The following is a 288358-nucleotide window of genomic DNA, read 5'->3' as shown; positions in this document are numbered from 1 at the left end:
CCATAAACTTACTTTACACATTTTATCTTCCCAACAACCCTCCAAGGCTGGCATTATTATTATCCCTTTCATTTTAGGTATGAGAAAACTAAACCTCAGAGAAGTTAATTAACTTGCCCAAGGTTTCATAGCAAGTATGTGAGTGACAAAAACCAGTCCTGGGTTCCCTGACTCCAAAGCCCATGCCTGGAACCCGCCTGCTGCCCCCTGCAATAGAGGTGGTCGCAATATCTGCATTGCAGGGTTGTTGCTGGCAAGAAGGGTGATGTGACTGACGGAACACACAGTAGGTTTTCTTTATTTTCCCCAGGGAAGGCAGTGCGCTTTGCTGAGGCTTCAGGCTTCCTTGCCTGAGTTAGGGATCTGGCTCTGTGGCGGACACCGTCCAGTTCATGGTTGCTGGAGACAGGCTGGAGCCGAGAGGAGAAAGAATTCAGGTTTGAGAGAGAAAAGGAAAAAGCAATAAACTGAAAAATCACAGCTTTGCAGGCAATGGAATATATTACTCATAGACTAAAATGTCACAAGGAGTACACGTCAGCTCCAGAACTTGAAAACATTTTTTCCCCATCATAATTACTCCTCGCCACCAATACAGAGCACTCTCTCCCTTCCTGGGAGGGCGCTTGCCCTACTTGCTGTCTTCCTAGTCTTCTGCAGACCTCGAACACTGCCTTGTATTTATTCATAGTATTAAGAGCGGCCAGTACCAATGAGCACTTACCATGTATCAACTACTTACAGCTTATTAACTCCTCAATAACCCTGTGAGATACATACTATTCATTTCACCCCCCCCCTTACAAATTAGGAAACTGAGGCCCAGAGATGCTAGGTAGCATGCCCGTCTTCACAGAGCTGGTAAGAAGAGCATCAGGATTGGAGCGCTGCTCACCTGTTCAGGAGGGTAACTTTAATACTCCTTGAAATTTCCTCTTCAGAGCCCAGTTCTGTTCATGGGAATGTGGGAAACAGTACAAACCCTCCCAGAAAAACCTGGCAAGTCTTTCTGTTCTTTCGCATTAAGGCCGGATGTGAGCCAAAAATCCAAGGCATGGAGGGTAGGCCACGAAATGTCAAATCCAGCCCCAGCTGGGGTTAGTAAGCAAAATTAAAGGTTAACTTGCTAGTTAACCTTCAAAAATGAAGTTGTAGAGAGATATTGTTAATAGGTGAGGTCATCAATAGTATGTACAGTATGATTTCTATTTAAAAAATAAGTTTAAATACAAACACACACATCCCTCCATAAGCTTACAAATCGAGTCATCACGAGTTCTTCTATCTGAGTAGCAAGATTGTAGATAAACCTTGCCATTTTTAAAAAAGGTTTTGAAGACATTGTAGTGTTTATTAAATGGTTCTCAGTTTACTTTGATTTTTTATTGTTATTCTGCTACAGTTGTACCAAATTTTCCCTTTTTGCTCTCCTCCACCCATCCTACCCCCACCCCCGCAGTCAGTCCCCACGCCGTTGTCCGTGTCCACGGGTCACTCGTACGTGGTCTTTGTCTGGTTCCTTCCCCTTCTTTTATGTGGAACCCCACCCCCCATTTCCACACAGATAGTTTTTATTAAAAAAACAAGTCTAATAGCCTTTAAGTGACTGGTTTGGTGGAGGAAATAAAAGAAATGTCTTAAAACTTATTTTAGCTTATATGTACAGTAGGTCTTAAAGATATATATAAGATTTGGAAAAAAGAAAATTTAAAATAAAAATTCAATGTCAGAGCATTCATTTCTCAGATTTCTAAATAACAAATTAACATATTGTTTATCCTGTGCAGCTATATTGTTCATTTGTTTAAAGGAAGAAAAGAGCTGGTGAGGACAGGAAAGTATGCTAAGGGAGCAAGGAGAACAGAAAGGAAGGCCCCATGACTTACAGAACAAGAAAGGCACGCTAGCACAGTCCAACCAGCTTCTCAAATCTTGCTGGCATCACCAGGAAGACTCAGAGGTGGTTCAAGCTCAAGGAAGATCTCAGGCTTGTACCTGAAACCACCTGGGAGAAAGCTCCTAGTGAGGACGGCCTCCCTCGAAACCAAACAAGACACTGCTTCTTCCCTCCTTCCCTCCCTTTTATCTTTTCTTTTTCATTTTGAAAGAAAATTACACTTACAGATGAGTTGGAGAACAGCACAAAGAATTATTTTTTCCTAAACCATGTGATAGTAAGTTGCCAATCTGATGGTCCATCACTCCGAATGCCTTCCTAGTACAATTCCTACGATCAAGGACATGGCCTGTGTGGCACCAGGACCACGAGGTGCACGGTACACAACTACAGGCTAATCCTCAGACCCCGTCTGAGTAATGCCGATTGTCCCAATCATGTCTTTACAGCAAAACGATGCCATCCAGAACGCAGTTACAGTTGGCTATCTGTCTCTTTTGTCTCTCCATCTGGAATCATTTCTCAGTATTTCCTTGTCTTTTACAACCCTAAAGTTTTGCAGGTTTCAAGGCCCCTGGAGGGGCCACCTCGAGAGGCTAAGGGAGAATGCAGACAGAGACAGGCCTGGGGCTCTTGTCTTTCTTAGGGCCCACGGTGGATTGCTTGGGGAATCCCCCATTAGGGCCAGACTGGGCAACTCAAACCAAAAGAACCGGCAGATACCAGGAGCCCAAACCCTTCAGTTCTTCTGTTTGGTGGGGAACCGTTGCAAGGGGTCATGCTGACCTGAAAGAAAAATTGACTAGGTACTCCACCGCCAGAAAGAAGGTACTGGGGGAACACGGGAGAATTCCAGTCCAGAACACACAGACCTAGGGAACCGTGTGCATGAGGAGGCAGGAGGCCCCTTTTCCAAGGGGACAGGAAGCTGAAGCAGGGGCTGTTCGGACCTGAGAGCTCTGCTGTAAACCCAGAGGGGTATGAGAGCTTGTCCCACAGGCCCTCCTCACCCCCATCTCTGTCACAGATTTTGACAGCCAGCAAAATCTAGGTGGCCATGAGGTGGCTGTCCTGGTTTGTTGCTGCTGTGGAAAAGTCTGAAAAGTGCTTTGACCACCACTGAGGAAATGTTCTTTCTGTGTGAGGGAAATAGAAGGCCCAGGAGATATTGAGAAACAAAAAGGAAAAAGGTATTAATAAAGAAAAGAAAAAACCTCAGGGAATTCAGCCTTGCATTTGGAAATCTTGCTCTCCTCTATCACCATTATTGACAAAGGCATTATGATTTGGGGGTTATGATTTTCCTTGTATATGTATTATGATTTCAGCATTGAAAAGCAGGTGGACAGGGACTTCCATTTAGCTATGCAGGTACATGTCCTGACGCAGCACAGAAGGAGACCGGGCCTTCTCATCCCTGAGTCCTGACTCTCCCTCCCCACTCCCTCTTCCTCCTCCTCCTCCAAGTCTCTTCTTTCACCCCACCCCAAAAGCAATTAGCCAAGATTTCAACAAGACTGAATTTCCTGATGAAGGGGAGGCCTCCAGGCAACTTTTTATTGTATAAAATATACAAGCCATAAAATATACCATTTTAACCAGTTTTAAGAGTACAGTTCAGTGGCATTAAGAATATTCACAGTTGTGCAACCATTCGTCTCCAGATGTTTTTCGTTTTGCAGAACTGAAACTCTGTGCCCCGTAAACACTAACTCCCCATTCCCCCCTTCCACAGCCCCTGGAAACCACCATTTTAATTTTCTGTCTCTATGAATGTGTCTACTTTAGTACCTCATCTGAGTGGAACCATAGAGTAGTTGTCCTTTTGTGACTGGCTTATTTCACTTAGCATGTGCAAAATTTCCTTCTTTTTTAAGGCTGAATAACCCCCAAGTTCTTACATGTTATGCAACTGTATTAGTACCTGAGGGCTGCCATTGTAAAATACCTCAGACTGGCTGGCTTAAACAGCAGATACTGATTTTTCTCAGTTCTGCAGGCTGGAAGTCCAAGGTGAAGGAGTCAGCAAGGTTGGTTTCCCCTGAGGCCTCTCTACCTGGCTTGCAGATGGCCGCCTTCTCCCTGTGTCCTCACATGGCCTTTCCTCCACGCGCATGCGTCCCTGGTATCCAAACTGTCTCTTCTTATGAAAACACCAGTCAGATTATATTAGAGCCCAATTTGGTAGTCCCATTTTAACTTAATCACCTCTCTAAAGGCCCTGTCTCCAAATATGGTCACATACTGAGGTACTGCGGGTTAGGGCTTAAACATATGAATTCCAGGGGGACCCACTTCAGCCCATAACAGTAACCTTCCTGAGAAACAGATTCCTCCCCTGTATGAAAATCACTGTGGCCACCTTGAAGGGTGCTGTTTCAGCCTGTGCCCATGGCGCCCTCAGCACAGCACTGGGGTGAGGCCACCCCTCTGCAGGGTGAGCTAGCATCACTGTGTTCTCCCAAGTCCTAGTGTGGGTCCTTCCGGCACGTACTGGGCGATCCCTTGAGGACATGTGTTGCTTCTTGCATCTGGAATTAGTGGGTGCTGGGGCGGCTGGAGAAAGGAGACTCAGGATCACATCACTGAGGGAAAGAGAGGAAACAGGGAGGCAAACACAGACTTTAGTGGCTCGACTCTTCTGCCCCAACCTGGAACTTCAGAGCTGCCTTATTTTCATGATGGATAATCAAAAGCAGTTAAAATTGACTGAGTGCATGCCAGGCATTGAACTAGGCACTCTATAGAAGTCGTCTCATTTAATCCTCAAGTAGCTACTATTATTATCCCCACTGCTCAGATGAGAAAACTGAGGCCAGAGAGTTTCTGTGACTTGCCAAGTCACACGGATGCCAAGTGCTAGAGTAGCATTCACACCCACCAGGTCTGTGTGCTGAGCCCAAGGGCTTCCAGTAATAATGACATAAAAATTATACATGCATGTGCATGGAATAATAAAAGTACCTATATAACAAGGGGTATGGTTAGAGGATAGGATACTATTTTTCTTTCAGTTAAAATTTTCCACATCCTCAATAGTGTGTTTGAAATTCACTATTTTTAATTGAAATTATTCTAAGGCAAGACTGTGTGCTGGGGTACTTCTCTCTTAAGGGCCGGAAGAAAAGCGCAAGCACTGGCCCTCGGGATTAGCAGCAGGAAGAGCCGTCCTGTGTGGCTGGGCCTGGCATCCTGTGGGCAGCACCCTCCTGCCCTCCACAGCCCCGTGGGTCTCCACCAATAATAGAGTTTCAAAACATTACATTTTTGTTGTAATTTTTCTTCTCTCTCTTAATTCCTTTCTTTTTCTTCCTTTCTTTGTTTTTAAAGATGCTCATGTCAAAGACTTTGTATCAGTTTATCCTTGGAATTTGTGTGTTGCGAGTTCTGGGTCCCTCAGCTTCCAATGATGTGGCGGATGTCTCGGATTTGAAAAGTTCTGGGAAGTCACTGAGGCTTGGGCATTTTGTTGATTTTCCTGAGCTGTAGAATAATTTATTGTCAAAGTGGCAAGAAAACCTTAACCTCACCACACCCACTGCCTCACAGGCCAATTTCTAAGTCGTTTAAGAAATTAGTAAAGTCTCTATAAGGACAGTAAGAAAATTCCTCCCTTTGCTGATTGTTTCACTTTCTGGGTTCCATTGGGGCAGGGAAACATCTTTGGAATAAATAATTTCTGACTTCCTTGCCCTAAATCTTGGACAGATTTGACCTTATATGATCAAATTCATATGAGGAAGGCAATATCACAAGTAATTAAGAAACTGCAATATTCTCTCAACATGACCCAATCTTACTTTTTCCGCTTCATGGAGAGCTCACTGACAACCCCAACTCACTAATGAAACCTGCTGGTTACACAGCTTTTTCTTAGTAAGGCAGGGCCTTTACACTTTTATGTCAGGTGACACTGCTGTGCACAGGCAAAGCATCCAACATGTGCCAGACCCAAGGATTCTGTGAGGTGGCCTGAACAGAGAATGTGGCCCCATATCGGGGAGCTTCATATTAGATGGCAAACTTCCCGTCAGATCATCTTGAATGCAAGACACAGAGCGTGTAACCACAGAAATAGACACAGAGAGGGGAAAACCAAAGAGAGAGTGGTATAAACACACGGAGTGTTGAGCAGGGAAGAGTTGCTAAGTAAAGAACAATGGTTTCTCCTCTTCCGGGGAGACCAGACCCCAGTAACGGAGTTGCTATGGTTTCCTGCATAGCTTTTCAGTTCTCCATGAGGCCTGAATGTGTACCTGCTGAGTTGGTTTTCTTTGCTAAGTCACTGAACATATGTGTATCTCTATCAAAAACCCCAATCTCTTGAGGTATCCTCAAGTGTATCATTGCTTTTTGGTTCTGTTTGTTTTGCAACTAAAAGAGTCCAACATCCTTGTTCAAAAGTGAATTCATAATTCTTCTCTCCCAAACTTACTCTTTCTACCTACTTGCAGTATCTTGTTCTTTGATTTCTCCCAATATCTTACTAGAGTCTATCAATCCATTTTCCAGGTCCTATCAATTCTGCCTTCACAATACAACTTCAAAATACCAGGGTTGGTAAATACCCCTCCCACACAGCACGCCTCTCACATCCTTTGCTCTTAGCAGACTTCACTCATTGATCACTGCATTCTTTCCCACTTACCTAAGCAAGGTTAAAAGCAATAATAGCTCTATTCTTTGAGTGCTTATTATATATATCAGATACTGTGCTAAGCATTTTGCATGCCTTACCTCATTTAATTCTCATAAAAAACCCTGTGAAATGGATACTTTGGTTTTTCCACTGTGCAGTTGAGAAAACTGAAGCTCAGAGAGCAGGGAGCCTGGCTCCTCCCTTTTCCCCAGCCCTCCAGTCTCGCTTCGTGGCCTCCCACTGACAGAACCTAGCTGGAGCCAGTTAGCAGGGCAGCAGGGATAGTAGTTTGCGGGGGACCTGTTCCTTGTAGGCTCCTTGTAGTGCAGACCAGAGCAGAAAGGCAGGGATTGGATCTGAGACCAAACAGAAGGACTTGCAATTTTGTAGCCTCTTCTGATTTTGAAGCCAAAAGGAATCTAATGGCCTTTGATCCGGAAATTTCCTTTTGCACTTAACACTGTTATTGTATAGTTAAATATGTGTGTTTGCATGTAATATATATTTGTGTCTTTCTTCCTCTGGACTATAGGTTCTGTAGGTCTGTTTAGTAAGACACAAGCAAATCATTGCCATTCCTGTCCTAATGCCTAGCCCTGTGCTTTGCTCAATAAATATTTACTGAGTGGTGAATAATATAGACACAACGCCTGTGCCTCCTCAGACGGAGGCGTGTAGCAGGCTGTCAGGGGTATGCCAAGCCACAAGACAAACACCTTACGTTTCCACAGAGAGTCCATTTCATAGTGTGGTAAGTGATTCTACACACAATTTTTATTAGAAAACAAAAAAAGGTCAAACATAAAACTTACACGTTTTTCTTTTAGATAAAATAATTATTTCCAAAAAGGCTAAGATCTTCATATATTCATTTTTTCCTTTCATTTTTTTTAAAACAAGTGTTGACTGAGCATTTGCTATATGCCAGACAGGATTCCTGCTTTCAAGGATCTTACAGTCTAGTGCAGGCAGCAACCAACAGCTAGAAAGGACCAGAGGGCAAGTGTTTTCAGTGATGCGGCCCAAACATTCCCTGTCGCCTTACTCAGGACTGCCATTGTAATATAATAGCAGCCACAGGCAACACCTAAACAAACGGTGCCAATGTGTTCCAGTAGAACTGTATTACAAAACAGGCATCTGGCTCTTGGGGAAAATAGACAGCAAATAATTTAGGATGATACACTGTTAGACAATAATATAACAAAACATGCTCCATAGGCGAAGCTAGGGTGGTTCAGCGCAGGAGCAGGATGGGCCTCACAGGGGTGCAACCTGTGCAGTCGCTCAGGGCCCACCCAGAAGGAACACCACGCTTGCTTTGATGCTTTGTTGTCACCATCTTGAATTTCTTAATAATTTTATCTTTGAATGTATGAAGTCAGAAGAGACAATGGAGCATGCAAATGAGCAGAGGAGCTATGCCAGGGGTTGATGTACACATGTGTAGGCGCAAGCCTGCAGGCCTGGCAGCTGGCCTGGCCAACTGGTGAGCATGCACACACCTGGGGCTGTCCAGAGCCCCCTGGGTCCTAGGCCCAGATTGGTTGATGGCAGGAACACACAGCTGATCGTTTTCCTCCTTCACTATGCCTGTCTCCCTTTCTTCTTGACATTTCTCTGGCTTTCCCTCTGTCTGGCCACCCTTCTCCTTCCCTGCCTTCCTCCTCTCTTAACTGGTATGGTCTTTCATATATGTTAAATATGTTCCCTGTTATTAACAACTATGTCAATTTATGCCCCAAGTAGAGTGGCCAGATTTAACAAATAAAAATACACGATGCAGGGCAATTTGAATTTCTGATAAATAGCAAATAATATTTGGGATATACTTATATCCTTAGAAATTATTTATTATTTTCTTGAAATTTAAATTTACCTGGGCATCTGATATTGAATTTGGCAGCCCTACCTCCAACTAACTGTAGTTCATTGTGGACCTCAAATATTTGTCCTGTGAGTCAGTGGCTTTTGGAAAGAAAAAGATGTCCCATACCTACTCTGTGATAAGCTTTGTAACTCTATTAGTATTTTTAAAAGGCCAATACCCAATATTCCCTGAACAGGGCAGCAGAGGGTTTCGGTTTCTTGCTTTTATTGGATGCCTTTGTCCTCAAGGAGCTTGTCCTGGAAGGCAGCTGGCCTTCTTACGGTGTCCCCAGCCCCATCACTGGTGCACCCCAGAGCTGGAGAGGGCTCCGGGTGGTCAGATTTCAAAAGGCATGTCAGATCTCTGTGAGGGACATGGGGGTGGGGGAAGGAGGGTGAATTACTAGAAATTTCCTTAAATTTCACATCTTAGCCTCTTATTTTGGCTACATCATCAGTGATAGGGGGATGATGTGGGGTGGGGACAAAATAAAACATGCCCTTCAGATGCTCCTTTGGCTGTCTTTGGGAATGACGCTTACAGGAGAAGGAGTGATGGACAACGGCCCAGATGACACTGAGGCTGGTCGCTGCTCACAGTTCATTCCTGGCCTCCCAGCCCCTTGGCCTTCCTGTCTGCCCGCGTCTGAACAAAGAGAGCAAGCATGTGAAGGTCACAGAGTTGCACAAAGTCAGCAGGGCCCAGGGCCTTCTGAAAAGTGTGACCATCTCCCCTCCGCATTGAGAGCCTTTTAGATGACCCCAGGAGCTGCTGAGCTGCAGAGCCCAGCGAGCACCGCTCCCCTTCCCTGAGGCACTGATGGGGCCTGCAGCCAGGCCTTGCCGGTTCTCAGTGGCGTGGTCCAGGCCGGGCTTTTTGCTCTCCCTGCTGGAGGCCTGCCATCCTTATTGAGTGTATTTCCAAGAAAGCAGTTGACAGGCTTGGCAGTGCTATTCCTGGAAATGTTCAATAGGCCATCTTCTGGCGGGGCCGCCACTGACGGGTGGGTCGGGAGCGGAGACCACGTGCTCGGTGCCATCGTGGCCCAGGCTATTCCCAGGTGCCTCTGAGCAACAGCCGCTGGAATACCGCAGGCTGTCAGCCGGCGGGGGCTGCGGGCCTCTGTGGAACTCTCTCCCTCCCTGGCAAGGAGGCTGCTGGAGGGCTCGCTGCTAACTGAAAACAGGCGTCTTGTGACTACACACTTTAAATCGCAGCAGCTGCAGCTGATGCACTGTGTGTCCCTCAGTCAACTCTGCAGGGGACACTTGGCCACTGTTGAAGGGCACTTTCGACTACGGCTTTAACTCCTGTGGCTGCGGACGGGAGAAGCCAAGGCTGTCGCTGAGCACAGAAGCTCGAGGCGGCCCTCAGAGGCTAGAATTTCCGTGTGATGCAGAGCACAGTGTAGACCAAGGCTTCTCTGCCTCAGTACTACTGACACTTAGGGCCAGGGGCTCTCTGTTGGGGCTGTACTCCAGGATGTTTAGCAGTATCCTTGGCTTCTACCCAGGAGGTGTCAACAGCCCCTCCTCTGGTGTCCTTGGCTCCAATTGTAACAACCAAAAATACCTCCAGACCTTGCCAGCTGTCCCCTGGAAGGCAGGATTGCCCTTGGTGGAGAGCCCCTGGGTAGAAGAAAGGAGATGGGGACCTTGTGTGGGTGATGCCGGGGAGGGGAAGACAAAAATCTCAGAATTTGGTCTCCAGTTGAGCTGTATGCCAAGAAGTCGCAGAGTCCTTGGGCCTCAAGCTCCTCATCTGTGAAATTCGCAGCAGAGATGGCACATGAAGGGAGGCACGTGGGGGTCGGTTCTGGTGGTGCACAGCTCACCTCAGGCATTAAAGGGCCACACAAGACAACGCAGGAGGTCATCCAGTTCTTCAGTCCCTCCTGCCTCCAAGGGCCTGGCTCCCTCTGAGAGGAGGATACAGCTGAACATTTTTTAAATTCCCAAGGGTCTTAAATTAAAATGAACAAATGTTTTAGGAAGCCTTTCTTTTTATTTATTTGTTTGTTTGTTTTATTTTGAATTGAAACAGGGGTATGCTATGGCTGTATGAGGTTAATAAACATGCCTTCCTTGAAAGAGGTTTTGTATTTTTTCTTTTTATCAACACACAAGGAATTGCATCCCTCTGGAGGGGAAAAAAACAGAAAGTAAGAAGAAGGGAGGGTGACTCTATTTTGTTCACAAAATTATTATCTTGTTCTTTATAATTTGTAACAAAAATGGATCTTAAATGCCACAGCCCTGTAGAAAGACACTGTTGCTTTAAGTGAGCTTTGCTGTTATATAACTCTCTGGCTCAGTTCACCCTGATGGCTTTCAAGGAACTGTAGTCTTTAAAGGCTAACAGTTCTCCTGTTCACACTGAAAAAAAAAAAAATACATCAAGGAAATGAGCAACCTGGCCGCCCTAGAAGGTAAAAAGTGAAGGGCCGAGTCCTTGAAGACAAGGTTACAGGTGCCCCCCACCCCAAGTCTTGGGGTCCTTGTCAAGATCCTGCCACCGCGGCCCTTCCTTTGCGGCTGTGTACCTTGAAAGACCTAAGGCCATGTTTGCTTTGGGAAGCAGGACACTGATTAATCAAAGAAAACAAAAACAGCTTCGTTTTCCATAACGGGCTCATCGAAGGGCTTTTCTAGGAAAAAGCCTGATCAGACTGTTCCTTCTATTTCCCTAAAGGCCAACAGTGGCGGGGAAGGGTGGGGGCAGTGCCTGAGGAGGTGTCCGTGGAAGTGTATTCCCTAATAGTCCCTTGCCTGGAAAAGGCTTCATTGTGCCAACTCGCTCAAAGTACTGAACATCCACGAGCAGCAAGAGCCTGTTGAACAAAGCAGGTGTCCTCTGTCTGCACCGACCCAAGGTACTCACCTGCTCCTACAGGATCATTCTGATCAGACAGCCTTCCCTGGAAGGGCACCTGGGGGGCTGAGACTCTCCAAACCGAAGCTACGGAGACCGGAGACTGGCCAGAAAAGGAGGCCGGGGGCACCGCGGTGAAGCCAGCTCTCGCACGCTGACCTCGTTTGAAATGTTTTTCTGATTCTTGGTAAGGGCAGGCAGCGCTGGGACTAGGGTGACGGGCGCGAGGCATCACCTCCAGTGCAAAGATTAAGGGCACCAAACAAACCCAGCAGTTGAATAAGTGATATAAATAATGTTTTAGTGCGATATGTTTAAACAATCAAAGCTAATGTCAAAAAATTCATGATGAATAAAATATCCAATTTTAAGGACAGGCTCTTGTTTCATGAACACAATATCCCCAGGGACACACACTCAACTTCGAGTGGTCTCAGGACTTTGAAGGGTCTCAGGGATGCAGAAGAACCACAGGAACTGGATGCAGAGTCAAGGACAGAAGAGGAGCTCATGGCCACACGGCCTTCGGCCTGTGCCCAGCTTCTCTGCGTTCTGGCTCCTGTTTGTAAGGCAGGCTTAACGTCAGCCCCAACTACCTCATGGGGGCTGCTAGGACCAAATAAGATCTCGTTCAGAAAGCATTTGATGAACCGTACCTGTGGCATCCTCAAAGTGTTCAACAGGGAGAATAAAATAATGCTGGTAATTGTAGTAGTAGGCGATATGATGTGGGACAGTCTCCGGAGAGGAGAAGAGAGAAAAGGCAGGAGAGGAAAAGGTGGAGGGGTGGGACGTGCTGTGTGGGGAGAAGGGGGAGGAGCCCAGAGCCTGGATTTTGGTCTGATTTCAGCGTCAGCTCAGTTGTTCACAACCTGCAGAGCCGCAGCCCATTTTCCAATTTCTCTGAGCTTCAGTTTCTTCAGTGTTAACATGGGAATCAGAATGAATGTGGTAATGTGTGCACAGCTACAGTGTAGCCTGGTACAAACTAATGCTAACCCCTTCCACCACACACACACACCCCTGCCTGCACACTCACACCCCACCTCGGGCTTTTCCCATGAAGAGAAAAGAAAGAGAAAGAAGAGAAACAGGAGAGGCAGGATGAACATAAGCCAAGATTGGACGAAGCCAGAGAAGAAGATTGGGGTGAGGGGGTAAAAGAAAGGAAGGAAGGAGGAAAGGAGGAGAAAGCTGGGACACTCGGGTCCTGTCCTAAGCTGAGACCTCTCAGGGGAGTCAGTTCTAGTGTCCCCGGAAAACGTCCATGGAGAGAATCAAGGTCAACAATGTATTTAAAATTCATCTGTGACAACACACATAGCCCTGATTCATTTGTTCTACTTGTTGTAGAATATTCTAGAACATGCTTCCATTTATATAGCCATTCTCCCAAGGGTGGACATTAAAGTTGTTTTAAGGGGACTTCAATGGTGTTGGTAATGTTTCACTTCTGCAGTTGGGTGGAAGGTGTGGGGAAGTTCAGTCCATTGGTCTCTTTTTCTGTGTCTGAAGCAGTCAAGCTGACCCTGCTCGTTCAGCCAAACTTCCAGGCCTTGTCCTTCAGTTCAAATGCAGACAGGGATTTGTGGGAGTGGGTGAGACAATCCACCTGAAGTGTGCAAGCAGAGTGGGCAGGCTGTAGGTGTCTACCCTGCAGCCACCCTTCCCCACACGGGCTTGGTGCCCCTAGTAGCTCCACCTGCCCCAGATGAGCACAAATCCGGCCACATCGAGACTTGGCTCACAGGCTTGTGGCGACTCAGACAAACCCACTGCCGAGACCTCACCCTGACCCAGAGTCCCAGGGTTGGGCCCCAGGGGCTGGGATTTGGGGGAAGTCTCAGACAAAAAATGCTTCCAGGAAAATAGTTTTCTCTAGGCTAGCTGAGCTACTCACAGTCAGATCTCTGTAGCTTTCATAATCAGACAAAGGGGAAAGCTGTTTGTAAACTGTGGAACCACTGGTTATGGCGGATCCCCTGGAAGTCAGTCCGTGCATTTTGTTACTAAGAACAGGAGAAAGAAGTGTCGAGAATCTAAAAGGATAAATCTTCTGGAAACAGTTCCTATTTGCCTTTGGGATGTGCAGCTCCCTCCCTCCTCTTGCCCAGTATGTGTCTTAGTGACTGTTTGCTTTGGCCGTGATCAAAATTGGTCTGCATTCCGCAGCATCCACCTTCTCTGTGAGGTGATCGTCTCCCCTCAGGTGGCCATGAGGGCTGAGCACTGGCTTCTAACGGTCCACCTGCCACATGGACAACACACCACTCCACCACTCGGGCCTGGGACTCAGGCCAGGGAGTGGTGTGAGGTGACTGAGGTGCTTGCCTTGGGCACAAAGTTTAAGGGGACACCCAGCAACTGAGACAAGTAATATTGTAATGCAATATTTTAAAAAATCAAAATCCATGCCAAAAAAGCCCGTAATAAATAAAATATCAACATTTCAAATAAAGATAGGGTCCACGCAGAAGCCCCTCAGATGAGTTCAAATCCTTGAACTCATCTGAATCCTTGTACCATCTCCACAGGCAAGACAAGGATGTCCCCACAGCACAGAAACTTGCATCTACCCACAGCAGGGTAGCACAATCTTATCTCCACCAACCATGGCAACCCACAGGCCCCTGCCCAGGGACCCAGGCACAGCGCTGGGCCTCTTCCTCCCCACACGGCTCCGCCTCTGACCCTGCCTCCCGGCATGGTCAGCCTCAACCACCACACACCTACACACATGTTTAGTCAGGCATAGTTCACACATGTGCAGTAATTCTACTCCAGAAGTCCCAAACTGATAGCTGCCAGACATTTTATTTTGATCATACAAAGTTGTTTCTTTCCAAATTAATTACTTGCCAACATTTAAAAACTGGGAGATGTCACAAAAAATGCAAATTTCTAGTCTATCTTTAAAAATGATTTTGAAAAGTCCAAAGGGAAGATGGTGGTGTAGATAACAAGGTACTCGCCTCCTCCCACAACCACATCAAAATTCCAACTAAACTGCAGAACAACCATCATTCAGAACCACCTGAAATCTGGTTGAATGGAAGTCCTACAACTCGGGATTTAAAGAAGCCACATTGAGACTGCCAGAGACTGCGGAACCAGCTGGTCCCACACCTTATGTGGTGGATAAAATTGGGAAGGATATCTCTGATGCAGGGGTCCCATGTGAGGAGTGAGGGGTCCTGGCCCCACACCAGGACCTCCATCCCCAAGTTCCAGTGCCAGGAAGAGAAGTTCACATAACTTCTGGCTGTAAAAACCATCAGGGACTGAGGCTGAGGGAGATGAGTGGCTTCTGGAGGCCCAGGCAGTTCTTCTAAAAGGGCCTGCACACAGACTTAATCAACTCACTCCCTCTGAGCTCCAGTGCTAGGACGGTAGCTTGAAAGGCACCAGGGACTTAGGAGAGGGAATGAAGTGTCTGGCATCAGCATGAGAGCTGAGGGTCAGCTTTCTGCCAGACAGAAGTGCTGGCACAGGCCAATGTCCCTTTTCTGAACCGTCCCCCTGCAACAGAGCCAGCAGGCTGGTGCAATATCTGAGACTCTATTAACCTGCCTCACACTGTTTGCCCCACACTGGTGATTCCCTTAAGGCCCTTCCCCAACCAACTTTCAAGCCTACCCAAGATGTTTCCAGTGGGTTTTCCATACAAATGGCCTCTCTTGGCTCATGCTTCAGATTTGCCTAAAATATCTCGAATAAGCAGCATCTGGCCTCAGTGCACTTCTTGCTAAGTGGCCCCAGGCCAGACACTAACATGAGTCAGCATTGGTTCACAGCCTGGCCTTGTCTGGGTACCTCTAGGCCCAGCATAAGTAGCAGCCATCTGCAGATTACTTTGTACCATGTTGAATGGCCCCAGGCAGAACACAGGCAGTAGTTGACCTTGGCCGGCACCTCCCTGGAGGCCCCAGGGCCAGCACGCCCAGTGGACACTTCAGACCACACTGAAGCACCACCCAACAACCTCCACAAGTGACACACTCAGGGGTCTGACTCAGCGGGCACCAGAGCCCTGCTGAAGTAAGTCCTGCTCTGTGGGGTGGGCCCCTGCACAGCTGATTCTCCAGTGGTTGGAGGTTGGTAGTTGGTGATCTCAGACAATCCTTGCAGCTCATCAGTCTAAGGTAAATTCCTCCCACTGGCATGCCAAGAGCAATCAAGGCTCAGCTACAAGAGAAGAGTGTACACAGCCCACACAGGGGGCCCACCTTGAGTGTCCAGCTCAGGCAATCAGGGAGGCTGTGCCACTGGACCCTACAGAACACCGACTACATTAGGCCACTCTACCAGGCCTGGGAGACATAGAAGCTCTACCTAATGCATAAAAACAAACACAAGGAGGCTGCCAAATAAGGAGAAAAAGAAATGTGTCCCAAATGAAACAAAAGAACAAAACTCTAGAAAAAGAAGTAAACAAGTTGGAAACAAACAATCTACTAGATGCAGAGTTCAAACACTGGTTATAAGGATGCTCAAGGAACTTAGTGAGGACCTCAATAACATAAAAAAGATCCAGTCAGAAATGAAGGATGCACTAACTGAAATAAAGAATAATTTACAAGAAATGAATAGGAAACTACATGAAGCTGAAAATCAAATCAGTGATGTGAAAACACATAGCCAGAAGAGCAAAAAAGAAAGAATAATATAAATAAATGAGGATAGTGTAAGGAACCAGAGGAACAACTTCAAGCACACCAACATTCACATCATAGGGGTGCTGGAAGGAGAAGAGAGAAAACAAGAAACTAAAAACCTATTTGAAAAAATAATGACAGAAAACTTCCCTAAACTGGTGGAGGAAATAGACATACAAGTCCAGGAAGCACAAAGAGTCCCAAACAAGATGGACCCAGAGAAGACCACACCAAGACACATCGTAATTAAAATGCCAAAGGTTAGAGACAGAGACAATCTAAAAAGCAGCAAGAGAAAAGCAGTTAGTTACCTACAAGGGAGCTTTCATAGTACTGTCAGCTGATTTCTCAAACAGGAGCTTTGCAGGCAAGAAGGGACTGGCAAGAAATATTCACAGTGATGAAAAGCAATGACCTACAGCCAAGATCACTCTACCCAGCAAAGAAAGCATTTTGTTTTTTGTTTTTTTTTTCTTTTTTTCTGGGTGGGCCTGACATAATCAGGCGAGCACTTTAATTGAGGGTTTGATGCCACAGTGTCTTTTTTTTAATATATTTTATTGATTATGCTATTACAGTTGTCCCATTTCCCACCTTCTCTCCCCTCCACCCTGTACCCACCTCCCACCCACGTTTCCCCCCTTTAGTTCATGTCCATGTGTCATACTTATGAGTTCTTTAGCTTCTACATTTCCTGTACTATTTTTGCCCTCCCCCTATCTATTTTCAACCTACATTCTATACTACTTATTCTCTGTACCTTTTCCCCCTCTCTCCTCCTCCCACCCCCCTGCTGCTAACCCTCCATGTGCCCTCCATTTCTGTGGTTCTGTTCCTGTTCTAATTATTTACTTAGTTTCTTTTGGTTTTGCTTTAGGTGTGGTTGTTAATATTTGTGAGTTTGCTGTCCTTTTACTATACATGTCTTTTTCTTTATCTTCTTTTCTTAGATAAGTCCCTTTAGCATTTCATAAAATAAGGGCTTGGTGATGATGAACTCCTTTAACTTCACCTTATCTGAAAAGCACTTTATCTGCCCTTCCATTCTAAATGAGAGCTTTGCTGGATAGAGCAATCTGGGATGTAGGTCCTTGCCTTTCATGACTTGGAATATTTCTTTCCAGCCCCTTCTTGCCTGTAAGGTCTCTTTGGAGAAATCAGCTGACAGTCTGATGGGAACTCCTTTGTAGGTTACTGTCCCCTTATCTCTTGCTGCTTCTAGGATTCTCTCCTTTGTTTTTACCTTGGCTAATGTAATTATGATGTGCCTTGGTGTGTTTCTTCTTGGGTCCAACTTCTTTGGGGCTCTCTGAGTTTCTTGGATTTCTTGGAAGACTGTTCCCTTTGCCAGATTGGGGAAGTTCTCCTTTATTATTTGTTCAAATACGTGCTCAATTTGTTGCTTTTCCCCTTCCGATTCTGGTACCCCTATAATTCGGATGTTGGAACGTTTAAAGATGTCCTGGATGCTCTTAAGCTTTTCCTCGATTTTTTGAATTCTTACTTCATCATGCTTTCCTGCTTGGTTGATTCTATCTTCCTTCTGGTCCACTGTATTGATTTGAGACTCAGATTCCTTCCTTTCACTATTGGCTCTCCTCCGCATATCTTCCTGTATCTCTTTTAAGGTAACCTGCATCCTTTCATCTAAATTGTGCCCAAAATCAACCAATTCTGTGAGCTTTCTGATCACCAGTGTTTTGAACTGTGCATCTGATAGATTGGCTATTTCTTAGTCACTCAAAAGGATGAGTCCTGGGGGACTGATCTGCTCTGTTGGAAACATGTCTGTCCCTGTCTCTCCTTTTTTTTTTTTTCCGGTCTGGTCGCTCTTGTTCTGGTGGGGGGCGGAGCCTTAGGTGTTCACTGGGGCTGGGCACCCCAGTAGCTAGATTGTGACGTTATATGTGGGGGCGGGGGCGAACAATGGCAGCAGTTCCGTTCTCCTGGGCCCAGACCCTTCTTTGGGATCCTGGGCCGCGAGTTCTGCACTGGTCCACAATCGCTGCCCCACTGGGTCCGCCCACCGCAGCTTGCATACTCAGGGATCACTGCTGCGTTCTTGCGCCCCGGATGGCTGTCATGCCGATTTTGCACCAAACTTTCCCCAACCTCCGTGCACCGCTGACCCGCGCCAGCCCCGCGCCAGCCCCGCACCAGCCCCATGCCTGCCCGGCTCATCTCCTACCAGTCTGGATGAACAGGTCTACTTCAACTTCTTGGCTGTCCGACTTCCATTCAGATAAATCCCCTATCGGTTCTGGGTGTTATTCTATCTGTAAATTATTGTTGTAAATTATTGTTGTTCTAATCTTGGTTGTGCGAGGAGGTACGATGCGTCCACCTATTCCTCCATCTTGCCAGAAGTCCAGAAAGCATTTTGAATTAAAGGACGGATAAAGAAAAGGCTAAAGGAGTTCATCACCACCAAGCCAGTATTGTATGAAATTTTAAAGTGTTTTATTTAAGAAGAAAAAAAGATACAAAATATGAAAAATAAAATGGCAATAAATAGATATCCATCAACAGTTGAATCTAAAAAACATAAACAAGCAGAACAGAATTGACTGACAGGTACAGAGGATGTTTTGACACTTGCCAATGGGAGGGAGGATGGGGAGAAGGGTGGAAAAGGTGAAGGGATTAAGAAGTACAAATTGGTTATTACAGAATAGTCATGGGGTTGTAAAGTACAGCACAGGTGACAGAGTCAGTTATATTCTAATAAGTATGTCCAGTGTCAAATGGGTGTGAGATTTAGTGGGATGGTTACTTAGTATATTACATAATGTCCAATCACTGAGGTGTAGACCTGAAACTAATATAATAATGCATGTCAACTGTAAATTGAAAAATAATTTCAAATGAGAGATATCTACCAAAGATAAATAAAAACTTACATTCAAGTACTTGCATAGAAATATTTGTAGCAGCATCCTTCTACCAAAAGATAGATAACCAAATGTCCATCAACTGGTGAATGAAGAAAATGTACTACAACAGCATGCTAATCATTGATAAAAAGGAATAAAGTTCTAGAAAATGAAAATAATTAACTAATTAATTAATTAAAATGAAAATTTTAAAAAGGAACACAATTCTGAAACATGCTACAAGGAAGAGCCTTGACAATATTATGCTAAATGAAAAATGTCAGTCACAAAGGCCAAATATTATATGATTCCATCTATATGAAATGTCCAGAAATGGCAAACTCAAAGAGACAAAAAGTGGTATTATTAGTTTCCCATAGCTGTGGGAGGAAAATGGGGAGGGACTGACTGTCAGAGGGCGCAAGCTTTGCTTTTAAGGTGATGGAATGTTCTAAAATTAGACTGTGGTGATGCTTATATAAACCTCATTGAATTGTATACTTAAGACTAGTGACATTTGAGCCCTGGCTGGCATAGCTCAGTGGATTGAGCACGGGCTGCGAACCAAAGTGTCGCAGGTTCAATTCCCAGTCAGGGCACATGCCTGGGTTGCAGGCCATGACCCCCAGCAACCGCACATTGATGTTTCTCTCTCTCTATCTCCCTCCCTTCCCTCTCTAAAAATAAATAAAATCTTAAAAAAAAAGACTAGTGACATTTATTTTATGTAAAACATATCTCAATAAAGCTGTTTAAGAAAGTCCAAATTTTGGTAACTGATAAAACAATAATACTAAATTCTTTTTTATTGAGAAATATTGCTGGTTTTCAAAAGTGTTATACGGAACCTCAAAGCCTCCGGACGAGAACATGAGAGGTAGGATCCCCCTCCCAAAGGAGGCTGGCTCAACCCCACAGGGCTCCCGCATCATCAGAGAACTTTGGTTTTCCCCACCCTTTTATATATTGGAGTCCTGTTCGAATTTTGTTTTGGAAAAGGTATTCCACTGCTCAGAAACAAAAGTGGAACAAACCCATGAGCCCAAGTGACCTCCTTTTTATGTCCTCTCAAGGAACTGTGATTTCCTGGATCAGCAGAACTTCCTCCTTAACAGATAGCTCCATGTTACCACATCACTTCTGGTTCTACCTTTGAGCATTTGGGTGCTGGCTGGACCACCTCTTACAACCAGTGAGTAGCCAAGTATCTAGAGCTTTGGGAGCCATGGAGCCATGGACCTTTCTCCAAGACCTGTTGAGGGTAGGCAGGAAACCGTGCTGAGGCCGACACAGTGAGGGACGTGCTGAGTGAGGAAAGGGTGATGGGGTGAGGAAGGAGGAAGCTAAAACCCACTAAGCCTAGTGGATGAGTTGTCCCCTTGCTTCTCATAGGTGAAGTCTTTTATGGGTCATCATTAATTTCAGTCTTGTCATGGTTGGCTGTATCCTTTAGGGAGTGTCAGGAAGGATGGCCTCAAAGGCAGTACATGCAGTGAAAAGAATACTGGGAAGGATCCTGAGCTGAGCTCTGTCGCTGTTTGGAACTTCATGACCCTGGACATATATACAAAGTGCACTGTATCTCTCTACATACCTTACCCAGAGTCCTGGGGTCACAGGGAGACTACTTTTAAAAGCATACAGTGACATGAGAATGGGCTTCCTGTTTTAATTACGTGCACATGGTCTGACAAGTACAAACGAAGAAAAAAGCATGAGCTCCCCAACCCTCTTTGAAGACAGGACTGCTAGGGTGAGACTTTCCCATGTGATTTCAGCCTCGGCTCCAACAGCCAATGTCTTGCCAATAACTCCCAAATCGATAACTCATTCACATCTCTCTCCTGAGATTCTAACCTGTGATTCTTACTCTGTAATGAAGTTTCACTTCACTTGCATGTCGCAACACACTGTCCAGCAATTTCTGAAATGGAACTCCTCAACCTCTCTCTGCAACCTGCTCCCTCAGCAGTATTCTGTAGTTCAGGAGTTGGCTTTCTCATCCCTGCACGCCAGAAACTGAGGAGCCATCCATAACTTGCTTTCCTACCTCATTCCTCATGTTTAATCAATGTCAAATTTCTGTTGATTTAATCTACCCCTGAGGAGCTCTTGAGTTTGTCTATTTATTTCCATGTCTAATGGTGCAACCCTGGACTAGGCCACCCCATCTCTGGGCTGAATGAGGACAGCTGCGCCTATCCTGCGTCCCCTCTTGCCCCCATCCCATGTTCTCATGTTCCAAGTCCTTCAACGGTGTCTTCTGAAACACATATATGCAGAATGATAGTCTTTGTAAAACACAAGAACGATCGTCTTATCCTCGTGCTTAAGTCCTTCAATGGTTTCCCATTTGTCTGAGGATAAAGTCCTAACTCTTCCACACGGCATGTGAGGCTAGCCCTGCCCATCTCTTTAGACATCTCTACTCTCAACATTCTGGCCAAAATGCATGTATTGGCGTTACCCAAACACAGCCCTTTCTCTCACTTCCACTCCTTTGCACATGTTCCTCTATCTGCTGAGAATATACCTGCTGTGGTGGCTCATCTTATGTGTCACGTTGCCTAGGCTAAGGGATGCCAAGGGAGCTCATAACACATTCTCTCTGGGTGGGTCTGTGTGGGTGTTTCTGGAAGATATCATCCTTTGAATTAGGAGACTGGGTAAGAAGATCACCCTCACCAATGCAGGTGGGCATCATCCAATCAGCTGAGGGCCTAAACTGAACAAAAATGCTGAGGAAGGGCAAATTTGCTCTCTGTCTGAGCTGGGACTCCATCTTTGAGCTGGACTCACACCATTGGCTGCCTGGCTCTCAGGCTTTGGACTCAGACTGAATTCCACCACAGGCTCCCCTGGGCCCCCCAGCTTACAAACACTAGAGTGCAGGGCTCAGCTTCCATAACTGCGTGAGTCAGTTCCTATAACAAATCCCCTTATGTATATCTCTTTATGCCTCCTATTGGTTCTGTTTCTCTGGAGGAGCCTGACTAATACACTCCCATTAACATCCTTGGGGCCTCAGCTAAGACAGCACTTTATCCAGGAAGCTTTCAGTGCCCTCCGGACTGACTGAGATGCTCCTCGGTGGCTTTTCCAGGGCACCTTGTCCTGTCTTCATTTTAGCTCCTACACTGATGCGCATGTCAGAATTCCTTACTGAGTTAGCTGCTTTCCTATCCAGCTGCTGCTTCATGAACGCTAGCATGTATTCTGTTCAAATTTGTATCCCCTGGACCTAGGTCATAGCCAGGCACATGGTGTGTACACAATAAATTTTTTTTCTGATTAAGGTGCTGAGACTACCAAATGTAGGAGTTGACTTTTAGCAGGAATATTGAGAATGACTATCAGGAAAGGGTGTGCTTGCTAAGGAAAATATTTCAGTCAGATGGGCAAGTGGGCCTGTGCTCTAGCAATATCAAGAACTGCCTATCAACACCTTGGCGATTTGTTTCCCAGAAGTCCACGTATTTTGAAATTTGTGTGTATAAGTTGTGAAACAAAATCTCTTTCTATGTATTTGAGGTCTTTCTGGGTTTCACTTAATTTCTTTTTGCCAGACTGACATGGCTCCCAACCCTTGTTTTAGCTCTCTGTATTTTGTTGCGACTTTCCCTGCACTCCACTCGTTAAAAGCCCTGGTGTCAGAATCTCCCCCTGATGACAAGGTCCAGAAAAAAGCTGTCATTAAAAGTGTGTCTGTGGCTGGTGTCAGAGGCGGGAGAAGTGTGAGGCTTTTATTTTTCATTTTTAATCAATGTTTTGACCTCCCTTATGCCCAGAATTTCCAAACTCTGGACAATTGCTTAAGCTGTTTTAATTATTGATTTCCCAACACATTTTCTCTCATTGTCAAACATAAGAAAATGATAGATTCAAAATGCAGTGGCCCCCTCCCTGGTGTGAGACTACAGAGAGTGACAAGACCTGGATTCAAGTCTTAACTACCATTTATAAGCTTGTGACCTCAGCAAACTACCCCTCTGAACTTCAGCTTTCTCCTCCGCAAAGTAAGAACGACACCAACCTCTCACCTTACTCTCTGCCTTGAGCGTGGAAGCCTCTGTGTAGATGTTAATATCTTTCCCACATAGTTCTGCCATTAATTATACTCATGACCATACAATAGCCCCTATGGAATCTCTGTGGACTGAAATGATTTTCTATGATAGTAAATCTCTGTGAGCAGGAGGAGCAATTGTCAGCCAGTCTGAATGTCCACACTCATCCAAGTGGTAAAGTTTTTCAGACCCATATTGAATGAGAGGATGGTTTGCTTTCTCCCTCCCAGAGTAGTATCACAAACTCGCTCATTCTTGGGGTCATGAGGAAGGGAAAAGCTTATCTCACATAGAAAGTTGAGTCACTGACCTCTCTCAATACTTGAACTCTGGGTCCAGAACCCAGGATCACCACTGGTGTATAAAAACCAGTCATGCACAGATGGGTGGGAGGTACAATGTCCAGGGGTGAAGAGTCAAAACCTCTGGAAGCAGTCAAATACAGGAAGTTAGGTCCACGACCATCACAGCTTGGCAGCTGGACATCTAACAGATTTAGGTTTCTGCACACTGAGTCCTTGCCTTTGCCCAGTCCCTGGACCTTACAGAGGCCTCTCATAGCTATTATCTCCTTTCATCCTTATAACCATCCTGGGATGTTAGCAAATACTATTGTACCCATTTTTCCGAAGAAGACACTGAAGAGAGTGCGCCTAGATTGCACAAGCTTACACAGGATGGAGCTGGGACTCACCTCAGGCCCCTAGGTCTGAGACCAGTGTTTTTCCTATCACATCCTCTTGCCTTTCATACAGTTGGGGAGGAGGAAGATTCCAATCAATTTTAGAAGAAGCATATACTCAGGAACCTCTTCCCAGTGGCACAGAAGAAAAGTATCAGACTGGGGCTAAATAAATAAATAAATACAAGTCTGGGCCCCCATGCCCAACCATTCATTCCTGGGATACAGTCTACTTAACTCTGCAAAGAACAGGTAGCAATACATAATTCCAAGTTTCCTCTCATATTCTATGTCTTATAAGTAAATGTATATCTTTAGTTAGTTTGACATATAACCCAAATACCTGTGACACAGAAGAAATGCTTTAAAAAATTGGAGTTCATCACAAGTTCAGCAGCACTTGTGAGTCAGCGTGAGCACTATAGATGAATTTAAAATTTGGGATTTTTCATTTGTGGCTTCTTGGAAATAGTCCTCACTAAATTTCAGTTAACCTTTCCATATTTCACTTTTCTGAAAAGCGGAGGTGACAACATTTCTGTACAGGAAAGAGGAATTTTCAACTCCTTCCCCTCTGTCCTCTTGCCTCTTCCAATCTTCCCAGCCCCCATCCCCAGGGAAGAGGAGGTGCTAATCTGATTGGTCACAGAGTCTGGGACTCACCGGAAAGAGACCCTGTAATTAGTGGGCAGAGTTGCCGTCCCTCAGAATGGTTCTCAGTCTTTTTTACTATATGCGGGAGAGGCTAATGGACTCGGCCCTTACTCTCCACTTCCTCTATGTAGGTGCTAGGGAGATATGTCAAATTACCATTTATCTTATTTTCTCTGTCATTTTGTCATCATTCCTCTATGCATCCTTCTAGAGGGTACTAAGATCCTGAGATTTAAATGTGGGAAGGAAAAAGAGGTTCTGTTTAGGCCTCAAGGTCTAAGTCATATGCTTCTATTCTTTTTTAATAGTGGAGGTGGTCGATGGTGGCTCAGTTAATAAAAGGTAGTACTGTCGTACTTGACTCATACCCTTTGCCTGTCTCTCTCTGCAAAACTGTGGTAGTCAGTCTCTAAGATGGTCCCCAGTGAGCCCCCACTCCTGGTGTTCCTACCATTTAGTAATCCACTCTCACGCTGTGGCGGGGTTGATCAGTGTGACCAACAGAATATGGCACAAGTGATGCTACCTTCCTTCTGAACTGGATATAAAGGACTGTGGCTCTGTCTTGGTTGCTCTCACTCTTGAGTCATTTGCTCTGGGCAAAGCCAGCTGCCACATCTTGAGAAGCCCTGTGGAGAGTCCTCTGTGGTTCCTTCCTAGAATGAATCCTTTCTCTTCTCTTTCTTCTTTATTAAAGCTAAATAATAATCATATATAAAGCATAGGGTTTGAAATTTTAGTAGAAACCAAATGCAGTAATCTATGCTTTATTTCATAGACATTTAAGATCACCGTGTGTGAAAATCAAAGAACAAGTCTAAGAAATCTCCTGAACTTAAATAGGGGTTTCTATTCTTTCTCTAAATTTGTTCTCAAAATTTTAGTTCTATTGTGTACTGTAGAGTAAATCCCTTCTCCATAATGGAGAACTTAATTATTTTGCAGTTCTTTGTCCATATGTGTAATTAAATTATATCTGATATTTGTCAAATTACACTTAATTAAGCTGAATATTTTAGACCAAAGATGTATTAATTCCAAGTCTCTTACTGTGGATACTTTGGGTCTGTTTTTACTCAATTAGACAGTCCCCTGAGATTGGCAGATGTTAATTCCAATTAGCATCTGAGACTGAGTGGACCTCTAAGAAGCAAACAAAAAAGAGATAGAGGAGGACAGTCTGACATTCTGTTTGTTTCCTAAATCTGTGTTCTCAGAACTGAGCTAACACTGAGCCAAAGGCCCCAGGACACCTGCTCTGATCTTTCTGCACACTCTCGCTCCTTCCCTCAGAGACAAAGCAGTCTTCAGAAGTTAATCAGCTGATTTATATGTAGGCACTGAAAAGTTCGACATCTTTATGGCAGACAGAGGCCAAATTTATTTTAAAGATAATTAACCAAAAACAAAATGGTAGAGTTTCCAGAAGGAATAGGTATAAACAGACATCTAAAAATGTTCTGAAAACAGTCAAACCTCTGTATATAAATTTAGGTGAGTGTGTGTATATAGGAATGTGTATATATAGGTATCTATTAAATTAATGTATGTATATAGGTATATATTAAGTTATACATACATAAATATTATATGTGCAATCTCTTAAAACACCCACTTTTTGGTATCGGGTCTGGCGTTCTCATCTCCTCCTGGGATAATGTCCCAAGGAACCGTTTTATCAGAACACACAGTTCTATTTATCTAGTTTCTGTAGCTTAGTCTCAGGGGCAACTTGATGTAATAGCCATTGGCTACAATACAAGGCTTCTCTACTTAAATCAAATGTCCAAACTGTGATCCAGTAAGCAAACAGAGCCTTCTCTTTTGCACATGCCAGTGTCTGTGTGTGTGGGGTGGAATATTACTTTGATAGTGAGAGAGTCAATTCTTTTGAAAATCTTCATCCTCTCCCTCTTTTTAGATGATTCCGTCATTTAGATACGCGACGAACAAAAAGAGAGAAAAATGTTTTTTCTTGGAATCTGCATAAGATCAATTTCTTTTTTTTTGAGTATGCAGAGCATACATAAAGCAGGATACATCTCCAAAAAGCTCTGACATATCTATTAGCTACAATCTTTTTTGTGTTAAAAGAGACCAGCCACAGCACTATTGTGTACTGCTGAAAATGTGTTGTCTGAATCTTTTTCCCCTCCTCCTTGCACAGATGATTTGGGCTTTGTTAAACCATCACCACAAGGTAAGGTCTGTTTCTTCGGGGCAGACAGGCCAATGGAGGTTTGATTGACTTTGTCACCTTGATGTGGTCATAGAGCTATCAGAAGTTGACCATGCAGCTATTGGTTAAAAATGATAATCACCTCAAGAAAAGTACATGGATGGTGTCTTTATTTTCTTAGAACAAGGAGTTGGCTTCTTGGTACCCTCTTCCCTATGTCCAGCTCCAAAAAAGCAATTGCTAACTATTCAATGTGGTTTTTGCCTATGGGTAGCTAAACAAGTCACCTACTGAGTATGTTTGTCCTCACTGAGGACAAAAAATTGAGGACAGTTTCTGAGAAGGCAGCCTATCACTCCTCTTAGTTCTAACAAGAACAAATGTACTTAAACCAGTGGGAGAAAGGGGACTTATCAATAAAGGTCAACTAGAGTTGATACTGCTTCTGAAACAGGGTTTTCTGTTAAAGCTGCAAGAGCAATTGAAAGACAGGAAGAGATCTTTTGGTTCCAAAGGTGATCTGAAGATTCTGCCTGTCTGGTTGGTCTCTAGACATCAGTGAGTGAGGCAAAATTTGTGCAGAGGGTCAGCGAAAGCTCCTTCTTTAGGAACATAGTGGGGTAGGGAGGGGAGGGGAGGGGAAGGGAGGGGAAGAATATGGGGGGACAGTGATGGAGTAAATGTTCTTCTGTTCTCATGCCCCCAAAGTAGCACTTTCTCAAACATATTTTAAAGTCATGTTACAGGGTTCAGCCAAGAGGGGGGACCCCAAATGGGCATTTGAAATGGGGTCCAGAACTTAAGGTGTCCAGGAGATTTTAAGATGTCTTCATCCCCCCACCCAGGGTGTGGGTTGGGAGAAGGAACAAATGGAGCAGGGCCATTGAGAGCTGTTTTGCATAGCAACAGCCTTGCAGCTAAGCTCTGGCGTGGTCATTTAACATATCTATAGCCTTTGGCTGGTCGCTTAGATATGTTAAATAGCTGTGATCATCTCTGAGCCAGGGGAATGGAAGTAACTTCCCCACCAAGACGTGACTGGGGGCAGATCCCCCAAGCTACAGCGCCTGTGTGGGAGCTCGGAGAATATTGGCTCCAAGACATGGGGCCACACCTGCCCAGACTCATGATGGCAGCCCAGTAAACCTGGAAGGATACGAATTCTGGCATGTGAAGCCAAGTGTGGGAGGAGTCGGAAATGAGGCTGCAGAGGAAGATTGGTTGCGGGGATTTAAAACCCAGATGTGGCGGCCATTGAGAGAGAACCATGCTGCTTTAGGAAGGAGAGCCATGTGCAGCCCTGAGAAGGAGAGCCATGCGCAGCCCTGAGAGAAGAGAGAACCACACGGCTTTGACGGAGTGGAGACTCCTGCATCCCAAAGAGAACCATGCTGCTTTGAGAGAGAGAGCCACATAGCTTTAGCAGAGTGGAGACTCCCGCAGCCCTGAGAGGGAGAACCACGCGGCTTTGACGGAGTGGAGACTCCTGCATCCCAGAGAGAACCGTGCTGCTTTAGGAGAGAGAACCACGCGGCTTTGGCAGAGTGGGGACTCTCCCCTTCCCGCAGCCCTGAGAGGGAGAACCACGAGGCCTGGACAGAGTGGGGACCCCCACAGCTTTAGAAGGGGAACCACCACCTGGTTTTAGCAGAGATCCCGGCGACTCAGAAGAGGGTGCCGGGAACCCAGGGAGGTCTCCCAGTCGAGATGGAGGACTAACTAAGAACCAGAGGACTGCCTGGCCCATGGACTTCTATTTCCCTTCCTGAGATACGGTACTCTGGACTGGGCAAAGGGGGAAGGAAGGAAGGACTGTGTGTGTTTGTGGGTGTTTTGGGGGACTTTGGGATTTTTGATAAAGACATTAGGTCACTACTTTAAGTTAGTATAGCATTAAATAAACATTTCCTTTCCTTTTCACGAATCTCTGGCATTGAGAGATGTCTTTCCTCTGGCGGCGGACATAACGGACCCGGGGCCTTCTTTCAATAATAGTATATTGTCTCAGGCCCCCCTTGTTCTGTTCTGTAACAGTCACAGTTGTTAAGGTGACCATGAAGTGGAATGAAAAAGAAAGATGCACAGCTTCTCACCCCAGGCTTGCTTCCTAATGTGAGGATCTGATGAGAACTCTGGAATTCCCCCCCGCCCCAGCCTCCAAAGAGACTCCAATTCCAGAGCCTGAGCCAGTGTGAAAAGAGTTGTACTCAAAGCCTTCCTTTGGGATGCAGAAACCTCCTATTTGGCTCCTGGGTTGTAGAGTAAGCACATCGGACCTCCATTCCTCTTACTCTTGGAGAAAAATAAGTGAGTCCAAGATGGTGGACTGAGCCAACCAAATCTCAGGGAAACAGAATACATGAAGTAAGAGCAAGTTCTAGTCATTACCCGGAAATGCCAATTGAGTAGAAAATGAAGAATTAGCTTCTGGACACATGGAATTGCTCTCCTCACTCAGAGGTTTGTACAGTGCCTATGCAATTGGAAGAACAAGAAAGAAAGTAAAGATTATCAGTGATATAACTTAAACTTGAATTTAAATGAAGAATAACAGGCATATATTTCAGAAACAAAAATTATTTCCAGAAAAATTAAAAATAAGCATTTCACATAAAAAGGTTTAACAATAGATGAGCATAAAGTTTTTTGGTATATAATATAAAACCTCAAAACAACAGTTGACTTGGAAAAAAAGAGGTTTTTGCTCACATAAAAATAAGCTTAATGAGTAGTTCGGGTTTGGTATAACAGGAACGATGTCACCAGGACTATAAACCCCTAAATTTCTGTTCTGTCATCTTTGAATCATCTGATAGTGCAAAGGGGCTGCTGGAACTCCGCCCATCGTGTCCATACTCCAGATAGAGAAAGGGCAAATGGGCGTTCACAACTGAGGTAGCATCTTTTAAAGAGAATCCTTGGATCTCATTCAACACTTCCAGCCATTAGCCAGAAGTTTGTTACATACTCATGATTAGGGCAAGAGAGGCGGAAATTTAGTCTCATATGCGGCATGGCGATGTACACTGGGCTGGAAATCAGAGCTGTTTCAAGGGAGGAAGGGAAGAGTAGATCCTGGGAGGCCACGAGCAGTATCTGCACAAAATAACAGCTTCCTCATTAGAAAGATTCGGTATCGTAAACATTGATTTTCCTCAGGTAAATATACAATTTTTAAAGATTTTATTTATTTATTTTTAGAGAGGGAGGGGAGGGAGAAAGAGAGAGAGAAACATCATTGTGCAGTTGCTGGGGGCCATGGCCTGCAACCCAGGTATGTGGCCTGACTGGGAATCGAACCTGCGACACTTTGGTTCGCAGCCCGTGCTCAATCCACTGAGCTACGCCAGCCAGGGCAAATATACAATTTTTTAAAAAAACTTTTAAAAATTTTCAAATGCATTTCCCCTTCTAATTAAAAAAAAATGAGGTAAAACTTTATATTGATACAATGAAACACAAAAATCTTAATTGTTAGAGCATAATGAGATTCGACAAGTCCGACACACCTGGGGCCGAGCTCCACCCTACCGGCCGAGGTCTGGGTCGGGGAAGGATCTCTGTCCTTTCTGTCCTGTGTTCCAGCAAGGGAGCCTCTTCTGCATGAGGCTGAGGAGGGTAAAAAAATGCCAGCAGTCTGCCCCTCTAAGGATGAAACCGTAGTCCTAGATGAAGAGCTGGAAGTTGAGGCAGGGAGCCCTTGCATCTCCTGGGCCACTCACGGCTTCCACAGGCAGGGCTGGGGAGAGGCAGAGTAACGGAGTGGTTGTGGCTCAAGTGCCACGTCACTGTTCTTGGAAGGCAGCTGTGCCAACCACTGTACCACCAACACCACATCACTGTTCTTGATTAGATTTACCATATTGTGCCACGTATAAAGCGCACCCATAATTTTGGCCCACACTTTCAGGAAAAACATCTTTCATTTTAATTTTTTAATCAATTATTTATTTATTTATATTTAGAAACAAAACCTATTATATTTCAGGTATTATTTTGCATATGGGTATTGTTATCGCTTTCTAGAGTTACATGTTTAGTGCATAAGCATAAATAAAAGAGTTAACAACATATATATAGATACAGATTTAGTACTACCCATGTATAATGTGCATACTTATTTTTCCCTCAAAAATTTGGGCAAAAAAGTACACATTATACACTGCAAAATATGGTAGTAGATTTTCTTGAATATTTCTCTATTTATTGTGTGCCCTTAGGACAATTTCCACAGACATGGAATGATTTATTTAAAAATATGTTTTTTGAACACAAGAAGCAGATTCAGGAAGTTGGTGAACCATCTAAAGACAAGAAGGCCGTAGACATGTGTCTTTGATTCAACTGTCCCAAAAGTCTACCAATTGATTATTTTATTGCTTCAAAAGCAGCAGATTGCCTTCTGAATTCAAAGTGGGCAAAAGCTAAGAAAGGAGAGGAAGCTTTATTTACAAAGGCGTCTGGGTGACCACTGCAACCAGTTTTTAAAGAAATAATTTTTTTCACTAAGCACTAAAAGTAATGAAAATAAAATATGATAAAGGCATTTTAAATAAAAAAGAAAAGCTGAAAGTAGAAAAGGAGAAAATAAAAAGAACAAGAAAGAAAACCTAAAGGATAAAAAGACCAAAAAGGAAAAAAAATATGGTGAAAAAGAAGAATCCAAAAAGGAGGAAATTCTGGGAACTCCCCAAAAGAAGGAAACTAAGAAAAAATTCAAGCTTTGAGCCACATGATGATCAAATTTCCCTGGATAGAAATGAGGTATTTGCATGACCAGGTATCAGCTCACCCTGAAACCTTCATCCTGGGGTTAATTCTTGTCATCGAAGTGGCAGCTGCCCCCCTCCGCCTCTTGGCCGGCAGAAACAAGAGCAGCTGTGTGTTACCTCTGTGTGCAGTGCAGGTGCAGGGCTGCTTTGTAGCCAGCATTCTTTTTTCTTTTAATCCTCAGCTTATTAATTTTAGAGAGAGAGGAAGGGACAGAGAGAGAGAGAAGCATTGATGTGAGAAACATCGACTGGTTGCCACCTGAACCCACCCAGATGGGGAATAGAACTTACAATCTACGTATGTTCCCTGACTGAAGATCAAACCCACATCCTTTTGGTGTACAGGATGATGCTCCAACCAAATGAGCCACCTGGCAGGGCTGCAGTCAGCATTCTTCTTTTTGCTGTTGTCCATTGCCTTCAATTTCTCATCATTTGGCTCATAACTGAAGGAAGGCACTACTTTCGGTTCTTCCCAAAACTCATTGATTCTTTTGGGCCTTTGTACATGCATGAACATAAAGGACCAAAAGCAGACTTAAAGAAAGCTGAAAATTCTGAAACCAAAAAGCAGCAGAGGTCAGACAGTGAGAAAAAGGAGGACAAGGACCAAAAAGTAGGAACAGGAAATCACGGAACAGAAGGCTCAGGAGAACAGTGACAGGAGGAAAGATGACCGATCCCAACACAGTAGTGGAAATGGAAATGATTTTGAAATGGTCACAAAAGAGGAATTGGAAGAACAAACACATGGGGATTGTGAAGAGGAGGAAGAGGGTGACAATGATTGAGAAAGAACTACATCTTCATGTGAAAAATCATAATTTACCTAATATTGGGAATGAAAAAGTATACAAGGTTGGATTTTCTGTGGGGGCTGTCACAATGCACACATGACAGCCCTGGCATCCAGGGACTACTTGATCCTTCACTGCGTAGAATGCTGTTATTGGTACAGGCGAAAACCATGTACAAGTTTCACCTATTTGATAACTTCATAGTATGCAATGAGTAGGTCTCCTTAATTCTGATAGTTGTCAAAGACCCACTTTCCACAATGACATTTAGAGTAGTGGCATTTTTGATAACTGTATAACTTTTTACTGTTGACAAACCAAAATAACTAAAAGGACCACCAACATTTCAAATTATGTATACTTATGTAGCTATTTCAGTTTCTTTGAGGTGAAATGCTTCAACTCACTATTTTTGACAGTTAAACTTTGTTGACTATAAAATTATACCAGGACACTTCTAAGATTCTGAGCTAACAGGATTTAAAATCATTTTTGTGGAAACAAGCCAAATAATAATGCTGCAACAGCACTTTTAATTCAGCTACAACTTCTCCTTTCCCAACTTAGGTAATCTGACTCTTTAGCAAATTTATAATAGTAACTTTAAAGTCCTTAAATGCTAATTCCAACATCTATTTCATCTGTGTGTCTCGTTTTCTGCTTTTTTGTGTGTCTGGTAATTTTTATTGCATACTGGGCATTGTAAATAAAATACTGTGAAAAAATCTAAATTCTGTTATCTTCCTATGATGAGTATTGGTTTTTGTTCAAGAAGGAAGATCATTTTTTTATGGATAATCTTAATCATTTAAGGCTTGTGTGTCAGATTCACTAGGCTAGGTGTATTTTATTTTTTGTCTTTAGTCCTAAGATGCAGCTCAGAGTCCTGGGATGTGGTCCTTATATCCAACGCATGATGCTTCCAGCATATCATACGAAGGACAGAGATGTTTATTATCTCAAGGCCCTCTGACTTTGTGGATTTTAACTTCAAATTCTATCTCCCCAGCACCAGGCAGCTGCTGAAATCTCTGCTCCGCTCTTTCAGTCATCCAGCTGTTGTTTTCTGCTATGCTCCTTGGACTCATGCCCTGTGCATTTGCAGTTAAAGCATGCGCCACAGTTTTGAGATTTTGTACACAGGTCTGGGGACTCATCGCTCTTAGCCCTAACCTTCTGGGATTACTCTGCCCCCTTCAATTTCCTGTTCCTCTGGCAGCCTCTAACACTGGCCTCTAACTCTTTAGTTCACTAAGTCTATGCTCTGCAGACTACTGAATGTCTGCAGGGGAAAAGCCAGTTACATGTGGATTGTAACTCCTCCAATTCATGCCTGCTTTCGGTCCTTCTCTAGCACCTAGAAGCTGATCTATGAGGACACATATAAACAGAGTTTATAATTATTATCAGTGAGAGGTTTAGTCTGATACAAACTAGTCTGCCAGTACTTGAAGATGGAAGCCTTTACAGTTCAAAAATATAAATGAGATCATGCTATATATTTTATAACATGTTTTAAATTGAGTGACATATTTTAGATATTCTTCCATTCTAAATGTTCTAAGAATATATATATATATTATTTATATATATATGTGTGTATGTGTGTGTGTGTGTGTGTGTGTGTGTGTATTATACACCTTATTTCTTTTGTCTGACATACAGTGCTCCAAGTATTCAACTATAAGGCTATTTAACAAAGATAAACTCTTCAATGGAGCTAAGAGTTATGAGCTACACCCCTTTGAAAGTTTTTTAAGTATATTTTATTGATTATGCTATTACAGTTGTCCCATTTCCCCCCTTCATTCCCCTCTACCCTGCACACCCTCTCACACCCACATTCCCCCTTTTAGTTCATGTCCATGTGTCATAAGTTCTTTAGCTTCTACATTTCCCATACTATTCTTGCCCTCCCCCTGTCTATTTTCTGCCTACAATCTATGCTACTTATTCCCTGTACCTTTTCCCCCTCTCCAACTCCCCTGTTGCTAGCCCTCCATGTGATCTCCATTTCTGTGGTTCTGTTCCTGTTCTAGCTGTTTGCTTAGTTTGTGTTTCTTTTTGTTTTAGGTGTGGTTGTTAATAATTGTGAGTTTGCTGTCATTTTACTATACATGTTTTTTATCTTCTTTTTCTTAGATAAGTCCCTTTAACATTTCATAAAATAAGGGCTTGGTGATGATGAACTGCTTTAACTTGACTTATCTGAGAAGCACTTTATCTGCCCTTCCATTCTAAATGAAGGCTTTGTTGGATAGAGTAATCTTAAATGTAGGTCCTTGCCTTTCATGACTTGGAATACTTCTTTTCAGCCTCTTCTTGCCTGTAAGGTCTCTTTGGAGAAATCAGCTGACAGTCTGATGGGAACTCCTTTGTAGGTTACTGTATCCTTATCTCTTGCTGCTTCTAGGATTCTCTCCTTCATTTTTACCTTGGCTAATGTAATTATGATGTGCCTTGGTGTGTTCCTCCTTGGGTCCAACTTCTTTGGGACTCTCTGAGCTTCCTGGACTTCCTGGAAGTCTATTTCCTTTGCCATCTTGGGGAAGTTCTCCTTTATTATTTGTTCAAATAAGTTTTCCACTTGTTGCTCTTCCTCTTCCCCTTCTGGTGCCCCTATAATTCGGATGTTGGAACGTTTAAAGACGTCTTGGAGGTTCCTAAGCCTCTCACTTTTTTAAAATTCTTATTTCTTCAGTCTTTTCTGATTGTATGTTGTTTCCTTACTTCTGGTCCACTCCATTGATGTGAGACCCAGCGTTCTTTCCATCACTATTGGTTCCCTGTGCATTTTCCTTCATTTCACTTATTGTAACCTTCATTTTTTTATCTGATTTGTGACCAAAGTCAACCAATTCTGTGAGCATCCCAATCACCAGTGCTTTGAACTGTGCATCTGATAGGTTGGCTATCTCTCGGTCGCTTGAAAGTATTGATTTTGGAGCTTTCATTTGTTCTTCTGTTTGAACTATCTTTTTTTTTTTTTTTTTTTTTTTGGTCTTGTCACGCTGTTATGTATGAGGGGCAGAGCCTTAGGTGTTCAGGGCGGGGCAACCCACGTCGCTGGGTTGTGACGCTATATGTGGGGGCGGGGTCCGAAAGGAAACAATGGCGCTTGCTCTGCTCTCCGTCAGACTTCAGTTCCTTCTGCCATTTTCCCCAAGCAAACTGGGCCTTTCTGGTGCTAATTCCCATGTGGGTGGGCTTGTGCACCACAACGACCTCTCCTGTGAGGATGGGAGTCTCTCCCTGCACCTCAACTCCCACAGATGTTTTCAGTCAGTGCCCTGAGGCTCTATTTCCTGGCGCTGGGACCCTGGGACCGCCAGTCAGCCAGCCACCTTGCGTGCAGTGCCTTGCTTCACAATCACTGCCTTGCTAGGTCTGCTGGTTGCCACCCCTCACCCAGGGTCTGCCAGCTGCTGTTAGTGAGCCCAGGGTCCACCCACTGCAGTCTTGCGTGCCCAGGATGCCTTACGCTGGTCCCAACACTCTTTGTCCCTCAACTCCTCCCAGCTGCCCAACTCTGCCCCTCCTACTAATCTGGATGAACGTGACTATTTTAACTCCTTGGTTGTCCGACTTCCATATAGTTCAATTTTCTGTCAGTTCTGGTTGTTATTCTATTTCTAAATTATTGTTGTCCCTATCTTGGTTGTGCGAGGAGGCACAGTGTGTCTACCTACGCCTCCATCTTGGCTGGAAGTCTCCAAGTTTTTTTAAAAGACACTAAATTACTTTATTTTGAGTACAACTCTTTATAAAAATTAGACCCCAAGGTACTAGTTATATTGGGGTCTGTGGCATCATGAATTTAAACAATCCTCTATTAATGTGCATTTTGTTTTTTGTTTTGTTCAGTTCCTATTATAAGCAATGATATAATGAACATCCTTATTCATTAATGTTTTTATTTTTCCTATAGAATCATTATCCTGGGAGTGGAATTGCTGCATCAAAGAAATCCACATTTAAAATTTTAGTATATAATTACAATTACTCTCCAATGAAGGCTATACAAATATGTCCTCTCCAACAGTGTATGAGAATTCTTATTTTTCATAATTTTAAGCAACATTGGATATTATTAGTCTTTTAAATCTATTCCATAAGCATAAATCATGCATATGACATCTCATAGAGGGGGGAATATCCAGCCCTCTTTTGCTCTTCTCAGTCTTGATTCTGAGCTTTTGCCCCTTCTGTAATTCCAACATTGTGTCTCAGTCCTGCCTGCCCTTTGAACAGGACAATCAGTGCTATCTTCTTCACTCCCCCTCAAAAATAATTTGCATCCTATCTCCAGGCATGCTTCCCCTGACTGTGCCAATGAAACATCATTCTCAAGCTGACCTAGAGCTTTATCCCTTGCTGTTGCTATACCATGGGTATTTCCTTCCCCACAGTCCATCTCATTCCCTGCACAGTCCCTCATTTACCTTCATAACTGACCTCATTCCTCCAAATTTAAAATAGTTGTGTTTGCCAATTCAAAAGAACCTATACACCCCAATGTTCATAATAGCACAATTTATAATAGCCAAGTGCTAGAAGCAACCTAAGTGCCCAGCAGTAAATGAGTGAATTAAAAGACGGTGGTACATTTACACAATGGAATATTATGCAGCAGAAAGAAAGAAGGAGCTCTTGCCTTTCATGACAGAATGGATGGAACTGGAAAGCATCATGCTAAGTGAAATAAGCCAGGTGGTGAAAGAGAAATACCATATGATCTCACCTATAAGTGGAACCTAATCAACAAAAGAAACAAGCAAGCAAAATACAACCAGAGACATTTAAATAAAGAACAAATGATAGTAACCAGAGCAGAGGGAGGAGAGGGATAACAGGGGATAATAGGGAAAGGGCAATCAAGGAACTGTATAAAGGACCCATGGACAAAGCCAAAGGGAGTAGGTTTGAGGGTGGGAGGTGGGGATGAATGGGGCGGTGGGGGGCGTGGTGGGGTGAAAATGGAAACAACTGTACTTGAACAACAATTAAAAATATAAAAGCCATTATTATATAAGAAATAAAATGAAATAAAATAGTTGTGTTTGTGTGAATTAAGGTTGCTGTAATTTCATTTGAACCTGAAACAATTTTGTCTACTTTGTCAGTAGGAAGTGGTCTAATAAACCTCCAAAATTATTGCTGTAGCTTCCTTACCTACCTTTTAAAAGTAAACATCAAGAGAGCAAATTACAAACTGCAACATTTTCTCAATAAAATATATGTGAAAGAAGAGTCAAGTGCACCTTAAAGACTGAGAATGAAACACACATTTTCCTGTACTTTCTCTGGACTCCCATAAAACTTATATAAAGGGTTGTGTTTTTTTTTTAAGATGTAAACCAAATAGGGAAAGGGGAATTGGAGAGAAAATAATAGCTACAAAGTGTTGAAAGTTAGAAAGCAGGAAGAGGAAGGACAGCTGATCTAGCCCACCCAGGAAAGCTATGTCCTCAGTGAGCAAGCTGAATAGTAGCCCATTTTCCAACAAAGAACCACCAAGTCTCAAGAATTAAAAGTGTAAGGGGTTTATGATTTGGGGATAAAGGAGAGGACAGAAGTCTAAGGGGCAGCTAACCCCCCCCACCACACACACACTCAAAAGAATTCTCTTCCTTATGTTGTACTACCAGATGGCTGACTCTCCTTCTATCTCAGCAGAAAATGGGGGCTTATGCTCTGGAGAGGGTAAAAACAGGAGGTGTTCATGATGGAGGACACATGGATAGTAACGGTTCTGATAACAGAATAATTAAATACTAAATATCCAGACTCTCCCCTATAGTGCAGAGGCCTTTACTTGATTCCCAGAATGCTGTGCAGGATAATAGAAGATTCTTATCTGAAAAACATCTGACAAGCCCAAACAAAAGGCTGAAAGAGAATGACAGTGGGGCTAGCCAATTAAATGCCCAGGCTTATCTCCCTACAGGTGATCTGGTGGTCCTCAAGCCCCATCCACAATACACAGTTTCCATTATTCTTTTTAGTGCTCTCATTTTAAATATAAACAAACATCCAAAGATCACCAGACATTTAAAGAAAGTCTCAAACATTAAAGATAGAGATTAAAATAATTTGGAGAAAACAGAAATTAAATAAAAAGATGAAAAATATCAGAGAGCCAAGAGAACATGAAAGAGAAACATGCTATAACATCTTATTGCAAACATAAAGCAAATAAGATGTTATTTTGAAAGGAATATTCATAAAACAAAAAAGCCCTAGAAAATTTAAAAATGGCATAAATTAAAAAATCCAATTAAAAGGTAGGAAAAAAATTTATAAAATTATCCAAAGGTTAACAAAATGACAGAAAATAGAAGACAGAAAAATGAGAACATGTAGGGACTGAGTCAGGAAGTCAAATATCCCAACAACATGAGTCATAGAAGAGAAAAATCATAAAAGGAAAATGGAGAAAATTAAATCACTAGAAAATAATTCAAGAAAATTTCTTAGAACAGACGACCATTGTCACATAAAAAGGATCTATCAACTGTCCAGCAAGATGAATAAACTATATTAGTCAAAACACATTGTTTTAAATTTAAGAAAATTGGAGGTTTTGAAGTAAAATAGTCCTAAAATCTACAGAAAGTAAAAAACTGGTTAGATTCTCAGAGAAAAATCAGAATGGCTTCAATTTTCTCAACAGCAACCCTGGAAACTTGAAAGAACTCTTCAGAAAAATGAATTTCATAGAATGCTACATATAGTGAAACTAGTAAAAATTAAAATTAATAAAAATATGTAAAAATTAAATAATATAGTCTTTTCAGACATACAAATTCCAAAAAAACATACCCACTGTGAAATGTTCTCAGAATGCAACTGGATGAGCTGCTCCACAAAAACAGGGGAGTGAAACGAGAAAGAAGAAGACGAGGTACCCAGGCCAAAATGGATCCGGCACAGGAGAGAATTGAGAGAAATCCCCAGCACGTTGTGGAAGGGAAATCTCAGGACAACAGCCATGCAGCAGGTCTACAGGACAACTCGTCTAAATTGGAGCAAGTCAGAGACTGAGAGGCATCTAAGATGATGAAATTGGTAGAATACCTAACATGCATGAACAGCTGGAGAAGAGATCAAACTCCTGAAGAAGAGTTTAAAAATGAATCAGTGATAAATACATGGACAATAAATAAACAAGGCAAATCACTCAAGGTAAAACCAAAGGCCCTGTAAGGAAAAGTAGTCATAGTTCAACATTTACATTAACATACTGATATCAATCCAACCACAATTATGGTATAAATATTGGGAGAATGAAGGGGAGGAAGTTTGTGTGAGGGAAGGATGTTAAAGGCAGGGGAGATGATTCCACAGTGACTCTACAGAGAGAAGGCAGTAAGCCAAGTACAGCACTTGAAAAAGCAGTGACTCGGCCATCCCACTCTTACATGCATACCCAGGAGAATTGAAAACACATGTCCACACAAAGACTTGTGCGTAAATGTTCATGGTAGCTTCTTCATGATAGCTAAAACATAGAAACAAACCAAATGTTCATTAACTGTTACAAAATACGGCACTTTCATCCCTACAGTGGAACCCCATCCAACTATAAAAAGGAACAAAGTACTGATGGGTACTACAACGTGGATGAAGTCTGACAATGTTATTCTTAGTAAAAGAAGCCAGGCACAAAAGGCCCGACTCCATTATATGAAATGTCCGTAATCCAGAGAGACAGTAAGTAGATTTGTGGTTTTGGGGACTGGGGGGAGAGGGAATGGGGAATAACTGCTAATATGTATAGGGTTTCTTTCAGAGTGATGGAAGTGTTCTAAAATTAGACAGGGGTGATGGCTGCATAAGACTATGAAAATACTAAAAACTCACTGAATCTTATAATTATTTAAAAGGGTTAATCTTATGATACATGATTTTTATCTTAATATAATTGTCATAAAAATAATCATGAGTTGGTAGCTACTTAGAGATATGGTGAATCCCAAATGAAACAGCTAAATAAAACAAAAGTGGTTTCCACAGTGGGGTTTTAAATGAGGGAAGTAGGCCATCATGAGACTGATAACCAGTGTTAACCAGTGTTCTTTGTAACCAGTATTACAAGACTGTTCGATTATTTACAGAATTGCATTACTTTGATGAAGGTAAAGATTAAAGAGCAAGCGCCTGGGGACTATGTGGCAAGATTTGGAAGTTCCTGCCAATCAGCACCTGGCAGCTGATAGCAGTGTTTGTAAAGTCTGGGCCACATGAGTTGACCTCAGCGTGACTGTGGCCCCTTCAGGGTGTCAGTTCCTCCGATGACTTCCTGATGTGTCAGTTGAACTTGGCAGCAGTGGACACCAGCTGCATTGAGCAAGATGCTGTTCATGTCTTGTCACCACCGCCCACTTATTGCCTTGCGCAGTACCTGACACATTGGATTGAATATTTTTTGAATTCGTAATAAGTAAAACAACATTCTTAAACTAAGTCCTATAGGCAAATTAGAGGCTAATGAAATAATATTACATGATACCACCTGTTAGAACATGGGGCCCTGGGGTGCAGGGCCCCGGACAGAATATACTGCCTGAGCGTGGAGAAGGGCCAGGGCATGAGAAAGGGCCCCTCACAGCCAGTCCTATAGAAGTGGCACAGCACATTTTCAGGAATGTTTCCGGGTTTCCAGCTGTTGTGTATCCGCCAACCTTTCTCCCTGTTTCCACAGTCATTGGTTAGCATTTATAAAAGACAGTCCTTCAGAGCTTCACCCTCTCATTTTTGGCTGTAGTTCAGAGAATCAAGGGGCATTACTGAGAGGTGGCCTCTTGGAGAGAAGGACACAAGAGCCAAATAAACGATTCAACTGAGCCACTGAAGTGGAAGGCAAGGCTAACAGATGAGGGAACTCCAGGACCAGGTCTGAGGCGGTGAAGCCTCACTGGGAACCAGGGCGCCCTCCCAGGAACTGTTAACCCCAGGAGAGGTCAGCCCTCCTTTTGGTGTGCTGTCTGGCTCACTGATCTTTTCCTTCTTATCACCTGTCGATGCCTCTAACTTCTTGCTAGATTGTCAGCTCCACGAGGACAGACCAATCCTTGTTTTGTTCACTACAATATCCCTCACCTATGCCTGGCACACAGGAGGCACTACAAAAATGGTTTGTTAAATGAAGGAATGAATGAACTGGGTAAGTGCAGGAAAGTTTGAAGGGGCAAAGTGAGATGTAGAGGCTGGAGAATCAAGAGGAAACCATGGTGGCTTGATGTGGGACATCAACAACCAGATATGGAGGGAAGAGGCTCTTCGAGTCACCGATTGTGCCTGCAGACTGCAGCAGTTAAGATGCACACGGGTGGGTTTGTACCCGAAGCCATCACCGTGAATCTTGCCCATTGGAGCCACTGTTGCCCAAGCAAGCCCTGTCCTACCAGGGAGGCCCCCGGGTCAGAGACCTACTTAGTTCATGGACAATGGGGCCAGGAAGGAAGTTCCTCAGATTTTTACCTCAGAGCCAACTTCAGGTTGACAAGCAGCAACCTCACATAATCTTTGTTGGAATTAACAAAATCGGATGATAGGACACTTCTCAATCCAATGAATGATTTAACATTAGCTGTTTGGAAAGCAGGATGCAGTACAGTCACCTACAAAGGGCAGAGGATTATTCCCCAGAGGGCAGAGCAGGCTAAGGACACTGCAGTTTGGAAACAGTTTCGGAATCTGCTTTGGGATGGGGATAAAGAGCAAAGAGGATTCTTCCGTGAAGTCAGGAAGGAGCTCACATTTCGTTTGGCTAAATGAAGTCAGAATACTCCCCAGAACACTCAGATCGAGAGACAACCTCTTAGTGCTGCCCTCATAATTGTGGGAGAAAGAAAATTTAAACCACTTATCTAAAAATCGATGTTGTCAGAAAGAGGACAGGGAATCCCCTGCCCAGAGAAAGGGAACAGGCCTGTTCTGGAGAATCTGGCTTTTCCTACACTTTTCCATGAAAAAGGCTATCAGCAGAAGGTTATGAATGGAGCTCTTTTCCTCCAGCCAACAACACAAATACTCCATTCAAACTCGATGCCCACAGACCGTCTCAGCCGGGATTATCTTGGCTTTGATGGAACCCCAAGGGGCAATAACTGCAACCTCACTTTGCTGTGCTATTTCACATGACTTTTTTGGCTGGTGGCAAGCAGGAACTATTAAAGATGATTTACTTTACGCATGGCACTCACGTATTCTCTGCAGTAATGAGGGGAGAGAGGTGCTGACACCAAAAATCCAGCAGGTTGGCAGGACATATTTTGGTCTGAAGCTGACGTAGCCATTCAGAGGCCCTCGGGGGTTTATAAAACACAACTCTGATGGGTCCAAGTTCCAATTTTGGCACTGCTATGTCTTTTAGTGAATGACCTTGGCTGTGTTAGGTAATTAGCTTGAGCATCAGATTTGTGACCTGGGAAGTAAGGCCAAAACCCTGGCTCCTAAGGTGGTCAGAGGATTAAATGACATGACACTTGAAATCACCGTGCAGGCGCCTGGCTCATAACAGATGCTCCATCAGTGTTGCTTCCTCCCCTTTGTCTACCCTTCCCCGCCTCTCTGTGCTCATTGTGTGTGAATGCGGTGTTTCTGCGGAGTGAGTCAGTAGAGATGGAGCAGGGATTTACTTAATTAGACATGGCCTAGCATTGTCTTAAAAATTACCAAGATGAGATCTCTGTGCAGCCTGCAACCGAGGAGGGGGGCATCACCCTACGCTACCTGTTATGGACCTGTGCCCAGAACTGCAGCAGGACCCCCTCCCTGGAGCCTGGGTGTTCTGCTGCCCCAGCACAGCTGACCATCAGGGGTGTGGAGTACAGGAACATTGTAGCCCAGCATCTGTGGATTCGCTCTTTCAACAAGTAGTTGAAGATCTAAGTACAAGACAGGCACCATTCATTTTTTACCAAGTATGTCTATAAAATTTATTCTATGTCTGGCAATGTTCTAAGCACTTTACAAATATTATGTTATTGATGCCTCTTAACAGTGCTGTGATGTTGGTGACGATTACCTCTGTTTTAGAAGGAGACCAAGACTCAGAGAAGGCAGAGAACTTGCCCAAGCAGTGTGTGTGTGAGACTTTTTCACTCAGTGACAGTAGCATTTACAGTGTTCTGTTGTTTGTCTTATGGTGCTTTCATTCATTCACTGAGACTTTCGTTAACCATGAAGCATGTGCCAGACTTTGCATTAGGAAAGTTCGGGCACAAGACGCAGGTCTGCCTGACTTCTATCCTCTGACATTGCAACCAGCAAAGAGACCACTGGCTTGGGACAAGGATGCTGTCATTGCCAGTGCAACAGATGTCTGTATATAAAACAAATGATCTTATGGGACACTAAGCATGTTGGTTTTGCCTTATTAAGCCCATACTAAGGCGTCTATCAGGTACACTTGTTTAGACCTCGATAGTTCCAAAGAGAGAATGTGCGTAAGGCTGATGATCCCACTGAAAACCTAACAGGGCGTGTGGCCATGAGAAGACCCAGGTCCCTGAACATCATATGTATATCACTAACGAAGAATATTTTATATAAGGTGTTAGGTATTTATGCTTGTTGTGGGTACTACAAAATATAGAAATACCAATATTGACCCATTATTTAAAACATACTGTTGCTTAGAGTACAGAATTTCTTAAGTGAATTAATTCAAAGAAAAATACTAAACTAACAATGGCACAGATATTGAAAATTATCAAAAAGGTACTCAAATGACTGGAGTTTAGGAAACATACAGTTTTGTTCATAGTGGTTCTCGCTGGGCACTGGCATTTGGGCGGGGCTGCTCTTCCTTTTGTCGGGCTATTACCCACACAGTGGGATGCCTTACATCCCCAGCCCCTGCCCACTACACAGCAGTGATGCCTCTCACCCCTCCCCTGACGCGTGATGACACCACCCCAGCACACAGGAAATGCCTCCAACTGTTTCCAGAATGCCACATGATAGAGGGCTGGGGGTGTGGGACTGCTCCTGGCTGGGAACTATCACTTGGGCTTGCTGTAAGCCCCACTGGAAAAACAAACAAGCTATTTTCAGATATTTTTAAAACAGAATGAAGATCATTGGAAGAGAGTAGAGGGCCAGAAATAAACCCATGTCTCTACGGTCAATTAGTATTTGACAAAGGGGGCATGAGCATAAAATAGAGCAAAAACAGTCTCTTCAGTAAATGGTGTTGGGAGAACTGGTCTGGTACATGCAAAAAAATGAAACTACACCTCCAACTTATACCATACACCAGAATAAATTCAAGATGGAGAAAAGACAAATATAAGTCATGATATCATAAAAGTCCTAGTGGAAAACATAGGCAGTAAACTTTTAGATGTCCCACATAGCAATATTTTTGCTGATATACCTTGTAGGGCAGGGGAAATAAAGGAAAAAATAAACAAATGGGACTACATCAAATTAAAAGGCTTCTGCACTGCTAAAGAAACCATGAACAAAATGAAAAGGGAGCCAACTGTGTGGAGGAACATATATGCTGATGATACATTGGACAAAGGTTTAATCTCCAAAATATATAAAGAACTTATATAACTCAACACCAGGAAGACAAACGATCCAATTAATAATAGGCAAAGGACCCAAACAGACACTTCTCCAAAGAGACATACAGATGGACCATAGATGTATGAAAAAATGCTTAACATCACTAGCCATCAGAGAGATGCAAATTAAAACTACAGTGAGATATCACTTCACACCAGTCAAATGGCAATAATTAATAAATCAACAAACAACAAGTGCTGGCGAAGATGTGGAGAAAAGGAAACCCTCATCCACTGTTAGTGGGAATGCAGACTAGTGTAGTCACTGTGGAAAACAGTATGGAATTTCCTCAAAAAATTAAAACTGGAACTGCCTTTTACCCAGAAATTCCACTGCTGGGAATATACCCTAAGAATCCTGAAACACCAGTTCAGAAGACTGGATACACCCCTATGTTCATAGCAGCACAACTGACAATAGCCAAGTGCTAGAAACAGCCTAAATGCCCATCAGTAGATGAGGGGATCACAAAACAATGGTACATTTACACAATGGAATACTATGCAGCAGAAAAAAGGAAGGAGCTCCTACTTTTTGTGACAACATGGATGGACCTGGACAATATTACGCTAAGTGAAATAAGCCAGTCGGTTAAAGACAAATACCATATGACCTCACCTATAAGAGGAATCCAATGAACAAAATGAAGTAATGAGCAAAATAGAACCAAAGATATGGAAACATGGAACAGACTAACAGCAGCCAGAAGAGATGGGGAGGGAGACAATGGTGAAAAGAGGGGGAAGGGACTAGTCAAACAACATGTATGAGTGACCCACAGACATGGACAACAGTGTGGGGATTGACTGTGGGAGTGTGGAGGTGGGCTGGGTGGAGGAGAGCAAAGGGGGAAAATCGAGACAACTGTAATAGAATAAAATAAGAAGCATAAAAATAAAAAAGCAGAATGAAGGGAAGATGAAAGTCAAGTTCAATGATCCAGTGGCTTAATTTGGGGTGGAACGCACAAAAGTAAGGAAATGGGAATCTTCCAAAAGAGAACAAAGCAAAGATATAGAAAGTCCTGGCAAGAATGAGGACAGGCAGAAAGGGCCTGGGGCTATTGATGGGGCCTTCCTCCCATGGGGCTGCTATTATAGGGCAAGACCAGTTCCTTCTTTTTTGTCTTACAGGTGCCACCTGGCATCTGACAATGACCAGAGAGAGGGCCCACTGCCTGCTGAAGGACAGGCAATACAACCTTTTGCTTGAATGAAGTGCAGTATAATGCCAAGCCAGGAAGATGTTTGCAAGGATGTGAGAATCATATGATGAAAAACGTAGTGGAGTTATCAATCATGACAGAAGGCAAGAAAGGTCCCAGAAAACCATGAGTCTCTTTTGAAGTTATCCATAATGTGCCGCTTACGATGAGGATGAATCATGAGAGGACGGATACATTAATGCTGTTTGTACACCACCCAACATACTGTTCGTGCCCTTTAAAAATCTTGGTTATTTTTGGTACCTTTGAGTCACTGGTTTTCCCAGCACACTCCAAGGTTGAGTGTCTTCTGCCTCATTGTGTCCACAGAACAAGTCTTTGCAAAGATATTAATAGATGGTGTCATGGAAAAAAGCTTCCAATCTCAAATAAGTTTGGGAAATGCTGCACGTTTCCATTTTGGAGATTCACAATGCACATTGGCACCTTAATGGTGTTGAGACTTCCTCTGTTCCCTTGGTAATCTCAAAGGTGAAATCCAAAGTTCTGGACTGGTTTTTAAAATTCGCTCCACTTTACCAAATCAATGTAATTTGCTTGGGAGGCAGACTCATCACAACTGTTCTCAGTATCTATCATCCATCCCCACTTCTGGGCCTCCTCTCACCTTCCCCCTTCCTCCAGAAACACCCTTTCCCAGCCTTTCTACCTACTCTATATACTTCTGTCACTCCCCATCTCAAGATTAACATCCCGACAATTGTTCCCCAGTCAACTTTCTCTTTACTGTGAATTTCCTCAGAACTGCACCTCTGCCAGGTGGTGGCATATCACTGCGATTACATTCATGTTGCCTTGGGGTTTTCATCTGGGTGTGCGCTCTATGCAGTCCATAAACTTTACTTCTTTTCAATGTCTATGGAGCACATTACTGAACTATGAATTACAAAGGCCTTGTAGAAAAAAGCACTTCTTGGTACATACCCTGGTTGGTATGTCAATGTCTGACTTGGTTCTCTCATAAAACCTCTTAGACTCCCTGTGTCTCAATGAATTAGCAACCACTGAGTAATGATCGAGCACAAGCGTTCACATTTTCTATGTTTAATTGTGTTGACGTTTCTCAAACTAAATGAAATGTCTCTGCTACAGTAGATTCTATCTAAAACTGTATAACATTGGGAGTATTCAAAGTCAAAAAATGTACTTTCTACAAATGGAATTTGGCCTTTTACCTGCATGAATATTAACAGTTTATTTTTATTCCTAACACATTCCCTACTTTCCCCCCACCACCTCAAAACTTGCTTTTCACATGGTCTTTCTCATATCAATTAATAGTGATTCCATCTTTCCAATTGTTTAAGATGAAAATTTTTGTATTTCAGAATTGAATTTTTTCTTTTCTAACATCACCTCCAATCTATCAGTAAATCCGTATGGTTCTGCCTTCAAAACATATACAGAACCTGACCACTACACACCACCTTGTCACAGGTGTTCCAGTGGAAGCTGATTCTGATATGATCTAAGCAGGCAGGAGGATCGATGCCTACAGAAAAGAAGGGAACAGGCCTGGACTGTGATGTGGTCACAATGGTTGGCCTGAGCTGACCCCACAAGAAGTCTGAGGTGGAATGACCCATAGGAGTTGTGCTGAGCCATGGTGACAGGCCAGACCACTACATCCCTCACTGACTGGTCACTGGATACAGGTTGACCTGAGAAGGGGGGATGCCATTAGGCAAAACAGCTCTCTTCAGAGGAGGCAATTTTGGAAGAGGGCTGACAGCCAAAAGCTATTAGCTGGAGGCCTCCCTGGTGTTGAAGGAATAAATCTTTCACTCCTGGAGGGAGAGGAACAGCATATCACACATCCAGTATACTTGTCCACGACCATCTTGATCCAAGCCCCTGTCCTCTCAAGGTCAGTGCAATAGCCTCTTCACTGTTTCCCTGCCTCAGTCCTCTTACAACATTAGCTGGAGTGAGCCTTTGAAAACATAAGTCAGACAAGGCATGCCTCAACTGAAAACCACCCAGTGGCTCCCCACCCATCCTGAGTAAAAACCAATGTCATTGCCATGACCCCAGGCCCTCCACCTCTGCTCCCCACAACTCTCCGACTTCAGCCCCTACTACTTGCCCTCTTGTTCCTTGCTTTCTAGCCACTCTGACCTCCTGCTATTCCTTGGAAACTTGACAAGTTCCCATCTCTAGCCTTCACATTTTACTCTTCCCTCTACCCAAAATGATCTCTGGGGCCTCTGCGGGGCTTCCTCTCTCACCTCTTCTGGGTTTTCACTCAGGTCACCTTCTCACTGAAGCCTTCTTTGATGGACATTAAAAATGCACCACTCCTTCCCTGGGCTTGCTCTCTCCATTGGCTGCATTCTTTCTCCACAGAAAGGAGCTCCATGAAGGGAGAAAGTTTGGGCTGCTGCATTGACTGCTTTATTTTTAGTACTTTTATCCAAGCCTGGCACATAGCAGGTGCTCAAAATATATGTGTTAAATTAATTCCTATGAGTCTCAGAAGAAAGAGTTTCTGTGATTGGTCCAAGTGGAAAATCATTCCCTGGGCTCTGTGGGTCTCTGGGAAAGTCAAAACAGCTTTTTTTCTTTTCCTTCTGTTCAGCATTAATCATATAGGCTTTTCATTTTTTTTATCTAAATTAAATGAAGATGTAATTTTAATAATCTTTTATAGAACAGGCAGTCAAGATGCCAGGATTTTGATTTTATCATACCAAATCTTACAAAAACCACTTCTTTCAAAAATGTGCTTTAGGCTTTTAAAAGTCAAAGAAGATATGACTTTTGCAAGTGTTAAATTTTATCTGAGCCCTGTGCTCCCATAAAGCAGTTTTGGTTAAGAAATCCCCTCACCCTTTTGTATTCCAAGAATCAGCTAACCACCACAAAGGACAACCCAGCCGTCCCATATTCTGACATAAGACCCACCTCTATCCTTCCTCATTATTCTCATAAGGCTTGTGGATGACTCCCTGTGTACTTGCCTCTATAAAATGCATGTTTCCTTCCTTTTCTTTGAGACAGTCCCCATAAAAAAATGTTCCCCCTATTGCAACAGCCTGAATAAAATTATGTTCATAATTGACTAGTGTGTTTTGTCTTTCATACTTTCATAAAGAGGGGACTTGTGATGAAGGGTTTATTTTTACCCTCAAAGATAATGTCCATTGGAAAATCTGCATCTAACAATAGTAAGTGACAAAAGAACTCTTGATAATAGAGAACAGACAACCAAAGGGTCCACTCCCTCAGCATAAAGCCAGCACAGAACTCAGTTTCAGAGCAGGAAATAATCACTACTTCCAGAAGCTGACAGAAATTTGATTCAAGCAGATGGTTGGACAAAAAGATGTTGTTGGAAATAATTCCCCAACTTATAAAGTAGATGTGACTCTACATAAATTCTCCTTGAAATGAATTATCTCCAATGCGCTAGGCACAGTCAGTCCTTTCCAGTCTAGGATCCCTGGTTCTAAAGAGATGAGCGAAGACAAGATGCTCCTTAGAAGCTAGAGATTGTCATACACTGCATGTCTACAAACTCTTACCTTTCCAAGAGGTAGGTAGAGGAGGGCCCCCAGCATGCCCTCCCACAGGGCAGAAAATCTGCGACCAGCCATATGAAGATCAAGGTTTAGACAAAAGGCTTCACCTTATTCCAATACCTGGTTAGCTCTTTATACCAGGATTTACATCCTAGTGCAATCCAAAAGAAATACTTAGCTCCATTCTGTTGGACACAAGACCTCCAAATACCCTACAAAACCAGTTAAGCCGAGATGCCACATTAATCTTGTGCCAGGGCCCACTTATAACATATAGACAGGTTCTTAGGGTGAGTGAATTGGATTCAGGTGTACTGGGAATCCCTGAAAGATTATATGCCAATGGATACATAGAACAGACTGACAGATCTCAGGGGGATGGTGATGGGGACTGGAAGTGGTTAGCCAAAGAACACATATGCACATATGCATAGCCCATGGACACAGACAACAATGTGGTGAAGGCTGGCGGGGGTGGGCTGGGTGGAGGGGAGCAAAGAGGAAATAATATGGGACATCTGTAACAGTGTCAATAATGAAGGGAGGAAGGAAGGAAGGAGGAGGAAGGGAGGGAGGGAGGGAGGAAGCTTTGCAATGCCCCAGGTGTTCTTACCCCTAGGGGAGACCCATCAAGGAATGCTGAGGACTAACACTCATTTTGAGAAATTGACAGTTCCCTCCAGAGGTCCCAAAGCACTTTCTGCCTCTTCTTTCAGTGGACAAAAAGGTACAAATTTAATTTTTGAAAGAGTATCCCATTTCATCTATAGAGGACACAGAAAAATAACAAAATAAATTGCACTGAATCCATAACCACCATTCACCAATAGACTTGATGTGGCTTTCTTAAGTCCTTGAATCAGGCAATTCTTTCCTTTTATTACTTTTATCTTATTAGTTAACTCGCAAGAATGAAATCACCCACATGGGCTCATATTTAAAATTAGAAATAAAGCTGAATGGACCAAGAAAAAAAAGATTATATGCCAAATGTTGTGTGTGCACATGTGTGTGCATGCATGTGCATTTTTCTAAAGAATGGTTCCATGGCCTTTTCACATTATTAAAGGGATCCTTGCCCCCTGAATAAATAAAAACCAGTATCAATGATAGACATCGTGGGCCTTTAAAAAAATATTCCCTAGACAATTCTCCCTCCTCCTTGGCCATGACACTACCCGGAGCACCAAGTTCACCACCACTCTATGAATGGGCTTGCTTACTTACTTCATTTGTAGGTACTCTGTCTCCTAGGATCAGCAATGAGCCAATAGGGCATACCAAAGCCTTGGTATCAGCAAAGCTCTGATTAGATCAAATCATCTAGAAGCTGACAAGAGGGAGGTTATATGCCACCTACAGAAAGATAAGTAATTATATGATCACACCTAACTCATTTGATATCCTCTTAGTGTGTTTGGGCTGCTATAACAAAATACCAATGGCTAGGTAGTTTATAAACAATAAAAACTCATTGCTCACAGGTCTAGAGGCTAGATTAAAATCAAGGCACCAGCATAGTCATATTTTGGTGAAGTCCCTCTTCTGGGCCCTAGCTGAAGCCTCCTTGATGAGTTCTCACATAGTGGCAGGGGCTAGGGAGCTCTGTGGGGTCTTCATGAGAGTACCACCCTTATGACCTGATCACCCTCACAGGCCCCCTCTCCTGATACCCTCACATCTAGGGGTTAGGATTTCAGCATATGAATTTTGTGAGGACACAAACCTTCAGACCATAGCAGATATTTTCCACAAATATTCTCCATTAAGAATACAATCTAGCCCTGGCTGGTGTGGCTCAGCTGACTGAGTGCTGGCCTGAGAACCAAAAGACTGCTGGTTCAGTTCCCAGTCAGGGCACATGCCTGGGTTGCGGGCCAGGTCCCTGGCTGGGGGTGTGCAAGAGGCAACCACACATTGATGTTTCTCTTCCTCTTTCTCCCTCCCTTCCCCCTCTGAAAATAAATAAATAAAAATAAAAAAGAATACAATCTGATGCCAAAGCAGCAGTGGCTAGAGATGGAAACTGAAAATGAAATGGAAACGTGAATGTTATGAAGATGTTGGGAAGAGTACTTTTTTAAGTACTCAAACCTGAATTTCATAGTCTATTTTTTTAATTAATGTAGCTTTCAGAATTATTGCCATATATTTTGTATAATTTCAACAGACAAGACTTAATTGGTTCACTGAACTGTGTCTTTGTAAGACTTTAATTTTCCTATATAAACAGTGTCAACAAGATAGACAACCCTGTTCTTTTAAGCTGCTTACAGTTCCAAGAAATAAACAGGTAGTTATTACACTAAAAAATTCCCTGTATGCCAACAACATCCAACTTTAATCTGTGAGGCTATTGGGGGAAGAACTAAGAAGTAGGGATGGCACAACGATCTCCAAACTACGCCTGTTGTTACAACCTGAAACCTGATCTGACCCCACTGTGGAAGAAGGAGCCATGTGCTGCCAATGGCACCGTTGTCTTCATGTACAGGACGGGGTAATGTTGGCCACTTAGCCTGTCAATGAGATTCTTCTAGTTTCTAGATTGCTTTGACACAGCATCTTGGAGGCACCTTGTAGACCCATGGCAAGAAGTGTCATTTGTCAAATTGGATGTAAAATAAATTAAATGGAATTCTGGTGTCCACATGCATTACCGTCCCCCAAAGGGACCAACATACTAACTTGGGAAGAACTTACAAAGCTCAGTGTCGCCTCCTCTGTGGTCAGCTTAATTGCTCCCTCCCCTGTGCTGGCCAAACAGTATCATAATTGCTGCCTATTACGTGTGTCTCCCCAACAGGCTGATATGCCTATGGCATGATATGACTATGTCCTATTTATCTTTGTGTCTCTGGTAGTTCACACAAATTGGTAGCTTGCTGATTGTTTTACCATCAGCAAGAATTTGTTTGATGACTATAAGGATTTTTACTGAATGATAGTTGGGTATTAGATCAGAATCCCACCCCAATTCTGAATACACTCTAAAGAGTGCCTACCAGTTGACATTCCTTATCTTTAGAGTCCTGTAAAAGTACTGAGGGACTATGGACCTCACATTTCTATACCACAATTCACAGCAGGAAAAGGTGATTCTGACCCCCACACATTTCAGGGCCCTGATAAGGGAAAGAACATTAAAGAAAGTCTGATAGTTAAAATAATTCAGCTCAACAATTTAACAAAACATTTTTGGTCTGTGCCAAGCACAAAACATTTTTGGTCTGTTCTAAGCTTTTATGTTGTGGGCTCCTCACTGTAAACACAGCAGGGCACTGTCACTGTATATACATTTCCATAGGAGGAAACTAGGACAGGCAGATGGAGTAACTTGCCCAAGTGAGGGAGGCTGTGTGGGAGCTCCACACACCTCTCCTTTCTGAAGGAGTCATTTCTGCTGTGTTCCCATGGACTTGGCACTCAGGTGTGGCCTCGTCGCATGACTGGTAAACAGAGAGCCATGTCAGACTCGTTGGCCGAGCACTGAGTCCCCGGAGAACTGGGACGGTGTGCTCATTGCTCATTGCTTTGCCTCCCCACTTAGCAGAGCAGCTGACTTACAGTAGCTTCTCAGGAAGTGTCTTCTGAATAACTGGGTGAGGGGGTCCCTTTCCCAAACTATGGTTTCTGGGGAGTTGCCCAGAGAGGGATGAAGACAGACTCACCCTACTTCCCCAGCTGTGTGTGTTGTGTGTATGTGTGTGTGTGTACACAGTGGGCCACTGAAGTCTGGTGGAATGGACAGGCAATTAAAACCAACCCCCTTTATTTTGCTCAAGTAAAAGTAGTTTTTTAAATATTGTTTTAAAAGTTTTAGAAAGTCAAAGTAGTTTTAAAACTATGTGTAACTTGAAACTGGGCAATTCCACTTCAAGTCTAGGCTAAGACTCTTCAAGGCTGAATGCCTCGAGGCCACAAATGTGTGGGGGTGGGGGTGGGGGGCGGCAGGCGGGGCGGGGGTGGGGGTGGGGCTGAACAGGACAGGCAGCAGGTAGCGCCCGAAGGGCTGCATTCTATAGACGGCTGGGATGGTGTCAGGCTGCAATGGGCCTGTCCATTACTGCAGTGTAATGAGGGGATCCAGATTAGCCAAGCTCTGCTTTTCAATAAAGCCCAGAAACTTCCATTTTCAAATATAGATTGCAAAAAATGGAGTCGAGTTATTCCTCTCCGTCACTCCAAGCCCTCGGGTAGAGCCCTCACACACACAGACCCTGGGCAGGCCTTGGGACTCACTACAGGACATTAGAAAAAGGGATGCAAACACAGGCTTGAAACATGCTCTCATACTGGAGCTTGACTTCTTGCTGCCCATGGAACGCTGTCCCCACCACAACGGTGAGAAAAGTGGGGCAAACTTTGTGAGAAGAGGTGTGTGACCTAGACTGGCAACAACACGCCACTTGCCAGTCAAGTGAGCAAGGCCATCTAGATGACCCAGCCTCGGCCAGCCCCCATCAGATTCAGCAGAGCCAGGGGAGTTCCCCAGAGTCACTCCAGAGCAAAGCAGTCCAGCTGGCTCCCAGAATTGTGAGCTGTTTTAAGCCAATACATATTGGGCTGGTTTACTATGTAATAAAAGCTAATCTGTAACAAAATTTAAATGTTTCAAGCTGAACAAACGAGGAATCCAGTTTGCTGTAACCTTTGGTGAATGTAGAGTTAATAACAATGACTTCTTTTACATGACTTTATGATAGTCAAAAAGCAAAAGCCACCTGAAGATCCACATAATGTACCAGAAGTGTTCAACAAGTCATGGCACACGCAGATGCTGGGAAGGCACTAAAAATGATGGTGTAGAATAGCAGCCACATAGGGCTCTACGGTGTCCACCCACGTCTGGATCGACGGGGACGACTTCACTACCCCCGAGAACTCATGCTCTTGTAGAATCGGAACACTGAGCCTCGAGGCTTACACAGTACAGTGGCGGGCGGGCGGCGGGGTGGGGGGGGGGGGGCTCGTTGTGCTGTAAGGGAGAGATATGAAACTCAGAAAAGCCCAGAATATTTACAGGAATGTGCTCAACTTTGCTTTTTGAGGATATAAGAGGGCACAGGTGGGAGCAGTAAACAGTCTACTCAAGTGATGACAGGCTGTAAATGGAGAGTCAGGTGGACAGGTTTTGACAGTGAAAGCCACTGTTATACTTAGCAGCGAGTGTCCTTCCACTTATTCAAACACACCGCCAGAACTCATAGGACTGAAAAGAGTTCTCCAAACACAAAGGATGTTGACAATTACTGGAATAGAAAAATCTTCACTGATGTGAAAAGATATGTTGACTAAAAGAAACCAATTATAAAATAGCATGTGCAACACAATCTAATTTTTGTTATAAAATGAATACGCAGGCATAGACAGTAACTAGAGGACAGGGACCCAAACTGGGGTGTAACAGTGGTTATCTTTGGAAGGTGTACGGGTAATTCTTATTGTTTTCTTCTTGCTTATTGGTATTTTTTAAACTGCTATAGTACTATTTTTGTGATGAAAAAGTTTCATAGAAGTTATAGTTTTTAAAAAGTTCGGGGATACACATACGTGTGTGCACACACATGCACACAAGTGTGTACAAACACCCCCCCCCCCCAAACCACTCGGAGCAAGATGTTTTCTTTAATCTTATTTGTCAGTGCCTGCAAATGCTCGGCCACATCATTGAACTCCTGCACTGGGAGTGAGCAGTCTCTGAAACTGTGGAGTCTTCCTCCACTCGGAAACACAGGGACTTCTTGCTTGGGAGGTAGACTGATGTCATGCCGTGTCACTCTTTGAGACCAGAGGCAGAAATGAGGCAGTGATCTGGATGCTCTGTCCTTCCATTCTGCAAATCTCCTGCAAGAATATGAGCAGGCCCACACAGGTGCAGCTGCCATGCAATGCTGGAGACACCCCACTCATTAAGGGCAGCAAGTCGGAGCTCTTTCATGGCCCTGGCAGCGCACCATGGGCAACTTTGTACATGACTTGTCCTTCACTGCTGACAGAGCACAGAAGCATCTCTGCACATGACAGATTCCTTACAAATGGCAGGAAGATGACCTGGCTAATCATCTGACCCACTTCTAAAATGCCATTTAGTAGATGCAGCACAGCCCAGCTCTACTCGCTCACCCATCAATTTGGTGGGAGCAAAAGCCACAGCAACCCTCCATTAGTAAACCCAGAGGACAAAAAGCAACGCAACAAGTCTAGGGTTCAAAAGGACAAGCAGTTTAGTGAAGGTGCCATGGAAGCACAGTCTGTCACTGGACACATTGGGGGCCAAATGTACGGGAATTTTACGAGGTAACGAATCAATGGCTGGGCTATCGAATGGACAGTTGGAGCCGAGGAGGCCAGGGGACCATTCCTCTGAACTGCTTGTTGAACTGTGGAATAACTAGCCTTTTTAGTGAAGGGAATGCAGTTATCAGACACTTGAAAGCATGTTGTCAACACACCACTGCCATCTTTTTGAGCTCCCACTCTATGTTCAACTCTACTCCTCAATGCACGTGGCTTCAGAATGGAGAGAGATAAAAAGTACAATTATGTTTGCCTTTGAAAAATCCTCACTTAGGTTAGGATAAGAAATAGATTCTTCGATTATTTGGAAGGTCAGATCACAAACTGGGGATGCTCACCCATCCCTCTCAATTGGACCATTATAGGGTTAATAAAATCACATCACACTTTAAAGCGTAGCAAGAAGCATGGTGATAGCACTTCCTCCTACACTATGCAGCTCTGCCTGTGGCCTGTAGCCAGGCGCAGCCACAGCCGCGGATAACAGCTCCCATGTCCCGAGAGGCAATTACGGACCAGGCAGGTACTGGATAAGCCTTCACTAGGCATTTTTCCCTTCATCACTCCCAAAATCTTGGGGGTGGGGACAATCATTTTTTTATTTCACAAATGAGGAAACTGAGAGGCTTAGAGAAGTGAAGTGACTTACCCAAGGCAATGCTGCTAATAGGAAGCAAGCAGGACTTGAGCTTCTTCAGTGAGCGTGTGAGAGAGGAGGAGGAGCAGAAGCCGCATGGGGCAGCCGGAAAGGGCACACAGGCGCAGTGCTCCCGCACCCACGTCCTAGCTCGTCCACCCAGCAAGCCACTTAACCTCCCTGTAGACAGGCTCCCCTCTCTCTCTTGCCCAGCTATTTCATAGGATTTTTGTGAGGTCCAAATGAGATCCCATTTATGAAAAGCCTTAAAAACAGTCAAGCATTTGACAAATATGTCATTACTATGTCATTAGTAAAAGGACAGAAGCTTAAATCATACTCCTTAAGGCAGAACACTTCAGTCATTAGGGCTTCAATGGAAAGACCACACCCTCTTTTGTCTCCAGACTAAGTCCTCTAATTAAATGGTTCAGGATTTTCTTAAGCAATCTTTTAAAGATGAAGGGCTCAGGTATACACGCTGGTACTTGAACTCATCTTTGCAGGGAGCTTCAGCGTCTTAAATTTAATGCAGACACCCTGCCCGATATATTTATCTTGACTAAAGAAAGTAACCGTTTCCTTGTTACTATCAATTCTGTTCCAGAGAAATGACTACTGTAAATTTACACCTTTAATTCATGCAATTCAACAATGAGGAAAAAAACACGACACTTTCTTACAAAGGGCACCACATTATACATAATAATTTATTTTTTATCATCATCATCATCATTAATAGCAAAGTCCATATTTCCATTCCCAGGCAACATAAAAGTGGATGTTTTGTGTATAAGACATTTGCATGTAATGTAATATAACACAGTATAGTTTTTGAGCTACTATGCTTCACCCGTCTATTTAAAGGCAACCACACAATTAAAACCTGAAGAGTTAAAATAATGCAATCTTCGAGCAGTGGAAAACAATGAGTTGTGAAGTCAGCGTGGGAGATCTGAGTAATCCAGCCCTTCGGGTAATGTCAAGTACAAACCCTATTGTCTCATTTCATCTATGGATCATTGAAAAGAAAACACATACACCCCTCACCCCAACAAAAGACTACCTGCCATGCGTACATGTGACTTAGGGACACACTCCCCACAGGGCAGAGGGAGACCCCATCATTCCAACATGTGCTGGAGCACAGAGGGGTCCACCTCCACGGCCTGGAGGCCCCTCTGCAAGCTCTGGAAGGTGGCCTGCTTCCCATAGCGCTGCCTCCAGCGGACGAAGGCCTCCACCACCTGCGAGTGCACGTTGTGGGGGTGGTTGGCTTTGCAGCGGTAGATGTCATTCTGGGACAGTCCCAGGGACAGCACCATGGGCTCCCACTCAGGGCCCAGCCTCTGGGCCAGCTGGTTAATCTGCCGGTCTGATGGGGAGCTGTTGAGGATGTGCGGGGGGATTCCAGCAGTTCGGTCATCTGGGGAGGAGAGAGACAAGCAAACACATCAGAAGGAGGCGAAACTGAAAAACGCTGGGAGAGTGACACATGCCTCCAAATGTCAGGGGCTGACTTCTAGTCTGCTTGAGGCTGCTCAGTACCAGGCCATAGACTGGCACTTAGGAAATACCATTTGGCATCTACGAAAATTCAGCATTTGTTACAGAAAATTGGAAAACAAGAAAACAAAACAAAAAAAACCCCTAAAAATCCTATCAAAGAAGCCAACTGATGATAATTTGATGTATTTCCTTTCAGTCCTCTACATCTAAAATACACATTTAGGATTACATTGCACATATTGCGTTGTACATGCTGTTTTCACTTCCAACTCTTTCTTTCACCAGAGGGGCCCGGCAGGGGGTGGCGGGAACGAGAGAAGGCTGCATGGGCCTCAGTTCCCTCTGGCTCTGGCCAGTGGGTGCAGGGATTACAGTCTCCTGCAGGACTGCCTGGAGTGGGAGGGTAACACCACAGAGAATAGATACACTCTCCTGATAAACTTGAACATTGCAAATAAGAGGTGCAGTTTCTAGCAGAAGCAGGAGCCAAGAGGCTCACAAAGAAGAAAACAAACTGAGTGGCCATGAGGTAGCGGGTGGAGAGGACAGCCGAGTTCTCTGCTCCAGCACAGGCCACAGGAGGAGAGTTACCTCCTGGCACAGCCCGGAGGAGGAAGAGAAAGTGTGTGCGGAGGACAGGCAATGAGAACCTGACCTTGCAGTCTTACCTGGATTCCAGTCTCTTGGAGGCCAGGGTGCTGAGGAAGTCTGGCCTTCAGTGAGTGACTGTGTATGTCCACAGCACAGGCAGTGAGAAGTGCCCGTGGTTACACAGAAGACTGACCAGAGGAAGGAAGTTAAAGCTACACCCTGAACATAGGAAGGAGCCCAGCGAGAGGGAAGGGAAGGAGTGTGTATACAGAAACAACTGCACATACAAAAGCCCTGTGGCAGGAGAATGTGGCGCATTCAAGAAAGTGAAAGAAGTTCACTGTAGCGAAGTGCAGAGATCCGGGACTCCAAATATCTAAATTACAGTGCTGGTTACTGGATAGGCCAGGACTAGAAGTGAGGCCTTCCTATTCCTGGTTCAGACATCCGTATAGTGGCACATTATGCGACCACACTTTCTTCCACCAGCATCATGGGTCAACCCCACTTCACTCTCAGCAGCTCACTGTTTTGATTTATGAGTGCAATAAGACAAAAGGTATCCTATCAGAATAGCTAATGTTTCCACTCACATGCTTTTGGCAGCTGCCATTACCTTGGGCTTGAGTTGTAAAGTTATTGCCAAAGATACTTTCTGGTGTTTATTAAGATTGTCATTTTTTAAAAAATGACTAAGAAGCAATTAGAATAGTGATAATACTGCTGACCAGTATTTTATATTAACAGTAATAATTTTATGGCTTTTATAAAAAATATGGGCTCATTAAAAATCCAAGCAACACAAAAAAGTACAAAGAAGAAAACAAAGCCCCTGATATCCCACCATTGTGTCTACAGCGGGCTGACATAGCTTCGGACATGTCTTTACGCACGTATGCTGTTGGAAGAATACTGTAACAGCTTTTTCCTAAGAGTTATTTAATTTCGTTTGAAGAAAAAGACCAGAAACTAAATGACTTTCTGACCTGCAGTGAAAATACCTAAAACATATGCACACAAAAATCAATGCTGAGACATTTTTTTAAGATTTAAGAGATAAATCGCATATTTACCATTAATGCTCTACAATGAACACTTTATGTAACCTCTTGCTTTCCTTACACCTCTTGATTTTTTTTGCTTACATCATTTTCATTTTGCTGGGTGCACAGCATTTATCTGCTCCTGCAACAATAACAACCCCTCCCCAGCTGTTTAGTGTTAAAACTACATGATGATGGTTTGAATGGTCACCCTTGTTTTTTTTTGTTGTTGTTGTTGTTACTGTATTTTTAACCATGGAATTTGTACTTCTGAGCCTGTTATTTTGACTTAAGTCTTTGGGTCAATTTCATCATAGCGTGGCTTTCCTAAGCAAATGCTCACAGTTACTGTATTCCTTGAGTTCTTTCAAATCAAGGCTGTCTACTTATTGCCTTCACTGCTAAATAATAACTTAATACTATTTAAAAATTTCATGTTATATTATTTTAATGTTATACTTTTAAATTATGAATATAATTTTATATCATTTGAACAATCTTATTCCTCTTAAAAGTTTGTATACCTCGCTCATATTTCATGGTAGAGAATGCTGGTGTGGAGGATTCTGATACCAACTTGCTTTCCTCATTTCATATAACTTGCTTTTTCTGTCTGGAGTTTACAGTGCTGAAGCTGTAGACCAGGGTACAGCTTGGCCATCTTCTCTCTGTCTTTCCAGGCATGTGGCATGACCCTGTGACCAAAGATTTACCTTCCTGTGTTATATCTTTGCATTCTTTGTCCGCCTCACATGCTGCATGACTTTGCCTATCCCCCACAGCAATCTCTGTCCCTCTTACCACTTTAACTCTGTGATGAACTCCTCCTTTTCCCCATGTCACTTGTTTGATTTTCCACAATGTCTGTTCTGTTTTTTATTCCTGGTTCAGATCTTGTTTTGTGATTTTGTTATCAATTTATTTTCTTGGATCTTTAATTAATCTCTTAAAACTACCATTTCACCTCACACCCATTAGGATGACTACTATCAAAAAGAGAAAATAGACTTCCAGTCAAGATGGTGGAGTTGGTAAATGCTGTGCTTGCTCCCATGACCTATCAAAACTACAACTAAATCACAGGACAACCATTCTTGTCAACCAGCCAAATACTAACTGAACAGAAGTCCTATAACTAAAGCTATAACAAAGAAGCCATGTTGACTCTAGGAGAGCTGGAGATGCAAAACAAGCTGGCCCCACAAACAGTGTGGTGGTTAAGAAACACGAGCAATAGCTTGGCTGTGGGGATCTCCCCATAAGGAATGAAGGGGTTCCAGCCCCACACCAGGCTCCACAGTCTAGGGTTCCTGGGCTGGGAGGGGAAGTCCCCATAACTCCTGAGCTCCAGTACTGAGAGAGTAGCTGGAAAAATGCCAAGGACATAAGGGGAGAAACTGCATTGTTTGGCTCAGGAAGAGAGATGGAGGGGTAGCTTTCTCCCCAGTAGAAATGCTGACAGACAGCATTGTTCCTGTCTCGAGTCCTCCCATAACACAATCTGTGGACACAGGTGGGCAACAGGTCTGACTCGCCATCAACATGGCTAACAACCTTTGCCCTGCCCTGGTGATTCCCTGAGACCCTGTCCCACCCAGTGTGTGGGCCTGCACAAGCTGCTTCAAATAGCTTTTTCATATAAATGTCTACTCTCAGCTTAAGCTATGGACTTTTGTAAAATATTTCAAAGGTTCACAAATCCCCAACAAGCAGTGTCTGAGACCTCAGCATGCTCTATAACTCTTCCTAAGTGGCTCCAAGCTGATCACTAGTGGCAGCTGGCCTTGGTTTGCAGTTTAGCCTCTCCCAGGCACGTCTAAGCCCACCAGGAGTGACAACCATCTGCAGATCACTTTGTAGCTCCAACCAGATAGCCCCAGGCTAGGAAGAAACAGTGGCTGAAGTAGCCTGCATCAGAGCCCCACCTAAAAGGCCCCAGAATCAACATACCCAGTGGCTGGCTTCAGATCACATCAGAATATCACCCAGTTAGCTCCATAACAATATACCCAAAGAGTGGACTCAGCAGGCCTCAGAGACCCACTAAAGTGAATCAGGCTCCATGGGATCAGCCACTGTAAAACATTTCATCTGAAGTAGTCACAGCCATTCCATAGCAAATCAGCCTAAGGATCCATGCCTTCCACTGACAGGCCAACAGCAATCAAGGCTCAACTCCAACAAGAGGGCAAACACAACTCACACAGGGACACACCTGAAGTACCTGGGTCAGGGGACTAGGGAGACTGCACTATGAGGCTCCAAAGGACACCTACCATGATGGGAGACAGAGTGGATCTAACACATAAAAAAACCCACCAGGGATCAGCTAAAATAAGGAGAAAAAGAAACATTCCCCAAATGAAAAAAAAACACAGAAAAAAACTTCAGAAAAAGAATTAAGCAAAATAAATACAAGCAATTGACCAGATGTAGAGTTCAAAATCTGGCTACAAGGATGTTCAAAAAACTTAGTGGAAGAGAAGATGAACTCAGAACTTTAACAAAGAGATGGAAAACATTAAAATAAAGGTAGAAAACATATAAAACAAGTCAGAAATGAAGATTACAATAAGTGCAATAAGGAATACGTTAGAGGGAATCAACAATAGAGCAGATGAAGCAGATGACTGAATCAGCAATTTGGAAGGCAAGACAACAGCAAAAGAAAAAAATTCGAAATGAGGGTAGTTTACAATATCACTGAGGTAACAGCAAGTATACCAACAATTGCATCACAGAGATACCAGGAGGACAGAAAGAAAACAATGGAATGAAAACCTATCTGAAAAAATAATAATAGTATAGGGGGATCACTTTGTAAAGTATATAATTGTCTAACCACTATGCTGTACACCTAAAATGAATATAAAATAATACTGAATATAAACTGTAAATAAAAATAAAGAAAGAAAGAATGACAGAAAACTTCTCTAACCTGGCAAAGGAAATAAGCATACAAGCCCAGGATCACAGAGAGTCCCAAATAAGATGAACCTAAAGAGGACCACATCAAGACACATTATAATTAAAATGCCAAGAGTTAAAGACAAAGAATGTTAATAGCAGCAAGAGAATATCAGTTAGTTACCTGCAAGGGAGCTACCATAAAACTCTCAGTTGATTTCCCAACAGAAACTTCCCAGGCCAGAAGGGACTGGCATGAAATATTCAATGTGATAAAGCAAAAAACTACAACCATGACAACTATACCCAGCAAAGTTATCATTTAGAATTGAAGGACAGGTAAAAGCTTCCCAGACAACAAAAAACTATAAGAGTTCATCATCACCAAACCAATATTACAAGAAATGTTAAAAGAACTTCTTTAAGAAAAGAAACAAAGAATAAAAAATATGAATAATAAAACAGGTATAACTATATATCTATCAATAATTACTTTATATGTAAATGGATTGAATGCTTCAAGCATAACACATATGGTGGCTGAACAGACAAGTAAACAAGACCCTCACATGTGCTGTCTACAGGACTCCTGATCAAAAGACACACACAGGCTGAAAGTAAAGAGATGGGAAATGATATTTCATGAAAATGAAAATGAAAGAAATCTGGGTAGCAATACTTATATCAGACAAAAGAGACTTTAAAACAAAGTCTATAACAAAAGACAAAGAATGATCCAGCAATTCTACTTCTGGGTACTCATCCAAAGAAACCCAAAACACTAACTCAAAGAAATATACTCACTCCTATGTTCACTGCAGTATTATTTACAATAGCCAAGATATGCAAGCAACTTAAAGGTCCATCAGTAGAATAATGGACTAAGATGTGTTACATATGTACAATAGAATATTATTTAGCCGCAAAAAAGAACAAAATCTTTCCACTTGTAATAACATGAATGGACCTAAAGGGTATTATGCTAAGTGAAACAAGTCAGACAAAAATAAATACCATATGATTTCACTTAAATGTAGAATCTTAAAAAAAAATCCAAAATAAACAAACAATAGAGAAACACAGAACATTTTGACACTTGCCAGATGGGAGAAGGGTTGGGGAGTTGTGTGTAAAGGGGAAGGGATTAAGATGTACAAATTGCCATGTATAAAAACAGTCACAAGGACATAAAGCACAGCATGGGAATACAGTCAATAATATTGTAGTAAGTATGAATGGTGTCCAAAGCGTACTAGGCTTATTGGGAATGATCACTTTGTACATTATATAAATGTCTAATCACTATGTTGTTCACCTGAAACTAATATAATACTATAAGTCCACTGTAATTGAGAAATTAAAAGAATTGTTTTTGTTTTTTTAAAAATATATTTTATTAGCCCTGGCTGGCATAGCTCAGTGGATTGAGCTCGGGCTGCGAACCAAAGCATCGTAGGTTAGATTCCCAGTCAGGGCACATGCCTGGGTTGTAGGTCCCGGTCCTCAGTAAGCGCACATTGATGTTTCTCTCTCTCTCTTTCTCCCTCCCTTCCTCTCTAAAAATAAATAAATAAAATCTTTAAAAATAAATAAATAAATATATATATATTATTGATTATGCTATTACAGTTGTCCCACTTCTCCCCTTCATTCTCCTCCACCCTGCACACCCTCTCCCACCCATATTCCCCCTCTTTAGTTCATGTCCATGTGTCATAAGTTCTTTAGCTTCTACATTTCCCATACTATTCCTGACCCCCCCCTGTCTATTTTCTACCTACCATCTATGCTACTAATTCTCCATACCTTCTCCCCCTCTCTCCTCCTCCTACTCCCCTGTTGCTAACCCTCCATGTGATCTCCATTTCTGTGGTTCTGTTCCTGTTCTAGTTGTTTACTTAGTTTTTGTTTTTGTTTTAGGTGTGGTTGTTAATAATTGTGAGTTTGCTGTTATTTTACTATACATGTTTTTTATCTTAGATAAGTCCCTTTAACATTTCATAAAATAAGGGCTTGGCGATGATGAACTTCTTTAACTTCACCTTATATATGAGAAGCACTTTATCTGCCCTTCCATTCTAAATGAAGGCTTTGCTAGATAGAGCAATCTTGGATGTAGGTCCTTGTCTTTCATGACTTGGAATACTTCTTTCCAGCCCCTTCTTGTCTGCAAGGTCTCTTTTGAGAAATCAGCTGACAGTCTGATGGGAACTCCTTTGTAGGTAACTGTCTCCTTTTCTCTTGCTGCTTTTAAGATTCTCTCCTTATCTTTGATCTTGGCTAATGTAATTATGATGTGCCTTGGTGTGTTCCTCCTTGGGTCCAACTTCTTTGGGACTCGGAGCTTCCTGGACTTCCTGGAAGTCTATTTCCTTTGCCAGATTGGGGAAGTTCTCCTTTATTATTTGTTCAAATAACCTTTCCACTTGTTGCTCTTCCTCTTCCCCTTCTGGTACCCCTATAGTTCAGATGTTGGAACATTTAAAGATGTCCTAGAGGTTCCTAAGCCTCTCCTCATTTTTTTTGAATTCTTATTTGTTCATTCTTTTCTGTTTGGTTGTTTTCTTCTTTCTGGTCCACTCCATTGATTTGAGTCCCAGTTTTCTTCCCATCACTATCGGTTCTATATGCATTTTCTGTTATTTCACTTGGCACAGCCTTCATTTTTTCATCTAATTTGTGACTAAATTCAGCCAATTCTGTGGGCATCCTGATTACCAGGGCTTTAAACTATGCATCTGATAGGTTGGCTATATCTTTGTTGCTTAGTTGTATTTGCTCTGGAGCTTTGATCTGTTCTTCCATTTGGGCCATTTTTTATTTTTTTGGTCTTGTTGCATCTGTTATGTATGAGGGGCGGAGAGTTAGGTATTCACCAGGGCGGGGCAACCCACGTCTCTGGGTTGTGATGCTGTCTGTAGGCACGGGTTCCAAGAGGGAACAATGGCACCTGCTCTGCTCTCTCTCGGATCCCAGTCCCCTTCGCTGCATCCCCAAAGCAAACTGGACCCTTCTGGCGCTGATTCCTGTGTGGGTGGGCCTGTGTACGTTCCAGGACCCTGTGGGTCTCTCCAACAAATTCTCCCGTGAGGCCGGGAGTCTCTTTCTGCGCCTCAACCCCCCCACCCCAGGTGTTTTCAGTTGGTATGTCGAGGCCTCATTTCCCGGCACTGGGACCCTGGGTTGCATGGTCTGTCTTGCTCCCCAATTTCACCTGGTCCCACATGAATGTGGGACCACCTGGTCAGCCAGCCGCTTTGAGTGCAGTGCCTCACTTCACAATCACCACCTTGCTGGGTCTGCCTGTTGCCACCTTGAACCTGGTGTCTGCCAGCTGCCGCCTGCGCACCCAGGGTCCACCCGCTGTGGTCTTGAGCATGAGATGCCTTATGCGCCCAGTGCCACTGCTTTTTGTGCTACTACGACCCCTCTCCGCCTGGCTGTCTGACTCCGCCCCTCCTACTGGTCTGGATGAATGTGTCTATTTTAACTCCTTGGTTGTTTGACTTCCATACAGTTCAATTTTCTGTCAGTTCTGGTTATTATTTTGTTTCTAAATTGTCCTTCTTTTGGTTGTGCAAGGAGGCACAGTGTGTCTACCTACGCCTCCGTCTTGGCCGGAAGTAAAAAGAATAAATGTAAAATGGTGCAGCTGTGATGGAAAACTGTATGGGGATTAACTGAAAACTGGGTTTACCATACAACCCAGCAATTCTACTATGTACCTAAAAGAACTGAAAGCAATGACTCAAAGAACTATTTGTATTGATATATCCATTTTCATAGGGGCATTGTTCACAATAGCCAAAAAGTGAACACAACTCAAGTGTCTATCTAAGGATGAATGGATAGTATAATAATGCTATATTATACATTAGAATATTGTGCAGCCATAAAAAGGAAAAAATTCTGACCCATGCTACAACATGTATGCACCTTAAGGGAATTATGCTAAGTGAAATAAGCCAGTCACAAAAGGAATAACAGTCTCTGATTCCATTCATATGAGAGAGTCAAACACACTGAGATAGAAAGAATGATGGTTGTTGCCAGGGACTGGGAGAGAATGACATCGGGTGCTGCTTTAAAAAGTAAAATGTGAAAGTACTTACCACTCCTGAAGTGTACATTTAAAAACAGAAAAGATGGCACATTTTATGCTAAGTGTATTTTATCACAATTAAAAATAAAACTTTAAAAAGAACCTCATTGTTTTATCATAGCTACCTTGAGTTTTTATTTCTATGGAATTGATACTGAGCTCTTCGATAGCATGAAACACTTGTGAGGTTGAATTTTCTCAAATTGGGTTTTTTCTTACACCAGGTTGGTTATGTCTATTTTTCTCAAGCCATGTTCCTTTCTTTCATTTCTCTGCTGTAGTATTTTCACAGTTATCATGACACTTAGCTTCATCTTGTGCATACTTTATGTGAGTATCTCCACGCAACACTTCTATTTGCTCTCTTACACTTTGTTGATATATCCTGGACACTCTGCTCACTTTGTAAGGGACCAGTTGTCTTTCTCCCCTGAGCTACAATTTGATATTGGCTGTTGCTTTTTGTGCATTGTTCTGCCTAGAGGAGAGCTAGGACCTACTAGGTGTGCCTTTGCTGGGGGTCCTACATTGTACTCTTCTCTTTTGGAAGCTAATTAAATATCTTGTACCAGGGCCTGCTCTGCCTAGTCAGGGTGCACTTGCTCCTATGGTCTCTGTCCTGGAACTCAGCACAGAGACTAAGAGATAGCCTGCTCTGGAGTGCCTTCCTGCCTCAGCTGAGGGTGATACCTGACATTTAAGGAGGCTGTCAGCTCACCTCTACAACCAGATTCTTTCCAAACTGATCAATATTAGCAGGAATGCTTGGGATTTTGTCCCCTTGCCTTCTGCTCCCAGTACTAATTGCTCCTGAAGGATCAGTGTGAGGTGTTTCCTTCATTGCCTTCCACTTTTCAAAGTACAAGGACTAAAGCTGTGATTGGCTTTTTTGTTTGGTTGGTAGCTGCTGGTGAATGTTTTTGTTTTAAAGGCTTATGGGTTCAGCTCATTGGGTAATGGGGAGGGAGCATCTGTGATTTGGCTACACTCCATCATCTTTCTGACTCCTGGTCAACTTTTAATGCAACATACGTGTTGAGCTAATTAATTGGAAGTGAGGACAGTGCTCTCATTCTTCTGCACTTTCAGGGGCACATAAACCTTGTAAATGCTTACACATAACTGGAAGATGGCTAGTAGTCTGTGGACACAGTCTGGGGCAAAGATAACAGGCACATAAACATACCAAGCCAAGAGCAAATCAGGTCCTCCAAGGAGAGCTTGTACGGATAAAGAGACAGTAACAGCTGTTTGTGCTGTCTGACCTCTATCTGGAAAAGTATCCTCACGAGGCCCTTCGAGCTCATGACTTCTTCTGAATGCAAGGCAATTCAAAAATGAAAGTCCTAAGGCTTCAGTGTCAACTCCTAAAGATACTACATAGTATCTGGTCAAGCTTTAAATTAGTTCACTGTGACCTCCTGGCCACTGTTTCTCACAGCTTGATATGCACACCACTAGTGGTGTCCAAGGTGACGTTAGGTGGTACTTGGGTGAACATTCTATATGAGAATAGTCATGTATCTATTTCAACACAATTAGAAAAGTAGAAATAGCACTTCAAACTCATGATTGCAAGGATTAAGATAATTATATAAAAAGTAAATAAAAAGCAGATATACTACAGAATGATAAAAAAAGTAAACAAAAGGAAAAGTAAAATTTAAAATAAAAAGTAAATTTTTAAAAGGATCAAATTACTGGTACAGTGGTACAAAGATATGGCAAAAATTATACAAGTGGAACCCAAATGATTGAGGTCTGGGAAGTCCAGTGTTTCTCAACAATCTCACCATTGGCATTCTGGGCAGGACATTCCATTGTGCAGGACTGTCCCCTGTGCATAGCTGGGTCTTTAGCATTGCTGACCTGCACCTACTATGTGCTTGCTAGTCACATCCATCAGCACAGCCTGAGCACACGTGTCCACGCACCCTGGGATGAGGCAGTACTACCCCTGGTTAAGAACCACCAGATGCTGTGCCATAAGAACATCTAATCTAGTTTTTAGATTCTAAGGAAGGAGTTAAATCCTTTAACACTGACAAAATGTTCTCTCTTATATAGAGCCTAAATGTTTCATGCAATGCTGTAATCATATTTTCTGTGAAATTAAAACTTACCTGTTTCAAAGAGGTGAACACTCTCTGACAAACCCATCTACCACAGTGAAGCCAAGGATCCATTTGAGTGGATGGACACCCTATCCCCCCATCCCCCATCTCGTCACTTACTCCTTCACTCGTACACACCCCTGTCTTTGTGGTCATTACATGAATGAAAGAGGCATAGTGTTCCCTTCTCCTTCTCCAACTTCCTCCCTCGCTTATACCTATCAATAGCTGCTCTGGCCTCAAACCTAAAAGCCTCCTTTAGAATTCCTACTGCATTTAGAACCAAGTCTAAAAGACCACTCAACTTTTCTATGTTTCTTAATCAACACTGTTGTCTCCCAAGCTCCTCATGGACTTCTACTTCTGTACTCTTCTTTTTCAACCTTTAGCTCCTTACTGAGCACAAAATACAACCAAATGTATGGTGTTTAATTATATACATATATATTTTTAATCCTTACCCAAGGACATGTTTATTGATTGTTTTAGAGAGGAAAAGAGAGAGAAACATAGATATGAGAGAGAAACATCAATTAGTTGCTTTCCATATGCACCCCAACCAGGGATTGAATCAGCAACCTAGGTATGTGCCCTGACCCAGGATCAAAACTGCAACCTTTTGGTGTATGGACAATGCTCCAACCAACTGAGTTACCTAGTCAGGGCCAGAACATATACTTTGTCAGTAACTGATCACATTTTTAAAACAAAAAGTTCCTCTAAGTCGAGTTTTTAAATCTGTGCAGATAGTACTCTCTGGTACATTTTGTCTGGGTGTGGCTTCTCTGAGTGAAGGAGAGTCCACAGACCCAGCATCCTGTTGATCTCCCCTTTTACCCTGTATCCAATCATATGTCACTAACTTAATAGTGGTCTGAGAAGAGGAACTGCACAGGGTTCAAGAGTACAGTTCAAAGGCTGAAGACCATGGAGTAAAAGACAGGCATATCATACATGTAAACAGCTGCAAGGAAAGTCAGATAAATTAGCAGTCAGGGATCTAGAAAAACAGAAAGGTTTTTAACTATAAATCTCCTTTTTAACTTCAGTTATAAGATGTAACTGGAGATAATGTAAGCATATATGAATTCTTTACAAGAGTGATTCAGTTGGACATGGGGCAGCACTTTGAAAAATGATACACATTCCTTTTGGAGAACCTGGTAATACACCAGCCTCCCCAGCTCACTGCTGTGGTGAGCCACTGTAACTGCTGGAAGTGTCATATGCTTCCTGTTTGCTGGACCAAACAAACAAACAAAACAAACAAAAAACAGGTGAGCTAAGAGATTTCCCCTTCCAGTGCAGCCACTTTTTAGACGTAAAAGGCTAAGCTCTGCTTGAGAACATTTAAGGTTTCTGCTCAGGTCAAGTCTACTACTACTGTTCCATTGACCAAAGCAAGACATGTGGCCAAATCCAAGAATAATAGGACAGAGAATTAAATCTTCTCAAAGGGTAAAAAGGAGTGAAAATTTGCTAAACAATAATCTATAAGCATTCACAAGTATACTAATAAATTTTTAAAATCTAGATGAAGTTACACATTACTAGAAATATATAAGATGTTAAAATTGATGCAGAAAAATAACAGAAAACTTGAATAGACCAAAGTACTAAATACATTGAAACAGCAATCAAAATCCCTCCCTTGCTAAAAGAGCCCTAGGCCCAGATAGTTTTACAGGTGAGCCCTACCAAATATCCATGAGACATTAAAGTTCCAATTTTATATGTTTTCCCCCAAAATAGAAAATAAACCCAAAGCTATACAATCCATTTTATTAAGCTACTGTACTTTTTATTACAAACATGATAAAATGAATACAAAAATAAAAGAAAAATCACAGGCTCATTTTAGTTATGATTATTGATGTGAAAAATCCTAAATATTAACTAATAGAGGAAAAAGAACCTATTTAAAATAATAGATCATAAGCTAGTAAAATTTATCCCAAGATTACAATAATTTCAACATCATAAAAATCTATCAATTAATTTAAGATATCAGTAGTCTAAAGACAAGTCATTATTATCTTAATAGCTGTAAAATAATTTTTTGATAAAATTTGACAGCATTTATGATGTATTAAGACTCTTTAATAATCAGAAATATGGGGAACTTTTTTAACTTGGAAAACATCATAAAAGCCTACAATAAGCACTTGATTTAACGGAGAACTTTAAAATGTATTCCCTTTAAGAATGGGAACAAGACAAGGATACCCACTATCACCATTATTGCTGAATACAGTACTAGAGTGAGGTCCTGACCAAAGCTATAAGGAAAGAAAAAAAAGGAGCAGCAGAGAAGGAGCCACCTTCTCTGTGGCAGCAGAGAAGGTGGAAGCTACACTCACCTCCTCCTCAGACCAAACCAGAATAACAACTAAAATATAGAGCAATCAACCAAAATAAGCAACTGAAGACTAGCTGAACAGAAGTTTATAACCAAGATTTACAGAAGCCACATCGAGAGTGGTGGGAAGGGTGGAGATACAATCAGGGCTGGTCCCGCTCCCAAGGGTGGTGGCTGAGACTCTGAAGGTACATCTCCACTGTAAGGTGCTCCCCCTGAGGAGCATGGTGTTTTGACCCCACATCAAGCTCCCCAGCCCAGAGCACCAGCACTGAGAAGAGGCATCCACATAACATCTGGCTGTGAAAATCAGTGATTCTGTCCAGGGAGAGATAGGAGTCTGCTAGAGACACAGGCATTCTTTTAAAGGGCCAATGCACAAAATCTTCGCAGCCACTCACCCAGGGCACAAGCCTGGGCGGAGGAGACTAGAATCATGTGAGGAGAGACTGGGGTTTGTGGCTCTGGGGAGGGAGATGAAGGGACAGACACCAGGATCCCTGTGCTGAATTGCTCTCCTGCCCTGAAGACACCACCCTTCTCAGGTGGACCACTCCCCTCAGTGCTGTATCAGCCTGGAGAAAAGTAGCCCCATCCTCTGGACTCCCTGTCACCCCGCCCTGGGGAGCTTGCACCCCACTGAGAAGTCTGCTGCCTGGGCTGGGATGTAACGGTCTGGGCAGACTCAGGAGATGTCAGGGACTGTGCTGTGTGGCTTTGGGAAGGGTGTATTATCCCCACTTTCTTATAAACCTGACTGGTGCCTCCCTCTCATAGGAGATCCACTAGCTCCACTCTCCAGATTTCCTACGGTCCCACCCTCATGACTCCTGGTGGCTATACCCTGCCAAAGTCTGGGCAGAATCCAGGACAGACTGAGTTGTGTAGATCTGGGGTGAGGACCACTGTCCACACTTTCTACAAGCCTGACTGGCACCCCCCTCTGGTGGCCCTGCCCTATTGAGATCAGACTCCTGGCAGAATCTGGGAGACACTGAGGTGTGTGGCTCTAGAATATGGAAAAATTTTCCCTTGCATGCCTGAGCAGTGCAGAGCACTCCCTTCATACAGACAAAGTTTGCCTGTTTGGGCCTGATAAACTCTGCTGGCCTCACCCAGATGATTCCTGGAGACCCTGAGCTACCACAAAGGTGTGCAAACAACCAGTGGATGGCAGCTAGACTTGGTATACCCTGGGATATTTGCTGAGTGGCTTTATAGACTCTGCACTGGCACCAAATTTGAACCTGTATCAGTCTGATGCATATCACTCACCCCTGCCTGATGACTCATTGAGAACACATCTTGTGCAACTTGAGTATGGCAGAGGCTCTTTCGTTGACTGAGCCTATCAGGCAGAAAGCAGGAAGAGGCATGAGAAGGCAGATCTCCAGGTTCCCTGTGATTTCTGCTACCTTCTCCCAGGCCCAGTGTCGGTAAAAGCCAGCCTTGGTGCACAGCTCAATTCTTTCCACACACACCCAAGCCCAGAAGAGGCAACCACAAACTATGGACTGCTCTGTAGCTTCAAATAGGTTGCCCAGGGCCAGTCACGGGCAACATCTGATGTTGGTTAGGACTAGAGTCCCACTCCAATTTGGCCCCAGAACCAACGGACCGAGTGGCCAGCTTCAGACAACATCAGAACAGGGCCAAATTAGCTTCAAGAGTGGCATAGCAAAAGGAAGCTATTAGCAGGTGCCAGATCCTGCTGAGGCGAATTCTGTTCTATGAGGTCAGCACCTGCACAGCAGCTTATACACTGTGGTCAAGGTTCAGCCTCACAGTCAGTCAGCCTGAGGATTGACCCTCCACACAAATAGGCCAATAGCAATCACAACTTAATTACAATAGCAGGGCCCATGTGACCCACAAAGGAACATTGCTGGAGCACTCAGCACAGGTGATCAAGGAGACTGCACCATTGGGTAGGATGCCTACTATATAAAGCCACCCTTCCAAGGCTGGGCATCATAGCATATCTACCTAATACTTACAAATAAACACAAAGCAGTAGCAAAGATGGGGAGACAAAGAAACATGCCCCTTATTAAAGAACAGGATAAATCTCCAAAAAATAAGAGCAAAATGAAATGGGAGCAAACCATTTGAGTTCAAAAGAATGGTTATAAGGGTGCTCAAGGAACTTAGTGAAAACTATAAGAAACTTAGTGAGAACTATAGCAGTGTGAAAATAGAACAGAGAAATCATAAAAAAGTACATCAGCAGTAAAGAATACAATATCTGAAATGAAGAATACACTAGAAGAAATAAACTAGTAGGTTGGATGAAACAGAGAATCAAATCAGTGATTTAGAAGACAACGTAGAAGAACATACCCAATCAGAATAGCCAAAAGAAAAAAGAATTTTAAAAATGAGGATAGTTTAAGGGATTGCTGGGACAATATCAATTATACCAACATTCACATCATAGGAGTACCAGAAGGAGAAAAGAGAGCAAGGAACTGAAACTATTTGAAGAAAAAATGATGGAAAACTTCCCTAACCTGGCAAAGGATATAGACATAAAAGCCCAGGAAGCACAGGGTCCAAAACAAGATGAATTCAGAGGCCCGCACCAAGATGTATCATAATTAAAATGCAAAAGGTTAAAGACAAAAAGAGAATTTTTAAAAGCAGCAAGAGGAAAGCTGTTAGTTACCTATGAGGGAGCTCCCATAAGACTCTCAGCTGATTTCTCAACAGAAACTTTCTAGGCTAGAAGGGACTAGCATGAAATATTCAATGTGATAAAAAGCAAAAAACTATAACCAAGGTAACTTGACCAGGCAAAGCTATCATTTAGAATTGAAGGACAGATAAAAAACTCCCCAGGCAACAAAAAGTTAGAGTTCATCACCACCAAACCAGTATTAAAAGAAATGCTAAAGGAACTTCTTTAAGAAGACAAGAAATGAAGATTATAAACATAAATAATAAAAGAGCCATAACTATATAACTATCAACAATTACTTTAAATGTAAATGGATTGAATGCTTCAATCATAACACATACAGTGGCTGAACAGTCAAGCAAACAAGACTCTCATATGTTCTGTCTACAAAAGCCTCCACATTTGAAAGACACACACAGGCTGAAAGTAAAGAGATGGAAAAAGGTATTTCATGAAATACCTCAAAAAAGCAGGGGTAGCAATACTCACAAAATAGGCTTTAAAACAAAAGCTATAACAAGAAACAAAGAAGAATCTAGCAATTCCACTTCTGTGTAGTTATTTGAAGAAACCCAAAACACTAATTCAAAAAGACATATGCATCCCTGTATTCACTACAGCATTATTTACAGTAGCCAAGATATGGAAGCAACCTAAGTGTCCATTAATAAATAAATGGATAAAGAAGAAGTTGTGCATATACACAATGGAATATGACAGTCATAAAAAAAAAGAACAAAATCTTGCCATCTGTAACAACAAGGATGAACCTAGAGGTTCTTACGCTAAGTGAAATAAGTCAGACAGAGAAAGATAAATGCCATATGATTTCACTTATATATGGGATCTAAAAACACAAACCAACAAGCAAAATAGAAACAAATCCATAGTTACAGAAAACAGTTTGATGGTTGCCAGAGGGGAGGGGTTTTGGTGAGATGGGTTAAAAAGGAGAAGGGAATAAAAGTACAAATTTGTAGTTACATTTTGTAGTTGGGTTAGATAACATTATTATAACTTAGAGATGACAATTCTTGCAATGATAATAAAAATTTCATGATGGGGAGAGACTTTCTCCAAACTGGGAAAATTAGCTAATTATACAGACAAAAATAAAACTAAACTTCTACATCACACCATAAACAGTGAAAGATTCCATATGGGTAAAGGCCCAAATATAAAAGGTAAAACTACAAAGTTAATGGAAAACAATGTAGGAGTACCCTTATGATCTGCAGTGGGAAGTGACTTTTTTAAGTAATACTCAGTAATAATTTTTTTACATTAAAGTTAAAGATTTCTGCTCAGCAAAGGAGACCATGATCCAAGCTGATGGAGCCGAATTAGAAAAGATATGTGTTAGTACTATTTAGACTATATAATGTACTCCTGAAACCAACAGGAAAAGATAAGAACTTCCAAAGGAAGTAGGACAAAGGCATGACTAGGTGATTAAAATGTGAGAAAACACAAAAGCAAGTATATGAAGAGATGTTCAAATACAGAAATTTAATCAAAATGAAACAACAACGTGAAGTCACTTGATGTGCATAGAAATCTAGATAATACAAAGTTTTGGCTGAAATGTGGAGCTATAAGAAACTTTATTAACTGCTAATGGGAATGAAAAATAAATAGCCATTCAAAAGAACAAGCTCGCAGTGTGGGTAAAATTGAATACAGTTTACGATCTTGTTCCTCTATATATGTACCCAAGAAAAATCTGAAAAGACTCACAAGAGACACATATAAGGTTGTCTGTGCAAAGTTACATTATTTGCATTAGCAAATATGTATACTTTATAACTCAGCAATCTTGTTTGGGGTTTACACATCCCAGAAAAATTCTAATACAGATCCATGACAGGTCATTACAAGATTGTTTACATCAAGTAACACTATGGGAAGAAAGGAGCTGGAAACAATCTAAGCACTTACTACTAGGGGAACAGATAGAGAAATATGAAGGAACACATAGGGAATACCAGGCAGACTGAGAAAAAGGATTGCCTAAATCAAAAATGTAAGAAAAAGAATAATATCTATAGCAGTGAAAACTTTAAAATACTTGTTCAAAACAACATCATTTACAAATACACACACCAATAAAAGAATAACCATCAGACATATAGTGAGTTTGGGGAGGAAAGGGAATGGGTAGTGTAGTGGCTGCTGAGCTGAGAAAACCAATCTGACCTGCCACCTCCCAGGGCCCGTATGTTAACCTTGGGCCCTGAGTGCATGGCTGGCAGAGAAATCCCTTTGGCTCAGGGACTGGTTGCCTGGAAATGAAAGAAAAGCACCTTGAAAAGAAAACTAATTAGAACCCCCCGTTCTGATAGATAATCACAGAGAACAATCTGGGCCTCACAGAGAGGTGAAGAAATAAACTGTTTGGTCTTTCTAAAATCGATTTTCAGGATGATGAAGTGATAGTCTATTCCAAATAACAAGGCTGTGTTGCCAAATACAAGTAAATCATACTTACCGTAATGGAAAACTTGATTTGACTATCAAGTCCATGGAAGGTCAACAACATAAACGTTAGCAATAATTGAGTTCTCACTGAATTAAAAGACAGGAGGCAGGATGGACAAGGCTCTGGGCTAAGAATTAGCAGGCCTGGGTACTATCAAATTTGAACCTGCCACTAGCTACACATGTTACTTGGGATAAGCGTTTAGCCTCTTTAAATTGTTTTCTCACTTGTGAAAAGTAAAGCCAGATTACTTCCAAAGTCTCCTGTAGATATAACATGTTATACTATCATTTTTCAAATGCAATTTTATTTTCTACAGATTTTATAGAGAACAGTTTTTGATATCTCATTAATCAACAATTATTCTTTATTGTTACATCACTTTTTCCTACATGTATGCTAAGATAACAACAAGACTTGGTGTTTTGGTAATTTTTTTTGCTCATTTTTTCTCCTTTTCAAAGATCACTCATGGAAACTTATCCTTTCATAGCAAGAAACAAAACAAAACAGTGAAATGAATATTGGCAGAGTAAATTTTTTCAAAGCACTCTAAAAATTTTAAAAGTTCAAGTTGCTGAGCCATTCATTTTTTTTCACATTCTCTCACAAACCTGACCAAACTCCATCAGTTTGTCATTCATCCCGCTGTTTGAATATACCAGCCTGCCTGGAACCTGAGGGCCTTGCACTAGGCTGGTCCCTCTTCCTGGAACGTTCTTCCTGGAAGCCTCCATTAAAGGTGGCTTCTCAGTGGAGCCCACCCTAACCACCCTACTCTCAATTGCAACTCCCATTCCACTCTGCAGTTCCCCCTTATCCACATATCACCTTCTAACGTACTTTATATTTTGGGGGGTGTGCTCTGTTTTTTTGTTGCCAACTGTCCCTACTCCACACATCAACCCATCCCTGAGAGAATATAAGCCACTCACAGGCAGGGGACCTTTGCCTGTTTTACTCAGCAGTTTTATTCAATGACATATCCCAGGCACCAAGGATAGTCCTAGTTCATAGACAGCACTTCCTACATGTACAGACACTGCTATATAAATGAACAAATTGAAGGGAATAATCCATTACCATTACAACATATTCATTTAGTTCTGCTCTCTGTTGCCACAGTGTTACCAGATGCTCCCACTTTTAGTTTACTTTGCACCTAAAAACCAAAGAAATTATATTTATAATCTGGGAATGGATAGAAAATAAAAAAGGGGAAACTCCATAACAGTAAATACTGTTGAGGTTAAGGATACATAGGCTACTCACTTTCTATACTGAACTGGGCAACAATGAACTCCTCCCTCCCATATTCACATTTATCCTGAAGAGAATTAGAAACCCAGACAGACGCCCATATGGCTTCTGGGTAAACAGGGCAGAGAGATCAGGGGATGGAGATCCTGATCCCAGGGTCTCCATCCCTTCCATATGATAGAAATGAACAGAAGGTAGTAATAAGAAGCCAATCAAAAAAGATGGTAGAACCACCCTCTAATTCCTGCTTCCCTGAAGCTGTATCAACATTCAATAAAATTCCACTCTGATACCCCCAAATCTTGAGAGAAATAATGAATTAAGTAGGATGTCTTACAACTTTTTCTCTTCTGATGTTAGTAGGTTGGGGTGGTGATTGCTGCATGGAGGGTTGGAGAGATAAAAAATGTGAACAATGAGGACAGATATGCCCTGCAGAACTGATGAGACCTTCCACACAGTCTCAAGACACTACAGGACACGGCTGTCACAATTTGGCCCACACATGACCAGCTCAGCTGAGCTCACTCCTCTGTACTGACTCCTCCACTGACATGTGCCCTTTAAGATGAAGAAAGTGGGCAGACTAGGAAACACCCAGTCCTCACATGGCCACAAACAGGGTCAGAAGGAGAAATCAACCCCAAACCGTTGATTTTAATCCCAGTTTCCTTCCCATCACTGTTGGTTCCCTGTACATCTTCCTTTATTTCACTTTTCATAGCCTTCACTTTTTCTTCTATTTTGAGACACTACTCCACCAATTCTGTGAGCATCCTGATGACCAGAGTTTTGAACTCTGCATCTGATAGATTGGCTATCTCTTTATTGCTTAGTTGTATTTTTTCTGGGGATTTAATCTGTTCTTTCATTTGGGCCTTTTTTTTTTTTTTGTCTTGACGCACCTCTGAGTTTTTCTATTTTTAAACAGGGACACGACCTCTTTCCCACAAATAATTGTTCTCCAAATTTTCAAAATTGAAAAAAAAAGTACTTTATTTTAGTCTTCAGGATCAAGTACATAAAGTTTAAACTGATGCTCAAATTAAGAAAACAAGCTGTCCCTGTGCTCCGTTTATACCATTTGTGCTACTGGTTCCTGGGAAGTAAAGAGAGAACTCCTTTAAGAAACTTCAATTGCATATTAAAATTAAAGAAGAACTCTGACCCTGGCAGTGTGGCTCAGTTGGTTGGAGCATCATCCTGTGCACCAAAGGGCTGTGGGTTTGATTCCCTGTCAAGGCATGTAGATTCCCACTCGGGGTGTATACAGGAGGCAACTGATCCAAGTTTCTCTCTCACATCTTCCTGCCTCTCCCTTCCTTCCTTCCTTCCTTCCTTTCTTCCTTCCTTGTTCTTCTTTCTCTTTCCCTCCATCCCTCTAAAAATCAATAAATATATCCTTTTATGAGGATTAAAATAAAGTAACAGCTACACCCTTTTAAAAAAAAAAGAACTCTGATTGGTTTAAGTTTTTTAAGTCCTCTTTTTAGAAGGTCCAGCCAAGACAGAGGCATACGTAGAAACCTTTTGCTTCCTCACACAACCAAAAGGAGGACCAATCTAAAATCAATAAACAACAAAAAGTGCCAGGAAATCAAACTGCATGGAACTCCAACAACCAAGGAATTAAAGAAAAAATCAACCAGAACAACTAGAGCAGTAAGGCGGCGGACCACGCAGGCGGACTCAGAAAAACCTCAGAGAGGCAGCTGAGGGGTCGGGTGGGCTGCCAAGTTCAGCGGGCTGCATGGGAGGGGCTGACTTAAGGGGAAAAATGAGACTCAGCTCACTGTGGGCTAAGGCTAGGGTTGCTGCAGAAGTTTCTACCAGTCTTAAAAGTGCGTTAGAGACAAGCAGGTGAGCTGCACTGTTCCCTCTCTGGACCCTCATCCACAGGCAGCGCCACAGCACAGCAAGAAAGGTTGCCTTGCCCAGGTGAATACCTAAGGCCCCACCCCCTTACAACTTATCAGCTGTGCGGATGTTGGGACTCTCCCTGCCTGGTTTCAGAAGCTGTAACCCACCCAAGGCTAAGACTAAGTGAATGACCTTCAGACCATAAGCCACTAAGGAGTCAAAGCTTATCTCCCTGGCAGAGACACCATTTCTGCTCCTTTTTCTTCACCCTGTCTGGCCCCCAATGCTTGATCAGTTAGCCAGTGATGGGTAAGATTCCTCAAGGGAGGAACGACCTAAGACAGGCATGATCATGGGAAGCCCCCAGGGAAGGACTTGGGGGACTACAGCAAAAGGGGGTGATGGACTCTCGCCCCTCGGCTTTGACATAGCCTGAGTCCTCATTCTGTCTGGGAGAAGTCTCCTGATCTCTTGGCTGCCTTACTTCCCTTGCCTGACTTGAGCCTGATACAATGACAGAGGGTGGTGCAGCACTGTGCTGGAAAGGGCAGGTTCCCTGGGTGATCAAGCCTAAGAAAGAATATATAAAATCCTGTGAAACCTGCTTTGCTAAGAATGCTCTCAATTAAATAAGGGTCTGAGCAGGAAATGAATTTGTTTCTCCAAGTTTTGTAGCCCTTTAGCTAACAGACCCTGACTCAGAATAGGCCCTAGTAGTTCTTTGTATGTTATCTATTGTTTGATCCTTACTACCTGACAATGATTAATGAGCTTTACCTGTATTCCTGTGCAAAATGAACCTAATAAAAGCCCATTGAGGAAAAAGCTCTTGGTCCTTCTACTTTGAGAGAACGGCCACCTTTCCTCTCCAAGCAGATCATGTCTTGGTAGACTTATTCTCATCCGTGGTGGACAGGGGGCTCTGCAGGCAAAGCTCCCCCACATGCCAAGACAAAGAAATATGGCCCAAATGAAAGAACAGAGCAAAGCCTCAGAACTAAGTGAGGAGATTGCCAACCTATCTGAGGGAGAATTTAAAGCCCTGGTAATCAAAATGCTCATAGAACTGATTGAGCTTGGTTGAAAAATGAAAGAACAAATGAAAGATACCCAAAATGAAATAAAGCAAAATATTCAGGGAACCAGCAGTGACAGAAAGGAAACCAGGATTCAAAGCAATGATTTGAAACAAAAGGAAGAAATAAACATCCAACCCGATCAGAATGAAGAAACAAGAATCCAAAAAAATGAAGAGAGGCTGAGGCTTCTCTGCGACAACCTGAAACGTTCCAATATTTGAATTATAGGGGTGTCAGAAAGAGAAGAACAACAGCAAGAAATTGAAAACTTATTTGAACAAATAATGAAGGAAAAATTCCCCAATCTGGCAAAGGAAATAGACTTCCAGGAAGTCCAGGAAGCCCAGAGAGTCCCAAAGAAGTTGAATCCAAGGAAGCACACACCAAGGCACATCAGAATTATATTACCTAAGATTAAAGATAAGGAGAGAACCTTAAAAGCAGCAAGAGAAAAGGAAAGAGTTACCTACAAAGGAGTTCCCATCAGATTATCACGTGATTTCTCAAAACAAACCTTGCAGAAAAGAAGGGGCTGGAAAGAAATATTTGAAATCATGAAAGGCAAGGACCTACATCCAAGATTACTCGGTCCAGCAAAGCTTTCATTTGGAATGGAAGGGCAGATAAAATGCTTCCCAGAGAAGGTCAAGTTAAAGGAGTACATCATCACCAAGCCCTCATTATATGAAACGTTAAAGGGACTTATCTAAGAAAAAGAAGATAAAAAATGTGAACAGTAAAATGACAACAAACTCCCAACTATCAACAAATGAACCTAAAAGAAAAGAAAAACAATGAAAACAAAAACTAAGCAAAAAACCAGAACAGCAACAGAATCAGAGAAATGGACATCACATGGAGGGTTTTCAGTGGAAATGGGGAAGGAAGGAATGGGGGGAAGGTACAGAGAAGCAGCAGCATAATTAGTAGGCATAAAACAGATGGGGAGAGATAAAAAATGGTATAGGAAACAGAGGACTCAAAGAACTTATATGTACAATCCATGGACATGAACTGAGGGCAGGAGAATGCAGGAGGGTTGGGGGTCAGGTTGGAGGGGGAATAAAGGGGGAAAAATTGGGAAAACTGTAATAGCACAATCAATAAAAAATACTTAAAATAAAAAAAGAAATATTAAAAGCTGTGTAAGTCCTAAAGCTGCTTAGAATAAGGCTATCATGAAGGAGTGCTTACAGGCAAGAAAAGTACATGCATTTGATGGAGTTCAGCTGGGATGAATGGCTTGGCAATAAGACCAAAGAAGTAAAAGAGGAAGAAGGTCATGTAAATTTGCCAAGCAAAATCTTTCAAAACTATGACACAAAAATAATCTTAAAAATAAAACTTTTAGTCATCTTATCAGCAACCTAAGGAGAACGACAAAAGGCAGGCTTTTTAACTCACTGCCTTCCCACAACTAGGACAGTAAATGTGGTGATCGACATCATCAACAATCAAAATAATGTGGATAGAGTGATGAAATGATATTAACAAGATTTAATTTGCTTTGGAATAAATGTGACATCCTACCAAGCTTAAAAAAAATCAATCATGAAGACACATGCTATTTTCAACTTGCCTTAAATGCACTTTAGGAGAAAAGGTTCATAGGTTTTAATTGATTACAAATGCAATATGACTCTTGGGGTGGGGGGAAAAAAACCCAAAGAACAAAAAACAAAAACACCCCTGAGTGAACTCTTGGTCCTAAATATATGTTTGGAATCAGAAAAAAGGCGATGACAGTCTCAGAGAATTCGCATTAGTCAGAGAAAGCCCTTCCAAATCAGTGCCCTGATTGCATATTGTATGGACAGAGAGGCAAGTAAAGCCTGAATGAATGCAAGTCTCCCTAAAGATGTGAACCTGCAAGCATGCCTTCCACAGTCAACTATGAGTGCTAGTGAGGCAGGGACTGTGTCTGTCTTGTTCATAGCAAGGACCTAGCATAGGACCTTGAAGCCTGGTACAAACAGCTCTAAGAATTATGTTCTAAGACTTTAGTTTAACAATATTTGGGGCACTTGCATTTTCTGCTGGGAATGCATTCAGATGGTCTTACATAATGGGAGATTAACCTAGCAAAGCACAGCAGCTCTGCCTTGCAAGTGCTAAGCTCAGTGGAGAATGCCACTTGGCTTTAAAATTTTGTAATTCTTAACAAAATTTTAATTTTCTAAGATTTGCATTATTTCAAATTTTGTGCCTAAAGTGAGACTTGGGTAATAAATTTTATCGACTAATTCAAATATGCCTAATTTCACATAATATGCACTGGCACTCTGAGGATTATTTCGGCAAATATTGAGACCTACTATGTTGCCAGGTACTTTTCAGTGCTAATGATACAGCAGTAGGCAAATTTAGCTCTTTATGTAAACTGTATGCAGTTTGTCTGAAGTTCCTCCATGGAAATTAGGCTTTGAAAACTATCTGTCTAAACCAATGAGTGTACCGATGAAGGGAATAAAATTGAAGGAATCAGTCACTTGCTCGCTCTCACAACTAATTGGCGATGGAGCTGGAAGACAGTGATCTGCAGACCAGTCCTAGCAGGTATTCAGTGCCCACGTGTTGTTGCAAGTAAGCTGCTAAAGTTAACAACTTGGAGGCACATTTATGAAAGGATCTCAGAAGTAACATAGAATCATCATTAATAAATATTTTGTTAATGTCCTTGTTAATTTTCTCAAAAATGAAAAATTTTCCAGACTACGTTTTTCTATGTTTTTTTTTAAATCCTCACCTAAGGACATTTTCCCAATTTTTTTTAGAGAAGAAGGAAGAAAGAGAAATATTAATGTGAGAGAAAAACATTAACTGGCTGCCTCTTGTATGTATCTGGGACTGGGGATGGAACCTGCAACCTAAGTATGTGCCCCAACTGGGAATTAAACCTGCAGCCCTTCAGTTACAGAACAATGCTCCAACCAACTCAGCCACACCAGCCAGGGCTTTCTATGTTTTTTAACCAAAAATTTCTTTTTAAAATATACATGTATTAGAGGCATATACATGTATGTGTATGTGAAACTAGAAGTTTCATTTTTTGAAACAAAAAATACTTACCTTTACTATATGCTGTGCTACTTTATTTTAATACTGATTAGCAACCACTAAATGGACTTCATGTTCCATTAACAAGTAGCAACCAGAAGTCTGGTGAACACTGTTCTAGTGTACATTTGGCAGGCTAATTACCACTCTATAGTCGATAATTAACTCACATGTCTCCTCCTCAAAGAAGCCTTCCAGGACTCTCCAAGCATAAGCAACATGACCTTCCTTAAAGCCTGAAATCAGTGACAGTGAGGATACAAGGAAGGAGCAGGTTCAGGAGAGAGTGGAAAGTGGCACTGGAATGACTATGCCATACCTAAGACCACAGTGGAGCAGGAACTCCTCGAACACAGGGTCACAGTAGCCTTTCCCACCCCTCAACCCCAACCCATCTTACATTTAATCTCAATAAGCAATTGTTGAAATAAATCATTCAGGGAGCTGATGAAAGAGTTGACCCCGAAAGCAAATGAGAAAACCCATCCATCAGAGGCTGCACGCTGATACCAATGGGCTGAATTTGGCCCTCAGATGTGTTTCATTTGGCCTGTGCAGTTCAAAAAACTACAGAGACAGCATTTAAAAATTGGGAGGTTTCACAAATTTCCAGATTTGTGGCTTTGCTCGTCAGTACACCAGAGTCAATCCCATGCTGGTTACCCCCAACATCCACTCTCCCACAACGCACAAGGAAGCCCAATAGCTGGGCTGCTTTAGCATGTCCAGGACCTCTTGGGCCCTACGGGTGTTTGATTTGTGAGTCTGTACCAAGCAAGGGGAGAAAATCCTGTCTAGAAAAAATAGTCTAAGACTTGGTGAATGAGCCTCCAGCAATCTGGGGGAAGGAAAAGAACAAGAAGGAAAGGACTCCTCTTACTCAAGACAGCAGAGATCCTGAGAACATTTCCCAGGGTGAAAGGCTGCCTGAGGGAACTGTCTTTACTCTTGTCTCTCTCTGGGATGAGACAGAAAGAAAAAAAAAAAGGTGGAATCATAAGAAAGTGCCAACATTAGACCATTTTATTTTTCCTGTATCCTTCAGTATTGAATAACACCATTTTGCACAGGTGGGTTTTCAATAAACTTGGAAGCAAGGCTGTGGAAAATTTTTCAAATGCTGCATTGGTCTCAAAATTCCAGCTGTTCAGATATAAAAGTGATGTTTGAATACCTTCCTTCCATGAACCCATCCTCATGAAATCTGATAAACTTTCAATTAAAATCACTCTCAAAAAAATAAAATAAAATAAAGCACTCTCAACCAAAACGCCAGCATATTTTAAATAGAAATTAAGAAGCTCATTCTAAAATTTATAAGAAGATGTAAAGGAGCTAGAATAGCCAAAATCATGTTGAAAAAGAACAAAGTTGGAGAAATTATACTACCTAATTTCAAGACTTATTCTAAATCTAAAGAAGTGAATATAGTATGGTATTAGTGAAATGACAGACAAACAGATCAATGGAACAGAAATAAAATCCAGAAATAGATCTATACCTATAGAAAACTAATTTTCGAACAAGGTGGATAGGCAATTCAGTGGAGAAAGAATAGTTCTTCCAACAAATGATAGTGAAAAAAACTGGCACACACACAAAAAGAGAGAACTTCAGTCCATACCTCATACCACATAAAAAAATTAACTCAAAATGGTTCACAGTCCCAAATAAGATGCCTAAAAGTACAAAACTTGTAAAAGACAACAAAGGTGAAAACATTTGCAACCCCAGGCAAAATTTCCTTTGGAACACCAAACACATAACCCACAAAAGAACAAATTGATATACTGATATCATCAAAATATAAAGCTTCCAGCCCTGGCTGGCATAGCTCAGTGGATTGAGCGCGGGCTGTGAACCAAAGTGTTGCAGGTTCGATTCCCAGTTACGGTACATGCCTGGGTCGCAGCCCATGACCTCCAGCAACCGCACATTGATGTTTCTCTCTCTCTGTCTCTTTCTCCCTCCCTTCCCGCTCTAAAAAAATAAATAAATAAAATCTTGAAAAAATATATAAAGCTTCTGCTCTTTGAAAGACAATGTTAAGAGAAAAGAAACTACAGACCACAAGAAATTATTTGCAAATCATATATCCCATAATGGACTTATAGACAGTATGTACAAAAATTATCAAAGCTTAATAAGAAAACAAACAACACAATTTAAAAATGGGCAAAGATTTGAACAGACATTTCAGTTGAGAAGTTATGTAGATGGCAAACGAACACATGAAAAGATGCCCAACATCATTACTCAACAGAAATTTAAATGCAAATTAAAATCACAAAGAGATACCACTATACACCTAAAAAACTGAGAAGACTGATATACAACATTAGCAAGGATGTGGAGAAACTGGAACCCTCAAACGCAGTTGGTGAGGGAATAAAATGGGACAATCACTTTGGAAAACCATTTGGCAGTCCCTTAAGAAGGTAAACATGACATCTACCATACAATCCAGCTATTCCACCCTGACTTGTACGCCAAAGAGGAAAAAGGCTGTACAAAGACATGAACATGAATGTTCACAGCAGCTTTATTTGTGACAGCCAACAACACAGGTGTTTGTCAACAGGTAGATGGAAGAACAAGCTGTGGTATATCTGTGTAACAAAATACTGTTCTGCAATAAAAAGAAATGAAATATCAACACTCCCATATGAATCAATCTAAAAATAAATATGCAGAGTGAAAGAAGCCAGACAAACAAGAGCACTGTATAACTTTGTTTCCATAAAATTCTAGAGAATGACATTAATGTATAATGACAGAATGAAGATCAATGTTTGTTTGGGGATGGGGGTGACAAGAAGAAGGAATTAAAAAGGGGTATGAGGAGAAACTTTGAAGAGTAATAGATATGTTCATATTTGACTATAGTAATAGCTTCATGGGTATATACACATGTCAAAACATCAAACTGTACACTAAGAATACATGTGATTTATTGCTTGCCAATTATACCTCAATAAGGTGTTTTTTAGAAAAACAAATAAAACAAAACAAAAAATAACACTCAGCTATGCTGTCCCTTCTTGTCCCCTAACCCCATGCCACTATGTTAAGTCCTCTTTCCTAAACTTTCCCACAGCGCTGTATGCTGGCCCCATTGAAATATACTTGCAATATAGTGTGGTTTTCATATAATTTTAAGTTGAGCCATATAAAACTGCCAATATTCTGTGATTTGATCTTAAAATGGCTGCTTCACATGGCTCAACCTAAATGCTTGCTGCCTACTCTACCTGATGATGAGCTCTCAGTCCTAGAAGGGTCTGGTCAATGATGTTTGCTGTGAGTGTTCTGACACTTTGAAAATTCTTTCCTCTCCAGCAGGTCATTTCAAAGAGAGCTTATGGGACCAAAACCAGGAACTCTTAATGCTGTGACCTAAGATTGAAGTTCTCCATAAGATGTAATAGACATTCAATAGTGCTCTGTTTTCCTGAGAAGATATAAAAGTGAAAAAGAAAAGAAAATTCTTTTCTCTCCAGCTACCCACTCTCTGCTGGGTTGTCACAGGCATCTGAAGAAAGGGCTCTGGGGCCCTGCCTTCACAGCCTCATCCCTTTTATCCACTTAAAATCACTCAAGCACCCTATAGCGCAAAACCTTCTTTTTGTACAATCCAGGTGAAAAGGATCTTTTAAAGCAACAGAAACATACCCCTAGGCTACTGGCAGCAGCAGATGTAGCTTTGAAAATGTAAAAAGTGTTAAACATTTAAAGCAACCATAAATCAAAGTAAAACTCTGATTCTGGACATCTCTCAGAGGAAAAATTCCAGAGGCTGCAGTACTTTAAAATAATATCATGTGCTTTGGCCCCCCGCCTTGGCTGCTTCTCCCTTAGAACAACAAAAAGAAGCATGCCAACTATTAAAGGCCGTCTTGTTATATAATGCAGTTAATCTCACATATTCTTCCCTATGGGACTTAACCAAGTTTCACAGTGGTCTATTTTATTTAGCATTGATAGTTTTATTCGTTTCTTATTAAAGAGATCTTTCCACAAAATTGGCTGCTCTCTCAGCTTGGCTTGAGAAGGAGGAATATCTGAATTAAAAATCTGTGCAACAGATGGACTTCAGTTACAAAGAATATCTCTGGCTTCAGAAGTTCCTCACAGAGGCAGGTGTCAAGCCTGTTACTAAGTTCCTGGCTTGCAGATTTTCCTGAAGACACTTTAGGTCTCCATTTATATGCACTTAGTAGGCGTAGCAGAGGATAAAAGCAAAGAACTCCATAAATACTGGTTGAATTCTGGGGATGTATTTGCCTCAATTTTGTCCATTTAAAAGGAACAGTAGTTTTATGAATGATAAAAAAACAACAACAATGCCATCAGGCAGACCTGAAGAGGAGGGAGAGAAGGGACACGTTGTATTGCTGACACACTCACCCTCCTCTAGAGGTGGAGTCCCAGACGATGAAGGGCCTGAGAGATAGGGAGAGACACACTGGATATCTTGTCTACCAGTGGTTCTTTTCGAGGAAGGGGTTGACAAAGGGCTGCAGAGTTCTCTTGGCTTCCTACTGTTGTTCCTCACCCCAGCCTTAGCCAGCCCCTTTAGTTCCCCTCCTAGCTACTGTGTGGACAACAGAGAAGAGAAGCCAGATAAGTCATTTCCTTCTCTACTGTATGACTGAGATGACAAATGCCCTGTCTGGCTTCATAGAGTTCTCATATTTGTGTTTCCCTCCTTTTAGCCCTTGAAAGAGAAGGGAAGACAAAAGTAACACCTTTATTCTTAAAACCATTACCATGGAGTAGGTACTATCATCATATTCTTTTTATAAAGAGGGCATTAATAATAGAGAAAATTGAATGACTTGCCCCAAACCATTCAGCCTAAGAAGTGACAGCCACCTGGTTTTGAACCGAGGTCTGGGTGGCTCCAGAGTCTATGCTTTTCTGATGAGTTTTTCTACACTCCTGAATGATTAGATGAATGGTGACAAATCCCTTGAGAAAGAAGGAAGATTCCTGAACAGTGATTTCATACTGGTTCAAGTATAGTTCCAGCTGCGATACCCAGAGATGATTGAGTTGTAGTCAGTATGGAAAGAGAACGTCTGTAGAGAAGAATTTATTTATTGTACAGCCTGAGGCTCCTGGAGGGAAATAGCTCTGGTCAAACAGTTTGAGATTAGGTATACTTTAATAAATATACAAACAATGAAAACAACGAAACTTTATTTTCATGACTGGGTTTAAAACAAGCCCCTTGTAAATCCACACCTGTAATATCTATCTGACTAAAAAGAAAATGTGACCAATTTAAGTGACAAAGAGATGGGTGGGCCCAAAGGGACACCCCTGTAATGTGCTGCCACCTCCCACCAACATGCCCGGCTTTGTCTGGTGGCAGCTTTGGCTTCCTGCTGATCAGTCACAATCCATGACCAGAACAAGAACAGCCTTACTCTCCCCCCACCTCACCATGTGCAGGAGATGCAGACACCATAACCAGCATCTAAAATTTTGGTAACTGAATCCTATGACTTCCCAGGGTGAGCACCTCAGGAATACCACTCAGCAGAAGTCTAGGGTTTTAGTTTCAGCTATGATATACCATTTTGAAGTATTCCTTAGTGTTAACACAATTGTTCCACAAGTAATCTGAACTCTGACAAATACATTCAAAGTAATCTTTTTGAATTTCCTTCCCAGCAGTAAGGTACTTCTTTAAAAAAGAAAAAAGAAAAACTCCAAAACAACAGAAAACCACATGTAATATTCTTTCAGCCTACTTACTGGCAGCATTTTGTGTGTGTGTGTTCCAAAGAGCATAGAAGCAGCTTTTATGGTTAGAAAATTGGAGTGCTATCATACCTAGGAAATTATAGGGCTGAAAAACAAAACAGCTTATCTACACATGTCCCATCTGCTTTTGGTCTTGTGTTTTGCACAATCAATTACTGGAAGCACTGGAAAGTATGCCGAGACACTGAACATGAAACCTGGGGTGTGTCATAATAGTGACCTGGAGTGGAAGTAATACTGCCATAGAGCTTGTCCCAAAACCCAGCCTCGCAGGAGTGTCCAGGAACCATCAAGGCAGGGCACTACAAATAAAAACACGACACACACCGAGCTGGAGCCAGTGATCTGGAACACAGTGAAAGTAAATTTCCATTCACTGGGGAAGTGCCATCTAGTTCATTGTTTTGTTGGTGCACACCCTTGTGTTTGCCACAACTCAGCGTGCTCACTGCGGAGAGCAGTTTGCTCCCAAGCTGCTTGACGGTGGACTCTGCTCTTTCACAATTTCCCAGACTCACGCACCTGGATTTTAGGACGGGAGCCCTTTAGAGTTCTGTCTCTTTGGACCACTCCATTCTAACAGCCCTCCTCCATTCTCCTCTGACAATTCCCTACCCCACATCCATTACCTACTTCTTTTTTTTTAAAGATTTTATTTACTTATTTTTAGAGAGGGAAGGGAGGGAGAAAGAAAGAAAGAGAGAGAGAGAGAGAGAGAAGGAGAGAGAGAGAGAGAGAAACATCAATGTGCAGTTGCTGGGGGCCATGGCCTGCAACCCAGGCATGTGCCCTGACTGGGAATCGAACCTGCGATGCTTTGGTTCGCAGTCCGAGCTCAATCCACTGAGCTACGTCAGCCAGGGCCCATTACCTACTTCTAGACTGTCCCTGCAAGCTCCATGAAATCATTATCTCCATTTCTGCATGAGCCACTGACAAGGAAAAAGAACTCACTTTTAAAAAGACGAAGTTTGACAAAGATGAGAAATGCAGTGAATTCGCACTTGAAATGAATAAAGTGAATGCCTGACTATTGTAACAAAGGAACATTTTTCAGCTGAAAAAACTCAGTGGCAGAGAATTCTTAAAAGAAAAAAAAAAGCTTTCTATTCCTGTTGATCCAACCAATTAATGAAAATACACCATCAGTAGAAGTAATTTTAGTCTGAATTTTGAAAATTACTTTTGTTTAAGGGAAAAGGGAGTGGAGGGGGATATTAGTTATTGATCCATTACTCACTCTTGGTATATTCTTTAAGGGAGCAAAACAGATAAAAGCCCCAGGGATTCTAGAAATCAAATTGACAATGTGAACCTTTCTTGAATGAGTATATTTCACTTGCATAAATCATCATATTCATTAGTCTGCCATTATAAGATGGCAATCTATGAAATCATAAACCTGATTTCCATTGTTGAGCAATGACTAATGGACTTGAAAGAGAAAATGTGATTGCTACATTTATGTCTGGAGGAAAATATTCTCTTACTGATAAAATATTCAAATTATATTGGCTTAATCATAAGACAGTGTTAATGTATGCAGAAGTTGTTGGATACACTTGAATAGAGATAAAATGAGTACTATCAGGTGTCATTAAACATTTTTAGATTCCAACGGGAAACAAAAAGAGAGTAATACAATAGAGACAAAGCCCAAAAGGTGAATGTATGTAACAACAAGCTCCCTCCCATGGACTGTAATTGGGAACTTGTTCCGTCACTCCTTCCCCTGCATTAACAGCTTGCCTTTCTACTGCTAATGAAGAAGGAGCCCAGAGTTGCCATGAGGATGAGGTCCAGGGTCCTGATTCATGACTCTGAGCAGTCTTGTCTCTCATCTCCTTGGCAATGGTAAGCAGTGGTACAAAGAGGATGCAGGATCCGGGAGGAGCTGGTAGTTGTCAAGGCTAATTTCCCTCCAGCCTGATGTGGCCTCCTTCTCTAAAGAACAAAGGAAGACTTTTTCCTTCTGACTCAGGGCTCTGAGGCTGCGTTTCACTCCATTTTCTCCTGATTAGTCAAAGCCATTGTTTACCAAAGTAAATTGCAAACTTCCCTTCTTGCAGTGATTGATCTGTACGCAGTAATTTTCAGGGTGTGACAGCATGGTACAGGGAAACAAGTTCAAAGATTTGCTTTCCAGTCCTTTTCCTGCCACTGAATATTTGCTGTCTACATCTCAGTTTCTGCATCCCTGAAAAGGTGACAACCCAGCTGACTACCCACCCTTTTGCAACATGATTAAGTTTGTTTTCCATGTCATTTTTCAATTCTCTTTCTCCACTTTTCTTATTTGGGCTAGAGTATCACACAGAGTAGATGGTATTCATAGACTACTATCTTGGTCCTCTAAATCATATATTCATGTGGCCACAAATAGAGCAAAACAACCAAGGGCATATTGGCTAGCAGTCACAGCAGGAAGAATAATTAGTCAAGTTGCATAGTGTGTTTCCTTTCAGTCTTCAACTGAGAGGCAGCTGTGATTCAGCAGAGATAGCAGAAACCAGGAGATGGCTCATGGTCCCCCTTTCTAGCCTCCACTTCTTCACTTACAAAACAATGGGGTTGGCTGAGCTTAAGGGCTGCAGATGCAAATGTCTGCCTGCCTGGTGGGGAACAAACATAACAGGGTCTATGCCTGAAGCATGGGGGCTGGGAGAATGAGTACGCATGCTCCAGGTAAGGGGAGCAACTGCTGTTCAGCACCTGCCAACTGTTACCCTGGGAGGAGGAGGACCCACATCTTCTTTGAGGAGAAGCCAAGAATCTATAATGTATTTTAGGTGAAATCTTGATTTTAAACAGTGTCCACTAATTTTAAATTTTTCAAATGCTGTGTGAGTCAAACAAAATGTGTCTGCAGGCTGGCAACAGTCTTAGGTGTTCAGTCTGTGGCCACTGCGCTAGGCAGAGTGTCTCTCAGCTCTCCACAGGACTAAGATATACCCTGGGTCTAGTTTTTATAGCTAAATATTCTGCCTTATTAATGGCTATAATATAATCATCACAATGAATGTTAATGTACCACTGTAGATGGAGCTGAGATTTGATCTGGGGCTCAGGGGTAACAGGAAACCATGAAGGGCTGGGGGAGGGTGATACTGGACAGAAGTGTGGCATGATCCAATTTACATTTTAATAAAGTCCACTCCGACTGCTGCTAGAAGGATGAACTAGAAGGAAGGGCGAGTATACATGGTTGAGCAGGTGTTGAAATACAAGGGTGCCAACCACTGAGCAAGTGAGGGGTGAAATGTGGCCTCCGTCTGCAGCTGCATCTTCCCCTAAGGGCAGTGTATGTACTTTTTCTACCCCAAGGTGCCCTGTAGGCTTGCCAGCCTTAGGGTGGAGGTAAAACAGGTAGGCCAGTTAGAAAGTTATTAGAGGGGAGAAATGATGATTACTTGAACTAGAATAGAAGCAGTGGCTATTCAGAAAGGTAGATGGCTCCAAAGATATTAAAGAGGTGGAATGGACATCTGCTGGTGATTTATTAAATATGAGGGCACGGTAGAGAGTGGCATCAAAGAAGACTGTCAACTTTCTACCTTGAGTGACTGGGTGGCTGGTATTAAAATGGAGAAGGCTGAAGGAGGAGCAAGAAGCAGCAGGATCCAGAGATGAGTTTTGAACATCTCAAATGTGAGATGTCTGGAAGATATCCAAGTAGAAATGTCAAGCAGGTGACTAGGTATGCAGAACTCAAATGGATCTGGGTTAGAGAGTAAATCTATTCAAACTCTGGGTTTCTTTGCTAATTGCTTTTCAAGGTCCCTTGCTGGGTAACTCTAATATTAAAAGAAGTTTATTTATTGAGGTAGATTCTCCACTGATCCAATTTTGGTTGTTTGGCAGAACGCAGTACTGTTCCCCGCATTCTTGTGCATAATAGCAAATACGTATTTAGTGCTTACCCTGTCAGGCACTATTACAAGTACATACCATGTATTAACCTGACAAATTCTCACAACAGCTCTATGAGTAGGTATTAACCTCACTTTCTCAAATGAGAACACTGAAGCATGGACAAGTGAAATAACCTTCCCAAGTCCACATAGGTCATAAGTGCCTTAATCGGAATTTGAACTCAAGCAATCTTCTAACCACCACAAACTAAGTTCCACTGCCTCTTCAAATCTCTTGAGATGATGTTCATGGCTTCTTTTAATCCTCCTCCCACACTAAATAACTGGCTCCTCATGTGAACTGGCTTCTAGATCCTTCGCTAGTTTTATTTTCCTCACATGTACTGGTTTCTAGACACCCGGCCCCTGCCCTCGCTAACTTTATTTTCCTGCTCTTGAACCACAAAAGTTGTTGGCTTGGACCACGTGTATGAATGAGTTTTCTCTTCAAGATGAAGGGCAGGAATCAGGGCCTGCATTTATTCCTTCTGAATCCTTTACAAAGCTGTCAAGAGTGCACACGCAGAGGAAGCCCTCATCCTCAGGGCCAGACCCATCAGGACAACAGGTCTGCCCACATGGACAACAGGAGTCAGCTGGGAACAAACACGCTTTTGTCTAGGGCAGCCATAATTAAGGGAAAAAGCCTTACCTGTGGCTACAAATGTCAACATAATGAATTGACTAATTGTTCCTTCTTGCTGCAGACCTTCACCTGTACTGTGTCCAGGTCCCAGCGCTGAAGCTGGAAGGCACCTTTCTTGGCCACGTCATATGATATGACTGACCCCGTGTATGACACAGCTGCCTGGGGGCTGGGTCACCTCTCACAGTGCACTTGATCCTGCTCCATCGAGTTGGGGTATCTTTCTGGGGCAGGGTTGTTGTCGCCTTCAAGACAGTGAGGCAGAGCTCCCCTTCGTCTCTCACTGCGTGGCTCTTCCTTCCTGCCCTGTCCCCTAGGGTTTGGACGGGTCAGAGAATATTCATCTGCTCCCTGCCAAGAGCCTGGGAAACTCCTTTGTGCTGTCGCTAGATAGCTCCTGGCCTAACCCCCACTGCCCTGCATATCCTCCCCTCTGGAAGTACAGATCTTTCTAACTCAGTAGACCCCAGGGATGCCTTTTCTCCCACTGGCTCTGTCATTCCTACTGCTTATGTTTGCCCCCACCTCCTGCCCCCATCCGTGTCAAGAAAAAAATTGGTGCAGGAAAGGGGCCTAACTGGAAGACACAGTCACCTGGCCTACAGGCAGGTACATCCCTGTGCAGGAGATGGGGGCCTCAGACAACCTAACTTGTGGAAGAATTTGGTAGCAAGGGTCGCCTCAGGGAGAGGCTAGTAAGAAGCAAGTGGTGGGGGTGGCCTAGAAGGGAGGCTGACCTTTTTCCCTAGTTGCCTTTGTAACAATGTCCTCTTCACCCACAACTACTTAATTTTTCAAAAATAATCTAACTCCCCTAGTTCTGATTGTAGGTGTGTTCAACAACCTTCTTATAAAAGTCTGGCTCCTCACACAGAGTTTTCTGTACAGAGTTTGTGAGGATAACTACTACTTGCAAGGATAACAAGAAAGCAGATATGATGACTACTGGACTGATGGCTACCAAATTGAAAATTTTAAACATTGTTCAGAATTAGTGTCACTATACCAGCTTATCTGCACCAATAGCAGTGTTTTCCTTGTGTTCATATGTTTCCTTTGCTTTTCTCATAAACACCTCTGCCTTTGTGCCCTACCCACTCACTGTTTGGGTTTCTGCCTGAATCAATGTGTCCAGAATAGTTATTTTTTTATCTCAAATAAATGCTTGTTGCCTTTCACTTCTGCCTTTTATTTTTAGGTTAACACCTCTTAGGAATTTTTCTTTCAACACATTAATGAATGGGTGTTCTAATTTATATATCAGTCTCTTGTAAAATTGGTTACCACGAATCAGTTTCTCCTATGCCCTCTCCCAGCCTCCTCTACTCTGGGTCTGCAAAGCTGAGGAACAGACCTGGAGGAGGGATCCTGGCAGGGCACTGGCACCTGCAAGGTGCTGCCTCAGTGGCCAGACAGCCCCCTTCTGATCTCGGGAAGCAGCTTTTCTTCCCATGAAAGGCTAAGGCGGCGGCAGCAGCTCCCCATTCTGATCCCCAGGAGATGTCAGGCAAACTGGATCCCTGATGGCTATACAATGTACAGTTGAATCACACATTCCCAGTTTGAGTTTCCAGAGGAAGGAATCTGAGCCGCCAAATGCAAACACATTTAGAAGTCTGAGGGCCACAGACAATGGATTAGAGGCCTCCAGCTTGTTTTATGATGAGCTGCTCCTTACTGACCTGAAGCACGTTTGTGGTCGAGGGATAAGGGGAGTGGGAAGAAGAAGACATTCATAAAAAAGAAGGATGAATTAAGAAGGGGCAGGCAGGTTTTCTGCCAAGAAAAAAAAATTCTGCCACGCAGCCATAAAGAATAGAATAATAATAGCTACTGGGACCTCTCCATTTCCTTTCATGGAAAATGAGGACAACCATGGCATCTACCTCAAAAGGCTGACCTGCTGATTCAGCAGGTCACTGTATGTTAAGAACTTTGCCCAGCCAGGCTCCACACTCTCTTCCCCCACCCACCCTCCACACCATGCGCACACATATACACCCCTGAACACAGTTGTTGGGCATTTTAAAAACATATTTCAAATACTTCAGAGGCACTGAGGGGAGGCCTGGCAAGAATTTGTGTCCTTGAAGGACCAGGTCCAAGGCTCTGATGGACCTCCTGCCAAATTAGAAGGCAGTAGCATAAATAGGGCAGGACTTTACAAAGACACTTGGTCCAATTCCCTTCATATCTGTATTCCATAAATGAGCTAAATGAGAAGACGAGGGTCAAATGAGAAAAAAGTATTTAAAAATAGTAAATTTGTGAAATTCTGAAGTTCTATAGTACTGAGCCCTCGCGCTCCAGGTACTCCACCACATCTCCAAATCTAGACCTCTCGTGCCTGGCCGTCTGTCCCCCTCTGGGGCTGGTGCCTGAGCACATGAGGCTGTGCGAGGAGGACCCAGCAAAAGCCCAGCAAAAGCTTTTTATTTTTAAAGCCTTTGACCCTAGTACAGGGAGTGGAGGGATGGTAAACATCATCAGCTGCACCCCATCCCCCTTCCAGCGTCATTTCACAGGGATGGGGGTATCCTCTAGATGGGGAATCACTGCATGTGATGAGGGAAGTTACAGATGCAAATACCTAGATGTGTGAACCAGGTAGAGACAGAAAAAGGGCTGAAAGCCATTATGGTGGCCATTAGCCTCCTATGAATTGAAGTGTGCTATCAGTGTGAAGTACACAGCAGATTCTGAATCTAGTATGAAAAAAGTGTAAAACACCTCATTAATGATTATTTGTTATTCTTGTCATGTTGCAATGATAATATTTTGAACACATTGGGTTAAATATGTCAGACTGATTTTACATGTTCTTTTTTGTTTTTTAAATGCAGCTACTAGCAAATTTAAAATTATGTCCGTGGCTTGCATTATGCTTCTTAGGAGGCACTGCTGTGGAAGCAGCTTTCTGTGCTCTTTTCCCTCTCTCCGCTGCTGTCCTCATGGCCAGTTCTGAGCCTTTGTGTGAGTGAGCAGTGATACAGGTGTGTGTGGGAGGGGGTGGGGGGCAACTTGCTACTCCTGGCCTTTGTTCCTCTGAAAAAGAAAGTAGAGAATAAACTAAAATCATGTGTTTTTTTTTATTGGTGATATATTCCCCACATACCCAATGATCACAGTCAGAAACATTTCTGGCCTTGGAATGCCAGGCCCCTCCCCATCAGGCCCCAGGAGTACTGGGCCCAGAAAACAAGTGCTCAGAACAATGGTGGGTTCTAGATGCAGCTGAGCTACTAATCAGCTATGGGGTTTTCTATTTTTTTATTTCTTGGTATATATTTCATCTTGGCTACCAGACTGAGGCTCCTTGAAGACAGGGATCATATTTTTGTCCGATGTACTAAGCTATGTACCCACATCCTTAGGACAGAGTCAATAAATATTTGTTGAATGCAGTCCACGTAATACTTAATGTACTTCAGTTTACTCACCTGCGAAGATGTTAGATGAAATAACCTCACAAGCTCATAGAATTTTAAAGTTAAAAGGAAACAGGATCCTCTAGTCCAGTGGTTTTCAATCCCATCAGGTACAATGCATTTTTATAATATTTTATAGTACTGTATTTACTAATCTGATATAAAATAACATAACCTACCTATACATATATTTTCAAAACTAATATAATGTAAAAATTATAATACAAAGGAGAAATGTAAAGAACTTCTATAAAATAATTTATATTTTAATATATAAATACTTGCACAACCATTCTAAAGAGTAATGAAGACTCAGATTCACACACCTGTAGAATGACCATAGGTGTGATGGCTACAGTGCAGACTGTACAAGTGTGTTGCTTTGGTGACTCAAACATCATTAATGTTGGCTATTGGTGATCTGACTTTTCTGAAATGATGAATAATCCTTGGTAAAGTTATGAACAAAACAGAGTACAGTATAATCTTACCTCAAATTATACATATTCCTAGACAATTCAGCATATACTTTTAAACAAGTGAAAAATACTATATGTTCATATGTAAAACAAGGTTGGATTCTTTGACTAACAAAAACTAAACTTCATGCAGTCTGGGGACGATGCTTTGAGGGATTACCCAGAATGCTGTTCAGCAGCTCTGCCCTCGCTCACCGACTGTCACCAGCCCTCCAACCACAATCATTGTGACAACTACAAAGCACCCCCACAGACTGCTAAATGCACTCAATGGGGTGATTCCAGCCTCTGCAGAGGACCCTTGACAGGCCAAACCTTTTAATCATTCACATAATTTGAATGAAAGGAGAGGTACAGATATTGGAAATAGCAATAGTGAGTTTTGATTTTCTATTTTGAAGGAAAAGTTGTGTATATACACTACCACAAAATGAATGGAAGCATGAACTCAGGTTTCACAATTTATGTGGCTGATTTCATGCATTCCTGTTTGTTCTGTCATGTTTTGAATTATAAACATGACTTTCCCTATGAGATGCATGGCCTGTGCCCTTAATTGACAAAGGGGCCCGAGGCTGTGAGCATTAGCTGGGGTGAAGCTGGAGAGCCAGGCCTCCTGGCTACCAGTCCCGTGTTTGCAGGCGTGTCTCCTCCCGCACACTCAAAATGTTCTAGGACGTCATGGCAGAAGATGTACTGGTTGCAACACTTCTGACTCCAACTTTAGTGTTTACTTTTGGTCGTTACTGCTTCCATATGATTCTAGGATTCTTGACGAGAGTAGATCAAACATTTAAATCACTCAAACAACTTAAGTTGCAGTTGAACTGAATTTCTGTTGGGTAATCCCATTTAAAGCTTGTTTACTTTGGAGGAATATGGACTCTATTCACTTCATTCCAAACCCACCTAAACAGAAGGTGAAGTTAGCTCCTCTCCATCTCCCTCCACCCCAAACTGCACAACTCAGAATGCGGAATCCATCCAGTTCTTCAGAGGATTCGCCTTGCCTTGCTCACAATAGAGTGTGTGCACTCAGTGGGAAGAATCTGCTCATGCCAGGAAACTAGATCCTGTTTCAATGATTGTAGTTAGGGGAAAACAGTATTTCTACAGCCAGCACTAAAGCATGGTTTGTACTCTGTGGCTGGCACTGCCTCAGAAGAGCATCGGCAGACAGCTGAGAGACCTCACATGACCACTAGGCTCTGACAACCAAGTCAGCTACTGCCTTGCATTCCCTCACCTGTCTATACCCCTTAATTTAAGCATTTGTTCTGGAGGGCGACATTCTTGGTGTCCAAGTCAACTTTTTTCTGTGACACCCGCAGCACATAGGGTCAAGTGAGGAACTGGATTCCAATCTGCTCTCAGATTCCTCAGAAACACGTTTTCCCTCCTCTCCAATTTACATTCTTTCCCTTTTCTAGGTTGCTCTAAGCTCATCCTGCCCCCGTCCCAGCCTCAGCTCCACATCCTTCCTCAGGCCAGTGGTTGCCCAATATCCACAGAACCCGAGCCAAGCCTACATCATGCCAGTAAGTGCCCCTTGTTGTTGGCGCCTGGACCTCTGAGGTACCCTTTGCTTTGAGATAATTTGTCAGACAGATCCCAGTACCTAAGCCAGAGACCTCATTCTAAAATGTTAGAGAGGTGGGACAAAAGAAACCAACTACAGTGCTCATTAATGTCTCCAACAGGTATGGACAATGTGAATGTGAGAGAAGGGATATAGGCACAGATACGTCAAGGAAAAAGAAAAGGAAAGAGAGAGAAAGTCTCTGTTCTAATTTCCCCTGATTAGTTGTAATTCCATGTCTCTGAAATGAACCAAGAAAAGCTGCCAGCCAAGAGGTAGAGGATAAAAACATAAATATACCATTTAGTTTTTTAGGGCTCTGTAGAATGATTTATGTTCTCGACAACTTCTACACTATTGTGCTGGATTCAAGTTTGTGGGATTTAGCCACTTTGGACATTTCTGCATGCCTAGATTTTTAGCGTCTAGTGAAAAACGGAAAGAGATTCTGACACACTCAATTTCCACTTACAGACTAGGTGTCAGTTCTTATTTAATTATACAATCCCTTTTACTCTACCAGATGTTGGCAAAGTTTTTTGTGCACCATTTCAATACTTTGTGATATAATTCTTTTATAATTCAACACGTCACTTAAATGTATATTTCCTGATTTTTCTTCCCATTCTAATTTGAACCATACAAAAAAAACTTCTACAAAAGACGAGGAACTTCATGTAGGATAAAGAAGGAAACTGCTGGGCAATTCTTGATCCCAGTTAGCACTTCACATCACAACACAGAATATGGCAAAAGTCAACTCAAGATGCTGTGTGTTACAATCGCATGATAATTAACCAAGTCCAGACCCAAATGTTACACTAAATGTAAGTTGCTAAAATAAATAATGAACCTCATGCTTGAGCCAGAGTTTTTTTTTCTTGAATTTAGCAACAAACCATTATTAATTTTGTATAGGATAGACAGCAGTGGAGAAAATATAACATTTGTTTGAACTGAACCATGGTTACAAAGGGCAGCACATTGTCATTTGGTAACCAGCTGTATTTTTAAGTAATAATATCACTTTTATTTAAAATTGATACATCTAAGTGAAACAGAAACTATGCCTGAAAAACATTATCATAACTTATATTAAGAATAAAAATAATAAAGACCTTCTGAAGGTTCCAGCCAAGATGGAGGTGCAGGTAGATACACTTCACTTACTCACAGAACCAAAAGAAGGATAACAACCAATGTTAAAACAAAAAAACAACCAGAACTGCCAGAAAATCAGGCTGTATGGAAGTCCAACAACCAAGGAATTAAAGAAGAAACATTCATCCAGACGGGTAGAGGGGCAGAAACAAGAACCCAGAGCAGAGAGGATGCACAACAAGGCAGTGGCTGGACTAGGGTGGGCAAGGTGGTGGCTGGTGGATGGGGTGGTCCCACATTTGCATATAGATAAGCCCAGGAAGAACAACTTCAGACCAAGACAAACAGTGCAACCCAGGGTTCCAATGTGGTGAAATAAAGCCTCAAAACCACTGGCTGTAAAAATCTATGGGGGTTGCAGTGGCAGAAAAAACTGCCCATCTGACAGGAAAGTCTATTGGAGGATCCCATGGGGTCCTGGAATATACACAAACCAACCCACCTGGGAATCAGCACTTGAAAGGGCACAATCCACTTGTGCGAAGCAAGGAAAATGATGGAAAGTGGGGTGAGAGACAAGCAAGTTAGCAAGCCACATTGTCCCCTCTCTGACCCCTCTCCCACAACAGTGCCACAATGCAGCCAAGTGGGTTGCTCCGCCCTGGTGAATACTTAAGGCTCTACCCCTCACAGCATAACAAGTACACCCAGACAAAGAAATATATGGTCCAAATGAAAGAACAGATCAAAACTCCAAAAAAAGAACTAAGCGATAAGGAGATAGCCAACCTATCAGATTCAGAGTTAAAAACACTGGTAATCAGGGTGCTCACAGAAATGATTGAGCATGGTTGCAAAATAAAGGAAGCAGTGAAGGCTATGAAAAGTGAAATAAAGAAAAATATACAGGGAACCAACAGTGAAGGGAAGGAAACCAGGACTCAAATCAACAATTTGAAGCAGAAGGAAGAAATAAATATTTAACCAGAACAGAATGAAGAAGCAAGAATTAAAAAAAAAAAATGAGAAGAGGCATAGGAACCTCCAGGACAACTTTAAGCATTCCAACATCTGAATCATAGGGGTGCCAAAAGAAGAAGAGGAAGAGCAAGAAATCGAAAACTTATTTGAAAAAATAATGAAAGAAAATATCCCCAATCTGGTGAACAAACGAGACATGCAAGTCCAGGATGCTCAGAGAGTCCCAAAGAAATTGAACCCAAGGAGGAACACACCAAGACACATCATAATTAAATTACCCAAGATTAAATATAAGGAGAGAATCTTAAAAGCAGCAAGTGAAAAGGAGAGGGTTACCTACAAAGGAGTTCCCATAAAACTATCAGGTGATTTCTCAGAAGAAACCTCAGAGGCAAGTAGGGGCTGGAAAGAAGTATTCAAAGTCATGAAAGGCAAGGATATAGGCATCCAAAATTACTCTATCCAGCAAAGTTATCATTTAGAATGGAAGGGCAGATAAAGTGCTTCCCAAATAAGGTCAAGTTAAGGGAGTTCATCATCACCAAACTCTTATTATATAAAAAGTTAAAGGGACTTATCTAAGAAAAAGATGATCAAAAAATATGAACAATAAAATGACAACAAATTCACAATTATCAACAACCAAACTTAAAAAAAACAAAAACTAAAATGAACTAAACAAACAATTAGAACAGGAACAGAAAAGGAGATCACATGGAGGGTTATCAGCCAGGAGGTGGGGGGGAGAGAATGGGGGAAAAGATGCAGGGAATAAGCAGCACAGTTGGTAGGCACAAAATAGGGGAAAGTTAAGAATACTATAGGAAATGTAGAAGCCAAAGAGCTTATATGTACGACCCACTGACATGAACTAAGGAGGGAGAATTCGGGTGGGAAGAGGGGTGCAGGATGGAGGGGGAATGAAGTGGGAAAAATGGGACAACTGTAATAGCATAACCAATTAAATATATATAAAAAAAGTCCCATCAAGTACTGACCCCTCTCCTCCTGAACACCTCAATACTCATTGGAGACAGGCTGCCCTGATCTCTTTAATCATCATGAGCCCCAGCTCCTACCTCCCTCTTCCCAAGAGCAAGACCAGAAGTATCAACATACTAAATTGCCAGTATTCCCAGCGCCACAGGACCTCCAAAGGCATATGAGATCATCTTACCCAATGTTTTGACTCTTATTAAGTATTCAACAAAGGTTAGCTATTGTTCTTATTACCATCATCATCACTATATCATCATAATTATCACCATCACCCATGCCCATGGCTTCACTTGTCACTCACTTAATTTGCTAATCACTCAAATTTAAATCTCCAGACAAGATCTGTTACCTGAATTTCATATATTTAGCTACATATTTGACATTCTCACTGGGATGAAAAATCAGAATCCCAAGTTTAAAATAATCAAACTGTATTTATTTCTCTCTCTCCCTACTCTTCACCCCAAACCTATTTCTTAACACAAACTCCCCTGCTCAGCCTTAAGCATGTGGATACATGGTAGTGCCCTCCACTCATTTTCTCAGGCTAAGGCTTCCTTGATTCCTCACTTCCCCTCATTTCTATTCAATCAAAAAGACCTATTGGATTTGCTACCAAAGTACATACAGTGATCCAACTATATCTCACAATCTATGCTACTGCTACACTAATTTAAAATTGTAAATTCAATAACTTCTGGCCAAGATGGCAGGGTAGGTAGACTTGCTTATCCTCCTTCCATGCCATAATAAGGATAACAACCAATCTAAAAACCAGGAATGACCAGAAAATTGAACTGTGTGGACGTCTAACAACCAAGGAGTTGAAGAAACATTCATCCAGGCATGTAGGAGGGGCAGAGAGGATGCAGTGTGGCTCGTCGAGCTGGCAGCAGCTGCATCCTGCAGATTAGGTGGTCCTACATTCATGTGTGGCAGATGAAACCCAGGAGGGACAATTAGGGAGTGAGTGATTCCAGCCCCAGGCCAAAGTGCACCACATAGACCAGGGTTCCAGTGCCAGGAAATAAAGCCTCATCGCCTCTGGCTATAAAAACCAGTGCAGGTCGCAGTGGCAGAAGAAACTGCCCGTCTCTCAGGAGAGTCTGTTTAAAGGGTCCACAGTGTCCTAGAATGTATGCAAACCCACCCACTCTGGGAATCTGCACCAGGACAGCAGCTAAAATGGTGCTAGTCTCTTATGGAAAGTAGAAGTGACTGAAATCAAGGCAAGAGCTGAGCAAGCAGCATTATTCCTGCTCTAACCCCTCCCCCACATACAGCTCCACAAAGCAGCAAGGCAAGTTGTACTGACTTAGCAAATACCTGAGGTTCTACCCCTTATAATGTTAGGTGCACTGCCACAGGCAGTCAAAGCAGCTCTACCTAATACACAGAAACACAGAGAGGCTACCAAATTGAGGGGACAAAGAAATATGGCCCAAATGAAAGAACAGATCAAAACTCCAGGAAAAGAACTAAGCAACACGGAGATAGCCAACCTATCAGATTCAGAGTTCAAACCACTGGTAATCAGGGTGCTCACAGAAATGATTGAGCATGGTTGCAAAATAAAGAAGTGAAGGCTATGAAAAGTGAAATAAAGAAAAATATACAGAGAACTGGCCCCTGGCTGGCATAGCTCAGTAGATTGAGCATAGGCTGCAAACCAAAGTTTCGCAGGTTCGACTGCCAGTCAGGGCACATGCCTGGGTTGCAGGCCCCAGCCCCCAGCAACTGCACATTGATGTTTCTCTCTCTTTCTCCCTCCCTTCCCTCTCTAAAAATAAATAACTAAAATCTAAAAAAATAAATAAAAATAAAAATAGCACAATATTTTTAAAAGTATCTTTAAAAAAAAAAGGAAAAGAAAAATATACAGAGAACCAAGAGTGAAGGGAAGGAAGCCAGGATTCAAATCAATGATTTGGAACAAAAGGAAGAAATAATCATTCAACTGGAATAGAATGGAGAAACAAGAATTCAAAAAAGTGAGGAGAGGCTTAGGAACTTCTGGAGCAACTTTAAAAGTACCAACATCTGAATCATAGGGATGCCAAAAGAAGAGGAAGAGCAAGAAATCGAAAACTTATTTGAAAAAATAATGAAAGAAAACTTCCTCAACTTGGCAAAGGAAATAGACATACAATTCCAGGAAGCTCAGAGAATCCCAAACAAGTTGAACCCAAAGAGGGCCACACAATGACAAACCATAATTAAAACACCAAAGGTTAGGAATAAAGAGAGAATCTTAAAAGCAGCAAGAGAAAAGGAGAGAGTTACCTACAAAGGAGTTCCCATAAGACTATCAGCTGATTTCTCAAAAGAAATCATGCAGAGGTTTCTGGGACTGGCAAGAAATATCCAAAGAGATGAAAGGCAAGCACCAACATCCAAGATTGCTCTACCCAGCAAAGCTTTCATTTAGAATGGAAAGGCAGAAAAAGTGCTTCCCAGACAAAGTAAACCTAAAGGAGTTTGCCATCACCATATGAAACGTTAAAGGGGCTTACCTAAGAAAAAGAAGATAAAATTGTAAGTTCTTTAGGATATTGTTATATTAGCACTTATGTTAAGGATATTAGGCTTTTGCCATTTGTGTCACAAATATTTCTTCCTAATTTGTTTATTTTTACTTTGCTTAAAGTTATTCTACTGAAAAGAAGCTTTAGATACTTATATAATTAATTTTTTCCTTTTATGGCTCATTGGTTTTCTATCATGCTTATAAAGACCTTTCCCTTACCAACACTATAAACACACTCATTTATTTTTTCTTCTCAGTCCTTTTATGGTTTCACTTTTTGATTTGATCCTTCTATAATTTTTTGTTTTATTTTTTATTGTTGTTCAAGTACACTTGTCTCCTTCTAGAATTTTTTAATGATATAACATTAAAGGTTGAGTGATTTCAATTTCTGTCTCTTTTCTAGTGAACTTTGGCAATTGATATTTTCCTCTAGGTTTTCAAATTCTTTGTATAAAGCTATACATAAAACGATATCAAAAGGTAAAAAAAAAACCTCTCTCTCATATATTTCATTTTCATTCCTAAATTCATGATTTTTGATCTTGCTTCTTTTACATGATAAAACTTGCCAAAGGCTTGCCTGTTGTTGCCTTTTTTGAAGAACTGCTTTGGTTTTATTGACCAAGTTCACTGCTTCTTTTTGTACCCATTCAATTACTTTCTTCTTGTGGTTGTTTTTAATTCTCTTACATCTGCCATTTTAGGATTTATTATCTTGGGCCTTTTGTTTTGGCTTTTCCTAGTCTTCTGAATAGAATGCTAAGTTCACTTAAGTCCTGGTTGTCCTCCTTTCTAAATAATATTATTTAAGGCTGTAAATTTTTCTCTCTGTACTAACTTCAGTGGCTCAATCCTCTCAGTTTAATATGCAGTTCTCTTATTGTTGATCTATAATTTCAGGTTCCATTTTTGCATACTTTTGTTCTCCATTAGTAATTTTAATGTTTTAATTAATTTTGTATCATAATTAGACATGTAGTCTGTATGATTTCTTTTTTAGAAATTGGTTTTGTGGTTTTCTTTGCCATCAGGTTGTAAAATTAAGTTCTCAATTCTGAAAGTGGTTTACCAGGCAAAATGGAAATCAAACCATTTCTTTTTGTATGTGTATACCTTTATAATGCTTTTGTATTTTGATGCAATATTTTTAGGTTCACACTGTATCTCTTAGCCCTTCTATGTATACTGTAAATTTTATTAACATGAAATGTCATTGTTATATTTGATACCTTCACCTTGAACTTCATTTTGTCTATTTCTAACATTGTTATGCTTGTTACCTATTTCTTTCAATTCTTTATTATTATTACTATTAATTTTTGCTTAATTTTCAGCAATTTTAGGTTTACAATAAAATTGAGAGTAAGGTCCAAAGATTTCTCATATACCCCTTCCCCCACACATGCATATCCTCCCTATTACCAACATCACTCACCAAAATTACACATTTTTTATCAAGGGTGAACATAAACTGACACATCATAATGACCCAAAGTTCATATTGTACCTTAGGGTTCAGTCTTGGTGTTGTACATTCTATGGGTTTGGACCAAACTATAACATACAGGGTGGGGCAAAAACAGGTTTATAGTTGTTCATATGTAAAATAATACAATAATTAATAAATAATGCAAGAATAAACTCTGTTTTGCATAATCCCAACTGTAAACCTACTTTTGTACCACCCTGTATATCCATCACTACAATACCATACAAAGTATTTTCACTGCCCTAAAAATCCTCTGTGCTCTGTCTAGTCATCTCTCTGTACTCCACCATCCCTGAAAATCCTGTGATCTTTTTATTATCTCCATAATTTTACCTTTTCCAGAATGTCATATGGTTGGAGTTGTACAGTATGTAGCCTTTTCAGATTGGCTTCTTTCACTTAGTAATATGCCTTTAAGTTTCCTAATTGTCATTTCATGGCTTGATAGCTTTTTTCTTTTTCGCACTAAATAATGTTCCCATGTCTCAATGCACCATAGTTTATCCATTCACCCACTGAAGGACCCTGGTTGCTTCCAATGTTTGGCAACTATGAATAAAAATGCTGTAAAACATGTGTGTGCAGGTTTCTGTGTGGAGCAATATTTTAGTTTTTAACCTTTCTTTGTAATTTTGTTTTAGGCAGTTGTCTTATAAACCACTAAAATTTTACTGGAGGTGGAAAGTGGGAGAAATCTCTAATCAGAGAGCCTCCATCTTATAAAGGGAGAATTAATTCCATTCATCTATATGTTCTTGCTCACTCCTCAAAGTTTTTTATATACATATTTTCTTGTAACTTTTTTCTCTTGCCTCCTTATTTTTAGTGAAATAATTAAGTTTATAATATTTTTCATTCCTTTGAAAGTTATATATTCTATTTTTATTCTACTGTCAAATTTAAATTAGAACTTTTATGTAGCTAGAGTATATTTATATATTCTATTGAGCAAAACAATATCTGTGAAATGCCTTCTTTTCCTGTATTTCTGCTACTTCTCTTGAAAATTATGAACAACTTAAGCTCCAGATATTGTTTTGAGTGTATGAAATTCACTTTCTAAAGTACAAATTAAATAATAAAAATTCTTCCTTTTGCTTAGAATGCTTTCCCCCAAACTTCAATCCAAAACCTGCTCCACTTATAGCCTCCCCATCTTAACTGATACAATCCAGCTTCCAGGTACTCAGGCCCCATCCTGGACTCACACTTGTCTCTTCTCTTTCCCCTGCATTCCATTCTAATCTGAGGAGAGATCATGCTGGCTTTACCTTCAAAATACATCCAGAACCCAATCACTTCTCACCACCTCCACTATTGCACCTTGTCCAAACCATCTTCATCCTGCACCTGGATTACTGGGCCTCCGAAAGGGCTCCTTTCTCTACTCTTACACCAGCACATCTGTTCTCCACATGGCGGCCAGAGAGGTCCTAAGTTAGCTCAAACCCCTGCAGCAGTTCCCTATTTTGTTCAGAGTGAAAACACAGAATCCTCCCAATTGCCCACATGGCCTAGAAGGCCTGGTCCTCTGGAGACATCTCTGGTCTCCTGTCCTAACCCTAACCCCTCTACTTATTCTGCCATAGCCATATTCTTGCCATTCTTTACACATGTCAGCATGATTCTATCCTAAGGCCTTTGTTCTAGCTCTCTCCCTTATACAGTCACCTCGTTCAAGTCTATACTCAGAGTCACTGGCTCAGTGATGCCTACCCCAAACCACCATGATTAAACTTACCTGTCCCCATATTGCCTATTTTCATGAGACCGTTCTACACCTTTTATCTTTGTATAACACTCACCACCTTCTAACATAGCATATAATTTACTTGTTTATAATGCTTATTGTTTAATGTCTGTCCCCGTCTCACTGTTAGAATGTAAGATTCTCAGGCAAAGATCATTGCCTACTTTCTAATGTAAACTAAGTGCCTAAACAGTGCCTGCATATAGCAGGTACCCTATAAATATTTGCTAATTTTAGAATGCTGATTGATTTTTATGTGGATAGTTTTAGGTCTCAAATGCCACTTCCACCCAGAAGCCATTTCTTTTTTCTTTTCTTTTCCTTTCCTTCCCTTTCCCTCCCTCCCTCCCTCCCTTCCTTCCTTCTTTCCTATCCTTTCTCTCTCTCTCTCTCTCTCTCTCTCTCTCTTTCCTTTATTGTTGTTGTCTCTAAGCTCTTGCCACCACATCCCCTTGCCCCACCCACCCCCCATAATCTCACCTCAATCCTCCCTGCCTTTGGCTTTGCCCATGGGCCCTTTGCACATATTCCTTGACAGCCCTTCCCCTTCTTTCCTCCATTATCCCCTTCCCCCTGCCCCTCTGCTTACTGTCAGTTTGTTCTTTATTTCAATGTCTGGTTATATTTTGCTTGTTTGTTTTCTTTGTAAAAGACAAAGAAGCCATTTCTTATCAGCCAAGCTGCAGCAGCCATTCCAGTCATATCACTCAGGTGATTTTCATCATAATTTTTGTCTCTATCTCACATGTTCTTACAGATTTGTTCATTTCCTCTGTCTCCCCATCTCAGTTTCACAAATGTAAAACTTCATCTGTCTTCATTACCAGAGTATCTCTGGTACTTGGGACAATGCCTAGCACACAGTAGATACTCAATAAACGCTTCAGATCATAAGTTGGAAGGCTGAGGCCATGAGTGACTGAGCCTGCTACTTTGGGAGAAGCTCCACCTCTTGTGTTCCCTTTTGTTGGAGGTGACTGCCTGTACCCTGAAGGAGCCTCAGCGCACCCTCAAAGGCACCTGCCCCACAGTATCTCAATTGTTCTAAAAGGAACATTCCCATTCTTTCCCTCAGTCTGTCTTATCTACCCCTTCCATGCTCCTCCTCCTACAAAGTATTCACTGGGTCCACGATCTCTTCCAGCAGTCTCTATCCCAGCAGTCTTCAAATGGACTTTCCAAAGGCACAGTTTTAGGGAAATGAGTTCCTAAACTCTCAGCTTGCATATTTACTCTTTTCTAAAACTGCCTAAGAAGTTTTTGGCCTTACAATATTCTCCCACTCTACAAAAAAAAAAAAGTCATGCTATTCACATAGCTCAAATCTTAATATGGTATGCTGCTCTAAATGACTCAAAATGTTAGTTTGGAAAAACCCTGTATCTTTCTGTCTCTCCCTGTTCTGTAAACACGTCTGCAAGGATGAGGTTGGCCAGTATCAGAAATTCTGAATTCACAATAAAGTAAGATATTAATGACGGATTATTTTTAAGTAACTGAAATGTTAAAAAAATAACCTGGAGTCGCCAGATTTTTCAAGATGTGCTGGATAAAGTCTATATGCAGCTTTTTTATTGATTTTTTTTCAGATTTAACACATTATTTAGCAAAGTCATTAAAACCTATTTATCAGATCATGTCATAAAATAATTTATTGCACATACAGTATTCACCTTGCAATTTATAAAATGTGTAATGTTTTCTACATCCTATTTTTAAAATGTTAAAAAAACATTTAGATGTCAAGTTATAAACATGAGACAGCACATCATTTTAAACAACCATTTTAGGGGGTTGTCCCACAAACAATTTGAAGACCAGGGATCTATACTTGCTGCTCTCGAGGTGATGCTTCTGCATGGTGAAGTTGAGTTGAAAATGAACTCTCTGCAACCAGCTATACTATGTCTAGTAGAAACTTCTACTTTCTAACACACGGACAGCACCCTTCTCTGACTTCCAGCACTTAAGCAAAATATTTTACATTTCATTAGGATAGTAGAGAGTATTAGATAACTATCTTCAGGCACTAACCACTACTTAAAAAAACAATCTGGCTTCCATAGTGAAACTTTCAGCAATCCAAAAGTTTCACCATGATTTCTTATAAACATTAATGTCATACCCTGGGATAAAGCAAATGGTATGCTTTGCATTAACAGTATTTCTCAGCAAGAATACAAATGAGTAGGGGTTGGGGGTGGGGAACAGAAGTGAAACAGAAGGGCTCACTCACTGAATAGAAGACACTTTGTTAAGTTTCCAAACTATCAGAGGAACAAAGAATGGCTGTGTGTCAATCCACCACTTCTGTTTTTTAAAAAGCTCAACTATACCTGTTTGATGGTAACTGACATTTTCAGTCACTGAAAGAAAACAGAGCTGTGCCTGGAAATTTCCTAGGGGGGAAAAATGTTGAAATACCTAATCCGCTCATTAACAGCATGCTGCCGTCACCAACACCTAGGACACAACCACTCTGGCACATCGTTTTTCCTTCATCAGGCCTGAGAAGCCACAGTATCCTTCACAGGCTTACTGTACTCTGCCCAGGCAAGCTTCTGTGGGCATTCATGGAGGAACTGAGTCCTATATAGCATGTGATGATCCATATCCTCCCCTTTCCCCTTTCCATCATAAAGGCACTTGTGACATCCTAGTTCATGACCAAGAAGCAGGCTGTTGCCCGGGATACAAGGTATGGGCAGCAAGCAGGGGGAGTTGGTTTTCATGTTCTAATTTCATATAACATATGAATGTGGACTTCTAGTGATCTTGCTAATACAGGGTCCCGCAGAAGTAACGCCACTGAGCATGGTTGGTAGGGCACATGAAAGTCTCACACAAGGTGGACAGCAATTTGAACACTTTACCTAAAATGTCGATGGTGTGCTTGAGTGTGATATTGTTATGTTACAGAATTACCTGCTTATGATTTTGCAATAAAAGGTTTTTATGTAACAAAAAAGGGGCATTTCTTCAGAGAATTTGTGTGTGGTGGGCATTTCTAGATTAGTTAGCTGGGTTTTACACACACACATATACACAACACCGTGGGGTGTTTTGTTCTTTAATTTTTTATACTGAATGACTTGATGTACTGGGTAGGAGAAAATGGCTACCAGACTCTGAAGTCTAGCTCAAAAAAAAAAAAAAGGAAACTGACTATAATGTAATATAAAATATTTTAATAAATGTAAATAAACTTATGAAAATAATTCATTAAATGTTTTAATAAAAATGACTTAGATTGTAAATATTCCTTCAAGGTATTTTCTATACTGTAATGATTTCCCATTTCTTGTTACTTAGTTACATAACATATTTGTTAAGAAAAAAATGACCGAGAAGTATCTTTTGGACACCAGTTGACTATAGTGTAAGGCTGCAATCTATATTATAGAATTCCATATATGGTAAGAGAGAAAACCTCAAATGGCCACATACAAAGATGACATGACTTCATTTTCAGAATTACGTTGTAGCTACAGCAAAGACATTACTGCAGGTTTAAGAATATTTAGCACACAAAAATAACTGGTGCCAGACTCAGAAATGACTACTGAATTCTTCAAAGAACTTAAAACAAAAGCAATTTGAATGTATTCTGAGAAATCTTGAAATCAGTAGCTGTTATATTTGGATTATTCTTCACCCTTAACTATCGTTTATTAGTTCTTGCCACCTTTGTGTGACAGGTATTATTAATCATCTTTTAGAGATCTGGAAAGTTAAAGACCAGGGAGGTTAATGCAGGGTCATACACCGGGTCTCCCTTAACTAAGATGAGATCTGAATCTCTGGGTCTTTCACTCAGTTTTTGGTTCTTAACTATGTGTTTCCTCCTCCCACTCCCCACTCCTCTTGCCCAGCCATGAGGTTTTATTTTCCAATTGTTTTTTTTTGGTGTGAATTGGAAGGGTGACACCCTAATTGAGAGAGAAGCAGCTAGCCACATTTCAACAGTAGAGGAAGGCTGGTGATTTAGAAGGAAACAAAATGTCAGTTGTGTCATTGGCCCCAGAGCTTGACCACAGCACTCAGGGATCACCCTAAGGGAAGCATCGTGACTCCAGCAGACATCCAGGGTCCAACTCACTGTTCTCCGGAGACAAGGGGACTTCTTTGCTTCTAGCTGGATCTCCCATAGTCTGGAAGCATCAACTCTTGCCAGATGAAAACTGAAATTTCCTTCAGATGTAGCTGGTCTACACCTGGCTATATAATTCCAACATTCAGATACTTTGGAATCACACAAATGGCTGACTAAATGTTTACATTTTCCCCTTGTATGCCTGGCATCATTTCAACAGCCTGGATATATTTCAGCTGCTGAGGAACATCCTCACTGACATCACTCTTGTCAAATACATTAATTAAACACACAAGTTTCCAGAGATAGATTCTAGGCATTAACAACCTTTAAATATGCCTATTGTACAAATATATGTATACAGGACTGAGCAAAAGTAGGTTTATAATTGTAATACAAATAAATAATGCAATAATTAACAAATAATAACAAGAAAAAACTCTTTTTCACATACAACTGTAAATCTAGGTTTGCCCCACCCCTGTATATATAAGTGCTTTTTGTGGAATTCTATTGATATCATAGCAAATGATCACAAACAATAATTTAAAACAACATTTATTTATCTTATGGTTTCTAATCTTATAGTTGTGTAGGCCAGAAGTCAGACACGGGTCTCACAGAGCTAAAATCAAGGAATCAGTGAGGCTATGTTCCGTTTTGGAAGCTCTAGGAGAGATTCTGTTCCCTTGCCTTTTCCAGCTTCTACAAACTGCCTGCATTCCTTGGCTTGTGGCCCCTTCCTTTCGGAAGCTTCAAAGACAGCAACAGTGGGTCAAATCCATCACATCTCTCTGGCCCACTCTTCTGCCTCCCATTTCCATGTTTCTTACATGATTATATTGGATCCAGGATAATCCCTTCATCTCAAAATTTGTTCCCTTAATCAAACCTGCAAGTCCCTTTTTCCATGTAAGGTAACATATTCCCAGGTTCTGGAGATTAAGATATGTATAACGTCTTGGGGAGGGGGGATATTATTCTGCCTACCACAGATGATCCTATTTCACTTTATTTATTTTCCATTTCAACTGGAAGTAATGTGAGACTTTTACTTCTCAGAATGCCACGAGAGACAGATCTCCTGATTTAAGACTTGCTAACAGCTTATTGGCAAGGAAAGGCGCTCACAGTTTTTTGGATGGTTTTAGATGCTTACGGCCAAAGGTGGATGTAGCATGGATTTAAGATGGAAACTGTATTTGTGTAGGTAGGCTCAAATACAGCAGCTATCTCCTTTTTTTCTCACAAACAGTACTGGCAGGAGAACAGATGGGACAGGTTGTCTTCCTCCATATGTTATAAATGGGACGGCCAAGCTTTGTGGACCTTCTGATGCGATGCATTTGAGAGCATATAACACCACTTAGTATTCTGAAATATCAAGCCTGAATCTAATCAAGCCTCTAGATCCAACTACTAAGTTATAGAAAATACAGGGGACACAAAAACATACTAAACATCACTACAAGAAAAAAGTACCCAAATCCAGAACGTGTAAAATTATACAAGACAAATAATCTGCCCACTTTAATAGTGTATCACAAAATAAATAAAACAAAGATGTCAAGTTTAATGAAAAAAGAATCACCTACTTGGTACAGCATTTTGTACTAAGAACCTGTAAGCTGGTGAATTCAAAGGTGGAGCCATGCCCCTCAGTCCTGTGGCCCAAGTTGTTCTGATGCGACTGCTTATCAACCTGCTGCAAAACCTCTCCTCCTACAGCAAAGAGACTCTGATTTGGACTTTTCTTGATGTGTAATTCCAGTTCACAGACTTAAATAGATTAAACCACCCATGTATTTTTCTCAGTAATCCAGAACAAAACAGTCATTATTTCATACCTTTAATTTGTTCTCATGATCCAAACTCAAAGACTCAAATTATTAAGTAACTTAAGAAGCTAAAAATTTACTCTATAGAATATCTTTCACTGGAAATTTTCAATGCAAAAAAAAAAAAAAACAAAAAAAACCAACCCACAAAAAACAGCCCAGACATGCTCACGGTTAAATGCTGTGATCTTTCTAACTGAAGATTGTGGGTCAGGACTGGAGGGGAGGGGAGGGGGAAAGGGAGGGGACAGGAGAGAAAAGATGAGGTATTTCCTATGTAGAAAAGGTAACAGTACTTCAAGAAACATTGTGTGGCAAGATATCAAACATTTGGTTCTGAAATCAAGAGACAGGAGTCCATTAGAAGATGATCCCAAATAAAGTTATATTAATTTGTTAATTAATGTTTAAATAAAAATATCCAGTGTTCATAGAACTTGTGGATCTACTAGGTTCTTAGACTCCCATCTCAGAAAGAAGTATATAGTTCAAGTCCCTCATTTTAATATAAGGAACCCAAAATGCAGACTGGTAGAAATACATGCTCCATCTCCATCCCTCGCCGTCTCCCTCACCTATTCTCTCAGAACTCTGTTCCTGGAGTCCCTTTCTCTTCCACAGGCTGTGGGAGGGCAGGGCTCCTATGTCTGGAGTGCCAGATTATTAGACCTGGGGTGCGTGGTAGCTGGCTTGGATGACTTTGCCCAGGGCCACAGAGAAAATTCCTTAGGATTCCTTGGCCTGGACTTGCCTGTCCTGCAATCTGATGCTATCTGAGAGTTAAGTAGGGGCACATCTAGAATGAAAGGGCTTGCAAAAAAGTCAGCTTGGCTACAAAGTCAGCTATTACTACGGAGCTGAAAAATTCAGTTTAGCTCTGTAGTAATATAACAACAATAGTAACAGCTGCAACCAACACATGCTCAGGACCTGAGCTCTTTCCATCTCTTCCAACCTTAGAGGCGAAGATGCTGGTTAGGAGCCCAGCATCTGAAGTCCAGATCCTGACTGCCACCAACTAGCTAAGTGGCTTTCAGCAAGTCATTTGACCTCTCTGCCTCAGTTTCTTCCCCTATAATACATGTACTGCTTAGAACGGTGACTGACACAGCTGCTGTTATTACACCATTAATCCTACTTCACACTATTCCTCTTCACTGACCCTTCATTCCAGAAAAAAAATAAATAAATAAATAAAAATACCTCTGCTTCTAATATACCTTTCTTTACTCATGTCCCCAACATCATTCATTCAGCAAATATTTCTGGGGAGACACAAGCACAAACAAGATAGTTTCCTGCCTTCAAGAAAGGTATCATCTCAAAGAAAATACAGACAACCAATTACAAATTTTGTGTCAGCTGTAAAAACTAAGGAATGTACAAAGTGCTAGAGGACCAGAGAGGAGAAAGCAGTTGAGGGGTCGGTAAGGACAGGTCTCAGGTGAAGTTAAGGAGAGAGGTGAGGGAGATGATGCTTCTTCAAGTGAGGCTTAAATGGTGTGGAGACTGTTTCTGATCTTGAGTAAAACTTCACCTGTTCCCTTAATAAATTACCCAAAGCCTTAAAGATGCTACTAGAAAGGAAAGTAAAAACAGCTGATTCATAGGGCACTGGGATTATGGGCTTAATCCAGGAGGGTGCTTAAAGACAGAAACCACCTCCTGTTGAACTTCCTGTTCACGCAGCTGGACACTGACCACCTGTTTGTCAGATATGTGAGACTCTCTTGGCTAAACATGTTCCTTTGTCTTGACTTTTAACATTGCTCTTGGTACATCGTTATTTATTGTTACAATGTTCTTTGTACAATAAAGAAATTTTTAATAGACCTGCAGACATATAAACACACCAAGCACACATAAAATACAGTATTAGTTGAGCTACCTATTGCAGTGGTGCTAAAATTCTTTTGACAAAATTATGCCAGGTAGGAACTAGATGTAACACATCTGTTAGCTGGACACTCACTGTGCTTCCAGATGTAGAAAAACTGGCTAAACTCCCACCAACTCTATAGCCTCTGGAGACTCAAAGCCCTTCTTGGTGTTTTGGTGAGATTACATTCTCAGGGCCTCTTTCACTTCCTGGACTTCTGATCACACGAGCGTTGTCTCCACATTGCAGTGCATCAACTGAGATGTGAACATCTGCGTCTCCAAGTTTACCCTCATGAAATCCACTCTATGTCGGGCAGGCACTAGCTAAATAGACTTCGCAGAGTAGTCAGGGACCATAAGGAACTTCCTCCACCCTCTCCTCTTTTGTTCTTGCATGTATTCCCCTCACTCTCTGAACAACCAGTGAAAGCTTTCCTTTGACTCATGTAAAGTAGCTTTGCCAACACCCAGGCCTTCAGGGCCTCATATTCGTCCTCCAGCACTCACCAAGGTGTTTTCCCCAAGATTATTTCCTTCATAAAGCAGGTTCTGATACCAGGAGTTTGGATCATCGCATTTCCTTGTTCCACAGCTTCTGATATTTATAGGTAAGAGGAGGGGCTCATCCCAGTGGAAGCAGTGGCTGTGCCAAGCAGATGTGGCAGTGGCCAGTGCAAGTGTTTAGCAGAGGTGGTACCAGGATATGATGTCACATGACCTCAGGCCTAAGCTGTTCATAAACACATTAGACACACCAAGGGGGAGAGAGCTTTGCAAAGGACTGGAGTTCTAATAGAGCAAAGGGGGCAAGAACCAGCAAAGTAAAAATTAGTATTAATGACAAGGAGACCCCATTAACCCTCTGGCCTTGGGAAACAGGGACTTCAAGTAAAAACTCCTGAGAAAATTTATTTCCTTGACAAGGAAAAGCCTAGCCCCACAGAAAAGTTTTCAATGATCTAAAAGTAAATACTTAATACTTATAAGGAATAAGTGCTATTCAGATGGCTTTTACATGGTAGTTCATAAAGAGTAATCTTGATAAAAGAACAGAGCTCTATCTATATGAAAAATAATGTCAACTACAAAACAGTTACCTGTGGCAGGAAAAATAATACCAATGGCTTAGCTTTATATGGAGCTTTTCCTTAAGATATAATTCTTTGAGAAAGAGCCCAAAAGTACTTTTAAAGAATCCCCCAACCACTGTATCAAGTACACACAGATAGCTATTATTACACCCATTAGATGAAGAGATAAAATGAAGTGATTCCAACTTATATTCAGTCTAGAAGATTCCTGAAGTATTAATCTATTCTGGGATGTGACAAGGATTTAATTTTGGTCAGGAATTGCCTTCTGCCCTCACAGAAGACTAACATTTGTTCAAATCCATGGGTTAATCCTAGTCCTAGCCTGTCTCAGTCTGACAGTCAGATTGATAACCTTGCACTTGCCCTGGCTATTTTACAGAAAGCTACTTAATTACTACATTAAAATTAGAACTTGAGGATAGTTTTTAGTTATATAAATAAACCTGGGAAAGGGCCTTTCTAGTATCAGGTCTTACTAAGCAGAAATGTATGAGTTGTTTGCGACGTGAAAAGAACAGAGGGGAAGGGAAAGGAAGGAGTAATTGATAACTAAAAATAGGCAGGGAAAGATGAGAAGGAACAAATGTGTCTTACTTAGATCAAAGAGTGATGGGCCTGGTGGATGTCTGTTGCTTTTGGCTCAGATTGGGAAGGGTCCTAGCTCTGCAAATGAATGGTGTGAAGTTCAAACACTGCTGGAGAAGAGGAGATGCAAGCAGCCATGGAATGTTACTGTCATTCTTAGCCTGGGAAACTGGACAATGACCCCAATGTATGACACACAATATAAAGGGCGATACTCAGCTTTCACACAGTACACAGCACAAACTCCAAATGGGCAAGCTATGGAGGTCTCGGGGAAGAAGTGTGGGGTAAAACTGTATAAATTAGCCTTGGGAAAAAAAGGTCTTTGATCAGAAACAAAAGTCACCTGTTTGTTCACTCATGTAATGAGCATTAGCTTCTTGTATGTTCCAGATATTATTCTAGGTACTAGGGATATAGCACTACACAAGACAGACAAGGAACCTGTTCTTTTGGAGTTTAAAGGCTACAGGCAAAAAGTGAATATACAAATACTTTATATGCTTGCATGCTGTCATATAAATTCAAATAACAGAGTATGGATGGGCTAGAGTGTGACCTGGGGTTATGTGGGTACTTTAGATAGAGAGGTCACTTGAGCTGAGACCTAATTGAGAGTAAGCCAGCTTTGTATAGTGATCAGTATTCCAGCGAGAGAGAACTACAAATACCACTTGGTATATTTAGAGCAGAAAAGGGACCAGTGTGACTACAGTAGTGAGCCACGGGAGAGTGGTAGGAGATAAGAGACAGATGTAGGCAAGAGCAACATCATAAATGAGCTTGAATTTTCTTCTAAGTATAATAGGAAGCCAATGGAGCATTTTACATATGGGAGTGACATTTATGTTTTAAAAGACTGCTCTGGTTGCTCTGTCTGGCAGACTGCAGGGGCAAGCAAAGAAGTCCAGTAAGAGACTGAGGTAGCAGCGAAGGAGATGAGAGAAACAGATGGACTTAGTTAAATTTGGAGGTATTCCAATATGTCATCCTGATACATTGGATGTGGGCGGTGAGGGGAAAAGAGCAATTATGATGGTGCTGAGGTTTGAGGCTCAAGCAACTGGGTGCATAATGGGGTTATTTACTGAGATGGGGGTACAGGGAGGGGCAGATCTAATGAAGAAAATAGGAATGAGATTAAGAGTTTTGACTTGAGTATATTAAACTTGAGAAACCTCACAGACATTCAGGTGTGGAAGTCAAGGTTAAAGATGTAAGTTAGCAGAGAGAAGACGGGTAAAGCAATAGAATCATGGAGATTACCCAGAGATTGAATTTAGAAATGTCTAAGCATCGAGCACTGGAAGCTTCCTAGTAGCAAGAAGTAAAGAGAAGGATGAATAACTAATGAGGTGTAGAAAACGACAAGAAAGTGTGGTTGATATCAGCCAAAAAATTATTCCAAGGAAGTAAAAAGTAACCTACTATATAAAATATTGCTGAAAGTCAAGTAATATGAGAAAAAAAGACTTAACCACCATTGACCATCATACATGGCAAAATGGAGGTCCGCGCTGCCCCTGACAGAGGTACTTCCAGTGGCCTGCTAGGGCTGAGGGCCAAACAATGTGGGCCGACCAGAGAGTAGAGGATGAGCAAGCAGAAACGGGGCACACAGAGAGTTCTTTCAGGAAGCTCTCCAGCAGAGGGGAGCAGAGAAATGATAGCAGTGAAGGAATATTTTTGTTGCTTTTTTGCCAACGTTTTATTTTCAAAGATACAGAAAAGTAGAGAGCAGTAGAAGGAATCCCCAGTCACTCAGCTTCGACAATTATCAACTCCTCATCACACTTCTTGCATCTATTTCCCCACTCACTCCCAAAGCCCTGCCCACATGATTATTTTGATGCAAATACCAGGCATTATTTCCAGGAAAGATTGCTTTTATTTTATTTTGCTTTTAAGTGAGAAATATTATTTGTTATGAAAAAGGAAAACAGAAAGTCCTAGTATACAATGCTTTCACTGAGAAAATTCCAGCTCCACCACTTCAATACACTAACTCCAATAAAAGGTATAAACTTTATGTTTTTCTTCAAAGTAGAGACTCTGAAACTATGGATGGGCTGTAAGGGGCTTCCAGGTGAGTAGCAAACTGATGGCAAAACCCATGTCCTCCCTTCAGTTGTAATGAATGGAGGAAGTCCAAGTTTGTGGTCTGTCTTTTTTTCTGGTGGGGGGCAGGTGTTGGTTTTGTGTGTGATTAAGTAGCATAACTTAAGTTATTTAGGATTACTAAAATGAGTACACTCCTAGAGGTTGCAGATGACTCTCACACAGAGTTATGCTAAGAAATCTGACTGCCACACAATACCTGGCATTGTTGCAAAAGACATGGTGAGATGGCTGGAATTTCTAAACTTGGATGAAGGATGCCTAATTACCAATACATATCTTCAGTTGCTTATGGCTTGCAATTCTTCTGTCCTTGCTTTTTGACCACAGATGACTTATGTTTATTAGAAACAATTTAGTTTATTGTGCGTTATTTGGCTACACCCTCAGCATATAGAGATGTATATATGTATCATTAACAGTCATTTGTCACTTGTTTGTTCATTGGTAATCTGTGTTCCTGGGTACATGGGTTTGAGACAGAAAAGCTTAAAAACTAGAAAATTCTCTATATTGTTAACTTCTGAGGATTGAGGGGGACTTTATCATTTATTTTAGCTGTGAAAAACTTAGATCCTATTGAGCCAATACAGCAGTTAAGGCAAATTCTGGATCTCAAGACTTGGTAGCTGTGTGACCTTGGGAAATTAAGTTACTTTTCTGTTCCTCAGATTCATCATCTGTAAAATGGGAATAACAATAGTACCTGCCTCTTATCTATAAATGAGTGACTATCCATAACTAGAACACTATGCAGAAGATATTAAGGTCTATATTTTTCCACAGAAAATATTACTACTACACCTACTACAACAATTGCTACTACTATGACAGCTTATTGCACCAGTGTTCTAAGAGAGGACACTTTGAAAATCATACAGTATAATTTGAAACTCACATAAGCGGTAGATATAATAGCATAAATGGTGGCTAGCATTATAGCAAAACCTACTTAACCCATAACACAGATAAACTATTCACTAACTGTACTAGACTGAATTCAGGATCTTGGAGCCCTTTGATGCAAAAAGCAGGGAAAAGGTATGAATCCTTTTGTGAACACTGGACCAGCCTTAGATAACACTGGAAAATAAGCAGAGCAGGGTCTTCTTCATCCTCCCACCATCTTTCTGCAAGCCTGTCCTACTTTCTAACTCCATGCTTTCTAAGCCCCCAAGTACCCTTATTTTGTTCTGAGTCCTTTACTGTAATACTTACCAGGCCAATTCTCCCCTAAAATATTCTCTCCTTCAAAAAAAGAGTTCTTTCTCTAGGATCTTTTACCCACCCCACTCCTCAAGTTCTGTGTGAAGAGAAAATGCTTTTTAAAATTTTACAATTAATTGTACATGGCTAACACCTTAAGGGTCTCAGACATATACCTACTCTTAAAAGAAAATTTTTATCAAAATAACAAATTACTGGAAATTTAGGCAGAGTAACATAGCTAAGTTAAAAAAAAATATTCAAGTAGTCTGAGCCACTGCAGAACCTTTTCTAGGAGCTGGCCAAGAGATAAAAATCCACTAGCATTATTTTCATAGAATTTATTTTCCTCTCTATTTTAAAACAATGTAGTATTTTATTTAATCTAATTTTTTCTACAATAGCTCCTGTGGTATCAGAGACCCCAATGCTTGGGTGAAGGGAAAGAAGAAAAGGGAAAGAAAGGGTGTGGGATTATCCATTTGTGTGGAGAGAGAGAGAGGGGGGCGGGGGGGAGAGAGAGAAAGAGAGAGAAACATTTTACCTATTGGAGGAGTTGCTGATACTCGATAATCACTAGTAATGAAGTGATTCTTTTTTGGGGGGGAGAGGGTTTAAATATGATTTTTGTTCATAAAAAATTCACAACCAGTCAAAATTTGGGACCTAGAGAGTCAGTTCCTAAGTACGGGGCAAAATTGAGGACCGATCATGCTTTAAACCTAGAGAACCACATTGTTTTTTCAAATTTACCATAATATTTGATTTTTCTAGCACAAGTATCCCTTATCCAAAGAAAAATCAGTGGATTAAGCCACAGATTTCTGACTCACTACAAAAAGGATTTTACAGAATTTCCATCAAGAACATATGGTAACAGTTCTATGTCTCCAATGTTTATGCCTTTTATTTCTTTTTCTTGCCTAATTCCTCTGGCTAGGACTTCCAATATTATAATGAGTAAAAATGACAAGAGTTGGCACCCTTGTCTTATACCTGATCTTAAAGGAAAGACTTTTAGCTTTTTGCCATTGAATACCATGTTAGCCATGGGCTTGTCACATAGGCCTTTATGTTGAGGTTTGTTGAGGTTTGTTCTCTCTATACCACTTTGTTGAAAGTTTTTATAATAAACAGATGTTGAACTTTCTCATATTATCAGTTACTTAGTTAAAACTGTTAGAATTGATAAACAAATCCAGTAAAGTTACAGGATACATCATCAATTCACAAAACTTTGTTATTCTATACAATAATAATGAACTATCAGAAAGAGAATTAAAGATAATACCATTTACAATTGTATCAACAAGAATAAAATACCTAGAAATAAATTTGACCAAGGAAATGAAAGACCTATATATTGAAAACTATAAGACATTAATGAGCCCTGGCTGGAGTAGCTCAGTGGACTGAATTGGTTCCACTCAGTGGATTATTTTGGTTTCAAGCCTGGGAACCAAAGGGTCACTGGTTCGATTCCTAGTCAAGGCACATGCCTGGGTTGCAAGCCAAGTCCCCAGTGGGGGGCATGTGAGTGGCAACCACACATTGCTATTTTTCTCCCTTTCTTTCTCCTTCCCTTCCTTAAAATAAATAAATAAGATCTTTAAAAAAAGACATTAATGAAAGAAAGTGAAGAAGACACAAATAAAGGTATTCCATGATCATGGATTAGAAGAATCAATATTGTTTTAATAATCTACAGATGTAATGCAATCCTAATAAAAAGGCCAATGGCATTTTTTCAAAGAAATAGAATAATCCTAAAATTTATATGGAACCACAAAAACCCTAAACAGTCAAAATATTCTTAAGAAAGAAGAACAAAGCTGGAGGCATCACACTCCCTGATTTAAAACGATTTAAAACTATATTACATAGCTCTGGTAATTACATGGTATGGTACTAACATAAAAACAGACACAAAGATGAATAAAATAGAATAGAGAGCCAAGAAATAAACCCATACATACATGGTCAATTCATTTACAACTAAGAGGCCAAGACCATACAATAGGAAAAGGACAGTCTCTTCAGTAAATGTTGTTGGGAAAACTGTACAGTCACATGCAAAAGAATGAAACTCAACCATTACCTTATACTATACACAACAATTAACTCAAAAGAGATTAAGGACTCGAATGAAAGACCTGACACCATAAAACTGCTCAAAGAAAACTTAGGTGGTGAGCTCCTTGACATAGGTCGACTTGATGATTTTGTGAATCTGAAACCAGGAAAAACAATAAATAAGTGGGAATAGTTCATATTAAACAGCTTCTGCACAGGAAAGGAAATCATCAACAAAATAAACAGGCAGCCTGCTGAATAGGAGAAAATATCTTCAAATCAAATACCTGATAAGGAGCTAATATCCAAAATATATAAAGAACTCATATAACTCAACAGCAAAACAAAAAAACAAAAAAGAACCCCCCAAAACGATATAAGAATGGGCTGAAGATCTGACTAGACTTTTTTGTTTCCACAAAAGACATAGAGATGGCCAACAGGTAGATTAAAAGATGCTCAACGTCTTAATCATCAGGAAAATAAACCCAAATCAAAACCACAGTGAAATATCAACTCACACCTGTTCAAATGACTAACATCGAAAAGATATGAAATAACGAGTGTTGGGGACAATGTGGAAAAAAGGGAACCTTAGTGCACTCTTGGTGGGAATGTGAATTGGTGCAGCTACTATGGAAAACAGTATGGATATTCCACAAAAAATTAAAAATACAACTACCATATGACCCAGCAATCCCACTTCTGAGTATCTGAAAAAAATGAAAACACTAACTCAGGAAGATATATGCATGCCCATGTTATCACAGCATTATTTATAATAGCCAAGCTATGGAAACAAACTAGATGTCCACCAATGAATGAATGGCTAAAAAAATGTGATAGATATACACATTGGAATATTATTCAGCCATTGAAAAAGAATGAAATCTTGCCATTTGGGACAGCATGGATAAACCCTGAGGGCATTCTGTTACATGAAATAAGCCAGAGAAAGACAAATACTGTATGATCTCTCTTTTATATAGAATCTAAAAACATGCCTGACCAGTGGGGTTCAGTTGGTTGAGTATCATCCCACCAAGTGAAAGGTTACAGGTTTCAGTCCCAGTCAGGGCACATGTTTGGGTGTCAGGCCGGTCCCTGGTTGGGTCTCATGTGAGAGGCAACTGATCAATGTTTCTCTCCCTCTCTTTTTTGCTCTCTTTCCTTCTCTCTAAAATAAATAAAGAAAGTCTTTTTAAAAAAAATCCAAGCTCATAGATACAGAGGACAAGACTGATGGTTGCCAGAGACAGGGGGGTGGGAGAAATGATGAACTCTTTGTTTTGTTTTGTTTTTAGTTTAAATAAGTTGTTTAAATGAAAATAAACAACATATAAACATATAAAGCTATCGATATTCACAAATTATGTAGTCTAAATCAGGAAAATGTAAACAAAATAGAAATTCAAGACAAGTGAAAATATAAACACTAGAATGCAGTCTGTGCTTATAGTTAAGTTTCCAGTTAACTTCTGAGTTTCTTGGGGGCCAAACAGAAGCAAGGAATAGCATCTATGACAGTTACTGAAAGGATAACTCATATACTCCTACCCACTGAAGCAAAGCGCCTTCTACAGCTGCATTCCACAAGTTACTTTTCAGTTGGACTATAACTTCATAGCCTTGAGTAACAGAGCAGAGTGCAACCTTGACTCTGGGATCTCAGGCTAGCATTCCCACTGTTTAGGAGTCCCCACAAAATTCAATTAAGTGACAAGCTCCCCTTAGGTGGGCATGGGGCCTTGTGTCCAATTTACAGAAGCAGCATGTGCTAGAATTTTCTGAAACCTCATCTACTACCTAGATTACAACTTAAACTTCTCAAGAGTTCAGACTACTTTTATGTATTATGAGATCTCCAATTAGAGGGCCTAAAACATAATTTGTGGAGGTAGAAAAAAAAGAATAACTGGGGCTATGTTTGGTTTTCTTTCTAGAATGCTACTTTGTACAAACAACAAACATCTATTTTCCAAAATTTCCCTCCTTCCAGAATAATCAAACATATCACTTTTAATACCTCTATTGAAGTATACTTCTCATACAATAAACAGAAAAAGTTCAACCACTGTTAACATAACAAGAACAGTTTGCACGACATTGAAGTAACCTGGCAGCCAAAGAGAGTGGACTGGAATGTGCATGTATGAACAATGACGATTTCACAGTACTACTCAGTGGGTGGTAGACGCAGTTGAGTGCAGCTACTATAGAAAACAGTATGGACATTCCACAAAAAATTAAAAATACAACTACCATATGACCCAGCAATCCCACTTCTGAGTATCTGAAAAAAATGAAAACACTAACTCAGGAAGATATATGCATGCCCATGTTATCACAGCATTCTCAGTCATTCAAAATGACTGAGCAAGTAGAGCAATGAATTTGCATCAAATTTTGCGTTAAGCCCCGGCTGGTGTGGCTCAGTGGATTGAACGCCAGCCTGCAAACCAAAGGGTCGCCAGTTGGACTCTCAGTCAGGACACATGCCTGGGTTGAAGGTCAGATCCCCAGTTCGGGTTGTGGGAGAGGCAACCACACACCGATGTTTCTCTCCCTCCCTTTCTCCCTCTCTTTCTCTAAAAATAAAATAAAATCTTTTTAAAAATGTTTTCATTAAGCTTGAACATTCCTCCACTGAAACTATTCAGATGAATCAAAAGGCTGTAGCTATGGACATCTGGTGACTGGCAGCTTTATCATTACAATGCACCAGCTCATGTACCACATTTGGTGCAGAGGTTTTTGGAAAAACAAAAAATCACCCAGACGACTTGGTCCCCCTACAGCCCAGATTTGGTGCCCTGTGACTTCAGTGATTTTAGCTTTTCTCAAAACTAAAATCACCTTTGAAAGGGAAGAGATTTCAGATCATTGACAAGATTCAGGAAAATAAAAGGGGCAGCTAATGGCAATTGAGAGAACTGTGCAAGGTCCCAAGGCACCTGCTTTGAAGGGGACTGAGGTGTCACTGTCCTATGTACAATGCTTCTTGTACCTTGTATTTTATTCAATAAACGTCTTTATTTTTCATATGAGATGGCTGGATACCTCCTGCACAGACCTTGTATTTTAAGTGTGGAATTTGATACAATTCAACATATATGCACATTCCTGCAATAATCACCACAACCAAGGGAAATAATATACAAATCCACCATCCCCTGAAGTCTCTGCCTGCACTTCTGTCATCCCTCCATTCTGCCATACCCTACCCTCCTCATCCTAGGCAACTGGTTATCTGCTTTCAAGTTTTAAAGCTACACGATTAAAAAATAATTTTAACCAAAAACTAAAGTCCATACTTTAACATTATGTTTTGCATGTGTTCCCTAGGCATTCCCTGCCTCTTCTAAACTAACCAATCATCCTATGTTCTATCTCTAAAATTTTAAACTGTTGAAATCAAATACCACATTTTTGGTTCCTTCATGTTCTTGCAGAGCCTGCAGCATCAACGTGCGTGCATAGCTCACTCAGGAAAGATGAATGAAGTCACCACCCTTCCCTTGAAGCTTCAGCTGCCCAGGTAATTTTCTGGGATAAACGAGTCACATTCTGAAAATAAATGAGTACATCAGGCACTTCTTAGCCTCTGCCTGGGGAGAAAAACAAGCTTAGCCTCTAAGAGAAAAACTTGGGCAACTCTGGGATATAAGATTCTATCAGTCAAAACAGGAAATTAAGAAAGAAAAAGACTTGGGGCCAGAGATGGGGGAGCCCCAACCACCATGTGAGGCTGGGGAGATCCCCACCACCACAGTCTCTGACTTTGAAATGTTTGACTACTGAAGATTAGATATACAAGTAACACAGAAGGAAGAAGAGCTCAGAGCTAAGAGCTGTGAAACAAAGTGCTAAAAACTTCAAGGCAAAGATAGATGCTTCTATCACGGTGGAGCCAAGGCTTCATTATCAGAAGGTAGTTGAAGGCAACAAGAACCAACATCCACTGATCCCCAAATGCTTTCATATATCCAGTTTCCCGCATCTCCCACAATGCTGAGTCTAAAAACAGTGCTACTGGTCTCCCTTGGAAGGTAAGGTAATTGAGGCTTATATAAGCCAAGTGGTCAAAAAGGAGAGCAGAGCTGAGACTGGTGTCTTCTGATTCCAGAGCCATTGCTTGTTTCTTCTTCCCCAGACAGGATGGTCAAGAAGTGATAGAATATGACAACAATCTCAGAGCCTCCTTCTAGAATCAAGAAGGTCACTCTAACAAGAGCTCAGTAACATATTTGGAAAAGGGGTGCTCTGAGAGCTATCCTTGGACCTTGAGGATACACATGATGACCAGGCACTGTGGCAGAGATGTGTTTCTTCAAGAGTGTGTATATATTCTAAGGGTTGTAAGATGAACCACATTTCAAATGCACTAGAGAGGCCTGCCACTTCATAGAATTCTGAGTAACCTTTCAGGAAAGTGTAAGATAATTGACAATACTGCTATTAATTACCCTCAAGTAACAAGTTCATATTCTTGCATATCAGGCTTCCTTGAGAGTGAAACCTGTTTGTACTGTCAGAGTGCCTGGCAATGCCTGGCATGCAGTAGTCCTCAAAAGGGGTTTGTGGGATAGATGAATGGAGGCAACAGGCCACAGGCCACACCACAAAAGTCTTTAATTCTAATGTTAAACATTCTGATGAAAATTTTATTTGTCCCTAAATTATGGTAGAATAATCACAGTCAACAATGAGGAATCTTTCCAGTTCAGATAGTTTTCAAGAACTTGGTATACACATAAGTATTTCTTTCCATTAAAATCTTCTGAGAGTGGATCTGATTTGTTTCATTTTCTTGGAGAAAATCTGTCCCTGAGCCTGAGAGAATTCCATAACATTTCAAAGAAAAAACAAACAAACACTAGATTTACTGAGAGGCCAATGCAAGGCTCTTGGAGCAGACCTGCTTGCTATAAGGCATGAATGAGCACCCACCCCTTTCAAAGCAACCCTGTTGGGAAGCTTTAAATCCATAGATCCAGTGATACTGGTTTCAAACAAAAATCTTGCAGACTGACTCTCTTGGAACTGCCTTTGGCTCGACAATCACTTATATGAAATACCAGGAAACCTGTCATATTACCTTATGATCATGGCTTGTTTTCAACCAAAAATTACACTAGCCAGTTTGATCACCACCTATGGTGGCAGACTTGGTGGTAAACAGTTCTTGGCGCAAATCAAATCCACCTTCTAATAATGAATACCCACCCTGGCTGAGTAGCTCAGTTGGTTAGAGCATTGTCCCAATATGTCATGGTTACTGGTTGAATCCCCAGTCTGGGTAAAAACAAAAAGCAACTAATGAATGGATAAAAAAGGGAAAAAACAAAGCAATGTTTCCCTCTCTCTCTCTCTCTCTCTCTCTCTCTCTCTCTCTCTCTCTTCAAGATAATTTTTTTTAAAAGAAAACTTAAAAAAAAGAGAACGAATACCAAAAGTATAAAAAATCTTCAGCAAAACGTGCCAAGGGTTCTAAAGGCAAATTCCAAAGAGAGACTTCAAAGATATCCCGAACACGATGACATTATTGGGAGATGTGTGCAGTTCTCAAGGTGAACTCATGCATAATTCTGCAAAGACTGTAATCTGAAGAAGATAGTCTTGTACATAATTCCATTATGTCTCAGTTGTCTTTATATTATTCCTCTGGCATAATGCCTTACACATAGTAGGGCATGCAGCAAAATGCTTTGCAGAATAGATTTCCCTTGAAAATAATAAAACTATGCAATAACTACCACAGGGTCTTTAGCCACTAGACTGTTTACCTACAGTCTTGTTTCCTTACTGTCAAAGGTGGTTTTTGACAGTAACTGATCAATTTGATTTTACTGCCTCCTATATTCACTGGCAAATAGAAAATTTATCCCTACAAATCTCCTAAAGATAAAAATCTTTATTTTTAAACAACTGAAATGTAAGTTGAAGGGATTTCAGATCTATGAAAAAGCACTGGCATCTAGCATTCTTTTCTAAATTTTGAGCAACTGGCCATCAAAATAAAAATGAAAACATTACCAAAGACCTATCACCATAGTAAAGGTAAAGATATTACCATTTAGAACGTGCCTACTACATATTAAGGTCATGCTACATGTAAAATCTTTAGGAAATCCAAAAAAGGACATATTACCATTCTTATTTCTACAGATATAGAAACTTGAAACTTTGAGAAGCTGGATACAACTGTACAAGTTTACATATTTATTAGAGGGCAGATGTAAGGTCCAAACTCAGGTGTGTCGAAATCTGAAACCCTGCCCTTTACCTCTAGCACATGGTGTGTCGGGCAGTTGTCTAAAGCAGAAGGCCCATGTGCTGTCCACGGCAGTGATTTGATTAAAATAAAATGACTTGCCAATGTTTCAAAATATGGGATTTTCCATGAAACAGTGATTTGCACTCATACGTCTGCGCAATCCAGACATATAACACACTGGAGTCTACAACCACAGCCACCCACTGCTGCCTCTCCAGTACTTTCTTTTAAGGCCCAAACCAAAACTAATGCTCCATTTGTCACGTCTTATCTGGGTATCTCACAGGAACTTAGAATCATACCACTGTGATGAAGTAGAAAATAACCCCTGAGATCAAGGATAAGCCCTTTAAATAAAATCTAAGGCCAAAATGTGAAGAGACTGTTTCGTGGTCACACACTTTAAGACTAGATTTCGAATGCTCTTATTCTTGTCTGCTCTACCACCCAGCTTCTCACTGGTGGCCAAACATATGTCTGAGTTAATGAACTGTGAAATGAGATATTACTATTCCTCCCAAATTCCTTTTGAAATTACTGTTATGAGCTTGCATTTCTAATGAACATCGCTAGTCCTACCAAGACTTCAAATCTATTTTCTTTCACTCACCAGAGGTCTCCCATGAAAACCCACTCTGCTTTTACAGATCCATGCCTTGACCTCTCTTTCTTGCTCTTCCAGGGGCTGCCTGCAGCAGTTGTGGTTGAGTACTGAAGGGTTAAAGAAGCTATAACAATAGCCCCAAAGGAGCATCCCTGAGCTCTTACCCATAGGTCAGGGAAGATAAGGAAGATCACAGTGAGTGATTAACAGGTTGTATATACCAGTGGGTGACTCAAGCCTTCTGCCTTCTGGAGGAGACACAATTTTTATTTTTAATTCTGATGTTAGCCAGAGAAAATCAGTTGAAATCATTCTCAAGTATTACATAAATACTAAAGCATATTCCAATCATATAAACTAGCAAAGTTTCTCCTCCTTACTCCCAAAGGAAGTAAGTTAATCAAATTTAAATTGTAAAACTTTCTTTCCTGGACCAGGAAAAGATACTAAAGAAACAGCTTGCCAACTGCAAGTTATTTTCAGAGGTGTTTGTAGCAGAGGCATTATCAAACATACTACTCCAGTTCCCATTTAAAAAAGAAAAGGAAAATACCATGCATGCATTCCAAAGTTTCTATATATGACTGAAGCCAGAAACAGCATTTGGGAAAATATCATTCTTTTAAGGAAAGGAAACCACATTAATAGTGAGTTGGCCCTGAAGAGGTTATAGGATTTCAGAGTAAGTAGGTGCCATGCTTTTCTGAAAAATTGAAAAGGAATAGACGTCTCCTTTATTAAGCAAGACAGATTTCATTATTTATACCAAAATGATATTTCTTTGCCATTTGTTTTCATTTTGTTTCCGACCTAATTTCTTTCTGATAGTCTTCAATGAATATCTTCCATTTTCATGTCCTTTAACTGCCTTGAAAGGTAGCCAGGCCAACTGGCTTTCCCACTGGACAGAAAATCACTCAGGGACTCTGTGTTCTAATATCAACTCTATGCATCTAATATCAAATACTGCAGGTTTGCCCCAGGTGCTTTGTCACTCTCTTTCAGCTTGGCTCCAGATATCTGTGAAACTGGAAAATGGAGCTCTAGCCCATGACAAAGGTTTTAAGGTTCTCTCAAGGACAGCAGAGGGACAAGTCATGGCAGTGTGGACTGCTGGTGTTCACATCTTCCTGCTGGTGCTCTGAGGTTACACAGTGGTTATAGAGCACAGGCTGTATCTCAGAAGGCCTGAGTTTAGAGACCAGGTCTCCCACTTCCTAACTGTGCAACCTTGGGCAAGTCACTTAACCTCTCTGTGCTTCAGCCAGCTCAGCTATAAAATGGGATTGCTGAGAAAGTTAAATGTAAATAATCAGGTATTTAAAGGGCTTAGCACAGCTCCTGGCATACAGTAAGGCTCAATAAATATTAACAATATTTATTATTTGTCTTTTTTCATGGCCTCACTTGTATATCATGAATATGATTAAAATTTTATCACTCAGATTGAATATATTTACTGCCTGGATTCTTGAAGGAAACAATGTCAGACCCATTAGTATAATCTTCTAAGAGCCCAGTCAGACATTTCATTATATAAACCACCCATGAAGTTCTGCAATGCAGGTGTTTTAGAAAGCTGCACCGAATCTTGTAAGGCAGAGGGTGTGATTCATGTGCACCCTGAAGCAGTCACTCAGCCATGTGCCCACTGTCACTCCCACACTGATGCCTCAACTTCATTTCTTACGTCTAATGCAGCACACACCACCGATGGCAGTACCACAGCTGCACATGCCCACAGGTACACCTGGGTTTTGCAAATGCCAAAATAATTTTGCAAGAAAGTAAAGGAAATAGTAGTCCCGGGGAAGTTCAATATTTTGTTTGTTTGTTTTGCTGGTTTTAAAGGGTTTCTTTATTGTGATAGTCCTAAAAATATCTTGCTAACATATGAGAAATTAAATCAGCCATTTTTCTTTGGCCTCCATTTCTAGTAATAAGATGATCAAATATAAACTGTTGAAGAACAAGCATAAATAAATATTATTTTGTGGCTTAAAGTTGCAATTTATAGAGTTGTATTCTTTCATGAATATGAAGAAAGTTGCTACACATTTCAGTCTCATCACTACTTTGCCTTTGATTATGCCTTTGGAATTACAGTAAGATCTTACATCTTCCTCAGACACATAACAAAGTTTATGTAAAAATGCTACTCCACTTAATTTATTCTTATTTACTCATTGTTTAAAATTTATCCATAAACAAAATTTTAAAAACTATAAAATGAAAGCAGTACTACTGGGAAGCAGCACAAAGTAATGTGTAGAATTGGTGACAGACAACATGGGTTTGTGGGCAAGAAACTTAACCCTCTAAACTGCAGTTTCCTCATCTGTAGTGAGAATAATAAGAGTGTACCTTATAAGACCAGTAGCACCAAAATAGTGCATGGTGCAAAGTGTGGCTCAGTAAACAATTTTTAAAGACAAAGAAGGAATGGAGGGCATGTAAGAAGGAAAGGAGGGAAGAGGAAAGGGAGTGAGTAGCCATGATACGCCCTGATTTAGACAAACAGTGGCTGTAATCCAGGCCTTTTGCTAGGATTCTGCCCCTAAAATAGCACAAATTCTTTTTTATTATGTAAATTTTCCATATTCAATAAAACCGGGAGAAAAGTGTAAACCACTCCCAGGAACACATCCCCAAGCCTCACCAATTATTACATTCTACCATTCTGATTCCATCAATTTCAGGCATCCTAGCAATTCAATAGTAAGTGCTTCTAGTAGGTAAGGAATTTTTTAAAAAATTTCAAACACCATTATCAAAATCAATAAAACAATCAATAATTTCTCAATTACATATAATAAACAGTATGTTTCATTTTCTCTTATTGGTTAAAAAAAGAAAGGCATTTGAAAAGTTCTTATGTTCAGGTTCTGGACCTCTGGCCAAGATGAAGGTATAGGTAAATACGCTTCACCTCCCAGCACAACCAAAACAAACATAACAACCAATTTAAAAACAAAAAAAACCAGAACTGCCAGAAAATTGAAGTCTGGAAGTCTGACAACCAAGAAGTTAAAGAAGAAACATTCATCCAGACCGGTAGGAGGGGCTGAGATGGGCAGCGGGGAAGTAGAGGACATGCAGCAAGGCAGCAGCTGGTGGTCTGGTGGTCTTTATCCTACATTCACATGCAGATAAAAACCAGGAGGAATAACTAGGGAGTGAGCAATCCCAGCCCAGGAAAGACTGTGCAGCCCAGGGTCCAGTGCTGGAAAATTAAAGCCTCATAACCTCTGGCTGTAAAAACTTGTGGGGGTTGCAGTGGTGGAAGAAACTCACAGTCTTACAGGAAAATCCATGTGATGGGCCCACAGGGCCCTAGAACATACACAAGCCCACGAACCTGGAGAATCAGAACCTGGGGAAGGGCAGAAACTTGAAGGGTACCAGGTACTGGTGGGTAGCAAGGTGAGTGACTGAAAGTAAAGCAAGAGCCAAGCAAGCATCATTGTTCCTTCTCTGACCCCCCCCCCGAACATACAGCGCCACAAATGCTCAAAAGTAGGTTACCCCGCCCAAGTGAATGCCTAAGGCTCCACCCCTTACAATGTAACAGGTGCAATGAGACAAAGAAATATGGCCCAAATGAAACAACAGATCAAAACTCCAGAAGAAAAAGTAAACGACACAGAGATAGCCAACCTTTCAGATGCAGAGTTCAAAACATTGGTAATCGGGATGCTCAGAGAAATGACTGAGCATGGCCACAAAATAAAGGAAGAAGTGAAAGCTACACAAAGTGAAATAAAGAAAAATATACAGGGAACCAACAGTGAAGGGAAGGAAATTGGGACTCAAATCAATGATTTGGAACAAAAGGAGGAAATAAACATTCAACTGGAACAGAATGAATAAACAAGAATCCAAAAAAAATCAGGAGAGGCTTAGGAATCTCTGGGACAACTTTAAATGTACCAACATCCAAATCATACAGATGCCAGAAGGAGAACAGGAAGAACAAGAAGTTGAAAACTTATTTGAAAAAATAATGAAGAAAAACTTCCTCAATCTAGCAAAGGAAATAGATATACAAGTCCAGGAAGCTCAGAGAATCCCTATGTGTTTAAGTTGGACCTAAAGAGGGTCACACCAAGACACATCATAATTGAAATGCCAAAGGTTAAATATAAAGAGAGAATCTTAAAAGCTGCAATCAAAAAGAAGAGAGTTACCTACAAAGGAGTTCCCATAAGACTATCAGCTAATTTCTCAGAAAAAACCTTGCAGGCAAGAAGAGACTGACAAGAAATATTCAAAGTGATGAAAAGCAAGGATCTATAACCTAGACTACTCTACCCAGCAAAGCTATCATTTAGAATTGAAGGGCAGATAAATTGCTTCCCAGACAAGGTAAAGTTAAAGGAATTCATCATCACCAAGCCATTGTTACATAAACTGTTAAAGGGACTTATTTAAGAAAAAGAAGAAGATAAAAACTATGAACATTAAAATGGCAACAAATTCACAACTATCAACAACTGAACCTAAAAAAAGAGACAAAAATAAATTAAACAAACAACTGGAACAGGAACAGAGTCATAGAAATGGAGAACACATGGAGGTTTATCAATGGGGAGGGGGAAGATGGAGATAATGGGGGAAAAGGTACAGGAAACAAGAAGCATAATTGGTAGGTACAAAACAGACAGTGGGGGGTTAAGAACAGTATAGGAAATGGAGAAGCCAAAGAACTTATATGTACAACCCATGGACATGAACTAAGTGGTGGGGGGAATGCTGGAGGGAATGGGGGTACTGGGAAGAGGGAGGCAAAGGGGAGAAAAAAATGGGACAACTGTAATAGCATAATCAATAACATATACTTAAAAAAAGTTCTTATGTTCAAATCAAGTTCCAAACAAGGTTCATACATTGCATTTGGTTTATTGGTCTCTTAAGTCTTTTATAACAGTTGCCCATCCCTACTTTTTCCCAATAATATGTGTTTGCTAAAGAAAAAAGCTCATTTGTTTTATAGAACTTCCCACATTCAAGACCAGGCTGATTTGTACACTTGTGGTGGTATTTAACAACTAACTCTATGTTCTGTATTTACTGTAAACTGGTAATCAGGTATGGAAGCTTATTGTGATTCTGGTTCAGATTTGTGGGGAAGGGATGTAGGCAAGTATATTTCACAGGAGGAGTTGTTTCTTTTCTATCAGATCACATGAAGAGGAATGTAATGTTCCATTGTCCCACTGTTAGTGACATTGAGATTGATCAGTGGGTTCAAGGGCTGTCAGATTGGCTCTCCATAATAAAGCTCCAATTTCACAATTAGTGGGTGATTTTAGCACCCACTTGTGATTGTTGCCTAGCTTCATTATTCCATAAGATGTTGGAAAATAGTGGTCACCTATTTCTATCATCCTTCTAGACTTATTAGCTGCAATTCTCTATAGAGAACTTACCCTGAAGTACAAGCTACGTGTATGTTTTTATACACACAATATTTGCATTTTCCTTTCTTTCTTATGCTGCAAGTAGCATACTTTAGAATATTTTTACTTTACTTTTATCACTTAACAAATAGATCCTCAAGACTACTTCATGGCAAAATATACCATATGGTTATTTAACCATTTCTGTATTGATGGATATTTGGCGAGTTTCCACTCTTCTGCTATTACAAGCAATGTTGTAATAAATAAACTTGTGTCTATCATTTTGAATTTTGGGGGCAACATCTAAATGAACTTTTCAGTCCTCTCATAAGTTAAACATGCCATATTAAAAATGATGTTTTCAACATATTACACTTAATTAAAAAGAAGTTTAAACCCAAGGTACAATATAGTGTAGAGAATGGTGTTTGCAACGCATACCTGCTTCACAATCAATCTCTGGGAGGGTGACAATTTGTGAATTTCTAATCCTGGGAATTTCTAATTCCCAGGCCTCTGAACAGTCAAATGTGGAATTCCCTGACCTAGAGGGGAAAGCCATGTACTTAGACTCGGAAGACTCTGGGTTCAGTCAGGAGATTCAAACCAACACAATCAGGTCTGGTTTCTTTAGCAAAGATCCCTTGAATGTTGGAGATAAAAAAAAAATACCTTCCCTACTAACTTCACAGGATTTCTGCAAAGTTCAAATTCAACTATGTATAAAGAGAAAAGTTTGGAAACTTTAGGAAAATTTAAATGTTAACATCTAGCAATAGTAGGGCATCTGCTAAACCAATATCACCACCTTCACCATTAATAAATACCCTACCCCTATCTTCAATCTTAAAGATAAAAATAAGGGGCTATCTTTTAACCTTAAATGTCTGCATTCCTTCACTGATTCATTTCTGAAGGTTCGTGTGAAAGAACCTGGCCAGTCAGAATCCAAAGCACACAGTGCTCTTTAGGAATTCCCACCTCTCTCTAGGACACTGCAGGCTGTCACAGCAAGGATTTGGTCCAACACAGCAAGAAAACAGAGCTCAGGGCGACTCAGAGTCTGCTTTTGATTAACTTTATACAAAGGTAGAAAATGTTTGGTGCTTCAGAAATCATTACTAGTAATGAGACACACAAAGAAAGAAAGAAAAGGCCAACCCGCCATAAATGTCCTAAAGAAGAATTTGTTCTGTCATAATTTGGTGCATGGTGTACTTTCAGTCTGGTTCCGTAATGCCACTAAATCCAGACAGGTTTAGAGTCTGTTTATTTTTTAAATGACAGGCAAAACCGCTATAATTTTTGTCATCTTTCTAAAATAGAAAACTATGCACTATTCAGTGGCATTTTTTTCTTAAGGTTCCAGAACAGTTCCTACTATTTGATTGTGAAAGTCATTCCTCCACTACAGGGCTTGAAGTGCAAGGTGTGGCCATGCAAATGCAGGGGTAAAATATGAAAGCCTTCAGGAGAAGGGGATGGCTGGATGGGTGAGAGGAAGCATGGGCACTTTCTACATCTACTCTGGGGAAAATATCTTTAGTCAACATTTATTAAGGATTCAGAGAAATTCAATAAGATGAAAAAGCTGTAGATGGCCTTTCAGCTGTTGGATCTGAGTACTGCATTAAACATCCATTTTCAAAATGCACGTTAGGCCTTAGGTTTGGGGGATAATTAAATCTAAATAACCTCTTCTCTGAATCAAGAGTATCAAGAATCGACTCTTCACAGTTGGCCAAGTGGCACTGGGATGGGTGCCTGTGAAGTCAGAGCCTCCGTTCCCTGTGAGCTGTGGGCTCAGCACACGCAGAAGCGGAAAAGAACACCCTTTTCTAAACGCATGTTGATCTTCTGAACAGACATTCAGATACACAGCAAACAGTCAAACAGAATGACACCTCTTTACAAACATACCTCAGTACTACTATGTTGTGGTCAGGTGAAGTTGTATGTTCAGAGATGGTACAGACAGGGGTACCTGTCATTCTTAGTAAGAAAGAATTCATGAAGGAAAGGTGAGTTTTGAAGACTCTCACATCTCTGCAAAGGTGGCCAACTGACAGACGGGGACAGGGAGGACCAGCCCAGCCAGGAGAAGGGTATGGAGATGGGAGACAAGAGCCAGACTTGGGGGTGGACAGTGGATTTTCTGATGCAGACTGGAGAAACAGGCAGAAAATGAGAGGCCACAGGGGAAGGAGGAATGGATACAAAGCAAAATATCAGGAAAACCCAACCCATGGATGAGTCTTAAACTAGGAGTGAGGCTCTTGGCCTTTATTCAAAATAATTTTTAAAATTTATTGAGGGTTTTACTGTGGGTTTTCTACTTTAAGGGCTTTTATGTGGATTAAATCAATAATCCTGTGATGTCTGTACTATTCTTTCTCATCTTCACTTTTCAGGTGAGGAAACTGAAACCCAGAGGTAACTTATCCAAGGTCACACAGCTAAGAGGCAGCGAAAGTCAAGATTTGAAGCTGGCATTCTGATACTCATGCCCACAATCTCAACCACCGCCCCCCCCCACCCCGTGCTGCCTCCCTGGAAGAAAAGAGGGAGAGTTCCTGTAGAGTATATTGGAGGAGAAGAGCAGAGTAGGCCTGGCAGAAAGACAAATTCTCCCATAATGCTCAGACCTGTTTTAAGAAGAAACAGGAGAGACAAAGACTAAATTATGATAAGTGAAGTGGGAGACAGCCTGGTTTTGACCAAAGGGTTAAATAGGGCTGAAAACTTGGGATATTACAGAACATAAGCCCAATTTCAGTATTCTTTGAAAAGTGGTATGCCAAGGACCTGCCCCAATCTGTGTTTTTGATAAGGAAACAGCAGGTAAGGAGGAAGAGGGATGATAGAGAGAAACAAAGAACAATGACAAGGCATAATCCAAGGAGGCAATGGGAGGAACTTGAGGTTTGGAACCAGGGACAATTGGGTCAAAACTTGGCACTTTCTATTTATTTCTGTGTAACCGTGTCAAGGTAGCTTTGCGTCTTTGTTTCCACACCAGTAAAATAAAATTTTTAAGTGAAAGCAGAACATATTATCACATACACAATATGTGCAAAAGCACTAGCACAGCACTTGGCATTGTGAGGTATTCCAAAAATACTGAGGCTCAAAACAGAATGGAGGGAGGGACAGAGGAAGGGAGGGAAGAAGGAAGAGAGAGAGGAAAAGAGGAAGGAAGAAAGGGAGGGAAGGACGGAGGGAGAGAGGGAAGGGAGAGAAGGAGGGAGGGAGGGAGGGAAGGAGGGAGGGAGGAAAGGAGGAAGGGAGGGAGGGAGGGAGGGAGGGAGGGAGAGAGGGAGAGAGGGAGAGAGGGAAGGAAGGAAGGGAAGGAAGGAAGGAGGGAGGGAGGGAGGGAGGGAGGGAGGGAGAGAGGGAGAGAGGGAGAGAGGAAGGAAGGAAGGGAAGGAAGGAAGGAGGGAGGGAGGGAGGGAGGGAGGGAGGGAGAGAGGGAGAGAGGAAGAAAAGAAAAAGAACCACATGCCAGCTACTGCTTCCCTGGATGGGGTGGCTGGCAGGAAAGACCTCCGAACTGGCAGAAAAGGGAGGCATGACTGCAGCAGTATCACAACTACCAGGAATAGTACCTGCATGCTCCATTTGCCATGATGTCTGCACTTTCAGTCCTATCTCCAGAAGGATCTTCCACTTTATAGCAAAAACAGTTTACCTGTTCTTTCATTCCTCCTTTTATTCATTCATCAGACATTAGTTACAGCTATAGAGTTTGGCCAGGAAGTCTGCACAAATAAGGAGATGTGGGCGAGGGACCACCATAATGTCTATGGAGCTTTGTGTTCATCAGCATAGTATCTACATGCAGCAGCCAGAATGTAAGTACAGTCTAGTAATGACTAATACACACTCCATAATTGCCCTGAACAAGCTTACAGTCAATCTACTAGGGAAGACACATACAACTATATTTTTACAACACAGTCTAATCATTCATGGCTATGAAGTATGTTAGAACAGGGAAGCAAAAGTGACAAAATTCTATAAAAGATTTCATAACTGTTTATACCATCATAATCAATGTCCCACAATTCTTATAGTAAGGCAAGATGATCTGATAATTACTCCAACATTAATTTTCACAAAATTTCTTATTATTTTTTAATTGTATTTTATGGTTTATGCTATTACAGTTGCCCCAGTTTTTCCTCCCTTCTCCACTTCCAACCATCCGCCCCACTCTTTCAGGCAATCCCCACACTGTTGTCCATGTCCATGGGTCACACACATATGTTCTTTGGCTACTCTTTTCCCTGTGCTGCACTTTACATCCCCATGACTATTCTGTAACTACCAATTTGTATTTATTAATACCTTCACCTTTTTCACCCATCCTTCCAACCTCCTTTCCATCTGGCAGCCATCAAAACATTCTCCATATCTATGATTCTGTTTCTGTTCTGCTTGTTGAATAGAACCTTTCCCTTTCTTACAGAGTTTCTATATGGCTAGACAGGGGGAATGCCACAAACAAACATAGTATTTTAATTTCAGTAGAGCTTGTCTGTCTAAAGTAGATTCGTGTTCAACCAAACATGAATCTGTCCAACTGTGCCTAGATTAATTCACCTTATTTATAAGCCATGTGGAATTGTCCTTCAAATGACAGGGTTACCAGTTAAGTAAATAAGAAGGGAGGGAGTCAGGAAGGGAACTTTAATTTGTTTGTGAACCTGTGCTGCCTCCTAAGAATCCTTACTTTCTTTTACAACAATTCACTTGCATAGCATAATCACAAGTGTGTCAAGGACCAACATCAAGCTCTTTGCTCTAGACAGTCCAAGATGAATCTTCAAAAAAGAAATCAAGACAGTCTTCTATGTTTCTTTTATCATTTTGATATTCCATTTTCCTTGTTTTCCCTTCGATTACACACTCTTCAATAACATCTACTGGGTTTTCTGTGTTTGCTTGTGTGTCTTACAACATAATTTAAGCTGAAAGAGACAACCCTGTTTAAAATAGTCAGGAGCTGATAGGCATGGGAGTCAGGGTGTCCAGTCAAAAGAGTTAGAGTTGGGCCCTGACCAATGTGGTTCAGTTGGCTGGGTGTCATCCCACAAAGAGAATGGTCACTGGTTTGATTCCTAGTCAGGACACATGCCTGGGTTGCAGGTTCGGTCCCCTGTCAGGGTGTGTACGAGAGGCAACCTATTGATGTTTCCCTCTCACATTGATGTTTTGATGTTTCTCTTCCTCTCTTCTTCCCTTCCTTCCCCTTTCTCTAAAAACAAAGAAATAAAATCTTTAGAGAAAAAAAAAAAAGAATCTTAGGAACTAAAAAAAATAAGAGTCAGGCTTTGAAGCAAGGCTGGATCTTAGCCCTAGACCATCAGTTGCTGGCTATATAACTTGAGGTTGTTAGTTAACCTTCTGGAGCCTCAATGTTTGCACATGTAAAATGGGGTTGATGACAATAACATCTACCATACACAGCTGCAATTAGTACTCAGAAAAAAAGTCACTAAATTTTTTTCCCAGTGTTCAGTCTTGAGTAGAAACTCAACAAATTATAACTGCAACTATTATTATCATCACCAATCTTGTGTGCTTCAGTTTATTCTTAACCATGTTTCTGTTACACATTCCAGTTTGAAGATCACTCTCTTTGATAGAGAAGGAGAGAAGCCAAATAGCTGAGTAGGTCTGCTTCTCATCATGTTATTATTCTGTCTGCCCCAAGCAATGAGCTTAGCCTTTACTTGTTCTTCTTGTTTTGAACAGAGCTTTAAAAAGCCCTTTTCTGTTGTCTTTAGCATTCTCTCCAGCTTCCACTCAGTCTGAACATGAACTTCGCAGATATTTCTTACTGGTTGTATGCCCTTCTTGTGAATTTGTCCTTAAGCATGTGCTTGTCTTTTAATCATCTGTACATGTTCTCTTAATATCCAAGCCTATTAAAAACTCTTTTTGTTCTTAATGGTTCCCTCTCTTTTTACTTCTTAATAAAAAAAAATTATAATTCTGCTGTAAGATTTTCCTTTCTTTTTCTTTATCTCTTTCTTTCTCCCTTCCTCTTTTCTTGTACTGTCTTCTCTTTCAAAGTCTCTGGACATTAAAACATACCTATCCTTTCTCTAAAATATATTTTCTAAAGTCACTGTTACTGAGTGATTGTGTTCAGCTTTCCTTCCTTTCCCAGTTATAAAAACAATCCTATCATGATTACTCCCTCCCAAGGTTTTTGGTCAACTTTACTTTGATAAAATTTTTTTCTAGTTGGTAAGAACTAAGTTCAGAGCAGTACTTCCATCTCATTGCTTTCTCAGTTTATGGTTTAAAAAAAAAATGACAGAAAGGCTTTTACTTTCTGTAGTTTAAAACATGTATCAGACCTTGAAAAAGTTCAAGTCCTCATCAATGACCATATATTAGCTTGGGGCCATTTTAACATTCAGCCAAATCTACATATGTGCAATACCATCAACCAGCAAAGTAAGACTCTTCACTCACTTTCTACACTAACCTGTAATAGTGTCACAGGGTGCAGCCAAGAGCGGGGACCTCAAATGGGCATTTGAAATAGGGTCCAGAACTCAAGGTGTCCAGGAGATTTTAGGATGTCCTCACCCCCCACCCCAGGGTGTGGGTTGGGGGAAGGGACAAATGGAGCAGGGCCATTGAGAGCTGTTTCACATAGCAATGGCCTTGCAGCTAACCCCTGGCATGGTCATTTAACATATTTATAACCTTTGACTGGTTGTGTAGATATGTTAAATAGCTGTGGCCAGGCTCTGGGTCAGGGGGATGGAAAGGAACTTCCCCACCAAGACGTAACTGGGGGGGCAGGTCCCCCGAGTTACAGCGCCTGTGTGGGAGCTTGGAGATGATTGGCTCCATAACTTGGGGCCATGCCTGCCCAGACTCATGATGGCAGCCCAGTAAAGCTGGAAGGATATGAGTTCTGGCATGTGAAGCCGAGTGTGGGAGGAGCCCGAAATGTGGCTGCAGAGGAAGATTGGCACAGGGATTTAAACCCAGATGCGGCAGCCACTGGGGAGAGAACCATGTGGCTGTGGCAGTGCAGAGAAGATCACAGTTATTGAGAGGGGAGAGAACCACATGGCTTGGGCAGAGTGGAAACTCCCACAGCCCTGTGAGAGAAGATCACCATGTGGCTTTAGCAGAGAACCGCCACTCGGCTTTGGCCGAGTGGCGATCCCAGATCCTGCAGCTTTGTGGGGGAGAAGCACGTGGTTTTGGCTAAGTGGGGACTCCCATGGCCCTGGGAGAGAGGACCATGCAGCTGGAGCAGAGATCCCGGCGACTCAGCTGAGGGTGCCAGGAACCGAGGGAGGCCTACCAGCCTAGCACGGCTGAGTCATGAACTTCTATTTCCTTTCCTGAGATACGGTACTCTGAACTGGGCAAAGGGGGAAGGAAGGACTGTGTCTGTTTGTGGGTGTTTTAAGGGACTTTGGGATTTTGGTAAAGACATTAGGTCACTACTTTAAGTCTGTACAGCATTAAATAAACATTTCCTTTACTTTTCACAAATCTCTGGCATTGAGAGACGCCTTTCCTATAGGTGGCGGACATAACAGACCTGGGGGCTTCCTTTCGGGTAATAGTATCTTGTCCCAGGCCCCCCTTGTTGTTCTGTAACAATAGTTGTTCAAGCACAATTAAAATATTTTGGCTCCAGTGCCAGGAGAACAAGCTGTGCTTTGAAGTGAAGTCATGACGGTTCAATCACGGTTTCTGAGGAACCTGGCAAAGGGTGAAAGTTTACCCCCAACCCGGAAGTTGTGGAAACACTTTGCTCTTGCATTTGTTTTATTTATTTGTTTTTTTTTAATTTTTAATTGTAATATAATTGACATAAACTCTATTTCATTCTTGAGTGCTTGTGTGAATTCATTGCTACTTCCAAAATTCTAACATAAAAACACAAAAAGAAATTCTAATAGAAGTTCAAAACTGATTACCTTTAAAAGGTATTTAAGACCCCTGGCTGGTGTAAGCTCAGTGGACTGAGCGTGGGCCTACGAACCAAAAAGTCACCGGTTCAATTCCCAGTCAGGGCATGTGCCTGGGTTGTGAGCCAGGTCCCCAGTAGGGGGACATGCAAGAGGCAACCACACATTAATGTTTCTCTCCCACTCTTTCTCATTCTTTTCCCCTCTCTCTAAAAATAAATAAAATATTTTTTAAAAATAAGCATTTAAGAGAAACAACCCAAAAAGTAAAACAAACCAAACTCAAACAAAAACCCAGTGTGGGCTAAGTGGAATGGTTGATTTAGCTAATAGCCAGAAATAAGGAACAATTTGAATTATCTTGAAGTTTAATCTGTTAAAAATTTTATTCTTTATTTATTGAATGAGAAGGGATTTCATGAGGGTTTGCACTTCCACAATCAGCTAACCATACTGAAGTTTCCCAAAGGCCTAGATATTGCCATATTCAAAGTAAAGTCTCTTGAAGTCTGGTAAGTATAACCGAGTTTAATTACTCCCTAGTTAACAAAAGGCCTTAGACTAAGAATAGCAATAAATACAAAAATATCCTCCAGTTGTCATTCACCTGGTGCACGTGTGCCAGATTCACTCCCTCTCACTCATGCTTTGAATCATCAACCAAATTTTCAGTCAATGCTAAGGGTTCTGTAGCAAGTTAAAGTAAAATCAGAGGAAAGTTATTTCTTAGAAAGCTTTAAAAGTAGGTGGGATTCCTGTTTATATCCTGCTCAAGCACAAAGACTAATAGTTTAATATCCATTCTATATTCTTAAATGAAGTTTTAAGAAAATAAAACATAATCAGTTTAGGATAGTAAATCAAACACAGTGACAAAGAAGACTTCTACCTGATACAACATAGTTTTGCCATCAGATCAGTACAGATCCATACATGTGCTGTCCTGAGCCTCTAAAGTAAACCTCTGGTAAACATGCAGAAGCCACCTAAAAAAAAAATTAACCTTTGAAACGGAACCATGAAAGCCTCCCTCAATTCTTTCTGAAGCTAAAAACCTCAGTCAGACCTGAAAGTAATTAGTAAGGGTTTGGATATTACAGTTTGATCTGATTCATGTTACAGAGCAAGATTATAGGGACTGAGAAGTAAAAAGCTTGCTCAAAAAAACACAATCACAAGGAAAACTGGGCTTCTTCTGCAAAGAGCTGTGTTGATTTCTCTTTTACTTGCTGTTTACTGCAAGATTAACCCTCTTTCCCTTGACCTAAATTTTATCAATCAGCACAACTAGGAGGCCATTTATAATACTCACTTCCTCTTAAACATTCTTATGATGATATTCACTAGCAAACACATTCCAAAAAAACAGTCACTTCCCTCAAAGCTTAATTGCTGAATTTAAACCTGACTGCTTGCTCTTATTCACAAATGAGGGCCTCATTGTTCTTTGTGACCCTAGGTCTTTCTCCCCTTCTCCTTGACTCAGCAGCTGAGCTCAGCTTCCTCTCTCTGACCTTCCTTTTCCCATGCTAGAGCACAGCAGGCATTTCTAGGTCAGCAAAGGAAACTATTACTACTGCTTTCCAGAACAGTACTTTCTGTGTATTCAAAGGACTGAACAAGGACAAGGAGTCAGTAATTCAGTGTACTAACCCTCCCAGCCCCCACCCATTCTCACCCTGACTAGGGCATGGCTTTAACTGCCTCTTATCTCTGTTCTACAAGCAGGGGAAAAGCCCACCATCCACCTCTGTAGCTGGTTATCCTCAGCCACAAGAACGCTGGGCTCATAGTTACCCAGAGGAAAGCTTTCCACATCCAAATTCCCTGCCACGCAGCTTAGCATTGTCTTCCTGCCTGTCCCATGGGCACATGATAAAGGCCATCCTTTCTATCCCAGTCATGCATTCTGCAACTATTCATTTTTTTCAACAGCTTTATTGACACAATTCACATACCATAAAATTCACCCATTTAAAGTGTACAACTCAACAGTTTTTAGTATACTCAGAGTTGTGCAACCATCTCATAATCTAATTTTAGAACATCTCATCACACCAGAAAGAAACCCTTTACCTATTAGAACTCATTTCTCAAATCTTCCCTCCCACAACCTCCCCAGCCCTAAGCAACCACTAATATACTTTGTCTCTACAGATTTGCCTAATCTGGATATTTCACATAAATTTGTGCAGTGTTTTGACTGGCTTTTTCTCACTTAGCATAATGCTTTCAAGGTTCATCCACATTATAGCATGCATATTATTGTTACAGAACAGGGCCAAGCGGGGTATGATATACTATTACCGAAAGGACCCCCACTAGGTTCGCTTGTCCAACGCCAGAGGAAAGACGTCTCTCAATGCCAGAGATTTGTGAAAAGGAAAGGAAATGCTTATTTAAAGCTATACAGATTTAAAGTACTGACCTAATGTCTTCACTAAAATATTAAAGTCCTTTAGGATACCCACAGACACACACAGTGCTTCCTTCTCCCTCTGCCCTAAACTGAGGTACCGTATCTCAGGAAAAGAAGTAGATTCAGGCACCTGGCACCATCAGCTGTGTCGCCATTAGGATCCCCAGCTTTGGACCCCAGTTAATCCAAAGTCATGTGGCACCTTCTCATGGCCTACTGACAAGAGTCCTTTCACCTTTCTTCCAGGCAAAGTCTCTCCTATTTCCTAGGCCACATGGCCAAAGGGAGCACCACAAAACCACATGGTTCTTATTTCCACCAAAGCTGTGGGGGTCCCCACTCTGGCAAAGCCGTGTAGTGCTCCTCCCAATGGCTGCCATGTCTGGGTTTAAATCCCTGCACCAATCTTCCCCTGTACCCCCATTTCCGACTCCTCCTACAGTCAGTTACACCTGCCAGAATTCTTGTATTATTCCAAGTTTACTAGGCTGCCATCATGAGTCTGGGCAGGTGTGTCCCCATGTCATGGAGCCAATCTTCTCCCAAGTTCTCACACAGGGGCTGTAACCAGGGGGAGTTGCCCCCAAGTTACATCTTGGGTGGAAGTCACTTTCATCCCCCTGGCTCAAGGCATGGCCACAGCTATTTAACATATCTATGCAACCAGTTAAAGGTTATAGATATGTTAAATGACCATGCCAGGGGTTACGTGCAAAGCTGTTGCTCTTCAAAACAGCCCTGCATGTCCCTGCTCCATGTGTCCCTTCCCCTAACTCACACCTGTAGGAAAGGGGTAAGGACATCCCATATATCTTTCTAATATTTCCTGGACACCCTGAGTTCTAGGCCCCATTCCAAATCCATATCTGGGGCCCCCCTCTTGGCTGTACCCTGTATCATTATTACTACTTAATTCCTTTTATTACTGAATAATATTCCACTGTATATGTGGATCCCAAGAAGAAAGACTCATTTGATGTGAACCCAGAGAAGGAATGTGTTGCAAGAGACTCCCCATGGTTAACTGAGGGCCAAAATTTTACACTAATAAAAGCCTAGAGGCCACTTACTGACAGGGGCTTCTCAAGTGCTTTGTACACCAGGAAGAGCCTCATACTGAACTCTCAGCTTCCCTACTATGCCCTGCTCACTTCTGCTGTCTGAATCCACTATTTTAATGGAGTTCCTGGTTTTGTCTTTTGACCAATAGACTAAGGCCAGCCCTGTCCATCAAAACTGCTTCATAAGGACAAATCAGGATGCATAATGCCAACCAATCAGAACTGTGCAATTCAGACCAATCAGAAGTATGTGAATCTAAATACCTCACTTACGTAAAACAGAACTAATTGGGAACCTGGGCAGAAACTTTTGCTATAAAAGGTGGCCTCCCCTTTTTCTCAACAAAACACAACTTAGGGTGCTACCTGAAACTCTCTCTGTCTGCAGCTCCTTTTGCTCAAATAAATGCTTTTCATTGTTTATTATAGTCTAAAATTAATTTTGGTATACATATGTATTTATATATACCACATTTTGTTTACCTATTCAACAGTTGATGAACATTAAGGTTGTTTTCACTTTCTTGGCTGTTATGAATAATGCTGCTATGTACAAGTTTTTGTGTGAATATATGTTTTCACTTCTCTTGGCCTCCACTTATTTTTAGCAGGCCCTCTCCTCTTTGCCTCCTCTTCTCTGGCCCTAAGTCCAGGATTGAAAAATACTTGGGAAAGGAAATTCATGTACCCTGTGGAGAGAATGAAAACAAGTACAGTTTTTCTGGAGTACACTTCATTATATCTATCGAATTTTTATATACATGTACTCTTTGGCCTAGGAACCCCATTGTAAGTTTCTGCAAATAACACTACAAGTTTCTAGATGGCTACAAGGATGTTCCCTGCCGTAGAGTGTATAAATAGCAAAGGATTAAGTAAACTTTAAGATTGTTCAATAAGACTCATGTAGGGTCCTGGCCTTCGTAGCTCAGTTGGTTAGAGCATTGTACCCATATGCTTAGGCTGCAGGTTCAATCTCCAGTTAAAGCATACAAGAAGCAACCAATGAATGTATAAATAAGTGGAGTAAGTGGAACAATAAATTGTTGTCTTCTCTCTCCCCGCCCCCACTCAGCATTCCTCTCTCTAAAATCATTAAATAACTTAAAAAAAAAGAGAGAATCATATAGAAGATGTATAGGGACAACTATTCTGTTGATTAAAAAAAATAAGGTAGAACTATGTGGTACTATGAAAAGCTATCCTGCCCTGACTCTGACCAGTGTGGCTCAGTTGGTTGGGCATCACCCTGCAAAGTGAAAGGTCGCCAGTTTGACTCCTGGTCAGGGCACCTGCCTAGGTTGCAAGTTTGGTCCTCAGTTGGGGTGCAGACAAGAGGCAACTGATCAATGCTTCTCTCACATATCAGTATTTCTCCCTTCTCTTCTCCCTCTTTTCCCCTCTCTCTAAAAATAAATATTTTTAAAATTATTTTAAAAGAAAAGCTAAATCACATATTAATCAAAGAAAGCAAGTTACAGAAAAATGTATATATTAAGTGGGTCCACTTATATAAAAAAGGTTATGCCTTTGTATGCATATAAGTCCATATAAAATGTCTAGAAAGATACTTTTCAAAAAATGAGTATTCAAGGTTTGGGAAAGAGGGATAATTACCTTCCCTCTTTCACTTATATATCTATAGATATAGATATATAAGTATCTATAGATATGCAATAGATAATTGCATTTATATATCTCTTTTGTACTACTTGAATTCTTACTAAAAGAATGCTTTTAGAATTTAAAATATATATTTTAAAACAATACAAAATCTCATGACACTCAACTGTGAATATGTAATGAGCAGCTGTGAGAAAATGAATGCTAAGGAGAGAAAAGACACACCAAAGAGGAGCCGGGGGCACTGAAAACAGACACCTCATCTTTCTAACAGATCCCGGGCAACCCTGATTCTAACCTCTAAAAAGGAAAGCACCACAGGAACCTAACCTACCTGCACTCTCAGCCAACCACTGGGGCACTATGGGAGAAGAACAGACATTAGACAATTCTGACACCTGAGATGCCAACTCCCAACCATTTCCAACAACCCTACAAATCTAGGCTCTAAATAGTACCTATCGGAGAAAACTTTCTGAAAATCAAGCCCCCACATCCAAGCCTATAAAAATGTTCACACATCTTCTGCAGTGTATGTGTGTCCCTCTTCATACTGATTCATAGTTTTCTGGTATTTCATTCATCTTACCCCTGCCTCTACCAATTCTTGCAAGGATCTGTACCTAACCAGAAAGTATGCAAAGCCCATTGGGGCTAGAAGGATGTTGTCAAGAACTTGCTGGCTCAAAAGGAAATATCTGTTGATGGTGATAGACCTATGTCCAAATGGTTATTTTATGTAATTATTAACTGGTAAAAACTCAACAAAATGACAGGTGAATATAAATGTCAGTGCTAAATGTTAATTTAACACAGGAGACTTACTTGATCACTATTTTGGCTTTTTGGTTGGTTTGTTTTCTTCCTCCATTTTATTCAATGCATAGGTACAGCAAGCCAAGATGATCTACACTGATTATACAAATACATACACAATGTATATGTTTCAGAGCAGATCACATTTCCAGTAAATCCTAAGCCATTCTTTAGGACCCAGTTCAAAGACCTGCTGCCTCCATGAAGTTTCCCTTTCTCTCCCTCAGCACTCCGGCAGCTGGTTACTTCCACATTTTTGCTTCTACTCCACTCTTATTTTATATAGTAACTACTGTTTAAATATTTGACACCTTCTTTAGTGCATAAATTTTCTCTCTTAATCTCTGCTGTATCCACATCATCTTATATAATTTGGTAAGTACAGAAGGGGGCTAAAGAAAAGTTGCTTAAACACTTGAGCCAGTGAATGAAATTGAATTCTCATTCTCAGTACCAAATGAGAGGCCCCAGCACCTTGAGGGGCTCTTACTACCCTAAAATACCTAATTCCTCCTTCCAAATAAAGGTGAAGTCTACCTATAATGACCAGAATAGCTTATTTGAAAACTCTCCATTTTCACATGCTAAAAGGTAAGGGCAACCCTATGGCAGAAAATAAAGAATACTATGTCAAATAATTAAACACAGAATAAACAGCAGCATTTGGGAGCAGCAGATTCAGGTTCTCCAGTCCTGCCACTAATGGCTAGAAGATCTTGCATAAGTCACTAAATTTCCTAGGGCCCTCAGGTTCCTTATCTATAAAAAGAAGGGGTAAAACTTGACCACTTCTAAGGCCCCTCTTGATTCTAACACTATAGGAGTCCATGGAAAGGAAAATGAACAAAGAATCTGGTCTTTTTTCTTTTTTTCATTTACTCAACAAATGTTACTAGATGCTAGTAACAGAATTATGTGTTCGCCAAACAAATACATTTTGTTTTTTTCCTGAGACATACATTTCCCAGGCTCACTTGAAACTAGTAGGCACATTGCCCTTACTGGTGTAGCTCAGTTGGTTGGAGCATCATCAGGTTCAATTCCTGGTCAGGGAACATGCCTGGGTGGTAGGTTCAGTCCCCAGATGGGGAGCTTGCGAGAGGCAACTGATCAGTTTCTCTCTTGCATCAATGTTCCTCTCTCTCTCTCTTTCCCTTTCCCTACCTCTATAAATAAGTAAATAAATAGATAAATAAATAAATAAGTTTTTTTTTCAAGAAAGTAGTAGGCACATCTGTGGAATTGAGTTCTGACCAGTCGGGCATGAGTAGAAGTGATGTGCACTATCTCCAGCCTGGCCCATAACACCACCTGTACAATCCCCATGCTCATGCTCTTCCCTCACCTGTCAGCCAGAGACAGATGATCACTGGAAAGGTTCCAAGGCCCTAGAGAATGGCAGTGTCACTGGATGAAAGAAGTCTGTCACTGAACGTCTATGTGGAGCAGAGCCCTTCCTCTCCATAGCAGGAAATAACCTAAGTTAAATCACTGGGATTTGGGGGTCTTTGTTATAGCAGATAGCTGACTCTGACTATGTAATACTTTACATACTTTAACAACTTGAATGGTAGATATTACTATTTATATTTCACTGATGAAAAAATTGAGTCTCCGAAAAGGGAAGTAAGTTGCTCAAGTCACACAGCTTTAAAGTGGCACAATCAAGATTTGAACCTATAAATATCTACCTCCAAATTTCATCTTCTTTACTCTTTACCATGAGATTGCTACCAAAGCCCCTCTATACTCCTCTCCTTGCTCCTGGATACCTTTACTTGCTGCTAATAGTTCCTACATAAACTTATTACTGAGAAGCAGTGCAAGGTATGGCAAATAGGCCCACCTAGAATCCATCAGCAAGAGAAGCCCAGAACCCAGCTGTGCTGCAATCAAGTATGTTCTTGGATCTGACTCAATGTGTCTGTGAACAGTAGAACATTAAAGCTCCCACCAAGACCAGATTATCAGAAATACCAATAACAAGCTCTAGGAAATAATAGGAGGGTGACTTTACTGTTTTAATTTTTTCCCTTAAGAATCATCAGTCTGACATCATTAAGAGTGACCTTTAAATGCTAATCAAAAAAGTAGCGTTCCCAAGTCTGGAGACAAATATTTGTATGTTAATTAATTCTGAGGATAAGAAAATCAGCTTCCAATATGAGGTGTCAAAAGGAGATAGAGTTTCTTTGCAGAGGAAGAGAAAAGGCTATGGCAGAAACATAATTAAATTACCTGGTTTTAAGAATTTTTTTAAAAAGCTATCCTTTGCAATGCAAGTTCATATTGCCTCTTTATGAAGAGTACATTTTAGTGAAAGAACCAAAATGCAGATTTTTCAGCATCATTGGCCTTTTAATGCAGCACCCTTACAGATCAAGATGGCTTTTACCAGAATGATGGCCAATGAGCTCACAATGGCTGTCCATATTGGAGACAGAAGCCCAGTGCCCTAGATGCCAATATACTACAAACACACTGAAACATCACAAAGAACATCAGCTTGATTTTTTAAATCAACAAACCATTTATTTTAAAGGAGTCATACAAGCTAGTAGAAGCCCACAAACCACACACTCAGATATTAGGCTGCATATTTGATAAGTAAGGTTACCTCAAATGATGATAATTTTAAGAAAGTATATACTACATTCAATTTGCTATACTGACACTATATTTATTAGCATTATAACTATATTGTGTAACATCTGCTGTTTGTAACCTTTTTTTTCATATTTGATCTCATCTTAGCACTGTGAGATATAGGATATAAATATGCCCACTGTACAAATGAGGAAATTATAGTTCAGAGACAGTATGTGAGTTAACCAAAATCACACAGGTAAAGAGAGGTGGGGCCTGGTCTAAAACCTAGGCTTCTGGCTCCATTTTCAATGATCTTCCTGTTCTATTACACTGTCTTTCTTCTATTTCACCTAGTTGCTGATAGTCCCTGCTACCAGGCACAGCATTGCTATGATATTACTAAATATGTAAATGACATTGGTATTTGAGGAATAACCACAATTTCAATAGGCTGAGCAGGGTTTCCCCTTCTGCTTTTCTGCAAAGGCCCACTCTATTAACAAGTTAACAAAAATTAACACTGGTCAGTTCATTCCTTGCACAGATTTATATTTTGTAAATAAACACAAAGGGGCCTTTATCTGTGATACATAAAGAGCACTAACTAATTAATAAGAAAAAAATAAAAACACTGATAGAAAATAAGCAAAAGCCATGAAGAGGCTATTCACAAAAGAACTACAAGTAGCCAAATGAAACCTTGATCAATCTCACTAGTAATAAAATGCAAATTAAAAGATCAATGAATTATTATTTTCCCAATAAAAGTAAAAAGTACTAAAAATAAATCACTAAGTCTCTACATTGGCAAGAGTGGAATCTATTTTAATTATAGGCGAGAGTTAAAAATGATACAGTTCATAGGAAAGATAAAAGTGCATACAAGTCCAGTTTCAGGAGTTAATTCTAAGGAAACAGAAAGGTACTAAAAATGTACATATGTAAATGTTCATAATCATACTGTTTATAACAATGAAAAAACAGAAACAATCTAACTTTGCAACATGTTATTGATTAAATAAATTTGAATATGTAGCCCACAAAGTCCTGCAGCCATTGAAAAGAATTATGTGAAAGCCAACTAATTAAAATATAAAATACTGAACAAACTGAATAGGACCCAAATGGGGAAGATATTCCATGTACATGAACTGAAAGGCTTGACATTGCAAAGATGTTAATTCTATAGATTCAATTGTCAAAGCAATTGATCTATAGATCTTGATCCAAAGCAGTCTTGATCAAAATCCCTGCAAGTCTAAGTCTGTATATTTATAGAAACTGACACACTGAATCTAAGCTTTATTTGGAAATGCAAAGGGCCAAAGAATATCATGAGGAGTTGGTATAAAGAAGACAGTATTCAGTTTACTGAGCTACAGTAACCAAAGCATGTATTAATACAAGGGTACACACCAATGGAAGAGAACTGAACTGTGCATGTACAGATACTTGATTTATGAAACACATGGCACTAATCAGCAATAGGGAAGAGATGGTCTCTTTGGTGAATTCTTCTTGATCAACTGGATACCAATGTGGAATAAAATGAAATTTAACCCTAACTTTGCATCAGACACATAAATTGATTCTATGTGAATTATAGATCTAATTGTGAAAGGTAAAATAATAGAGTTCATGGAAGATAACACAGGAAGATATCTTCATGTTCTTGGATTGGGAGTAAGCAAAGATTTCTTACACAGGACTTAAAAAGTACTAACAATAAAAGGAAAATTGTTAAGTTGAATTACATTTAAATTTAAGACTTACATTAATCTCTGTTTAAAAAGTAACAGAAGCAAAAGAGTGAGAGAAGATATTTTTTAACACATATAACTAACAAAGAAACTCATATCTAGAAAAATGAAGTACAAGCAAATAAGAAAAATTCTGATAATTCTATAGAAAAATGGGCAAGAGACTTAAACAATCACTTCAAACCTCACCCCAACCAAAGAAACCCCAATAGTAAATAAAGATGTAGAGCATAAAAAACTCTGTTACATTTGATGACAGAATATAAATGGTGCAAACACATTAGTACTACCCCCTAAAGTTGAACACAAACATATCCTATGACCCACCAATTCCATTCACAGGCATGTAAACTTACACATAAAATTAAAACCAAAAGCCATGTACAAGAATGTTCACAGAAACAGTTTCATCATTGCCCAAAACTGGAAACAAACTCAATGTCTATTAACAACATAATAAGTAAATATTTTGGCATGTTCTTTCAAAGAAAAAATATTCAGTGTCAATGAATGAACAAATAATACATATTAGAAACATGGATGAACCTCAGAAATGTTGAGTAAAAAAGTCAAAAATTAAAAATGATATATGTTTCTTTTACATAAAGTTTAATAACAGATACTACCATATGTACTAGAAATAAAAACAGCAACTCTCTCAAAGGAGGAAGAAGAAAGAGGTCATGGGGGCTTCTAGGGTGCTGGAAATGTTTTTCTTTACCTGAGTGTGCGTTACATAGATATGTTTGCTTTCTGATCATTCACTAAGTGTACACTTAGGATTTGTTCACGTTTCTGAACATATATTATATTGCCATAAAATATGTTTGTCTGTATTTAGTAGCTTGGAGCTATGTCCATGATGTATTAAGTAAAAGAAATAGGAGCTTAGCAAATTACATACTTCTCCTTTTCAGACAGAAAGAGTAGGAACATCTTTATTTAATGCCTCTAGAACCTGAGGTTAACTTCTTCACTCAAAGGCTGGTGAAAATGAAGATTTATAACAACTGTTCCCTAAAATACTTAATTTTTATTTAACACTAAGGACTTGAGTATTTTCTTAACAGAATTCCACATCATCTTTCCTGCATAAATCATACCTAGAATCCATCTTCTCTGTATTCAGTTTTAGTCTTACTAACATAGAACAAAAATTTAAATATACTTGTGAAGCAATATGAATGTAGAATCCTTCATGACTTTTAACATTTTTCAAATCTTTTACAGTTATTCTACCTACTCTGAATTCCTGAACAATTGTTTTAGAGATTCATCTTGATCACATTTTCCTAAAACATTCAACCTAGTTTTAGCAGAGAAAATATTTCTATTTTTTTACACATTTTATTTATTTATTTTTAGAGAGAGGGGAAGACAGGGAGGAAACATGGATGTGTGTGAGAGATACATTGATTGGTTGCCTCTTGCACGCCCTCAATTGGGGACCTGGCCCACAACCCAGGCATGTGCCCTGACTGGGAATCAAACCAGGGACCACAAACTGGTACTCAATCCACTAAGCCACACCAGGCAGGGTCCTAGTCTGTTCCTTTAATCTGTTTGTCCATCTTTAGACCAGTATTTTTTTTTAATATTTTATTTATTTATTTTTAGAGAGAGAGGAAGGGAGGGAGAAAGAGAGGGAGAGCAACATCAATGTGTGGTTGCCTCTCACATGCCCCCAAATGGGGACCTGGCCCACAACCCAGGCATGTGCCCTGACTGAGAATCAAACTGACAACCCTTTGGTTTGCAGGCAGGCACTCAATCCACTGAGCCACACCAGGAAGGATAAAACATTTCTATTTTTATACTTATTACATTGTTGGTTTGTGTAATACTGAATTAGATTTCATAATTGCAATAATAATTTCAACTAGCATAAACAGGGCTAAGAAAAAATAAAAATGGCTCTTAGTAAGAACACACTTTTGATCATACCAAAAAGAAATCTGCAGACTTCAGGTAAAGATGGCAGCGTAAGTAAATGCAGTACCTAAATCTTCCCACAACCACATCAGAATTACAACTAAACTACAGAACAACCATCATTCAGAACCATGTGAAATTGAACTGAATGGAAGTCCTACGACTACAGAATGAGAGAAGAAGCAACATCCAGTGGTAGAGTGGTAAAAGGGGCAGAGATGCAGAACATGCTGGTCCCACACCCACACGTGGCAGATAAAAATCAGGAGGGATATTTCAGCTACAGAGGTCCCCGCTAGGGAGTGAGGTCCCCCTAGGATTCAGTACCATGAAGAGAAGACCCCATAACTTCTGGCTGTAAAAACCAGCAGGAGTGTGGCTGAGTGAGATAAAGGCTTGTGGAATTCCAGGAAGGTCCTCTAAAAGTCCCACACAGATTTACTCAGAGTCACTCCCTCTGAGCTCCAGTGCTGGGGCAGTAGCTTGAAATGCACCAGGGACATATGGGGAGAACCTGAATTGTCTAGCTTCAGGGTAAGAGCTGGAGGGGCAACTTTTTGTCAGATAAAAGTAAAGAGGTTTCCAGACAAGAAAGAGCTAAAGGAGTTAATCACCACCAAACCAGTATTATATGAAATGTTAAAGGATCTTCTTTAAGAAGAAGGGAAAAAAAGATAAAAAATATGAACAATAAAATGGCAATAAATACATATTGAATCTAAAAAAGAATTCAAATAAAAACAATTAAATCTCAAAGACAAAATAAACTGACAAGCAGAACAGAAACAGACTCATAGATATGTTACCAAAAGGGAGGGGTGTTGGGGGATGGGTGAAAAGAGGAAGGGATTAAGAAGTACAAATTGGTCCTTACAGAATGGTCATGGGGATGTGGAGTGCAGCATCGGTGTGGTAGCTGTGTGTGGTGTGGGATTGATCAGGATGATCAGCTGGTGGGTTATGTGGCGTCTGGTCATTGGAGTATACACCTGAAACTATGATAGTATTATGCATCAATTGTAACTGAAAAATAAAAAGTAATGATTAAATAAATTAATTAAATTAAAAAATTGTCTGATTATTAAAATGCCAAAAAAGAGAGAAATTTGTTAGCAGAATGCAGTTAGCCTAAGAGCACTTCCAGTATATTTACTTAATTCTTTGCCTAAGCAAATGGAACAATATATTCCAAAATGTTAACATTGGTTTATCTCAATTGAAGAGGCTTCTAGTAATGTTTAATTCAATTTGTTTGTATGTATTTATTGAGGATACTTGTACTCATACATTTTCTGCATGTCATAAGTAATTTGTTATAAGACCACTGTGTGACCTACTCTTTCTTATTGTTGTTCAAGTACAACTGTCTCCATTTTACCCTCCCCCTCTCCCCCACCACAGCCATCCCCACCTCCTACCCTTGATCCTACCCCCCTTTGGCTTTGTCCATGTTTCCTTTATATATGTTCCTGAAAATCCTTTCCTTCCATGCCCCCATTATCCCCTCCCACCTCCCCTCTGGTTACTGACTTTATGACATACTCTTGAAAAAGAGTGGGAGTTGGAGGAAGTAAAGGGCAATGAACCCTGTCCTCCTCTATGAGAGTGTAAAATGTGATTAAGCCTTTTATATCAAATACATCAAGACTGAAAAGCCAGCTCTGCCATTCACCTGCTATATATCCTTGGGAAGATCTCCACTTTTATCTGTAAAATGGGAACAATACCTATAGCAAACAGTTGCTATGGGAATTAATGTAATAATTAGAATCAAAGGCCTAAGCACAGTGCCTCACAAATAGTAAGCCTCAACAATAAATGTTAACTTAAAAAATGAAAAGAGGAGAGAGGGACCAAAAAAGCAACACAGAAGGCTTCTAAACTTCCCACCTCCCATGGACTCACTGAATATACAACTACACACAGAGCAATTCCCTCTGAGAAAAATCCAGAAACTAGCTGAAGGACTCCTACACATAGGCAAAGGAGAAAACACCCACATTTGGGTAGGAAAGGCTGAGAGACACTCTCACCATATCCTCAGCATTGCGTCATACATTCAGGCAGGAACTTCCAACATCCAGCTTCTCCCTGAGAAATGGATGCTTGGTCAGCACATTTAATGCCTGACTTTTAAGACTCCCACTGAAGGGAGAGGCCCCCAAAATCCTAGCTTTGCAAACCAATGGGGCTTGTGTCCACGAGGCCCATGAGACTATAGCAAACAAAGAATCAGTTCTTAACAGGCACATGAACACCCGACAAGGCTATCCCTTAAGGGCTCAGTGCAGAGGGAGCAGGCAATAACTCCCATCTCCCAGTCTTTACCTAGAAGGTGTTTGAATGCATACTTTACAAGCTGCTGCCTGCAGGTCCAACTTCTAATTTAACAGACATCTAAGGACTGGCTCAGATCCATCCTGAGGCCTTGGGGAGCTGGCAGGCACTTCTCCACCTTCCTCCTCTGGTTTGCTCCAGCAATAAAACCAGGTCACTAGCATCTCTCTGGAAGGAGTTTATATACATGTCTGACACCCCAGCTTTTGTGGCTGCAACCTGAAAGACAGCCCCAAGATTGCCTAGTTCTGATAGCCAATAGGCTTGCATTCATGGGTCTCACAGGACTACAGCAAACAAAGAAGCAGTTCTTAACAGGCACAAATGAGTATTGACTGCAGCTCTATGCCAGGGTTCAGTGCAGAGAGAGCAGGCAAAAATGGAAATCTCCCAGTTTTTATTACAAGGGGTTTAACTGCATACTCCAATATCTGCTGCCTGAGGATTTGGCCTCTCTTTAGCACACATATAGGCGCTGACTGGCATCCTCCCTGGAGCCCAAAAGAGCCAGTGGGAACTTCCTCCTCCCTCTTCCTCTGGTTCCCTCCAACACTAGTCGCTAGTCACTAGTACCTCCCTGGAAGGAATTTTGCCACACATTTTGTGCCCCAAGTTTTATAGCTGACTTGCTGGATGGCTCCCTTATCACATAGCTTTGACAGCCAACAGGGCTTGCATTCGTGAATCCCATAGGACTATACCAAACAAAAAAGCAATTTTTAAACAGGTACACGAGTACACTCCATCCCATGGCTACATACCCGGGCTCAGCACAGAGGGAGCAGGCAAAAAACCTAACTCCCAGTTTCTCCCTGAAAAGGGCTTAAGTACATTTGTTCCTAGCTTCTGCCTGAGGGTTTAGCTTCTAATCAGCCTGCATCTAGGTGCTGACTGAAATCCTGCCATTTGGGACACCAACAGATCTTACCACACAACTACTGGGATCCACTAAGAAGAAGGATGGTAGCTTGGACAATCAGAAAAGTTTGAGACAACCTAGAGCTTAGGCCGTGGTGATTGAAGAGGTTCATCTCCTACATAAAATGAGTCTGTCAAAAATGGAAGTAGTGGGTGTTTTTAGTAACAGAAACCAACATAGATAATCAAGGATAATGAAGAAATAAGGGAACACATTCCAAATAAAAGAATAGATCTCCAGAACCCAATCTTAATGAAATGAAAATAAATGATTTTACCTGATAGTTCAAAATAAGGTCACAAAAATGCTCACTGATGTCAAAAGGGCAACACATGAACAATGTTTAAATTTCAACATAGAGATAAGAAAATATTAAAAGTACCAAACAGAAATCATAGACCTGAATAATATAATAACTAAACTGAAAAAAAAAATTAAGTAGAGGAAGTTAACACCAGACTTATAAATGGAAGAAAGGATTAGCAAACTTAAAGACAGGGCAGTGGAATTCACCTAATCAGAGGAGCAAAGAGAAAAAAGAATGAAAAAGAATTATAAGTATCTCATAAGAAGAAGAGACAGAAAGAGAAGGGAAGTTTATTCAAAGAAATAATGGCTGAAAAATTCCCTAATCTGGGGAAAAATAGACATCCAGATGCAAGAAACCCCCAAAGTACCAAATAAAATGAATCTGAAGAGACACATAATAATTAAATTGTCAAAAATAAAAGACAAAGAATCTTAAAAGGAGCAAGAGCAACTAGTTACAATAAGAGAACTCCCATAAGACTATGAGCAGATGTTGCAACAGAAACTCGGCAGGCCAGAAGGGAGTAGAATTATATATTCAAAGGGCTGAAAGAAAAAAATGCCAGCTAAGCATATTCTACCCAACAAAGCTGTCCTTTGGAATTGAAGGAGAAAAAAAAAAAAACAGTTCTTCAGACAAACAAAAGCTGAAGGAATTCATCATCACTTAAAAGAAATGTTAAAGGGTAGTCTTCAAGCTGAAATAAAAGGATGCTAATAACAGAAAAACATGTATAAAACATGGATAAAACATGGATAAAAGTACATATATAGTTAAAATCAGAATAATGTTGTAGTGGTGGATAGGTCACTTATAACTCTAGTATAAAGGTTAAAAGACAAAAAGTATTAAAGATAACTAAGTACAACAATTTGCTAATGGATACATAATATAAAAATATGTGACATCAAAAAATGTAAACTGTAGGGGAAGGAGAAATGTAAAAATATAGAGCTTTTGTATGCATTTGAAGTTAAACTGTTACAGCTTAAAATTGTTATAAGTATAAAATGTTTTATATAAGTCTCATGGAAACCACAAATCAAATGCCTACAGTAGATACACAAAAGATAAAGAAATCTAAGCACAGCACAACTGAAAATCATCAAATCACAAAGGAAGAATGCATAGAAGAAGAAACTATAAAAGACAGAAAACATTCAATAAAATGGCAATAATAAGTCCATATTTATCAATAATTACCTTAATGTAAATGGGCTAGACTATAGAAACAAAAGACACAATAGCTAAATGAATTTTTTTAAAAAAGACTCAATCATATGCTACCTATAAGAGACTCACTTTAGTTTTGAGGACACACATAGACAAGTAAGGAAAAGATATTTGCCGTGAATGTAAACCAAAAGAAAGTAGAGTGGCTATAATTATATCAAACATAATGAACTTTAAGTCAAAAATTATGAGATAAAGAAGGTCAGCATATAATGATAAAGGGATCAATTCATGAAAAGGATATAACAATTACGAATATTTATATGCCCAACATAAGAGAACCTAAATATATAAGCAAGTATTAGCTTATCTGAAGTGAAAAATGGACACCAACGCAATAATAGTATAAGACTTTAATACCCCACTTTCAACAATATGACCATCCAGACAAAATATCAATAAGGAAATATTGGACTTAAACCACACAAGAGACCAGAATGATCTAAGAGATATAAAAGATCATTCCATTCAATAGAACAGACTTCACACTCTTCTCAGGTGCACATGGAACATTCTCCAGGATAAATTCCATATTATGCCACAAAACAAGTCTTAATAAATTTAAGATGATTGAAATCATATTCATCATATTTTTGGGTCACATGGTATGAAACAAGAAACCAACTGCAAGAAAAAAACAAATATTTACAAATATGTGGAGGTTAAACAACATGCTCCTGAACAACCAATGAATCAAAGAAACAATCAAATGCAAAATCAAAAAATAACAAAGATCAGAAGGCAAATAAATAAAATAGAGACTAAAGAGACAACCTAAAAAAAAATTAAAAAACAATGAAACTAAGAGCTAGTAAACAATAAGATAAGATAAGCAATATTGACAAATACGATTTTTGAAAAGATAAAGAAAAATGGCAAGTCTTTAGTTAGATTAACTAAGAAAATAAGAGAAGACTCAGATGAATAAAATCAGAAATGAAAGAGGAGACATTACAACTTCTAGGATCACAAGAAACAACTATGACAATTATATGCCAACAAATTAGATTACCTAGAACAACAGGTAAATTCCTAGGAACATGCACCCTACTCATACCTAATCATGAAGAAATAGAAAAACTCAAAAGACCAATTACTAGTAAGGAGACTGAATCAGTAATCAATAACCTACCAACAAAGAAAAGTCCAAGACCAGACTGTTCACTACTAAATTCTACCAAACATTTAAAGAAGAATTAATACCAATCCTTCTAAATCACAGGTGGCAAACACAAGGCCCGCAGGCCAAATCCAGCCCTCCACCTTGTTTTATTCCACCAGCACCTGATTTCTGCCAGCGGCAGCGCGGAGCTCCTTGCCCCTGTGCCGCTGCCAGCGCACTAGTCACGTGTGCAGCATGTGTGATGAGCTTACACTGCAGGAGCAGGAGCACAGTGGGAGCTGCATGGAAGCTACAGGAGAACAGTGAGCCTGTGTAAAAAGAGTAATAGGTGAGACTGATGGGGGAGACCAGTAACTGCTTTGGGGCATTGAAAGACAAGAAAGACAAGAATTATGGGGTGCTTAAAGGGGTACTTTCAATTAGGCAAACATTTCATTTAACTTTTTAATAAATTAGCCAGATACATGAACTTTTGCAATTACATGTTATTTTTAAAAGGTACCTGCAAAAAGATATTTTGTAACCAGCAATCAGGGTCCCACTCATGAATTCTATATTGTTTTCCATGGATATGGCCAGCTCTGCTGTCCAGCAGCAGTGGCCGCACTTGCGCAATAACATGCTTTCAGATTTATATGAAGTGGCCGGAACTGATTAATGGATGAGGATGGTATGTGACATGTCGGTGTCTCAGGTTATTAAACAATATGTTCAGCCTGGTTGCCCTCAAAGGGCTGATTGTAATGGTAATACTGTATAAATGTAACTACTCCTTAACAACTTACTTAAGTAAATTTCTCTAACTATTTCAAATGTAACTATTAAGGAGTAGTTACATTTATACAATCCTAAAATTACATTCTGCCCTTTGAAGGCAACCGTGAGGCTGATGTGGCCCCCCAGTTAAAATGAGTTTGACACCCCTGTTCTAAACTCTTCCAAAAAATAGGGAACATTTCTGAACTCATTTAATGAGGCAGCCAGTACTCTGATACTGAAGTCATACAAGGCCACTACAAGAGAAAACAATTACAGGCCAATATCCCTAATGAACATAGATGTAAAAAAAATCAACAAAATATTAGAAAGTTGAATTCAATGGTACTTTAAAAGGTTTATATACCATAATCAAGTGGGAATTATTCCTGGAATGCGAGGATGGTTCAATATATGCAAATCAATAAATATGATACACCACATTAACAAAATAAAGGATAAAATTATAGTAACATCTCAATAGATGCAGAAAAAGTATTTGACAAAATTCACCATCCTTTCATGATAAAAACTCTCAACAAATTGAGTATAGAAGGAATATACCTCAACGTAGTGAAGGCCACATGTAACAAGTCCACAGCTGACACCATACTCAATGATGAAATCTGAAAGCTTTTCCTCTAAGATCAAGAACAAACATGGGTGCCCACTCTTGCCAAAGTTTTTCATCATAGTACTAGAAGTCCTAGCCAGAGCCATTAGGAAAGAAAAGGAAATAAAAAGCATCCAAATCAGAAAATAATAATTAAAACAGTCTGTTTACAGATGACATGGAATTATATATAGAAAACCTGAGAGCACTGCAAAAAAAATCCTGTTAGAATGAATAAATGAGTTCAGCATAGTTGCAGGATACAAAAGTCAATATACAAAATCAGTTGCATTTCTATGCACTAACAACTATTGGAAAGAGAAATTTAGAAAACAACCCCATTTAAAATAGCATTGAAACATACATAGGAATAAATTTAACCAAGGAGATAAAAGATTTGAAAACTCTAAGACTTTGATAAAAGAAATGAAGAAGACACATATAAAAGAAAAGATATGATGTATTCATGGATCAGAGGAATTAATATTACTGAAAGGTCCATACCACCCAAAGCAATCTACAGAGTTAATGAAATCCCTATCAAAATTCCAATGGTTTTCCACAGAATTAAAAAAAGCAATGCTAAACTTTGTATGGAATTACAAAGGACCCTGACTAGCCAAAGCAATCTTGAGAAAGAAAAGAAAAAAAAGCTGGAGGCATCCCACATCCTCATTTCAAACTATATTACAAAGCTATGGTAATCAAAACAGTATAGTATTAGGATTAAAACAGATACAGATCAATGGAACAGAACAGAGATCCTCAAAATAAATTCATTCATATATGGTCGATTAATTTTTGACAAAGGAGCCCAGAATATACAATGCTGAAGGGACAGTCTCCTCAATAAATAATGCTAAAAAATATGGACAGCCATGTGTCAACGAATGAAACTGGACCCCTACATTACAGCACAAATAGCACCACAAAGTGGATTAAAAACTTGAAACATAAGATTCAAAAGTCCTACAAGAAAACATAGGAAAGCTACCTGATGATGAGCTCGGCAATAATTTTTTTGACACCAAAAGCAAATATAAACAAGTGGGACTACATCATACTAAAATGTTTCTGCATAGAAAAGGAAACCATCAACAAAATGAAAAAGCAACCTACTGCAAGGGGAGAGAATATTTGCAAACCACATATCCAGTAAGGTGTTGACATACAAAATATATGAGGAACTCATACAACTCAATAATAAAACAAACCAAATATTCCAATTTTAAAAATGGGCAAAAAAAGCTCTACAGACATTTTCCAATGAAGACATACAAGTAGCTAACAAATACAAGAAAAGGTACTCAACATCACTAATCATCAGCAAAATGCAAATCAATACCACAGTAAGATATCACCCCATACCTGTTCAGATGTACATTATCCAACAGACAAGAGATAACCTGTGCTGGCGAGGATGTGGAGAAAAGCGAACACCTGTGCACTGTTGGTGGGAATGTAAACTGGTACAGCCATTTAGAAAACAATATGGAGGTTTGTCAAATATTTAAAAATAAAATACCATATGATTCAGTAAATCCACTTCTGGGTATATATCTAAAGGAAATAAAATCACTGTCTGGAAGAGATATCTGCACTCACACGTTCACTGCTATTCACAATGGTGAAGGTATGGAAACAACCTATATGTTTGTTGATGGGTGAATGAATAAAATATGATATATATATATTAGTATTTTATATCTATAAAATTCAGTCTTACAATAGAAGGCTGAATTCAGCCTGTCATATGCAACAACATGGATGAATTGAAGGGCATCATGCTAAATGAAATGTCAGGTAGAGAAACACAAATACAGCATGGTAACACTTATATGTGGAATCTAAAAAAAAAGTCAAATTCATTAAAACAGAGAGTCGAATAGTGGTTGCCATGGGCTAAAGTGTGGGAGAAAAGGGGAGAAGTTGGTAAAAGAATAGAAACTTTCAGTTATAAAAGGTTTGAGGGTCTAATGTATAACATAGTGACTATAATTGGAAGGGAGGGAGGAAAGCAAAAGGGAAGCAGAAAAGAAAGAAAAGAAAGTTCTATCTCAAAAATAGGATTTCCATGCAACAACAAGTAAAATAAAATAAAATTTAATTTAATTTAAAAATAGGATTTCCTGTATGATGGTGTTCTTTCAAATGTAAATAATTTTAAAACTTACACAACTATTCTTCAAAAGGTAATAAACTACTTTTTTTAAGAAATGTCTACTTCTTTTTTGTTTTTAGATTTTATTTACTTTATTTTTAGAGGGGGAAGGAGGAGAAAAAGAGAGGGAGAGAAACATCAATGTGTGGTTGCCTTTTGAGCATCCCCTACTGGGGACCTGGCCTGCTACCCAGGTATGTGCCCTGACTGGGAATTGAACCAGCAACCCTTTGGTTCATAGGCCAATGCTCAATCCACTGAGCCATACCAGCCAGGGAAAGAAATGTCTATTTCAATCACTTTCAAAATGTTTCTTAGTGGTTCTCAAGCTCTGCCTCCAAGGATAACTGGTTGGGATTCCTGTATCTGGACCAAGATATTCTGCTAAAATCATACTCAGCAGTCTTTTACTAATTCAAAGAAGTTAATAAATAAAACATTATCAATGTAAGGTATTTATCACTTTTTTTTTTTCTTAAACCTGTGGCACTAATTAATGCTTTCCCTCAAGAATGCCAGAGGTAGATAAGGCAACAAAGAACAAATAAATTTTACTGGAAACAAGAAATAGCTGATCATGCTTTGTTTTCCATTCACATGTGTGATTGGAGCTGTGCTTTTTAAACTGTAAACCTCTAACATAATCCTAGGAGAGCACACCCAGGAGACACTTCACTCTTTCACCCTCTGTAAGAGGCTTACCCTCTCCGCAACACAGCCACACTGTGGATATTACTGTAAGGCACAGGGAATAATGTTTGCTAGAAAATGTGCCATTCCAGGAATCAGATGACCTGAGGTAAACTTCTTGGATCTCAGTTTCTTTGTTCCTAAATGGAGATAATATTGTCCTGTCTACTTTGCAGAGGGCTCCATGGAACATGCATTTAAACAGTAGTGTAAATTAAAAAGTGCTGTACAAATATAAGGCATTGTTATTATTATTATTATTAACTAAAATCTTCATTAAAAACAAAATGAGGACTTTGTTAGTGCAGCTCAGTTAGTTGGAGTATTGTCCCATACACCAAAAGGTTGCAGGTTAGATTCTCGGTCAGGGCACATGTCTGAGTTGTGGGTTCGATCCCTGGTCCAGGCACATACGATCCCCAGTCCAGGTGAATACAGGAGGCAACCAATCAATGTTTCTCTGTCTTTCTCTCTAAAAGCAATGAAAAAATGTCCTCAGATGAGGATAAAAAAACAAAAAGAACACCAGTCCCTCTTGAATATTGATACAAAAAAGCCCTTTACTCTCTGAACAGCAGGCAATCTGTGCTAAAATGTTTATCTTCAAGCTCACAATCTGATCATTCATAATTTCAAAAATGTTGAGATTTTTTTGCTCTCTGGATTGGACCTAGACTACATCTTACATTTTTAATATATAACTACATTCAAGATTTAAAATATCCATTCAGCCATATCTCAGTTTCTGAATTGAGAAAATTTATTGGTTCCTTAAGTTCATTTGTCCATGGGGATTTATTTCCCAAATAATTCAAAACTGGGTGAATGTCTTTCATTTATATGAGGTATTTATCCTCTTTACCACATTTACAGAAGGTTGCATTGCATTGATAATTTGTTCACACATAAAAATTGCATGAGAAAAATATTAAGAGAGATAAGGTTAACTTTTACATACTGTAATGATCTCCATCACACTCCCTGTAGATGATAATAATAATAATAACAACAACAACTAAATACCACAAAGTACTGTGTACTCTACAGTTAGGAAGAAAATGGTTACCACATCTTCCTAAGGATACCACAGACTCTTTCCTAGTACAAAGGTGAATTTCCTGAGCAACCAAGGCTCTTAAACTCTCTTCCCATGAAAAATTTAAAAAGAAGTAGAAAAGGGAGAGCATAAAGAAATGCGGTATTTGAAACTGACTTTATTAAAATGCATCAGTAAAAGACTAAGAAATCCCTCCTCTCTGTGCCACTTGTCAGCTAAGAACATCACTATCCAACCAGCTATACAAACCAGGGACTCCAAAGTCACTCCGGAGTCCCCCATCTCCCTCTTCCTCAGCATCAGACCCTGTTCTCTTCTAACCCTAAACATTTCTAGAGTTCTCTCACTTCCTTCCACCCCCATTGCCATGATCATTGGGGTTGCTGTAATAACTTTCAAATAGGTCTCCCTACTTCCAGTCTTGTCACTTCCAAGTCATTGTTCACAGAGCAGCCAGACTGACTGCTCTTAAGCCAAAAATCTGATCGTGTCTGATCCTTTGATTAAAATAACTCGCCAGGAAAAAGCCTAAATCTGTAATGTGGTTAATAAGACCCTTCAAAATCTGAGCTATGTGAAACTCCTCAGTGCCATCTCTCAACCCCGGCTGGACCCCCACACTCTGCCTGCTAAATCTTTCCAAAATCCTTGAAATCCCCTGAACAGGTCATACTTGCTCTCTATTTCTGGGCTGTAGGAACAATAGAGAAAGCAAAGAAATGGGGTTTGTTTCTCTCATTGGACAATGAGGCCACAGGCAAGCAGCAGCAGCCAGTGGTAAACATGTCAACAGTTCCGAGCCAGTACATCTGCTATTCCTTCGGCTCTCCCTCAGAGGCCCAGATAGAAGCCACAGACACTCACTCGTACTCTAGGCAAGAAGAAAGTAGGCACAGAGACTAGAAATGGGGTGGGACTAATAAAAATAACAACAATAGCCAAGAGTATATGTACTTTGAACTAAATACTGTTTTAAGTGCTTTATACTTATTTAATTCATTTAAAGCTTTGAGGTAGACATTCTGTTCTATTCTTCATTTTGTGGGTATAACTTGCCCAAGGTCCCATGAGTAAGTAGAAGATATAGGATTCAAACCCAGAGGTCATGTTCTTTAACCAGACTTACTCAGCTTCTCAAAAACAAGCAAAATTAACCCATGAAATATCTGCTAAACAGGAGCTCTGTCCCCAGCCTCGGCTATAATTCACTATCCTGACACTGTACAGACCCACTGCCACCTTAGTTTAAGCCCAGGCTACTCCTAGAACCTCCTGACTGGTCATCCTGATGACACCCTCACCTTTCTCATCCAGCTTACCCCGCACACTACACACAGCCTCAAAGTGATCTTCTAAAGAACCACAACCTGATGCTATCACTCCCTTCCAAGGCTTCCAGGGCAATCCGAATAAATCCAAACTCACATGAGAGTCGCCTGGGGAACTTTTTAAAAATGCTGATGCGTGGGTGCCACCAGAGATTCTTCTGATCTAACTGGTCTGGGTGTGGCCTGAGCCAGCGAGAGGGGTACAATGTGCAGCCTGGGTGGAGGGTACTGGCGACCTGCCCAGTCTCATCTGCCACCACTTCTCATCTCCCTTACTGGACCCCAACGACAGCAGCCTGCTCTCCCTTTCTCTCACTCCCAAGCTCGAGCCTGCCTTACAGCCTCTACATCGTAAACCCATCTGTTTGAACCAGTCTTTCCCTTGACCATCGCTCAGGTTTCAGCTCAAATGTCACTTCCTCCAGGAGGCCTCCCTGACTTTGGTGAAGGCTGTTTCCCACTGTGTATAATTAAAAACAACACAAAGTTATTGGGAGGCTGTTCAGTTGAAATAAAAAGAAGATGGAAAAGAGGATAAAAGATGGAAGAGGGAAAAATAGAGAAATGTTAGCTCAAAATTAGGAGAAAACCATCATCACCTTACTGATCTGTGTGTTAATCTATTCCCAAAGAATTTTTTCTAATCATGTTCCCTCTACACTCACTCTTTCCTTTCTTAAGTCTTTATGATTTCTTTTCCATTTTTCCCGCTCCTCTGTTTTCTCTTTCTTTCCTTTCTCCTGATCCTCCTTTTTTTGTTATTCTTTTTTTTTTTAGCTTAATGTGGTACTGTTGTGATCAGAACAAATCTAGCTTGGGTGGCAACAAATCAACAAAGAAATAGCTACCATACAGAACTCTATGAGAATATTATTAGAGGTAGAAAACAATTCTGTGGGAGCTGCAGTGGCTGAAAGTAAAAGGGGAGGTTGCCTTCTCAGGGCAGTCTGGGAAGGCTCCTTGAGGAGGGCTATTTCAGAAGACAACTGAAGGATTAGAGGAAACCAGTTTTGGGGAGAGCCAGGAGAAGAGTTTCCTGGTTGGAGGGAATGGTAGGTGCAAAGGCCCTGAGTGGCAGAGTGGGCCACTCTGCATAACTGGCAGGTGGTCGGGATGGCAGGAGCTATAGAGATGGAGTGTCCAAGATAAGATCCAAGAGGGAGGTGGGCCTGGAACCATAAGAATTTGGGGTTGTGTTCCAGGTGCAGTGGGAAGCCACTGAAAGGGAATGTCTTGCTAAGATTTTAGTTTTAGAAGTCCAAACTTTTTAATGTATGGAGAATACATTTAATGGGGTCAGAGTAGAAGCCTGGAAATCACAATAAAATCTCTGTACTACAGGGAAAATGGAGTATTAAGAAGTTATGGGATTAGGAACTGTGTTGTAGAATGTGGTGATGTTTTATCCAGGCTTTTATTTTAAGCATGGAATTTGGACAAGCAGAGATTTGGAGATTAGGTCATTCTACACAAGAAGCAAAGTATGGAGAGTGAGGGGTGTGAGGTGAGTTTGGAAAGTGGCCAACTAACTTACTTAGTATGACTGGAGAGGAGAGTGTCTGTAAGGGGAGAGACATGTACTTTTTTGCCTGATACTGTAAGATCTTGAATGCCAGGCCACATTACTGGGAGTATGGCTAATACATAGAAGGTTCATTATTTATTTTGAAGGTTCATTATTTATTTTATTTAGGCATGTGTTAATTTGCTATAAGAAGTCTTCCAAGTTCTTGCTTTTGTTTTGTAGAAAGATTAGTAGCTTCCATAGTCTATTTTTAGAAAATAAGATGTCTGAGATGTTAGATTCTTCATATGATTCGCCCCACACCATAGTCACAGGCATTTCATCTCTCACCACTCACACTGTAGCAACCCAGAGCCTGCATGTATAATGGTGGCTCCTCAGTAGGAGCGCACAGTGAAGGGTTTGTCTTCTTTGCTTCATTCATTCATTTATGTGACAAGCCTCCACTGAGCGCCCATATTATTGTAGATGCTGTTTGTCCTGAGGCCCAGACTGACAAGTGACTACTATTCTCCACTTCTCCTGGGGATGCGTCAGTCCCTTATATCTACAACTGAGCAGACTGACCTTGAAAACCCAACAAGGGTAGCTGCCACTCCTCAGTACCAGAAGGGAGTAACAACAGCACAGTCAGCTCTGTATCAAAGTTTATTTTGAAAAGAGTAGACTACCAACAATTTTCATCCCTGGAGATCAAATCAAGAGTCTTTGTTGTTCTCTCATTTTCCTTTGGCCACTTCTGTGTTGAGTTGAGCTGTGTGTTTTCCTGTATTTCCTGTCTTTCCTGTTGTTTGTTTCTCTGGGATTGGACAGATGTAGGGTGCCTGTGAATGTATCATACCAAAGGGATTTTTCAATCAGCTCATAAGAGAGAAAGTCTTGGTTAACAAGTTCCTTTCTTGGCTATAGGAAAAGAGGGGGGAGGAAAGTGCACAGTGGAGCAAAGAAAAAGGAAGGATGACATGGGAAAAGGCTCTCAGCCAGCAAAGTGCAAAATGAAAACAGGAATTATTTCAAAATAGCCAAACAGTATCCTCTGGTGATTAAAATGAAAGATGACAAACTTCAGAGAGCAAAATAATGGTATTAATTTTTCATCCAAAGAACCAGAGGAGCTTTTTTTTACCAAGTACCTAAACAAAGAAAAATAGAAGAAGTTTGTAAGTTTTCCGGAAAGCTAGGTGAAGGTTTTATTTTATTCATTCATCTATGCAACTTTTTTTCATAGTAGCATTGAATAATTTTACTGTAATTAGTAACAGATCTTTTTTTCTCTTCTTGTGCCATACTGCCCATTCCCCAAGCCCTGCCCTCTGCCACCTCAGAGGCAAATTATATCAACAATTAGTATTTCTGTGTCTTTCTTTCCATTCTGGTTACATCATGTGCAATAAAGGTAAACATATTTATAACAAAACATGTTGTGTAACACAATACACTTCTCCATTATGCTGGTCCTCACACTTAAAAATTAATAAACACTCTATACTCCTACAAAATTAAATGCCTTTGTATTTCAAATTCTTAGTACAATGCTTATCAGCCCTTGAATTCCTGGAAACTTAAGGATAGGTCAGAAGAAACAAGGCACCACAAAAGCACAGCAAATAAGGGCTGCAAAATGATGATGAGAGCTTATCTGATTTTGTAAAAGTTGGCTGTGAACAGTTTCAACCTCAATCCAAACTTTTCTCTCTTGTAAGATTCAACACCTGAGGTAAAACTGTATACCCCTAGGATCTTAATGAGGGCTTCAGACATAAATTGATATAAAATGGTATCAAGTTAAAATGTACCAAATCTAAAACTTAATAAAATTTTCATGTAAGTCAAACTAATAACAAACCAAACAATTTGAATAATGCCAAATGTATTAATTTCCACTACATTTAAAACGTAGAAACACTGACATGATCTTATTTTATTCAAAGCTGCCACGAACTATAAAGAACCACAAAAATTTTAACTAAAAGAAATGAGTGGCCCTGGCTGGTGTGGCTCAGTGGATTGAGCACTAGACTGTGAAGCAAAGGATAGTCAGTTCAATTCCCAGTCAGGGCACATGCCTGAGTTGTGGGCCAGGTCCCCAGTAGGGGGTATACAAAGGGCAACCACACATTGATGTTTCTCTCCCTTTTTTTCTCTCTCCCTTCCCCTCTATCTAAAAATAAATAAATAAAATCTTTTTTAAAAAAAGAAATGAGTGAAATTTCAAGTTATGTTTCTTAGTGGCCTATAAAAAATATTTAATTGTTGAGTTGGAGATTTGTGTATTTCCTTAAAAACTCAAGTTTCTATAACAAGCCCCCCAAATTATCTGTTTTTTAAGTATATGTTATTGATCATGCTATTACAGTTGTCCTATTTTTTTCTCCCCTTTATCCCCCTCCTCCCTGTAACCCCACTTCCTCCAGCATTCCTGCCCCCTTAGTTTGTGTCCATTGGTCATACATGGAAGTTATTTGGCTTCTCCATTTCCCATACTATTCTTAACCTCCCCCTGTCTATTTTGTAACTACCATTTATGTTTCTTATTCCCTGTACCTTCGCCCCCATTCTCCTGCCTCCCTCCCCACTGATAACCCTCCATGTGATCTCCATTTCTGTGATTCTATTCCTGTCCTAGTTGTTTGCTTAGTTCATTTTTGGTTTTGTTTTTTAGGCTCAATTGTTGATAGTTCTGAGTTTGTTGTCATTTTACTGGTTATATTTTTTTATCTTCTTTTTCTTAGAAGTCCCCTTAACATTTCATATAATAAGGGCTTATTGATGATGAACTCCTTTAACTTGACCTTATCTGGGAAGCACTTTATCTGCCCATACATTCTAAATGATGGTTTGCTGGATAGAGTCATCTTGGATGTAGGTCCTTGCCTTTCATGACTTGGAATACTTCTTTCCAGCCCCTTCTTGCCTGCAAGGTTTCTTTTGAGAAATCAGCTGATAGTCTTATGGGAACTACTTTGTAGATAAGTGTCTCCTTTTCTCTTGCTGCTTTTAAGATTTTCTCCTTATCTTTAATCTTGGGGAATTTAATTAGGGGATGTGTCTTTGGTGTGTTCCTCTTTCAGTTCAATTTCTTTGGACTTTCTGAGCTTCCTGGACTTCCTGGAGGTCTATTTCCTTTGCCAGTTGGGGCAGTTTTCCTTCATTATTTTTTCAACTAAGTTTTCAATTTCTTGTTCTTCCTCTTCTCCTTCAAGAAATAAACATTCAACCAGAACAGAATTAAGAAACAAGAATTCAAAAAAATGAGGAGAGGCTTAGGAACCTCTGGGACAACTTTAAACATTCCAACATCTGAATCAGAGCCAAATTATCTGTTTGGTAGCTCATATAATAAGGACAGCAAAGGGGAATGGAATCTCATAGGTTTTAATATCAAGTATTTGTATTGCTTGACCACAGGATGGGGACTGATTTTCATTCTGTATTTGATAACATATCTTTTGAAACAAATCTAACCACAGTAATAATAGTAGCAATGAGGAGACATACACCTGACTCCTTAGCAAAAAACAAATGTAGGGTGTGAATATATGTCACTAAACTCTAATGAACCATAATATCTACTCAGGCCCAACACCTGGCCCTGTGGGCTCTGATTGCATTACATACTGTGAGCCCAATCACCCTTTGCTAGCTGCACGCTCTTCCACTCGCCCAAGCCACCAACCCCCTTCACCTGGACAATTACCCCAGCCTCCTGACTGACTTCCCTGCTCCCTCCTTGATCGCCTATGATCCATTTTTCTACTCCAAAGCCTGCGAAATCTTTAAAACTATCTATCAGAATGTGACACTCACCTGCACATTTTCCCTTCCCTCCTCCTCCTTTTTATCCTTCCTTTCCTGAACAGAGAAGTGGGATGAACAACATCCTATTGTTCTTTTCTCCTTTTCAAGCTCTGATGAGAATGGGGCTAAGAAAAGCAGTCCCCCAAATTTGCATATCTTTAGTAGTGATGTTCTCCTACATTCAAAATTTGGAACAGAAAAATGGCAGGTCACTAACACCCCAAGTTTGGTGAACCCAAGCTTCCAGAACACTGATGGGAAGAACCAGAGATGCAAAAGATGAGGAAGGAGATACATGGCTATTCCAAAGTCTACACCTTAACATTCCCTCATATTTTAGACAAAGCTAATCAATTCAGTCATCCATTTTTCTATATAAAACCAGAGAGAATACATTGCTAGGGACTAGGAGCTCTTGAGACTTTAGAATGTTACCTGGAAACCTTCAGCAGAAGCCCTGCTTTACCCTCCACTAGAGTTCAGTGGAAATAAGACCAGAAACATGATCATGGCGTACACGTGGCAGGTAAAGATGCTTAAAAGTATACTTGTACCCTTGTTCCTCAAGTACAGTGCAGGCAGTTACTTGCCTGCCCTCTATCTCAACCCTCAGAAGGCAAAGCTATCCTACTTTTTGTTTCTCCACTACCTTCGTCAGAGGCAGGTACTTGTGTGCATTGTTTATTGCCTTTAGGTATTCAGGAGCTGCTGCTTTGTTGCCACACATTTTTGGATAGTACTCCCAAGTTCAGTCTGTACCAACAATTAATAGTAACTGTAGTTTTTAAAGAAAATACTAAGATATTCTGTTATCAATAGAAACTGAGCAAAACAGCAGATATGAGTATAGTTTTTTAAAAAACACTGTTAGTTTGTGGGTAAAAGAATCTAAGTTTTAGGTTTTAAAATGTTAAGCCTTAAAAAAAATTACTTGTTTTAAAACATATTAGTCCTTTGTGTTAGCCAACCTGCAAAATGACCCAGTGATTCTTGCACACCCCTGTGCAGCCCCCCTACCCCACCCCACCCAAGGTGGCCTGTGTAACCAACAGGATATTACTGACAAGGGAGGAGTTTGACTTCCAAGACTAAGCTGTAGAAGATATCATGGCTTCCACCTTGCTCTTTGGGCTTGTTTGCTCTGGGGGAAGGCTGCCCTCCCTGCCAGAAGGACACTCAAGCAGCTCACAAAAGGACCCAAAAGAAGTGACACCTGCTAACAACCAACACCACAGTGTGTGAGTTGTTGTGTTGGTCTCAGCCTATTGATAGCGATGCTGTCAGCTGGGAATGTCTGAGGCACTCGTCTGGGCCCCTGTATTACTTGTGGCAAGCCCCCATGGGCATTGCCTGGACTGAAGCCAGTGGTGTAGCAAGACTGGCCCTTGTGGTTCTTATCATGATCGCAGGACACACTTCAGCAGAGGATCAGAGAACTCTGAAAAACAAGATTTATTACTCACAGATCCTGGAGGGTGCATGGCACTGTTGAGAGCCACACAGCAAAGTCATGCAGAGAGCGAGAGGAAGGAAGTGAGGGCTTGGGCTCTGCTTTATTGTCTGGGGCGGGAGGCAGGTGCCTCAGGTTTTACGGATTCACTCTTTATTGGTGAATTTAAGAATTATAATAATTCAGGGTGTGAGGATTTCGGCATGGGAAGGGAGAAGCAGGGTCACTTAAGTGGTCAGTTATCTAGGTTACCCAGACCTTTTAAAAAGGGAAGTTCATGGTGGGGGGTAGGGTGGTCTAGTTGTTTTGATAATAGCTGTATTATACACCCAAAAATATGTTTATTCAAGATGGATATTTTTATATGGATACTTTGGGAATAAAAAGCTTAATGCCAGCCACTTACATCACAATCAAAAATCTTAATTTTAGGCACTTATACCACACGAGTGCACCATCTTGGAAGCAGATCTTCCAGCTCTACACTAACCTTCAGATGACTCTAACCCTGCTGGCATGTTGAGATTTTATGAGACCCCAAGACAAAGCTATTCATCTAAGGAACTTCCAAACCCTCTTTAATTAACGTACAAGTTTTCTGTAAGTCCGTGGTTGCCAACCATTTCGACTTCAGGGACTAGTTTTGTGGAAGACAATTTTTCCACAGACCAGAGTTGGGGGGATGGTTTCAGGATGACTCAAGTGCATTCCATTGAAGCTCACATCCTGCTGTGTGGCCCAGTTCCTAACAGACCATGGATGGAGTCTGCAGACCCCTGCTGCAAGTGATATTACTTCTGCATATAATTCCCCTTATTGTGACATCTGTTATGTTTCCATTCTGAAATTATGATAGCACATTACTAGGTAATTTGGGTAATGACATATACATTCCCCATGACCTAATGTGAATGCCAAAACATAATTTTAAAAGGTTAAAAATGGGGCCCTGGCTGGCGTAGCTCAGTGGATTGAGCTTGGGCTGCGGACCAAAGTGTCACAGGTTCGATTCCCAGTCAGGGTACATGCCTGGGTTGCAGGCCATGACCCCCAGCAACCGCACATTGATGTTTCTCTCTCTCTCTCTTTCTCCCTCCTTCCCTCTCTAAAAATAAATAAATAAAATCTTAAAAAAAAAAAAGCTTAAAAATGTTGGGTTAGCCAAAAAAGTTCATTTGGTTTCTTCTGCAAGAGGGCCCTAGTAGCACTTGTCTTTAACTTCATTTGAAACAATTTTGTTAGATGGTATGGTGATAGCTGTCATATCAATGCACATAAAAAAACACAATTGGTGAACTTTTGTGTAGCCATTTTAATATTGAAGATGGAAGAAAATATGCAACATTTTCAGCATATTATACTTTATTATTTCAAGAAAGGTAAAAATGCAACAGAAACGCAAAAAAATATTTGTGCAGTATATGGAAAAGGTTCTGTGACTGATCAAACGTGTTCATGCTGGAGACTTCTCATAGGACAAGGCTTCACGATTCGGCAGACCAGTTGAACTTGATAGTGATCAAATCGAGACATTAACCGAAAACAATCAATGTTATGCCACACAGGAGATATAGCCCACATACTCAGAATATCCAAATCAATAAAGTTATCGGTAAAAATGAAAAATTTGTCTTTTATTTTATGGACAAAACTGAATGGACTTTTTGGCCAACCCAACATAATGCATACACAAATATATAATGAGCACATGTTAAAGACATGTAACTCATCATAAAAACAGCACAATGGCAAAGAAATTAACATAGTGCATTTTTAAAAATTCTGGTACGAGACTGATAAATTGCATACACAACTAGTAATATTCTATAGGGCAATAAAACATAAGGTTTGGGGTTATCTTTTCTATCTGTGAAAAATCATTAGCCTCATAAAAATTTTCTGTAAGTTATAACTTTAACAGAGTGTGAATATTAATTAATAGTAAATACTAAGTAAAACAAAGCTGCATTTTCTGGATAATCAGATGACACTTAGGTCTTATTAAACAATGTCATATTATGACTTTGAAAGATTATACCTTCATTTTGTTATTTTATTACCCATTTTCGGGTCATTTTTTAATATAAGTAAAATTCTCATTCAGTTTACCATAATGATAACTATACGTCTCTCTCCCTGAAAAATCCTCCTAATTGAAAAGCCAGAACAGAAGTTGGATGTGGTGTCAGTTACATTCCGAGTTCTTTTCCACACCGTACTCACACCCTACGTTAGGGTCCTATGCCAAACACTGACTTAGGTCCAGAAGTGGTCCTGCTTGGACAACAGTTTGAGGGCATAAACATATCCACCTTCATGCTCATCACAAAGCCCAGCAGACCTTCCTCCTAAAAATGTATTGATTCATATTTTAAAAAACAGAACAACAACTTCACTATGTACCTGCTGTGTACAAGGAGCTGTGCTGGGTTTGTTATGGTGAACTGAGTTCTCTAAAGGAAATCTGCACAGTCAAGAGAGAATGCCCCAAAAGTCATTTAAGAAATAAACACAAAAAATCTATCACAGTTGCAAAACTGAGGAAGGAAAACAAAAAGGATTAGAAGAAAAAGCATGCCAATGCTGGTAGCAAAGGATGGGTGTGTTGGAAAATAAATAGAAAAAAACCATAGAAGGAAACAAACAAACAAACAAAAAACAGGTAATAAGGGAACCACTCAATATTAACACGGTGACTGGTCATGTGTTCTCTCACCAAAAAGCTAAATTAATTATACAGTTGATTGAATTTGAAGGAAAAATCTAAGCAATACAGAAAGACAAACAACTGCAAATCATTTACATCTGAGTTGAAAACAGGGGAACTCTGAAATATTACCAAAGGAGCCTAGCACTCCACCAGTATTTAATATTGCATGGTGTCCATTTGAGAAGCAAAATGGACTCTTATGCAATGATGACTTCCCCCATCCCCACCTCATGCTTAAAAACCTTTAGGAGCTTCTTGCTTGAATGAAATTCACACTCCTGCCCAGAGTTTACAAGGCTCAACAACATCTAGCCCCAGCCTGCCTTTTCCTCCACCCCCATCCTCTCCCCTTTGCTCTTGAAGCTGCAACAAAACAGCTTTGGACAGGTCCTAGGAAACACCGAGCTCCTCCCCATCTCAGGTCCTTTGGATTTACTGGGCTCTCTATGATGCTCCTGGCTTGGCTAACTCCTTCTTATCCTTCAGTCTCATCTTCAATATCATCTCCTTGGACAGATTTTCACTGACTACTCTATCTCAAAAAGCCTCACCCACACCCACCCACCAACACCCTATTATTTTCTAATATAGTACCCTCATTTGTTTCTATGGCAGTAGAGATCTTGTCTATGTCATTAACCATTATGTCCCCAGAACAGTGCCTGGCACACACTAGGCACTTATTATAATTGAAAGAATGCATGCAGTCAATGTGAACAGTTAGCTAGTGACCAAAGAGGGTTCGAGGCAATCCCTAGAATAGTTGTGAAATTTCTAGCAGCTTCTTGGAAGGCTAACTGTGACTCCTGGTAAACCATGGCCAGGGGGGCAATATCAGCCTTCATCGCTGCAAACAGTTTCAGGTAAGCCCAAAATACAGCTGGCTCCAGCCTGACTCCTGGGAGAATCTGAAGATTGTTCTTTCTTCCAGAAACCCTAGGACTTGGATCCTAGGGTTTATCAAAGCCAAGGTTGGGACCCAAAGCGGGATTGGATGCCTTGGCCAGATACAAATACCCACACTTCAGGGCCTTCATGCCCTTGCAGACCACTTCTCCCCACCCCATACAGATATGCTGCATCTCCACCCTCCCACCCCCACCCCCATCCCTACTACCCCTGCTCGTGGCTCCATGCTCCTCACCAGTGGTCGGGGGGAGAAGGAAAGAATTACTGGGAGATATGAGAGGAGACAACAATGCTGAAGGATAGATACTACCACTCATTGAACACTCACTTCTGTCGAGTGAGGCACTTACATGTAACATCACACTGACCTCAGAACCTAAGTCTTCTCAACCACCCCAGGAAGCAGATTAAAAACATTTTTTTTCCCATTTTACAAGTTGAGCAAACCACTTGAGGTCACACAGCTAGAGGGTAGCAGAGATAAGATCTAGACCTATATTTACTACCTTAAAAACTATATTATTTCTGGCACCATCTATTTTCTTTACAGGCATTTTAGGGGCAAGGGTGAAAGCAAAGAGGAGGCTAATGCCACACTGACATCATGCTCCCTTCTCTAATATTAGAAGGAAAGAAAAAGTTAAAAAAGGGGGAGAAACAAGTAGAGAAATGAATAACAGGAGACAATAAAGAAGTCCCCCACCTCTACTCTCCCCCTCCCCGCCCACCATACTTCTTACCAGTCCCCTGCCCTTGGCCTTGCACATTCACCAGCACCTGCCTAACAAGAGCCCTCTCCTGGGTTACAGGAGGGCACTTCTGCTCTGACTGCAGCCCCATGGAAACACTTCACTCTTGCAATAGTGATGACTTATTGGCTTCCCTAATTGAAAGTCAACATATTTTTCCATAAAAATAACATTACCTTGTGGTTAAGATTTATAATACCCGTGACTTTTTTATTTAAAAAAGAAAGTATAATAGAGATCCACTCATCCCTCTGAAACCCAAAATGCTCTGAAAACCCAAAGTTTTTTCTTACCTCATTTGGCAGCAAAACCTGACCTGACCTGAACTCATTTGGCCTGAATTCATTTGGCGACAAAACCCGACCTGAACTGACATGAGGCTATTTATAGCTTTTATTTATCCCACTAAGTGTGAATATTCATCAGTTTTACTGCAGAAGTATTAATGTGTTTGATTATAGGATCCTTCTCCAGACCACACTGCAGTGCTATGTAACAACCACTATACGCACAATATTATCCTTCTCAAAAAGAGAAAAATCTAAAGTCAGCAAAATCTGGCCTCAAAGGTTTTAAATACAGAATTATAGACCTGTATTTATTCAGATTTAACTTCTTTGAACCTTGGGTTCATTGCAAGTCTGAAATTAGATCATAAACAACATCATTTCTTTGGGAAAATACATTTTTACTTTCAAGCAAGCAACTTATAAATGAACTTTTGGGACACCACTAATTCATGCGTTGGAAGCTATATAAAAGTATAAATAAAGTAAAACTCTTCATGATAAAAGGTTTCCATCCTGCAAAAAAAGTGATCAGATTCTGGTTCCCATTCCCACAAAATCTTTAGGGAAGTCTCCAGGTTCTGAAAAGAATGGCCCATCTTCCTGGATCCCTCTGTGCACTGAGGAGAGGCCTGGAATATTAGAACACAGACCAAGGGAAAAGGGAAGTAACACTAGAAATTGTTAACTGCTTCCATCCTGTCATTCTATTCATTTATATTTTTCCCAGGATTATGGTTTTATGACTTTTACTGATTCAAAGTTAACCTTTCTAGCATAAGGAAAGCATCAAATGCCCCTTTCAACACAAGATGAGTTCAAGGGAAAATCCCAATCTTCTTATAATCATCTTACAAATGTGATGAGTCTTGTAGCTTATTATCTTTCTCCAATTTTGTTTTGGCTACTAGACAAACCAGGGCCAAAAGTGTAGCTTAGTTCTAGCATCTGTGTAGAATTTTATACTAAATGTTCTTTGCACTAACCCTACTTATACCAGTCTTATTTTTCTCCTGACCTTACTTTCTTTTTGTCCCATTTCCTCATCTACTTATTTTATGTAGTGTGTACATATGTGTAAATTTCCTCAAAATCTTTTTGCATTAAAGTGGAATACAAATTAATAAATAAGTAATGTATACTTAATAATGTACCGGCAAGTCTCCATTTATTTCCAGTTATAATGACGTCAGTAATAACAGAACCCTAAATCATTCTACTTGATTAAGTGCATGGATTTTGAGCCATAATTAACATGTTCTTAGGATCCAGCAATTCTACTTCCGGATATTTATCCAAAGGAAAACGGCAACAACAATATGAAAAGATATATGTGCCCCCATATTCACTGCAGCATTACCAGTAAGCGCCAAGATAGAGAAACAACCTAGATGTCCATCAAAAAATGAATGGATGAAGAAGACATGGTTCATACACACAGAATGGAATATTAGCCTAAAAAAGATGAAATCTTGCTACTTGCAAGAACATGGATGGACCTAGAGGGTATTATGCAAAGAGAAATATGTCAGACAAAGACAAATACTGAATGATTTCACTTATATGCAGAATCTTAAAAAAGTGAATAAACAAAAGAAAATAGAGGCAGACCCATAGATATGGAAAACTAGCTGATGGTTTGGCAAAGGGGAGGGGAGGTAGGACTAAAACAAAAAAACATGTTTATATATAATTTCTTGCTACCATTACCAGGAGATGTCTTGGTGCTATACACTACTGCACTTGAAAGAAAAATACAAGAAAACCTTCCATACTGAATGCCCATGACCACCATTCATGACATGAAAATAATGATAAATTAGGGAAAGCAAAAGAAGCACCTTAGCTATGTTCTGTTTCAAACACACACACACAGAGTCATGCAAGATAAGTGGTTAAGTTTTGACCACCACGCTGCTGGAGTGCAGAGAAGGCCGAGTTTCCAGCCTCAGCACTCGAGCTGCCTGTCCCTGTGCCCCACATCTTCAGACCAGCAGTTACTTCCCCAGAGCACCACATCCGAGTCTGAGATTGTGACATCCCCACTTCTTACACCAGGCCCTCCTGCTTGCTGGAGTTACTGGAAGACACTGGAGTTACCGAAAGAAGATGGGGAAGCCCCAAAAAGTATTCATAAAACTTCCCTGAAAGCCAAACACTTTCTGTTCTACTACTACATCTGGCAATTACCCTTTGATTTTCTTTTCGGTAGTTCCAAAGGACTAGAATTTTCCCATGTACAATCCATACTTCCAAATAGTTGTGCAGTTAAAATTTCTGAAGGAAAAACTTAGACTTTTAGTAACAAATGGTAATCAAGATTCAGAAACAGTAAATTAGGATATAAGACGTAAGCCTGCCCTCCACCTGCCCCAAGCTATAAGAACCATGACTCTACAAGAAGGAACAAGGGGTTTACACATGCCCTACAACTAGGAACTTGCAAATTCAAGGACATTTTAGATATGAGTGAGTGGCAGCTAGGCCAGGGGACCTGGTTTCTTATCCAAAATTGGACTCTAGCAGAATTTGATTAGAATATATCACAAACTATCCAAGACTAAAATGAGACTGCAGAAGAAAACCACTGTTCTAAAAATGCAATGGTTAGTAGTATATATAGCATGGCATAAACTGACTTCTTCTGATGCTATACTATTATGATGCCAAAGCAAAACAAAACAAGATTAGGGAAGATTTTGCAATGTAGAAGTTTGAGTTTTTAAATAAAACTTATAGATGAATTTTTTTATTAAACCACTAAAAATTATAATATTTGATGTTACCTGGCCTTTTTAGTTTTAATTTTGCCTTGCAAAATTTTGAGAATTAAGATGCTTCAAAATTCTTTTTTTTTTAAGACTTTATTTATTTATTTATTTTTAGAGAGGGAAGGGAGGGAGATAGAGAGAGAGAGAAATATCAATGTGCGGTTGCTGGGGGTCATGGCCTACAACCCAGGCATGTACCCTGACTGGGAATTGAACCTGCGATGCTTTGGTTCGCAGCCCGTGCTCAATCCACTGAGCTATGCCAGCCAGGGCTCAAAATTCTTTAAAATGATGAATTATGACTATTGCCATCGCAGGAAAGCTGTACCTATAAAGATATGGTAAGCAGAATTCTAAAGATGTTATCCCAAAGATTCTCATCCCCTAGTTGTTCAACAGGGCACTAAACCCAGATACTGCTGTGAAGGGAAAAGGACTTTGCCTTGTAATTAAGGTTACTAACCAAATGACTTTAAAGAGATTATCCTGCATTGTCCAGGTGGGCACAATGTAATCATATGAGTATTTAAAAAAAACAGCAGATAAGGCCTGACTGGTGTGGTTCAGTTGGTTGGGTGTTTTCCCACAAAGGGAAAGGATGCTATTTGATTCCCAGTCGGGGTTCATGCCTGGGTTGCAGGTTGAGCCCCCGCTCACCCCCACTGTGAGGGCACATAACAAGAAGCATCCAATAGATGTTTCTCTCACATCGATGTTTCTTTCTTTCTCCCTTCCTCCCCCTCTGTCTAAAAATAAATTAAAAAAAAAAAAAAAAAAACAGCAGAAGAAAACAGAAAGGAATGGTGGCGGGGATATTTGATGCACAAAGATCCCATACACAGTTGCTGGCTTTGAAGATGGAAGAGGGCCATGAGTTAAGAAATGTGTAGCTGATGCCCTAGCTGGTGTGGCTCAGTGGATTGAGTGCTGGTCTGTGTCCCATGGGGTTGCCTGTTTGATTCTCAGTCAGGGCACATGCCTGGGTTGTGGGTCAGGTCCCCAGTAGGGGGCACCTGAGAGGCAACCACACATTGATGTCTCTCTCCCTCTCTTTCTCCCCACTTTCCCCTCTCTAAAACTAAATAAAATCTGTTTTAAAAAAAAGAAAGAAGAAGAAAGAAATGTGTAGCTGAGGAAGATCCCTGGCTAACAACTAATAAGGAAGGAGGACCTCAGTCCTACAAGCACATAGAACTGGATTCTCCCCACCAGGAGCTCCACACCAGGCCTAGAGATACTTTGACATCGGCATTATGAGGCCCTGAGCAGAGGACCCAGAAGAGCCATTGTGTGCCCAAACTTTTGACCACAGAAATGGTGACATGATAAATGTTGTTGTAAGCCACTAATTTTTTGGTAATTTGTTACAGCAGCATCAGAAAACTAATACAGATGTAAAGCAAAAAAGAACCAAAAGATTAGTACTTTTAAGTCTGTTACACTCATTTATCTTTATTTAGTAATTTCAGCTAAAGCACAGAACATTACATTGAAACAAAATTGGAATATAAGTGTGAAATTGAGACAGGCTAGTAAGCCAGGACAAGTGTAATAGGAAACTGAGACAGAAGCTGAACAAACGGGCCAAGTGATTTATAGCCAGATACAGAAGATCACCAGGGCTTCATGTGCCTAGCAACGGCAACACTGGTGCCAAACCTCACCACAGGGTGGCCTTTCCTCCCCCGGCATATCTCTGGACGTGAGGTTTAGACCCCCTGACCTTTCATATTGTTGGTTACCTGACTTATACCCCCCTTGACCTTTCCTCCCTAGAGATAATATCTAGGCCTCAGTTGTATTTCAGCTCCAGGCCCAGAAAAGCAGCAAAACCTGGTAGGTGATGCCAAGAAAGCTGCAATGACTAATGACCCCCTGCCTTGGTGCCGACCAATCAGTGAAGACCACAACCCTGAAAAGATACACCTGGAACAGCTAATGAACCGTCTATTGAGATCCCCCCCAGCCTTTAAAAACCATCAAAATAAAGATCCCAGTGCTCTCTCCCTCCCAGGACCATTCTCAGGCTTGCACCCTCTCCTTCTTCCTCTTCTTCCCGCTCCCCCACCACCCAGCCGGGCCACAAACGTGCAGCCCCTAAACTCTAAGGGTCCCCACAAGACTTGCAACCAGGGGAGCAATGGGCGGCAGCAGATCGTCCTGTACTAAGCCCCCGAACCTGTCCCCAAGGCCCCTTTTCTCTGACTCTCCAGTGAGCTTTCAGCAGCCCCACTGCGGCCCACTTCTTTGCCATAACGTTTCTAGAGCCAGAGCAGCCCCACCCAGGCTCTCTCCTGTTGTTCCTTCTGTGTTAAATAAGCCCTTCCCTGTTACACTGTCCCAGCTTCAATAAAATTCCTCTCAAAATCACCTGGACTTGTTGTGAAATCTTTCCTGCATGAAGTCAGGAATCCACACACACCAAGCTGGCTCCAGGCAGACCCACTCTGGGTCCAGTCCATGTCTGGTAACAAAATCATCAACAGGATTTTTTAAATAAAAAATATGTTGCCAATATAACACTGTATTGATTAATCTCAAGTATTACCTTGAAACAGGAATTTCTGCCATCATTTCTAAGCAGTTCAAAAGAAGGTTCAGAAGGCAAAATGCAAGGATTTGGAACACAAAATGTGGTTATCATTACTATAAATCTCATTTGTTATTTTATCATGGCCTTCAAGTATACACCACACTCACTAAATTATATGAATAATTTTAGATTTGTATTATTTAAGAAAGAACAAGAACCAAGGGGACAATTACACAGAAAATTCAATTTAATATAAGGAATAACATTCTAAAAATTAGAGCTTTCCAGCAATGCAATGGACTGCCTTTAAAAATCAGAAATGTTGTAAAAGTCTTACAATTCCAAGAAAAATTGTCCTAAATGACCTCCACATTCTATTCCGGCTCCAAAATTTTGATTCCATCAACTTAGTAACAGAGTCACATTGGCTGCTACAAGAACACCAGCAATGTCAGAGTACCAGTTAAATTACTGTTATTCTACAGGCCACATGAACTCATTAACCTTTAACGTTAGGTAAGCAGGGCAACAGTCACAGCACACAAATGATTAGCAGTCTCAGTTTCTAAACAAGAATAACACATAGAAATATACAAAAATGAAACTATGTTAAAGAGCAGCCTTTTATTGTTGATTCTGCTGAATTCCTTTTCAAATGTGAAATTTGGATGTACCTTTCTGGTTCTTGGATAGAAGATAAGAATGGGAGAGAGACCTGACTAATCTGCCGGGGTGAGAAGGAACTTGGAACCTAACTTGTTAATATTCTTTCTAGTACCAATTGCCCCTTCAAAACAAAACCAAGTGAACAAGACATTTCCCAGCAATCTGTGATTGCTAATTTACAGAAGATGGGCAACAGGCTATTGTTAGAAATGCCAATTTGCCGGATATTCTGTCCCAAAGACAAATAAAAGTGTTTGTGTAAGATTCACATTTCACTCAGGTTCGTGTTTTGTTTGGTTTGTTTCCTTGCAATTGGCTGAGTTTCACTGGTTTTGGTAGAGCAAAGAGGAGCCAATCACTTCATATTTACCTTTCACTAAGGCCAAATTGGACAAATACAAATAAACGCGTCTTTCAAGTGTACCTCAGTCACTCTGGCGCCGCCTTTGCGTAAGGTGCAGGAAAGAAGGGAAACTGCCCTTGGGGCCGAGGGGTGGCTTGCCGCCTCCCAGACTGGGCTGCACTGGACTGCCAAGCGCCCCGAGGCAAGCTCGGTGCTTATCTGCTGTTCGCACAGCGCCACTGCGCTCACCAGTTCCTAGAGAAGGGATTCTGAGAAAAAAGAAGAGAGCCCAGTTCCCTAGAAACATTAAGTTAACACAAGGGATCTGGAAACGAAACAGCAGATGCCCGAAAGCTTTCCCCTCGACTGTTTCCTGCCTTCTTGGAAAATCTCTGCATTAAAATAGATTGGATTACCCAGCACTGCCAGATGCTACTCGAGAACTACATTTTGGGCTAACAAGAGACCAAAGTTTGCCATCTTTCAAAAAGCTTTTTCTTTCCTGGGTGGTTTGAATAGTGCCTTTGGTTTGTAGATATCAGTAGGACCCAAAGCTGAAGCTTTTGCATTACAATACATAACTTTCAATAACACTGACTTGCAAATCACATGGCAGGCAAAGTAGAAAGGTGGAATGTGTACCGTGTACAAGAGTTCAGAATCGGAGATTCCTGTCTCTGGAAGCTGCTCAGAAAGAGCAGAGTCCAGATCCCTTATTTTACAAAGAGAAAATAATATATGTTTTATTTCTAAGCCTATTTACTTTGATCCAAGCTATGAGAACACAAAGGAATAAAACTATCTAATAGCATTTCCAGAGAGTCAAAAACAGAAGCAGGAAGGCTCTGAGTAATTTTATCAGCCTCCTCTTTCTAAACCCCACCAACCCTATCTGCAAATTAATCTCATACAATGTAATTTGTAAATTCAAACCAAGATGTAAAAACCACACACCTTGCGAACAGTGGGCCTTAAGAACAGAATTTGTTAGACATTCATGTTATCTTTACTTTCACATTTAAACATGTTTAATAGCTGAGATTAAGATCCAAGGTTCGAGATACCAGATTTTACAGAGGAAATAACGTTGGTACTGCAGTCACACCTTCCTTGACATTTTAACTTTTTTTCTTGATAACTTTTAACACAGGACATAATCCTTTAGCCACTATATTATATGTCATGCTTTCTAGTAACTCAGACAGTAACCTACAGTCCTGAAAGGATTATATACTTTTCCCCAAACTTGGGTGTATGAGATGGGGAAAAGATATTCTCAACCAAAATAAAATTAAATATCTTTGCCCAAGCATGAAAACAACAGAACTCATTTTAAAGTAAGGCAGTCAGACAAAATCATTTCATCTGTAATAAAGCCAGTATACAGCTCTATGAGAATAGTAACCCTAAATATTTGTTTTAAAACTCACAGGGGATACACAAAACTCTATCATTCCTCCCTGATATATGAAAAAATAAAGGGCAATTTCATAGTAACTTCAGTGCTAGCTAACTTAATGGTTGAACTTTCAGAAAAGCAAGTAAAATTTCTAAATGTTTATAAGAAAGCAAAGAAAATGCTGCAAAAATTATCTGGCTGGCATGGCAGGCCATGGAGAAAGCCAGAAACATTGCAGGAGTAACCAAACTACAGAGCTATTTTAAAACCGAAAGTCAAACAGCTTTTAACAGGTATTAAGTATTTTATACAACAAAATTATCCAATGCATATAACTTTTTTGATATCACAAATAGATTTATTTCTATTAGGGAAAAAACTACAGTTACATAAAAATAACTAAACTGCTGTGACAAGAATATCCACACAATATTATTAATTGGCTTTTTAAAAAATGACCAGAGAATGTCAAAATGACTGTGAATGATCAACTGTGACTCCTGTATTTTCTAGGTAGGTATTGATGTTAAGAATATGGCCTTCATAGAAATATATTCCATTCTATCTTATTTTCATGTGTTAATCACAGTAACAAACAATCTACAAACAGAAATGAATTGAACTCAGAAAGCTTCTTTTTAAAGCTTTTATTAAAAATAAAATGTTTTGTAAATCATACATTAAAGAAAATACTAACAGATTAAAAACCTCCTCCCTTATTATTTTTTAAATAAGAGTCTTCATGCCATAGAAAAATGCTGATAGCCTTGATCCTCAAAATTCCTTTCATACAACCTAATGGGTACATCACTTCTAGAATTTCTTCAAACTTAACTGAAATGTTAAAGAAAAGGAGAAATCTTTAGATGTTTACTAAAAAAGTTATTCTAATTTTCCTATTTCACTATTTAATTTCAGCTTTTTAAAGTTAAATATCTAGTTAAGCTCCGGGTCTGCCCCAGAAGATTTTTTTAAAAAACCATTACTAAACACATGAAGGTACTCCCAGTTAAAGCTCTAAATCCGAATGTCATATACCCTGTTGTAAAAATGTGCACACTGTTGGTTAAATATACTTTCCTTCTATATATTTTTGTGCCTCTGGCCAAACTCCCCCAGTAACATTTTTGTTTACAATTTGTATCCTAAAATAAAAATGTTTGTTTTTCATACTATAAAAGCCAGTAAACTTCTAAAGGCAGATGCTTCAAATAAATGATTAAAATGTTTTAATGAAGGCCTTCATCATTCAAGAAGGTGACTGGTAATAAAGAAGAGAGTTGAAAGCATATTTACAGTAAATCAAAAGACAATTGTAATTTGTAGCCTGTACAATGATTATTAACGTTTATCTATAAAATAGTAGTCTTTGTATTAATTCAAAAGTACAAGCTCAGTTTCTTTTCTTAATAAATAAAAAATAATAATATTCTGTTTTTTTTTCTATTTTTAAGAGGAGAACAACTATTTTAAAAACAGAAGATAATTTCCAGGATCTTTCCCCTTCCTCATTTCAAGTTTTATTTTTATTTATCTCTTTGAATTCTTGAAATTCAATGACACTGTCATAGCTCCGAGAACAAAGATAACAGAAACCACCAACTGTAGGAGACAGTCTTGATGCTTTTGATTATATCTTCCTAGAAAGATTTATATGATATTGATATTTAATCTTAACAGCTTTTTAAATATAAAATAGTCATTGCTAACAAAAGCTAGATAATCTAAATCTCAGTAGTTCAGACAAATTTAACCCATTAGCATATCCTAAAAACAGGATAATTTAATAAAACCTAAATGACACGTTGCATTAGATTTTAAATAATGTATGTTATATACTTTGAATATACGTGTCCTGTTAAGATCAGTGCATACCTTAAACCTGTGTTGGAAATGAACAGGGTACACATTTTTTAAAGAAGAAGAAGCAATATTACCACTGCTTGAGGTCTTTCACATTTGGGTATAAGTGAGACATGAAAAGGAAGTGTGTGCAGCCAGCCAGGTTCTTTACCAGGGTGCCTGCCTACCCCAGGGCACCACACTTGCTACTATGTCCTGACTATTGTCAGAGTCAATCAGAATAGCTCAGCTCAAGTATCTCCACAGTCAAATACCTGCATGTTTTGCTGTAGGAAGCAAGGGAAAACCAAGAAATATGAAAGTCTCTATTCCCAAACACCCTGTATTCTTTCCAAATCACACCTCACTAACGTAAGTTAGCATGATGCAGAAAGAAACCACAAGTAACCTAAATGATTTTTCCTAAAGACCTATTTTAAAGCCAAGGAGAGAACACATTCTTTTTTCTTTCTTTTTTTCTTTTTGTTTTCCTTTTCTCTCTATTTGAAGCCAGACTCTCTGACTTACTAATGATTTTTATTCTGTTTGAATCTGGTCCCTGTTTGTTATCTTTTGTGATTTTCTGGAAAGAAAGATTTCTGTTGTTTATGAAGATAAAACAGGAGGTAGACACTTTATGAACAAAAAAAGAATAACCAAAGGTTACAGTGATGTCAATTTTAATTTTCACTGAAGGCTGGTGTTTTCTTTTGCAGGGAGGTGGGAGTGAGGGTGGGTGAGGCAGGTACAAGGAACTGAGTGTTTTCTTAAAGAAGAGGATTTTCACTTCATGCCTGGGTTATCCTAGTTCTAAGGACGGGTCCACTCTGCTAGCCCTTCTGGGGAGACTTCATAACAGAGTCGGCAGGCTCCATTCTCTAGGAAGACTGAAGCTGGCAACTGAATCTCATGGAAGATTCCACAAAAGGCTAAATTAGGATGAAGTTGTCAACAGGCTTCAGAAAGGCGGAGTTCCAGGCCCCATCCCTGAGGCCAAGCGGGGCTCCTTCAGGTCCTTGTCCCCACAGTCTGACACTTCAGGCCTTGGCCTCTCCACTTTCCTTCAGCTTCCCACCCCATTCTTCTGCCAGCCCTTCTTTTTTCCTCCAACCCTGCAAAAAAATAAAATGAGCAGTGCTGTTGTTTTGCTCCAACTGACAAAACAGCTAAGAAACAGCAGAAGAACATGACTGCCCTTTTCAAAATAGGCCCTGTGATCCACCCTATTTAAATCTAGCCCTTACAGTAAGTAAAAATGAATAGAGAGGGAGCTGTTTATGAAACGCTCCTGCTGCTTGCCTTCATAATATTCTCACCCACCCCCATCAGACTCCTAAATGCCCAAATGAAATTATATAATGAGCTTTATTTTCTCACTCTGAAATTCTTCCTTAGTACAAATTGCTAATGCAGCAGGTTCCAGCTGCCTAAATTCCCTAAACAACATTCCCTGCTCCATAAAAAGCTTGCAACTGCAAGCACAGCAGTCCTGCTCCAGTTCCTAGAACTGTAAACTGACTACCCAGTTCCTTGGCCTGGGAGTGTCGTGAAACAAGCAACATGGCTGACTAAAAGTTATAAAATATCCAGGGTTCCATTTCACTCCTACACAGCCAAAAGCGGACAATGGAGAGGCCGCCCTCCATTTGTTTGACTCTTACATTGACTCCCAAGAACTGCCTCTGCTCCAAAAAGAAGCCAGCCCTCCCATGGGAAAAGGGTGTCATTGAATTTGCACTGCTTTTTATGAAGGCATTTGTTTCACTAACAGGGAGCAGAGTCCCATATAAAAGACTGCTTTAGGTGACTTGAAAATTGTCTATACTAAAATATCAAATATAGAAAAGTACAAATTTTGAGTTCTTCCTTTTAAATTAATTAATACAACTTCAGTGTTACTTTAGTAGCCATTGACTTTTATCTGACACATATAGCATGTCTCTACCTCTGGCAAAATACTATCCAAACCATAATAAGAAGATGCGAATGCTTTGTTTTGATTTTTAAGATTCCAAAGCAAGAGATTCCATCACAACAGCCTTTGTACTTAACAATCTAGCAATATCTACAGTATTTTGCCATGTATAATCCTTTTTGCCTAAATTTTTGAGGGCAAAATAAGGATGCACATTATGCATGGGTATTACAAATTCTGTATATATAAATGTTTTTAATTCTTTTATTTATGCTTATGCATTAAAATTATAACTCTAAAAAGCAATAACGATATCTGTATGCAAAATAATACCCTGGAATACAATAATCAGTTTTGCCTCTAAATATAAATGTGTAAAAAATTGAATTAAAAAATTAGAAGATTTTTTCCTGAAAGTCTGGGCCAAAAACATGGGAAAAATACAAGGTAATTACTTTGAGTTCCCTGCACACACCATGATAGTCTACATCTTCCTGTCTCTCCCTGTACTGATTCTTCTTCTTAGAATACCCTCTTCAACCTTGTGTACATAGCAAACTCTAACTTAGTCTTCAATAGGTGGCCTATGCTACCCACCCACACCTGTCCCAGACCTTTGCTGCTTGTACATCGATCTTTGCGGCCCCTATCACACAGTACCATGTTTGTTCATGTGTCTGTCCCCTTTGTGGGACACAAATGCCTTGAGGAACTGTTTTTGTATCTCCTGTGCCTTATATATTTTGCACCCTAAAACAGGTGCTATAAAAGAGAAATAAGTTGATGTGGCTATAAAATCATCTCTAGTTTTAGCCATAAGCCTAGCACAAGGCTCATATAGATCCAGTTGGTTGATCCTCAGTCTGTCATCCTATATTCTGAAAGCATTTGTTCTTTCTCTATTCTCAGAGAAAAAAGAAAAACTGGTCACGCTCCTCTGTATCATAATGAGATAAGGGGTAGCAGCTGGGGGACTACAGAATAACTGGCCTAACTTGTCACATCCTGAAACAAATCAGTATGGAACAAAAGGAAATCAGTGGACCTATCAAAATTTGGCATTGGCATCGATGAAAATAAAAGAGAGAATTTACTGTGAAGAACAGAACAAAACAAGCAAAAATAATTTCAGGGAGGCCTGGGATTAGGTAATATTTATAAATAAAGATGGGAAAACATAAGTGATGGAAGTCAAAACAGAAAGTTTTGAACATAAGGACTCTACAGACCAGTTTGGTTTCTCTTTTTTCAGTAATAGACTGACCACAGACAAGAATAATAGGAACATTATTCCCGAATTCCTACACAATGCAATGCACTACTGTTTAGGCATCCCAGAGTCAAACTTGCTTTGATAAACCCAAGTGCTATGTATGATTCAAGTCATAGCTCCATTGCGATGATTCTGCTCTGAGGTTCTCATTCTCTAACAATTTATGGACTATATTCCTTAAAAGTCCTTCTGGGAATGACCAAAGGAAGAGAGGCAGAAATGGAAGCTAAAATCTCCTGAGGACCTATGACATGTACCTGGTGCTCGCTAAGCACTTTCTATACATCTGTGCACCACCCTCCAATAAGCCCACTTGACAGGCATAATTACCCTCATGTTCAATGCCACTTTAAACCTAGGTATCTCTGGTTCTAAATCCAGTATCCTTTCCATAAATCATACTATTCCAATTCCTAGTATCAGCATTAAGGACACAAAAAGTTGGCCTCAAAGGCAAGAGGTATATCATTCATTCATTCACAATTTACCCAGCAGCTACTATGAGCCAGGCATACTGCTCTCTTTGTGGATATAAACATAAATTCTGCTACTTGACTTCAAATTGCTCACAGTTTGGTGGGAAAGAGATACAAAACAAATGACTTGGTTTATTCTCTTTTCCCCCAGGTTATGTATTAGGTTTTGTTTTCTCCCTTTTGTCATTTTTTGCAGCCATTTTACTAACTTTCCAAATCTTAGCTGTTGCTTTCCACTTGTTATTTAAACACTAGTAACAGATGACAAACCTAGACCATTTCTAAACCATCTTTATTGCTACAATCACATTCTGAGGGGAAGTAAAATAAAACAAACCATGGCATTTAAATTTGCTTGCGCTGTTCTTGCTTCTGTGCTGCTAGTGTTCATTCATTTATTCACATATTTTTATTTTAATAAAATCTAACATAAGGCCAAGTGCTAGCTGGGGAAACAGTAGTGAAAATGAGATAACCAGTGTTCCTGAACTTGGTCGGGGCAGGGGGTTGGGGGTGAGGAAAGCCCCCACTCACAAAAGGCATTAAAGCTGAGATCTATGAGTTGAGTGAAGCCTGATGAAGGCGGGGGTGGAGGGGCAGGAAGGGGAACAGAGAGGAGCCTTCCAAGCAGAGGGAACAGCATATGCAAAGGCCTGAAGATGGAAAGAACACAATGCTTCTGAGTTGAGCAAAGAGGACAAGAAGTATGAGGGAGAGTGTATCTTTATCCCAAGATAAAGCTGGGAAGGTGGCACTGCCAAATGATGCCAGGCATTGTAGCCCACATTCTGGGTTTCAAATCTCACCTAGAAAGCAATGGGAATGTACTGAGGTTACAGCAGGTCCACTGAACTCATTTAATATTCTTTCCAGTTCCCTTGGATACCTGTGATTGATATATTAAGAGGAAAAAACAATGTAAAAATGTATTTTGATGATGGAAAACATATTTTGAATAGAAAGCAGAATGTCACAGAAGAAAGGGTACTACATTAAGAATGAAAAATAATGAGTTCTTTTCATAACACTATTATCCTGGGTAGGTCACTTAATCTCAAATATCTCCATTTCCTGATCTTTCAAATGAAAATACTAAATAAAATCAAAATTCTTAGTCATGTAAAAAGCCAATGAGGTAACACATGTGAAAATGCTTTGAAACTCTGAAATATAAGCTCCTTGAGGCAAGGATTTTTTATCCATTATGTTCACTCCATATCTAGTACCTAGATGATAGATGGAAAGAAGGGAAGGAGGGAGGGAGGAAGAGGTGGATAAATGGATCACATAAAGCAACATACTGTGCAAACATGAAGAAAGAGGTAGCGTGTGTAAACAAAGGCCCACCTAGGAGTGCAGCCCCCACAGAGGAACTGGACAGCACATTTTATGTGCCTGCCAGCCAGCCTGGCCTTCCCTCTGTGCCAGTGCACAGCCACCTCCAGCAGCTAATCTAGAGAACCTGCCAGTTGGCCAGTCAGCACAGGATCAGAGTGGCCTGTGACATCCACTTCTTCAGTGTAGTGAGGGGGTCATTGTGACAAATCCTTCACACTTCTCCTTAACAGACTGGCCCCTGACAAGGACCTGAAAGCCAGGCCCTATGTACACAGCCTTCCCTACTAATATAACCCATCAGTTCAGATTCTTACTTTTTGTTCACCAAATATACTATTACAATCAAGTTTTACATAACTTGTAAACTTTCCTTACATTGCATCATCTTGGTTATATGTACCCAATTTCTTAAAGAATTACAACTAAAGATAAAAAAAGATAAGGAAAGTATAAAAAGCCTTAAGATGTGCATTGATATGTATTAGCTTTATAGCAATGATAATAGTAGCCATTTGTTGAATACCAACTTCGCTCCAAACATAGTTTCACACTTGGCCTGTTATCTGTAATCCTCACAGCATCTGACAAGGTAAAACATTACTGACTGCATTCCATGGAGGAGAAAATTAAGGTTCAGACCATACATGACTTGCCCAAGATGATGGGGGCTATTAAGCCTGTGTTAAATCTGAATCTATTTGACTCTATACTGTACACATTCTTTCCACTATATCACATATTATTGCTAAAAAATATTCTAAGAGAGACTGAACTATATTCAGGGAGGTGCAAAAGTAGGTTTACAGTTGTGAGCACACAAAACACAGTTTGTTCTTGTATTATTAATTACTGTGTTGTTTTCCATACAAACAACTGTCAGCCCACTTTTGCCCCACCCTGTCTAATAATAAGAACAACCTGAGCATTTACTATGTGCCAGATGCTATTAAGCTCTTTACAAAAATTATCTCATTTAATTCTTTCTACAACGTTGTGAAGTTGGTACTTTTGAGATGAAGAAAATGAAAGTTAGAGAGACTGGATAACTTTCCAAAGGTCAAAAAACTATTCAGTAGTGGAGCCTGAATTTTAACCCAGGTCTGCCTGACTCCAAAATGCAACATCTTCATTGCTGCATAAGAATTCCATTATTCAAATATTATCAGTATAACCTGTCTGCCTTTGAAAGAGAATGTCAAAACAGAAGAAGGGTTTTAAGAGATAAACTGTTTTAAGAAAGAATTCAAATAATTACTGCATTAAGACACTGTCTCTAAGAGACCATTATTAACCACTTTCTCAGGTGCTTGTCAACTTGTTCTGTGCCCCAAATGGTCTTTAGAACTATCTATAACCAGCATTTTCATTAGAAGTATTTTTCTTTTTCAATTGTAAGCAATTAAAAATCTATTTCTTAAATTATCAGTCCAGTCAAATGGAATTCATATCTCTGCATCCAAATCTTCAGATATTGACCAAAATGAATACAAGTTACCTAATCCACACTTCTCATCATTAAACAATGTTGAGTGGTGAGGAAGGTATTCAAAGACATTGTGCAAGTTGTTCACATGCCATATAAAATACTAGTTTTCACAGTTTCATAACAAAGACTAGGTTATATCAAGGCTTTTAAGATATTTCCAACAAGACTGTCTCCCTGTCAGAAATAATACTTTTCTAAACCAGGAGTTTCCTTGGGCAGAACTACTCAGCCATATTTGTTAAGACTACTTTTAAACATTCCATTTGTTATTAAGAGGGTGTCAGCCCAATGAGGTAACCTGAGCTTGTTGATCTACGGATTGGGCAAACTCAAATAGAACTTCCTTAAATCTACTGAGAAGTTTACTCATGTCAATGTCACACTGGCTGGATTTGTAAACCAAATAGCTGGCAAACTACTACTTGAAACACAATCAGTGAAAAAGAAGCCTGGCAATTCTTGGAAAAACATGGAAAATCATGTGTATGTGTGAACTCATGCCTGTGTCAACTCTCAAAAAGTAAAATGGAAGTACAGGAGTTACCTAAATACTCCCTAACAAAAGCAAAGTTCAAACCTGGATGAAATCCCCACATTTTGTGCTTAATCTTCACTTTGAGATGGTCCATCAGTATGGGAAAATTAGAATATTATTTATAAATATGTTTCAAAAATCAGAGTATATGTGTAAAATTAAATAAAAAATACTGCAGGAAAATATTAAAAAGAACATAAATCACTTAAAATTACACCACTGTCAACACCGTGTCCAACTTTTTTCCTGGCATATAGGGTATATAAACACTTTGAGTTTCTCAATTACAGGGTTGTGCCACATGTACTGTTTTGCAACCTAATTTGTTTTGTTTTATTTTTGCCATCTGAAAATCAATCAGGGACAATATTCCAAAATTAACAAATATAGCTCTACACATTCAGTTCTCCATTACCGATTTGACCAATCTTTTGTTGATGGACAAGTTTCTTTCAACCTTGCACTTTTATAAACAATACTAAATTGAACATCCTTGTACATATCAGTACTTGTCAAATTAGTCCTTTCAGACAAATTCCTAGAAGTAGAAATACTGTGTCAAAGGATGTGGCTTTTGATACATATTGCCAAACTGCCTTCCAGAAAAAATCATGCCAATTGACACTTCTACCAGGAACAGAAGAGAGTGCAGGCTTCTCCAAATGCTGACCTTCCCTAGTGATGAGTATTCTCTTCAAGTTGTTTCCAATCTAATAGACAAAATAAATGGTAACTTCAAGTTGCTTTCATTTGCATTTTCCTTTTCATAAGTATATTGATAGGTAGAGGCAGAAAGTCAGTGTCTACTGCAGAGCTAAAGCTTTGGAGGCAGTTCTGGGTTAGGAAAGCCCTTTTGAATATGTTACCTAGAACATCCTGCCCTCACTCCCTAAATTGAACTCTACTCACTGGAAATAATTACACGTTTACACGTATCTCAGTATGTTCTTAAGCAGTAAACATAAATTCTTTAGTGCAATGCATGGCGTACAAACAACACTCAGTAAATTGCTAGTTGTAGCAGTTGTAGTTGTCATCAGAGTAGTAGTAGTATTGGCAGCCATTTGTATTTCTTCTCTTGCAAACTGCCTTTTCATATCCTTGGTCTATTTTGTGCTGGAGAATTCATCTTTTGTAAGAGTTCATTATAAATTATGGGTAATAACTCTTTGGCTGCTATATATGTTGCCAACATTTTCCCAACATTGGCATTAAGTTTGTTTGTTTTTTTAATACTCAGTGGAGGATATGTTTGTTGGTTTTTAGACAGAGACAGAAAGGGAGAGCAAGGGAGAAGGAGAAAGGGAGGGGGAGAGGGAGGGAGGGAAGGAGAAAGAGAGAGACAGAGATAGAGAAACATCAGTTGCTTCACAAATGTGCCCTGACCAGGAACTGAATCCACAACCTTTTAGTGTATGGGACAACACTCACACCAACTGAGACACCCAGCTAGGGCGGTACTAGTTTTTAACTTAATTTCGGTGTTATTTATTATATATAAGTTAATTCTCTCTTCCTTTATTTTTTTAAAACTATTTAGTTTTTGCCATTGATGTCATGCTTACAAAGATCTTCACTACCACAATATTATAAATAAAGATTGGAAACATAATATATTCTATTACTTTTACAGATTCTTTAATTTTTTAAGAGTAAAAATCTTTAATCGGAAATAATTTTGCTATAAAGATTTAACTTTTTCTTTTCTCTCCTAAATGCTATTTTATATTCCCGACACCTTTCAGAATCATTTTATCATTGATTTGAAATGCATGCCACCTTGATGTAAAAGAAGTTTTTGATTCCTTACCTAAGATTCTGAATCATAAAGAAATGGAAACAAAGACTTTTTTCCCTGTTTGTTTGTTTTGTAGTGCCAAAATTCGTTAATTGGCAAAACCAGACCTGAGCTAATGTCAACGCCATTTCTAGTCTTTATTTATTCCATTCAGTGTCATTATTAATGTTTTGCTGTGGAAACTGAAACATGGTACAAAGCAAGGATTCCCCGAAAATAGTAGAGCATATCCCCCATGGCCCTTGGTTGCAGGGAAGGAAGAGCAGATGATACAGCTTAAGATACTTTTTGTAACAATAGCGAGTTGATTCCCTCAGGAAGTGTACTGTTGTGCTTTACATAACTTTCAGAACATATAGAGATGAATATGAGGTAACATAGGAAGCTCCGGGTCATCATTTAAAATAGGCACAGGTCCACCATTGTCGGAAGCCGACCAACAGATGGCCTTTAACACAGTCGGGATGGATGAGATGCATCTGCACAGCAGAAGTGTCTATGGCCAGGTCGCCTGTCTATCTCTTCCCATATGCCTGTCCCTATTAACATCAGGTAGTGAGATTTTTAGACGCCTGTGCTTTATAGTAAGGGACCTTGCACGATGCCTCTGGCTCTGCATGAAGTGACTTGCTGACCACTAACTGGGGGCCCCTGGTAGCCCTGGTGCTGCCCACTCCCCCCACCTGGAAAGTTAAGGATAGAATTAAACTATGGGCAGACTAGCTGCCAGAACGCTGGAGAAGGCCGTTGCTAGGAATGTTTAAGGAGTCACCATTCAAAAGTTCAAGATTTATTAGAATCACTGCCTTTCTCATGCCCTGGGCAGGAGTGGTTATTGATGGGACCAGGTAAATAAAGGAAGAAGAAGTTTTAATTTAAATATAATAATCTTAGTACATGGAAACATAATATGGCCCCCCCTAGATATGTAGTTAATAGATCTAGGCAAGAAAACATGTATCTAATTTAGACAATCTAATTTCTATAAACAATAACTAATTTTTAAATCACTCCTTGTACCCCTTTGACTTAGACCAATCTATAGAAACGTAGTAGATATTTAATTATAATCAGCATTTAAAAGTTTGTGTTCGTATAGCTTTGTTGGCTATCTGATTAATAACCCTCTTGGTCAAAATAACTTTTGTTTAATATGGTTGATCTGCCGGACTTACTGTACTTTTCGGTTATTTCTTTGTTTAACATAATTAATCTATAAAACCTTCTGTGTTTTTAGAAATTATTTCTATGGTAACCGTTTCTGTTTTAATAATCACACCATGCGTTAAATGTTGTATAATCTCCCCTATAAAAATAAAGATTGTTTTTTCTCAGTGAGTCAGTCAGGTCTAGAGAGCCTGGCTGTCCTCCGGCACCACATCTGGTGTCTGTCTCATTTTGCCTGAGCCGTTCCTCCTTTGGGGACCCTGAGACCCGCCAAGGCTGGACTCCCACACACCATGAGGGTGGGAAGCCATGATGTAACAGCCATACAGTCTGAAAGGGTATAAAAGGGCCCTCCTGGTCTGCCCTGAAGTCTGGTGTGTAAGGAGGTGCCACGCGTTTTGGATTAACACATCTGCCTGGAGAACACGGAGCACAGCTGACGCAGCTGGGAATTTTGGGGCCCTGTCTAACCAAGCCCAGATTCATGGGAGATGCCTGGGATGCTGAACCATGACTGGGAACACTAAGCCACAGACTTCCGCTTTTCTGAAAGACAGTACCTCTGAGTGGCATATTCTGAAACTGGTCTGGTTTGGTAAAGGGCGCAGGACTATGTGCTTTTGGGTGTTTTAAAGGCAGTGGAACTTAACGGCAGAATCCTGCCATTATTCTAAATCTATATAACCTTTGAATAAACAACTCCTTTCCTTTTACACCAAACTCTTGCAATGGGAGTCACGCTTCTTGGCCACAGGCAATCAAACCCCAAAGCTGTTCCAGAATAGCCTAGACAGCGTTCTGTAACACAACCACAAATTTGACTAAGAGATGTCACTAAAAACCCCGAATTCTGACACATGGCTGGCCCCAAACATTTTAAATAAGGGACTGTGAACCTGTGCTAGGTTTCCATATATACTCAAACCTGCTTTTAGACTTCCTATTGTAGCTATGCCATCCTAATTTCTTTTACTCTGTTAATATAATTAAAATAATAAATGGCATTGGCTTTTGAATGCCAAACCATCTTGAATTTCTGGGACAAACTCCATTTGATAATAATATATTATAATTTTTCTATTTTGCTAGATCCAACTTCATAGTATTTTGTTAAGAACTTTTGCATCTATGTTAATGAAGTCTATAATTTTTTCTTATCTCATCAGATATTAAATCTCATCATTTTTCATTCTTCACTAGTCTCAAACAAAATTTTTCTGAACTTTAGATTTTATCAAATTCCATACAATCATCCTATTGCAATTTTTGACTGAAGTGCATCAAATTTTAGATTAATGTGGACAAAAGTCATATTGATATATTTACTATATTGACACTCCTCATCAATGAGCATGGTGTGTTTCCCTGTTTATTTGTGTTCTTTTATGTGCCTCAGGTAAGCATGGAAGTCTTCTTCATATATGTCCTGCCCAATTCCTACATATTTTATAATCTTTTATTATTCAACTCTGTTCATGTCTATGCTACCACGTTTCATTGTTCTGTTTACCAACTGTGGATAACTGGTATAATTTCTTCCTTGGAAGACCTGGAGTACTACCACGTAGAAGAAAGCAGCTGAGCATCACTATTTCATTTACTTAACAAACATCTATTGAGCACATAGTATGTACTAGGCACTGAGTATTCAAACAGTAATAAGACACTGTCCCTGTCCTCAAGGGTACACAATCTAGAGGGGAAAATAAACAGAGAAACAGATAAGCATAATATAGCAAGGTAAGTTCTGTATGAGAGGGGAGCCCAGGAGAACGCAAAGCTTTCCTCCAGGAGTAGAGTACTGTCAGGAAAAACTTCCTCAAGAACTGACCCCTGATCCCTGAGGTAAGTCCCAATTTCTCCCTTGAACATGCCTGGCAATGAGTAGGTATATCGAGAAGCTACATTAAGCCTCCAGACCTAATGAATGCCATTAATATAGAGCTAAATGTGCTGTCTTTCATGTCTGAACTTGGCACCAAATCCTCTCAAACTTGATGGCTTCTCCCATTGGCTGAGCTATCCTGGCTGCCTGTTGATGAGCTGGGGACTGGGCACTGCAGGTCAAGGGTCCACATTTCCCGTACCCTCCTCTCCTCAATAACTTCAGGAAAAGGCCATCGAGGTCAAGTGGAGTCATTACAGCTTCAGTTACTAATGGGCCTGGCTCTAGATCCCTCAAGTGCCATCAAGTACTATCGCTTATTTCCACAAAGGAATTTTACTTCCTGAGAGAAAATGGTTCCATTTCATGCCTAACTTATAACAAAGCAAATGAAAACAAAACTGCTTGGTGTCTCCTGGATAGTGACAGGTACCCAAATAAGCAGATCTAAGAAAACCCAGAGATCCCCTGCTTGGACAAACTATCTACTCCTTTCTCGGTTCGATACTAACTCTGGATTCATTGCACAACTAGAGTCCTTTGCAGAGTGACCACAAGAAGCTGTGCATGGAGGAACGGGGAGAGAATACAGTTACTTGTGTTGTTCCTAAAATAGGCCCCAGGGATCTGTCCAGTTATTAAAAAGCACATCTGGAAAGAATTCACCTGTCATGAACCCTGCTTGCTCAACAGGAAAACAAGTGAAAGCACCACAAAATGCTCAATCATAGTGATCTCAGCTGCTAAGGCTGAAAGTTTTCCCACCTGAGCATCATAAATGAGACAAATTACATAATAGGATAATAAGAGCTGTTTCTGAAAGATGCAATCACAAAATAAAAGGACCTTTCAAAATCTGAGTATAGTTGGTAATTATCCAGGAATGGCACACAAAGCAGAGCAATTCCAAGGTTCCTGCTTCTTTGTGTTATCATAAAACTGAGATGGCCAAATGCCAAAGATTACACTTTCAGTTACAAAAGATCTTTCTATGTCTTTGGCAACAACTCTATTCCTTTCTGTTAACTAGGGAGATGTAGTACACCATTTTGTTTATCATTCTAATATCAAATGCCACAATCCACAAAGTTGCTATCTGTGATATATTAAGATTCACAGCAGTAAAAAATAATAACTTACAGTAGTGCTTTAGGCTTTAATTGTTACGGTATATATTTATCTTGATAAGATTTTTGCCTCATGAGGAATATACCCCTCTTAAAAAGAGAACTAGTAAAGCCTAGTTCTCTAATACAAAGAGCAAGACCTGAGAAAAATCAAATACATGAGGCCTGTATGGAAAAAGTCCAGTCATTATGAATATAATGAGAACAGTTTGTGTGACATCCATGTAACCTGGCAGCCAAGGAAAGTAGACTGGAACGCGCATGTATGGACAATGACAACTTCACTGTACTAGTCAGGGTGGGTGGTAGATGCCATCAAGTGAGCATGTGTACTGTGCAGCTGTCACATTCAAACTGACTGAGCAAGTAGAGCAACAAATCTGCATTAAATTTTGCATTAAGCTTGAACATTCCTCTATGGAAACTATTCAAATGACTCAGAAGGCTGCAGTTATGGGCAACTGGTGATTGGCAGTTTCATCACAACAATGCACCATCTCATGCATCATGTCTTGTGAAGAGTTTTTTGGAGAAACAACAAATCACCCAGGTGACTCAGCCCTCCTATAGCCCAGATTTGGTGCCCTAAGACTTCTGGTTTTTCCCAAAAGTTAAATCACCTTTGAAAAGGAAAAGACTTCAGACCATCAATGAGATTCAAGAAAATATGATGGGACAGCTGATGGCAATTGGAGAACTGTGCAAAATCCCAAGGTGCCTACTTTGAAGGGGACTGACATGTCACTATGCTATATACAATGTATCTCCTATCTTCTTCAATAAATGTCTATATTTTTCATGTCACATGTTGGATACCTTCGGGACAGACCTCATATGTAGTTAAATGCAAAATTATATTATCCTCCCAAGTAAATAATGCATGATTGCAAATAAATAAATAAGCTCAACAGAATTGAGAGTCACTAAGTAGTTAAAATATTTACTTGTTACCAGTTCAAGAATAGTAACCACAAAAACAATCAGAGCTCTAGACTTTGCAAACATTCAGTTGAACTCAGTAGAGAATCACAGGTCTTAAAGTCAGCCCTGGGTTTAAATAATAGCACTATGATGTTTTAGCTCTGAGACCCTGCAAAAATTCATCTCACTTAGCTTCCTCCTCTGCAAAATGAGGAAAGTACCTAACTCATAGGGAGAGGTTTTTGACCCATGGACATGAACTAAGGGGGGTGGGGTATTGTTGGAGAGAATGGAGGTACCAGACAGGGGAGGGGGAGCAAGGAGGAAAAATGGGATAACTGTAATAGCATAAGCAATAAAATATACTTAATTTTTAAAAAGTGAAACACAGTGGATTGAGCACGGGCTGTGAACCAAAGTGTTGCAGGTTCGATTCCCAGTCAGGGTATATGCAGGCCATGACCCCCAGCAACTGCACATTGATGTTTCTCTCTCTCTTTCTTCCTCCCTTCCCTCTCTAAAAAATAAATAATAAAAGTTTTTAAAAAAAGTGAAACAGATACAAATTTATAAATCCCAACAATGGATAAGACAGATTAGGCACTCCCCACACAGCTAGTTTCCATTCACATTCTCTACACATTACATAGTGAAAATACATGTCCCCAGCTTCTCCACCCTTGATGTTTAATATATCAAATTCTTTCCCTTACAAAACACCAACCTCATTTTGCATTACAATATTCTGTAAGTCAATTCTCCTCTTCAGCAAAATTTGAATTTCTTGGCATTCCCAGCCTTTCATTTTCATGCTCTTATGAACATTAACAGACCACTGCCATTGTCATTTCCCAAAGTAGGAATTTGCAACAGAGGAGTGGGGTAGGGTCCTAGAGTCTTTAAAGACAGTAGTGGCATCTAGTTCAATCTCTATTTTTCTAGTTAATCAATAATATTTTTTTTCTTCAAAACAGAACATTTTGAGAACATGCAATTGCATATATAAGAAATATGGGCAGCAGTTGATGACAACCAGAAACTCAGGTGAACACTGCCAGTAATGAAGTCACAGGGAACACTGATAGAGAAATACAACATGCTAATGGAGAGAAGATGAGCATATAAAAATAAGTCTCTTCCTTACCACATGCATGTTACATTCATATACTCAGAATTCCTTTGCAGTAAAATAAATGTCCAAACCTTTGTTAAAAAGACAAAAAATACCAACAATTATATACTACACGCCTTATCATTTTGGAGGAATATGCTCTCCTTGCTAATGAAGCTAGAGATTTCAAGGCAGGGCAAAGTGAGAAATCTTACTCCTACCCTACAAGGAATTTATGTAAGAATCAAAGAAGACTTTCAGCCAAGATAGAGACATAGGTAGATATACTTTGCTTCCTTGCACAACCAAAAGAAGGGCAACAACAAATTCAAAAACAAAAAACAACCAGAACTGCCAGAAAATCAAACTGTATGGAAGTTCAACAACAAGGGAGTTAAAGAAGAAACATTCATTCAGACAGGTACGCGGGGCAGAGACAGGCAGCGGCTAAGGTTGGGGATGGAGAGGATGAAAGAAAAGGCACAGCTGTCATACTGGACTCTCCCACAGTCACCTGTGGATAAACCAGGAGGAACAACTGGGGAATGAGACAGACCATGAAACCCAGGGTTCCAGTGCAGGAAACTAAAGCTCAAAACCTCTGGCTGTAAAAATCTATGGGGGTTGTAGCAGCAGGAGAAACTCCCAGGTTCACAGGAGAGGCTGTTGGAGATCCACAGGGTCCTAGAATGTACACAAACCCACTCATCCAGGAATCAGCATCAGAAGAGCCCAATTTCCCTGTGGATAGGGGAGGAAGTGACTGAAAGTGGGGTAAGAGCCAAGCAGGCCACATTGTTCCCTCTCTGACCCCTCCCCCACAGGCTGCACCACAACACAGTGTAGTAGGTTGCCCCGCCCTGGAGAATACCTAAGGCTCCCCACCCTTACAACATAACAGGTACACCTGGTAAGTTCAAAGAAATATGGCCCAAATGAAAGAACAGATCGAAACTCCAGAAAAAGAACTAAGCAACATGGCCAACCTATCAGATGCAGAGTTCAAAACACTGGTAATCAATATACTCACAGAAATTATTGAGTATGGTCCCAAAACAGAGGAAGAAGTGGAAGCTATATAAAGTGAAATAAAGAAAAATATACAGGGAACCAACAGTGACGGGATGGAAACCATGTCCAAATCAATGATTTGGAGAGGGAAGAATAAACATCCAACCAGAACAGAATGAAGAAATAAGAATTCAAAAATATAAGGAGAGACCTAGGAACCTGCAGCACAACTTTAAATGTTCCAACATCCGAATCATAGGGGTGCCAGAAGGAGAACAGGAAAAGCAAGAAATTGAAAACTTAGTTGAAAAAGTAATGAAGGAAAATTTCCCCAACTGGCAAATGAAATAGACTTCCAGGAAGTCCAGGAAGCTCAGAGAGTCCCAAAGAAATTGGGCCCGAAGAGGAACACACCAAGATACATCATAATTCACTCAAGATTAAAGATAAAGAGAGAATCTTAAAAGCAGCAAGAGAAAAGGAGACACTTATCTACAAAGTAGTTCCCATAAGACTATCAGCTGATTTCTCAAAAGAAACCTTGCAGGCAAGAAGGGGCTGGAAAGTAGTATTCCAAGTCATGAAAGGCAAGGACCTACATCCAAGATGACTCTATCCAGCAAACTTATCATTTAGAATGGAAGGGCAGATAAAGTGCTTCCCAGATAAGGTCAAGTTAAGGAGTTCATCATCAATAAGCCCTTATTATGTGAAATGTTAAAGGGACTTATCTAAGAAAAAGAAGATCTAAAAAATCTTCTTAAGTAAAATGACAACAAACTCACAACTATCAACAACTGAGCCTAAAAGACAAAAATGAAAACAAACAAAGCAAACAAGAACAGGAACAGAATCACAGAAGAGGAGATCACATGGAGGGTTAACAGTGGGGAGGGAGGCAGGAGAATGGGGGCAAAGGTACAGGTAATAAGAAGCATAACTGGTAGTTACAAAATAGGCAGGGGGAGGTTAAGAACAGTATGGGAATGGAAAAGCCAAAGAACTTATATGTATGACATGAACTAAGTGGGCAAGGGAGGGGAATGCTGTTGAGAGGGGAGATGCAGGGCAGAGGAGGATAAAGGGGAGAAAAAGACTGTACAACTGTAATAACATAATCAATAAAATATACTTAAAAAAATAAACAAAAGCATGAACTTCTCTGGTGCTCAGTTTTTTCATCTCTAAAAAGAACGTATTACTTAACAAAACTCAACCTAAGCAATAATCATCAGTAGCAATTAAAATCATTTGGTAAAAGAAATTTTTAAATAAAAAAGAGGGGACTGGATGATGTTCTCCCTTAACTACAAAACACTTGACTTTGACTTGGAAGTAGTAGCCTCAGTCACACCTAAGACTCCATGTGGCAGACCCTGTTCTTCGGTCTAAGAACCCGAAACACAACCACTATTCCCAAACTCCTTCTCCTGTACTGTCTCTGTCACCATCAGTATTTAACTAATTACTTTTTAATGATTTTTTAAGATTGTATTGATTTATATTTAGAAAGAGGGAAAGGGAAGGAGAAAGAGAGAAAAAGATATATCAATGTGTGGTTGCTCCTCACATGCTACCTACTGGGAACCTGGCCTGCAACACAGGCATGTGCCCTAGACTGGGAATCGAACCGGCATCCCTTTGGTTCACAACCTGCACTCAACTGACTAAGCTACACAAGCCAGGGCATAATTTAACTAATTATTCATTTAAAAAATGGGGAGGGGGAGGGAAGCAAAGGTACTTACACATTGAGCTCAATAAAATGGGGTGCATGAGTCTGCTTGCTTAGGAAGCTACTACTTGATCAGTTAGGAAGCTGCTGCTTCATACCCTAGAGGATTACAGCCTTGCTCTAACAAGGGGATTAACACTCCTGTCTCCCCTCCAGTATCAGATTGCTAGGAGCACACTGTGGGATGGTGGACCATAGAGGCTCATCAGTCTAACTATGGGAGGAATCTATCAAAAACCCTCAAAAATTTGGGAAGTTCATTGGCCTATATGAAAAAGCTTCTGGTCCTGTCCAAGCTAATATAATCCCAGGGGAACGTTTTTTCTTGCTGATGACCCACACTTGCACAGTGCCCTTGCCTATTCTTGTCATGGCACATGGCCCTAACAGCTGCATGGCCTATGGCCATGCAGACTCCACACACAGGCTCCAGGAAGGAGCCTGAATACCATAGTACAGCAATGTACTGCAGCTGGAAACAAACACTAAGCTAATTGAATGTTGGGCTGGACTGTACTTTAATATAAAGCAGAAACTTTGGACATTGGCTTTTGCTTTGGCCTTGCTGAAGGCAGGATTGGACCTTTTCAATGGTGAGAGGGATGGAGATGGGAGACTGGGAAGTCAGGAGGAAAACACCCTTGATTTTACATCATCAGTAAAGTTTATCACCAAACTCCATCCTCCCATGCAGGTCTCAAGAAATTGCTTTCCTCACAACACTGCGAGAACTCCACTTTCACCAATAACATCACCATTCTAGATATCAGAAGAACAAACATTCACTTTGCAGCCTCCTTTGGAATGGTGAGGTGACAGTTTTGGCCAATGAAACAAAAGAGAGGGTGTGTTTGGTATTTCTGAGAAGACTATTGCTTTTCCTGATAAAAAGTGATAGCCTCTTTCCCCTTATCTTCCAGCCTTTCAGATACAGTGTTGGTAGGTACAGCTATCTTGCTACCATAAGCAAAGGAGATACTCTCGATGCCTTTAGGCCAATGAACCAATGTCAGATGGAGCCTACCTCCAGACTTGTCATATGATTAAAATAAATTTCTACTTTTTTTTTTTGCCATTGTCAGTTTGGTTTTCGTGTTTTTGTTTGTTTGTTTTTCCTACTTGCTGCCAAGCACATTCCTAACTGATACACTCTTCACCAGATTACTAGGCTTAGAGAACCAAATATCTTCCTGAAACCAAGAATGCAAATCTCTTCAATTAAAAAATATTCATATGAAAGTTTATAGGAAAAGAACACAAAGAATGAAGTAAACTTCAGAATCTACTTATTTTGTGTCCCTAAAATCAGCCCTCTGTCTGTTTTCATTTCAGGATCAGAATCTCAAGATTGGACTTTTAAATACCTGAACTCTCTGACCCTAATAGGCATCTGTCTGGCCTCTGCTTGAATTATGTATAATGATGATGAGGAGTTCATCACTTCTAGAAGGAGCCCATACTATCTTTGGACAGTAATTTTAGAAAGGTCTTTCTTATATTAACCTGACATTTCCATTTGTCTTCCTCTACCTCCTGAGAAATACAGAAAAGAGAGAATCTCTTTTATGAATGCCAGCCATCCAAATGGTTGAAAGCAGCTGTCCTATCACCTCATCTGCACATTGATGTTCACCAATTCCTTCAACCTTTCCTCCTAAAGAGAGGCAACAGGTTCTAATGCTGCACCATTCAATAATGCTAGCCAAATGTGTAATTTTAAATTTTCTAGCACCATAGTGGCCACATTTTTTAAAAGGTAAAATTAATTTTAATATGTTATGCAACCTAGTATATCAAAAATATTAATTCAACAAATGCTCAAAATAAAATACAGGTGAGATATTTTACATTTTTTGCACTAAGTCTCTGAAATCCACTATGCATTTTCCACTTCAGGACATACCAATTTGGAGTAGCCAAATTTTCATTGTTCAATAGCTACACATGGCAGAAGCTACTGTATCGGACAGACCAAGTCTAATGAAAGAACATATGCTATTTTCTGTAGAGGGACAACAGGTAGTGTTTGGTTAACCAGATAGATTTGAAAAAATATTATAGTGCCAAGTTTCTCAATCAAGAGTACTGCACAGGTCTGTTTTCAAGGAATGCAAGGAGGAACTACAACTCATGGACCTCTGAGACTATGCCCTTGGACTTCAAGGGGTGAGTGCTCCCCAACTGAGAAACTGTTTTCAAAAGCAGCTTTTTCAAGTTTATCCTCTAAATAAAGATACAAAAAAATCTATTTTTTATAGAATTTGAAGAGCTCTAAGATGCCACTTTGAAAATACTGTTGAAGTAGAACCAGGAGGTCTTTATTCTCATTTTAATTATACCACCAAACTAAGTTAAAACAAATTGATTTTTCCAGGCCCCTTTTCTGTAAGAATGACCCACTTTCTCACTAAACAGTACTGCCCTAAGCATTCACAAACCATCCTTCCAATAATCCATTCTAGAATCCTGCCCACAGTCTATGTTTCTGAACCCATATTCCTTACTATTGAAAATCAGGACTGCTTTTACCTACCTTTGTAATTCCAACATTTTCCTACTCATCAAAATTTCATAAAATAAACTTAATCAATGTTCTCTATGTTTCTTCAGTGTCCAGGAATAGTATTCTTCTGGATCAAAAATCTTAAACTCATTTTGAGCAACAGTCTTATACAATCCACTGAACTTTCTCAAGTGTTAATTTCATGTCACCAATGATTTTTTTCTGGCCTTTTCAGGATGAACATTCCTGCATTTTATTTACTCATTTTAAAAATACTTGTTGAGGCTCTACTGTATATGCCAACACAATGGGAATACAGATGAGATACGATGAATAAAGCAAGAAAAGGCAGTTCCTGCTTGAAAAGAGCTGACACTCTCATGATGAATGAAGAAAAAAATAAGCAGGACAATTTCAGATGATAAAGAGAAATGATAATACAGCTAACATCTGAGAGTATATTATATGCCAGATACCCTTCTAAATATTAAATAATGTAATCCTCATAACAACTCTATGAAATATATACTGTTATTATCAACCCATTTTTATACATAAGAAACCATTTCAGTGCTAAAAAGAACAGAACAGAGAAATTGTGAGAGGGAGTTCCGGGTGTTGTACTATAGCCCGGGAGGTCAGGAAAGGTCTCTCTGAAGTCATCTGGGCTGGGCCTTGAAAGAAGAGCCAGCCTCACACAGATCCAGGGGCAGAGTGTTCCAGGAAGAGGGAACAGCAAGTGCAAAGGCCCTAGGACGGGATGAACCAGGCAAGATGACCCTGGATTTGGGATGGTGAGGGAGGTTTACGTGGGCTTTAGGAATGGAAAGAAATAAAATGTGGCTGACACAGATGGAGGAGACAGCAGTAGGAGGTAAAGTTGGAAAGGTGTGAGCAGGAGCCAATTTATGATGATGAGTCTGTGTTTTATTACAAGTACAATGGAAACCCACTGGAATACTTTAAGCTGAGGAATGACATGATCTGATCTACATTTTTAAAAGATCCCTCTGGTTGCCATGGGGAAATGAATTGTAGGAGGAAAGAAGGGAATCAGAGGAAATAGTTAGGACAGGGAAGATGGAAGCCAAACAACAGCTGAGTAGTTCTAGCTTCCCTCTGTCATCTGTTAACATTACAATATCAGACCAGAGCAACAAGCTGGTTTCCTTTTGCTTCCTGGCCTGTGCTTACCCACCCTGCTGATGGAGTTACTTACTCTAAGTTACACTGAGGATGAGAGAAGAATCAAAGATCACCCTTCAGATCCTTTAGCTTCTGATTCCAACCTGAACTCAAACAAGGGGAACATGTACAAACAATTTAAAGGCAAGTAAAGCAGAAAACAAGGGCAACCCAGTCAGTGATCATCTCCAGTTGCTGTTCAATTAAGCCCAAATGTACACAGACTTCTCTCCATAAACAATTCACAATTCAAAACCACAGGATTCAAATAATACTTGAAATTCTGGGAGTTAATTAATAATGTTTTATTTCTTACTTAAAAGATTATGCTAATGAATCGAAGCATGCTGAGGTGAACTGTCTGTAAACACTGATGCTAATTCTTCCCATCTGCATATGTACCTGCTACTTATCCCATCAAAAAGTTGAGTTTACTTCTCCTTTGAATGTGGCCTGGCCTTGTAGCTCTCTTTGACCAACAAAATGCAGATCAAGTTCCAGATTAAAGAAAAGTGGCATCTTCCATACTCATGCACTTGGAGCTGAACCACAACGCTATAAAGAGGATGCTCTAGGTACTGGAAAATATGAGGCCTTATTTCCATGAGAAAACAAAGGTGCCCAGGCCTACAGCCAACATAAGACATGTGAGTGAAGCTTTCTTGGACATTCCAATCCCCCCCAAGCCCTAAACTCAAAGAATCTGCTTTATTAGTGACACTAGTCAATACTACATGGAACAAAAGAACCACTCAGTTGATCCTAGCCAACACAGAAAATTGTGGAAAATAAAGTTTTAAGCCACTAAATTTTGGAATAGTATGTTATGTGGCAATAGATAACTTAAATAAAAATGTATGAGTTGTTGATTCTACAGGCCCTTTGTAAACAAGAATGAAAGCTGAGGAAGCTAAACAGATCAAACCAATCAGAAAAACCCACTGATGAAAATATTGGGTTGGCCAAAAACATTGGGATTAGTTTTTTCTGTAAAATAAAAGACTTATTTTTCATTTTCACCAATAACTTTATTGATTTGGATGTTTTGAGTATGTAGGCTATCTCCTGCCATTGGCTTCTAGTGGGTAGAGGCCAGGGGTGCTGCCAAACATCTTCCAGTGCATAAGACAGACCCACAGGAAAGAATCATTTGGCCAAAATGTCAATAGTGCCAAGAAACTTCACAAACTCCTTTAGACATGTTTGATCAGTCACAGCACCTTCTCCATATACCACATAAATAATTTTTAGTGTTTCAGTTGTGTTTTTACCTTTCTTAGAATAATAAAGCATAATGTGTCAAAAATGTTGTGCATTCTTCCATCTTCAATATTAAAATGGCTCCAAAAAATTCACCAATTTTTATAAATTTTTTAAATGCACGCTGTTATGCCATCTGTCACAATACAATATAACAAAATTGTTTCAAATGAAGTTAAAGACAACTAAGCATTACTAGAACCATCATACAGAAAAACTAAATGAGCTTTTTGGCCAACCCAATATTTCATTATTGTTTAGTTTCTTTGGGAATCTAGCCTCTTCTGATTTCTAAGAATATATATTTATTTCACATTAAAAGCTAAAGAACTCTGATTTCTCATATTCAATTAAATTTAACACATTTTTAGTAAGAATCTCTTATGTATTTCATGGGTAAATAAAAGATGAACCAGACCCAGGCTCTGACTTCTAGAAGTTTATATTCAAGAGAAAGAAATACATGTACACAAACACTTCAGTTGAAGAAGAATGTGCTTATGTGATAATCAAATCATATAAATATTAAGTACAATGGATTAAAGGCATCATTCATGTAGAACTTCAACAGGTCAAGACAAAAAGCAGACTATTCCAGATAGAAATATGAACAAAAGCAAACACAAAGAAGTGGCATATAATACAGAGTATTTTTCAGGAATGACAAGTTCTCTGACAACTGAGAACTAGCTATTCTGGTCCGAATGAATCACTCCCTGGGTAACTATTATAATGCTTATCACATGGAGCTACAAAGAAAATGGTTTGAAGGACCCAAGTTGGACCCCGATGTCAGGGTGTTGAAACAGATAATCTTTAAATGCATCATTCACACTTATGTTTGTCTTTCACTCTACCTTGCAGGCAGCCAGCAACATCATCTGTTCTCCACTTTGCTAAATCCTTTCCATGTTTCAAGGTTCTACAATCGCTGATTTATTCATTCATCCACCTTTTATTGGGAACCAGCTATTTGCCAGAGACTGTTCTAGATGCTGAAAATACCATAATGAACAAGGCAGACAACAGCCCTGAGTTCACAGAAATAAACATTAATGAGGGGTAGGAAGTAGACAGAGTGGGTGATCAGAGAAGGCTTGAGGGGGCCAGAGATCTAATTGACCAGAGATCTACTGAAGTGAGAAAGCAAGCCATGGGAATATCTAGGGAAAAAGCATTCCAAGAAGAAGAAGGAATTAGTGAAAAGGTCCTAAAATACCTACATATTCAGAGAAGAAGGTCAGCAAGTGAGGAAAAGGAGATAGAAAAAGAGATTAAAACAAAACAAAACAAAAGATCCAGGTCACACAGGTAATGGCCAATCTTTTGGATTTTATGTTTCCAGTGTGATGAACAGCCTATCTCCTTGCACCTTTTCCCAGCCACCAACCCAGGCCCAGCCACCTCTATGGATCACTTCTGGAACACGTATCACCTATGCTTTCATTTTTCCACTCTGTCTACATTCCATTGAATTCTATTCATCTTTTATGTTTTAACTATATGTCAAGACATAGGGCAAGAATTCTGTCTTACTCTCTTTTGCATTCCCAGGTTCTGCAACCTAAGTGTTGCTCAATAAATCTTTTTGGAAGGTGATGATGATGTAATCCCTTCAAGTCCCTTCCAGCTGTAAGATCTGTATTCCTTTGGCTTCTTTCAACAAATCAGTTTGCACAATGACTTCAGATGACTGACATCCTTCTAGATATTTTGAGATTACACTCATACCACTTTTAGAGTTCCCATCCATCAAATGACTAGAATGAATCAGAGTTTTTGTTTGAATGAAGGTTGCACCACTTGGAAAGGAGTCCCCTTACATGAAACTACATATTAGTATGTGTACTTTAAGCCATTTGAACCTCAGGAGAGGCATAAGTTGCTAGTAAATAAATGCTATCCAGCCCTGGCTGGTGTGGTTCTGTGGAATGAATGTCAGCCTGCAAACCAAAGGGTTGCCAGTTCGATTCCCAGTCAGGGCACAAGCCTGGGTTGTGGGCCAGGTCCCCAGTGGTGGGCAGGCAAGAGGCAACCACACATCGATGTTTCTCTCCCCTCTTTCTACTTCCCTACCCCCTCTCTAAAAAATACATAAATGAAATCTTTTTTAAAAAATGCTATCCTGATATGATCCCATTGTCTCCCATTAAAGATGGCCTCAAAATCTTTGTTGCTTCTCTCAGTGAAAAGTGGAGAACAATTCCCCTCCTCTTGAGTGTGAGTTAATCATAATGACTTATTTGAGAGGTAGGGTTCTGGGACTTATGAAGCTATGTCATACAAAGCCTTGAGCCTTATAGTTTCTATCCACACCATTTGGAAAGGATCCCCCTAGATACCCAGCTGTCATGCTATGAATTAACAAAAGCACACATGGTGAGATCACTGGTCAGTGCTCAGACCAACAGCCCCAACTGAGCCACCTTGTCAAGAGCCAGCATCAACTGTCAGCCATCTCAGCCCAAGAACCAGACATATGAGTGAAGATGCAATCTTAAGTGAAGATCCACTTAAAAAGTGGATCATTCAGACCCAAATACCTCAGCCTACACCATGTGGATCAGAGATAAACTATCCAACTGAGCTTTTCCTAAATTCCTAACCCACAAAATCATGAATAAAATAAAACAATTATTTCAATTCATCAAATTTTGATGTAATTTGTTATATAGGAATAGATTTTTTAATTTTTAAAAAAATTATCACGCAACAGCACAACTCACAAGAGTGCCTCTCCTGTAATCATTTATAAAAATGAAAAATACACATAGTCCATGGTTTGCCCTGTGTCCAGTAACTGCTCTCTCTGCCCAGAGATTTGATTCACAGGACATGGGGAAGACATGTAACTTTGAATAAGTATCCTAAATCAATCTTACTGATAAAATTGCAGGCCAACAAAAGCACTAAAATTTATCAAATGCAAAAGTCATAGCACCCATCTGGAGAATACAGGAGACAGAATTATGCTACTGAGCAAATTACACGTATTTTCACTCAGTTACCCTGCAGGCAAGGAAACAATTACATTACTTAAAAAGCACAGATTGGCCTTGGCTGCATGGCTAAGTTGTTTGGAGTGCTGTTCCATACACATAAAGGTGCGGGTTTTCTCCCAGCCAAGATGGAGGTGTAGGGAGACACACTGTGTCTCCTCACACAACCAAAATAAGGACAACAACAATTTAGAAACAAAAAACAACAAGTACTGACAGAAAATTGAACTATATGGAAGTCTGACAACCGAGGAGTTAAAGTAAACACATTCATCCAGACCGGTAGGAGGGGAGGAATTGGGCTGCCGGGGAAAGAGAGGGGTCGCAGCAAAGTGGTGGCTGGCAGAACCTGGGCATGTGCTGCGGCAGCTGCCGGACCCAGAGAGGCAGCAGATTGTGGAGGGGCTCGGCGAACAAGGCGGCTGGCGGACCAGGTGGTCCCACATTCACACACAGATAAACCAGGCAAAACTGGGGAGCAAGACAGACTACACAACCCAGGGTCCCACAACCGGGAAATAAAGCCTCAAAACACCAACTGAAAACACCTGTGGGGGTTGAGGTGCCATGAGAGACTCCCAGCCTCACAGGAGAGTTCGTTGGAGAGACCCACAGGGTTCCAGAATGTACACAAACCCACCCACACGGGAATTAGCACCAGAAGGGCCCAGTTTGCTTGGGGATAGCGGGGGAAGTGACTGAAATATGGTAGAGAACAGAGCAAGCGCCATTGTTCCCTCTCGGACCCCGCCCCCACATACAGCATCACAACCCAGGGACTGGGTTGCCCTGCCCTGGTGAACAGGTAAGGCTCCGCCCCTCACTATGTACAGGCGCATCATGACAAAAAAAATGGCCCAAATGAAAGAACAGATCAAAGCTCCAGAAAAAAATACAACTAAGTGACGAAGAGATAGCCAACCTATCAGATGGACAGTTCAAAACACTGCTAATCAGGACGCTCACAGAATTGGTTGAATTTAGTCACAAATCAGATGAAAAAATGAAGGCTATGCAAAGTGAAATAAAGGAAAATGTACAGGGAACCAATAGTGATGGGAAGAAAACGGGGACTCAAAATCAATGTAGTGGACCAGAAGGAAGAAACAACCAAACAGAAAAGAATGAAGCCACAAGAATTCAAAAAAATGAGGAGAGACTCAGGAACCTCCAGGACATCTTTAAACATTCCAACACCCAAATTATAGGAGTATCAGAAGAAGAGGAAGAGCAACAAGTGGAAAAGTTATTTGAACAAATAATAAAGGAGAACTTCCCCATTCTGGCAAAGGAAATAGACTTCCAGGAAGTCCAGGAAGCTCAGAGAGTCCCAAAGAAGTTGGACCCAATGAAGGACACACCAAGATACATCATAATTACATTACCCAAAATCAAAGATAAGGAGAGAATCTTAAAAACAGCAAGACAAAAGGAGAGAGTCACCTACAAAGGAGTGCTCATAAGACTGTCAACTAATTTCTCAAAAGAGACCTTGCAGGCAAGAAGGGGCTGGAAAGAAGTATTCCAAGTCATGACAAGCAAGGACCTACATCCCAGATTGCTCTATCCAGCAAAGCTTTCATTTAGAATGAAAGGGCAGATAAAGTGCTTCTCAAATTAAAGCAGTTCATTATCAATAAGCCCTTATTATATGAAATGTTAAAGGGACTTATCTAAGAAAAAGAAGATAAAAAACGTGCAGTAAAATGACAGCAAACTCACAATTATTAACAACCACACCTAAAACAAAAAGAAACTAAGCAAACAACTAGAACAGGAACAGAACCACAGAAATGGAGATCACATGGAGGGTTAGCAACAGGGGAGTGGGAGGAGGAGAGAGGGGGAAAAGGTACAGAGAATAAGTAGCATAGATGGTAGGTAGAAAATAGACAGGGGGAGGGCAAGAATAGTATTGGAAATGTAGAAGCTAAAGAACTTATGACACATGGACATGAACTAAAGGGGAGGAATGTGGGTGGGAGGGGGTGTGCAGGGTGGAGGGGAGCGAAGGGGGCAAAATGGGACAACTGTAATAGCATAATCAATAGAATATATTTAAAAAATAAAAATTTAAAAAGGTGCGGGTTTGATCCTGGTTCAGGGTACATTCATAGGTTGCAGGTTCGATCCACAGTTGGGGCACATACAGGAGGCAACTAATTGATGTTTCCCTCTCATATCAATGTCTCTCTCTCAATGTCTGTCTGTCTCTCTCTCTCTGTCTCTCTCAAATCAATAAAAATATACCCTCGGGTAATTTTTTTGAAAAGCATAATGAGACTTAAAACAGAAATAAAGTGTACAATTCTACCATAAAGATATAAAGATCCAACCACTAAGCAATGATTGCATGCAACAGAAGTTTCTGAAATTATTCTTAATCAGATGCTACCAGAATGGAAACACTCAATTGTAAATGGTCCTCCCTTTTTTAATATCCTTTTGTTTGTATAAAGGAGTTCTATTATGAAAACAAAAGCTCCCCCAAATGGGTAGGCATTTGTACCCTCATCAATATGAATATCATTTCTCCTCCACAACAGTCCTGTCAGACCCTGCAAGTGGAAGGCTTCTGAGAAAGCAGCTTGCTCATTCATACCCCACCTATTCCCCTGCTCCCCAACTAGCTTCTTCGAGTCTTACTTGGCCCTCAAAGGAATAGAACCACCTGGACAAGAGCAGGTGGAAAGGGGTAACACAAAAAGAACAAATTTTGGTGGCAAATGCTTTAAACCATTATTTTTTCACCTAAACTACTACTTTGAAGTATGTCTCATCACATGCCATGACTCACATTTGTCATAGTATGTACTCACACTCACCACTGGCACACAACTTTTTAAAAATCAACACAAGAAACTCACGGCTTAAGAAAATTTTTCACCTTAAAAGCTAGGGGCATAAAATGTGAAAATGGCAAAATGCTTTTAAGGGAAAATATCATCTTCCAGGTTAAAAGTACATTATTTGCTTAAAAATTAGTTCATTAGCAATAATAACAATAAAATCATAAAAGGAACCAAAATGTCAACTTTCTATCACTGAGTACATGTATTTTTCAAAAGAAAACTCCAAAAGTTAATTAGAAAAGAGAAATGCATTAACCTCTGAGGAGAATACTGAATGAAAGATTACCCATTTCCTTCACCCAGAAACCACTCCTTAAGCATCAGTAAATCATTAATGCAGCAAACCCATGTCTAAAAACAGATGTACTGATATTTTTACCCTGCAGCACATTTCTAAAACTGCTTAAAAGGCACAAATAGCTGGCAGTATCATCAAAAATAAATGTAATGACATTTTGGTTATGTGGCTGTGATAATCAATAAAATGAAAGTTAAGAGGAATTTTTAAAATGAAGTAGAAGACATAAGTTGTGTTCTATTCATTTAAGTGAGAACATTAGTAGCTCCAAGTCTTTCAGATCTAGGAGCCATTGCTCACATGTTAAATTCAAAACAAAAGAAATGTGTTTATGATTATAACAAAAACTAGTTTGACTAAATGTCAAACCACAATGACACTTAAGTTTCTTGCACCTTCTGTATGACCAAGAAAGTCAAACCCTGATCATGCCCTTCTCCAATGCAAAAGCACAATTAATGGGGGAAGGAATGTATGTATTTCAAAGTTATCTCTTCCACATCACTATGGTGGTCTGTCTGACATGTTCAGGCAAACAGGAGACTGTTACCAGGTCCTAGAGGATGTACTTTTCCTGTCTTAAATGGTCCTGCCTCAGAAAAAGACCTTTTATTAATATGTGCCTACATAAAAAGGAACCTGTAGCATACAGGAATTTAATCATAATGCTCTCAGAGCCCCAAATATGGAAAAAAATTAATAATTTCAAACACAGAATTATTTCATTTAATCAAATAATTTTTTTCAATTTCAGAAACCTCTGTGAATATCTGGTCTGTTAAGGCATCTACTCAGTAAATAATTATTAATGCCTTCTAAGGGGCAGACACTATCCTAGTCTTCAAGGATACAGGGTGAACCAGACAGTTAAGGCAGCCCTACTTCTCAAGTCTAAGGAGGATAACTCCCTAGTCAAGGAACAAACAAATCCAATCAAGTACAGAGGATGGTTTCAGATAGTGTTAAATTCTGTGGAGGAAATATTGGACTGGCCATAAAATTTGTTTAGTTTTTTCCATACAACAGTTGCAGTAGTGCTTAGTTGTCTTTAACTTCATTTGAAACAGTTTTGTTAGATTTTACTGTGACAGTTGTCATATCAGTGTGCATTTAAAAAAAGCTATCACAATTGGTGAATTTTTGTGCAGCCATTTTAATATTGAAGATAGAAGAAAATATGCAACATTTTCAACATATTATACTTTATTATTTCAACAAAGGTAAAAACGCAACTAAAACATAAAAAAAATGATTTGTGCAGTGTATGGAGAAGGTGCTGTGACTGATCAAACATGTCTAAAGGGGTTTGTGAAGTTTCTTGGCACTACTGACATTTTGGCCAAATGATTCTTTCCTGTGGATCTGTCTCATGCACTGGAAGATATTTAGCAGCACCCCTGGCTTCTACCCACTAGAAGCCAATGGCAGGAGATAGCCTACATACTCAAAACATCCAAATCAATAAAGTTATTGGTGAAAACGAAAAATAAATCTTTTATTTTATAGAAAAAAACTAAACAGACTCTTTGACCAACCCAATAAAATAGGATAATATGATAGAAAGTGACTTGGGAGGTATCTAATTTGGGCTGACCGAGCAGCCTCACTAAAGAGGCCTGACACCTAATTATCAGAGGGAGCTAATTATAGAGCAAAACAAGCAGCAAATGAGGAGCAGGGCAAACCAGACAAATGGAACAGCTAGAACGAAGGCCACAAGGTAGGAACTAACTTTGCTGACTGGAGAGACAAAGGAGGCCTGTGTAGCTGGAGCAGTAAGGGGGAGGAGGATGGTAAATGTGACCAGAGCAGCTGCAGAGCTTTCAGATCACAAGGGCCTCATGGGCTCTAGGGAGGAGTACCAATTTAACTCTCAGTGCAATGGGAAACCGTAAGAGGAACGTTTACACAGAGGAATAACATAACCTGGTTTGTATTTTTAAACAATGGTTCTGGCTGCTGTGTGGAAAATGGATTGTAGAAGGAATACATGTGGAGGCTATTGCAGTGATCTTGGCAAGGGATAGAGAAAAGCAGACAAATTTGGGGAATATTTTAGGAGACTTGCTAATGGAATAAAGGTTGGGCAGGAGGGTTGGTATGGCAAAAGATGAAAGCACAGATGATTCCTGGATTTGGGGCTGCAACAATGGGACATCAAGATTTCTGTTCTGTTTGATTTAGCATCCTCATTTCTTCTACTGGAGAGCTGGAATTAGAAGGTTCCTAATCCAGAAGTCTTTTAATTAAAGTAGTAAAGTGATATTTCCAGAATAAATAATTTGCATTTTTGCTCTTTTGCTGTACTAATTATTCACAAAGGCTCAGTATAATTTCAAGATAATTATGCATGAAAAATCAAAAGGATAGGCAAATCTACACGTGACAGGATTTCATATAACTACACATAGACACAGAGTACATGTATAAAATATCCCACTAAGGTTATATCAGATATTATCATTGAGGGGTGCTGAGTGAAGGGTACCTAAGAACTCTCTATACTATTTTTTTTAATTTCTTGCTTTAACTTACTTAAAAGTAAAAAGTTATTTAAAAACAAAACAAAACTATCTGCTGAAGGACAGAGAAGCCCTAGGGAAAAGCCAATCTTTGAGCCTAGATCAACTGATTTCTACTTCTTTTGACTATACCACAAGTTCCATTCAAATTTTTAAAACCTTAAAAAAAAAAGCATCCCCTAATTTGCACCTGTTTTCTTTAGTGAGTAAAGAGAATCTATGTTGTTGTCCCATTTGAAGGTGGTAAGAATCTTTGGCTGGATCACTTCTCTGTCTTCAAGGACGCAGTCAGCACACAGCAACCTAGGAACAAAAACCTGCATCTGGCTGGCTCTGGAAGTCTACAGTAGGTGTGGAACACTTCTAAAGCAATTAAAACATCTATGCTTTCATTTCCTGAGTGGATGGAACAAAACAATATCAATGATTTAGCCCACTTATGAAATGAATCAGAATGGAACTTACCAAATCTGAGTGGCCCAGAGTGCAGAAAAGCATTGGTCTCAAAGTGGATGCTTCTATCCTATTTATCCAGGGCCACTGCTCTCGTGACCCTGCAAAGAACTATCAGTAAAGCCAAAAGACCCATTCCCATCTGCAGGCCCACCACGGTGCCTACAAGCTATGCTTGCCTAAAGAGTCGTGGGTTTTGGTTTCCTTGTTTGTTTAGTAAGATGTACAGGAGAAACGGGAGATACAGATTCAGGGTGGTGGCGAGGCAGGATTGTAAGAAGCCAGGAAAGTTCCTTGGTAAGAGGAATGGGGAAACCTGAGGCAGAGAGCCGATTCCAACTGGCCCAGTCTAGCACCTTGACAGACCAGCCTCCTTCTCCCTTGCACAACCACTCTCTAAGCACTAAGCCTCCAGGACAATGAGGTTCTGATCAGCAACAAATAACCTTAGGTACAAAGCCTGGGGTGTGTTGACATCAGAGACAAAGTTTTGGTCAAACTAGAGATAACATCTAGGCCTCAGTTGTGTTTCAGCTCCAGGCCCAGAAAAGCAGCAAAACCAGATGAGGTTAGCATCAGAACCAGATGCCATGACCAATGACCCCCTACCCTAGCCCCAACCAATCAGTAGAGACCTATATGTTCATTTTGATGAATCAATACATTAAAGGACACACCTGAAAAATTGATGAATATTTTACTGAATATTGTATTTATCCTCCCAAGACCTCCCCTAAAATTCCCACAAGAAAACAAATAAACATTCTTAAAACAACAGACCCAGTGCATGCTCTCTCTCTATAGCATACCCACACATTCCTTCTTCAGGCGTGTAGCTTTGCTTTCTTTCTCCTAAGCTCTAAGGGCCCTTCTTTTGCCTCTGTAACTTCTTTGCTGAGTCCACACAGCCCAACTGGCTCATTTCTTCTGCCTCTGTGACTTTCCTTCTAAAAGGCCAGGGCAGCTCTCTGAGCAGCCCACTTGAATCTTCTCTTCGAGTGTTATACTAAATAAACTTCCTCTTGTGCTAGAGTTCTTGACTCTGAATTCTTCCTTTGCCAAACCCAAGAACCAAGGTTGCTGAACCAAAGTCCAGTATGGCCACTAACATAGTCTCTACAGTGTGAACAAGGCACCAAGAAGCCTGTAGGAAGACCCTGAAAAGGAGTCAAACAATAGGCTTAGATACTTCCCTCTCACAAGGCAAACTGCAGGTCATGCAGAGACACAGTCAAATACCACCTAGAACATAGGATTCTTAGTTTTTCCCGTGCCTGTCATTATCAGGCTGAGAAGCAACACCAACCTGAAGCCAATTCAGGATGGCTTTTCTTAGTAAGATAAGAAATGGCATGAAAGTCTCTAACTCAACAAAAATCTGGAGCTATCTGGAAGATATGGGGCAGTTAATGAAGTCATCCCTGGAAGATGGGACTTGGAGTAATGTTTTTCTCTCTCCCAGGCCGGTTTCCTCACACTCAAGGCTCACTCCCCTACATATCAAGCCCAAGCCCACTGCCTAGACATCAAGATCATCTATCAACTCACTTCCTCTCTCTTACCTGTCCTCTTTCTCTATTTTTTTAAGCACATCAATTCATTTCAACCAAACAATCTATTGCTGTCCTTCCCTTCATGTAATTCACTCATTCAAGAACCTACTTTGTAAAAGACAGGTGCGCAACTCAGAAAACTAAACAGCATTGATGAGAATACTGATGACAGGAGGAGGGTCTGGATTTAGCGGGAAAAACTCATTTCATTTTCCATAATGGGTTTAATGTTCCAGCAAGGCATCCTGAGAAGATGCCTAGGGGAAAGCACTCAGCACCCCCTGTTTGGACTAGCCTCTTCCCTAGTAACTAATGACTACCTTCCTCAAAAACTCAGTTCCCCTAGAAGTATCCCTACTTTACCCACCTCCCCATTAAGACCCTTCCTTCATGTTGCATGTTCTGAGGGAACTCTATTCACCGGCATTTCTTTACAGACTGTTATTAAATGTTCAGAAAGACACATGCATGTCACTCTCTCCTGCCATACAGACTACAAACTCCTTGAAGGACAAGGGCTCTACCTTCTATTTCTGATGTAATCCTTTTGATGCCTTTTAGAGCCCACAGCACTTGGCGAACACTCCAAAGGTATTGTTAACAAACGCCTGAGGGTACTGAGAAACCCAATACAGCCACACTTCTGAATAACAGACAAAAAGAGCACAATGGCTATCTTGGGGAATGGAAAGAAATTCTTATCCATAGTTGGCATTACTTGTTAGAAGGTTTGAGTTTCCTTCAAAGAAGGTGAAAACAAAAACAGCTTGGGGGGGGGTATAAAAAAATACCTAATAGATGGGAACAAACAGCAAATGCTCACGACTACAATCCTTTCTTAACATTTTTTGTGGTTAGTACTCAAATGCTAACATTATCTCATTGCCCCAATACTTAAAAATCTTGAGACTAAACCATGAGGAAACTGTAATTAAATCCTCCTGTGAGTGTGCAGAGTACACTCCTCTGGTTTACATAATCTTTTTCTCTTATGTACAATTTTAGAAATGAAAGAAAATGTTTGATGCCCTGGTATGATAAACCTCTTCTGGAAAAATTAAATTCAAAAGAAATGGCAAAGATAATAACATTCTTTCACAGGAAAAGCCTGCCCTGAAGAAAGGCCTCTCCAGTTTTGACTCTCAAAACAATTTTAGAACTAAGCATTAGGTTTCATCTAGCACTCTGTTAAGACCCAAGAAAAAGGTAAACAGAGACTTCCGTCAGGCAAAGCTATATTTCGGCCTTTCTCATTCTTCATAGGCAGAGTGGCCAGACACTGTCTCTAAAGGGCCATACAGTAAATATTTTTGAGGCTCTGTAGGACACAGGTCTCCACTGCAATTTCTCCACTCTGCTGGTATGGTGTGAACGCAGCCATAGTCAACGTGTAAACAAATAAGCACAACTGTGTTCCAACAAAAGTTTATTTACAGACACTGAAATGTGGATTCCATATAGTTTTCACATCATGAAATATTCTTCTTTCATTTATTTTTGTTTCAACCCTTTAAAAATGTAAAAAACATTTTTAACTCACAAGTCATATAAAATCAGGCAATGGGCCGGATTCAACCCACAAGGAATTGACCCTGCTTTACACAAAAGGCAGGGGGCAACAGAATATTAAATAACTTAGAAATCATTCAGCTTGTTTCTGAAAGGAGAAGACTGTTGGCAAAGGAAAGAAAAAAGGAAGGAAGGAAGGAAGGAAGGAAGGAAGGAAGGAAGGAAGGGAGGAAGGAAGGAAGGGAGGGAGGGAGGGAAGGAGGGAGGGGGAGGGAGGGGGAGAGAGGAAGGAAGGAAGGAAGGTGAATAAAAGAAGGGACACCCATGAGATATTAAGAAAACTGCAGCCTGAGGGAGAATCCCAAGCAAAAGAGGTGAAAGCTTGGGGAGGGAGAGGAGAAAAAAAAAGTCAGGGAGCCAAGTCTCTAGGGCTTTTGTGGGAAGTAAATGGGGCAAAAGGGAAGTCAGCTAATGACTAGCCCAGGGGACAAGATGTAATTAAACCAAAAATGCAGATTCATCGGGGAGCCCAGAATTTAAGAATCAAGGCTCCCATGTGCACAAAATTACTGTCTTAGCAGGCAAGTACAGCTCTGGTGTTAGTCTGTTGGGGTATGTGCATGTTGGGTGGGGTGGAGGGAGTTTCCTTTTGCTTTTGTTTTGTGCAATGTTCCTAGGAATATCAGTTCAAAGGGGCCAATCTGAAAGCCTCAAATATTTAATCTTAGAATTTAATCTCTTCTTTAAAATGATTTGGTCCTGGGCAGAGCTTGGTTTCAAGGGTTCTGATTGCTGTACCCACTCTATACCTAACCTGTACCTCTACAATTGGAATTTTTGGCAATAAGACAGGTAAAAAACACCTTCTGATATGAGATTTCATTATTATAACAGTTACTAATAATGCTGACAAAATGAACTAGTAACCAGACACACAGGTTAGAAATTGCCTTGCATGGAGACCAGAACACATTGTTTTACGTTGGAATGGCATCAGCAAAAACTAAATAGCAACCAGTAAGAAATGCCAAAAAAAATCGCTTTCATGAAAGGTCAAGAACTAAAGAGTTATTAACTTCTGGCTATCAAGGAGAGGCTGAAAAATAAAGTTTAAAAAATTAGTGATAATAGTGTTATGGGCTGAACTGTGTCTCCCCAAACTTCATATGTTGAAGCTGTAGTAATTACTAACCTGTAGTAATTTGGAATGTGACTGTATTTGGAGACAGAGTCTTTAAAAAAGTAATTAAGTAAAAATGAGGCCATGAGGGTAGCCCTAACCCACTCTGATCAGAAGAGACACCAGAGATGCACATATGCAGAGGGATGACCATGTGAAAAAGCAGCAGGAGGGTGGTCATCTATAAGCCAAGGAAGCTTCAGAAGACACCAAACATAATGACACTTTGATCTTGAACTTCCAGCCTCCAGAACTGTGAGAAAATAAATTGCTGTGGTTTGAGCCACCAGTCTTATTTATTTTATTATATTTTAATATAGCAACCCTAGCAAACTAATAATATAAAAAGTTAAGGTGCTTGGAGATTAAGGGAAAGGTGAGGAGAGCAAATAAGGTTACTGCAGATTCATTCATTCAACCAACATTTATTAGCCCCAATAGGTATCTGGCAATGTGCTAGGTTCTAAGTAAATAAGGATAGAAACCTAAGTTGTTGCCCTAAACAAACTCATAGTATACTTAAGGACAAAATTCTACCATAATATGGATGTGCTATGACAGAAAATATGCCCTTGGTGCTTTGGAAACACAGAAGTTTTTCATCCAGCCATGAGGGGTCATGCAAAGCTTCAACAAAGAGGCCATGTCTGGGCTAAATTCTTTAAAACAAACAAACAAACAAAACCTGACCTTAGAGGAAAAAAGCTTCTTCTGATTATTTGAGTAGGGGGATATATTATTTGAGCTGGAGAAAACAAATTGAGGAGGAGGAAGTTTAATGTGAGAGATGAGGTGTTTTATTTTGGCCATGTTGACTTAAGGTACCCAGAATGAAGGTATCTATTTGGAGTGGAGATAGATTAGAGGCAGTTAACAATGAGGTAGTTATCAAGCCATAGGTACAGATGGGCCTTGCCCAAGGGGAATGGTGCCAGTGAGAGGATAAAAAGGATTTAACACAAGTTGGGAGAAGACAAGCATTTAAAGGCAAGTGGAGTAAGAAGAAACTGAGAAACAGTAGATGGAGGGAAAGGAGGAAAAACATGACCGAGGAAGGAGGCAACACTGAGAATGCAAGAGAAAGTGGCCCCAATGTTGGATGCTGCCAAGACAGCAAGTGGTGATCTGAAAAATGTCCATGAACATAACCAAGGTCACTGACGACCTCTGCACAAACAGCTCTGAGGGGCAGATGTCAAATGACCACAGCTTGAGAAGTAAATCTCTACATTTAGATGGAAGGGCATTTATGAAAACCCAAAGAAGTAGAAGTTGCTAGAGTTATCTTCTGCAATTGAAGCAAGGGGGAAGAGTAGGAAGACATGGATATGATTGGAACAAAAATGGTGGGCATAATGGGGAGGCTTTCATTCTGTCCTTCTAAGCCTCTGGGAGCTGCCTGAATGCAGAGGAGAAAAGCAGGAGGTAAGGCAAAGGAGAAAAAAAATGGCATTTGCTGACTACCTAGGGGAGCAACTGATATTAAAAATACTATCTATATTTGCACAGCACTTTGTGTTTTAAAAGATTCATTCACATACCCTCTCACTTAACCTTAATAATTACTCTTAAAGATCAGAGGAAGCTCTGTTTTATAAATGAAAAAAATAAAATTTAAAGAAAAAAATAATCCACCTGAGGTCACAGAGCAGATAAAAGTAGAAACAGAACTTCATCCTTAGCCTAGACCCATATCTCCAAAGGCTTACTGAGCATTTTCACCAAAGGAAATGCTATATGGCTCTAGGCTGGGTCTCAGCTTCCTCATCTGAAAAATGGGAACAATAATATCTACCTCATACTACTGAGGGTCTGGCTTATAATAAGTGCTCATAAATGTGAGTCATTGTTAGCTTAACTTCAATAAGCGTAACATACATAGCAACCATACACCCTGTATATCCTATTCTGGTGAATTGGAATAACTGTCCAAACTAGAAATCTGAGTGCCAGCGTAGAATTCTCCTTCTCTCTTAGCTTACAGCTCAATCAGATAATGAGTCCTTTTTACCCAGTGCTTTTTACACTCATTTTCATTACTGTCTCCTTAAAAAGATTTTTTGAGACAATTTTCCCTAGTTGTATTCCCTCCCATAAAATTTTAAAACCATAACATACCTGTTTATGCACTGTAGCCCTGCGGAGGGCCACAAACCATTGTAATAGCTAAGATTTTTTACACCATCACCCCCAGAACCAATTTTTGCTCCCATCGGCCCACATTCCCCCATTGAGAACTCACATACCAATCCTTCCTCCAAAATCTCTCTCAGTCCCGTTCCCCTTTTCTCTGTCCTCTGTGCCTTGTCCTCACAATGTTTCATCTGAATTATTCCCACAGCTTCCTACCTGGCTCCTTGCCCCATTTTGTCCAGCTCCCCATCCACATGCCACCAGACTGAGTTTTCTAAATGCAAGTCTGTTCATGTGAATCACTTTCTGAAAACTCATCAGTTGTGCCCCATTACCTGTTGGACATTTACATGGCGCTCACAGAGCCCACTGAGCAGTCCTGGGCCTGAACCCTTAGCCTTAGCTGCTGTCACCCCAGCTCACTGTGCACATAGTGACCCTGTGCCTTGACACTTTCCGTTACCTCTGCCTAGAGTGCCCTTCCCCTTTTGCCTTCCAAGTGAACTCCCACTTCCCCTTCAACACTCAACATAAGGTATACGAATGCTCTTTAAAGCCTCAAGCATACTGTCTTAGCACAGGCCAAATAGAGCCAGCACACCTTTCACATACCTCTCTGTGTCACACTCTCCAGTCACATCGTACGATAATAAAGCCGACTAACATTCAATGAATGTTGAACATAAGCCAGACTCTGTTGCAAGCACTTCACGTGTATAATGTCATTTATCTGGGACACCTGTGAGAGTCAGGATTATACCTTATTAATTTCTGCCCCCATTTAACTCCTAGCACATAGTAAACATTAAACAAATGCTTGCAGGAAGCAGTGTTGGAGCTTCACATACTGTGCTCTTTCCACTGACATATCCACACCTCTACCTACTTCCTACAATGGTTTATGGTATGTATACTGGTAATGAGACGTGAGGAGGATGGGATGATTATTCCACCAAAGGTTTTAACAGTTCCTTTGAGATACACTCTGATTAAGTGAAAAGGGTCATCAGAAATGACTTTCTAAGAGGGAAAATATAACCTATGATCCAGAACACTTACATTTTTATAAATATAGGCTATTTGAAGGATATGAATTTATTTTAATATGGCACAGATAAAGGCTTAATCACCTACAGTCTAACTGCTTAGGAAAAACAATAAAGAAAAAAGATTTAGAATAGTAAGATTTAAAAGCATACAAAGAGAAGACACTGAAAAAATCAGATTATATAATCATCTAGTAAAACACTTTGAAATAGAATACTCATAGAAAGATAGACAGAAAAAAATCAGAGTGAAAAATATTCCTCATCGTTCCTGAAGAGTCATTTGGAGAAGGTCATGTAAGTCCAGTGCTCCCCACCCCCACCTCTGCTAACTGAAACAGTAACTAGCCTTGGTAATAATTTGAAAAGACTACTTCAAGTTAGTTCAGAAAGTTTTACTCTCTCAAGAAAAAAAAAATATATATATATATATATATTGCACACACATATAATATGAATTTTATTCTTTATTTGGCATCGTATAAGAAATTCTACATTTAAGTGTTAGTATCAAGTAAATAATAACTTTCTGAAAATGGCTGGAGTTCAGGAAAGAGAGTGCTTCAAAAACAGAATTTCCCATGGTAAAAATTCAAATATTGCAGTACACTATTCATTTATTTTAAACCATGATTTTCCTCTAGCAATAACATTATGAATGATTTCCATTTTCTTGATACCTTTCTAGTCTTTTTTAAATAATAAATATGGGTTGCTTTTACATTCAGAAAAATAGAGCTATTTCACTTTAAAAAACATTAAAAGTTTAAACTAATAAACAAACATTTGTTATCAATTTACAAGTCACTTTCATGTATGACAGCTCATTTTCCATTTGTGATAAATATATTTTTTAAACCACTACATCTGATAACTGTTGTAAGGCCCCAAATGACTTGATACTCCTCCCAAGGAAATGTGAGAACTCTCTCTCTCTTTGAGTCTGGGCCTTGGGACAGCGTACTCAGAAGAATACAGCGAAAGTTAACATGATGCCAGTGTCCAGGCCCAGACCTTAAGAAACTGGCAGCTTCCACTTCCTGCCTCTTGAAACTCCACCGCCGTACTGTGAGGAAGCCCCAGCCACAACCAGAAAGGACTAACTGTAGAGCAACCAATGAGCAGCACCAGTTTACCACAAACCTCAGTGACCTGTCTAGGAAATGGACCCTCTGGCTCCATCTCAACTAACACCAGGTAAAGCAGAAACAAGTTATCTCTTCTGAGCCTTGTCTACACTGCCCACTCATGAGTACAATAAATGATTGTTATTTGAAGCCACTAAGTTGTGGAGAAGCTTGTTATACAACAAAAGACAACCAGTCTACCATATTATATTTTATTTATTTACTTCTACCTTTCCCCAAGTACAATTTAAACTATTTGCGGTATGCCTCTGTTTTTACATTCATCTTTATAGTCATTCCTTCATTCATTCAATAAACCCACGAAGACTAACATGTATCTAGCACTATGCTAAACATGTTCCGCAGGTACAGAGATAAAAAGTCTCTGTCTTAGAGAAGACTACAGTCTAGTTGTACAGACAAACAATAGATAATGACAATCATAATCTCAGAGCCTTAGCAGAATAGCCAGCAATGATAGATAATCAATAAATGTTGGCTAAATGAATGAACGAATGAGGTTCTCAGAACTACTTCAGGAATTATGTACATACTACCATCATTTTACAGATGAGGTGCTCTAATTAGCAATGTATTACTTCTCGACTCTAAGTTCACCCTCTTCCCCTACTTGGGGACACAGGGGCTAGACTCTGGAAACATTTCTCTTTTTACCAGATGATTCAGTGTTAGTTCATCAATAGATGGACACTGCAAGGCCACAGCAGAAGAAGGGGCTTTCTATTCTGGTTTGAGATGCTTTATGCCCTCTAAAGTGGACAGTCACACCCAGCGGCATTTTGAAACCCTAGCAGTGCTCACTCTCCAGGGAATTTCTCTGCTACTCAGCAGAAAGTTTTCTGAGGATCAGCTCAGGTTCACCTACATTCCCTACCAAGTTTCTCAACCAGGTAGGTGGCCCTTATAGACCAGCTCCAGCCTGTACCCTCTGACAAGTTGCCACGAGGCAGTAGTCACATCATTTCCAAGGAGGTCTTGGGAGAGAGGTGGGGCCTCCTCGAAGCTCTTAGCACCTCTACCCTGTACTCTCCTTTGGTCCTAAAAAAAAGCAGCATCTTCCATTCACAATTTCTATGTTCCTTTTAGACCTCTTTTACCCCTTTACCACAAACCTCAGTGACCTGTCTAGTAATGAACCATAGTTAACTTTTTGCCACTTAATATTCATTATGTTAAATTTTTCTTGTTCAAATTACTGGTTTTGCCAGTAAAGGTGTGGTTTTTTCCTCTTGGATGGATCCCCTGACTGGCACATGAAGTAATAAACAGGAGTGTAAACAAACAGAAGAGGCCTAAAAAAGCACAACTGCCCCATAGCACCATCAAATGACCAATTAACAATGAAAATAAATAGAGTTTAAAGACTCAACAAACAAAAACTGCCATGTCAATCTCATTCAAAATCTTTATGTTGTCTAATCACTATTTTTAGAAAATGTTCTTATCATCTTTGGTATTTTTTTAATCTTTCATTTGATAAACTGTTAAAAAAAATACAATGGAAATGTTGGCTAAATGTAAGAGTCAAGGCAAGATAAGGTCACAAAATAAAGTGGCCCTGGCTGGTATAGCTCAGTGGATTGAGTGCTAGCCTAAGAACCAAAGGGTTGCCAGTTCTATTCCCAGCCAGGGCACATGCCTGAGTTGTGGGTAAGGTCCCCAGTAGTGGGCGTAGAAGAGACAACCACACATTGATGTTTCACTCCCTCTCTGTCTCCTTTCCTCCCCCTATCTCTAAAAGTAAATAATTAAATAATTTAAAAAAGAAAAGAAAAGAAAGCAGCTAAAGCTTGCCCAGGTGACACCCATCAGAACCAAGAATTAATATTAGGGATAGAGTAGCCTAGTGATTAACAGCGTGGACTGGAGGGCCAGACTGTTCATAATCAAATCTCAGCTCTGCTCCTACCCCAGCTGTGTCACCTAGGGCAACTGAGCTAATAACTTCATTTGTAAAATGCAAATAATAATAATAGTACCTACCTCAAAGGCCTTATGAGGATAAAGTGAGTTTACATATGTGAAACCTTTAGCTAGAACCCAATCCAAATTCTCTGTCTAACCTTCTCTCCACTTTAACATTCTTAATTGATTTTTCCCCAATATCTTCTCATTTTGAAAAGGCTTAGGACTTTTGGCCAACACTTTACCTCCTCGCACAACTAAAACAAGGACAACAACAAATTTAAAAACAAAAAATAACCAGAACTGCCAGAAAATTGAACTGTCTAGAAGTCCAACAACCAAGGAGTTAAAGAAGAAACATGCATCCAGACTAGTAGCAGAGGTGGAGACAGGCAACTGGGGCAGATAGGATGCACTGCAAGGGTGGCTGGAAGACCAATCGAGGTAGCAGCTGGCAGATGGGATGGTCCCACATTTGCATGCAGATAAACCAGGAGGAACAACTGGTGAGAGAAAAAGACCATGCAACCCAGAGTTCCAACACAGGGAAATAAAGCCTCAAAACCTCTGACTATAAAAATCTGTGGGGGTTGCTGCAGTGGGAGAAACTCCCAGCCTCACAGGAGAGTTTGTTGGAGAGACCCACGGGGTCTTAGAATGTATACAAACCCACCCACCTAGGAATCAGCACCAGAAGGGCCCAATTTGCTTGTGGGTAGTGGGGGAAGTGACTGAAAGCCAGCAGAGAGCGGAACAAGCGGCACTGTTCCCTCTCGGACTCCTCCCCTGCATACAGCCCCAGCAAAGTGGGTAGCCCCACCCTGGCAAAAAGCTAAGGATCCACCTCTTACTATGTAACAGGCCCATGGAGACAAAGAAATATGGCCCAAATGAAAGAACAGATCAAAGCTCCAAAAACAGAGCTAAACGATGAAGAGATAGCCAACCTTTCAGATTAAGAATTCAAAACACTAGTAATTAGGATGCTCACAGAAACAGTTTAGTATGGTTGCAAAATGAAGGAAGAAGTGAAGGCTATGCAAAGTGAAATAAAGGAAAATATATAGGGAACCAACAATAAAGAGAAGGGAACTCAAATCAACAGTTTGGACCAGAAGGAAGAAAGAAACATTCAACAAGAACAGAATGAAGAACTAAGAATTCAAAAATTTGAGGAGAGTCTTAGAAACCTCTGAGACAACTTTAAACATTCCAACATCGAATCATAGGAGTGCCAGAAGGAGAAGAGGAAGACCAAGAAACTGAAAACTTAGTTGAACAAATAATGAAGGAGAACTCCCCTAATCTAGCAAAGGAAATAGACTTCCAGGAAGTCCAGGAAGCTCAGAGAGTCCCAAAGGAGTTGGACCCAAGTAAGCACACACCAAGGCACATCATAACTACACTTAAGATTAAAAATAAGGAGAAACCTTAGAAGCAGCAAGAGAAAAGGAGACAGTTATCTACAAAGGAGTGCTCATAAGACTGTCAGCTGATTTCTCAAAAGAAACCTTGCAGGCAAGAAGGGGCTGGAAAGAAGTATTTCAAGTCATGAAAGGCAGGGATCTACATCCAAGATTACTCTATCTAGCAAAACTATCATTTAGAATGGAAGGGCAGATAAAGTGCTTCTCAGATAAGGTCAAGTTAAAGGAGTTCATCATCACCAAGCCCTTATTATTTGAAATGCTAAAGGGACTTATCTAAGAAAGAGAAGATGATCAAACCTATGAACACTAAAATGCAAACAAACTCAAAACTATCAAATCCAAACCTAAAGAAAAAAAAAAACAAGCTAAGCAAACAACTAAAACAGGAACAGAACCACAGAAATGGAGATCACATGGAGGGTTATCAGTGGGGAGGGAGGCAGGAGAATAGGGGCAAAGGTACAGGGAATAAGAAGCATAAATGGTAGGTAGAAAATAGACAGGGAGAGGTTAAGAATACTACAGGAAATGTAGAAACCAAAGAACTTATATGTATGACCCATGGACATGAACTAAGGGGAGAGAATGGTGGTGGGAGGATGGGTGCATGGCGGAGGGAAATAAAGAGGAGAAAAAAAATGGGACAACTGTAATAGCATAATCAATAAAATATTTTTAAAAAGAAAAGGTTTAAGAAGACCTGTCTTGCTCCAAAAACTGCTCTCTTGTCCTTTCCTATTACCTCTGGCCTTCAGCCTGGGCCTTGGTGTATTAACATGTAGAACATTCTCCTTCCTTAAAGAGCTATCATTTCTTTTCAGGCCTGCAAGTGTGGCACCTGTTCAATATAAAAAGAATGGGAGTGACATAGTATAGCAGACATCTCTTAATCAGCTTTTACCTCTTCCTTTGGACCCGTCCCTTCCCCACTCCATGTGACTCTGATGTTTGAGGGGAAGGGCTTATGAAGGAACTTCAGCCAATCAGACTGAATCTTGAGAGAAGGCAGTGGAGGAACTCAGCTGGAGATGGTCATTGATGGCCACAGAGGCCCAGAGTTGCCTCATTCCTGCCCTTATTGAACCCTAGAATTTTAGGAATTCTTTCAAAGTTGTGATCTACCCAGTATACATTAGAAAAATTACTAGTTTTGCCTATGATAGCAGGAAGTCTACTGCTTGAACCAAAGAGCCCACATACATGCTAGTAGACTGACTTACATCCCTCAGTTTCCATATCTATAAAGTGGGGGTCTCTCAGGTCCCTCCAGCTCTACCTAACCTTCCCCAGCAGATGCACTCTGCTTGCTCTGGAATTCTCCGTAGCAACCGTCACCATTACCCCTCAGCATCCATATACCTTATGTACAAATCGTGGAACCAAGAGTTGTTTTTAAAGCCTTTTATTTAGGCTGTAAAACCACAAGCTTCGTATTTGCCCCTTACTACATCTCAGCGGTATTATTTTGCTAACAGTTTTGCCAGCTTCTCTGCTATGGTACTGAGCATAAATAGAACATAAAAATTTCCAGGAATTGTCAACTTGGCACTTCTTATACAGAGTTAAGATTTCTTTTATAGCATTAATGAAAATAAAGCCTAGGACTAAAACATGCCCCAAACTTCTAGAAGCTATATTTCCTTCTCAATTAAAATTTACTGTTTGGAAAAGTACAATGTACTCTTTTTTTTTCCTCTGGAGGGAAAAGTCCTCCAAAGAATCATATACTGCTTACTGCACAAACTAAGGAACAAGTATAAACACAGCTGCCTATTAAAATTAAGTAAAGGCAAACATTCCTGCAGCTAGCTACGACAGCAGCCTGCAAGTCTAAACTGTATCTATAAAAAGAGAAAGCTACCTTGCTAAGCGTATAGTTAAACTCTAAGGCTGCACCACCAGAAAAGCTGGTTATTGGAACTGCCAGCTTTCGATAGCAGGATTTAAGAGCTGCAAAAGTGGGGCCTGATTGCAGTATCAGGAGAGCCAACATACTGTCCCCTGGTCACAGCCAAGAAAATTTAGTCCTTTTTTATTCTTAAGGTAGCAAGGTGGGATGGGAGTAATCCGTAGGCTCTGCTCCTTAACCCCCCACCCCATGGCCTCACATTAGACCTTGCCAGCCAAAAAGTAGATAAAGAGAGATAGGAAAGGGAGAGATACCAAATGGGCAGGAGAGATACTGACAATAGGCAGGAAAGAAAAAGATAGAAAAGCCCCTAGTGCTGTGTGTCTGGGAGAGACTGGAGTAGCAGAGGAAAAAAGAATGAGGGTCGGTAAATAACAGGCTTTGCAGCAGCCACCAGTTATCAGAATTGGGAAGCAGACAAAGTGAATTTTGAGAATGTATTTTTACATGCTATGAATTAGCAGGCTTTGAAGTCTAAGTGTCCAGATTCCAAATTTGGCTCTACCATGTTGTATGACCTTGAGCAAGTGACTTACATCTGTGTGCCTCCATTTTCTTATCAGTGCAACAAGGGTGATAACACCACCTGCCTCATCAAGTCCCTGTCAGGATTACATAAATTAATAAATGCCAACACCTGGAACAGTGCCTGGCACAGACTAAGCCCTCAGTAAATATTATGATTATTATTTTACTGATACAATTTAAGGTTCTTTGTGAGACATAGAAAAGACTAAATTCATTTTTAGTTACAAACACATTGTCTGACCAACCCACAGGCAGACAGACTAAACCAGTCCCAGTCTTCCTACTCCTTGTTTGTCTCTCTCCTCTCATCCACCCTCGTCAAGCCATCTTCAGCTCACTTCACATCTCAGAGCAGCATCCAGCTCATTCTCCACTGGCAGGTCCTGTCTCCATTTGGACAGAGCTTCATCTCCAGACCACAGAGTACTGTGGATGAGTTTTAATTACCAAACAATGGGAAGAGACAATGAAAATGATTCCCCCAATCCAAATTCACCAGCTAATTCAAAACCCTCCAATGAAACTCATTCTATATACATCTAGCCTATGTATTTCTATAGAGTTCTAATGGATCTTAAGGTTGGTGTTAGAGGGACACCTGTGTGGGTCTAAGATTCTGGAACATTCTTAAGCAACAATGTTCAAGAAATTCAGAGAATTACAAACATCTGTGATTACAGATTTAAAACAAAATAATATATCCTTCTGTATCTCCATTCCTACCATCATTTCACCTCCTCCCCCACAAAAACAAGAATAGCTCTTCAAGCTTGTGCATAGCTTGGGAGGCCCATACTTGAGGAGCAATAAGTGAGAAAGGAGCCATGTGCCTAATCAGTTGGTCTGAAAACAAGATGTTCAGCATTGGATTTACTTAAAATAATCTAGTAGAGCATTTGTGTGTGCACATGGGCATATGTGCATATGTGTGTGCGTGTTCTTAATACCACCGCCCAAAGCCCGCCTCCACAGATTTTGGCATGAACTGGCTTGGGCAAAAGCTTGGGGATCAGTAGTTTTTTAAAAGCCAGAGATGAAGCTAAATCAATCCTAATGGTCAATAAGGTAATTGACGTAGCCAAATGACCAATACAGCCACAGTGGGGAGGAAAAAAAAGTCACAGTAAGAATCCCTAAGAGAAAAAAAAAACAATAAATCCACTTTGTAAAGTGAAATGGATGCATCCCTGCTGGGGAGAGACTTGTCACATGGTTTGCTTTTCCTAGAAAGAGCTGCAATTAGCTGCCAACAGATGCATTATTTCATCAGTCCCATAAATACTCAATAAAATTCTTCCACTCTGCTTTATGTCAGCCTTGCAGGGGCGGAGGGTGGGAGGAATCTTCTGATGAAATACAGTACTGAACTATCAAAATTTCCTTCTAAATTATTAAAATTAGCATTAATAAAAATAAAATATTTTAGTAAAATCTTATCCCAAAATACCTCTAAAAGCCCTTGAAGTTTCCTCTTAAAATGAAAAAAAAAAACAGCAGTAGTAAAATTTTTACAAAGCTAGTTTCAGCTATTAACTCTACAGCATAATACAATTCCATTTCAAATCCAGTGGGGAGCCAAGACTGCACAGCAGAAAAAGTCTTAAATCAAAGTCGGGAGGCCTGGATTCCTGTCCTGGCAACAAACAGCTAGCTATGTGATCATGGCTAAGTGTTGACTTAATTTCCCTAGGACTCGGTTTTCTCAGAAAAATTAGATGAGCTGTAAGTCCCTCCCAGTCTAAAAGTCTGGAAACACCAAGATATGTCTTCATCTTGCTGACTTTGTTTCACTAGCAAATTAATGTGTTTACAATTTACACAACCTAAAGTTAAGTTATTCTGGCAATTCCACTAATAATTTTAACCAGTTCCAGCCACGGTGCACACACTGAATGAGCAAAACAGTAAAGTACCTTGACTATGGCACTATTTTCCATCTGAGTGAGAGCTAGTCTTCCTTCCCTAACTCTGCCAGCCAGGCAATGGCTCCTGCCCCAAACTCCTGTCATTCTTTTTAAGGGAGAAAATACATGAAAAGCATCTTCATGCTTTTGACCATATCCTCATACCATTATTATTTCCTAGTATTTTTCTTCATGTTGACTCATTTTAGCTTCAATAAAAACAATGTATTCTTTAAAGGAACTTCATACATAGAAAAGGTTTTTTGCCATAAATGAAAGAAAAATGTTAAATGGATACAAAGAAAAAAAGCAAAACAACTAAATTCTAACTAAATTCTAGCTAAATATTGTTGTCCACAGAAGGTTTAAGCATGAGGACCTTTTTCTGTCTGTTAAGAAAAACTGCAAATAGTGATATGTTTCAGAAATATTTGTACCAAATGGAAGCTTTTACCTGGTTATTAGTATTGAAACAGAAAGAAAAAGAAAATAAAACTCTCACCATGTGATTCAATCCCATTCCACATACCATCAAAAGTCATTTTAAAAACCATCCAAGATCATGGCTGTGCACACATCTCACGTCTGGAAAACACAACAAACGGTTCCGACCGCACCTATGCTGACGTGCACCGTGACTAATCTCTCTACGAGGATGTCCCTTTCCAAGATGGGCCTGCGCTCTAGCTACACTCTCATCTGGGGCTCCCACTATTTGAACCGCTCTTCCTCCTATATCCACTCTGCCGCAGAATTTAGGTCTTTGCTGAACATCCCCTCATCAGAGAGGCTTTCTCTGACCATCCCCAATAATATGCTAAGCCCTTGCTCACCACCACACATGCTGTTTTTCTTCACAGCACTATCATCACCTGATATACAGTCATGCGCTGCTTAAGGACAGGGATACCATTCCGAGAAATGCATTGTTAGGTGATTTCAACATTCCATGAACATCATAGAGTACACTTACACAAACTTAGATGGTATAGCCTACCACACACATGGGCAATATACTATGGCCCACTGCTCCCACCCTACAAGCCTATATGGCGTGTTACTGTATAAATGACATGAGATTTAATCAAGTGCATGAGAAAATGATACAATCAAGAGATGTGGTAAACTCCATCTGTATGAGGCGGCTGCTAGAGTAGCACTGCATACTGTTGTACAGTACAACTTTTTTAATAAGTAGAAAGAGTACACTCTAAAAGAATAAAAATTACAGGATGACAGAACATAAATCAGTAACACAGTTATTTATTATCAACTATTATGTACTGTACATAATTGTATGTGCTACACTTGTATAGAACAGGCAGCGCAGTGGGTTTGTTTATACCAGCATCACTGAAAACACCCGAGCAATGTGTTGCTCTACAACACTATGACAGCTAAGACATCACTAGGCAATAGGAATTTTTCAGCTCCTTTTTAAGCTTATGAAACCACCATCATATATATAGTCTGTCATTAACCAAAAGGTTGTTATGTGACACGATTGTATTATTTATTCATTTACTTGCTGTCTATCCCCATCAAACTGTAGAATATAGTGAGCTCATAAGAATAGGGGCTTTGTTTACTGTAATATCCCTAGCACCTAATCTCTGGCACATGGTCAATACTCATTATTTGTTGAATGAACAAATGAATCCCCTCAGTTGATCTGGAGATCCTTCACACAGCTTTATTACCTAGACTCTGGCACCTAGCAGGTACTTAGGAGGATATGAAAATCATGCCAGGGAAACATGAAACCTAAGATCTCTGTGAACTCTGCCCTTACCACAAGAAGGGGCCTTGCTGAGAATGCTCACCCACCATTCCCTCTCTAGGACACTGGATGCCACAAAGTAAACTACTCAGCCACAGTAGAAATTTCTGGACAGACCACAAGCTAGATAAACTGAGATCAACACTGAATTTATATGCAGGGGATGGTCAAGTCATGGTATGACTAGAAAACCCCAGACTAGAAAGCTCTCTAATAAACCTATTACAATGCCTAAAATTTTTGCCATTATTGCTCAGTAACATCAGATGCATCCAAGTCTACATGTGGAAGCCAGAGTGTATCTCGAGACAGTGGCTGATGGGGCTATACATGGTCAGGCAATGCCAGCTCTAAAAGGGACGGGCTAAGCCCTGGAGCTGGTGAGTAGCAGAGAAACAGGCCAGCCATGCGTCTTGCTCCAATGAGGGCAGTCATGGAGTCAAGGGCATAAGGTCCATGGCAAGGACTGACTAGCTCTAGCTCAAGCTCAAGCCAGGTTGAGGTAAATGTCAGCCCCAGGACAGCCATTCTAGCAGGTTAAAGGATTGAGGCATCTGATGCTAACATAGGAGGCACAGAGCTTTGTTCTGAGACATCCTTGCCAGTACAGCAGAGATCTGGCTTAGAAAAGTAAAAAATAAATAAATAACTCCCAAGCTTAAATGGTTAAAGGCAGGGTTGTCAGCCCAACTGTTAAATGAGGATCAGGGCAGAGACGCAGTCCCACAGCCAGGGCCAACACAATGAATGGAACAGGAAGTCCTGGAGCCCAGGAGTCACTCCCACCATCACTTAGACTAAGTAAGTCCTACCAGCTAGTGAGACTGGGGCTGCCCCTAAACCTCCTTTCCAGATCCAGAGTAGCTCAGGCACTGGAGTGAGCCTGTCAGTACAGACAGAGTAGTGGGAAGCCTTCACCCAAATTCATCATTATCCTCATCTCCTAAATGACCTGACAGGGGCCCAGAGAGGATCTCCAACTGATCTAGTATCTACTACGTGACCTTGGCCAGTACAAGACACACCATAATGTGTTCCTTCCATGGTGCCAAGCTGGATTAAGTAATTTTATTGCCAGAATTCCTCTTTTAAAAGATAAGAGTCCTTGTAGGGTAAGGAAAACACAAAATCAATTCTCCATTAACATCCTAGAGTTTTATTAACAGAGATAGGGAGGACCACTCATCTAACCAGATTCTGAGAGAATCAAAGGTTTAAATCCAGAACATACATAAAAAGAACTAAATAAAATCAAGCACCAAATAAGGCCTTTGAGGCAGCTCAAAATTCACAAGTGAAATACAAAAATTCAACTCAGACAAACAAAGGGGAAACCAACAATCCCTGGAACAAGAAAACTTTTCAATAAAATAAAATCCGAGATATCCTTGGATATCCTTGGACATTTTATCCTAAAATATCCTTGGATATTTTATTCTTGGAGAAAGACCTACCTCTTAGATAAAGAGAAAGCCATTCCTTCTAAGAGAAAACCACCAAATCTACACAAATTAATTAATAATTACAACCAAAATTATTGAAAAGGGTCAGAAGAGGTTGATGTATATACATATGTAGATAAGCACCACATTTTCCTACAGCCTAGTTATTCAAAATTCAAAAATTTACAAAAATTTTAATGGACTATTTAAAATTTTATTAAAATTACTCTATTACAACACTGAAGAAGCACTGAGGTTCTAAAAAATAGGCCTCTGGGTCTGTTCACAATTTTTTACAGGGAAATTAAATTGAAGGCACTTCAACTCTGATTTTTTCCCCAGGATTTTTTTAAAAAGAAAGTTTCAATTAAGTCCCAATTTAATTTCAGAACTAAAATACTGCCATAAAATTAATTAACAATTATTTTAAACACAAAGTTTAAGCTCTCAAATAAGAGCCCATTACCTAACAATTCCTTTAAAATAATATCATTTCCTCCATCCCTTACATATATATGTGTATATATGTGTGTATACATACATACAGATAAAATTATGGCATTGTGAGTTTTCTACAATGTATGTAGATTTTTAAAGTGATGATTTTGAAATGGAAAACTGCAAAGTGAAGAAGGGAATGACAACCCCCAAATTCAGGGTTTATCAGTGAGTGGGGGTTGGGGATGAGGTAGAACTGGGGAGGAGCACGGGGGTGGGGGGGGGCGGTCCTCAAAGGCAATGGTAATATTTTTTTAACTGAGTGATGGGGAACAGATGTTTACTGCACCATTATTCTCCATACCTTATGTATATCTTGTGATCTTAAAATGTGCAATAATTAACAATAACTATTTTAAAAAGTGAGTTTACACAATTGTCATTGTATAAGGCATATACAGATATATTTAAATCAAACTCTCTTCAGAATATTTTTTCAGCAATGATACTCAACAAGAAAACAATTAAGAGTGCTTAATTTGTGCAGTAGCCAACCTATCATCACATTTGACCACCTCCACATAATTAACAAACTAACATTATTTTTCTAAACTTTAACACAGACACACTAGATTTTTCTTTCCACTCTATATTGTTTTGTTCTGCTTACTTAAGAACAAAACAAAACTATTATTCTCTCAACTTCACTGTAACTTTCATCATTTGGTTTAAAAAAAATCTTAATTTTTTCCCTTGTTCTCTGAATGAGTCTGAAGAAATGACAACAACGTCATACCCCCTATTAAAAATATACAACAGTACTATTTACATCACCCAAAGTGATTATAAAAAAATTTTAGTAAACATTTTGGTAGAAACGGGCTTTCAGTTTGCCTATTTTGTTGTTTCCAACTATGTTTTGCCAAGAAGAACCTCTAAGTCACATACCAGGAAAAGACATCAGACATCCTAATATTTTTTTTAACATCTCCCCAATTCTATGTTATTTACTCTCCTTTCAATACAGGAGTAGAAATGTCTTAGATACTTTCATTTGTCTTTGTTCACATACCTGAATTCCTGTGGTCTTCAAAGACCAACTATTTTCAGCATTTCAAAAAGCATAAAACATACATTTGCTTGTAATTTGGTCATGCCAGGAAATGAAAATATTTTTTTCTTTTTCCACTGGGATTTTACTTGGCCTTCCTAAGTTATCTGGTTAACTCATGCTAATCAGATATTCAGACACATGTCATTAATAAAAATGGAAAAATTAATCATAAGTACTTAATAAACATCTGGAAAAACCATTCAAAATATGAGATCCATGAGGCAAAAACAATAAAAGTGGCCTTTTATTACTGGTATTTGCTTTTTAACCAGATATACTGGTACTTTAAAAACAAGAGGACAAAATCTAGGGACCACTGACTAAAGAAGTTCAGACTATCGCTGCTATCAAAAACTCCAGAGAACGTTGATTTCCTAACTCTGTTAAAAATCTGCAAGTCAACTTTCAATTTTTTTTGTCAGTTCAGTTCTTTGCTCCTCAGTTTTTGTAAAAAGTATAAATCCTGTGCGCTATTAGGAGGGAACAAGTATTTCATATTACAACTTCCTGCTACAACCTAGTGCCAGGTTAATGGCACTAGGGCTCTCTTTTTCATAGCTTTCAACTTTCCTTAAAATCAAAATGAGACCCATCACAAACTACTGTCTTTACAAAGTTAAATACTCTGGGTGTCTGAACAAAACCAAACTACATGGGATGACTTTAAAACAATACCTTTAAAAACAAATTAAGCCAGCTTTCCAGATAATCCTTTTTGGCCATGTAACACAGCCCAGGGAACAGGTGCAGGGCGAGCCTTCCTAGAGGCTGTCTCCTCCTTCAAGAACCTGACCTTTTCCAGCCAGCAGCTCTGGCACCCCATGAAGCAGTTACCAGGAGGCCTAATGCCTGCTTTCCCGTCTGCACTTTCCAAATGGCTCCTGACGCCAACAACTGAGATATGACCTGGCTCTCAGATGAGAACATGCCTCCCAAGTGATTTGCCAAGTTTCCCTGGAAGCATTTCTTAGTATATGTTCTCTGAGCGCCCTCCTCACCCTCTCAAACATGGTTCATTCTTCCTTCTTTCCCGGCACTTCTAATTCCACCTCCCACCCCACCCCTGTAATGCCTTATATCTTCAGTCCAAACTCCTTACCCACTTTTGGGAACTGCTGATCCCCTCCCAGCCTAAAACCCCAATTTCAAATCCAAAGGCTGTAATTCAATTTTGGAGCTGGTTTGAAGTGATCTTTTTAAGGCATACCTGCAGGCAGCTCAGTTATGGCTTCTTCCCTCGCCTTCTCCAGCTTCTCCCTTACCCAGGGAAATTCTTGCAGGGAATCTAGGAATGTATCAAATGCTTTAGGACCTCTGGAAGGTAGGATATCCAGCAGCAGCATTGTTTTCCGGAGGCCTGTGGTTTGAGCTTTGATTTCTTGAAGATGGTTTTCTGTCAAGACCCCTTCCTGGTAAAGATACTGAAGAACCAGTCCCTCCACCAGTACTTCTGCACCCAGCTCCAGGCGAAGGGAGCGGAGCACTTGCTTGTCTCTAGCCTCCATCTCTCCCTGGGAAGAAACAAAATTGTACCTCAGATTACAGGAATACTGATGTGCCCCTAAAGCTACTGCCCTGCAATGTCATCTCCTGAAGGAAATGGGCATCTTTGAACCCTAGAGTGCCGGCCATGGTGTTAAACTTCTGGCTTTTAAGCCCAGCCTAATTCATTTCAACTGTTTCAAACATAATGAACAATCCTGAATATAAAACTTTTTTTTTCCTGATTTTGCTTTCCACACAACGGGAGTCCCAGCTCAATTCCTTATTCTATAAAAAGATTGGGGAGGGGGGGGTTCAGACACCCTGCTTTAAAAGCTTTAAAGTGCTTTATCCGACTATTACATTAAATGACATTTCATTTTAACATAGTTGAGAAGAAACAGCGGTTTTATTTGAATAGTGCCTTCAGCAGAGTTGCCCCACCACTACAGAAACTGCCTGCAGGTGCCCTTTTGAACATGGGCATTGGCAGAACATGCTCTGCAATGGGCACGGGGGCCAGAAACCAGCAGCACTAATAAGTTTAAGAATCTCTTACCTAGGAGAAAAGGCTTATACACCATCACCTTCAAGAAAAACATTTAAGTGTTTGTGTCCGGTCTCCAGTAATCTTGTATATAGTCAGAAATTCCACCCCATCTCTCGAGGAATTCAGACTTGCCATCGCGACACTACCGTGACTACACATGCATGGAACATTCGGTGGGATTTTTTTCTTTAAAAGAAAAATATCCACATGCTAGTCCTGCCACGCAGGGTTTGAAAGCATATTGCCAAGACCACCGCACCAGTGAGCTGAAGGGAGGTTGTGTAAGTGGCCGGGACACCCACACAAAGTGAACTACGGCCCCTGCCCCCAGCCCTCCAGGCAACCCCCGGCCCCAGTCCGAGTGGTGGCGGGTGAGGATCTTGTGCACTTCGGGCTGCCAGGGCCCGTTTGCAACTTGTTTTTATTCCCTGTCTCAGCAGCTGAAGCTAGTATCACCAACAGGAGGGACTATGAGAGGTTTTTGGGACAGCCTGACCCGCTAAAATGGTGTTGGGAATGACCTTCAGGGAGGACCAAGGGGAGAGCTGGGCCCCGGGCACCCCCACCGCCAGCCACCCAAACCGGGTCCACTCAGGTTGCCGCGAGCGGGATAGGAGGGAGGGGGAGCCACGTCGGCCCAGGCCGTTAGGCCACAGACGCCGCTGCACCGGGCCTTCGAGAAAGGATGGATACGGAGTTTCTGGTTTCCTGTTACTTACGTCTGCAAACACGTATCTTAAAAAATAAATAAATAAAACTGCCACCGGAATCCACAGTGTTAGGGAACCTGAACCAAAAGCACCATCTTTATTAAAGGCGAAAACTGAGAACAGGAAGTGTTGTCGCCATCTTTGTTAAGGGCAAAGACAGGAAGTGCTGCAGCTGTCCTTATTGAGAGCTCAAGTAACGGCCTGAAGCCTTTACTGCCATGTTTCTTGTGGGTAAATAACCTAGCCAGCTGGAGATGAAAAGTAGCGTTACTTTTGGGGAGGCAAGTATCTAAGAAAAAACGTAATTGCATTTTAAACACAGTAACTCCACCACGGCTTTGCACGCAATTGAAACACTAGGTCTCAAAAGACATTTTATCAGAGAGGCCTCACATGACCACTTTATTTAAAATTGCAAAATCCATCTCCTGCACTCCCATGCCCTTTTCCAACTTTAATTTTATCTGTAGCATTATCACCATCTTACTAAAACTTCTACTTAATCATTTATTTATCATCTGTTTCCCTCTAGAAAAAACACAAGGTCATTTCTTTATATCCTGCTCACAAAGCATCTACAAGTCAATCAGTTAGGACTCAGTTCCAATGATCAACTAGCTACTCCAGACAGAAAGGGATTTTTCATGGCGGTGAATTGGGTACATTCACAATCATTGGAAAGACTGGAAAAGGTCTGGCATACAAGCATAACTCCCTAAACAACAGTGACAAACTGGCTCATGGGCACAACCAGGAAGATAGAGTCAGGAAGCCACAACCCCACAGTTCCAGCCTTAACACTGACAGACTGGGCAATGAAACGCTGCTGCAGAAAAGACAAGGTCTCCACAGCTGTATTTGCCAGCAGCATCAAAATAGAATCTGCAAACTTACTCTGATGCATGAAGGAAAGACCCCCAAAGAACCCAAATTATCTTCTGGAGGGTTGGGCCCCTTGTAGTACAGGCTTCCCTTGCTAAGTGAGTGTTCTAGGAACCCATCTGTGTCACTGCATCAGCTGGTGTTGTTGTGAGAGGCTGCATTAGGCTTCAGTGATTTTTTTAAGAGTCTTTCAAATGCATTTGCCCATTTCATGAAATGTGATTTACCAGTGTACCTGCCCACACAGCAATGTGTTAAGCAGTTTTTTTTTTACCAAAAAAGGCATGAACCCTGTGCCCCACCCTCCCTATTCACCTGATCTCACCCCAGCAGTTTTTGTGTGTGTGTGTTTGTTTTCCCTGATGAAAAAAATCCTCAAAAGGAAACATTTTGCTGATGTGGAAGAGGTGAAACAAAAAATAGCAGAAACTCTAAAAGGTATCAAAATCAAGGAGTTCAAAAACTGTTTTGAGCAGTGGAAAAAACATCTTGATAGGTGTATTATATCAAATGGGGAGTACTTTGAAGGTGACTGAAGTTTAAACATGAAAGAATAAATACACAATTTTGTGTTATTAAATTCCAGGGGTTTATTTGGTTCCCCCCCCATATGCAGTTGGTAAAACAATTAGCATATGGAATGTTATCAAGCAGAGGTGTCTGGAACATGTAGTTTGGAGTTTTCCAGATGCTGAAGCACAGAAAGTTATGCTAAAAAGAAAGAGGGGCTGATACTGTGATACTAGGTGATAGATCTGCTGAGTTCACCACATTTTTCATTCGGAAGCCAAAATAAATGCACGATCCAAATATAAAAAGATACAAAAACGTTAAGTTGAGGTTCTTCCCTCAAATTCCTTTATGAAATTCCTTTATGAAATGAGTCAGTCAATAAATATATTTTTGATTCACTTTCAGATCAGTTGGATAGTATATACAGAAATTCATACATACTGCTAAAAATTAGTTGATAGTAACAACAACCAAAAAAAACCACAACTCCTTAAGTATCATTATTTCCATAGAGGTTTTCACGACCCTCATCTCTAGTGGAAGATGAAATATCTTTGTAAGCAAACTAGTGGAGAGCAATTCTAAATCTCATGCCTCAAAACCTTATAATTTTTATAACCAGTTTAAAGTGTTGTTACACCAATCTGCCATTTTACTATACAATATTTTTACATGAGTGGCAGGTATTAATTTTATAACTAGCATTTTACATATGTGAGTGTGGAATCGAAATGGTCGTGTCTTAGCCAGAATCTCATAGTTAATACATGCATATAGGGAAACCTGAATTCTAACCAGTTGTCTCTGGTTTCATGCTATTTCCAGTACATAGCACAACCCACAGTCCTGGTAAAGAGTCTGTCATTCTGATGACAGCCAAAATATTGCCAAGTCATTCTGGTGCCATCTCCCACTCTTGATACTCTTAAGTTCCAGGTAGTCTATTCATTCTCTCCATCTTCTTTTGTCCTGGAATTGCTGTCCTTTCCTGGGCAAAACGTCTGTATGTGGACTGTATTAGCAACATTCTCTGTCTTTATCCAGATAAAGTGCAGACCTCTTGTGATACTGCCAATAGCTTAGGTTCCTGACTTTTGAGGGAAGAAAAAAACATATTTTTCCAACTGCAAAGTAAACTTTGATAATTTCCCAACATACAGTAAAGTTCAAACAAATAGCACAAAAAGCACCTGTATAAAAACTACCTAGGTTAAAACACTTCTTGATGATTTGTTGTATTTGGAAAGGCTTTAGATATTCTGGGAAATAGAAAGCAATATTGATGATGATATCCAGGGGAAGATGAAGAGCAAATAGTGAGTTCCATGAAAATTCACAGAACAGAGGAAAAGTGAATGAGACAGCATGAGAAGAATTAGTGCAGAAACCAAGGGGCATAGAGTCCTTGTGGTGAACAACCTGAGAGGTTAGCATTAAAGATCTGAATCAATTAGTCTGTTGGAGGACCACCACCCATTCTAGTGTGCAATGATACTTCTGAGAAGCACACCAAAGGTTCAGCCTCCCTTATATACCATATTTTTCAAACCATAAGACACAGCTAGGTTTTAGAGAAAAACAGAGAAAAAAATTTTGAAGCAAAAAAAGTGGTAAAATATTTAATAACATAAATAACATAGTATTTCACCAACGTAAACATAAACAGAACTCAACAGCAGCATTAACAACCATTATTCCTCCCAAATTTGGTGGGAGGAAAGTGCATCTTATAGTCCAGAAAATACGGTAAATGTCTGAGGCCAACAGGCCCCTAAGGAATCCACAATAGATCAGAATCACCATCACAGGTGGTTACTCCTCCTCTCTGTCCAGTCCCTCCCTGTAGGCTGGACCTCTGCTCCCACAGAGGATTAAGCACCTGTTACCCAGTGGTAACCAATCCATTTTCAGAAAGGACATATATTTTCCTTTTTATCTCTCCCCTACGATGTTTACTTGCACCAACATATACCCATTGCCAATCTGCAAAAGAAAGAGTCATAAAGCTGGAAGAACAAGTGTAGTACTTTTCTGTCTTTCAATTTAGCCTTGGCTTTGCAACCTTCAAAACAAAAAATTAAGGGAGTTATTTTGGTTTTTTCTGCTTCATAGATGTGGAAATTAAGCCATGGAGAAAAAAAGATTCATTTCAAGCATACCTCAAACAGTTACAGAAATGGATCATGAATTAAGTAACAAAGAAACTTCAATAAATTCTGAAAAAAATCAATAGCATACAAACTATGTACTCTCCAATTTTACAATGAAATTGGAAATTTTAACAAAAGGATAGCTTCCATAAATACCATATGTTTGGAAACTAAATTAATCAACTATTAAACCCTTGAGTAAAAAAAAGTCATGCATACTTGTATTGATACAGCCATAAAAAAATATTATGGAGATTCCTCAAAAAAAAAAAAAAAATAGAATTTGCATATGATCCAGCAATCCCATTTCTGGATGTAGATTCAAAGAAAGCGAAATCAGTATCTCAAAGAGATACCTGCATTCCCATGTTCTTTTTTGTTTTTTGTTTTTTTAAGATTTTATTTCTTTACTTTTAGACAGAGAGGAAGGGAGAGAGAAAGAGAGGGAGAGAAACATCAGTGTGTAGTTGCCTCTCATGTACCCCCTACTGAGGGCCTGGCCCACAGCCCAGGCATGTGTCCTGACCAGGAATCAAACTGAGGACTCTTTAATTCGCAGGCCAGTGCCCAATCCACTGAGCCACACCAGCCAGGACTGCATTCCCATGTTCATTGCAGCATTATACACAACAGCTGCAACATAAGTGTCCATCAATGGATGAATAAATAGAATATATATATATTTCAGCATTGAAAAAAAAAAAGAAAATCACACTTACTAGAATGGCCAAAATCCAGAAGTCTGGCAACACCAAATGCTGACAAGGATGTGAAGCAACAGGCACTCTTATTCACTGCTGGTGGAAATGCAAAATGGTACAGCCACTTTGAAAGACAGTTTGGCAGTTTCTTACAAAAGTAAACATACTCTTATATGACCCAGAAATCATGCTCCTTGGTATTTACCTAAAGGAATTGAAAAGTTATGTCCAAACAAAAGCCTGAACATGGATTGTAGGGAACCGTTTCACAAGGCATGGAAATGTAGCTCAGCACTCACGTGGAAAACCAGTGTGGAGCATGTCGGCACACAGGACCATGCCCACAGAGAGGCTTTCCCATGCAGAATGAGGCCTGCATTGTACCTAGACCACTATGAGGCTTGCTTTTGCTAAAACTCCCTCACCCTGGACTGAGGCAGCAAGTGTTTACTGTAACTTCCTAAAATCTGTGCTAAACCTCCCAAGTATGGAGGATAACCAATGCAACAACCTTTCCCTTTGGTCTGCAACATCCTTCTCTTTGAAGTAATTAGCAACATTCTTTCCTTTGTTATCCATAAAAGGTAATCACCTGCAGCGAACCTGGGCATAGTAAATGAAGACTGCCCTTGATGTAATGTACCCAGAAAAGCAATAAAAGCTTGTCCAGGCAGGGGCCAGAGTCCTCTCGCCCTCTTGCCCTCTCGCCCCCTCGCCCTCTCTCTCTCTTAGAGAGCAGCCACACCATCCCTTTTTCTCCAGGATTTCTGTAGTCTGTGTGTATTTGTTCATAGCAACCACAACACACACGGATCCTGCAGGCCAGGATCCACATCAATGGATGTTTATAGGTAATTTATTCATAATTGTCAAATATTGGAAGCAACCAAGATGTCCTTCAATATACTGCGGTACATCCAGATAATGGAATATTATTTATCCCTAAAAAGAAATGAGCTATCAAGCATTAAAAGACAGAGAGAAACCTTAAAGAAATATTCCTAAGTGAAAGAAGTCAATATGAAAAGGCTATATATTCTATGATCCCAACTATGTGACATTCTGTAAAAAAAAAAAACTATGAAGACAGTAGAAAGATCAGTCACTGTGTGGAGGTTGGAGGTGGGGAGAAGGTGAATAGAAGGAAGGGACACAGAGGATTTTTAGGGCAGTGAAAGTACTTCATATGATATCATGATGATGGATACATGTCATTTTCATTTGTCCAAATCCACAGAACACACAACCCCAAGAGTGAAACCTCAGGATAATTATGGAGTTTCGGAGATTACAATGTGTTGATGTCGGCTTATCAGTTGTAGTGAATGTACCACTCTGGTGAGGAATTTTGGTAATGGGAAACTACGAATGTGCAGGGTGGAGGGGATATGTGAAATCTTTACATCTTCCCCTCAATTTTGCTGTGAACTTTAAAATGCTGTAAAAAAAGTCTTAACTAAAAAAACAAAACAAAAAGAAATCCTATCACACTACAACATGGATGAACATGGACAATATTATCCTAAGTGAAATAAGGCAGACACAGAAAGAAAAATACTGCATGATATCGCTTACAGGTGAAATCTAAAAAAGTCAAACTCACAGAAGCAGAGAGTAGAATGGTGGTTTATCAGAGCTGGTGTGTGAAGCAGAAGAGATGTTTGTCAAGGGATACAAAGTCTAAGTTATGCAGGATGAATAAGTTCTGGAGATCTAATATTCTACATGGTGACCATCACTAATAATGCTACATTGTATATTTGAAATTTGCTAAGAAAGTAAATCTTAAATGTCCTCATCACAGAAAAAAGGATAACTCTGCAAGGTGATGGATATGTTAATAAGTTTGACTGTGGTAATCATCTCACAAACACAAGGGTAGGCAAAAGTAGGTTTACAGTTGTTCATGTGGAAAATAATATAATAATTAATAAATAATAAATTATATAAAAATAAATTATGTGTCACATACAGCTGTAATCCTCCTTTTGCCCACTCCTGCATACATATATTAAAGCATCATGTTATACACCATAAATATATATAATTTTTATTTGTCAATTATATTTCAGTAAAGCTGAGAACTAAAAGACACACTTCTAACCAATAGAGTATAGAAAAAAAAGACCTCATAGCAGAGAAACCTAGCAGACACTTCCTAAACCATTTCATCAAGGTTAACATCACCAGAAATAAGTCATGTTGGTATCATGTGCCCCAAATGATGTAATAAGAGGGTAGCACATTACCTCCATGGAATCCTTCCCCCAAATTCATAGTCTCCATCTTTTAGTGAGAAAACATCTGAAAAGCCCAAACTGAGGAACCTTCCACAAAATATCTGACAACTACTATTCAAAAGTGTCAAGGCCATGAAAGACAAGGGAAGACTGAGAACCTGTTGCAGATTGGAGGAGACTAAGGAGATATGACAACTAAAGGAAGAGAAGGTGGGAGAAAGGGAAGAGGGGAGGAAAGAGTAGAAAAGGAAGTCCCATTGATGAAGGCCCATTGTCAGGAAGGTATGAAGACTTCTGGACCTAAATTCTTTCATCTTTGCTATTTTCTTGACATGTGCCAGGAATCCCATGCAGCCTCCTTTCCCTATACTCCCACCCCCACAAAAAAAGATAATACGGAAGTTTCCAAGGAAATATAGGCATCTATCCCTGTAACTGCAAACCCTAAAAGTACACTTGAAATATGCAGCCATGCTGTCCCCTTCCTGTATAACTCTGGATAAAAGTATTATGCTGTAGATCATTTAACCTGAATAATGTGCACCAGTTAGCTATACCTGAATAATAGACACCAAATAACTATTAATTTACTAAGTTATGAATTCTAATGATTCCTTTAGTTCTCTAATATCTCATTTTGATCTTAAGTTAATAATGGCTTATTGTGAGAATCCTGGGACAGTTCATAAAACCTAAGTTGCAAACCTTTTAAAGGAGCCAAATACATTGCTATGCAAATTATCATGCAGTAATATAATACCCCAACATTTCTAGATGTTGAAGTATTATGAGATTGTAGTGATTGATGCTACCAGGATTGTTGCAATTTATTCATAATTTGACAGAAGTAAGTTTTTGTTTGTTTGTTTTTTACCTTGTCAGCATTTATTTACTTTTGGCCTTGTGGCTTTAGGTTTTATTGGCTAACAGAATGGCCCAGATATTAGGCAAAACGCCACCCCTGGCGATGGTGACTTTGCCCAGCAGCTTGTTAAGCAACTCATCGTTGTGGGTAGCCAGCTGGAGGTAAGAAGGGATGATGTGTGTCCTGCGTTGGGTGCCGTTACTGGCCAGATCCAGATCTCCGCGGTCAGGTACTGCAGCCTCTTAGACTGGCTTGCTGGCACCACCCTCTGTGGTAGTTGCGTTTGCGCAGCAGGCGATGCAGTCTATCCAGGAGAACTGGAGGCCAGCTCAGGAAGAGTGCGACTTGGCCTTGGCACGAGCTTTGCCTCCTTGCTTTCTGCAACCATACATAACTGGAAGTAAGGTTATAACCCTTAAAACCCAGAATCTTGTCACCAAACAGGATTCAGCAATAAGTTTTTATTGAGCATTTATTATGTGCTAGGGTGAGTTAGAGCTAACATATGGGAAGAGAGATAAATTTTGTGTTCATGAAGCTTACTGTCTAGAGGACGAGACAAACATAAGGCAACAAAAAAGAATAATTACATATTATTATAAATACAATTAAGGGACAGTGCTTACATAAGAAAAACCAGTCGATGCGGCTAGGGGACAGAAGCTGGTTTCAATTGAGTCTGCAGAAAAAGCCTCTTTAGGGAGGTGACCTTTCTTTTTTTCTTCAAAAAAAAAAACTGCAGTAGTTATAAATTTTACTACACACAGTAAGAGAGATTTAAAATCCAGTTAAGGAGATAACATGTTAGGACACCTAAAGACATTAGGACATGAAAAGATAAATTTTTAGTTTCCTGGCATTCACAATGAAAAGAAAAAAAAACTTTTGTGTTGTACAATTTACATCTCTCAAATAAAGAAAACATACTGAGTCATCAAAAGTTGCTACAATTTCTTTGACACTGGTTTTAAGCAGGAATTTATCATGTGCTTCTTTATATAAAAAATATCAGATAAATTGACAAACTCTGATTTTTCCTGTGTCACTTTGCGTAAGATACTAAAATGTTCTTCAATTGTATATTTCTGGTATTAACCAATGTAAAGCACAAGATAATACATTCTGGATACTGACTGGTATAACTCTCAAGTACCAACTAACAACCAACTAGGTATTCTAAATGGCAAGATATAATAGCTAAATTCTCTGCTGAATATCTATGGGGCCGAAGTCATATATCTTTGATTGAATAGAAATCCATACACTTTGGGTAGCAGGCATAAAGAGGATTTAACTGAACATTCTGTGATGAGGAATTGTGTGTACCTTCCCTTCTTGTTCAAGCGAAGCAACACAGAAGCAAACTTCAGGGCTGTCAGGGAAAGGGGCCAAGGTGTTTCTCAGTGAACAACAAAAAAAGAGTTTGAACCTATTTAAAAATATGGCCAAGTATTTGGCTAAGACCACAGAATTTGCATCATAAAGCACAAAGAAATTGTTTTAATTCTCTCCCTCAAAATCCCTGAATAATTCTATTACCAATTGGCCACAGTAACCTTCAAAAAACTTCACATGGACCTCACTGAGAGATTCCTTCCAAGCAGAACTACATCACCATGGGTTTGCCAGGATGACTTAGTAAATGTATCAAGTAGTTTAATGAACAAAACTTTTATCTGGGGTTATTTAATAAAAAATTAAAACAATTTTAAAAATTGAACAACAATTACTAAATATAACAATCTTTGTTTCAGCGTAATTGAGGATGGACAGTTCTTTCTGACAAGAATACACCAAAGGGCTTAGCTGCATTTGACAAAGCAATACAACCATTTTCACAGAGAACGGTGCTTCCCTTCCTTCTCAGTTGCACCAATAAGTGGGCATGCATCCAGTCTATCTACTAGTTATTCAAGAAGTATAGAATGTTGAACATATGGTGAATATTAACATCAAAGCATTAGAACAGTTCTTCTGGGAGACTGATTTAGTAGGAAAAAGAACTTAGCTATTAAAAGTGCTAATGGATTCTTTATGTCTCTTCTCCCCCAGATAATGAGAATATGAATGCTGGGATGCTTTGATTACTAGTGAACTAGAAGCATGAGATGGGCAGAGATATGCTTCTCTCCACCCAGAGAAGCTCTCCCATTGACTGGGAGTGTAAGGGGAAAGACAGAATGAGTTATGGCCTGTGGCTGATGTCATCAAGTCCAATTGGCCCATATGATTTCTCCTAATGGCTTAAGAACATCAGAGATGCAGAAGGAAAAGGATACACACTATTCCTGTGACTTTTGAGTGATTTGTTGTCCTTTTGAGTGGCAGTTTTAGGCCGTCTTCTCTTGGGGACAGAGAACTGCTTTTTTATTTTGGGGAAACTTATTTTTTATTTTATCAATGCTATATGATCTAGTACTATGCACATAGCATGTGCTTAGTATATATATTTGACCAATAATTAACAGGACTGTCCTATCGATTTCATTTTACATGTAGTACCTAATATGATGCTTTGCAGTGGGTACTCAAAAACATAGGTCATTAAATGTGTATAAGACCAGTGTATTACAACCAGATTTCTTTTTGGCTCCCACTTATGTATGCTGAATATGAGAAAAATCAAAAATTCATTTTCATGTGGCTAATTGTGTAGGCATTATAGGTTATATATTACGTATATATAGAGGTTATTTCTGTTGGGTTTTGTTATGAGACATAAAAGCCTGAGATTTTGAGAATATTTCTAAAACCTCTTTTCATTTCTAACTGTACTTTTTTCCCCTAAGTACTCTTATCCAGCCCATTCCATTAAATATTATCTAAAGGTGAAAAAATCTTTCAAATGTTTAGCTCTGGTCTACTTGACATCTCCACTTGGAATTCAATAGGCAACTCAAACTTAATCTTTCCAAATCAGGACTCCTGATTCTTCTTTCCCCTGACCTATTCGTCCTCAGCTGGCTCCATTTCTGTATATGGTACCAACATCCCACTTAGCCAAACACTGTAAGATTTATCCTTAACTCTTGTCTTTCCCTCACAGCTTCCACTCAATCCACCAATAAGTCCTCTTGATTCTACCTCTACAACATCTCCTAAACCAGTCACATCTCTACATCCTAACTACCACTGCTCTCATCTAAATCACTATCATATCTTGCTTAAACTCCAGAACTTTGCATTCCTTTGTCATTCAAGTGACATCTTAAATGTCACCTCCCTAAAGAAGCCTCCCCTGAATACCTAACCTAAAATTGCTCCCCAGACTCTATCATATCACCACTTTCTTGACATTTTTTTCTTAACATTGATCACTACCAGTTAATCTTTTATTGATCTATTTATTTGTTTGTTTAATGGGAAGGGGAGTATTTTCTGTCTCTCCCCATTAAAATGCATGCCTGTAAGAGCAGGGACCTTTGCTGTCTCACTGGATGCTATGTTTCCAGTATTTATGGAAGGCAGGCATATAACAGGTATTAAATAAATAGCTCTCAGATTAAGAAACCAATAAACCAATTAGTGAATATGCCTAAAACACATTTGAACATGAAGAATAAGCAGAATGCAGAACAACACAGGTTTTTAGACAAAGTAACATATTCATTGAGATTCAATTTAAAGTGCCCAGCTTCCTTCAACAGTTTTAATTCTAATTTTTAAGCCAAAATTATTGGACATTTACTGCATGCCAAGAACATTTTTTACACATACCATCTCATTTAGCTTTATTCACTCCTTGCACAGCCTTCTGAAGTAGGTACAATTAGCAAAGTGGCAGAGCCAGTATTCAAACACAAGTCTTATCCCAAGGTCCTAAGTCCTAACTACTGCCCTATGGATACTATGCTCCCTTTAGATTGTCCAGTTTCTCTGGAAACATTCACCCAGGACAGTAAGGTCTGGGCAGCTTAGCCCCAACTTAGAGCTCATAGCCCTCTCCTGGAAAGCTGCAGTGGTGGTGTCCTCTTTGAGAGCACATGCAGGCCAAGGCTTGGCTGAACAGGAACATTCTTCCCATGATGCACACCCTGCACACAGAACGAGACAGCATTCAGAACAGCATTTCTCAAGCTAGTTGATCATTAAATGTCTGAACCTTCTGCCAAACCTATACAATGATTATTACATGCTTTTTAAGACTCAGGTCTCTTAAACATTTCTTTTACTCTACAGAAGGAGCAGGTTCTTCTAAAGTCCAAGTGAGCTAGTGCACATGGTACCTCCTTGAAAAAAATACTAGCTGTTTTTCAGAATGTGGATTATCGTACAATCACAGAATTCAGAAAATGGAAAGGAGCTAAGAAATGGCTCCTTATTTCACAAAACTAAAAAAGAGGTACAGAGAGGAAGAGTGGGATGAAATTCCATCATTTACCAAGTTTATTTCTCAACATGTAACTGAGCAATGGCTTTTTCAGTCATTTTTCCTGAATTAATACACATGATTTCAAACTTTCAAAATGACACCAAGTTTATGAAACATGGGCACATATTTTGTGCCCACGTTTTTTCTAGACTTTATGTTTTATTTCATTTGTTTAAAACTTCTCAGGTTACCAATCTCCCATGCAATAATCAATGGACATCATTTCACCTTACTGTCTCTGGGGAGAAAAAAATCCACTATATATTCTTGATAAATGGCTCTTCAAAAACTGATTATTACAGATGCAACTGGTGGAATTTATAGATGGCTCCAAATTCAGCAGGAAGTGAAGGCTATCTTGAAGAATCTCCTCCATTGTATACGCTTCTTTCTGAGTTCAAAATGGTACAAAAGTTCAACAGTGGTTCAAGATGTTACACTAGTGCCAAACTGCACTTAATTCTTCAGCTGTCTGCTTGTGTATCTCATACAGTGATCCTGATCCCCTCAGTTCTCAAACTTCAAAAAGCATCAGAATCCCCAGAGGGTGGTGAGAGCTGAGTGTCTGGCCCTGCCCCCAGAGTTTCTGATTCAGCAGGCCTGGGATGGGGCTCTGGAATTTGCATTTCTAACAGGTTCCCAGGTGATGTTGTCTGGTGTCCATTGTTTTAAATCAAACCAATAAACACATTTCCATCAAGATTATCCAGTATTGAAATTGCTTGACATGGGTTTTTATAATCCAGGGTTAAACCTAGAACACAGGGATTAGTGATTTTTAACTAGATGCCAGCCCCATGCCATCTACAAAAATGAATATCCAAAGCTTTTTGTTGAACTCTTTCATTCAGGGAACAGAACTGTGATGTACTGTCAGAGCCCCCCATGAATATTAGTTTTCAACTGCTGATTCGTGCTCTGAAAAATCATGACTGTTATTGTTGCAGGTAAGATTCTATTAAGCATTTTCCACTTAGTAACTCTTCATCATAGTGAACAAAGAAGAACATTTACTCTTGTGCAGTCCAGACCTGGTTCCGTTGCTTGGTGATGGGCTTCAGGTACCATCACAGTATTGTGTTTTCCTCTTCAAAAAGGGACAGTGTGTCACAGGTACTTTTTAACTTCACTAGAGTGCTCCCATTAAGGATTCATAAGCATTTTAATTTAATCTAGCAGACTAAAATTTCTCAAAGTGAGAAGCTTTCTTTTAGGATGCTTTTAAATGCATTGTTCTATTCCTTCAAAGTGATGCTCTATGATTCCCCATCATTGAATTCACTTCTGGAAGGGATTCATCTTCCTGACAAAGAACCATCAATCGCTTCATGCATATCATACAGCGTTTCCTCTATGTTCAGCTTTGGCTGGACAACTGGTAGATTCTAAAGACATGAAGAGAAAATCTGCAGACACGTTTGTACACTGTAGAGGAGCAGGTTTACATATGAATATTATTAAGATAGTGCCTTCTTCATAAGATCTATGATCCATAAGAAAGACGCAATTAACTTAGAAGAAACTGTAGCAAACTACCTAAGACAGTGTGCAATTAGCTACTAAATTATGAAACACTCCACCAAAAAAGCCTTTTTAAGAATTCAGAGAGTGTAGAAATGAGTAAGAAATGGCATTTATCAAGTGCTTCCTATATGCTAAGCACTTCAAATGCATTATCTCTTTTAATTGTTACAACAGTCCTGAGAAGTCAGGATTATTATCCTCATTTCAGATGAGGACGCTAAGGCTTAAAGGTTAATGAGCTTTCAAGTAAACAAACCTAGGTCTGGGTTAAGTAAAGGAGAGCTTCCTGGAGTGCGGTGTGAAACCCACCCATCATGCTGCCCTTTTCCCGGGTGTCTCTCTGCATCACTCATAAATGCAGGGCCTAATTCCAGGCTGGGTGTTCCTCAGGGGAAAGACCTAAGCTTTAATTCATGCCTGTTAACTTTTGTGAATACTTATCCTTTCAGACCTTTCAGCTAAGAGGAAATCCTCTGAGACAAAGATAAAGGAAAGAGAATTTCTTTTTATATTACTTTTGAATAATGAGTTCTGTAGAATGATGTATGATTTGCATAGAAGTATGTTGATTTATAAAAGCACTCCCTCTGTTTTTATAATAGCAGAATCAAATCAACCTCCCTGATTTAAATTGTGCAGGATCTCTGTCCAAACAACCCTTCTCCTTAGTTGCATTACTAAAAACTGGGCCTATATTGATGAACCTTTTTTCATTCAACTATTCCTTGAATTTTACCCATGTCTTAAAGTACCCTATTTGGAAAGTAGACTTTCCAAATAACAGTATATAATTTCACCCCCTGTTATTTGGAAAGTATAATTTCACCCCCAACACTCTGCCTTATTCTCCATACAGACTTAGAAAAATGCAAGATAAGCAGTCATGTTTTCCAGGAGGCTTTTGAGATGTAGGACTGGCTGTAGCCCCTTTTTACCAGACTTGGGGTGAGAGGGATTATCAAGGCAAAGGCGAAAGTTTAGGCCCACAACTTTGGCAATTATCTTAAAATGTCTCTGAAAATTTTGTAGAAAGTGGAGGTAAAAGACCATAAACGGTTATTATTTACACTAACTACTGAGCCCTGGGTTGGGAATGAGGAATCTTAGGTTCTAGAATTGTTTCTGTCCCCATTTCCAAGGCTTTCACAGTCTATACAATGTGAAGGACAAAGGAAAGAAATCTGACACTAGCTAGCACTGTCTAGGATACAAGGAAATGAGAACTCTCATATGCACCAGTGGGGTTCTTCTATGGAAAAAGGAAACAACAGAGTAAAAAGGCAACCTACAGAATGGGAGAAATATATGCATATAAGATACTCTCAAGTAAGGAGTTCAGTCCATAATATATAAATAAATAAGTAGCCCAATTAAAAAATGGACAAAACACTTGAACAGACATTTCTGTAAACACAACAGGCAAATAACCAAGAAGAAGTACAGATTGGTAGTTAGAAAATAGTCACAGGGATGTAAAGTACAGCATAGAGAATATAGTCAATAATAGTATAATAACTATGGATGGTTTCAGGCAGGTACTGGAAATATTGAGGGATCACTCTGTAAATATATGGCTGTCTAACAATTGTGCTGTACCTCTGAAACTAATATAAACTAACAATGAATGTAAACTGTAATTGGAAAACAAAATATAAAATATAATAAAATACTAAAGCTGAAGTAGAACTAAGAAAAAAAGCATATGTAAAAATGCTCAAGACTTCCGGCAAGATGGAGGAAAAGGTGGACGCACCGTACCTCCTCGCACAACCAAGATTAGAACAGCAACAATTTACAGCTAGAATAACACTCAGAGCTGATAGAGAATTTATCTGAATGGAAGTTGGACAGCCAAGGAGTTGAAGTAGACCCGTACATCCAGACTGGTAGGAGAGGACGAGCTGGGTGGGCGCAGGTCGGCGACGCACGGAGGATGGGGAAAACTTGGCACAAAATTGGCGCAAAAGCCATCCAGCGCGCAAGAACGCAGCGGTGGGCCCTGAGTACGCAAGCAGCGGCTGGCGGACCCAGTGAGGTGGTGATTGTGGACCAGGGCAGAGCTCATAGCCCAGGATCCCAGAGAAGGGACTGAGATCCCAGGAGAATGGAACTACCGCCATTGTTTCCCCCATCCCCACTCCCGCCCCCGCTCCCACATATAACATCACAATCTAGCGACTGGGGTGCCCAGCCCTGGTGAAGACCTAAGGCTCCACCCCTCACCGGAACAAGAGCGACCAGACCAAAAAAGAGAGAGAGAGAGAGCGATGGCTCAAATAGAAGAACAAATCAGTGCCCCAGAACTCATCCTTTTGGGCTACCAAGAAATAGCTAACCCATCAGATGCACAGTTCAAAACACTGGTGATCAGAAAGCTCACGGAATTGGTTGATTTTGGGCGCAAATTAGATGAAAAGATGCAGGTTACCATAAAAGAGATGCAGGAAGATACACGGAGGAGAGCCAATAGTGAAGGGAAGGAAACTGGGTCTCAAAACAATACAGTGGACCAGAAGGAAGATAGAATCAACCAAGTAGGAAAGCATGATGAAATAAGAATTCAAAAAAATGAGGAGAAGCTTAAGAGCATCCAGGACATCTTTAAACGTTCCAACATCCGAATTATAGGGGTACCAGAAGGGGAAGAGGAAAAGCAACAAATTGAGCACGTATTTGAACAAATAATAAAGGAGAACTTCCCGAATCTGGCAAAAGAAATCCAAGAAATCCAGGAAGCTCAGAGAGCCCCAAAGAAGTTGGACCCAAGAAGAAACACACCAAGGGACATCATAATTACATTAGCCAAGGTAAAAATGAAGGAGAGAATCCTAGAAGCTGCAAGAGATAAGGGGACAGTAACCTACAAAGGAGTTCCCATCAGACTGTCAGCTGATTTCTCCAAAGAGACCTTACAGGCAAGAAGGGGCTGGAAAGAAATATTCCAAGTCATGAAAGACAAGGACCTACATCCCAGATTGCTCTGTCCAGCAAAGCTCTCATTTAGATTGGAAAGGCAGATAAAGTGCTTCTCAGGTAAGGTCAAGTTAAAGGAGTTCATCATCACCAAGCCCTTATTTTATGAAATGCTAAGGGGACTTATCTAAGAAAAGAAGATAAAGAAAAAGCATGTATAGTAAAAGGACAGCAAACTCACAATTATTAACAACCACACCTAAAGCAAAACCAAAAGAAACTAAGTAAACAACTAGAACAGGAACAGAACCACAGAAACGGAGATCACATGGAGGGTTAGCAACAGGGGGGTGGGAGGAGGAGAGGGGGAAAAGGTATAGAGAATAAGTAGCATAGAATGTAGGTTGAAAATAGATAGGGGGAGGGCAAAAATAGTATGGGAAATGTAGAAGCTAAAGAACTCATAAGTATGACACATGGACATGAACTAAAGGGGGGGGGGATGTGGGTGGGAGAGGGAGTACATGGTGGAGGGGAGAGAAGGGGGGAAATGGGACAACTCTAATAGCATAATCAATAAAATATATTTTAAAAAATGCTCAAGATCACTAATCATGAAGAAAGCACATATCAAAACCACAATGTAATATCACCTCATACCCATAAGATGGCAACTAGCCAAAAAGAAAAACAAAGGAACAAACAAACATAAAATAATAAGTGGTAGTGGGGATGCAGAAAAAAATTGAATCATTGTGCACCTTTGGTGACAATAGAAAATGGTGCAGCTACAATGGAAAACAGTGTGGAGGTTTCTCAAAAAATTAAAAGAACTATCACATGATCCAGGAATCTCATTTCTGGGTATATGTCCAAGAAAATTGAAAATAGGATCTTGAAGAGGTACTTGCACACCCACATTTCTTGCAGCATTATTCACAATAGCTAAGAGGTGGGAGCAGCCCAAATGTCCAATGACAGATGAATGGATAAACAAAATGTGGTATTTATATGCAATGTCATATTATTCAGCCTTAAATAATATGAAGGAAAAAAGAAGGAAATCCAGGGGAAAAGGTACCAGGCATAAGAAGCAGAAATGGCAGGTACAAAATAAACAGGGGAAGCTTAAGAATAGTACAGGAAATGGAGAAGCCAAAGAACTTATATGTATAGACCACAGACATGAACTAAGGGTGGGGGGAATACTGGTGGGAGGGGTTGCAGAGCAGAGGGGAATAGAGGAGAGAGAAAAATGGAACAACTGTAATAACATAATCAATAAAATATACTTATTTTTTTAAAAAAAGAAAGAAATCCTGTCATATACTATAACATGAGTGTACTTTGAGGATGTTATGTTAAGTGACATAAGCCATAGACAAGAGGACAAATACTACATGATTCCACTTATATCAGTCAAGTCCATAGAAACAAAAGGCAGAATGTGGTTACCAGAAGGGGAAAATGTGGTGCTCTTATTTAATGGGTATAGAGTTTTAGTTTTGCAAGATATAAAACTCTAGAGATTTGTTATACAACAATGTGCATATAGTCAATACTGCTACATTGCATATTTACAAATGGTTAAGATAGTAAATTTTATGTTAGGTGTTTTTTACCACAATAATAATTTTTAAAAAGCATGATCCATGAGAGAAAAATTGATGGTGGCCTTTATTATAATGAAAAGTTCTTTAACTGGGGACATAGTTTTTTGTTATATAAATTAAGTTGAAATAAAGAAGAAAAAGAGCAGGAGAAACTGAATACGATGAAGAAGTCACTCATGTAAACCTCAGGTAACAGTGCCTGGCACAGAGGGAGCTTCAATAAGTAGTAATTCTTATTGTACCTCATTACTGGAAGGTTTGTATTGCAGTTTGTGTTCAAGCAATAAAGCAATTTGTTAGGTTGGAAAAATATCTTCTTGAAATAATTAAAATATAATGAGAGTTTCTTTGAAATGGTTTAAAAACTCCATTTCTAGAAAATATTATTTCCATTGCACATGAAATATATACAAGAAAGTTTATTACATTACTGATTTATAGCCCCTCCCAAAACAGGGGGAGAACAACCTATCCAGATGTGAGTAAACCTCAAAATCATGAATGCTGTGACATGCATTTAAAAAGGACATACAACAGTTCTATATGTACACACTTACCTATGCGGTGAGTATTCCAAAATATGTGTGGTGATACACATCAATTTTATGATAGATGTTACTTTTGGAGAGGAAAAAATAAAGGGATGAATGATTGAATTTAAGCTGTAACTATTGCATTTTATTCTAAAAATTAAAAAAGTGAGGGGAGATATCTAAAACAAAGCTTGTCATATTACATGTGGGTAGTAGATATACAGAAGTCTGTCATGGTATTTTCTGTGCTTGTATGTGTTTAATATGTTTCATAATTTACACTCTATGATATTAGGGTATTGATATTCATTTTCACATGCATTTAAAAATTTTTATTTATTGATTTGAGAGAGAGAGAAATATAAGTTTTGTTGTTTTGCTTATTTATGCAGTCACTGGTTGATTCTTGCATGTGCCCTGATGGGGGATCGAACCCACAACCTTGGAGTATTGGGTTGATGCTCCAACCAACCAACTACCTGGCCAAGGGCACATACATCTTTATTACTCAGTAAAACTCAAATTCACCTCTCTTGAAAGCCTTTCTGGAATCTTCTGGAAGTCTCACTCCTTGGGTTCCCACAGACGTAGTTCATTCCCCTGTCATCAGATATTTTTTCACAACCTGGGTGTAAACTATTAGAATCTCAATTGCAGTAACAGACACTTGCCTTTGTCTCCTATTCAAAGTTAAGGCTAAGGTGTCTACGTAGTATGCTTTTAACAAATTCTTATGTAATAAAGTAATGAGGCCCGATTGCATGTCCCGTAACTGCTGATTAAGTAGGATATGATTGCTAATAAAAATGAGGAAAAAATGAATACAAAGAAAGGTATAGTCATGAGACAATACACCTGAGAAATCTAGTTTGTTGATGAAATTCTCAGAAGCTTAGATCTCAGTCTGCTTAAGTTGCCATGGCAAATACCAGAGACTGGCTGCCTTAAACAACCAGACACTTCTCACAGATCTGGAGGCCAGAAGTCCAAGATTGAGGTGCTGTCCAATTTTATTCCTGGTGAAATATTTCCCTTCTGGCTACTTTTTCCCTGTGTCTTCACATGACAGAGACAGAGCTCTGGGGTCTCATCCTCTTCTTATAAGGGCACCAATCCTGACATCGATTCCCACCTTCATGACCTACCCTGACCCCAATTATCTCCCAAAGGCCCATCTCTGTATACCATCATATTGGATGTTAGGGCTTCAACATACAAAATGGGGGTAGGTGTCAGGCGTGACACAAACATTCCATTCCTAACATCAGTCCAAGCTTAGTACTCTACCTGTGAACATCATTACAAAGACTCAGTCTCTGGGGGCTACTGCCATGCTCGGAGACGCTTGTCTAGGTGAGGCAGGGAGAGGACAATTGTGTCAGAGTCTTGTGGCCTTTTCCTTACCAGCACATTTTTGTAATCTCTTCATACACACCTCAGTGCCAAGTTTTAACGCTCACTGCTTCAAACTCTTCATCAGCCTTTCATTGATTGCTCTCATGTGTAGATGATGGAGGATTATAGATTTTGCAGTCAATTATAGAATTTCATAATCAAGTACAAAGCTCTTGAATGGTCCACATCTCTTCCATGCAAATGTCAGTTTACTGTTTAATTACTGAAAAATCCATTGAAACAAAGTAAGAGAAATTTGGTGTGTTCATTCCCTATGGCTAAAAAACAAAAAGCCATTCATAAGCATACACTGTCAAATAACTTATTGTAAAATCAATTTAATAGCATTATCAATAATTACAAATCTAAATAATTCCACATGTAGGTTGGTTATGTTAACATAAGCAGGGTGTTGGTTATCGACGGACCAAACAAAGGGTGCACAATTACTCATTATCTTGGAGGTGATGCTGATTCATCTTGTCCTGATGGACATTATTAACCACATGAAAAGGAGACCTAGTCTATTTATTTAAGGCTTCATAGAAGGCAGGTCTTAACTTTTATGACTAAAAAAATACAAGTAAATACATAAAAATTCCTTTTTATTTTTAATCATGAAATGAAAAACTGTGTACTTTCTCAGAACTGTAAGCTCCTAGACTTATAAGACAAACTTCCAAGGCTTCCACTGTCAAAAACAGCCTTCAGGAGCCCCCCCTCCCCTGTCCCCTCTCCTGCTGCACACACTCAATTCCCATCAAACTCAGGGTATAAACCAATAAATGACTCACTATATCAGCTCTTCAGCAACAGACTGATAATTCTTGCTATTGCTCTCCAGAGTTCTGTATGTAACTCTAGCCCTAAGAGGCCACAATGGTTTCTCTTAACTGCAAATTTATTCTCATAAAACTGGGTGAGAATTATACAAGGACACATTAGCATAAGAATAACTGTAAAGGTGAGCAATTTTGTAATTAATGTCTGGGTTGCTTTTTTCTCCTGGTGATGGATGTTTTTCTCCACAGCCCATCAAAACTCTTTCAGCTTAAGTAGGGATGGCAGATAACCTTTCAGTCTTACCTTATATAAAAGGTTTGGCTGGTCAAACCCAATATCCCTGTTCAAGTTAGCTTGGGTAGGTTTTTACTATTTACAACCCAAGAAAAAGACTAGCAAATAATCAAAATGCTTTTCAGATTATTATTTCATTTGACCACTGATTATCTCATTTAATGTTTACATCAAGCCTGTGGAAAGATATTATCATTTTTATTTTTGCTGATGAATAAACAGTTTCAGAGAAATTACATCAAGTGCCCAAGTCCCACAGCAACAAGCACAGCTAGGGCCAGAATTGAATCCTTCAGTCCAAAGCTGGGCTCTCTTCTACTTCACTGTGTGTAAAAACCTCTGGGAGGCAGGGAAGGACACTCTTAACCCCTTAGGGTGAGCAGTTCGATCAGATTATTTGCACTCTGGGAGAAAAGTGAAGGATGGCATGATGCCATCAGCTTTCGGGGGAGGGGCAGATGGAACTGAAATGAACATGCAGAGAGGACAGCTCAGCCACACCAGATGTGTCCTTTTCCTCCCCATTGTGTAGAGGCTGTGCTTGCAATTCAGAAAGGAAATCTGATCAAAGCCAAAAGGGTAAGAATTCTTGTCCTACGGGCACCTACATTTTGTGTTTTGACATTGGATCACATTGACATTGGATCACACTCCAGACTGTGACACAAAAACTTATAGAAAGCCCTGAAGGGAAGCAAGACAAATGGCAAAGACCTGGAGTCATGGCACCAAGATGAAAGGCACTGGATTCTCCTAGCCTGGGTGAGAACAAGGATGGAGGAAAACAGTAAAGCCAGTTTTGTGGGCAATGAATGATGAGACGGCCCTAAACAACAGCGAACAGCTGCATGGTTTCCTCAGAGCTAACAGCTGCCACCTCTGCTGGGCTTTCTCTACCACCAGAGCCTTTGACAACCGGCCTGACAGAATTGATGATCAAGGCTCTCCAGGGCGGCAGGGCAGCGAAGCCTCTGCAGCAGGGAAAGGTCTTTGAGCGCTGCTGGAACAGGAGGGGAAAGTGACAGGCAGGAACAACCTTGACAAAATAAAGGTAACAAAGTGCTCAAAGCACACTGGCAACAGGATATGCATAGAGGTCTTAAGGGAGCCTGTCTTTACAAAAACTTTCACTGGTCCCAGACTGGGGAAAAAAGAGAGAGAGAGAGAGAGAGAGAGAGAGAGAGAGAGAGAGAGAGAGAGATAAAGAGGAGAATGTAGCAAGTTCGTCTTTTTAAATGCATTCCACTGAAGGGACTGTCCTTTAGCAAAATGGCTTCTTTGCTTGCTTTGATGTTAAAGTGTCCTTTTATGAAACGATCATAGAACATGGTATTCTTTTTTCTTCCTGGCAAAATAAAATATTGGCAACATGATTTCAGTCATCAAATTTTTGTTTTCTTTTTTATTGGTCCATGAAACTGAAAAGTCTGGGGCCCATTCAAAAGTCTGAAACTGTTTAAGAATCATTCACAAAGAAAAAAAAAGACAAAAAAAAAACTTCTTAGGAAACATTCACACATATTGGAAGGATAAATCATATAAAATCAAGGACAAATCAACGCTTAGAAGTGGAATAAATAATTGTGTCTTTGAGGAAAGTCATAACACCAAACAGAAAGGAATTAACTGGTGGGTCTGTATCAGCCTTAGGCATCTGACTTCCCAGTGCCTGTTAAAGAATGTGGAAAAGGGAGGAGATGGTCCAACCAAGCCTCGACCTTGACTCACAATCATCTCTAAGACCGAAAACACAGCTGACATGAAAAACTAGGGGCTATTAAATTTTTCAGAGCGGATTACAAAATACCGGCCAGCTGCAAAGATTTTGACAACAGAGTGGATCCCAATATTCACAACTGCTAAGAGAGCTAACCACAGCAGCTGTTTTGCAAACATGCAAAAGAAGGGTGAAAGAACAAGAGGAACAAACACTGCAAATAAAAACTATAAATGTTTCTGTGCTGGGGGGGTCTACGTTTATGTGCCACATGCTTATACTCTAGGACCAGAGTCCTTTCTGGGAAAGGAAAAAACTTGGACTAAAGTGCAGAGGAATGAGGGTGAAAGAGTGAGGCACGTTTTCCTTGGTTGGTTGTCTGACTTTCAGATACCCATGCACCAATTTAATTGCAAATTGTGTTCTTGACTTTGTGTTGTCACCCTTCAAAGCCAGGCAGGTTCACGGTATTCTTGCAGATGAAAAACTATTCATGGAGCTGTTGGGATCTCTGGCATGCCTTTATTCACTGGTGGGCGAGCCCCGCACATTGCAAGCTGTGTGTCTATCTGCATGTCTCCTGTCATGGCCCCTGCTCCCCAGTGTGGCACCCATTGTGGCACCTGTCCCCTTGCTTGTCTGTCATCATCGTCACCCCCAGCAGGGAGTCCTGTTTAAGTACTGGAGAGGAACAAAGCTGGAAAGATGCCAGAAATTACATAACATGACATAATTCTGAGCATGTGAGCCTACTTCATGTTATGGGAACAGTTTATCAGACCCAGTCTCAAGGCTATGAGAACACTGGTTATCAGACCCTTCCAAGGCCATGGGAACACTGCTTCCCTTGGTTACCCAGACACCTGGGCGAGGAAGCCAGACTGTCTCCACTTACCTTACAGACTTGCAACAATAACATAAAGAAACATAGCTGTAATATAACTAGAAAAATGATTATAAATAAAATATTTACACATTGACAATCTCTGAAAATTTTAGTATTAATTCTCTTGCCCCTTGTTTTTAACTTTCCATTGGAAATGGAAATGATCAAGCAGTGTTTGGGAGAAGGAACTACCACATTTATTGAACACCTATTATGGGCCAGATGCAGTGCTTGAAACTTGGAATATACTATCTCATGAACTAATAACAACATTGTGAGGTTAGTATTATGGCCTCACTTTCCAGATGAGAACGTGGAGGCCTGACTACAATAAGATGCTTACTCAGAGGTTGGTAGCTAAGTGTCAAGAGTCAACCGTGTGTTTTTGTTTGTTTGTTTTATTGTTGGTTTTGGGGAAAGATTTTGCATTCATTTTTTTTAAAGCTTTTATTTATTTATTTTTAGAGAGGGGAGGGAGGGAGGGAGGGAGAGAGAGAGAGAGAGAGAGAGAGAGAGGGAGAGAAACATCAGTGTGCGGTTGCTGGGGGCCATGGCCTGCAACCCAGGCATGTGCTCTCACTGGGAATTGAACCTGTGATGCTTTAGTTCACAGCCTGCGCTCAATCCACTGAGCTATGCCAGCCAGGCCTGCATTCATTATTTTAATTAAAAAAAATTATTTTGCCCTGACTGGTGTAGCTCAGTGGATTGAGCACAGGCCTACGAACCAAAGGGTCACGGGTTTGATTCCCAGTCAGGGCACATGCCTGGGTTGTGGACCTGGTCCCCAGTAAGGGGCACTCAAGAGGCAACCACACATTGATGTTTCTCTCCCTCTCTTTCTCCTTCCCTTTCTCCTGCCCTGTACCCCCCTCCCACCAGCATTCCCCCCGCCCTGCCATATGTCCATGGGTTATACATATAAGTTCTTTGGCTTCTCCATTTCCTATACTATTCTTTACCTCTCCTTGTGTATCTTCTACCTATCATTTATGCTTCTCATTCACTCTACTTTTCCCCCATTCTCTCCCCTTCTCTCCCTCCCCACTGATAATCCTCCATGTGATCTCCATTTCTGTGATTCTGTTCCTGTTTTATCTGTTTGCTTAGTTTGTTTTTATTTTTTTTAGGTTCAGTTGTTGATAGTTGTTAGTTTGTTGTCATTTTACTGTTCATATTTTTTACCTTCTTTTTCTCAGATAAGCCCCTTTAACGTTTCATATAATAAAGGCTTGGTAATGATGAACTCCTTTAACTTGACCTTATCTGGGAAGCAGTTTATCCGTCCTCCCCTTTTAAGTGATAGCTTTGCTGGATAGAGGCATCTTGGATGTAGGTCCTTGCCTTTCATGACTTGGAATACTTCTTTCCAGCTCCTTCTTGCCTGTAAGGTCTCTTTTGGGAAATCAGCTGATAGTCTTATGGGCACTCCTTTGTAGGTAACTGTCTCCTTTTCTCTTGCTGCTTTTAAGATTCTCTCCTTATCTTTAATCGTGGGTAATGTAATTATGATGTGCCTTGGTGTGTGCTTCCTTGGGCCCAACTTCTTTGGAACTCTCTGAGCTTCTTTCAGTTACTCTCTCTGCCTGGAAGCAGAAGAAGTGGTTACAAAACTGAGATAAAGAATCCCTCTTCCCACAGTTGCCCCCTTCATTACCAGAGGTGTCAGTTTCAAATGCCTGGGTCTGCTCTACCTAAGGCTGCACCCTCTTACTAACTCACATTAGGATCAATTTACTTGTCTTTGCCCAGAAACTCACTTTGGTATGATGAGCTAGAAGATAATTTATATGATAAAATAATATATAGTTATCCACTACTAATGCTACTAGTAGGAATTCCATGTCTGCTAACATGAGAGCTCAACAGAAATCTGGTGGAGTCTTAACACTTCCACTATCCAAAAAACAAAACAAACCAAAAAAAAAACAACCATTTCTTTATCTGTTCAAAAATACAATAGTTTAAAAAATATGTATATACCCTCTATCTAACAGCCATGAAGACATAAAAGAGAGAGACTTACTCTACTGGGTTGAATAGGATCCCCCTTTACCCAAATCCTGTGAATGTAATCTATAGAAACAGCGTCTTTGCTAAAATAAAATCCTACTGGATTAGGTGATTCCAGTTCCAATCCAATGACATCGGTCCTTATAAGAAGGAAATTTGGACACACAGAGGGCACATAGCCATGTGATGATGGAGGCAAAGATTGCAGTGATGCAACTACAAGCCAAGAAATACCAAGAATGACCAACAACCACTGGAAACTAGAACGAAGGGCTCTTCTCCACAGCCTGGGGGAGGCATGGCCCCACCCACAACCTGATTTCATACTTCTAGCTCCAGAACAGGGGCAGAATACATTTCTGTTGTTCTAAGTCACCCGATTTCTGGTGTTTTGCTACTGCAGTGCTAAGAAATTAACATGTTTGCACATGCTTTCCATGAAAGAGTCTTGACTACTGTAGAAAAAGCCCAGTGAAACATAAGAGAAAGAAAGAAAAAGGCAGAGACAGAAACAAAATAAGAGGGGACTAATAAATAAGTGGCAGATTATTTGAAAAGGTTAACAAAATAGACACAATTCTAGCAAGCCTGATCAAGTAAGAAACAATGACCTGTGGGATTTTATATTGAATATACATTTTAAGCACACACAATAAACAATACATATTTTATAAAAATGCATACATTTTTCAAAGACCTAAATCAAACAAATTAAGGTGGGTGTTCATAGAGCATAAAAAAATGTGAGCGCAATCAGTGATGAAAGTAAAAACTGTAAATAAAAAGAAGCATCTCACACGGATGAATGAGGTCAGGGTTGCACAGCACCAGGTTCACTGGGCAATGAGAGTCATTCTGCAATTTCTGTGAGGATAGTTTGGGAGAGAAAATAATAAAGTGAAATCTTTGTTTACTCCCTACAGTAGTTTTTTTTCAGATTTGAGTAAAAAGTTTGATGTTAACAATAAAACCAATAGCTAAATAAATATATGATTGCCTTACTTTGACTTTGGGAAAAACTTTGTAAAAGAAACAAAAAAAAGAAAAAACAGTAAAAAAAATCAACAAAAGACAAAAATAAGATACTTTGACTTCATTAAGATAAACCTTTAAAATATAAAAGCTCCTGCCTGATGTGGCTCAGTGGATTGAATGCTGGCCTGCAAACCAAAGGGTTGTCAGTTCGATTCCCAGTCAGGCTCCATGCCTGGGTTGTAGGCCAGGTACTCAGTTTGGAGCATGTAAAAGGCAACCACACATTGATGTTTCTCTCCCTTTCTTTCTCCCTCCTTTCCTCTCTCTCTAAAAATAAATAAATAAAATCTTTAAAAAATAAAAATTAAAAAATATTTTTATCCATCGAAGAAAAATTAAAAATTAGATACATAAATCAAATAGGAAAGAATATTTGCCACAGAAACTACAGAAGAAAAATATCCATAATATATTAAATGTTTATGCAAATAAGTAAGAAAACACAATAATAAACCTTATTAAAAGTGGGCAAATTTTTTATTTGAATTTTATTTTTCAATTACACTTTATATTTAATATTATTTTGTATTAGTTTCAGGTATACATCATAGTGGTTAGACTATCATATATAATACACACTGTTCCCACTAGATATTTCCAGTACCCACGTTGCATCGACATAGTTACTACAATATTATTGACTATATTCCCTATGATGTAGTTTACATCCCCCTGACTATTTTGTAACTACAATCTGTACTTCTCAATCCCATCACCTTTTTCACCCAGTCTCCTAACCATCTGGCAACCATCCCCTCTGGCAACCATCAGTCAGCTCTCTGTATCTATGAGTCTATTTCTCTTTTGCTTATTAGTTTATTCTGTTCATTAGATTCCACAGAGAAGTTAAATTATATGGTACTTGTCTTTCTCTGACTGGCTTATTTCATTCAGCATAATACCTTCTAGGTCTATCCATGCAGTTGCAAATGGTAAGATGTCATTCTTTTTATGGCCAAGTAATATTCCATTGTGTATATGTACAACCACATTTTTATTTTTCAAGAGAGAAAAGGGAGGGAGAAAGAAAGGGAGAGAAATGTCATATGAGAGAACCTTTGATCTGTTGCTTCTCATAAGCACCCCAACCAGAGACCAAACCCACAAGCCAGGCATGTGCCCTGACTAAGAATTGAATCATGCAAACTTTCGCTTTGTGGGACGATGCCCAAGCAACTGAGCCACACCAGTCAGGGCTGTACCACCACTTTTTTATCCACTCGTCTATTGATGGACACTTGTATTGCATCTTAATCTTGGCTATTGTAAATAACACTGTGATAAACATAGGGGTGCTTTTCTTTCAAATTGGTGTTCTGGGTTTCTTCAGATATGTACTCAGAATTGGAATTGCCAGGTCATAAGGCGGTTCCATTTTTAATTTTCGGGGGACCCTCTATACTGTTTTCCAGAGTGGCTGCACCAATCTGCATTCCCACCAAGAGTGAATGAGGATTCCCTTTTCTCCACATCCTGGCCAGCACTAGCTGTTTATTGATTTATTGATGATAGCCATCCTGACAGGTGTAAGGTGATATCTCATTGTGGTTTTAATTTTCATTTCTCTGACAATTAGTAACATCGAGCATCTTTTCATTTGCCTACTGGCTATCTGTACATTCTCTTTGGAGAAGTATCTATTCCAGTCCTCTGCCCATTTTTCAGTTGGATTGTCCTTTTGGTGTTGAGTTGTATGAGTTAAATTTTTTTTTCTAACAATCCATAAAGAAAATACAAACAGCTAATAAACTCAAAAAATATTTGATCTCATTAGTAATATAAAAACTTCAAATTAAAACAAAATTTTCATCTACCAAATTAAGAAACCTTTATTCTTATACATTCCTTCTGAAAATATGAACTGGTCCCACTTCCTGATTCAGTAATTTTTCTGCTAAGCATCTGTCTTTGGGAAAAGACCTACACATTCATCAAAATAGGAATTCACCTTGTTACATCCATACTGTGACAGTAAAGCTCCATGAGAACATAGCCTCTGAGTCCTCAGGACCTGCCACAAAGTAGCAATGCAAAAAAAAGTTTGTTAAATGACTCTGGAATTCTACGTAGCAGCTTTTTAAAAGAATGACTTTGAATTATGACATGGAAAGATCCCCCACTTATGCTGTTAAGTGAAGAAAAGAAGACGAAATACAGGACATTCAGGATGATCTGAATGACATAAAACTGAAACCAGCACCACAAACCAAACCACACGAACAAAAAACAATGCTCTCTCTCTCTCTCTGCCCCTACCTCCCTCCCTCCCTTTGTATGAGTCAATACATAGACAGATATATGAAAAGATACCCACACCAAGGCAATAAAAGTGATTACATATAAGGAAAAGATAAGGATGGCCAGTGAAAGGGACTTTGGATTGTCTGAAAGGTTTCAGATATAAATCTATTCTCAGATTAATTGCATACTTTAAAAAAGTGTTTCCTGAATGATATATATGCAAAGATGTTTATGATAGCATCATTTGTAAGAATGAAAAGTTAAAAACAACCCATTAGGAGAGCAGTTTGATACATGCTGACCATAGACTATCATTTAGTTGTAGTAAGTTATGTTTTTGAAGAAGAGTCACAGGAAATGACATAGTACATTATTAAGTGAAAACAACAGTAGCAACAACAATTTGATGTAAACAATATAGGTTCACTTTACAAGAAATACTAAAGAAAGTTGTTCAGGCTGAAAGCAAGTGACTCTAGAGAATAATTTGATTGCATACACTGTATTCCTTACCCACACTCCTCTCCTCTCCCCTTTTTATACCACATTTTTATATTGGCTTCTTATTTTACAATAAAAATTTGTTGCCAAAAAAATGAAAAAATAACCAGGATCAAGAAAGATAATTATGTAGGTAATTTTAAGAATGAGGATAAATGCATATTTCTTCTCTGAAATTATTTTAAAGGCAATTGTATAAAATAATGTGTACATAACTATTGTTGGGCCTCCAGCATACAGAAACACAAGGTATTTGGCAATAACAGCAGAAAGTAGGTGGGTGGGAGCAAAGCTGTATGGGAATAAGAAAACTACACTGGATGACAACTCACATCCACAGGAATAAATAAGAGAACTGGAAAGGGTAAATAAGAAGGTTAGTGTAACAAACTCTATAAATATACTCTTGGTCTCCTTTCTCCTCTCAACTTCTTTAAAAGACAGAAAATTATATAAAAATACACATATGTGTATGTATTAATGTATATATAAATATTTATATGAGGTACAAACCCAACAATATTTATCATTATTAATTTATATAATTCTAGATCTTTTAAAGAAGGTGAAAGAGAAAGGAGAGCAAATATATCACAATAACAGCATACAAGGAACAGAAAAAAGAGCTATATAGGTGTAAATCTTCTATACCTCACTGTAATGAACTTTGAATAAAACCAAAGTCCATTCTGATAAGCTAAGGTATATTTGGCAAGATCCAGAGCAACCAAAAATGCAGTGGAAAAGAAACACTAATGGAATTAAAATGTTACACTAGAAATTAATCACTTAGTGCCAAAGAAAGCAGCAAAGGGAACTAGAGGAACAAAGAAGGCATAAGACAGGAAAAAAAATAAAATGGCAGACATAAATCCAGCTGTTCAATACAACAGTAAATATGAATGGGTTAAACAATCCAATCACAAGGAGAAGATGGTCAGAAAGGATAACAAAAAACAAAACAAGATTTAAACATACGCTGTCTACAACAGACACACTTTAGATTCAAAGACACAAATAGGCTGGAACTAAAAAGATAGACAAAGATATACCATGCAAGTAGCAGCCATAAGAAAGCTGGAGTATCTATACTAATATCAGACAAAACAGATTTTAAAGATAAAGAAGGACATTTTATAATGATAACAAGGTCAATTCACCTGTAAGATATAATAATTATAAACACATCTCTGCACTCAACAACAGAGCCCCAAATACATGAAGCAAAAAATGATGGAATTGAAAGATGAAACAGACAACTCGGCAGTAATAGTTAGAAACTTTGATCCCTTACTTTCAATAATTGATAGAACTAGGAATAAGATCAACAAGGAAATGGAAGACTTGAACAACACTCTAAACCAACTACTCGTATACCTAGCAAGCATTTATAGAGCACTTTATTCAACAACAGCAGAGTACGTATTCTTCTCAAGGGCACAATGAAACGTTCTCCAGGAGAGATGCTATGGTAGTCTCAACAAAGATAAACAGGATTCAAGTCATACAAAATATGTTTTCTGACCATAAGGAAATGAAATTAGAAACTCGTAACAGAAGGAATTATAGGAAAATTTACAAATACGTGGTCATTAAACTACACATTTCTAAGTAACAAATGAGTCAAGGAAAAAAAATCACAAGGGAAATTAGAAAATATTTTGAGATGAATGAAAGTGAAAGCCCGGCATCCAAACATTTATGGAATGCAGTGAAAACAGTGCTTAGAGGGGAATTTGAAGCTGTAAACACTTTTTTTAAAAAAGGAAAAAAGAAAAATCCCCAAACTATAATCCAACCTTACACCTTAAGACTCTGGAAAAGGAAACCCAAACCAAGCAGAAGCAGGAAAATAATTCAGATTATAGTGGAAACTAATGAAATAAAGAAAAGAAAAAACAATAGAGAAAATCAATAAAATCAGAAGTTGATTCTTTGAAAAGATCAACAATATTGACCAACATACAGCTAGACTAACGAAAGAAAAAAAAGAGGGGACTCAAATTATTAATAGTGGGAGTGAGAAAGGGTACATTGCTGCCAACATTAGAAAAATAAAGAGCATTATTAGGACATACTATGCCAACAAATTAGATAATGTACATGAAATGAACAAATTTCTACAGACACATATTACTGAAAGTGGTTGAAGAAGAAATAGAAAATCTGAACAGTCCTATACCAGGTAAAGAGATTGAATTTATTAATCATGCCTTTTTATTTTTTGTATTTCTGATGCTTTGACATCTGGAGCCTTTGTGGACCCCGGAGAGACTGACTCTTTCAGGGTTAGCCAGTTCCTAGAAATAGAAATCTATCTAACTGTGAATGAAAATTTCACGTGCAAACTAACAAATCCAAAGCCCACACCCCACTGTCTCCTGCACTGGGCTTTTATAATCTAGGCCATTATTGCCCTGCCCTAACTAATCACTTGGGCACCAGGCAAGTGGAAACAACCTCTATACCCCAGAGCCTAAAAGTTATTCAAATTAGCCAATTCAAAACCTGCATACACTGTCTTCCACAGGGCGGGGGAAGTGGGGTCCTTGCCAACATTTTTCCTTGCTCCTTTTGCCTCCTGACTAACCCTGTTATTTCCCCATGTGTGTGGAAACTTGGGAAGTATGAGTAACAAACTATTTTCAAATAGCAATCATCTGCTGATCTAACGTCCTCACCAGACCTGAATAATAATAAAACCTATATTTTGAAATGATGAATAATTTAAAAGCTACCCATAGAACACCCCTAGATGCAGGCACTTTCACTGGTGAATTTTATAAATATTTAAAGAAGAATTGATACTAATTCTTTACAAACTCTCCCAAAAAATAGAAGAGGAGGGAACATTTCCCATCTCACCCTATGAGGTCAGTATGACCCTGAAACTAAAACCAGACAAGGATATTAACAACAACAGAGAACTACAGACCAGTATCCCTTATGGATATTGATGCCAAAATGCAGAGAAGCATTTGACAAAATCCAACACCCCTTCAAGAATAAAAGAACAAAACAAAATACTCCGTGAACTAGGAACACAAACGAACTTTCTCAATTTGGTAAAAGGGCATCTATGAAAAACTAACAGCTAACATCATACATAATGGTGAAAGACTAAATTTTTTCTCTGAAAGATGAAGAATGAAACAAGAATGTCTATTCTCACCATTGTATTCAACACTACACTGCAGTGAGTTAGGCAATTAAGGAAGAAATGAAATAAAAAGCATTCAGGTGGGAAAGGAAGAAGTAAAACTATATTTACAGGTGACATGATCTTTTATATAGAAAAACCTAAGGAATTTACTAAAAACCTATTAGCACTAAAAAATTAGTTCAGTGAGGTTGTAAGATACAAGATCAATATAAAAAAGTCAGTTGTATTTCTGTACACTTGCAATGAGCAATCAGAAAATGAAATTAAGATAATATTTCATTTGCAATACTATCAAAAGGAATAAAATGCTCAGGAGTAAACTTAACAAAAGAAGTGTGCAAAATGCATACACTGAAAGTTACCAAATGTTGCTGAAAGAAATTAAGACCTAAATAAATGGAAGATCATCCCAAGTTCATTAACAGAAAGATGTAATAATGTTAGGATGGCAACACTCCTACAATTGAGCCATAGATTCAATGCAATCCCTTCAAAATCCTAGCTGGCCTCTTTGCAGAAATTAACAAACTGACCTTAAAATTCATATGAAAACTCAAGAGACCCAGAATAGCCAAAACAATCTTGAAAGAGAGACTAAAGTTGGAAAACTCATGCTTTCCAACTACAAAACTTAGTACAAAGCTACCATAAGTAAGACAATGTGGGATTGGCACAAGGACAGACATATAGATTAATAGAATAGAAGTGCAAGTGAGGAATAAACCTTCACATTTAGAGTCTACTGATTCTCAACAAGAGTACCCAAACAATTAAATGAAAACAGAGTAATTTCTTCAAAAAATGGAACTGGAATTACAGATATCCACATGAATAAAGTAGGACATCAATCTCACACCATTTACAAAAATTAATTGAAAATAGATCAAAAGCCTCTTAAATGTAAGACCTAAAACTATAAAACTCTCAGGAGAAAACGTACGTGGAGGTCTTCATGACCTTGGGCCATGCAATGATTTCTCAGCTACGACACCAGAAGCACAGCAACAAAGGGAAAATAAACAAACTAGACTTCATCCAAACTGAAAACTTTTGTTCTTTGAACTGAATACATTAGCAAGAAAGTGAAAAAACAACCCACAAAATGGAGGAAAATATTTGCAATTCATATATCTGATAGAGGTATTATATCTGAAATATACACAAAAACCCTTTACAACTCAATTATAACAGACAAACCAATTACAAATAGGCCAAGAATATGCATAGGCGTTTTTCCAAAGAGGATATGTAATTGGTCAATAAACATATGCAAAAGATGTTCAAATATACTAGCCAGCAAGGAATTGCAAACCAAAACCATAATGAAATACCATGTCAAACCCCCCAAGATAGCTATAATCAAAAAAGACAGATAATAATAAGTGTGGGTACAGATGTGGAGAATTTGGAATGGATATGGTAGGAATATCAAATGGTATATCTACTTTGGGAAAAGGCCCAGATGTTCCTAAAAAGGTTAAACATATAGTTAACACACAATGCAGGAATTCTAATCCTAGATATGCAACTCATATGCTCCAAAGAAATGAAATGTGTGTGTCCACACAAACAGGTACACACAAATAGTCACAACAGCATCATCCCTAATAGTCAAAGAGTGGAAACAACCCAAATGTCCATCAACTGATGAACAGATAAATAAAATGTGCTGTATCCAACACGGGAATATTATTCATCCATAAAAAGGAATAAAACACTAACCTATTATGTGATGTGGATGAATCTTGAAAATATTCTAAGTGAAAGAAGCCAAACACAAAGGGCTCCAGAACTGGGTATTGTATGACTCCATTTATATGAAGTACCCAGAATAGATAAATCTACAGAGGCAGAGTGCAGATAAGGGGTTGCCTGGGGATGGCTTAAAATATGAGGGAGATGGACATTAAGGTCAAGAGCGTGAGTGCTAATAGAGGTGCATACAAGGTACAGTGGTGGGTCCAAACTTCCGGTGCTATTTGGAGAGATGGGAAGGCCAAAGAAGGTAAAAGAAATGGTTGAGTGGGGTGTTGAAGGATAAGTAGGAGTTCTCTAGGCAATGAGGTAGAGAAGGGCATTCTAGGAAGAGAACAGTGTGTGCAGAAGCTCTGATGTAAAGCATTGGGCCTGCTTCATAACTGTGACTAATCAGGCATGCTTGGACTGTCAGCGGTATAGCCAGGTAGGATGGTTGGAGGAAAGTCAACAAGACAAGGCTGCAGAGGTGTGCCGTGCTAAGGAGTCAGGACTCAGTGTAGTCTGCAAAGGTATATCTGCACTCAGCAGAGGTCAACATTACCTTCAGAAGCTTTCAAGGAGTACATTGTTAAGACGAAGTGGCAGCTGTGGGATAAACAGAAAGAGGCTCATTGTACTTTACTGCCTCGTAAGGCCAAAGCAATGATCTCAAGCGGTAAGAACCAAGCCTTTGGTTGAACGTTCTAACAGCTGGGCTAAGGGTTCCTTGTGGTGTCGGCCCTTCGTCCCTCTCACTGCCATCTCTTGCATCAGGCCTTCTTCTCTGATTTACTGAGCACCTTATGTTTTCAGGGCTTTTAAAAAAATAATAAAATAGGGTTGCACCACTGCCGCTGTTAGCCTCATTACTGAATGATTTCAGACGCAGAGTTTGGTGCCAGAGCAGTTGAAGGTAGCAAAGCAATGGATCTGATGGGCAAAATAGTAATGATACCACATTCTTTTTTCATCAAGGAATTCTTAAGCTTTTGTAGGGCTGAAACCTGAATTTAACACTCTTGGCTAAACCTGGGATTTGGTTAAAGATTACGTAATCAGACTTTTATTTCATCTGTATGAAGTAGGAAACTAATACATGAATGAAGACACAGTGAGTGGAAATTCACTATTACATGACTAAGTAGAAACTTTTTTAGCATCCTATATTGTGTGTGTGTGTGTGTGTGCGCGCGTGTGTGTGTGTGACACATTGACAAAATACATAACTAAAAGTACTGGTAAGAATGCATGAGTCACTGAGAATGTTTCAAACTATCTGGCTCCCCCAGGAGATAGCCAGATAGTCAGCGAATGATTCAGCCTGGGAAATACCGGCCTGAGCAAACACCAACCATGAAGGGATCTGAAACAGACATCAGAGGTGGGGAAAACTGGGACCTTCCCCTGCTGTGGAGAGTTTTAAAAAGATTATCTCAGGGAACCAGTGAAGGTCTGGGCTCCAACCTTCTTGCTCTAAAGGTAGTTCCTATGACATAGTTGGAAAAGAAAAGTAAGAAGCATCAGCCATTATCATTGCCAACCCAAGAAGATGCTCTCCACCAAGACACCTGTTCTAGGGCTTGTTTGGGGTTCTATCTTTGCATGGAATCGGAAACAGCTTTATCTGCATAGCTACTACTTATTACAGCTTTTCCCCATTGGTTTATGGATTGGCATGCAAACCCCATTAAGAAGTTCCAACAGTTTTTGATGCCTGCAACATTCACATGCCTGCTCTGTTCTTCTTTTATTTAAATACAAAACAAAAGCAAACAAACAAAGAAAAACCTCCACAATGCCTTGCAGAGTTGTTTGGGTGATAAGTACGTATGCCATATCCCTGTCATAGGTGTGTCCAACCTTTTGGCGTCCCGGAACCGCACTAGAAAAAGAAGAGTTGTCTTAGGCCACACATTAAATACATTGTGACACGTAATCACAAAAGCATCTCATAATGTTTTAAGTAAATTTACAATTTTTTGTTGGGTCGCATTCACAGCCATCCTGGGCTGCATGTGACCCATGGGCCGCAAGTTACAGTGCAAACCATCCTAATTGTCGTCTTCCATGTGAATCTGAAGACACCACAAATATTACTTGGTGCTGTTGACCATCTGACTGGAGTAAATACACCAATGTAATCTCAAACTCTGAACATCAGAGTCGTCGTGCCACTTTGAACCTATGTTAACCCTCCCTTTTAAAGAACTCAAACTGATTTTTAAAACTCTGCCTAAATTTTCATGCCTCAAACCCCCACAAGATGGAGAATTTGTAGTATCATTTGTTGAATGCTTACCATGTAGCAAACATTCCAAGTATTTATAAGTTGTATCATTTTGGATAAATTCTGTTTTCTCTAACATCTCCAGTTTATCTGTAAAATGAGAAATCACAAAGTTAGTTGCCCACAGGTAGATAAATAAGCAGGGGGAGCTGGGGGTGAGCACTCAAGCCATGATCGGATGAGACGTGCACGACCGTCTCAGCGGCCTGCCCACTAACCTCGCCTCTTCTTTCCCGGAGAAGCAGGGAAAGTGTGAGACATGCTTTCCTAGTCTCCCTGGCAACCAGGTTTTGGCATATGAGCCAGTCTTGGCCACTTGTGAGCTTAGTGGGAAGTCAGCTAAGGACTTTTTTTAAAGGGTTTTCTTTGTAAGAAAAAGAGATCAAGAGGAGGGCAAGATCTCCTCTTCTGGACATGCGTTTGTCTGTCTGCATGTGATGTGTGAGCCTTTTGGAGGCATAGGTAGAAATGAGAGGGAACTTCGCAGCTGACATGCTGAAGATGTCAGAGAGGAAAGGCAGAAAACACCAGTGGTGGTGGAGGTGGCTGGGGTGGCAGCCGTCCTTGACAATGTTTCTGTGTCACCATATTAACCCTGGAACTACCCTGCCTTGGACTTCTTAACTGGGTAATAAACCCTTACTTGAAGCAACTATGAGCTGGGTTTTCCATCAATCACCACCGAAATCATCCCCACCGTACTGGGGCAGGCTGCTGAGGTACATTCCTAAGCAGTACTTAGGAATGCAACCCTCTGTTTGCTGCCAGATGAGGATTGTTCCAGAAGAACCAGGAGTCCAGATTTTTATATAAGACTCCAGATTTGAAAATGTTGGCTCAAATTAAAGAAATATGTGCAGACCAAACACAACATGTCTGAAGGCCAAGTTCAGCCCATAGGCTGACAATTTTCAGACAGTTGTTGCAAGAACTAAATTAAATGAGTTTAAAATAAGATCAGTAATTATAATAGCAAATACTCACATAGAACTTAATATGTGCCAGGTACCATTCCGCTTGCCTTACCAGTCTAGTCCTCGTAGGTAAGCGCATCTTAAAACAGCTTATGGGGAGGTGTACTTATTACTTTCACTTCACGGATACAGAGTGTAAGGGAAGCAGAAGTTAAGAAATTTGCCTGGTCACACGCTTATGGCAAAGTGGAACAGGTAATCTGACTTCGGACTTCACTGCTCTTAATCAGTGCATTATGCTTGTATAACATTCATTACAAATTTCTGACTCTTAATAGATACTCAGTCTAAGTAACTTCCCTTCTCACATCCTCTACTGTGCTTTGAGGCAATTTCAGGGATAGTACTGGGGATGTGCTGACGCTGAAGAGAGCGATTTGCTATTTTAGATGCCAATGACAGTTGTCATTTCAGTTTCGTGCCTCAAAAGCTGCTATAATGTCAGATAGATGATCAGTATCATAATAAGTGGAATCTATATGGTTTGGGCTCAAAGGTAGAAGAGCTGTGAAGACATCTGTGCTCAGCTTCTTGGCCACCAAAAAACGGGGCTGTACTGAAGATGGTGAAGCTGCATCTTCAGACAAGGCCATCAACCTCCGGTGGTGACAGCTGCATTGCCACCAGGACTCCTGGGCAGCGCAGACTGCAGTGGTGGCTGCACGAAGGATGGATGGATGGATGGAGGGATGGATAGTGGACTGGATGCCCAAAAACATTCATGCATCTGCATATGGCAGGAAATACCGTTATTCTGACTCTCCCCTTGGAGTCATTGCAAAATGGATTACAAAATAAACTAGAGTCTCAAAGTGAATCAACTCAGTGTAATTAATAACTGTAGTGTTTAATCAGTCTTAACCAAGCATTCCCTAAAAATGGGTTCTTATGTGAATGTTTCTAATGAGAGAAGTGCAGTCCCAAAAGAGGTTTGTAACAACATTGTTATGGGGGTGGTATGGTTACAGCTGGCACAGGACTGCTTCTTGTCTCTTTGTTCCCACCCAGTTCCACTCCACACTCTTCCGTGTTCTGTTCTGTGCCCCAGGAGGTTGACTACCATGAACCGCATCTCCCAGGCTTCCTTGCTCTCTGGCTTCCAATTGGGTTTGGCCAGGAAATACTGGCAGGTTACCTGAGGGTAGGAGGAGAAAGGAGTTGGGTGGTTTATCCCCCTCTCCACTTCTTCCCTGCCTCCTTGCCGGAATGGGGGGCAACCCTTCTTGCATAACGCAGCTCTCACTGAGTGTGGGACTCAGTTCCCTCCTCTCGCTCTTTCAGGCCCGGGCTGGGGATGGTTTCCTCTGGGCCTTGCCATGCCTTATTGATTTTATTCATCCTGCCCACATTTCTGCATCCAGTCTCTTTGTTAAATTCCTTTCAGTTAAACTCTTTTGAGTATGTCATCTGCTTCTCCCTGGGACACTTACCGACATCAATGATGAAAGCAGACAAGTCCTTACCATCATGGCGCTTATGTTCTGGTAAACAACTACATAAACAAAACAACTATGAGTACTGTGAACAGAGGAAAGTAAGGTGATGTGACCAAGAACGGCTGGGGAAAGCTACTTGAGGGAATGACATTTGAACAAAGACCTAAAGGCAGATGGGAGCCAGCACTCCAAAGACCTGCGAGACCCCTAGTTCAGGCAGAAGTGCATATATAAAAGTTTTAAGGATTGGACAAGCACAGGAAGTTGAAAGAATGGAAAGAGTCCAGTGGGGCTGGAAGTTGGTGAGCTCAGGGGAGAGTGGTGGGAGGACAGTCAGAGAGGCAGGAAGGACCAGTCAGTGCTGGGTGTGATGGGCCGTGGAAAAAGATCTGGACTTTAAGACAAAGACTATTAGGAAGTCTTTGTAAGACTTCAGGTTAGAGGGTAATTTGAGCCATATTTTGAATCTAGTCTTCTGTTTTGTGGGCAATGGGTTATACTTGAGGCAAAAGTGGGAGATTATTGCCAAGGCCCAGGCCAGAGTGGCTGGTGGCTTGAACTAGAGGGTTGGCAATGGAAGTGGATCTCAAATCCATATGAATGGGTATCATATGAATGGATTTAAGATCCATTTACATTATGATTCTCAGGTACCATAATATTTCCTTTTTTCCAACCAGTGTCCTAGACCCCTGGAGGATGGTGAGCAATCTACTATATTTTAAAAATATTTTTTCATTTTGATTATCACATATTTCAAAATTAATATGAATATATTTTGGATTACCTGCATGCCAACTTCATAACAGAATAGTATTATCACATAATTTCAGTGGCCCCCATTCATTTTGTTTTTAAGACCTCAACAGTGTCAAATGATTGCCTACAATGAGAGCATTGCACATAATGTAATGTTCTCTCTTGAAATAACACACATATAGAAGTGTTCCACTCATAGGTACATAGCTCAATAAATTTTCACAAATTGAACATCTCCAAATAACCAGTTTAAGAACCCAACACTCCAGGGACCCCTCTCAAATTCTCTAAGTCACGCATGACCTCACCCCTAAATGTAACCATCATTTTGCTTTCTTACACTATGGTTCAGTTTTTCCTTGTTGGCGAACTGCATGTGAATGCAGAGGTGAGATTTACATACGTGGGATGATGCTGACCTAAAAATCCCTTGCTGGTGTGTGGGCAGAATGGGATTCCTGCTTGGGACAGGCTTCAGTTTCAGTTCTTGCTTCCTGGGCATTGTGATGAGGATCTGATCTCAGAGACTAGACGCCCAACTACCCCCAAAGCAGGAAGCACTCTCATAGCACATCACAGTGATGCCATTGTTTGCCTGGACCCCCATCCGTGGACATGGCCCGGCACAGTCGCATGAGGAGTGTCGAGGATATCGAGTGTCTATTTATTATGGCTGTGGCTGTCCTGTACTATATTTTCTCACACCTGAGATGAATCATGAGATTTTAAGACCAAAATGTGTTGACTTTCATCTCTGCTTTTCCAGTCTGCACCCCAACAACCTTCCCATGTCCAGACCAAAAGGTGTTTTCATTAAACCAGGAGAAAAGTCCAGTTAAATCTGCTGCTAGCTACATATGTACCCCACCCCACCAGTCCTTGTGCATGGGAGTGTCAGAGTCAAATCAGGGAAGCAGGCAAACTTTGGTTCTAATGTACTCTTTTGTTTACTTCAATGCTAACCCCTCCCAGTACCCCAGTGACCTCATGCCTCCCACTGGTCCCCAGAGGCCCCCTCTGGAAGCACATACCCCTTCCCATCAGAACCTAGTCCTCTCGTCTCCATTCTGTCCCAGTTCTGCTTTCTGTTATGCAACAATGGGTGGCACCGGGTTAATCAAAGGAATGCCCAGTGCAGGTCAGTAGAAAGATCACTGCATTTGGGAGTTAAGAGGTGCGGCTCTAGTTCCAACATTATATCAGTTAGGTTAATTAGTTGGAAGTGACAGAATTTGACTTAAGCAAAAAATAGACAAAAAAGAACCCAGTAATTAGTGAGTTCCTACAGGGGTGCGGGGTCAGACACAGCTGTAGGAGCCTCTCCAGCGATGTTGTGGGACAGACTCACTGCTCGCCTCCTGACGCTGCTCCCCTGGGCCTCCGTCCCTCGCGGCGAGATGGCTGCCTGTGGTCCATCCTCTTGACAGCCCCCAAGCGCACAAGAGCTTCTCTGTTCTCTGTTTCCTCGCAATCAAACCTCCTGGGAACACTTGTCCCGAAGCTCTGATTGGCCAGGCGTCGTTCACATGCTCATCTTGGATTTGGGAGTGAAGTCGGGTGCGTGGACTCAGAGTGGGAAGGGCTGGATCCCCGAAGGGACTGAGGCAGGCAAAAGCAGGAAATGTCCTCTTCAGCCATTAACTGATCATGAGAGCTCGACAAATCTTCCCACCCCGGGCCTGGTTTCTTACCTGCAAAATGAAAGCAATGGACCCTATAACCCTAAGATCCCCTCGACTTGAATACTACCTGACTTCTCGTGAGAATGCTATGGAGTGTTTTCATCATTCAGAGGGCAATACCTTAATCTGATCGACATGGGGAGCAGTACAGACATAACCTCCTACACAACAAGCCATATGGGAGGAGCGAGTCCCAGCACAGATACAGGCCTTCCCCATCCATTCTGCAGGATGCCTGCCTAGTGACCCCATGGAGAAACACCTAGAGAGGCTGGTGCCAATGGAGAGGCAGAAATGGAATCTGAATCAGCCATTCACTGATGACTTCAACCAACAGTTATTATGCACTTTCTCTAAAGCAGTTCCCCTTGTCCTCAGTTCCAGTTACCTGCAGTCAGCCACGGTCTGAACAAATTAAATGGAAAATTCCATAAATAAACAATTTATAGATGCTAAGTTGCACTCTGTTCTGGGTGGCGTGATGAAATCTTGTGCATTCCCACTTCGTCCCACCCAAAGCATGAATCATCCCTTGTATGGCTTGTCCACGCTGCACACACTCCCTCCCCATTACTCACTCAGTAGCCATCTCCGCTATCAAGTCAGCTGTGGTGTTATCACAGTGCTTGCATTCAAGTGAGCCTTGTTTTACTAAATAAGTAAAGAAGTGCAAGAGTAGTGGTACTGGCAATTCTGATATGCCTCAGAGATGTGCTTCCTTTAAGAGAAAAGGTATATGTACATAAGGAAAAATGTTGTATATATAGAGTTTGATACTATCTGCAGTTTCAGGCACCTACTGGGGGTCTTGGGACATATTCCCTGTGGATAAGGGGGGCAACGGTATCCCAAACTCTGGACTGGGCTCTGGGAATGAACAGTGAACAAGGCACAGCTTCTGTTCTCTAAGACAATTGCCTTGGGGTGGGCACAGACAAGTAAACTGCTGATTAACAACTCAGAATGTCGAGGTCTATGGCAAGATGATGAAGCTAACCCAGCGGGAGACAGGGTTTAGGGGATGAGGAGAAGGGAGGATAATTAGGGAAATTATCCTAAGAAGATCCTGAACAGGGCCTGGAAAGAGAAAGAGAAGAATTTAGCCAGGAAAGAAAAACAGAGAAACAGCGTTCACAATACACCTAGTTGGGGCATGCTCAGGATGTTGCAATTTGTTCTAAGTGGCTGCCACTTGGAGTTTAAATGGGACAATGGCAAGAGGCAAGGCCAGGCCTGATTGGGACCTAGAGTACCAAACCAAGAAGACTGAATTTTATCATAGAGGCACTGGTACCATTGAAGGATTTTAGGCAAGAGAGTAACACAGTATCATATGTACAAAGGATCTACCAGTACTGCGTGGGATCTGAGAGACATAAGGCTGACTGCTGTCTCCAAGAAGTCTGTACCCATGCTATCTTAAAGACAGAGGAAGGACTTCGTACACAGTATCTGCTTGCTTGTGTAATTTTTGTGATGTGTATGTCTGTTTCTTCATATTTCGCCTTGTTCCACATAAAATATAAAACTCACTCTTCAGAAAAATGCCTGCACCTGGGACCAAGACTTTTAAAAGCACATCCCTGTTCCAAAAATGCTTACAGGTGATCTATAAGTTTCTGCTTAAAATCTGGCCACCCCTCCCACCTGATTAAAAAACAACTCAAGATTTCTGCAGCCCCCGGATAGTACAAGGGTTTAATGTTGCATTGGCATTAAAGGGGCAGACCTGGGACCCTCTGCTGGCTGCTCCAGAAGCTTCATTGGTCTGCCCTCTGTAGAAAGGGAAAAGTCCTGTATTTTACAGAAAATCGCTTTACACAAAGAAAGTCATAGATCCCTGCACAGCCAGTCATGAGAGTGGAAGGTTATTCCTTCCTAATGACGTCTATTCTCAGAGTAGAGATGCATCTGCAGACCAGGACTGTCTCAGACAGAAGAGAAAAAAGGAAACGAATGATGGAGCTGTGAAAGTAGCATCTACCTCATCAGACTGAATGAAACCTGGCCTATAGAATAGGTGGCTTTCCAGATCTGTCCAGAATTAATGAATAAATTACAAAATGGCTGGTTTACATAGATATTTGACATTCTCAGTCCACTATAAAGGACATTCAATGTTCAATCATGTGGACTAAGAGGGACCTTGGCCAAACATCATGCAAAATGAGGAATAATTTTTTTTAAAAAAACTTTCATATTTGCCTTTGAAGTGCATTTTTGTACCAACTTTAATTTTCAAACTCTGTTTCACTGAAGATTAAGTGGTAATGACAGTGAGAATGACAATTTCTCAGTAGAGAGTGCTGCAATTTTCAAAGCTTATTCCAATCCCTTGTCTCAATGGAGCTTCTCCAATCCCAGCTCTGAGCTGATTAGCAAACAGCACCTTACAGGAGAGGGGCTGAGGCTCAGAGACACTTCACAGACAACAAAGCAGCAGAGCTAAGTCTCAAACCCAGTCTTCTGACTTGAATCTGGTATTTTTTCCTAGGAGGGGAGAAAAGCATCCAAAATAAAACAAAACAAAAAACTGGATTGCAGAAAATAAAGCGCTGAGTGTCTTGGCTTTACATGAGGGTGAGAAAATAATAACAAAGAGGGGGGCCATTTTTCACGTGGACTCAAAATGTGAGTTCTCATTTTTTTCTATTTACACAAGGGCTTTGCTGTTTTAAAAGGCCTTTTCTTCTCATTCAAAATGAGAAAATACCTCCTGACAGCCACGCAGCCAGCAGAGACTTCAGGTACTGATTTCCTCGGTGCCTTGGCAGGGCCTGTTC

At 40.3% G+C, this 288358-nt stretch overlaps 1 protein-coding gene, 1 non-coding gene and 2 pseudogenes across 4 annotated transcripts; 2 read left to right on the top strand and 2 right to left on the bottom strand.

Moving 5' to 3' along the window:
• Nucleotides 1-30645: 30645 nt before the first annotated feature.
• On the top strand, nt 30646-31950 carry LOC123813446 (annotated as a pseudogene).
• Nucleotides 31951-56900: 24950 nt separating this feature from the next.
• Nucleotides 56901-244506, bottom strand: CRADD (CASP2 and RIPK1 domain containing adaptor with death domain). 3 transcript variants are annotated; one of them, XM_045830550.1, is made up of 3 exons: nt 244376-244506; nt 242832-243135; nt 56901-57647 (listed from the first exon to the last, which is right to left on the bottom strand). In XM_045830550.1, exons 2-3 carry the CDS (start codon nt 243127-243129, stop codon nt 57346-57348), a joined length of 600 nt encoding a protein of 199 aa, XP_045686506.1. In that variant the 5' UTR covers nt 243130-243135; nt 244376-244506; the 3' UTR covers nt 56901-57345. The 3 variants fall into 3 exon arrangements, with proteins under 3 accessions (XP_045686506.1, XP_045686507.1, XP_045686508.1); XM_045830551.1 differs by lacking the exon at nt 244376-244506 and adding an exon at nt 243666-244020; XM_045830552.1 differs by lacking the exons at nt 56901-57647; nt 244376-244506 and adding exons at nt 189435-189867; nt 243666-244050.
• LOC123813588 lies at nt 86599-86725 on the top strand. The gene has a single exon (XR_006784776.1). It is a non-coding gene; the product is annotated as a small nucleolar RNA SNORA25 (small nucleolar RNA).
• Nucleotides 244507-251737: 7231 nt separating the features above from the next.
• Nucleotides 251738-252109, bottom strand: LOC123813551 (annotated as a pseudogene).
• Nucleotides 252110-288358: the final 36249 nt, after the last annotated feature.

The sequence above is a fragment of the Phyllostomus hastatus genome, unplaced genomic scaffold, assembly GCF_019186645.2.
Source record: "Phyllostomus hastatus isolate PE091 unplaced genomic scaffold, TTU_PhHast_1.1 phas_contig_152, whole genome shotgun sequence".
Classification (NCBI taxonomy): domain Eukaryota; kingdom Metazoa; phylum Chordata; class Mammalia; order Chiroptera; family Phyllostomidae; genus Phyllostomus; species Phyllostomus hastatus.
Note: the sequence above shows the minus strand (reverse complement) of the source record. Positions and strands in the feature narration are given on the sequence as shown.

Bases quoted from the DNA above. Each gene is read 5' to 3' on its own strand.
- CRADD (XM_045830550.1), bottom strand. From the start codon at position 243,129: ATGGAGGCTAGAGACAAGCAAGTGCTCCGCTCCCTTCGCCTGGAGCTG. The intron at 57,648-242,831 runs GTATGCCTTAAA...TCTCCTCCCCAG, and splicing joins CATAACTGAGCTGCCTGCAG to ATGACCGAACTGCTGGAATC.